The following is a 288,358-nucleotide window of genomic DNA, read 5'->3' as shown; positions in this document are numbered from 1 at the left end:
AGGTCTCCCACAAAGAACGCCAAGATGGCCGGTCTTGCGCTGCCCGTGTGCAGCGACTTCTCGCTACCTAACTATCCCGTAGGTAGTAGTATCTACCAACACCGCGTCGACCGGCTCGTGATCGCCACTCGAGATCCTTTCTGTCCCACGGCTATAGATTGCACAATCGATGTGCCAAGTACACTGCCACGACAGACGATTAATTCATCGAGCTACTTCGGTGACCTTGGTTCTTCTGCTGATTTGCTAATTTGTGACACAATCTTGCGACGAATCTTTGAGCATAGCCCTCTCCATTATTTTTAGGATGACTTTCTTATAAGACCTATCTTTAAGAATATATCTAAACCTATATGTTTGAAATTGTTGTGATAAAAATGTTATCTATGAAGATGGAATGTCGAATACTTTGCATCTTCAAACATAAAACATAATATAGAAAGTCCGCCACATTACAAGAAAAATCAAAATAAAACTGATCATTTACTTGGATTTCTCAAAATTCAGCTGCTGGTGAGAACCGTGGATCTTGAAGAAGACCAATCAAGATCGTATGGATGCTTTCGTGATGTGGTGCTGGTGGAAAAACTTGCATTCTGAGATCAATATAAACTCAGTTGGGTTATACTGCACATATATATTTAGTAATTGTAAAATAACGTAAAGATGTTATAGCTATAAGTATTTTGTAAGCTCAGGTGAATTGTAAAGTAAAAAAAAACTCAACAACTAAAGTAAATTTATAAAAACTTTACCGACAAAGGCGATATAATGTCAAAATAACGACAAAAATAAACGAGAGGCGAAAAAACCACTTTTAGACTAACAAATTTTATTATAATATATTTCATTTTTATTTTAATTTCTTTTATTTAAAATTCGTTAAACGTGGCGACAGATAAAAAGGTTGAGCATCACTGGTTTTTCACGTCTGGTCGTAAGGGGTCAATTTAATTTGTAAGTGATCTCGGAAAGTTTAAATAAGTGTACAACTTATATTGTTTAGTATATCTCGTCAATGATTATTAATTATTACATTTCAATATATAAGCATATGTAGGTTAATGTATTTATAAACTGGTGCTGAGAATGACCTTATAGAAAAGACCGTTCAGGGAAGACTGATGTATTATTAATCGGCTACAACAATTTTTTTCAATTGAAATTAACTTTATTAATGGACTAAACTGTTGTATAGGATTTTGTATTTCAAAACCGTACACGTGATATTTGTCATTTATATACTTTACACTTATTTTTGGTCTTAATGGATCTCGATTATATAATAAGAAATATTTGATAGTATAATAAATATGTTTGTATCATCATCAATTCATCCAAAAGACATCCATGCTAGACTTAGGCTTGTCTAATTGAATTCCAATAATACAGCTGAAAGTGTACGTACTACTACTCTTTACTCGTATGTACTATTACATCCTCCGCTTGTCGGTCCGTGGTACTCTAGAACCTTTAGGCTCCGGCGGATATTTGTTCTGTGCATTACATGGCTTGCCCACTGCCCACTTCAACTCGCACATCTGCTAAGCTATATTGTATACATTCTAAGTTTCAATTCCGTAAGTCACACATTTACCACATTATACCTGGAAAAGCCTTTATTATAAATTTTCAAAAATACTTACTAACATGTTATAGGGAACAAATAATCCTAGTAAAATATTAGCTACGAGCGATGTCCAAAGTCCACCGTAACTGTAGCCCTCGTGGATACCCAGTATGCCAGCACCGAGGCATGCTTTGATTAAGTGAGCCGTCGACTCTATTATACTGAAAACGGTAGAGCACAAATTAAAATAAAATATCACATTCGTTCTTTTAATTCCAATTCATATGCTTTATTTTACACACAATTTTTATCAACCATATTAATACTATAAGATGCTATATGGATTCAAAATTTGAATGTTTTTTCTAAATAATTGACAACTGAGAATCATTATCCAGGTAGACGTCCACTGCTAAACAAAGGCCTTCCCTACAGATTTCCAACAGGACTGAAAGTGGAAGTAGCCTGCATCTAGTGCAGGGGTGTCAAACTTGCGGCTGAACATTTTTGCGGTCTAGTTATTATGTCGGAAGCAAAATAATAATAAACAAAATGTAAATTAGAAACCAGCAAAATTTTATCCCATAGAAAAATTATTATAAATGGCAAGTATCAGGACGTAAACAATAATTAAACTTTCGAAGTACAGGTTAAAATAAAAATATGTGTTTCTATGAACATTTTTGTGATATTAAATATTAAAGTCTGCTCATGTTTAGGCATGCCTCATTATCTAAGCTACTCATTTATTTTAAGAAAATATACAGAAACAGAAATATATGAAAAAGAAAATATTAATTATACTACTATTTAAACGTTCTTACAGATAGAAAAGTTTGCTTTTAACTTTGTCACCCCTGACCAGATCGTTATTCAACGACCTTAACAATGTCGTCTGTCTGCAGTGTAGGCGGACGTTCTAAATTAGAATAGTTTGTATAAATTAATGCTTATTTTTATAACCTTCTTTACAATCTGTTTACCTAACAGCCAACATTACTACAGATAATAATGAAGAAATCGATATCTTTCAACAACAATTCGTAATCTGTCATGGTTTTTGATTAACCAGCTAAATATAAAAACAGTTACCGACCTACACTCTCCGCAATATTGTCATGTACCTTCATTTTGTCGCATAATATTTTAGTTTATATTCTTAAAAATAACCTTTAAAGGTATGATGTACAGGCTACTGTTACTACAAAAAACAGTTAAAAACACACAGTTAAAAAGTTATTGTGGTTATTCATATTAAAACAAATACTCCACTATGGGATATACATCCTGCGTTGGCCCCACTATCAGACAAATGTATAATAAGATATTTAAACAATTGCCTTCCAGCGATATCTTTCGCGGCTCTTATAAGTGTCTTTAGAAACCATCTTTGTAATTCACTGGATCGATAATAGATTTTTATTAGAGTATCTTTAAGCATATATATAGCCTTGAAGTAGATTGATTGCGCGCCAGAAGAAACTTTTTAAAATAAGAGTTTTTTTGGCGTTTAAATTAATGTGAAATTGGTGTGCAAAATCGTAAGCCAGATGTTTCTTCTTACGTATGTCATTTTCTTTTCATTTTTGCTTTTTGTTTTTTGAAAGATGTGGTCTTATATTTCTTTCTACAATGTTGTATACAGCAAAATTTCTAAAGTCATAACGCTTATAAAGAAACATATAATAGAAACATAATTTATACAACGACTTTTTATGTATATTTTAAATTATGTATACTACTTGTGGACCCACACGAATAATAATAAATTAATTAATGAGAGATCACTATGAAAAACTATATTTTTTTCTTTTGTACTGAGGCTGACCAACAACATTTGATTTAACGTCTCGTGATTTTTCAGGGCAGCTAGTTTAAAAACTTAAGTAAATTGAGTAATACTTATATATCATTGTACAAAATGCCATTTCAAAACAAATAAGATAATAAACACATGGTATTAGGTACACATGCTATTGTTTATTCTGGAAGTAAAATATTAAAACTAACAATTATTTACCAATTTATACTTCAATAAGTAATTTGGGTATTTGAAAATAAGGAGCCGCATGTGACAACTCCTATTCTATCCTATATATCTACTTGACGACAGCTTGGAAAGTTGTCTATAAGATTTTCTTAAGAATAGCAGGATGTCTACACCAATTTACTTTACACAAGGATGCTTAGGGAAAAATTACGCATCTTAATTATCTTTTTACATTTTAGAAAAATTGTCTCCATTGAATTTTAGATACCTGGCATAACAATTCAAACCTACAATATGGAACTGCGTAACTATTTGGATCGCTCGAATGATTTCGAATTGCACGAGATATATCCTGGTGTGGAGAGAAGTGATTATGATTATATAGCGGAACGTCAAAATCTCCATGGGACGACGTAAGCAAAAGTTTTTTGTAACCATTTAATCATCATGCATTGAGGATAAATAATAACTAATTTTTTATCGAGTGGTCATCATACATCGATAGAAAACTGAAAAAACAATCTTATATAATTAATTTTTATGCAGTACTTATACATGATTGCCACAGTTCAAGAATTTCCAGAGTATGGGCAGCAGCGTCTTCCGCATACCATAATACCACACTGCAATCGCCAACCTGCCTGCCTAGCGTGGCGATTATAGTATATTCCCCATATCTTTGATAAAGCCTATGCCTTGCAGTTGCAGTATCCAATTTCTAATTTTATCTTCACCAAAGTGGTTAATACTAGGTTTATGTAATTAACTAAATGTAAAAAGATTCAAATGTCATCCTTAATGTATTATAAACAACATAAATTGGCCTGTACATCATACCTTTAAAGGTTATTTTTAAGAATATAAACTAAAATATTATGCGACAAAATGAAGGTACATGACAATATTGCGGAGAGTGTAGGTCGGTAACTGTTTTTATATTTAGCTGGTTAATCAAAAACCATGACAGATTACGAATTGTTGTTGAAAGATATCGATTTCTTCATTATTATCTGTAGTAATGTTGGCTGTTAGGTAAACAGATTGTAAAGAAGGTTATAAAAATAAGCATTAATTTATACAAACTATTCTAATTTAGAACGTCCGCCTACACTGCAGACAGACGACATTGTTAAGGTCGTTGAATAACGATCTGGTCAGGGGTGACAAAGTTAAAAGCAAACTTTTCTATCTGTAAGAACGTTTAAATAGTAGTATAATTAATATTTTCTTTTTCATATATTTCTGTTTCTGTATATTTTCTTAAAATAAATGAGTAGCTTAGATAATGAGGCATGCCTAAACATGAGCAGACTTTAATATTTAATATCACAAAAATGTTCATAGAAACACATATTTTTATTTTAACCTGTACTTCGAAAGTTTAATTATTGTTTACGTCCTGATACTTGCCATTTATAATAATTTTTCTATGGGATAAAATTTTGCTGGTTTCTAATTTACATTTTGTTTATTATTATTTTGCTTCCGACATAATAACTAGACCGCAAAAATGTTCAGCCGCAAGTTTGACACCCCTGCACTAGATGCAGGCTACTTCCACTTTCAGTCCTGTTGGAAATCTGTAGGGAAGGCCTTTGTTTAGCAGTGGACGTCTACCTGGATAATGATTCTCAGTTGTCAATTATTTAGAAAAAACATTCAAATTTTGAATCCATATAGCATCTTATAGTATTAATATGGTTGATAAAAATTGTGTGTAAAATAAAGCATATGAATTGGAATTAAAAGAACGAATGTGATATTTTATTTTAATTTGTGCTCTACCGTTTTCAGTATAATAGAGTCGACGGCTCACTTAATCAAAGCATGCCTCGGTGCTGGCATACTGGGTATCCACGAGGGCTACAGTTACGGTGGACTTTGGACATCGCTCGTAGCTAATATTTTACTAGGATTATTTGTTCCCTATAACATGTTAGTAAGTATTTTTGAAAATTTATAATAAAGGCTTTTCCAGGTATAATGTGGTAAATGTGTGACTTACGGAATTGAAACTTAGAATGTATACAATATAGCTTAGCAGATGTGCGAGTTGAAGTGGGCAGTGGGCAAGCCATGTAATGCACAGAACAAATATCCGCCGGAGCCTAAAGGTTCTAGAGTACCACGGACCGACAAGCGGAGGATGTAATAGTACATACGAGTAAAGAGTAGTAGTACGTACACTTTCAGCTGTATTATTGGAATTCAATTAGACAAGCCTAAGTCTAGCATGGATGTCTTTTGGATGAATTGATGATGATACAAACATATTTATTATACTATCAAATATTTCTTATTATATAATCGAGATCCATTAAGACCAAAAATAAGTGTAAAGTATATAAATGACAAATATCACGTGTACGGTTTTGAAATACAAAATCCTATACAACAGTTTAGTCCATTAATAAAGTTAATTTCAATTGAAAAAAATTGTTGTAGCCGATTAATAATACATCAGTCTTCCCTGAACGGTCTTTTCTATAAGGTCATTCTCAGCACCAGTTTATAAATACATTAACCTACATATGCTTATATATTGAAATGTAATAATTAATAATCATTGACGAGATATACTAAACAATATAAGTTGTACACTTATTTAAACTTTCCGAGATCACTTACAAATTAAATTGACCCCTTACGACCAGACGTGAAAAACCAGTGATGCTCAACCTTTTTATCTGTCGCCACGTTTAACGAATTTTAAATAAAAGAAATTAAAATAAAAATGAAATATATTATAATAAAATTTGTTAGTCTAAAAGTGGTTTTTTCGCCTCTCGTTTATGTAGATACATAGAAAGTATATTAAAATAACATATTTGACAGAACGACAGCACTGTTATTATCTAAACACAAAATAAAACGCGTCTGGGCTCGTTAAAAACCCTTATAGCTTTGAAATGAACAGTATCACTATTGGAGAACTCAACAAGATTTTAATTAATCTTAAAACAGTAATATTAAGAAAAGAATAACAAACTCGTTTGTGGAAATTATCATCATCATCGGAAGGCTTATGTCTGGGGACAACTTAAAGAACAATGTGTTTGTTGAAATAATCCGTATTTGCAATTTTTAATTGTTACGTAAATGTATAAAAACATAAATAAATAATTATGCAATTTCAAAGTGTACGTTTTTTACTCTACGTTTCTAAAACCGATTCACGGTTGAGAACCACTGACCAAAGTCAATATTTTCAGTTGCTCATTGACTCGGCGCAGAGGATGTACATAAGGCTGAGAGTTCCGAGGCTCTCGTATCCTGATCTTGTTGAAGCAGTTATAGCGACGGGACCCTTGAAATGTTTCAGACGTTTTAGCAAAGCTTTCAGGTGAAAGAATCTTACCTATTACTATAATATATTACATATTTATATTTCAAAATTAGGAATTTAAACTTCTAATAAAAACAGTAATATATATCAAAACCTATGACGTGAAGGTATCATTTAGTAATTTTTTTTATTACTCATTATTAATTATATGCTTCATTTAATGCAACTTGAGTACATTTTATTACGATACTTTAAAGTTTTACAATATTTTTTGTACAACTTACTAAAATTTTATTACATTCTCTTAAGTATAACTAACATACGGCTAGCGCAGCGTAGGCGGAGGCTTTTAGATGGAAAGGTCAAGCAGGCCATATAGTGTGCAGAACTTATGACCGTTGATTCCTTAAGGTTTTAGAGTCGATGATTTCCACGGGTTTCTTACTTAGGACGGACAACTGCAAAATAACGTTTTAATCCGTTAGAAGTTTTAATAGCCTTTTGAAAATAGTTATTGCATTAGCACCAATAGCATTAGTATCGACCGAAACAAGAAACTCGTTCCACTAGTCTGCGGAAAAAATCAATGATTTGTCTAGTAAATTAGTTAAATATTGTGAGCACAAAGCTTACGAGTCCTTTTTTTAATTTTGTACTAACGCAGAAACGACGGAGAGTATTTAATTGTAAATAATATTACTCGGTATAAACTGTCCGTATAAGTTTGATTCTACAGAAGGTTTTATATTGCCGTATCACTTGCAAAATTTCATAATTATTTATCAAATATATAACATACATCTCACTAGCCTAATAATTAACTGAACATGATTCTGTTTTAAACGAAATATACACTGTTTGACGGCTGGTATAGGTAGAACAATACCTTCCTAGACTTGTTATAAAAGATTATTTTTTTATTACAGGTACAGCGTCGACTCGTTCCTTTTTCTCGGATTTTGTAGCACATGTTGTATATTCGAAATCATGATTGCTCAGACGTTAAAAGAGGTTCGAAAGTTTTTTAAATTTATTCTAGAAACAAACCATAATATAAACTTAAATATCATTTATGTACTACTCTTCTCAAGCGGACAATAACCTATAAGCTTAATTTAGTGCTGTAAACTACAAGATTCTGACTGTAGTCGTCTATCCGCCTTGAGGGTGGACGTCCTTTGTTGCGGTTGCCGCTCCGTTCGTTACACTCTACAACCTTAAGGCTCTTCACCGCTACCTTAGGCGCTCCAGCCTATCTATTACCACTTCTACTTACCAGTCCGCTGGGTTATTAATTACTGGGTTTAATGTATAATAATAATTAATATCTATATCATTTCAGGTCACAGAAACAGTTTCCAGTACATTAAACACCTTACGTTTCCCTATATCAATATATATTCTTATCGTATCCGTACCTCTGATCCTTATATGTATGATAAGAAGCCTGAAACACTTGGCACCTTATTCTATGGTAGCGGACGTGTTTTGCGGTACGAATCTTTAATATACAACAAATTCATTGCACAAAAATAAGCAATACTTCATCGACCATAAAATCCATTTCATAAAAATACAATTGTGTTAAATGTTATTTATTAAATAATTTAATCAAAGTTCATACTTCGTTTGCGCGATTTGTTGTGTCGCGGATATATCTCCACACACACCTAGTCGTCAGTTCAGTTCATGTCGGCTTGCATACCACACGACCCTCAGTCATGACCAGCAACTATGAAGATGAACTTCATTGGTTACCAAGTTTTCAAAGTTACAACTTCAAAGTTATCACCACTAACACACACACAACTCCCTCCTCCCATCGAAAAGTGATAAAGATCGCTTGACAACCCTTCACACATTCACTCAATGATATTCAGGAATGATTTCGTGCCATTATGACAATTTATTTATTTATCACAAAACTAAACGACTTTTAATATTTTCCGATTTTTGTCGTATTTATTACGATATCTTCTTATAATTAATTAAACAATAATAATTATATGGCAGGTGTTTGCGTTTTGTTCACGGTTTACTACAGTATTCTGCAAACAAAAGATGAGGAACGGCCGGCTTGGAAGAGCGTGCAGGGGCTCTTTCGTTTCTGCGGCGTTTGTATTTACAGTCTTGACGGTATTGGGGTGGCGTTACCTATCGAAAACTACATGGCCCAGCCGCAGTACTTCCACATCGTCGTCCAATGGGGTGAGCAAAATTTTCACTAATCTCTGACATTAAGTACGAGTATATTAATAATAAAAGGTAATGTCCTGTCAATATAATGGTTACATGATTATGTCCAGCTAAATCAAACTCTAGCCACTTCATGTATATAAAATAGGATTTTGTACATTAGGAACACGCTTTTTATTTAATAACAATCTCTTTTCTTTTTTTTTTCTATTAAATGCAAAGTAATTGATCATAGTTTCAACTTCATTTACTTTAGACTTTTTTATAATATTAATTTATTTAACAACTCATTTATTCAATCTTTTTGTTATCCACTTTGGATCATTAACTAATTTCTTAGAATCTAGAATCAAATTGAAAGTTAAAATCAAATTGAAGTCTTGAAGAAATGGATTCTCAAAGTTAACGTTACAAGGGTTCAAGCACTCCGATCTGAGAAGTGCTCACAATAAACAGAGATGAGTTTTTTTATTGTGATAATTTTCACAAATATTATAAATTCATAATATAAAGCAATTCGCTTGAGAGTGAATTTCCCGATATATTTTATCTTTTTTAATAATCATCCTAACATTTTGCAGAAGGGTATTAAAGTTAGAAAATTGCGCAGAAACTTTCGGTAAAAATAATGACAAATGAATCTTTATACATTTGATAGTTTGCTACGAAATATGCTACGAAAAATAGTATTTATTTATTTTACATACTATACAATAAATAGCGTTAATGAGTTACAATCCTTCGTTTCAACTGGTAAAGATATAATGTAAAGTTTTATTTTATTCTTTTATCTATTTATAGGAATGGCTATAGTGGTTTTAGCAGTGGCTTGTATTGGATTTTTCGGATATTGGGCGTGGGGCGATAATTGTCGAAGTCCTATAACTATACACATGCCTAAGAACACGTAAGTAAATTAATTTCTCTATAAAGCAGAACATACGTTCGTCCTTCACAGAGTTTATTGAATATCATTAATGATTGGTAAAAATTTAGTTTAGTAATTTAAAAAAAGCGTAGCCATATTAAGTGGGCACTGCCTGGAACAGCGTTTCCCAACCTTTTTAGTGACATACCCTACCTACGCCTTTCTAAAATTCTAGTCTGGATAGCAAAGATTTGTTCGAGCTTGTGAAAAGTTTCTTTAGCAAGAAGAGAAGTTAGTTAGGTAAGTTAAATCAGTCAGTAATTTATATATATTATTGAGATTCGACATAATTGTCCCGTTACTGTATTAACAGCTCCGGATAGGTTACCACGTATTTACAGCTTTCGCTCTTCGCTGCTTCATGGCCCAGAGCGTGGAAGGCGCTTTGTCTAAATCTCGTTTACTTAACTTAGCTCGAGGATTCCCTGGGGAACCACGGCGCAAGTTATTACCTTACAAGAATTAATTCAGAATTGGGAGTCCACCTAACTCTTGCATTGCTTAGGCGAGCGCTTCATAAAATGACCTAGCATAACGGCCTCGGCTTCGGCACTCTATAAGCATTTAGTATTTCGACTCAAGAACGTCCGAAAGGATTGAACCTGGTCTTGATCATTTTCTGTCTGGCTAACATTGCTGCCACTTCAGATAGCGTTAGGACTGGGATAAGTAAGGTTGGTCGGAGGTTGCCTCACCCTCATACGTTTATAACCATCCTGACCCGAGTGTACAACTTGAGATATATGTAACTGTCTTAACACTAGAAATAGATATCATAAAAAATCTATACGTTATATCAAACAGTGTCTTCACCTAAAATAGGGGGTACATATGCTATTTTGTAAAGTAGCAAAGAATGCAAATGTATATCATTCTTTTTTAGTATTCTATCGATCTTCTTTTACAAGTAAATTACAAATATGTGGGCACGAGTCTTTATCTAGATTTAAAAGTCTAAAATGTTCCTCTTCGTGGAGGAATACCGGATCGTAACGCTGGACTTTAACCGTCTAGAACCTCACGGTCTTTCAAAGCTTGTCGTTCTAACTACGGGAACGCTATCATACACAAGATTCTACGGCATTTGGCTTTTCCTTCTACAACTTAGGGTAGAGCTGGAGTCTTCCTCTTTTCTTAATAAAAATCGCGCTTAAATACTCTGGCGCCTCTTCGAGGCTTTGACTTGCGTGTGGAAGGTCACCATGAACCAATAAACTTATAAGTTTACCTATTAATATTTTTTTTCCTTTTTAATATACTGCCAGAATTATTTTGCATATAGTATTGTAATAGAAGAAATAAATTATAATAACACGTATTTCAGAACGAACAGAGCCACAAATTATTGGGGAAGTTATGAATAGAAAATTGCATGGTCATGCCATAATCTAGTTTTTTTTTCAAGTTATGGCGTGACCAAGGGACAAAGGAAGTAATAAATAACCATTTTAAAAATATTCTTTATTTAAAATTATCAACACGGATTTATATATATGTTATTATTGAAAAAAACTGACATAAATATATAATAAATAAGTTAATGGAATAAATAGATATAGATATATATAAATAAAGAGCGGAAATGTTACTAGTACCGGTGAATGGTATATTTGCACTCATGGAGTTTAATAAACACGCAGAAGAACTTGTTACCGGCGGCCGGAGGGAGAACATACGGCAGATGGAAATGCATATTCCTCGCCGAATTAATTCAACCGTACATGTTTGTAGTTTGCAATTTTCATTGAGCGCTAAATGCGCTTACGCGTCCACACTGAAAGCGTTTATCCGTTTTGTATAATCGTATTAGCCGACACACAGTTTCAATACAGATCTGTGTATTATATTAGCCATTATTTTGTTCTCAGCGTGTCTATAGCCATACAGTTCGTACTGGCCGCTACACTTGGTGTCACATTTTCCGTACATCTATGGGTGCCGTTCAAGACTATATGGTACTACATTGGTAGAAAACATCAACGGTTAGTGATTTAATCTTTTTTATCCTACATTTTCGCCGTTATTGCGACTTATATAATAGTGCGTTAGAATATATCGTCATCATTGATATCAATGCTACCATAGGACGTCCACTGCCTTAGGTATACTTGCGGTGTGATGAAGCGAAGTATCAGACGATCATTTTATTCATTTTCCACGGCCCACACCTCGTCGCGCTTACCTAAGGCGTACAGCTGTTTCGGTAGCACTATTGTATCAATGTTTTGAAAGTAAACGCATGCTGTAGGACGTCTAGGTGTAGTCTTTCTTCATAGACTTCCAAACAAAATGGTTTTCTTATGAATTTAATAAGGGAGTCTTTTCACCTAATTAGTGGATTTCTTGCGCTAAATTTGCTGTAATTTACACAACATGTGCCTATTAGCAACTTCAACGAGCCAATTTGTTGGGTATGTCGGTTGATTTGGTTAGACGGGATCTCTTCATTGCTGCTTCGATATCGTGGTGAAATGCCGAATATGTACTTAGTACACCTTCTTGACTACTACACAATATTCCAACAATATAATATATAGATAATTACAATTGTAGAGTGTAAATTAAAAATTGGATAATCTACCTCACTTTTGAGTAGATAGAGGTACAATTACAATAAACATACACACGCTCGGTTTCAAACAACACTTTTCCGTATGCACCGTCAGTTTATTTATTAATAGTTTTTTCAAACGTATGTATATTTTAATTAGAATCAAACAGTTTTGTAGGTTTAAAGGGAGGCTACATAATCTGGTTTGTAAAGTACCGATTAATATCACTATTACTATTATATTGATAGAAATTTGTACAACTAAATTTCTTTTGCGATGGATGGCTTACTGTATTTTGAATTGATCTTCTAAATATAAAATTTCTTTAGAGTCGCAATATTGTCATAAGATAATATATAATAATTTACCTTGACGGATAGAATCTGTCATGGGTTGTATTTTTTTATGTTTCAGACGAAGAGGACATTGGGAAAGACTTTACAGGGGAATATACGTGCTTGTCATCACCTGCATCTCTATTATCTTCTCTGATATGACAGAGTGGATGAGCTTTGTAATGTGTTTATTACTTTTTATTAATATTAGGTTTTTAATAATATTATAAACCATAATATATACTTAAATAGTTCAAGTATTACTAGCTACAAAAAAAATATTAATCTTTCTCGTTAGGGAAACGTTATTTAAAACTTTGACGATTCTGTGTTACTTATAACAATTTTTTAAGAAAAGAACTTATATTTTATTAGGAAATACTTTTGGCGTACTTTTAAAAAAACTTGCTTTTTGAGATAATGTTATCGATTCCAACGAATTTGAGCACCGATAAAGTTTTTTTTTTTAATTTGTAAGTGTTTAGTATCAGTACGAAAAAAAAAACTAAAGACATGATTTTAAATTAATTTAGGGATGATAACATAAGATATCTTCTGTTGATTTTGTAAATCGAATCCCTGATTTGAAAAAATTTTCATATTTTTCTATTTAAGGTTGGAAACTTCTTCCTTGGCACTGTGGTGTTTATATTTCCTGCATTTATTGACAGCTTAGTGATATGGAACGAAAATAATTTGCGTTACTTCAGGTAATAATTATTAATAATAGTTAATAATTTATACGAACAGATTAAAATAACATTGGATATTTCCTGCTGGATTTCAATAGAAAAAATATGATTGTGTACTTTTGCTATTACGTTTTTGTTGGGGCTTTTTATTTAAATTGGTATTATCCGGATTTGACTATAGTCTGTAGACGACATAACTTACTTATAGACTATTCTCTATCAGCTCTATTAAAACTAGTTCATAAATTTTTGCACACAGGTAGTAACATATAAGCATCACTAGATACTAATTTTATCACCTGTATACGCCCATTGCAAGACATAGGCCTTCCACAAAAACCGCCACGACAAATGGTCTTTCGCTGCACGTATCAAGTGACTTCCCACGACTTTGACTGGGTCACTGGTTCAGTCAGTAGGGGACCTACCCACCGCGTCTACCAGCTCGTGGTCGCCCCTTTGAACCTTAGAACCTTTTGGTCCTACCTACAACTATTTCGCCGGTGATCTTGGTTTTTGAACGGTTTCTCTTATTTCTGTTTCGATCTCACAACGAAGCTCCGAGTATAGCCCTTTCAATGAAGATTAATAAAGTTAAAGAATAAAAATAAATAATATTCAAGAATAAAATTCAAACTGCCACCACTCAGAGAACAATTGCTTTGTTCTCTTTTAATATTACTGTAATATGTAATATCTTTCGAAAATATTATCTTTCGAGTACATCACGTACTTTGTATCTAAAACCTTGTAAGTATGCAGGTTAGATGCTGATGACATATTATTAAGTCGTTTTTAAGACTTATATAGTCTCGTTATGGTTAATTCCATCCATTGGTTATGTGATGTTAATCGTGTTTAAAATTCCAAAAAGTAAATATCGCGGGTGCAGTTTAGCTACTAATATCTACTCGTTCTAACATACAGACATTTTCGATGTAATATATACGGATGTGTTTGTACTACACATAAATTCATGTGCCATTCCTAGCAAATATAATTGTTTGTAGATGCCAGCTCTTTAACTTTTATTCTACAATATATATCATTTCTACATTTAAATTAAGTAGTGAAGCTATTGATAATGTATTAGATGTTCGCTTGTTTAAAGGAAGTATCACATAACGGATTTTATTGAAATGATAACAGTTGTCCGAGTAGCGGTTTTTCTAATAATATGGAAAGGTAAAATCACCCTATACCCGACCAATAATATCAATAATATAGTATAAATATCTCTCGTCTATATAAATGATTACGCATCAGTCTTTCAATGTAATTCGTTTATATTTTAAAAACAACATCGTTCCTTAAAATCTACCAAAGGACCCTACAACTTTTAAAAGGACATTCGAAAGATATTCAAGGACAATTATAATTAATGACAAAATAAACAAAAATATATTTTCCTTTTACAGGGTCAAATTGCTCCAAAATCTCGCCATTATATTGATTGGAATAATCTTGTGTTTCGGTGCAATATATTCTTACATACAATAAAGATAAAAATAACGTTTTTTTATCCTTTTTCCTACCCAAAAGAAGTTACTTAAAATTAAAGTTAAAAATCTATAAGAACAACAAATAAATAGGTATAACTGCCTAATTTATTATGTTAAGCTTTTTTTACCTTGGGAACAATGATTTTAATGCTACCAAACATTTTCTGCCACGAAATTGTAGTATTAAAAGTACATGGACACGAAACAAACTATTAAGAAACCTAATACAGAAGTCGTAAGTTTTTAGAATTCCATCGATTAAACGTGCAGATGCCGTGTCCGTGTGGTATTTTTTTGTTGCACAGGATCCTTTCGTCGTTTTGTCAAACACATTTATATTCTTTATGTCTAATAGTTTAGAGATTACTTTAAACTGTAATGATTTCCATAAGAATGTTTTTAGAAAATCAGTCTACTTTAAAAACGTGCTCTTTGAATCAATTTGTCTTTTTTATATTTGGTTCTTTTGTATAACAAGTTTTCGAATCCTGTCTAATGCTACGATGTTTGTTCTCCTTAGTCGCGAAAGTTTATTTATAACTAAAAACCGGCAAAAACCGGAATCATCTGCGTAACACGTATTTCGGCGAAATATCTTCGGAATAGCAATTAGGCTTTAATAATGTAGGTCATGAATCTGACGACGCTTGACATTTTTAAAATGGACAAATGGACTGTTTAGCCTTCGTTGTAATTGATTCCCATGGCTGTCGCTCCAATTGCAAACTTAGCTCCTGTTTAATAACGAGTACGGAAATACTATGAAACAATCGTGCATAGTTCGCTAACGTAATACATACAAATTGAAGCTTCGAGGCAATTTTTTTATGAGAATCTCCTACAAAGTATTTCATAGGACGTGATATCGAAACCCATAGGTTTCCAATTGGAGTGGTAGGAATCGACCTTTACACGGTCGTCTGTCCTCAGGTCGGATAAGCGAAATGGAACAATATACAAAAAAATTGAAAACGATAAAACAGTAAAAGATGGAAAGAAAGTAAAATTGTAAACAAAACATTACAATAAATAAACTTAAATGTGATACCAGCTGTGATAATATCTACAAATTTAATTAGCATAAATGGTTTAAGCACTAAATAAATTATGATAAAAAATATAAGATACCCAATATCTGTGATATCCGAGAAGTTGGGTGAAGGATGAAAGGTGATGAAAAGGCGGAAACTAAAAATGGATGAGTATGTAAGATCATGTGAAGTATGTTAGAAGACTGAATGAATGATCTGAAAGAGGAGTAAAGAAATAAAAAGAAGGATGTGAAAAAAGTTTAAAAAATGTAAGTTTCGTCTCCCTTAACTAAATAAGGAACAATGAGAGGCCCCCAATAACGAGAGCCATACAATATAAAAAAGGACGTCTGTTCACCATGTGGGCAAATGTCTTATACAGTTTTTGCCGGTCCGTCGTCTTCACTCCAGAAACTCAGGTTCCATCTGTTCTGCGTGCTTTGTCAACTGCCCACTATCACTTCAACCAGCCGTTAGTTTATTTAATGTTTTATCTTAGTTTTAGAAAACTTATTTAAAAAAAGAATGTAATCGGTAAACACTTTCGCAAGTAATGACGTGACCAAGCATAAACAGCGAATCATTTTTACACATTAAGATAAATAATTCAGTAATAATTACTTTATACTGTGCCGTTATTCGCATTTCCTTTTTATATTTATGTTTCGTATTGCAGCGGCTTCTGAATTTGTCGTCAGAAATAAGTGCTGTTTTGTCAAGCTCATATGTTGCATAACTATATATTTCCACAGTTATGGAAGCCAGTCATCTGATCGTAATATACAGGGTGATTGGTAATTGGTGTAATGGATTAAAGTTAATTAAAAATAGCTTATTAGTTAGCAAAAAGCTTGTAAAACTTAACCCTACATAAACTGATCGTTCTAAAATATGTTAAATTAATTTATTTTTTCAATACGTATGCGACTGGCCAAAAACTTGTGGCAATACAATACAAAATTGTCACTTTGAAGTCTCATTATCATCATATCAGCCCATAGACGCCCACTTCAAGTCATAGGGCTCTCCCAAAAATTGCTAGGATGACTGGTTTTGCGCTGCCGGAATCTAGTACTTCCAGCGACTTTGACCAAATTTTCGGTCTACCTAGTCTTCTAACAATGGGTATTCGTTTATATTATTTTTAATTAATTTCTACATTAAATTAATACTTAAAAATAGCGATAACCAAACATCCTGTATATTCGTTATAACATTAAGACGAGTATTAAGTATTTAGAAATTCGTTAGTCTCCGAAACTGTAAGATGTAGATCTTACAGTTCAACATTAAACTTGTGCAAATCCATTGCAAAGGAAACGAACTTAGGAACCAGGAACAATTGTTCACAGTATCAGATGTCTTCTTGTACTCACGTACCTATAAAGGCGTCGTGCTATTGACAGCGAGTCTACAACACAAATAAAGTAGTAGAGTAATTTCAGGCATAAATGCCTAAAAGTGGAGGACGAGCTATTCATTGGCAACAAAAATACTAAAAAGTTTTTCAACAATTTTCAATCACCCTATATTAAGTAACCAAACTATAATATGTTATAATTTTTTTTATAGAAATACGACCGTCTAATGACTTCTGGCAATATAAATTGCAAGGAACTTTCCCTGCATGATAAACAATAATTAATTTTAATATGTAATAATTTTGAAAACGTTTTTCTTACTAAAATATCAGTACAGTATTTATTATATCTGAATCCATAGACTTTTAGATCGGGTGTATATTACATTAATTAACAAAAAATAAACTATATATGAGCAATGAAGAGGGCCATACTCGAAGTTTTGCTGCAAAGTCGAATTAGAAATGAGGAGATCCGAAACACCATGGTTGCCGATGTAGTTCGCAAATGGCTGTTAGGATCGAAAGGTTCTTGGGAGGTAACCACGAGTCGGTAATGGTAACGTGGGTAGGCCCGTCACTATGTGGATGACATAGGTCGCCGGAAATCGCTGGATGCGGGCAACATAAGACCGATCATCGCGGCGATTTTTAAGGAAACCTACGCCTTACAGTGAACGTCTATCTGATGAGAAAAATAAGACGAGTTATACATAAAACCCTTTAAAACTTTTACATCTATAACCAATCATCCTGTATATTAAGTAAAATACATAATCATATTCATAAACAATAAATTTGAGAAGGGCCCTACCAATTTAGCTATTTCTTAATGACATTAAGACGTCTGAATTGTCACACTGCTACTAATAAATTAAATAAAAGCTTTTGAAAGCCTTTTTATTTATAAACTTCCGTAGCAAGATAAAGTCATCGTTCAATTTTGTTATATGATGTGACGGCAAATAGCAAAGAGCGCTTTCATAAGCGTGTTGTTGTGAGCGATTGTCAAACGCTCGCACTCGGGCCCCACCCACTTGACGCGGCAGCTAATGAGGCTTCATTGATACAATAAACGCGCACCACTTGTTGAATTGAGAAATCATTACGCCGTGCGCGCAAATATCAAGACCTGCCATAAGTGGTCGTTTATTTTATATTTGTTTTCTAGCTGACCAAAGAGATTTCAACTTCGACTGTCTAAAGTTATTGGCAACATTAATATACTAACATGATTCAGAGTGAACATTTTATTTATTAGTTTAATATCTTAATAATAAACAAAGATTATTTACAAAAACAAGTTTTTTTATTTATTACACTACAAGACTAGTAATAATAAGATTATGTTTTCTTTGTAATATAATGTATATTTTATTTTCCTGCCGAAGTCCAATAGAAATGTAAAACATCTGTCAGATTGTTCACTTTAATTCCTATTTTAATATCTAAATAAATAACGAAAAATTATTAAAATAAGTTTTTTAGTTTGTTTACTACAAAATATAAATAATTTTATTATATTCCCATTGTAATGCTTTACGATATAACATTTACAATATATTTATTACCAATAGTTTTTAAATACTATGGAAGCCTCTTTTGGCATTCTTCTTAATTGGTTTTTAATTTATAGTCCAGTCCGTGTAAAAAACGCTTTGACGGAATCAACGACGAATTCTATTTATATCATTCTTTTCTCTGGTTTCCTCGAAACAATGTTAACGGAGAGTTCTGTTATTGATTTATCTTGATCAGGCCAGCGGGTACGTGATTGTTCATATAGTCTACTGCCGTTTACTTTCCCTACAGCCAATGGTTTGTCGAAGTTATCTGGTTGTCTGAGGACGATGTAAATATAATGAAGATGTAACCTTATAAGCTGGAGATTGGGAGAAAAGTAGAGGGCGAAACTACTGCCTTTCTCTTGGGCGGCGATTAGTGGCGCCCACCATTTCTAAAGTATAGCAGAGCATTTATAAAGGAGGTTGTTAAAAGGAAAAAAATAATAGAGAAGATTATAGTTATATAATAATAGTACTGAATTTAAGGAAAACCATAAACTAGTTAAATACAACTATAAAAATTAAAAATTAAAAACAAAAATATAATACAAGGATAAAAAATATAATATTTTGTGAATAGAGTAGAGGGACGAAAGGCTGTGGGTGGAAGAATGACGAGAATGCTAAAGGAGTGGAAGATTTTAAAAGAAAGAAAAAGAACCAAAGAAACTGAGAAGAAAGTAAGATGAAAACTATACATAAAGAAGAAAATTTCAAAAAATCACACAACACATCATCCGGTTTACTATTTATAATCAGAGAATCCCGAACTAATCTTAGTCAGAATACACCTGTCGCACGCATGATGAAGTTAAACAATACATATGCACAACAAAAATAAAAACAAAACTTATTATACATTCTTAAAAGACGCGGAAATAATAGCTTAATTTTAAGTTGATTATTGAGTTACAATATTGGATCTGTTATCCACCATTTTCATTAGTGGATGTAATTCCATAAAATCTATTCTTGGTAATTTTTATAATTGCCAGAAAACTTCTGGCACTTATAAAAATATGCATTAATTTTTAATAAACATACCATCGACGTCGGTAAGAATTTTATAAATAGCGTTCTTAGCTGTCGTCTGCTTGTCAAAAGGAGGATCCTTATCATATTTCAAGTTTTGAAACCTTACGTTTGCGATATAAAGTGTTAAAAGCTTTAAAAGAATGAATGTATAGCTCATTTCCAAAAAATATCTGCTATCTTTTCTTAAGTAAGAAACAGGGGTATTAAATAAATAAAACATTAAAATATGAGCGATTATTACCGCATTTTAATGGAATAGTTCGTGTCATTTTCAACGACGCATAACGTCATAAATTTACATAGATTAATTCAAACTATGTTCGTCATTGCGTTTTATGTTCTCAAGGCTAACTTAATAAGATTAAATAAATATGGAAACAATTTTATCTACTAGATTTAAAAGACGCAAAATGTATTTAATTAAGGCGCTTAATCCTAGACTATTAAGAATAAAACTAAGTCCGTGATCACGAAAAACAAACAAGAAAAAAGAGTATTTGGTGCAAAGTAGACTTGTTGTAAGTGCCACAGTGAGATGGATATATTTAATGTTTTAATAAATTTACGCGTCATCGCAAACCACTAACGTAGGAATCTAGGTAAGACGAAATTCAATAAAAGTATACCTTTACATACTATAATATAGTGTAATAAAAAAACATTCTTAAGGTATCAAAATTTATTTACGATCGCATTTTTATAGTAAAAGTTTTTACATAGATGATTAGTCATCGGTGTACAAGGTTTATAGGAGATGTATTGATCAAATGCTGTCAATTAATGTATGGTACAAAATAATTGCTTTCCAAAATAATAAATAACGTAATATAGTAAGAAAATCGTTTTGAGAATTCGTATTAACATTTACATTAAATTTAATTATTGTTTATAACCTGTTCCTGTAGACTTGTGTTGCCAGAAGTTATTGGCCAGTGGCATTCCAATAAAAAAAATTAATATAACATATAACAAAGAAATTGGAAACGGTGTAAAAGCTTTAAAATTTTTCTTGGCTATACAATGAATATTTTAGAGACCGAAAAGTGATGTCGTTTCTGTCGACATATTTTACAGAAAAACTGATTGATTTTTACCGCTCCGGATTTGAAAATTTGTATACTAGATGGCAAAAGGTTGTTGATAACGAAAGTGATAATATTGTTGATTAGAAATAAAAACTTGTTAAAAATGTGATCGTGTGAATTTAACTTAAGAAAGCGACATTACTTTCCGGTCCCTCTTATATGAACGTGTAAACATATTAAACATCAAATAGTACGTGGAACATCTTAAAATCCAAAAAAAATAGGCTTACATATTTTTCGAATAGTTGCCTAATATTGCATTATTTTGTTCCAAATACTTAATATGGTTTTTCTGTATTAATGTTAATGTTTGCATTGCTTTAGATTTTTCCTCTCAAACACGTTGCAATGCTAGTAAGGGCGCGAATTTGTAACATGCGCCGAAACATATGGTTCTCTTTATATGTATGTATACCTCCGAGCGGTGCCCTATGTTACTATTATAGACTATTCGCTTGAAATTATAGCGCGAAGTAATCAACTGTTAATATCACCCATCGACACTGTTCGAAGTTACAGCGTTTCGGTATACATATAAATCGCAGGTTATTATTAATTTTAGTTTTTTCCTTGTAGAGCATTAGAAAAACAGGAGATCTAATAAACAGCGTGCAGAACATTTCCTGTAATATTGACTAAATACAACAAGGAATTGCCATAAAATTTAACCGATAAAAGATAGTAAAAGTCACGCGAAGTGAAGGATATCTAACACAAGATTTTTTCATGTAAAAGTCTTTACACTGATCTTAGAAATTTTTCTAAGAAATTTAAACAACAACGTTGCCAATCAAGTAAGTTTTGTAATGTATGAAATACATTCGTAAAAAACTTTTCTCGTGTACAGTATTTGATCAACATTAATATACGTGATGATGTTCTCTTTTTGAGACAATATTAGTAGCAATGATAAGGAAAGACGTTGCTGACAAAATATTTTGTTACGTACATCAAAGTACAGTCGTGAACATAAATAAATATTTTTAAAAATTAATCTTATCCTTGCTCTAAAATGTAAAATCCCTCTAAAATATAGTTAATATGTTGGAAATCTTATTGAAAGATTACTCGTCTGAAATGGCAATGCACAGGGCACACACGTTCGTACAACCGACAGCCGTTAGGGCCGAAAGGTTCTCTAGTGGTGTCCTCTAGCCGGTAGTCACTAGATGCAGTAGCACAAGACTTGATCTTTGAGGGAAGTTTTGTGCATTACAGTGGGTGTTTATCGGCTGGTATGACAGTAATAAAAACTTCTTCTATCATAACAACTTTAACCTGAATTGTCTTAAATTTAAAGCAAGGGTTCTAAACGTGTTGATGCAGAGCTTTCAATCTAGTATAACTTTAGGGTTTAGGAATAATGTAAAGCCATTATTACAGTATTTTCACCCTCCTTCTTTCAGAAGAAGCCAAAATTCTGTTAAAAAGTAATTAATACATAAATCCATAAAAAATTCTAAATTTAACATAGGTTCAATTATATTTCTTACAGATTTCAATATTGAGAGGAACATGCAACGCGAGAGTTAATAAACATTGCAATTGACTGTAGGTGATCAATCAATTAAGATTTTCTATCTTCTGTGAAGTAATTTATTATTTATTTACTGTAGTATCACTTGCAGTAGGAGATATATATATATATATATATATATATATATATATTTATATATCGGTCATAGAATATTTTGCGGTGGTCGAATGTATGGTACATAAATTTGTTTTTGCTTCTGGTGTTCACATTGTGTATTTCACACGTCCCAGTAAAATCGGAAAAGTTTTTATGAACATACAATATTTTTTTCATACACGTATTGAGAAGAAACAGACGATATATTTATTTCTTTAAATTCTTCAATTAATTTAAAACTAATGCGTAATAACAAATATTTCTGTTGACACTTTTGAATCAATAATAAACAAAACATAAGCAAAAACATATACCGGAATAAATATCATTTTATAAAATCATTGTACAACACAAACAACTTGTCGGTACCTTGTTCTGATAAAACCACTCAATAATAAGTAATGTTATCAGTTTAGTAGGTTATTTATTAAGCATTGCCACTTACGGACGCCTGTAGCAGGTTCTAATTCGGGAATAAAGCGAAATGTAAGTGAACTATACAGGATGATTGATTATATATGTAAAAGCTTTAAAGGAGTTAATATATAAGAACCTATTATTTTAGAATTGAAAATCAAATCATCAGCCTATATAAAAACCATTCCACTCATACGAAATACAGTAATGCTTGTAAACCGGCAGGTATATGCTTTTACATAGAAATGATCGTACAAGGGCATTAAATATTAAATATCATTATATAATATCCTGAAGAGCAACTCCTGATTTAACACTTATGACGGATACGTATGAGAAACAACAATTAATCCCTGAGAATTTGGCGGTGGCGTTATTTACACCGAACTTAATTTGTTTTTTTTTTTCAATAATTTCGAAACGTGTATTACTAGTACGTGATACTATTATTTGACTTACTAATATCGATAAAACTAATCTACTTAAAGCCCACGTAACCAGTGAATAAGTACTACGAGTACACAACGAATTAAAATGAAATATATTCAACGAAAATTTGTATGCAAATCTAAAATTTGTATATGAATATGGCGACAGAAAAATATACTGAAAGTACTAAAACAAAGATTTAAAAATGCTACGACTTATTCAATAATGCAATAACTAGACATAGTTAATCAGTTTTCGGTAGAAGTAGAAGCGAGAAATATAACGTCGAAAGCTTTCTATAACTTATTGAAGGATCCACGTCTGTCAAGAGTGAAAATCTATTGATTTCTTAAACGAGTTTCCAAAGCGGCATTAAAATCATTTATAATTTGGTTAGATTTAGAGAATAATCCGCTCGGTGATGGCATTACAAGACTCCCTGAATATGCAACTCGGACCGTTAGCCGTGAGCACCGTATTCGATCCTTCTCTCTACAATGCGGTTTATTCAGCACCCGTATGATTAAGACATCTGATACTAAGAAATTACATCTATAGTTGCTGTAATTATTAAAATCTTAGAAGATAAGATTTGTTATAAATAACTAATTATCACTCGTCGGCTTTGCGTGGATCGCACTGCCTATTGTAGATGTAATTTCATAAAATTAGATCTTTGTAATTTTAATACAACAAAAAAAATATTCTGGCCAAGTTTTAACCCCTAAGTAGCCTGATTTATAAAAGCGATTTTTTATAATATTACTGTGTTTGCTTAAAGGTCTAAATGAAGGGAAAAATAGATTTTTTTAAATTTTCTTGGATAGAATATTATACAACAGTAAAATACGTACAACTAACCTATAGAAAAAACTAATAGTAATGTGAACATTCGGTTTAAAAGATTGGTATCAAAATTGAAACTCTAGGCTATTAAGGGTTAAACCTATAAGAGCTATACTTTAAATTTAATGAACGTCCTCTCAACACACCGGGTACAATTTCGTAAAAATCACTCATAGCTGACCTTTACACAATGAGACTTGAAATTTTGAAGATGTTGGACGGTTGGTGTTTTAAAAACAAAGTAAAGAAAATAAGTCCCCTACCTTCATATAATTACTAGTCCAGTTTCAACCCTCGTATCGCAAAGATTACATTATTTTAACGACAACATCACAGTACAGTTAGTGTCATTAGTAAAATAGTTACATTCATAACTAAATTTATTACATTGCTATCTTGGTTACAGATTTATATAAATTTAACCATGAAAAAACTACAAAGATATAATACCTACAAAATTTCACGCCTAATAATTCTAGAGATATTATGAAAATATCTTAAAACTAAATAAAAACTTGATCACACGACAGTACTATAGAAGGTCGAACAAAGGCGCTAGCGGGGATGTGCACGCGTTATAATTGAGTCGAAAGACAGCCTTTGAGAGGTTCGCACGTGTTTTTGTGATTCACTAATGAGGAAAAATGGAAATGAACTCGAAACACGTGAGTAATAAAAATATTTAATACAGAAAACATTTTAGTTTTAGTTCAGATTTAGTTACAATGTTCACGTGATGCTGTATTAGTAAAGCTAATCTTGATAAGATAAAATAAGACTTTTATTTATAAATGTAAACGTTATGATAATAAGCTAAGTTTAATTTACTTTTTAAAACATTTTACTTATTTTTAGTGTGAATATTTTTTGTGGTCTATCGGTTGGGTAACGGACTTCTCTTTCTTTTTCCGTTCTCCATTCTTACACTTGACTATCTTACCATGTAGATAGTCTTTAAAGAATATAGATATGCGTATAATATTTTTTTTAATTGATTAGTATTTCTTATTACGAAATTATTCACACACACATTTGTTACTCCAATCAAGTTTAAGGTCAAAGATAGAACAGCAATAGTGTTACACATCCGAACTTATGTGTCTCATTCATCATAACTAAATATAAATATATACATATGTATGTATATGTATATACATACATATGTAGAGAATTTAGACTAGTAATCTGTCTTTTATGCTAACATAAATAAACGACGTAACCCATCAAATAGTCAAATTCAAGTAACAGTGAGCAGGTCACATGATACGCAAGACTATGCCTCTCGGTCCACAGTTTTGGAGTTGAGATCACTAACTAGCAAGCGAAGCGTAATATTTGCACCTAGAAAATGGTCAGGGCAGCTTACTACCTATTCATAGAAATTTTTGGAGAGATATAACTATGAGAGTGACTTGTATTACTGAATCCTGGACACTTTTGGTATGTGGTACTGGCGTGAACTGCAAGGCGAACCAATAGATCTGCTCACCTATGACTCCGTATAAATACCTAGCTCTCTACCATCTGCTATAAGCGGGTTTGGGCTATTTCAGACACATAAATCGGAGGCAACCAGAGAATCTCGATTAGCTGGTTGTTATAGGAAAAATAGAGGGAAAGAGACTTAGAAGACTATTACCAACCTGATGAGCGGACTCTGTTCGTGTAGGTGTCTTATAATAACTTAGAAAAGCAGATCAACCCCTGTTACCTGCACCTCATCGAATCCTCGACCAAGGCTTTCCAAGAAGAGCGCAACCTTCAGTAATAAACGACTAGGAAAATTTTACTAATCAAAACACTAATCAAGCAGTAATTCGCAAAGCAATACCTCAATTGCGCGGTAAATAATAAACATGTTTATTCGTAAAAACAGGTTTTTTCGTGAAGTTCTGTTGAATATATAGAAGCAGTTCATGGCCCTAATAAAGTGATAACAGTGTTGTCTCGTTACTTTCTATAGAAAAAAATATTCAATTATCTAATCACTTTATTTATATTTATCTGTTATAAAAATTTACATGAATATTTCAACACATACATAAGAGACGCCAGCAATTAACTGACATAATTACCGTATCAGCCGTTCGATATCCAGCGATACAGGCCTCTCCTATAGATTTCCAATAAGACCAGAAGAAAGCGACTTACACCCAGCGACTTTCAACGACCGAAACCAGGTCCTACGCCGCGCTTGCCGGCTCATGATCTTCACGTCTTTACTAATGGTAATCTATTCAACGCGCTACTAATTAAAATAAGTGTTCTATATAAGTGATCACAGCATTGTCTATTTAAGAGTTGAAAATCGATGTATGAATAAAGTTTTTATCATTCTTGGATATAAAGTTAGATTTAAAAATATAAACATGACGAAAGTAAAAACGAAACTAAGTGTAAATTATCGAAAGAGAACGTTGTTCGGAATAAACTTATTGCGTGTGATTGGTTGATTTTATATTTACATTGTATAGTAAATATGTTACTACTAATAAGTATATATAAATTTAGATTTTTTAATACGTTTCGTGAAAGATTATCGATATAATTGTTCCGTAGAATGTACTCGTAACATAATGAATACAAAACATTAAAATTGAAACTCTCTTCCTTTATTCGTCGTATCCTTTACAATTGACTTTCGTAAGCCATTTTTAAAAACATTGTCAGGTTCTATGTCTCTTTGGTATCGAGCGTAGTTGAGACCAGATCAGACTAGCGCATGGGGCCGCGAATATAATTGAAACGCCCGATATTTATATCGCAAAATTTGCGCAATATGTACATTTAAAAAAAAACTATAACTGAATGTCGAATTATTTTTTGTAACAATTCTACGCATTCTTAACGTTCTCTCACTTTACATAAAGAATAACAATATTCGCCACATGTATGTCGTGACATACACGGCTCATTATCTATTCATAATCGGAACGTATAAGAAAACACCTGCTAAAGAGGTTTTATATCTAGGCTACAGATATAAGAGTTTCTACTACTTATAGTGATGCTCAAAATAGTTTGAAGAAATCACTTTGATAATTCGAGATTTTGAATGATAATTATAGAGAAATGAGATTCTTAAACAACCATAGTAGAAACAAGCGTAGGAGCGTACGAAGGAGAAATATAATATAAACAGGACTAGAAATTGTTACCACTTAACAACCTTTACTATGTTTATTCTGCCCAATTTTAAATCCTTATAAATATTAAAAAACAAATGGACCAAAAAACCTACCGTGGCTTGGCTTTTAGTTTTCAACGCCTTTTGATATTAGGTAAATTTTAATTGAATTAAATGCTTAACTAAAATAATATAACGAAACAGATAATAAATTTAAACTTCCCCAATAATGTGTACAAACAGAAGAGTGTACACAATATTCGTTATGTGTACAGTCAAGTTTCCTAAATCTGAGACTTCTTTTTTTAAAAAGTTATACAAGAATATATTTATTATACTATTATTTAACTTATCAAAGAGTCGATTTGGGGACTCTGAATGTGACTTAGTACTTTGCCTCATCTAGAACTGACTCTATGACCATCCAATATCCCCCATGTTTTTAAGTAGTGTTTCTTAGAAGAACATCGGATGTTTACAAAGTCTTGCAGACAGCTTATTCGCCTAAGAGAAGTCTAGGAAATTGATATAATTTCTTGCTAACTTACGTATTGATCTGCAATAAGCCATCTGATTGTATAATATATGCGTAATAATAAACATATAATAACATGTACTGACGCTTGCAAAATTAATATTATTTAAACATAGATTTAAAAAGAGAAGCCGAAAGTCTTTCAGTCCTTTAGGTTTCTTTTTAATAATTACTGAAGTCTTTCGGCCATTTTAGTTTGTCAAATAACAAATATGGCAAAAAGGCTAGTTGTTTCAAAACATAAACATCAACAAGTATTTAATAGGTATTTGTTTATTCTGTGGAATTGTGTTGATAAAACCTAAGACAATAGCGAGAAAAGAATGTTTTTAATAAGTAGTATGAACACTTCTTTAGAAGTCGATTATTGTATGGATCCGTCTACAATTTTCGTAGAATTTCTACATATGAAGAATGCACAACGTTTGTAATGAATATAAAGTAATTTAAAATATTATACTCGTTGACCTTGTGTTGATAAAACAAAGTGAATCCAAAACTGAACAAATAGGTCACTGAGTTTGAGGTGCCAGAGCATTGAAAGTGTTTCTTAAAGAAACCAATTAATTTTAACAAATCTATTGAATTATTAATACAAATGCACATAGAACCAATTGATCATAGGATCAAGAAGAAGGAACGATAACGAAGTTGCTGGCAAACTAATTGTACGCAAATAAACACTAACACGTTGCAAATTACCATTTAAATGTGAATTTTACTACAATTTTTATTATTTATTTAACTATATTGCAATATATGTTTTATATATCTAAATTATTTATTTATGTATATTTTATTTAATTATTTATTTTACGATTGTTATTGTTAAAGTATTGAACAGTGCTAAGTATAGACTTTTATATATTTACTAACCTCGAAGACTCTTTAAGGAACCTTATCTTGGGAGGTTCACCGGTCAACTGGGCATAAAAGCCTCCAAAAGGCTCATCTTGAGATCATGATTGTATTTAGGGATATATTCTTATAGTATATAGAAATAAATATAATAAAATTAGGAAACATTATTGCAAGTGAAGCATTGTTAGTTATAAGTAAAACATAAGAGTAAAAAGCGGCGATAACCCAGCGGTAGAAGATCGAGCGGTCGTAGGTCGCGAATTCGATTCCCGAGATACAATATTACGAATTTAATTTATAGTTTGTGCATTAATTATATACAATTGCCACAGCTCACAAACAAGTTTCCGTCCTCTGCGTACCATAATACCACACCAGAATCGCCAAACCTCCTGTCAAGCTTGGCGATTGGCGATTATTATGTACCCCTCCCATAGATATCTTTGAGGGATGAATATTCTTTCCAGTGCGTGTCTATAGGCTGATAGGATTAACAGTAGAAATAATAACAAAAATTATAAAAAGATATAAAACTTGAAGAAAGGAAATTATGTACAGGACAGATAATGTGCAGAAAATTGATAACTAAGAAAGAAATGAAAGAACACTGGGGCTGGCATGGAGGCAGTAGGAATAGATTTAATTCACAAAATTATCGGCTAGAGGAGCCACTTAAGTAATGTACTTTTGTCATTATGGGATACCTGATATAGAAATTGCAAAACTTCGGATCAATCTGTTGCTATTATCGAATTATGGGGAAAATTATTAAAGCTGATATAACCACTTCGAAAAATACGGAGAAACTCTTGCAAACGCTTCAAAGAATCTACTTGCTATCCTTACTTATATACCGCCACGGTATCTCAAAAACACAGTAGTGCATCCTCTCCAGTGAAGACCGGTTGCGATAAGGCTGTGAAAACTAGTAGTCATGCAATTTTGTTAAATATTTCAATTGTTCATCGTAGAACAATTTCGCGAATAAATATCGGGTTTGTTAATTTTGAACAATGCCGTAACAGAAGATAAAAAAAAGTTTTATTATTTTTTAAATCTCTTTTAAAATACGACTGTGAGAAATGCCTATTATCTATTTATTCAATCGCATCTAATTATAGATAGAATGTATGTTTTATCGGTAATTATGTCGGAGTACCATTGCTCACAGACAAATTTTCAGACGATGGGCAACAGTGTCAACTGCGTATCATATTACCACACTGGGATCGCCAACAAAGCGTTGCGATTATGATATATGCCAATGCCTTGTAGTGGGCATATGTGAACTAGAACGACGACTAAGTCTTTTAAAATTACCATATCTCGACAGTGCTAATTATTATTATAAGTAGCCGCTCTGTCAGTTTTCGTACTTTCAAAAGTTAATACGTAAAATAATAAAAAAAAACGAATTTCAGATTTATCACTTTATTCATCAATTTTATGTCTTAATAACGATTATGGTATTAAATTTTTATTGTATTGCTTTATTTACACTCACAAGATGGACGGAGGATCTTGTTAAAGTCATCAGAAGGTGTTGGAAGCAAGCCGTTTCTAATCGGTTCTATTGCAAAAGTACAGAGGAGTTACGTTCAGCAGTGGACTTGTAGGGCTTAAATGAAGTAAACAAACGATACTTTTAGTTTTATTGCATCCTGATTCACGTGAAACGTTTGACTAGGGATATGTGTTATAATTTACTCTGTTATATGTACGGGAAGAGAAATGTATAGTTCTTACAATTTCCTTGCAATTGCAGAATTTTTTCTTTAGCACCCTGTGCCAATCGAAAATGGGAAACAAGAAGTATCCTTATTGGTCTAACCGTTCCCGCAGGCTACTATTAGCAACACTTATTACGATTAATTTATATAGAAGATATATTTAAAATATGTCGGTGTGCACGCAATGTAAAAGTGTCTAATCGTTGTAAATAATACATTTATGTAGGGTAGATACATATGTTATAAAAAATGATTGTTGATTAGTAATGAATGAGGTTTAAATAGTGGTCTCGTTGATCTCTAAAGAAATTTTTACGCTGTTACTCGAATATTAGAAAATTCTCCGGAACTGTGATATCACCAAATTTACATTAGTGACATCAGGAAAGGTGACATAGCACTATTTTAAAAACAATGCTGAAGTATCTGCTTCACATATTTATATTTATTTCCAATTATGAAGTTACCTTTTTAATTTACTCTAAACATATTCGAAACTACGCATGTTCAACAGCCTCGACACTCTGAGTATCAGACTTGTAACGGTAATCCTATTTAATACTACATTATAAAGATAACATATGAATGTGATATTTGAAGAGCACAGATTTAGCACTTAAATGTTAATAAATATGCAGTTCCAGTAATTTATATTAATAGTGTAGTTATATAAATGATTTATTATACATAAATATTCTAAGGAAGGATGAAAGTGTTGATTTTAGTGCGCAGAACATGTCCGCTAGAGTCTTAAGGTTCTAGAGTGGAAACCATGGACCAACAAGCCCAACATGCACCCACAAGGTGAACCAGCCTTGTTAAAGTGGTTGGGAGACGTTGGACACAGACCGCTTAAAATTGGTTTTATTATAAATCTAAGAAGGTGATATATATCCAGCTGTATATGTTCTACGACTGAATTATAAAATTATGATCCTGAGATACGATTGGACGTCAAAAGAAAATACACCATATTCTAATTTAAACCGCATATCATTGACTAGACAATCACTGACAATATATGTACATATATTGGAAGAGAAGCCGCTAAACTTGTTGCTGTGCTGTCTGAAGTACGGGTGGCCCAAGGGCAACTTTAGACCATGAGATTCATTGCTTTTCGAAGTTAATACACTAAAAGGAACAGGGTTGTGTGTTGTTTGTGTGAGTCCGCATCGCTCTTGGGGCATCGAAATCATATCAACTCAAAGCAGCACGACCTGTTAACTCTCCACAACCGGGTTGATTTGTTTTTGTGCTTAGTGACAAAGTCCAGAGAGGCCACGTCTTGAGCTTTATTTAATAAAATGTTAGATGTACTTAATATATTATTTAAAATACTCTTCCTGCATTATGTGTTACCATAAATTAGTAGTGAGAGATTGGAGTAAATAAGTAAAACTACAAATATTAAAAATTTTAATGTTTTTTTTTGTAAATTTTTCATTTATTGATAAATGACTGAAAACTATTCCAAGGTGGTCAAGATTCATCCCCAAAACCGCCTCCGCAGCCACCACCAGAAGCCAACGGTAAAAAGTTTGTTATACACGCAGATAAAGAACATTACGACTTCGTGTCTCATAGAAATACATCTAAACCCACTAAGTAAGTATTTTTCCTTGTTAAAAACCGGTATTATTCCTATTTTTTTAGTGTAGCATATGTTTCTACAACATTCTGAACTGAAAATATCAAGTTGTCCTAACTAGCTTATTCTATTTGTAATACTAATAAGGACATAAAAGCCTTAATAATAAAAACACATTCACAAACATATTCATATTTTTGTTCAATTTTGGCAAACTGTGTCAGTTTCTTTAGATGAGGAGCTGCTACTAGAATCTTCATAATTCGATGCTAATTCTCGAGTCCTTACCAGCGCTAATATAATCGTCTTGTTGAAAGTTGAAACCGGTCTCGTCAGAAACGAAGCTTGTTCGTATATTATAGGGAACGCTAACTTCCGATCATACCAGATAAAAGCGTCGCATGAGTTCCTTCTGCCATTTCTTGTTCCAGTACTAACGCTTTCCGAAATAGTAGTAATGTATATTAACCAGGCGATAGCAACCGACCAAGTCAAGGTTCGGTCGTCTTGGTCGCCCTAGTGTCGCAATGTTAAGCAAATAGTATCGACGGGTGACTTTTCAAGCCGAGGCTCACTTGTGGGAACCCTTGAGCCTAGTTACTTCATGCGTCAGCCGAAGCGATGCTAGACCTCAGCAGCCTTTCTACCCAGTGAAACAGTAGTGAATAGCGACGCAAGTTAAGGCTTCTCCGGTAGCAGATAAGCTTCGCTTTAAAAGCCTTAAAAGAGATTTAAAATGAATAAGTCAAATACAAGCATCCCGTAATAATGTTCCCTATGAAGCAATCATGCGGTTAACTTTACCTAATACTTCACTTCTTATTACTTCTCTTACGTTTACTTCACATCTTCTTAGAGTATTGCAAAAAGGTTATAAGTGACGTAATTAATATAAGTCCTAATCGGATAAGAGTAGAATTAGGTACAAATTGTGAGACTATGGAACATAATAAAATTAAACAAAATAAAGTTGGGAAAATGTAAATTAAAAACAAGTTTTATTTCATTTAGGATAGAACTTCTCTATACTGCTGCCAGTACGCACAGTCGTAATTTTTATTTAAAGATTTTACAAGGCCATGGCCGAAGTTAGTTTCCAAAACAATTTCCAATAACTGTGTGCATAAAAAGAGATTTCATAAAATAATTATTGAGTATAAATAATTACAATAAATGTGTATTAAATAAGATACATTTAGTTAAATAGAGTATTATTTTATCTCAAAATACAATGATAAGAATTTTTATTTCAGTACTCTAGAATCAACGGGACATCTAATAAAAGGATGCCTCGGTGGTGGAATACTCGGGATTCACGAAGCCTTCATGAAATGCGGGCTTTGGACGGCGCTGTTTGTAACAATTATATTCGGATTCTACATCACCTATTGTATACATGTAAGTAAGCGTTACATCAATTTTGTTATTCTTTACTTATATTTCTACTGGGTGCTTGTTATAAATATAACATACTTAAAGATGTGAATGTATAGACGAATTGTCAGCAAAAGGATTTTAGGCATTTACACATATTTCCAATTACCCCTTATAGAATAATGACTCTGAAATAGGGCAACAACTTCTGTTAGTACTAAGAGTGCAGGGATAGATAGTAACCTATAATCAATTTAATTGCAGTAATCCGAATTACATAAACTGTATTCCTTACTTACGTTATTTATTATTTAAGAAACCATTGACTTTCGAATATCGTATTACGTACATTAATTGGCAAAAAATTAATTTTTATATTTAATCCTTTGAAGTTTTAACGCCTATAACCTATCACTATATTTTTTTTCATCTGCAATATTGTAAGGTATAATTTTAACTCTATATAAAAAAAATATGGTAGTAAAACAATAATAAATCATAAGACTCAATTGAATTGTCATAGAAAACCGACGGAACAAACCAATTGCTTGATTTTTATCAGTCGCAAAACGCACCCAGTTGAGTCGCCACCTTACTATCGAAATGTGACACTCAAATATTTTTGAATACCAAAAATGTATATATTTAAAATTACAAAATATTAAATTCAACTATAGCATTGGCAGCTGGACTGCATTTAAACTGTTTTACAGCCGTCAGTGTATTTCTCACTAATTAAAAAAAATTGTTTTTCAAAATAATATTAATAATATTTTCTTGTCAATCTGCCCATCGTTGCAAAATCGTTTTATAAAACAGTAGGGCCCCTCGTCTTAAGGGTCTTTCTAATGGCCTTCTTCCTTTTCTTCGAAGTCTTGATTTATTTTTTAATGATCTCAGTAAATTAAAGAAATTTGTTAAGCACAGGCTTTGCCAAAAGGGATATTACTCTTCTTCAGACTATGTTTAGAAAAAAGATGTTTAGAAATTAATTGTAATTTTTAGAAAAAAAATACTATCCTTTTGAGTTTGTTGTTAGTTCATCTAGATAGCTGTCGCATTGCGATTTAACGTAAACTTTATTTTAATTTAACGACTATATATGATTGTGATGATCTTATATAATGTAGCAAATTTCACTTTGGCTTTCGAAGGATTAAAACTGACAAATAAATTATTTTATACCCGTTTAAATTGTGTAATTCAACCGATAGACACTAATATAAAATTTATTTCTAAGTTTTTAATGAATAACATAAATTTTAACGATGCCACAAATCAGAAAGATTATAAAACGGTTACATTTAATTGGGTACAAGAACAAAAAGTTGATCCTTAAACTAAAATACAGAGGTGGGGAAAACTAAATATTTACCCCTAAACAAGTTTCCCCGGGGCAAAACGTATTCCCCGACAGAAATAAGTTAAAATAAATGTTGCGATCTTTTATATTATCACCGCCAAGTTTTACCGGCACCGGTGAAATTTTACCAAAGTTTCACGATCGCGGAGTTCAGTTCGTGTAAGGTTTTGTGTTTACCTAAACCTCTAACTATCCTTGGTTGCTTTTTAATGTTTTCCGTTTTATATATATAAAGATAAATGTCATCACAAATCCGTCTACAATTACATCTAAATTAAACTATTGTATTTAAATTGTTCCCTAATATTTTTAAGCCTTAATAGAAGATTTCAAAGCCTTTCCATTTAAAGCCAAAGCTAAATTTAAATGTGTTAAAAAAAGCGTAACAATGCCTTCGAAGGGTGCCCCTTACCAGCTAGTAAATAATCAAATCTTAGTAATAAACTGGAAACAATAAATTAAAATTATTATACATATACAAATCTAATAAAAAAAATTGCATAATAAACTCCCTCCGGAGCTTTAGATATATATCTATAATTATTTATATCTATTCTATTAGATTATATTTATATGATTTTACTATATTGTAAAGTTATGTTTCTATTAATTTCCATTCAAATGGAATTACCTCAATATTTTAAATTTAAATATAACAACTATAAAATTATTGCAAGTTAACATACAATTTTTCTTTTTTGGATAAATTAAAAGTTAACGTCACGTTAAAAAAATAATTAAAAGTTGCAATAAAAATGTGCATAATGTGAAACAAAATTATACAAAAAGCTTATAGACAGTATTTAAAACAATGTAATCTTAAATTTTCAGATATTAGTTAAATCAGCCCAAACGCTATACAAAAGATTACATCTGCCAGAAATGTCTTACCCGGATGTGGCGGAAGCGTCCCTAGAAGTCGGACCGTTTCCTAGATTGAGGAAATATAGCAAATGGTTCAGGTAATTTTGCGCTTATTATCTTACTTACATCTGTTTTATAAAATGAATAGTAATAATTTTGGCGCAGCGGTTTTGTAATGGTTATGCCATGGGTTTTAAATTAAAATTCTTGATTGCTGGATCAATTCTCAATTTTAAATTTGCATAATTTTAATTTTCTTTAATTACACTATTTCTTTTATTTGTGAAACTGCTTAGATGACACAACGAAGAAACCAATATTTCTGAGTAAAAAATCCGTTATCCTTACTTCTTCTTTACCCTCTGTTAATCTTTTTCTTGAATAAAAATGTCATTTTAAGTACACAATCTTCTACATTCATATTTTACTACATATTAAAGGGTCAATAAAATTATAAGTTATTCTTCTAAAGGCATAAGGTCGAAATTTTTTTTTCGAATTTTACTTAATAAGAAACATGTATCACTTTTAAGTATTCAAACTTCTGCAAATAACTGAATTGCGTAGTAAATTGTAAATTCTCCTTCTAAATCGATATGTACGTTAACAGATTTATTTATTTAATCAATATTATACTATGTTTAAGAATTTTATTTTTCCATTTTCAGATATGCTGTCGACGCTACGATATGCGTCGATTTATTTGGCGCATGTTGCGTGTACCAAATAATAATCGCCAAAACAATCCAGCAACTGGTGGAAAGCAACGAAGGATCTTGGGGGGACATTGATCGATTGAGACTATACGTGCTCGCCCTATTACTCCCAATACTCTTACTCTGTATGATAACAACTTTGAAATATTTGGCACCGTTTACATTACTAGCGGATGTGTTTATTGGTAAATATTATTTTTATTTAATGGAATCAGGCGTTACCTTGGAGAAGTCCATCCTAAGTAAGAAAAGAACCAATATTTAGCCACTTCCGCACATGCAGTGGTAGTCGTGCAACAAAGTGCACCGCCCGCCAGCCTGCTGATAAATGCGCATGCGGCAAACAATGCGAATGACACAACTGCCACCGTTAATTCACTCAATACGTGTTTCACCCCTCCACGGGGCATCTTCAGGAGTTATAACTCCACTGCATGTGCAGAAGTGGTTAAATATTGGCCCTTTTCTTACTTAATACTATTTTTATTACTACATCATCAATTTTACATGTATACATAGCTATATATCGCCCGTTTCGTGAACTTAATAAACACCTTCTCAATCCCCCTTCCAATTGTTATTTTTGACTCTCCGACACTGACAGTTCTGATCTCTACTCTGTAAATTTAAAGTCTCTAAGTCTTTTCAATCTAGAGACATCGTAATGAGTCAGTACGGAAAAATCTATATGATTTACAGATTAATTAGTAACCTTGAAATCAACTAAATGATTGTAACTGGAAAAGTCGAGTTATTTAATTCAAATTATTAAGGTATAAATAAAAAAATAAGTTGAAAATTGATAAACAATGTACTATAATGGAAATTATTTAAATCAACTTCATTTATTGGCCATGATCGCAAATTTTAAAATTATTTAAAATTAATTGACATCTGATGGTCCTGCCTCAAAATCCTGACGTGTTGTAAGTTGAGCATACTTGATTTAAAACGACCTAATAAAGTAATAAATTTGTCTTTTATTACAGTTGCCTGTGTAATAGCCACGGTAGTATACAGCCTCAAAGTTGCGCCAAAAATATCTACGGTCCCCGCTTGGAAAGATGCTCTAGGTTTCTTCGAGTTTTGTGGCATCGTTGTGTTTAGTATGGAAGGAGTTGGAGTTTCACTGCCCATTGAAAACAACATGAAAGATCCTAAGCAATTTCCAAAAGTGCTCTGTGCTGGTGAGATTATTTTATTTTAAATATTCTTGGACTGCTCCAAGTAAACAGATTCTTAAATTAGTGATCTCGTCTAAATAAACGTGACAGCAACTAGAATTAAAATTCATATTTGGTATACCGCAATGTTTAAGACGAAAGACTTTGATCAGGATGCGTTACCTGTGATGACGACATGGTTGATTATGATGAACATTATAAAAAGTCACAGATGGTGATGTATCTTATTTAACTCAAAAAATATCACGAATACAGTTCCGATCTTTCAATGGCATCACTTTATTAACTACAAACAGAAAAGTAATACAAAAAACAAAACTTAATTGATCTATTGGTTTCCAGGAATGAGCGTGGTTGTATCGTTTCTAATTCTTGTCGGATTTTTTGGCTACTGGGGTTTTGGTGAAAGTTCTATATCACCTGTGACTCTAAATTTCCCTTCTGAAATGTAAGTATACTTAATATTTTGATATTCCAAAGTCTTAAACACGCACTTAACAAAGATTAACCTCAGTTCGTCATTATTAAGTAACATTTTTGTTATTTGTGTTATAATTTTTAATACTTTCAATAATAAATGATTTTATTGCAGTTAAACTAAATATTTGTTAGTTTTTTATGTTTATTAATTATTTAGTTTAACTATAAATTTCATTTTGATCAACATTGAACAATTTTAAATCTCGACTGCAAATTTTTAAAAGTATATTTTTCTTTATTTTGTCACGAAACCATTCTATGACGCTTTATTGTTAACTAGAAAAAACATTTTCACATTGTATTATCTTTTTCATTATTGATCTAATTAATGATCACATTATATACTCTATCGGTAGTAATCCACGCGGGAACTACCAAGACCAAATTTACCCAGTTATTATTAATCCGCTTGACCCGTGTATCGCGAATATCACGTATACCTCACGTATAGATTTTAAGTAACTTCTATCGCATTAGACACGTAATTTATTAAAATTGATGTGTTATATTTTCTTTATGTGTGATTTCAGATTTCCTACAATACTAAAATGTCTCATGGCATTAATGATTTTTATTACCTTCGCTTTAAACTTCTGGGCGCCATTCAATCTCGTGTGGCACTATTTGTCTAAGAAACATAATCCCAAGAGACACTGGCTTTGGGAGAGAGTATACAGAGCTATATTTATCGTTGCCATTACTTCCATTGCCATAGCTTTTCCCAATATTGGAAATTTAATGGGCTTGGTAAGTTTTACCATATAAATTAAAATGATAACATATATTTTAATTACTGAAAAATCGTATGAAATTCCTAAAACATATCTGTAATTAGAAATAAATAGTACTTCGGTTGTCTCCTTAGTTACATTTAACCCATAAGCCGTAGCAGGAACGATGTTACTTCAGTGCCGATAGATGGCGCTAGTAGTCGGTTCCGTTACGGTACCATTTAACGTTTGTGGTGACATAGTCGGTCATTAATTAATAAACAAAGATTAAGGAAGCGAAAATTCAATTACATCGGTGTCAAATTTCAAGTATCTTTTAGGAGCCCTGTTACATAATGCCTGTGTTTATTGATCGGTACAAACAATAAGGAATAGTCTTTCTTTGATAGTAAGACAATGACCATGCACCGCAAACTCAGCGTGGGATGTCTGGCCATGGACAAACAATCCTATTGAGGTCGTTGGAAGACGCCGGATGCATGCTGTTTCCAACCGATCCTCTTTGAAATCTATGGGCCCATGTCCACCTGTGAGCGACCTAAAAATAAATAAAAATGATGATGGTGGTCGATTATGGCAGGATTGTTAATCAACTTTAATTCTAGATGATGATGCATCGTTTTATCATTTTTTTAAATTAATCTAATTAAATAATTTCCTTTTTCAGTTGGGCGCATTTTGTCTGTCAAATATGGGCTTTATCTTCCCAGCATTAATAGAACTCCTAATAATATGGGAAGATCCAGGTCTTGGTAGATTTAAATGGCGTCTCTGGAAAAACATTTTTGTTCTTACAGTTGGAGTATTATTGTTTATAGCAGGCACATATTCTAATCTTAAAGGTTTAGTGTTAAGTTTATAGTAAATAAAAACATTTTTTAGGTTTCTCTCGCTTTTTATTGCTCTTTGTACTGTTCTCAAAAAGAAAGGTATTGGCTCTATTTTCTCTAATTTTCTGATTCTGGCTTGTTTAATTTTTAAGAAATCCGCTTTGTAATTATCTTTTCTATTAATTTATAGTTTTAGTTACTATACGTTTAAGACCGTAGCATAATAATGGCAAGGGATATGTACGCCTACAATAAGCAAACATGTTTAAATTTATCTAAAATTTATGATAATTTATTTTATATTGTACAGTTCACATACCACAATAAATTAAAAAATAAAATCTATTAACCTTTAATGAATATATGTGATATGATAAAACAGAAGACGCGGCGTAGATATGCCCTTCATTATGTGTAAAGACGATATAGTCCAGGTCACGGGAAATGGCAACCCAATCTTTCCTATATCTCAGCTCATCAGTTCCAGGAACGCACTGATGTGGATAAAATTCATTGTTTTTATTTAACATTGGATATAATCTTATTAACGTAAAGTAGGTAAACCCTCCAGAAGGTAGAACGACGAATGGATATATTGAAGGTCGATAGAAGTCGCTGGATGCAGGCAGTGCAATAACGAAGAGCCTTGAAGTAAGCCTATATCGGCTACATGACAAAAAAACAGAATTTCTGACTAAAATTTTAATGTGTCTTTTGAGCTAACCTCTGATCTTGATATATTTCGTTCTCACACTTAACTGGTTAAACACAAAACGTTCATTTCAAAACTGTACCTGAAAAATAGGAAGCTAAGTATAAAATATCCGTCGCAATATTTTTAAATTATATTACCGACTGTATAACGATAATTGTTAATTATATCTTAGAATAACAAATTCAACAAACACATGACATCCAATATTCTTTCTAAACCATGATAATTGAATGTATAATGTGTAATAATAGGCCTGCATTCTAATTATGGGAGTATACCAATACATACAATTATGTTTTATCTTTGAAAATAGTAAAAGACGATATAAGCGTGAGTAGGCCCCCCACTAGGAGACCTGTTACCGGGGCGATCTTTAGGGTTTATGACTCACAGTGGCATTATTATTTGTTTTAATATCAGTTTATAGTCAAAGGCGTTACTTCAGCAGCGTACGTTACATTTTATTATAAGGTAGTAATTTTAATAATAAATATTATAACAATAATATCTAACTTCAAATGTTTTAGTACTTATAAACCTATTTATATAATGATCATTCTATTATCAACTGTTCAATACATCCAGTGTGCTCTATTAAAATGATGCGAGTACAAAATGTTGAGAATACCACACAGGTCTGGCAACTAACTTAGAACCACTTTCTTCCCACCTTTCATCGCTTCTCTTACTACAGAGGAAAGTGACCGTTATTGGAAATTTTTTTGCGCACTATATAACGCCATCTGTGCCGCTCTTCAGCGGTGGGTATTACTTTGACTACTATGATATCGAGCATGATTGGACCAGCGTATGAGACTGCGGTCAGGTGGTAACCATACACTTTTCCGACAGTCCAAAGTTCATCTAAATTGTATTGATCTTTCCGGGCTGTGACTGAAAACTTTGTTAAAGTAGTGGTAGTGACAAAAAAAAAGTGGAAAAAAAAGACTCCGTGTTCCAAACGTCGGTCAGAATAGATATCGCAGGGGCTGGAATTACGTTAGGAGGTAGTGCTGCTATACATCAAGCAACGGGACGCAACTGATGGAGCCAGTAGGTTTACTAAAACAGGAGCCATGATCCTCAGCAGTGAAAAAACCGATCATACAACTCTTCACTATATTATTAAAACATCACAAGAAGTTATATAGTAATGTCAAAGATAAGAAACGTTTTAAAAGAATTATGTACATTTAAAGAAGAGAGAATCGAAGAGAATCGTCTCAGATTAGGAAACATTTAGGGAACCATAGTAACCTTAATATTATATATAAATCTGTGTTTTTCTGTCTTATAATTCTATATTTCTGACTAGCCTATACATAAAAACAAATCGTCGAATACGCCATCACTGAATTAAATTTATTGACTTTTAATTGAAAACCGTTCAAATCGATACAGATTATAAATATTTAAATATAGGAAAATGAAACGCAATCTTTTTAAACCACATAGTTTTTTTTTTTTTTCTCAAAGTTTACATTGAAATAAAAATTTAATTACAAAAAGACATTTAACAAAAAACATGTAACTTATATACGTATAAAAAATGCACACACTGCAAAAAGACGCAGTACCAGAAGTTAAAACCAGTCACAAAGTTACCAATAAAGTAGCTTATGGAAAACTATCACAACATTGTAATTTCACTATCACTGATTTAATTTTAGAAATAAAATCATTAATGTATGCCCAGCGCGGTCTTCACCAGGTCGACGGCGGTCACCAGGCTGCCGATAATACAGACGAAAATACCTACGCAAATCATAAGGATGGCCACCCATAACCTCCATCGCAACTTTCCCAATCCTGGCCTCTCCCATATCACGAGAAGATAAATAATATTTGGATAGATGAAAGCAAGATTTGACAAACAAAATGCTCCCAACTGAAAGGAATTTTTTTCTATGAAAAACCCACAAGTAGGTACACGACGATACTACAAACATCAGTTATTAATCTAGAGACAAGCCTTAAGTAATATAAGCGCGTCTAAACCTTGAACAAGAGCTTTGTTTTTAATCAAATGTGAATATCACTAACCTGAGGTTTTAAGAGGTTTTTTATTATTATGACACCTGTATTACAAAAATTTTCAGAATGTTTAGTTATATGCATAAATGCTTGAAAGGGGATGAATGTATAGGTCATTTGTTAGTAAAAAGGTTTAGCTTTTACACCTATTTCTAACCAATCTGTATAAAGTAACCACTCTGCAAAATTAATTTATATTTTCAATTGGAATTCGAAAAATCATTCAACTTTTGCTGTAAATTGTCCAGCCATAATTAATTTTAATATGTCAATCTGAATTTTTAAAATTCTTTATCATACTATATTATCATTACGTTATTTATTTATTTAATATTTTACTCAACGATTTTTCCGTGCATCCTAATGTAAATTGTACAAAAATTATATAATATATATATACGTAAATTGTAACCTAACACATCTAAGCCGGCTGTCACATCGCGTCAATGTGCGGTAGATGGTAAGAGATGTTTGATATATAGGTGTGAAATAAGTTGAACACAATTCTGAAGTGCGTTAGTGTGTCTTGAGATTTTTGAATAGAGACCTAAGAGGCAAGCGTAGCGTAAGACATCTACCCACAAGGTAAACAAGACTTTATAAGGTCACTAGAAGACGCTAGATGCAGGCCTCTTTCAGACAGTTCTATTGTAAATCTATCTCGGATGAATGAATAACGTCTTATGGCTGAAATCAAATATTGTCATAAAAATTTTCAGAAAATGAAAATTAATAAACGATATATCAATACTTACAAAACCCATCAAGGAGTTAATAGTGGGAAATATAATTGCAGTCACTCCAATAATTAAGACGAAAAGCGCCCTATAAAACAGCTCCATTATTACAAGCTTGTCTGGATTTATTCTAGGTCTTATATACACAAACACAGTGGAGAAAGGCACCCAGAAGTTAAGGCCGTGTGTGACATAGATCATAACGGCAATGCAGATTTTCAGTGTCTTCCCCAATCTGCAAATTTTATTTCACAATTTTAGGAAAACTTACAGATATAATCACACGAATCTACGCATATATGTTAAAGATTTCCACCCATGTCCTGACTCATCATGATATCTCTGAAACCATAAGGATTACTTAAAATTATGTACATAAATATTCGCTTTACAATTATTCCTTTTAGGACTGAGATTTGCGATTGCAATGCGCGAGTTCAATCTCTAGGATACACACCTTATGTAGTTCACACACTGTGCAATAATAATATAGGATTTCCACTCACAAGTTTCCAGAGGTTGAGCATCAGCGTCCTCTGCGTACCATAATATACTTGCCAAGCGCAGATTTTGTGGTATATCCCCATATAGATATTTTTGGTGGAGGTCTAAGTCTCGCAGTGGGCGTCTATAAGCTAAAACGACGACGACAACGATTCCTTTTACCGAGTAGATTTCAGCTAAAAAGCTGGTCAGCGAATTTTAAAAAACTGCATCCACGAAGAGTTTTTAGGTGACTGATAGCAGCTTCATAATTACGTTTGTTGCATGGAAAGTAAAAATATGCCTAGTATTTTTGCACAAAATTTAGATAGTATATATAATTATTATTAACAGTAACAGCCAGCTTCTTCAAAAGGCTAGCGATAATAAATAGTACTTTCGGTATTTTTTATATCTTACTTGAGGTAAATTATCATTTACCGTCTTATGAAAAAAGAACAGATGTGAAGTAAGAAGCAAATACACGCACCCGTCCAGTGGAAAATTGACAGTTATAGGCGCTTCAGCACGATCTAAATATCCGGCGTAGCCGAAGAAGGATACCAGAAACGTGCAGCCTATAATAAGTGCCATTCCTGAAATTATAAACAACAACACACGTAACACCATAGATGAACAGAGAACTATTCGAAAGGACACAAAAAAGAACAAGATTATAATGAATCAACGTTTTTTAAAAAAAATTATTGGCTATAAAGCGTTCGAGAAACTACGAAATATCTTCTTCTCCAACTCACAGTCAAAATCCATGAGACAATACTCCAAAACGCTCCCCGGAGTCGATAAATTCAAATAAAAGGCCCAAAAAAATAAAAACATTCTAGATCTTACCTAGAAATAAAACAAATCCAAATTTCGCGGGTTCCTTCATATTATTCTCAACAGGAATGACGACTCCAACGCAGGACATGCTAAACATAATCATGCCGATGAATCGGAAAAAATTATGCAAAGAAGTATAGGGAGCCATGCCTTCAAAGCGCGGGTTATTTATGAACGCATAGTAAACGGCAACGATTATGCAGAACACTGGAAGAATTAAACAATTATTTTTGTAATTACGAGAATAAATTTAAATGGAGTTGATAAATATATTTACATTACAAATATATAGGAATAGTATAGAACCCTCAATGGTATATGACATGTGTAGAATAAGTAATAGATAGCCATTGAAAATAACGTTATTTGAACACTAGCTAAAAACAATGTGGAATAGTTTAAGATAACAACAATAACATTTGAATAAAATGAACTTGCTAACGTAACTATGGAGAGGGCTGTGTACGCCTGCAACAGGCAAACATATTCGATACTGTACTTTGTTAAATGAAACTAATGTCAACATATATATTACTGTTGGTGTGCCCATTGGAATAAATAAATATATAAAAAATTTGAAAATTATAATGGATAAGCCTAATATGTTTTTTATAAAGAGATTGTTAATGATACAATCGGTATTTAATGCTAGCTCTGTGTCCCGCCCGCTTCACGTGACACGCGCTATCTTTTGTGGCATTTTTTATCTCAACAAAACGCAATTACTTTAAAAATATGCAATTTCTTATGAACATCATTGCGGTTGAAATTTCATTCTTGGCTAATCTAAACATTGCAAAAGGAATATTCCTACCAAATTCCAAGTCTACAAGTCTTTTGGTTCTAGAAACAACATAAGAGTTAATAGGTGGCAATATATTTTGTATATGTATGTAAATTACTTAACACTACTAGATTTATTTTATACATTAGGTCGTAAATATATTTACAGAGAACCACTTTTAGATATAATTAGATTAATAGTATAGGTTAGTAATATCGTGGGTGTACAATAAGAACAGCACAGGAAGAGGATAGGAATGACAAAGAACTTTCGAAGGAGTAGAATAGAAGTAATAAAGGAATAAAAACGAAGGCGAGTACGAAGTAGCAAAAAAATTATATTAGAAATACTCATTTATTTATTTATATTTATGATATATTAATTTTTATCAACATCGTATCATTTACGGTAACAAATCGTGTACGTCATGAGAGGGTTGCCATGATAGTTCAAATTGAGAAAAACTAGAATTAAATGGAGTCTAATGAATAGTAAGCTTACACTTCAGTTGAACAAAAACGCACCCAGATCTGACTAGAGCTTACAAAATTAGGTCGGATTTTTATGTTATCACTTTTACAATACCTATAGAAATAATAAAGGCGCAACATAAGATTAGAATAAAAATTAGATTAGAATTGCGCATCGGTATAACCGGAATAGAAGTATTTAAATAGAATAGATATATAAAATAGGACGAAATAGAATGGAATCGTTTATAACAAGCGGTTTCTTCGCTAATAGAGATTGGATCCTGAATTTTTTTTCGAATATGATTTTTATATAACGGGTGCGGGACAGTAGTTGTGCAAATGAATACACATTTACTTACAAACATAATAAATATAGTTTAAGGACTGTAGATTTGTAAATTAGTACTTACATATAACAAAGTTAGCAACGATGGATAGCGGTGCTAGATATTTCAAATGCCGTATTAAGCAAATTATAATGATCGGTATTATCATTATAGCCAAGTAGAGTCGTAAGCTTGGATAACCTTCGAACAAAACGCATTTTTATTTACGATAATAGATCATCCGGTTTCAGAGTAATGATTTTGTAGATGCCACTTGAACCTTCATATTTTATCGACCGCTTGCTAACATACGAGTCCTAACCGACGTCATAATGATCGTCTTGTTGACTTATGCGTCGCGCGACAGTGAGAAGTTTTCATGATGTTATTCACGCAAGTAGGAAGTGATATAACTTTGATAAATACAACTTTAACAAATTCCTTAATTGCGTTCCGTAACAATAATGTGGTTCACATTACACATCGTAGTTCTATAAAATCACGATAAAGAACCTCTCTCTACTCAGATTTTCTTCTGCCTAAAGTGTGATCCTCTTAGCTGTATGTATTTAAATATACATATACCAGTACTTATGTATGAACTTATAAATGTATATATATGTACTAGGTATTGTGACAGACTTTGACCAGGCGTATTTACATAGAAACTATATGTTAACGTAATATATTCCGGAGCAGTCATTTTACGTATATATTAGATGTAAAACGTGTATATTAAATTTGTAAGAGATAAATATTGGCCGCTGTAAAACAAGAAATTAACAACGCGATGAGTATCAAAACGTGTGAAGTTCAGTACGAAATGTCAAACGTTTAAATGAGTTTGAATAACCATAGTATAATCTTAAAATTTATTTTCTGCGCAACTTTCCGATCTTTTTTCCTAAGTGCTAACCCTTTGCACTCTTGCAGCCAAGTCTACTATTTTATAACCACTTCAGCCATAGGAAATCCACTGCTGCATATAGTCCGCCCCTAGATCAACATCAAAACTGATTGGAAGCGGCCGGCATCTAGAGTCTTTCTACAACCAACCGTGACAAGTCGTCCTTGTCCACTTGTACTGTCCACTGTGTATTTATAGCGAATCTTTTCATTAATATATAAACTAAACAATCTTTGAAATTTTTTATCTGTTACCTTGTATTCCGTCAATTGAAGTTTTAGGAGTATTTTCAACTAATTGTTTTATAGACTTCGCTATGATAATTTGATATGCAGCGCAAGACCCGAATAATTCTGTACATAGCATTGTGTCTATGACATATCTGTAAACCAAAATGATAAAAAGAATACCATTATTTTATTAATTTAGACGAGACTTACACTGCCGCCCAAAAGGCATTTGCAGATTCCGTGGGATCGAACGTACAGGTCACAGGGGGCGCAAAAGCCTCCTCCTCCAGGAGTAATCTCTTTTAAGTTTAAGCTGGAAAGTTCCCTAGTGAGCGCCATCATGATTGTTTCCATCGTGAGTCGTGCACCGCTAGACATGAGCCATTCCATAAATTTACTATAGAACCAGTTGGAAACGGTCTGTACCCAGCGTCTTCCAAAAACCTCATCTTTGTCGTGTAGAAACCTTTTGAGACAACGCCCTATACTTTACTGATCCGTAGTCCAGAACCGAGTCTTTTAAATGCGCTTTTTCAATTTGCCAAACTGAATAGCAATCTAGTTAAATCCGATGTTCAAATTGAATTAAACAACATACATTATAATATATCAAAATATAATTCACCTAAACTGCTTGGAACGTTTCCTTATATTTGGGTTGCGGTGACAGGCAAAAGCCGCTTCGCCTATATCCGGGTAAGTCATACTTGGTATCCTGGTCCTCCGACACAGGACCTGACCCGATACCACTAAACTCTAGAAACATAAACACTTATTTAACCATTATACCAAAAAAATAAACAGATTGCAAATAATGCCTACCCAGATTAAAAAGAAAAATCTGTTAAACCAATATCTATTTGCGCAAATTATAACTTAACAGGCGCATTTATATGCTTAAAGAGTTTTTAAGTGTCTGTATCGGGAAAACCGACTTTCTAACATGTCTGAATTTATTAACGTAATTATAAATAATCAAATTCAAAATTAGAATATAATGGATTACATCTCTTATTAATCTCAAGATGAGTCTGCCGGCTGTTCGGATGAGAATGTCTCAAACCTAAGAAAAATAGGAGAACATAACTCGTCACAAGAAATGTTTTAAACTCCCTTTAAAAGCCTTTATATCTATAACTGATCAACCTGTAGAAGATTGACTGAAATTATCTCTGCATACCTGAGGAACCTCGTTCCATCAATTGTCATTAATAAGTGTCAAAATAAGTTTTAAAAGTTACTGTGCTTTCAACTTACATAAAGACAAAATCCGATGTACATGCCGCATATTATTGTGGTTGGGACTGCGACCCACAGCCCTCCGAGTTTCCATGCGACGTGTCCACCTAGGATCCCACCGCCCAAGCCTCCTTTCATCAAATGGGCAACCGAACCAACTATCCTAATATCAGATTTAAAAAAAATAGGTATTAAAAGAAAGTCGGGCCTTCTTCCAATAATTCGCGAGGCATTTTTGCCCAAATGGTGTTTGCAGTTTTCCTGAGTTCGAGCAGGCCAGACACATACGGTGCCTATCCTAAAATCATTTTTAAGGTAACGAAACTTGAGAGTTCCCGGTGGAGCTCGCTACATACTACTATGTCACTGGAATGGGAGGCCGCCGAGTCACAATGCCTACCCTGAAGCGCACCCACCTGGAGACCTCGACTTGGGTTGTAATGCAGTAATTATACTCACTCTTATACTTTAACATTCCGACACAAGGACCAGGAGCGAACCTCGACTTGGTCGGTTGCAATTGCTGATTTAACAATATTACTATCATTTCGAAAGGTGTTAGCGCTGGGAGAAGTGACCAAATTATTTCCAGCAATTCTATCTAGTACGATCGAAGCACAGGACATATCCCATCACTCTGGGCCAGTGCGGATTGTGACATTTATTTCAAATTTTTGATTGAAACGCTTTTTATTATTTACAATTGTAATTGCGAGGCACCAAGAGTAAAAAGAAAACGTGTAATTTTGAAAGTAATCATTTTATTTAAATATTGACTCGTGATCTTTCGGGTAATTCATGAATATAATGCCAGAAACACTGTCTGCCTTTTGCGGTAAACCATTTGCCGATACATTGTCCAATTTTCTGGAAATAGCGGAACTGTTGCTCTATGAATACGTGCCTTGTTAAGGCGAAGATGATGCTATCTAAGCGGTTCTAAGGTATCTACCTGTTTTTGATGTATGCGACGGAACATTTTTTTGTAATAAATTACTTCACCTTGTTTTCTTACTGAATTTGGTATGTAGTATTTTGGTAGAATTTTGGTATGATTGTTTAGTTTTAACGATTTTGCCAGGCTTTTTGTGATTTTTGTCATTTATTTATTTTTGCTATTTTTCGGTCTACCAGAGCTCCCGCTATCTTTTACATTAAAATTACCATGCTTAAAATGTCAAAACTATGTAAGTATCCTATGTTCCAAATGATATACTTCCACAACATTTTTCTTTAGATGAATTAAAAATAGCAATGCGATGTAATGCGTGCATCTTATGTTCTTCTCGGGGTACAAAAAGGTATGTGATCACTGAATTATAAACCAAAGACAGAAGTTTTTGGCGAAATTATTGTTTGCGTGTCGTTTGCACGAAATAAATAAGATGTATACTTTCTGCTGGTGTTATTTTCTTAAACCGAAAAAAAAACCTATGCATATACCGTGTATTAAGGGCATAACCGTATATATTAAATGGGTAATAAATAAAATGAATATGGTGTTACTAATCGGAAAAAATGTACGCTTATCAGGAAGAGGGCTCTGATAAAATTTATTTACTATTACGTCACAAATGTATTTTCTCTAAAGTTTACGAAAAGAAAAATTGAAAAGCGCCTTTCATTCAAATATCACTGAGTCGATTGACTCGTAAGAAATCTTATTTATCAATATGACTACAGTCCGATAAAGACTTAAATGATTTATTAATTGAAAATTAATAATTTTTTTGTAACACAATATATACACATAATGAAAAGAAATAATTGAAAGGCTTCGAAAAAGAGGGAAAATGGAATGAAAGGGTAAGACAGATGAAATGTAGGAAGCAAGGAAATGAATGAAAGATCTTAAGACGCAAGGAAGAAGAGCATCAAAGTAAAATAACATATGTGAAAAAATTTATTAAAAGAAAAATAAAAGTCCCTATCCCAAACTAATTACGGGTAAGAGAGATCCCCAGTAGCGCGGGCCATAAAAAAATTCAAAATTATAAATACCCTGTGGGTTTCTCCGTTACTCTTTCTGTCACATAGTTATAGGCATCTTCTTCCGCTTGGGTTTGGGCGACCAGTTTAAAAGTTTTACGCGTTGGCGCTTGAGGTGGCTGAAAAAAAAGAAAACAAACTAGAAACAAATTGAACTCTCCTATAACGACATTTAGCATCTTCCGACACCTTAACGATGTGGTTTGTCGATTTTTAGCTGGACTTCCTGCGCTGCGCTGTCGATCCGCCGTTACGACTCACAGAACTTTAAGACCCTAGCAGTCATCTGTTCTGCACGCTATATGTGGCCCTGCCGACTGCAGCTTCAACTTGTCAATTCGCCGGGCTATGTGGAAGTTTCTTTCTTATGCTTTATTTCTATAGGTATCCCGATATATAGAGATTCTAGAGATATATAGAGTGTAGCCTTCTCAATGACTCGTTGAGCGGCTGGGAGCTTGCTAATAAGGCACAAAATGAGAAGTGTTTCGGTGCCATAACTCATCGAGACATTACATGATTAATAATTCAATATTCTTTGTAATTACATTAACAGGGTTTGTTGTAAACAACTTAATTATCTAATAACAAAAGTAAAGACGTTACAAAAATGGTTAAAACATACCAGTTTTCATTGAAATAATAACCTCATAACATGGTTAATTACAGACTGTTGAGAATGTGTCAAGTAATTTATTTATATAATAATTTTATCATCACCATAATTTCTGCCATACAAAATCCACTGCTTGACATAGATCTCTGCCATAAATTTCCCAATTACTTTTATATAACACAAGATATAAAAGAAATCGGAAGAGAAGTCAAAAAATTAAAAGCAAGTATCGGTCTTATTACAACCGGAAGTTCATTCCCAACAATCACTGGCTTGACTTGATGAACAAAGTAAAATAGGGCCAATTAATAAGTCACTTGAAGCGTGATTGTCATTCTTTAACTGAAAAACATTAATGAACAACTACAGATACAAGTTCATTTTGTAAACGCCCGCTTCAAGGCATAGGCCTCCTCTCCTAAGTATCTAAGGGGGAATACACCATAGTCTTTACGCCTGGCAAGCGGGTTGGCGATCACAGCGTTGTATTATATACAGGTACGCATATACCCATCTGGAGACTTGTTTATGAACAGTGGTAATCATATATTTAATGCACAAGTGTGAGTTATATAAAATTGTACCCCGAGAATCTAACCCGTGAAATACGATCGCAAATCTCAGTCCTCTAACTCTGGGCTACCACTGGTCAATAATAAAATATCATATAAATAACACGTTTCTATCACCTGAATTATTATTTATACTGTTTACTTATAGCAGCCGCTTAGTTAGCCCACAAATTCTAACCGAAATTACCCGCTTTTAACATCATGATCATGTCAGCCGGTAGACACCCATTGTAAGGCACAGGCCACCACCAAAAATCGCGATGATAAGACCAGTCTTAGGCTCCCTGCGTCAACAACTTCCCGAAACCTTGATAATGTCGTCGATCCTCCTAGAGAGGCCTACCCATACCACGTCTATCGTCTCGAGGCCGCTACTCTTGAACCCATCGGTCCCGACGGCTGTCGGTTACACATGCAATGTGCCACGCCTTCTGTTTCTTCAAATGAGCAATTCTTCGAGCTTTATCGGTGATTTTGATTCTTCTGCGGATCTCATTTCAGATTCGATTGATTTAACCCGCTTTATTATAATTTATTTATTTAGCTATGTAACTAGTTTAAAACAAGTGATTTATCGGCGTTTCAAGGGAATAAAAAAAATTAACGCGGTTGATTTTATTTAATGTATACAATGTTTAATTGATCACGCATATAACCTAAATGGATACTATTATAATAAACGTTTTTTGTTAATTATAAGCAAAACATTTATCCTCTATCTCGCCAGATGTTAAGCGATGAAGATGTCATAACTAGGCCTTCATTCCTTTGCAGTTAGCACTTTAAAAACAATAGTAGAACGCTTAGTACGGGTTTAAAAGATCATGTATGTGTGTTGTAATCCGTGAAATAACTAAGAAATAAAGAGATTTCTTTACCCAAAACAAAAAATACTCAAGCTTGTTTACATCATCATTAGCTTAGAAAAGTAAAAAATAGTTAAGAAATAATTAATTCTAATCGAAATAAATAAAGAAAAGTAGCTTTCTTTATCTCTAAATAACACCTAAGCAAAAAAGAGATTTCGAAATATGTAAGTACAAAAACAATACAAAACTGTATTTTTGTATTTTAGTTCGTATATACCCCAATCAGTGATGACAATTATTGTCACAAGAAATTTCAATTTTTATTGAAGCTCAAACCATTTAAAGAATGAATAATAAAATTTACATACCATTTTAAGGCTGTATTTACATTATTCCAAACTGATACTTTTAAAACTTTTCCAAAAATATAATAACAATATAAAATCGTCACTGACAGGTGTATTGGATGGAGACTAATGTCTTCTTTTTAATTCCTGTTCTTAATTCTGACAGATTTTTTTCTTTATTGATTTACCTGTATGCCAGTAAGAACTAAAAATAAAGAAGAAACAAGAAATGATATAAATAAGTGATGATGAGAATATTACTAATCCGTGTTTATTTTATAAATAATATATTATATACCAGTTTTTTATATTCGTTACGTATGTACGTGGTTAATAAATTTACGTACATATTTAATAACTAATGCAAATAACCCGTAGGCGAGGCCACCATTCCCAAGATGTGCTTCCATGAATTAATTTATCTTTAATTTTTAATTAATGGTCAAAGACCGAATAATTTCTCGGATCCTATTTCAAAATAAAGAATGATATATAAAAAAGAAAATGTTGCCCCACATTTGTTAAATAAAATGGCAACTAAACAAAAAACATTTAATATTTCTTAACCGATTTACCGGTCGGGGAACCTCTATTAAAACATCTGGGAAAAGTAGAAGAGTGCATGGGAATCCACTAGATTAACAATCTTGTGTATATATCACATATCTTACGGCGCACATGTATAGATCTTTTTGGTAAAATTTTAATCCGTAGATATAATTAGGCGGTATTTTACATCTATTTGTTAAGGTAAGACTGTTCCTTCAGAAATATTTATTTCATTCTTTTATTGTTTCCATGTTTGCTGTATAGCTAGGGGACCATACATACATACACAGCAGTTGTATTCTCATACATTTTTTATTAGCAACTGTATATGACTATCAAAATTTCTATACCATGAATAATATTATTAATCTTAAGGAACTTAGCGCCAATAGCTTTTTCTGCAGCAAACCGTATTTATTGCAGCAGCATTACCCCATCATAGTATGCCGTAAGACATTTTGCTATGAAAGCAATTGAAATAAACTATGCAAAACTGTTCAATCTCCACGACAAGCCTTATCTTTTTTATAATTGACGCTATCGAGCTGAGTTTGCTCGTCTGCCCATTGATACAGAGACCTCACTGTTAAAAGTCTGTAGAACTTTATATAATACCGATTCCAGAACTTCGTTATTCAAAATAATATCGCTATGTACTTACATGACTAACGATTGTGATTTTTTTTCTTTTTAAAGCAAATTATTATCATAATGCCAAATTAAATACACAGAGGTAGTTTTATTTTGAAAATAGTGAGGTGTCACCCGCATATAAAACTGTCTTATGTTTATTTTACACCATGTAGGGAAATTATTAATATAAGATAGGAAGAGAAGCGGACCTAGCATAGATCCTTGTAGGAATCCTTTCCTTCAGGTGACCTCTTTCCATGTACGTCATCTCTCTGATTCCCATTAGTTAAATATGAAGCCAGAAGGTTGTAAGCTTTAAATCTGATATCACAGTTACGTAATGCTATTTTTGTATAAAAACTTTTCGTATTATTGTCGCTTGGATTTTAACATTAAATATCACAACATGTGAGCATATGATTGGCGAATCTAGACTTGTACATATATAATGTAGGCGTAAGGTAGCAGATTGACAGTTCTGACTTGCTCATAAAAGTTAACTTTGCTGTATCGTGCTATAACTGTCTATATAATAGAGTCACTTTCAACTTGCCTACATGGCGAACCACATATGACCATCATTATCTGGCCTCTTCCGTTTGATGAAAGGGGAATTAAAAGCGTTTTCAAAAAGGATCAATTATGGTTACTACTAGACTATTGGCATGCGTGTAAATCATACAACACACTTTAAGAATTTTGACATATTTTTAAACTGCGTTTGAATATTTTATATAATGTTTGATTTCATAACATTCATATTATAAACTAGTTCTTACTTTACATTCTATTGCAGGTAATATTCACTTCTAGAAAGCCGTACACCTACTTTCGCTTCCAGTGTATATTTTTTTGAAGTACACATACTAAAAGTATAATTGAAACAAATAAAAAAATCTACTATTTCATTTAGTAATGTTTCTATCGTCCATTGTTTTTATGGTATATACTATCAAACACATTACAAATCGAAAAAACAAAAAGTTTAACCTATAAACCTTTGCAGCTTAGATATGTTAATGAATAAGTTGAAGTATTCGTCATGGTAAGCAACCTAAAAATAGAAACTCATTTTAACATGAAATAATGTTTCACAAGTTACCTATGTTAATTTCAAGTTATATGTATACATATATATGTAAAACTTGAAATCAATTTCTTCGTTTATACATAGGCAAGAATCCAATACTAAAAACCGTGAAAAATTTTCAGCAGTTAAATGTAAATAGTTAAGGACATTAAGGATTGTTACGCGTGCCGTTTTGAATTTAGTGTCTTAAATTGATTTTACGGTCGAAATGTAATAAGCATCTTATTAAGTCAGATTTTCTCTTAGTTGTATTAAACACGTTATGTTGAACACAGTAACGTAAAGGCAAAGTAAACTTGTAAACAAATCTCAATTAAAATGAGAAAAAAATATAATACTTTGTTTATACTCTTGATAGCAGTCGCTTGCCTAACACCAGTTTTCTCAGTAAGTAATTAAATATTTTAAATAACAACGTTTTGAAATGCAGCTAAACTAATCAACATTTATTTGCAGAAAACACTTCCAGATGAAATAGAGAAAGTAGAAGAAAAATCTGATGATATTAGTAAATTAGAGTCTAAAAAAAGCGAAGAATCTTTAGCAGAAGATAAAAATGGTGGCGAGACACACGATTCGACAGAAACACGCATGGAACGTTCACCTGAGAATGTATCAGATGAAAAAACTGGCAGTGATGAAGTAAAAACTGGCAACCCAGATCACGAAATTTCAAAAGAAAATACTAACCTACGTCGGTCGTCGCCAGTTAACGAGGACCAAAAATCTATTGAAACCATCACAAATGACGACGAAAGGTCGAGTTCAAATTTTGATAAAGATACCGATGATTTAGATTTTGTAAGATCTGCAACTAATTTAAACGAAGAAGAGCTTGATGATAAAACTGCAACCGATGACTTTTCCAACAAAAATGATAATATCAATGAAGATATTCATGAAAAGAGTAGTGAAATTGAAATGAATACCAGTCGTTCTGAGCCTCATGACACTCGTGATGCGCTCTTAGACAGCAAGGCTAGATCGGCGGAAAGTTCCGCTGAACACCTTGCAAATCCAGAGAATAATGTTCTTTCCAAACTAGGTATAAAGAACGCAGAAAACTTAATTGGTAGTAAATAATAATTTTAATTTTAAACAAACATGTATATAAGTAAAAGACACTTTATACGTTTACAAAGCATAACTCAAACATAGATTTGTACATGGATATACATAAATCATTGGTTATTAGTGGAAGCAATCCAATACATTTTGCTCTAGGAACTTTTTGGTATAAGTGATGAAGTATTGAAATTGAACAAAAGGCAGTAATCGATATTTAGACAAAAATTGTTTAACAAACGCCTTCATATTCTTTACAACACTTTTTATGTATGATATATAACAATGTAATTTTGTTTTGCAGGTAGTAGAAGAAGTTTTTCAGATAATTCTCCGAGTGCCTTCGGTGATACTACTCTAGGCCGCTCTAGTAATATTTTTAATGAGGCTCCATCACCAATAGAAGAAAAATCCTTACAATATACTAAAATACCAACATCGGAAATCATTCATCCAAAGCCATTTATAAATCCACCTCCGCTAACACCACCACCGCCACCAGTATTCAATGATTATAAACCCCCAAATATGCTTCAAAGACCTAATAATCCGTTTAATTTTCCTGAGTCGAAACCATTCAAGGATTATGATTTAAATCCATTTACTAATTCATATCCATATGCACAAAATTTAGTTCCAAATCCATCAACAACCCAAAATCCTATAGAAATCAGTCGCCCCAGAAATCCTTCAACCATCTTTCCGAAATTACCACAAATATCAGGAGTCTACCCTCCCAAATTTACTCCTGAAAGTTTACAAACCTTTTACCCTCCATTTAAACCTGTTGAATCCAATCTGCCTTTGCCGGTATTAAATCCTTACATGATTAGATATAATCGTTTTACTAATCCGCCTTATCAAAATCGTCAAAAATGTTCATCATGTTTTCCATAAAGCACAATAACATTTAAACAATAAAATTACTATAAATAACATAAGACGGGATTATATATTTATATATCCACTTGTTAATACATATATAATTATTTTGTTATTTAATTATTACTATATTTATAGGTTTTAAAAACTCCACGTGGTACATAATGGATTATACATTACAGATACTTATATCATCTATATATTTATTATTTATAGATTCATAAGAATTACAGTTTAATAGAAATGTTGTAATTTAAACAAAAACGCAAATATGTATTTATATGTGGTTTTTATCCATTTACTTTTTCTTAGTGTTATTACAGTATCTCGTAGTTTACTCAGAAAAAAAATTAATCTGCAATCGGCTGAAACAAATAATAACTTAAAAATCGCGCTGACATTCATATAAATTGTGTAAGCATATTAAAGAAATTTCAAAAATATACAGTAAAACTAAGTTTATATGTCATTACATTTTTATTCAAATCAAACATTCTAGAAACAACTTCAGCAAAATGACTAACCATCACACTAAATATGAAGTAATTGTAAATTTTCTTTTTGTAATATGTATAATACCATAAACTAAGTTTGTGTCATTACATTTTTATTCGAATTAATTCAAATCAAACATTCTAGAAACAACTGCGGCAAAATGACTAACCATCGATCTAAATATGAAATAATTGTAAATTTTCTTTATGTAATATGTATAATACCATAATACCATCGAAGACAAGTGTTTTATTTTCATTCCGTGTCATAACCCATTTATTTCCTCATTAAATAAAAACATAAAGATTTCCTAGCATATGGAAAATAATCGACGAAATATAGTGTCTTCTATGATATTATAAACATAAAGAAAAGAGCCCTCTCCCTCGCATTTTTATAAGTGAAAGAGACAAATAATCGTACCAGCCATAATAATTGTACACAAATCTTATGATGCGTTTACATATAAATTATTTTCAAAATGGTCATTATTTCACGTCATTTTCATAATTATCTAATTGACCTCAAGTTTTTCAGTTTCACATACTAATAATAAAATTCTGTCTCTGTTTCTCTGTTAAAGTTTCAATCAAGTTAAATAGTAGTAGATAAAAAACAAGCCGGGTGAACAAGAGGGCGCGTCCGCACTATAAATACAATAGATATATATTTAGGTCTAGAGAAATTTAGGAGGAGTAAGAGGTCCTCTATTCTAAATGAAATGAAAAGTGTTGTGTGTAGTAAGCCGCGTGGCTGTTCTGTGAGAAAAGTTGACACAATCGCGCGACGCGTAAATTATAGTCCTGTAGTACTTCAGCCATTGAACGGGGTCTATCGATTCTCAATAAGATGATTAGTTTTGCGTCATAAAAAGTACAGGTTCAAGTGGCAGCTACGGTACTTCCACTCCAACGAAGCATACAGAGAGATTCGCGTGTCTGCTGGAATGTGAAGTGCAGTTTATTGCTACTTTCGTTGGCTCGTCGGTTGACTTCATTAAGCATGATGGTTCGTGAGGCTTAAGATGATAGATTAATAATTTGATCATCCTTACTTCGCTATCAGTATTCAATAAAATAAGATACGCATTTTATTATACTGTCTGACAATTACAAAATAATCTGTTAACTAAACTAGGCGGGAGGACCTAATTTCTGTGTTGCCAGTTTATAACAATAAACTACTTGAGAGAAAACCTAGAATAATGTAAATATAACCATTAATTTATTTCGTAATACAATTTTACCAAAAGACTACATAGGTATCATAAAACACAAAGTCGTATGTTATCAGCAAACTTGTAGCCAACATAATTTTAAATACTTATTATTAGTTTGTTAGTTTTCTTAAAATTGTATAAATTGAGTAGAATGAGGAGAATGAGTGTTATAAAAAACTTTTATCAAACAGCTTTCGATTATATAAGCTAGGATATAAAGTAAACAAAAACTACATTTGTCTCACTGTCACTCAACTGTCAATGTCATATTGATGTGAAATTAACTACGCAATTAAACACTTTAAAGAAAAAAGTCGTACAAACTTTATTAATTATCGTAAATGCGCCTATTGAGACTATTAGAGGTATTTGTTTTCATAAAAGGTTTTGAAATAGTTGCATCAAGATTCTGAAATAGTTGCATCAAAAGTTTGGAATATTTTAAAATTTGTCTAGAACCATGGGAAAAAGGTACTACTGTGATTACTGCGACAAAACCATGGCAGCCACCCCTGCTATTGTGAGAATGCATAAAAATGGAATAATTCATCAGAAGCTAGTCGGTGAACATTATCAACAATATAAAGGTAAAACGTAGTTACATAAAAATCATTTCTCAGGCTTACAATATGACGGTTAAAATTAGTTGATGGTCTAAATCGTCCTGTATCCAGCGTCTTTGGACAACCTTAACAAAGTTGTCTGTCTACCTTGTAGGCACAGCTTATGGAAGGCCTTGCTGCTTTGATTTTCATTAGCTTGTCGGCACTCCTCATGACTTGTCCATAGCTTACTGTTTTGACTCCTAGAACACTTCATTACAAGAGATCTGGTTTACCAATTAGTACACTCCAGACCATAAATGACCATGCTGGATTCCCTTCTGTCCAGCTCATCTGCTGTGTTGTTGCCTCTTAAGCTGCTTTGACCTTTTATTGTATTGATACAAGGTGATTAATACTTACTTTTATTAGATGTGTATGATAGTCATATATTATTAACACAGCCAACTGTGGGACTCTTAAGGTCTTGTAACACAGCCTTACTGTTGAAGAATTGAAAAGTAGGTACCTCTTATCTTCCTAGCAGTTGGGACGGTGGCCACATTTATTTCATTTCCCATGCATTTCATTCACGCCATATTAAAACAATGTGCTGTAGTTACCTTGTAGCATTGCTATGCTGATGTATAAGTCTTTTGATAATGTACCGGAGCAGAGGCCATCAGCAGTTTATGACAATGATTTATACTCCTTTCTTTTTTCCTTGTGGACATAGCTGCAGCAAAACAGTGTGAGGTCTTCCTATATTAAACAGATGTTACCATATAAGATCTATCATCTAATAGAGGTATATCCTATTCATCTTGTTACTATGGCAAGTAAAATAACTATGAGGGAAATATTCTTAAATGATAATTTTTGTGTATGCTACTTTTCAGATCCTGCTACGATATTAAGTGAGGAGAGTAAGAAGAAGCCATGTATGAGATTTCCAACTGGAGAATGTGTGTTTGGAACAATATGTCGGTTCTCACATTACACTGAAGAACAAATGAATGCCTTGAGAGAATATGGTATATTTTTAATTTCACTATAATAAAGCTTTATTGTCTAACTAAACTTGATTAAACCTTCCAATGGGATTTCTACAGCTTATTAATTAAAAGAAAAGAAAGAGTATTAAATTAAAGAAGTTTGCATTTTTAGCATTATCAGAGTATAGATGTTAAGTGGTACAAAAAATATAAGCAAGATGTATTGTATAAAAATGTAATATTTTAAGATCATTGCAACAATATAATCATCACATATAGAGTCACATAGCAGTTTAATCCAAATGTTTCGAGTCACCAAGCCCTTGAGTTAAATTATGTGTCTGTTGAAATGTCTTGGTAAAACCATAACCTTGATAATCTGTTGGGATATATCAGTTATTTTCTTTGGTACTCTTCATCTTTAATTTGATCTAGTTGAGAAACAAACAGCTCTCTCTATGAAAAAATGATAAATTAATTTTTATTGCATACTTGTGTAAGCCGCAATTTTAACACTTTTTATTTCTTTATTTCAGTTGCAGCTAAAGAACGAAAGAACTTAGAACCTAATCAGCCCAGTTTCACAGACTTGTACCAAAAATTGCAAACAGAGAAAAATATTAAATCTCAGAACCCCAAAGTAACAACACTATATGATCATAATGGAATTACTTACACCTTTCCCTGGGTTTACAATGAAGCTTTTGATGTTTATGGTGAAAGTTTACCACCTAGTCTAAAGAAATTCAAAATTGATGACTTCATAAATGTCAGTTTTGCAGAATGGGGTTGAACATACTTCATGCGTATGAGCATTCATTGGATTTACAAAGAAACTAGTTATAACTATATTATACTTCTAAATTAAACACAGATTTGGAGTTCATTTTGTTTTTTTTTTTTTTTCATAATTATTTCCAAGACTTACTGCAACTAGACTCGAGAATGATATACCTAGATCTAGAGGGAATAAATTTTTAAAATTCTCTATTTTATTATTTAACTAAATGACAGTATGAATCAATGGAATACAGTTCTGGGAACTTACCAACATCTCAATATCTTCATTATCCAACATTTGCATAACACCAAAGAAGTCTCTTGGTATAATTACAACAATCAAACAAAATATCCAACTAAATCCTTCCAATTATGGCTTGCTCCCTGTCTAAACCAGATAACCACACAATTTTTTAAAATTGGTTGATTATGCTAAACACTTGAAAAGACAACACTGTAGATCTGCTTAAAGGAATATGTACTCCTATGTCAATGTTTCTCAACGTGGGGCCAACTCTCCACAGGGGGGATAAATGAATTCGAAAATTGACTTGACACTAGTTTAACCCTATCGCTTTAATATTGAAGTGATGTAAATTACATAAGGAGCGTTAGAATTTTAGAAAGGTTTGGGTGAGGCATGGCATAAAAAGGTTGAGAAACACTGCTTGATGTGAAAAAGGATTGACTGAGCATCATTGTGGATTTGCACTGAAGTCAATAAAACACTGTAATAAGTTAGTTTATTTATAGCCATTGGTAAAAAAAAAATTGTGAGACCTATCATCTTTAAATCTCTGGGTAAAGTAAATTATGATTCAAAGGCATTATTATTTTATTCATTAATTTTAATGAGCGCTAACATGTTTTATGCACATCCTTAGTTTTGATTACATGTATACATACTGGCTTTCAACACCATCTTCACACTAATATTATCTTATTTATTTTCACTTCTACAAGCAATAAACAGGTTTTCAAAGTTATCATCATTAAATTACACATTTATTTTGTATTTTTCTGGTATGTATAAAAAGGTTTATGACATGTGACCATGATGGTGTTTGTGACCCTTAGAGCCTTCTCAATCTGAGTCCTTTTGTAGATATCAACCTATTTACCATCTTAAAATTTGCAGGGATGATCAGTGTTGGGTAATTGATGTATCGAAACTCCTCTGGGATTTCATATCGTAATGATTTTATCTGTAATAATAAGTTTTTTGGATTTTTAATTCTTTATTGATTTAGTTGATTGATGGCTATTTCAGCCAAAAAGTTCGCGAGCGATATTCACGAGCCAGTAAACGGAGAGTGGATAGATCCCTCACTAGGTAGACCAACAATAGTTAAGGTCGAGGGAAGTCACTGGTTGCAGGCAGCATTAAATTGGTCATTATAGTGATTTTTGGTAGAGACCTATGCCTTGCATTGTGCGTATTGGCTGAAAAGAACATGCAGATTGATCTTAAAAACACCTTAAAGTGTAAATTTTTGAGGTGTTTTCAAAACCAATTTATTTCAAACTATTACAAATTATTTAACATCACTACCACAAAAACAATATTGAATAATTTAAAGAATTCTTTTAAGTTCTAGTTTTGATGATCCAAAGAATCTTAGCTAATCTATATGTGAACTCATCAGTTTAAAATATTTTGTATAATTTTACCTTGATAATCATAATGGTAAAAATTATTAACATAATATGACATTTCATTTAGTTATTAACAATGTACATAAAAATGAAACAAACTGAAGTAAGAACTATGGGTAAATTTAAAATTATTATTTCGAATACTTCTACACGTAAAAGTTTTACAACACAATAAAAATGTATTACTTTCTAGAAAACAATCTTAAGAAAGTTATTTAAAATTTGATAGATTTAAAAGATTTTTCACTTAGTTTCGTTTCAATATTTTTTTCTGCAACATATTTTCACTAATCTATGTTTGATGTTTAACGTACAAACCAAAACATTTTTATAGTTACTTATTTTTCTTCGCTAAAACTAATCATGAAATTAATCCCTATAACAAATTCTTCAACTACGATTTGATGCACTTTTCTTACAACTATAGCAAGTTAGTAAAACTTTTCGCAACGGTTGCTTAGTAAATAGAAAACCTGCCATAGCAAAAACTGATATCCATTTTATATGAAACTAGAAATCGTAATAAATGTGTCCAAAGTAAGATTTTCCGAACTGACATCTTACGTCTAGGCTGTCATAAGAAGCCAAAACATTGATTAAAGATGTTTAAAAAAAATTAACTCTCACTTTATAACCATTTAAATAAAATTCAAATAAAATTAATGAAGGTGCTGTTGTTTATAGGCCTTGACTATTAGTAATTTTGTACTTGTGAAAAACGATAATTTACAACTAAAGGTGTTACATCGATCCCCCACGATAAATATTAGCAATTTTAAATCCGGATTTTGTGAAGTCCGTGTATATATTTGTGATCCCATATGGTGATACAATGGTTGCGTAACATAATCATTAGTAATATGTACGTTACACTACGTTATCCTGGTTTTAATATTATATTTTAACATTTATTCGTTGGTTTATAAATTATGAGAGTACTTTGGGAGTAAAAATGTGATGTATCGTGACTGAAACTAATGTTGTGTGATATAACCGCATGACTGTTTCATTGTAATGTAATTTATCTAAATTGAAAATTTATTGAAATTTATCTGAATCAAACGGAGTACTTTGTTTAACACTCGCAAATGGGTAAGTTCGCCGTTATTAAAGCGCGGTGTTAGTTTCAGCGGCGGTCTTGTAGGGATTGACAGCTGTGCGATAGGTAAATATACTGTGACAGTTACAGTACTACTCAATATTGTTATCAACGTCACACTTATTGGTTTTAATCAAAATAGGAATTGCGAGCTATTAAGTCAATGGCTTAATGAAATTTTAACTTCGAGCTGTCGCAATGAATTGTGTCGTATCATTTGTGATTACATTTGTAAGTTGATTTATAATTCAAACTTTAATTAGCAATGAAAATTATACATGGATAAGCGATAAAATACCTGTTTGGAGTACGATGTTATGGAATCTAATGAAACCGCTGTACTGGTTAATATCACTAAATAATTTTTTGACATGTACTGTCACTGCTGCCTGTATGGTATTTGCAGGTTTTTAGGTTTTATGTACAAGGTTTTCTCTAACATAGCCAGAGCCTCTATTTCTATTAACAATTTCTAGACGGATGGGGGAAATCCTGCATAGGACGACTGGGAATGGAGGGCCCAGGCTGTGACGGACTGGTGTTTGCAGGTTCCGCGGGTTCAAGGCCGTAGGGTTTAAAGGGCGCCTATGCTAAGACCTGTTTTGAGGTAGCTACGAGGCCTCTCGGGGGAGCATCGGTTCGAGCCGCTACATACTTTTATTTCATTGGATTGAAAGGCTAGAGGGTCCCCACGAGGAGTCTTCGGCTAGCGCTTTCATTCTTCGATAATAATCGTTTAGCATTCCGACATAAGCCCGTAAGAGACGAATCTCGTGTATTGTTCATTGCTATTCTTTGGCTATTATCACAACCACTTCGGAAAGCGTTAACACTGAGAGAAGTGGCAAAATAAACTCTAACTATACTTCTATCTGGTATGATCAGAGTTTATGTTCTCTGTAGTATTTGATTCCGTTTCGTGCTCGATTGGTTATAGAATGGCTAATTTAGTAATATCCATTCCGATGGTGTCAAATTTTTATGAATACATTGCTTTAACCGAAAGATTAGTAATATATGAATCAATTTCAGGTAAGTACAATATATGCGAACGAGGGTCAATACAAAATGCTATTGAGAACTCCTGTTGCTAATATTTTGAAACCAAATGCAATAATATCCTTTGGTAATACTGACATACTAGTGTACAACGTGTCGAAACAAAATGATGAAACGATGTCAGAAATACATCATAGAAAAAATAAAATGCATTATAATGCAAAGATCGCTAAAATGAGAAAAAGCAACGATGACGTTTTGTCGCACCTAACTCCGAACGAGTTGCATAAATTCAAAGTGAATGAAGTAACGGATTTCATTAAAGTAAATCGTCTCAGTGCAAATTATTTTTACGAAGAAATGAAACGAATCAAACGACAACACCAAGTGAAAGATGATCTAAGAAAAATGGTGACTGTTTTAGAGCGAGTCCCGCCGTTAAAAATGAAGATGCTCAAAGCTTATCGCATGTTTGTCAAATCAGTTCGAAAGGTGCCTGATTTTTGGTCACACAAAACAAATGATTTGACGTCTTACATAAACGGTATAAATCTTATGTAGTAATAGTATAACTATTTATTTTAATATTGATTTTTAATTTATTTTTCCCGCCTATTCGTATAGATGTACAAAAGTCTTTCAAAGTAGCATAGATAATATATTATAATTTGAATTATAACTGTAAATTAATACCAGTAAGGTGTAAAGCGTATTATATTAAAATGTAAACTGAATAAAACACTTTAAATAAGATTTTACTTCCAAAAAATCCTTGTTTTTTAGGGTATATTTTATTATGATAAGGATAACTTCGTACTTGCCCTTCAGCGTTCCGGGATTTTTCCGGTACGAAGCTACTTTCGATAATAACCCATCCTAATGTCTGATTCTAATATAAACCAGGTCGTTCTACTCCCCTGCCCAAAGCCTACACACTTGCTTTGTGCTTTATTTCGGTTGAAGTTAGTACAGTTTACCCCTGGAACTTTTACAGCTTCATCGATACTGAGTTCACGGAGTGGAAGGGTCCGTGAACATATCGACTGTATACTTGCGAGAGTCGCTTGAGACAGTAGAAAATAATCAAGCGACATACAAAGCCGTGCGAGAAATATCCTTGTGCTACATTTTTCATCTTATGTTTAATTCGATTGGTCATTTTTGGTATACATCCTAACTGTTAATAAACTATCGTAAAATTGATATTATATACCTCCGCAACCTAACCTCACAGACACTGAAAAATTTCAAGTCAGAAATCTCGGCGGCTATTTGTATAAAGACGCTTACAATAACCAAAATCCATAACAAAAAAATAAGATCCAAGTTCTGTAAGCTAGTGTTGATATGGCTGTATTTGTGTTTAAAAACTATGATGTCACTATATATTGTGACGTCATATTTATTCAACTCTGACAACCGTACTAATCGAATATATCACACCAACATTTTAACTATTAAATGCGAAGTAAAATAATTATTTATTTTGCTTTTAATAGGTTTTATTAAGTATTCTTTACGATTTTTGTGACAATACTTCTATTCAGCGGCGGGCTCTATATAAACTATTGCGCAGCAAAACTAAAATTTTTTTATGTTTGAAAAGTTATTACAGCTATGTCTCATAATAAATTAATGTTTTTGTTATTACTTATTTAGCTACCTAATTACGCCATTTTTATTTTTAACAAGTGTTTTTAATCCGGTTAATATGTCAATACGTGCCAAATATTTAGCGCCGATTATGGATTGGTTAATCTCAATACTGGACCGATAATCCCACGTGATCGCTTAAAATACACAACGATTCTTAATAAAAATACTCATCAAACACTCAAACTTCTATGATATATGGATTGATAATATATTATGATTTTTTATGTATAGTTATTCTGTGACAGCTTAGTTGCAATGTAGTGTTAGTTACCGTGCAGAAGTAGTTGTTCAGAATGAATAAAATTGAATGTAATTAGATACTAAATTTAAACCTGAAATGGCTATATTAGCGCTCATACACATATTTATTTTAGCCTTAAATGGAATAAATGAAGGTCCACGTACAATGGATCTTTGTTTAGGCTACGATCACCTTGAATTAAATAAAAACTTTGATGACTATTTTACCTTCAAATTATGTTGAAAATGAGTATTAAATATACAATTATTAAGAATGATATCTGAGTTTATTAATTTTAATATGCAATATTCGATATTATTTCAAGTTTAAGAATATTATTATTAAATAATTCGTATGTATATAATCTCATAGAAAGTCAATCATATCATTGTATTTTGACAGCGCCGGCCCGCTAGCATGCCGGTTATAATAAAACGTCACAACACATTACATACTACGACGAAGTGTCAGGCGTTTCCATGGTGATCATTATTTTTAAGACGAATCAATAATAAAAAACCTTTGTTGTAACTCTAACAACTCCTAAACGTCATATAGTCTGCATATTTATATAAAGAATTAATACGAGTACCAATTGTCCGTTACGTTTTTTACACACTTAAGTACATTTTTATTTTTATCCAATAATCGAGCTCCTGGGCGCAAAAATAACGGAATATCGATATTGCTGACCTGCGTATATCGATATTGTATCAAGCACAATAAAGAAAAAAATTCGCTTAGTATATTTTATAAAACGGATCTATGAAAACAGTCGACAGATGTTTTTAATTTTTTAAAAAACTAATTCGATTTTTAGGTCTTTAAAATATTTAGTATTATTTATAGATTTAAATTATTTTTGTACCTTTGCATTTACCTATATGCGAAATTTCCTTTGATAGTTTGTCAACACCTTTAATTACTTATAACTTTTTGTGTATATATTTTAAGACAGCTAGTGGTATTTGGAGATGTTGCTTGCAGTATAGTTATGTCGATAACATTTAGCATTCAAATTGTTGTAAATTATAATTATGCGCCTAATTAATGACAGCGCCATCTGTGTTTGACAATTACCAATACTAGATATTTTAAATTAAAGATTTATTTGTTTTACTCCAATATGCGGAATCCATTAGCCTACAAGTGTTTAAAACATTACATATTTTAAAAATAAAAAGTACATGGCAGCCTGAAATGGATTAAACAAATAACGTTTGTTTCAAAAGTTTTATTTTTTACGTGACCACCCAGAAATATATTTTCAGCACTACTACATTATATAAATGTCAAAAGAAGATGCATGCAAAATTTAGGGACATAAAAATAAATATTCCAAAAAATCGTTTGGACTGGCCAGTAAAAAGTGGCAATACATTTTTGAGTACTTTTGTTATAATCAGCACACAATTGCACACATCTTATACATATCTCGTTTTCAACGAGCACGTTTACTTCAAGCTGCGCAAACGGAATTGTGTAATGGGCGGAAAAAATCGCGGCTGCCATCTTGCATACACTTAATATCATATTTTTGAGAAATACGCCAAAAAGTATGAAATAAATGCCTCATTCAGTGTGAATTTTTATCTCCCACCTTGCAGGAGTGAGACACGGATGAAGCTCCCGATAGAAAAAAATGACTTTTGCCATTACACAACAACGAAAATGGGCAAATATTAATACTACGATCGCAGCGTTTTTCTTAGTGTGATTTTTTCAATAAAAATAGCTCCTTCGGTTTGAATTTTTTTTTGTATGAATTGTCGGAAAATTTGTATGAGAGAGGGGTAAAAAATTTAACGCGATGCGTTCTCGGAAGCTATCGCCATATATACGCTAGTATCTCTATGCTATCGGCTCCGACGTAGCTATTGCGAGATATTCAAATTTGGAAAATAAGAATACGTATAAATCATATTTTTTTATTTTTTTACCACAGATTCACATAGGTAAATATCGATCAATATATATCTGTTTACTATTTATCGTTTCCTTTATTAATTACGTAGAGAAGACGTGGTGAGAACTGCTTAAGTACGGAAACTAGCCGGAACAATTTCGATCCAGGCATTACTTTGGCTTGCACTACATCCTGTAGATCATACATAAAATATTTCTTTTAACTCTACGTTATAATTTCAACTGTAAGGCATCTATATATAGGCAGCGGCCAAAACTTCCGGTACGATCAACAGGAAGTGTCTTCGGACATTTTGCATGAACGTCCTACGCTTGCTGGTCCGTAATTTCCAGTCCTGAACTTTAGAGCCTAACTACTATATGGCCTGCCTGCTCTCATTAACGTTATCATCATAGCAGCCGATTACGCCCACTGCAAGATCTTGCGCTGCCTGCATCCAGTGACTTCCTGCAACCGTGACTATGTCGTCTGTCATCCTACTTAGGGTTCTACCCACATCGCATCTGCCGCCACATTATAACACTATACATAATCCATTAGGATTTTTACACTAGTATATATCGAAACAAACACGCGTTCCTTTGATAACTGATGATTCAATCGATCCATAATATTGCGAAGCTCTCTTACACTAGAATCTAATTTGTTTTAACGGAAGGTAAATTTGTCTTGTCAGAATTAAGCGTTTCTTCGGAATTGGGTAGGTAGAGTAAAAAAACCATATAACCCTTTAGCCCGGCTTCATTAGAGTTGAGCTATGGTGTACCCTGCCAGTCGTAAAAGGAGACTAAAAGAGCATCGAGATTGCGGGTATTAAGGGTTCATAGTCCAACTCAATGCGGATCCGAGAAGAGCAGCAATGCGAATAGGTCTCACGTAGCTGCAATATAGCGAGGGCATCAGAGGCGGACTTGGCTTCTCTCGGGATGTGTCTTAGCAGGGCACTTGCAAGTTTTAAAAAAAAATGTAGAATGATAAGAGCACTTAACTCTTTACAGGCACTCAGCTCGCAGAACTGACAAGAGGAACCAACTATTTCTCAGTGGATTGCTATAACCCGATTATTCTCCTTCATATCTCAATTTGAAAATTCATGTAAACCTCAAAATTGAGTTGTAGTATTAAATATGTTATCTTTTTCTTACAAAAAAAAGTTCATACTTACAATACCCTGTTTAGTTTTATCATTATTCCCGGACCTTAGTACTTTACTTGGATTATCAACTTCTTCCTTCCATACGGCATTCCAGTAATTCTTAAATAAAAATATTTGTTAACTTTAATCAGTTCAAGTTCTATGTTCTAAGATATTTAGTTTTTTATCTTACCCCAGATCTTAAAATGTCTTTGTTTAATACATCTGGCACAGGGTCAATGGGTTGTGACGCTTGCCGAATAATTGACTCTTTCGCAACGGCCAGAACGATTTCTGGAGGTGCCTGAAAACAATAATTAATTTGTTTAATGGTCACGTTACTTGGAAATATGTGAAGACAAAGGTCTTTGACAAGTGTTACTTGTGATGACACATGGACGTGAATCGTTGTCGTTGACAATGTCACCCAGAGAGCAGTGTAGAGGGCTATGCGTGGAAAATGGCAGGGAGATCGAATCAGAATGAGGTCAGAAAACCCACTCGAATCTACATATGTTATTGTCCAATTGCTTAACCAAGAGTCCCAACAGATAAGGCACTTCAGGCTAAAAATAAAATTAATCTTGTTGACAGACAACTTGACGAGTAACTCCTAATGTGGATCAGAAAACAGGTTGATGGACGTTGCCACGAACCACTCATAAGCCGCGCAAATGTCTGAATCTTTCATGATATTCTTCCTATAAGTGTATAAATAGTCATATAACTTTATCGATGCAAGTGCATATCGAAACATTCCGTAGAGTAAAACTCAACTCTCAAAGTTCTTTATATCTAAAATAGTGCGTCTCGTCTAAAAGAACATGAATTTTAATTTAGGGACAGTTAAATTAACATGAAGTAAAATATAAAAATTTGAAGACGTAAAAATAATGCAAAAGTGTCGGTGGGATATACCATAATCGTAACGCGATCGCGGTGTGGTATTAAGATACGCAACGGACGCCGCTGCCCATCCCCTGTAAACTTGTTGATATGTAACTTTGTATGAGCAGTTAAAACCATATATAATTAATGTACAAAGTGTGAATTATAAGGTTATATCCCGCAAATCGTTATCACTGCTGCTGTAAAAGTATAAATGATTTTAACTGATAATAAAGCCTAGGAATGTGTTGCTCTTTCCGAAGACGACGCATATGTCACACGGTAGACAAGTTAAGCAGAAACTACACTCAAGTCTTCTATTGCAGTTAGAGTAGAGAACCTTTTGTACTCCTAAAACAATATTTAAATAAAATAATTACCTTCACTGGGGTCAAATAGTCCATATGGGACGGAATTTTCTGAATTTTCAAGCCCTGTAACGATCAACTTTAATTAAATAAGGTTGTACGTTCAAATTTAAATCAACCGTCGCTTTTAAAACAGTTTAGGTATAAAAGAAATACTGACATTATCATAAGGATACTGCAAGACGAATCGTCTGCTAAAGTCATTATATTTTCCTGGCTGTCGGATGTGAACATTTGTACCGAAGAGATCAGTTACATCTCCTGTCAATTTCTCATTCGAAAACTGATCATCTTTACCCTGCAAGAATTTAAAATTATCAACTACACTTCAAGAGGTATACACTGGTTACCGTACCTTACTGCCTGACCTTAGCTCCACAGAAGCGAAGTTTTTATATTTTTATATTTTCCAGTTCCAGCCATAAGTTTGCTTACGAAAGATTTTGAAATATGGGTTAGTTTTAATAAATACTTTTTAAGGACGGCTCACAAAAAACAACTTGTGTGACGTAGATCGTGCAAAACCGTAGTTTATCATAGTAGTAATAGATATTATGTAGAAGTTTATAAGAGTGCATAACCTAGAAATATAATAATCTGTTGATTAGGAATAACCCGCATTGTTTTTTCAATTTTAATTCGGTTGTGCGACAAACATAATGAGACTTAAAATACAAAACTACTTAAGATTTTGTATTTAAAAAAACCTGGAGAAAACTCTCTAACTAAAAAAAAAATATTGAAATTGGATTATATTCTCTATTAGAACCATAATTGGCTACCATATGTTAAGTTGGAAATATCAAGACAAATAGAAAAATTCTTAATAAAAAGCTTCTGGTGTCTCTGAAAATAAGAGTAATGAACATAAATCATGTTTATGGCAAGTTCATGTTAAATAAAAGATGGATAAATTCAACGAATATTTGAATTTTCATATAAGATATTAATGTACTACGCGGGTTAACGTACATCCGTAGTTGCAAACCTTGCACTTATTGGTATTATGTATCTATTGGAAGAAAATAAAATTGCTGTAAAATATCATTGAATCTTCTTAAGCGCTGATGATGTATTTCATACAGAATCCTCATTTTGAATATAAACGATTAAAAAACATTTTATGAAACGTATTTTAAAGAAAGAAAAAAAAATTAAAAGATTACCTTCAATCCTTGTTTACTTGCTTCAGTTAAATGTGAAAGATCATCTTCAAGTTCGAAACTAGCAACATTTTTATTAAATATTTGTGATTTGTCATCCTCGCTTTGAAAGTCATCGTCTTTGGAACATTCCTGAAATATACATACTTGTGATTTGTTTCTTTTTCATTTATTTACATTTAGTTTTGAATGAAATGAAAATATGAAATTATTTAATATTATTTTATTTTAGTTCTAATATACGCCGTTCCTGATTTCTAATACGTCGTGCGCATTAGCGAAACGCAAATGCAATTGATATGTTAAACTGTTTTCACCAGGGGTGAGCAATCTTTTTAATCAACGGATCAATAAATGTAAAAATGTTTTGAAGGGCCGCACAAAACGTAAAACTTTATTTTTAGTAAGAATAAGAATAAGAAATTATACAAAAATAAAACAAACACGATCAGAATGGAAAAATGAATATACTTGAAAATTTTAATGAGAAATTTGGCACCGTTTTTTTGATACAAGTTTTCTAACGGTGCATCACAAAGTTTTGATTTGTGGTTGATATGTGGTTTATGGTTATATTAATTATTTATTTCGGTTAAGCGTGTACCACATTTTTATTATTATAATTTTATACCAGTTTATTGATGAGAGAAAGTCGATAATATAAATTCAATTTTAGAAATCCTTGGCGGGCTGCATAAACACGTTTAACGGGCCGCGTCTTTCTCAACCCTGGTTTATACCATTGAGAATAAATATTTATAATTTCTTAAAGTTTATCTAAAATATGATATAAACTATTGTAATTATATCGTTTTTCTTCCATGAATATTACGATCAACAATCTTACCGTTAATTCATATAGGGAAATAACAAAAAAAACAAATATGCTAAGATACATAACGTACGAAAGGCTAAATCATAGTTTTGCTTTCAATAAATAAAGGCAATATCGGTTATAAAAAATAATTGCTAATCAATTTTTACTACGCCAATGATTTCATCGATATTTTTAGTGAAACTATGTGGTTTAGTTTAAAAATAATCTATATTGAATAATAATAATAATTTTACGCAATAAACTTGAAAATGTTACACTTTCAGATATTACCAGAAATATTTTTTGAAGTAGACTATCACTTCTCTAGTGGCATTTGCAGATTCAACAGGTTTGAAGAGGCACGGAGCACAGGGCGCTTAGTCTACGACTTGATTTGAGTGGTATTCTCATTTCACCGGATAGGGAGGCCATTAAGCGTTTAGATCGCCGGCGCGAAACCCCAAGGACGCCCACGAGGAGATAGGAGGAGACGCATGCGAGAGGGATTGGGCTGTCACTTGTCGAAAAAATAATTAATATTGAGAATATATATATATGTATATATATATTAATTTTATTTGGTTAATTACGGTGACTAAAAACCTAGTGTCTCATGGATGACTTTCTCTTCAAAATCATTTATAAGCACATTTTGTGCCTTGTACACTTTTCATTTCACATTTGTATTTTCAGTACTATTTTTATTCTGCTATAATAAAATAAATCATATCCTTTTTTTAAATTTAATGTAGCTTCTGTATGGTTTTGGTATAATTTTGGTACAATTTTTATAATCCTACTTACCACACTTCAAATAAAATAAGTAGCCGTAAGCGCTTAAGGTTCTGGAGTGGGAATCACGGAATGACAGGCTTTGGGGTAGGACGTCCATGTACTGCTGAACAGACTACCTTGTTAAAGTCCTCAGAAGACGAGGCGATGCGGGCCGTTTCTAACCAATTGTACAGGAAGCCTACAGGAAAGGCTTATGTCCAGCAATAAATGTCATACGACTGAAATAGTAACATAGTTAAAGATGAAACTGGCTAGTCACGATCTTTGTTTTTGTAATGGTGAAACTATGCCGAAAGAGATAAACAAGATTTTCCCAATCTTCTATCGTTCATGATTCAACTATCAATTTGGTAAAAGTGGGGTAGTAGTTTAGAAAATTTTTCGCAGTGACAATATTACAATCCAAAAACTATGTGAGATTTTAATAGCGGGATTAAATTTACGTCCGTCGAAAAAGGACTGTTTTAGAACACTAATAGAAGAAAAAGTGTGGCCACTATCAAACGCACTTATAATGATTGGCCATAGGTTGTGTAAGCTTATAGTTGTGCGAGTTATGCATTCACTCATTTAAAGCTAAAAACTTTGGGGTGAATCTATAGCTCATTTGTCAACAACAAACTTTAGAGCTTGTACCTATTTCCAATCATTTAGCATAAAGTGAATAGTTAGAAAAATTGTGTTTATCCTATAAACAATTAATAATTAACTTTATTATTCCTAATTTCAAAGCGGTTTTCCTTACTATATTAAAATTTTGTTGCTTAGTTTATCTGAAATCTTTGATTTTTTCGATCGGGTTTATCAATTTTTTGCTATCCATTTGCATTTACTTTGTTAAATCCTCGTTATTTAATAAATTATTGCCGCTACATGTGCACTGAGATGCGCCTTTGCTTGTACTCGGTAACATTTGTTTTTATCGTATTTACGATATCATCCATGACTAGCACGTCTCATATGTTTTTACTCGAATATCTTTTTAATAAGCATATTTCATTATTGCATAACGTTTTATCACTCATCATAATTGATACTAGATTATAAAATAGTTTTGTATGAAAAAACAATTATTTGCAGTCTGTGCTTTTTGACAGTTCTCCATAATATTGTAACTGTCTAATACTGGATTTGACAGATTGGATTATGACACTTATAAAAAAGTCAGCTGAATAATGCTTTGTTATTTATTTATTCTTTGAATTAATTATTCAGATCAATTGTATCCTTTAATTTATCCTAGTATGAATCTGCATATTTTCGATCAATATGTAATTACATGACGTAACATTCTTTAGTGTGTATAATATGTTTTTGGGTAGTTAAAATTATATTATGATGTTTGGGCGGCCAAGATGCAGAGAGTGGACTCCGCTTGCGACACAGCAGCTTCGTCTGAGAAGTTTAATTCAGGTAAATTTCCTATGATATAAACAGTGAATATAATAGCGTGTTAAATTTTCAATGTCAAACTTTACGAGAAAGTTTATCAACAAACGCCTACACTTTATAAGGGTGTATTTGTTCTGAGATGGCATGCGTAGTAAAAAGATGCACGATAAAATTTCACCCGTCATATTTAAACTCGTAAGCAGAGAAATTATATAAATCTATTAAGGAATTTGTGAACTTTTCGAAAACCGGTTATGCAAACAAAGAAAGTGTTAAGTAATACTTTTTCGCCTTATTCCATATTAAGTTAATTTAAGTTAACATTAAGATCGCAGTTAAGTATGTTTCATATTTTGTGACTATTGGAAATTCCAAGATTAATAATAGTTATAATTCAACATTTTCTTGGAAACAATGCAAAGTTTTATCAATTAAATCATAAGACCTATCATTTGTCTGAGTTATTTTGTTTTCTGTTTCTTTAACCTAAAAACTTACGTTAGACATTTCTTTAAAGACTAAAAACTTTAAAGTGAGCACATTTTGTACATTAAAGTGTAAATCTCTTGGAATTATAGTTATCATGAATATTGTTAAAACCAGGTGTTATTATGAGTTTTTATACCATTTTAAACATTTAAATGAAAATTCATTTCATAGTAGGTGGAAATGGTGTAGATTTAGATATATGTATCAGAAGTAATAACAGCAAATTGTTTTAATGAGACTTCAACACAGAATCTTTAACATTTTGGCTCACCAGTCTCAATTAAGTCTCAAAAGAGATGTTTTTATCTTGCCAGATTCTCTAGATTTCTAGAGGATCACAATTTGATTGCCATATAATAGATAAACTAGCACTAACAGAAGGCACCTTGTCCATATATATTGCAGACTATTCATAATGGTCCTGTGCAAAACCTACACTCAATGAAATAAAGAGTTTTATATGAATCAACATTGTTATTGTTGTTTCTTTAAAAAGGATGTCCACTGAATTAACATGGCGAAAGGTTATGCATTCTTTTAGATATGAAAAGAAAATGGGAGTATAAGCTAAAACTTTTAACATTCAGCTAAACCACTTCCTTTTCATACAGAGCTAAATCTGTTCACGCACCTTCTACAGGCATTATTTGCCAATTATTATATAATTTGATAGTTGCTAAAGATGAACTTTTATCTAGTTCAAGTTGCTAAATAATTAATTATATCACAAAAATTAATTATTGAGTATTACTAATGACTAGGTTTGTATATTTTTTATTTCTTCTGATAATTCAATTTACTTGAACAAGAAATTTGTCACCAATGTTTGGGTGACAAGACCTTCAATCAAAGATAATTGACTTCCAGATAAAGATATTCAAGTGTATTGACTATGCAATACCTTATCAGTGTTGCATAGATAAAACAAAATATTTAATGCTTGAAAATTAATTGGTGTTGCTACTTAGTATTTAATATATTTGGTTAATTGAAAAGTTTAACAAATATTATCTTAGCCGATAGACATACTAGCGGATGTCCAGAGATTAATGCATGATTACTAAAACATACTGAAATGTATGAAATTGAATAGTGTTTTTTTTTTTATTTTATTGTTATTTGTGTTTATACACTTTGAATGTCTGGCCACTTCTGTCTCTTGATCTCTCACTAATTTTCTATGAAAAATCAGAGACAATTATGAATGAAGAGTCTAGTTGAAATTTCTGTTAAAGATAAGACTGCCATTTGTTTTTTTTTTCCTATTTAAGATTCTTTATTTTTCTTTTCCTTTCTCTTGCTGTATTATGAACGTTCAAATAAAAGAAATAGATAGTTATTGAATACCTAAAACACAAACTTAATGCTTATTAATTTTTATCATTCTTGTGTTTCTGTTTTTTCTACATTTTGGATATGGAACTGCCGGTGTATTACACTCGATTGTATGAGCAATATTAAATGATTTATCTTAAAATCTAAAAACATGTCAGGTTTTCCAAAATCATAAAGTCACCGATTTCAATATTTTTTAAATGTTTTCCTCAATAATTTTCTAAAAAACAAACCTTGTGAATATTTTAGTAACCCATACTGAACAAACACATAATATATCATCAATTTATAAAGAGGTTGATTGGTTATAGGTGTAAAAGCCTTAAGGAAGTGAATTTATAGGTGATTTGTCAACAAAAAGCTTTTAAACCTATTTCTAATCATTCCAATCACCTTGTATAAAATGATCATTTTGAAATATGTTACATTAATTTATTTATTCTGTTGGAATGTGACAGGTCAATGATTTCTGTCAATACTTGTTGTATTAGTACAGTAAATATAAAGTATATATAAAAAAGCCTCAAAAGGATGTATAGCTTATATATCCTTGTGAGGCTTTTGTACAAATAGCTATTTAACATATATATTAGAACAATTGTATTCTATTGGATTTTTTAACAAGTTTTTATTTTTAAATTTATTATTCTTTACTGTACACACTAGGATACATTTAAATGGTTTCATAATAATAAATAATAAAGTACAATGGGCGGTTTTCACACAAGGCATTCTCATGCAGACAACCATAGTATGGAAAAGGTACAAGTATAAATAATGAGTTCAAAGTGTACATATATACAAACATACTTGCATAAACATAAACACATATGTATATAACATATATAGTAAATGAGATACAATACATATTACAGTATAATACATATTATAGATATAATACAATAATAAATAAAAACTTCAAACTGATTTGTATCACACTTGCCTTAGAAAGAATAAAGGAACAGAGGAGGAAAAAAAAGTGTGTTAGCTGGTCTTATATTCAGTGGTAAATCATTCCACAATCAAATGGTCTGTGTGGTAACCAATTAGGTCATAAATGAAGAAAAATGAAGAAATTTGTATTTTATGTATACTTTTTGTGCCTTATAAAAATATTATAGTAATAATTTAAACTATTATTATATTTCAGATTGTCGGATACAACATACGACCACCCGAATGGTGTACACACCAATGCAGTTATTACTTAACTCTGCACCATACCACTATGTCAGCACCGTTCTATACAAGCGAGAGAATTTGTTCCATCCATCCTAAGTGGAAAGAGATTGATTCAGGTATGCACCTTCATTATCCTTCTAGATGTTTTTGTGTTGGATTCAGAGGTGATTATTTTATTATGAAGGGAGGGGAGATCCAGCACCTATATTAGATGATTGATAACAGGTGTGAAAGCTTTAAAGGGGTAAATGTCTATTGCAATCAATTAAAGTTTGGTATCCCTTATCTAAAAATCAAAATCTAAATTCTATATATGAAATAATTATTATTTACTGTCTACTCACGTTTCATGAATCTGAGAATTTCTTTTTTAAAAAGAGATTTAAGAATTTATATCTTATTCCGTTGTTTAACTTATCTAAGGGTTGATTTGGCTCTGACTCTGAGCTAGTACTCTGGTGAGCAGCAAATACCCCGGAGTCTAACCCAGAACTTACTCTATGACGACCCGATGTCCCTCGTGTTTCTTGGGGACATCGGATGTTTACATAGTTTTGCAGACAGCTTATTCCCTTAGCGAAGTCTTGGAAATAGATATTTCTTGCTTAGCTTGCGCATTATTCTGTAATAAGGCGTCTGCTGATTTTATAACTGTATCCCAGCAGACTTTGTACTGCCAGATGTTATTAACCTGTCGCATTCCAATAGAGAAAATAAATTAACCTGTCAACTGCCTGGGGACATATCTGCCCGCAACGCTCACGTGCCAACAGATCAGATCTGCCCAAAACAAAGTAGGCTACATTACATCGAATTACTTTTAAAATATAGTTTAAAATCGCTTAGTCTGGATGTACTACCGACCACAGTACCATAAACAATAATATTTCATTCATAAATTAAAAAAATTCATTCCCGACACTGACAGACGGCAGCAGCCTTTTCGGCAAACGAAAGGTTAATATAACATATATTAGAGTGATCACTTTATGCAGAGTGATTGAAAATGAAAGACTTTTACACCTATTACCAATAATAATGCGTATATTGAATCACAGAACTTGTATAGATTCGATGAAATAGCTCGAAAGATCGTGTCGATGTAAGTCATTCAGATTCGAAGCAAAAAAAGAAAGAAAAAAAGCAGAATATTTGGCAATGACTAGTGAATGATAATCGATTATTTAATATGTTTTATTATTTCATTAGGTAAATATATGAAATCCTTGCATTCTGTGCTGTCATTATATTTATAATTACATTTAATAACAATAAATATTATATTTCTTGTATTTATGATTGCGTATATTATGTTCTTGATACTTATAAAAAATAAATCAAAATAACTCTTTTCTAGACATCACAATTGATAAATAGCATTTAACGGATGTTAATGTCAATTTATTATTTCATCATAATGCTATATTTGCTATTTGTGTATAGCATAGTACGTTATCAGTGTATGACTAATAGCGTAAATTCCCACTGACCTACACTTTGAGCCGCTGTCACGTTTGACTTGACCGCATAAACGACATTGACCCAAGTTCATGTTAAGTTTTGCACTATGCTTTTTTTAACACTGCTAAATCAATTATTTTTAGCAACAAAAATAACAAGGAAGTAAACGGCCAGAGAATTTGGTTAGTTTATAGTGATAAAAACCGCAATAATTATTAATATAAAATTTCAAAGTCCGATTCTGGAATATTCGTTAATTAAAAAATAAAATACCTATTTGTACCACGCGTTGCCAGATATATTTTAGGCATAGCTTTTAAACGTTTTTGCGTTTGAAACAGGAGATGATATAGTGTGATGTTATTTTGACCTTGTAAATTTACTATCGTCATTTTTAAATAACCTTTACGCGTTCACTACTGTAGTTCGGTAGAAATTACCGCTGCGTTGGTATTGATGGACTGAATGGAAAAGTATTAGTTCCGTGCTCGACAAATGCTGGCCAGCGGACCATTTGCGACCTTTTGACGATATTTTAATTAGTTTTTTAAACATACTTCAAATTTGTCCTAAACATTTGTATCCTTTTGAGTAACGACTTTGAATACTGGACTTTATTTTCTCGTGGAGAAATACTACATGGGTTAATTCTATCTAAAACTTCACGGTCAAATCTCAACGTCTCGGGTCAAAATTACGGGAACGCTTTCTTACACTATCATAATTCCGACATATTACTATAGGTCTCTCTAAAGAACATAATACACTCGGAATTATGCCGTCCACTGACCTAGACCAATAAAAAATGACTTGTTAATCTTGTATTGTTCATTCATCCGAGAAAAACAGCTAAATAACATTTTTACAATGTCAGCTTATAATACACTACAGTGTTATTTCTGCTGTTTATGAAATAAAATCTCTTTAAAAATCCTATTACAATTCAAAGCAATTTCTAGTTAAAAATAGATAAAGCTTGCATATAGAGCAAAACAGATGACAGTTAGGGTCTTAAGATTCTACTGCGGAGACTACGGTTATCTGGTTAATCATCGGAAAACGCTAGATGCAGGTTGCTTCCAACCAGTCTTATTAAAAATCTCTGGAGGAGGCCATTGTCCAGTATTGGACGTTATGATGAAGATGAATAACATCAAAAGTTTATACATCAAAACAAATAAGTTTAGTGGTGCTATTATAGAGAAGTTCAGTTTGATTTTAGTTTCCATCAAATTTGAATCTTCTGGTATTTTTAACCATGACGTACACAACTCGTACACTAGGACTTCAAACCGCAAGGTGAACAGACGATCTTGTTAAAGTCGTCGAAAAACGATGGACGGAAGCTTTTATCCAGCAGTATAGCTGATATGATGAAGATGACACAACTGGTCATTGTAAATGATCAACAGTAGGTAACAAATTAAATGAATGAATGTTTCAGAAATAACTCAACGTATGTCATCTACCAATGTCGTCATACGGATATGGTGTCACATCCTTACGCCTAGCAATTCAGAAGAGAAAAACGAAAATTCCCAGGATACAATAATTCAGACGTGGGGCGTGTATTTTAGTGGTCTAAGATTCATAGGCGCTAATCTAGCTTTAAATTTTACATCAGATTGTTTTAAAAGCAATACCCTCGTATTTCAAATGCACGGTGGTTATTTTTGTTCATATAAAAGTCTAAAACTAGACGTCATACCGCCCGAGAACGAAGTCGAACATGGATCTCTATCTTCCGACTCATCTGGAAGAACTAATCCTTCTAAAATCGTATTCGAATCGAAGGTTTTACAGAGTCATAGACTTATAAAGGAATCTAGATCAATATCACCTAGTAAATACTCGAAAATACCTGAAATTGAGTACTCGAAGAGTCACAGTCCTGTCGATAAAGCTTTTAAACAGAATTTCCCAACCCTGAGAACGTCCGCCAGTTTGAACATAAGTGTGAATCATAGAGATGGAGACAGGAGCAGAGAAGATAGCTGTGAAAGGAAAAGAAATGATCCTATTCAAATATACGAGCACTCACCTGATAATCTAAATGTTGGAACCGGTGATGTAAACTGTGATAACTTTAAAAACGCCTCCCAAGAGGAGCTGTGTGGTAGTAAAATAGATTTAAGTGAAACCGCAGAGAGCTATGATCTAAGGAACGAATCCGACGGTGAACCTAAATATCGGTACCTCGCACTAAACTTTCTGAAATCAGAGATAAGACCAAGTTACAACGCTAGCAAATTACAGAAACTCCATCTATTGCAGTACTCTATAAAGAAACTACAGGAGTCAGTGCAAGAGATTAAAGAGAAGATATATAAAAAATCAGCCGTAACGGAAGAAAGTTGGGTCCAAACGTATGACGATTGCGACATTAGGCAAAGGAAAAGTAAGTCACAGAGAAATTTGTTTTCACCGGATGAGAAGATTTTTGAGACGGAGAAATCGTCATCACAAAGTGATTTAAGTTCGAAGAATGGAAGAGTAAAGGATGAAAAACCGATGTCTAATGGACCGCGACTCACCTTGAAACTGAATGACCTTTTGTCTTTTAAGGTTTGTATTACACTACGATATTTGTTTTTATGGTACTAATTAAGTTAGTATAATAAACTTAAGTTAGAATCAAGTAAATCATATAAAGAAAACTCTAAAGGTTTGACTTTAATTTGCTTTGCCTATCCCGATTACGGAACGGAATTAAATACGATGTTATTACGATATTTAAAGTCATTGTCATATTCAAACACTTTTATCTTAAATGATATCCATCTTACTCTCGTATTTAAATACTTTCATTTATACAGACTCCCATTTCCAAAGATTTCCATGTTTAAAGATGTCACAAAAGTAGATACCTTAAAAGGTTTATATATAAATACCTTAAAATTTTTTCCATCTTTTTTCCATTTCGGTACTAGCGTCAACTATAGTCGACGGCCGGACGTGAATGCGCATAGCCGACTCTTACCTGCTGCCTGTATTGCTCTTTAACACACTTGTGATTAGACTGTTTTACATTAGAAGCTGATACAGAAACGCCTTAGGTTCACCTAATGTTATTATTGCAGAGATGGGTTAAAATTTCTTGGTTCACCACTAATGTCGACGCTCAGCTGTGTTTGGCTGGGTTTTGTGGCTAACAAGCACTGTATCGAAGCGGTTGAAGATAAATGCTTAATATACTAACTTAAAAACAAGCAAATATTTATCTAATAGAATCAGGCGTTACCTCGCGAAAGTCTATCCTAAGTAAAAAATTCGTTCAATAAATAAGTGCACTGCCCGCCAGCCCGCTGACTGATTAACGAAGGTCTAGCATCTCCTGAGATCAAATATTTATAACGTACTAAATATTCCCACATAGTAAATATCAATACCAAGTTTTTAAATAAAAAAAACCTACCAAACATTGAAGGTGTTATAACCATAATTAATCAAATTATATATACTGTTTATATAATATTTTAATCAAGTTATACAAAGTAATAAAAAATTAATTTTGTTTAAAACCTTTTCAGTCTAAACCTTCTCCCTTCCAAAGGGCAGAACACGTAAGACTTACGAAGCAACTGGAAATATTACGATTCAAGAGAATCATATTGTCGGATGAAAGAGACAGTAAGTTGGCGAACATAAGAAGACTGAAAGAGAAGCACGCTAAATTATTTGAAGAGAACCAAGATGTTGGTAAGCAAGTGTAAATAATTCGTTTTACAGTCGTCTGAAGGCTTTAGATGCAGGCGGTATTCAACCAGTCCGGAACCGGAAAGGAATATGTCTGAAACGACATCGAGGGGATGCCTTTAAACAATGATGCAGTTAATTAATTTATTTATGTAATAGTTTTTACTGTACACGTCAGAAAAAACAATACATAGATGTATTGTAACTAAAAACTACAAATAGTGGTTCTATCACTGAAGATAAGATATATGTTACAGGTTCAGAGTTGATGCAAAGCTATCACACGTTGTCCCGTCGGAATGAGCTGCTGAAGGAGACGAAGCAGTCCTGTGGTGCACTGCGCGAGCTGGCTGCGCGTACGCACGCCAACCTGGCCAACCAGCGGTGCGAGCTGCTGACGCAACTACACCAGCTGTTTTATATAGAACAGGTAACTTACAGAATGAACACAAGTCTTGTTTTCTCTTATTTTCAGTTTCTCATTGATGAAAAAAAGTGTAGAAATGTATCTCAAACTTAATCTAAATCAGATTTTTGTCTTTCAAGAATCATATTTATTATTAGTTGCTACATTTCTGCCTTAAATGCTATTTTTCTTTATTTCTTCCGAGTTATCATATTACCAGTATTCTATAGTTGTTGTTTCAGCCCATAGACCCCCACTGCAAGGTTAGGTTTAAGGGGGGGGGGATATATACTATCACAATCGCCATGATTTACATGCGGGTTGGTGATCGCAGTGTGGTATTATGGTACGCAGAGGAAGCTGCTGTTGTCAGCAGAGGATTGATCCTCTGGAAACTTGTTAGTTAGCAGTGGCAATCCTATTTAATTAATGCACAAACGAACCCGGGACCTACGTTCGCAAGTATATTCTATAATAGAGGACGGTAATTTGTCATTTAGAGATCCAATTGTGATCGATTCAGACACATTTATTAAAGAAAAAGTATTAGGGGGACCAGAAAGTAATGCCGCTTTCATAAGTTAAATCAACAATATATATTCATCTTCGTTATCAACAGCCTTTTGCCATCTTTTATACAAATTTTAAATGCCGAAGCGGTATAAAATCAATCAGTCGGTTTTTCTATATGTCGATAAAACGAATAATTTTTACTGTAAATACCATGTAGCTTAAAAACATTATTGAATGTCCTCTGAAGCAAAAATAAATAATTTGTACCCAAGACTCGACATCATTGACTTAACTTACTTAAGTTTTATAGTGGGATTCCAGATAATATTCAGAGAGCTTCCATTGCTGTATTTAAAAAAAAAATTGTCAAAAAAAGTTTCTGTGCTAAGGATTATTTATTTAAAAAAATTAATTTGAATTTCTGAGCGCTTATGTTAACGTGTGTTTACATGACGGAAATTGTTGCTGCCGTCACTGTGCGACTAGGCAAGTAACTGCCGACTTAAGTTATTTAGCGGTGCATAGATGTTATGTAGCTATCGACATAGTTTTTTTGGTTACTGTACATATCCTAACTTAATTTTAAGTTACTACCTTATAAGAATCACAAGCACAGCCTTTATAAATAATAAAAGTAGTATCTCTGAAAAAGACTAATAATTGGGATTAATGCATTGAGGCAGAGAAGATCAACACGCGACCCTTTGAAATGTTCATGTGGTCCGAGCATGTATAAAATTTAATCGATCTTATCGATTTTCTCTCATCAATATATTGTTATATTAAAATGGTGGTACATGCTAAACCGAAACAATTACTTAATAATAACCACCGAACAAAATTGTGTGATTTATAAAAAGAAAGCTGTGGACGTATAATATACATGCTTGTATCTAAAAAACGGTGCCAAATTTCTCAATGACATTTTCAAATATATTCGTTGTTCCGATCTTATTTTTTTATTTTTTTATTTAGCATTAAATTTGTATATTTTCTTTTTCTCATGTTTATAGAAAATAAAGTTTTGTATATTAATAAAAAGTGTTACATTACGTGAGGGCTGCCAAAAAATGTTAAAATTTAAATTAGCGCTTCCTTTAAAAAGGTTGTGTTGTAGTAATTTGAAATTGCCGCGTTCTCAACTTCTCACTACGTCATGACGTTTGACTGTTTTGTTAAACGTCCTTGCCGCCCTCTCTGCTATAAAAGGTTTTGCTAATGTGTATTATTCTGTTAAATAAATAAGTAATTAAGTATAAAGCCTATTAATTACATCAGGTTATGGGCCCAGAACGTAATCTGTTTGTAATAAGTATCAGTGAGAAGTAATATCAGTGAAATAACGATATACAAAGTCGCCGGTCATTAAAACTGACACGACATAACCTAAAGCCGCGTGGTTTGTGTAGAAAAATATTTTTTATACAAAATGTCTTCAAATACAATGACTCTTATCGAAAAGTTAAGTGGTCGAGATAATTACAATACATGGAGATTTGCCGTGATGACGTATTTACAACATGAAGACCTCTGGTGCTGTATCGAAAATAATGGCGAACCTGTTGATTCAAAGCTCGACCTGAAAGCAAAGGCAAAAATTATATTGTTGGTTGACTTAGTGAATTACATACATATACAAGAGGCAAAAACGGCAAAAGAAGTGTGGACCAATTTACAAAAAGCTTTTGACGACAAAGGGTTGACAAGACGCGTGGGCTTATTGAGAGATATGATTACAACGACGTTAGAAAATTGTCAAAATGTTGAAGATTACGTTAACAGAATAATGAGTGCAGCACATAAACTTCGAAACATATCATTTGACATCAATGATGAGTGGCTGGGTACATTACTCCTTGCTGGATTACCCGAAGTCTACAAGCCAATGATTATGGCCCTCGAAAGTTCTGGTGTGCCGATTACAGCAGACTCTGTAAAGACTAAGCTCTTACAAGAAATAAAGAGCTCCGAGTCAGTAGCATTGTATGCAAGTAAGTCAAGTAAATATAAACAAAAGGACTCTGATAGTTCTCCGAAGTTTAATAAAGGTCCCCGTTGTTTCAAATGCAACCGTTATGGTCACATAAGTAAAAATTGCAAAACAAAGAAAAAGGACCAAGGCAAAGAAACTGGATATGTCGCTGTGTTCTCGGCATCCAGTGCAGCAAATGACAGTAAGAGCTGGTTTGTTGATTCAGGAGCGTCCATGCATATGACAATGAGGCAGGACTGGCTATACGATGAATCATCACCTCCAATTACAAGCATCCGTATTGCTAATGATAAAATGCTTAAAGTGAAGAGCTGTGGAAAAATAGATCTGCCTATATGTAATAGTGTAGGACAAACACAAACCATACAATTAACCAATGTGTTGTATGTGCCTGAGTTAGCAAGCAATCTTCTCTCCGTGAGTCAGCTGATAAAGAAAGAATGTTCTGTACAGTTTAGTAACAATGGCTGTAAAATATTCAACAAATCTCAAAAAGAAGTAGTAGCTTGTGAATTAGTGAATAACATGTATCGTCTGAACTTAAGTAGTGCACAAGCATATGCATGTGATACAAAGGAAAGTGACAGCTACTTATGGCATCAAAGGATGGCTCATCTCAATATGACTGATCTGAACAAACTCTCCAAATGTGCAGAAGGTGTTAAGCTTACTGACAATAAGCTGGATATGATATGTGAATTTTGTCAAGAAGGAAAACAGTCCCGGCTGCCGTTTCCTAAGGAAGGTTCTCGTGCTAAGAAGGCTCTAGAACTTATACATTCCGATATCTGTGGGCCACTGGAGGTGAAATCAGTTGGAGGAGCGCAATATTTCCTCACATTTGTGGATGACTATACCAGGAAAGTATTTATTTATTTACTTAAAAACAAGTCTGAAGTATTTAATAAATTTAAAGACTTTAAAGCATTTGTGGAAAATCAACTTGAATGCAAAATAAAGAAATTAAGAACTGATAATGGAAGAGAGTATCTAAGTAACGAGTTTATTGAATACATGCAAAATTGTGGCATTATACATGAAACTTCTAATCCATATACCCCACAACAAAATGGGTTAGCGGAACGTATGAACCGTACATTGATGGAGAGAGCTCGCTGTATGTTGCTTAATGCTAATTTACAGAAACACTACTGGGCTGAAGCAGTGGCGACAGCTGCGTACATAACGAACCGCTGTCCAACAAGATCCATTTCATACGCTACACCTGAGGAGTTATGGTCCGGGAAGAAGCCAAATTTGAAGCACCTTAGAATCTTTGGATGTGAAGTCATGGTTCATGTTCCTGATGCTAAACGTCAAAAACTGGATCCTAAGGCAAGAAAAATGATATTTATTGGCTACTCAGAAGTCACTAAAGGTTACAGACTATTAGATACTAAAACAAGAAAAATTCTTATCAGTAGAGATGTTGTATTTCTGGAAAATTCTGTACAAAGAAAATATTGTATGGTTCCGCTAACAGAAAATAATAATAATGTTAAAATATGTGCTGATGAAACAAAGAACATTGATGAATCTGTTGAGCTAACAAATCAAAGCACAAGAGAGTTAAATAACTCATCTGTAACATTATCCGATAATGATGAAGAAGAAACATTCTTCTCCGATGATGATCCTGCATATGTACCTGAAAAAGAAATAAATATTAGTGGACCTAGTAATATAACACTTAGAAATAGAAATAGTAAATATGAAACTAATACTTACCTCTGTCAAGGTGGAGAACACGAAGAAAATGATACTCCAATAACTTACCGAGAGGCTCTGTTATCAGTGGATAAAGATAAGTGGAAAAAGTCTATAGAAGAAGAGTTGCAAGCACACAGTAAGAATGAAACATGGGAGTTGGTGAAAAAGCCAGATAGAGTGAGAACTATTGGCTGTAAGTGGGTTTTCAAAGTGAAAGATACACCATCGGGACTACTGTATAAATCAAGGTTATGTGCCATGGGCTGCTCACAGAAACACCAGGTTGATTACACAGAAACATTCTCACCAACTGTCAGGTATGACTCTGTAAGAGTTTTGCTTTCTAAAGGGTGTCAGGATAACTTGCAAATGATACAGTTTGATATTAAAACTGCTTTTCTCTATGGATCCATAACTGAAGATATCTATATGAATCCACCAGATGGTTTAGATGTACCTGAAGGGCATGTTTGTAAACTTAAAAGGTCATTATATGGGTTAAAACAAGCACCCAGGTGCTGGAATCAAACATTTGATTCTGTTTTAAAGAAATTTGGTTTCACCAATAGTCACTCAGACAAGTGTATCTATATTGGTCAGTTAAATGGTAGTAAGGTGTACCTAATACTGTATGTGGATGATGGACTAATAATTTCCAAAGATAAAAGTGTGTTAAACAAAGTTATTGATGATTTAAAAGTTAATTTTGAAATAAAAGTATGTGAACCTAAAAACTTTGTTGGCCTAGAAATTGAGAAAGGAGAAAACTACATATTTCTACATCAGACCACATATATACAAAAATTGCTGAATAAATTTAGTATGACTAATGTCAATGGGAACAGTACACCAGTAGAGACAGGTATCAAATTAGAAAAGAATACATCGGAGCTAGATAGAAACATTCCATATAGAGAAGCTGTGGGCTCCTTGATGCATCTAGCTATAGTCAGCAGGCCTGACATAATGTTTGCGGTTAGCTTAGTCAGCCGATATCTGGATGGTTATGATAGTACTCACTGGAATGCCGTAAAACGAATAATGAAGTACCTCAAAGAAACTAGTGATTATGGTCTGTACTATACACCTTCACAAAATAATACACTAGAAGGTTATTGTGATTCTGACTACGCTAATGATGCTGAAACAAGAAGATCAATGACAGGATATGTATTCATTAAGAATGGTGCTGCTGTTACTTGGGCCAGTCAACGTCAGCAAACGATAGCACTATCTACAACTGAAGCAGAGTTTATGGCTGCCTGTAGTGCTACAAAGGAAGTTATTTGGTTAAAGAGACTTTTGTTAGATATAGATGAATATAATCAGGATTCTGTAACACTTAACATAGATAATCAAAGTGCAATATCTGTCATAAAAAATGAAAATTATCATAAACGATGTAAACACATAGATATTAAATACAAGTTTGTTAAAGAGAAATATGAAAGTACAGATATTGATCTAAAGTATATAAGTAGTAATGAACAAAGGGCTGATATATTTACTAAACCCTTATGTAAAAGTAAATTTAAATATCTAAGAAGTAAATTAGGTATTAGGAAAATGTAACTGTACTTATAAAACTTGATTCTGTAATACTTTGTTTAGTAATACTATGTATGTATAAAGTAACTTAACCTATTGTTTTTGTTAGTTACTATTATTTGTTTCACTTTACAATGAGGAACGCTGTAATTTGGAGAGAGTGTTGTAGTAATTTGAAATTGCCGCGTTCTCAACTTCTCACTACGTCATGACGTTTGACTGTTTTGTTAAACGTCCTTGCCGCCCTCTCTGCTATAAAAGGTTTTGCTAATGTGTATTATTCTGTTAAATAAATAAGTAATTAAGTATAAAGCCTATTAATTACATCAGGTTGATATTAGTAACTCAGAGCACTAAAAAACCAACCAAGTAAAGTATTTGAATAACATTATATATAATATCTAATTATGAATAATTAAATACTTAAATGGAGATGATGTAATATATTCATAAACATATATACTATGTGCATATTTATTACGTAAATTACTAATTAAGCTAGTTCGATAATACTTTATTTTTAAAACACTTACAACAGATAATTATTATTATTTGGGACCAAAACTCCCTCCAGCTTCCCCCCTTATTTTTTTATCCGCAAGATGAAAACCGATCGTCGAACGACATTAGATGCAGACCACTTCCAACCTGTCCTATTGGAAGTCCTTGGGGAAGACCCACGTCTAGCAGTGAACAACCTACAGCTAAAATATTTATGAAAATTTCATGGAAATAACTTCTAGACTAAGTTTTATTTGTAGAATTGTAATTGTTTCAGAAAGACGCTACGACTTGGCGCATCATAGGCGTGACGCTGCCGATCTGCGACGACGACAACACGCGTACGACTAATGCCGTCAGTGACTCCGTCGCTGCGGGCTTCGTCGCACAAGCGACTACGCTAGCCGCGGCGATACTGAACCAACCGTTACGCTACAAAATCACCTTGTTGGGTTCAGCAAGCAAGATTTTGGATGTAATGCCTGATTGGCCAGACCCTAAGTAAGTTTAAATTAACTATATTATTTAACTCAAGATTTTTAAATTAATTATATCAAATATAACATAATTTCAATGCCATATTGGATCTAAATAATACAAAATAAAGCTGTCCATGCACACTTATCATGTCGGCCGATAGACGCCCACATCAAGGCGTATACCTTCCAAAAAAATCACTCTGATGACTGGTCTGTCGTTTCCCACATCCTGCGACTTGTCGCGACCTATAATTACATTTTTAGTGTCCGTCTAGATATAGATCTACACTGCTTCTACCGACTCATCTTCATCACCAAAGAACCTTTCAGTCCCGACGGCCGTCGCTTGCATGAGCGATGTGCTCCGTCTTAATATCTAAATCATCTCGCAGTGAAGCTCCCTACATAACCCCTTCAATTGCTCTGTATGTGACCATTAGCCTTCTAATTAAGCACCTGTTATACACAGTTATCTAACATTAATTCAAGAAACATATCATAAACTGGTTATAAAACCTAAAAGTGGAAAGAAACAATAAACCTTTATATACATTAAAATTTTGTAAACGAATGACTCTATCGTTTTAGTTGTCTCATTGTGGTCTATTAAGTTAACGTTTAAGCTTAAAGGTCTAATGGTAAAGTTTGCGAACTTTCTAACTTCCGTGACACACGGAAGACTAGCTTAGAATATAAAAAAATAAAATATGGTAACATATTTCAAAATGGTCACATTATACAGGGATGGAAATTGTAAACTTTTTGGCAAATCAGCTTTATTCATTCACCCCTTTAAATCTTGTATATTTAATACAATGTGAATGCATTTCTAGTATCGAATCAAACTACATAGGCGGTATTTAAATACAAATGATACTGTAAATATTGATAGTGAAAATTGTATAAATATTTTATTTATTACAGCATACCATTGTTCGCTCGAGGAGGGGACATAACAATGTTCCGTTACGCGATGTTTTTGTTGAACAAATGCATTGCGCAGCTGCTGTGGGGCCGAGGAATGTCCGTCGTCGATATGAGACCAACGCTGAACAATTTGCAGCGATTATTGATCACTCCTAGTAACCCGTGAGTAATAACTATGGTTATTTTACAAAAAAAAAAGTTATACGAGATATTCATAACTTCAAAGCTAGAGATTCCGTGAATGATGTTTTTAAATTAATTTGTATCCTAAAGGTTGCTTCTCAATACATTTATAACATGTTTATGCGACATAATTTAATCTGTGAAAAATAAAATTTGTAGCAATAAAAATTAACCACTTCATTGGTCTTAGTGTACAGATAAATATTACAGTTCCACAAGATATGTCAGACCTTCCTTTTCTTAGCTTTAAATAAAAGTATGTTATTAAGTAAATCTTATTATAATATTCAAGAGTTTTTAGTTGAGCTAAATGCATGGAACTTAGTTTGTTGTATCATTTATATGATTAATATAATGACGTACACATAAAAATATGTTAAATTTAATTTTTAAAAAGCAACTGTTGAATTACTGGCAGGCTTCCTACGCTTCCAGTTGATATATAAAGTTATTTTAAATTTGAGTTTAACAGTTATTTCTGATACCAGATACGACACGTCGAAGCTGTTCGGTACGTACCGCTGGTTGTCAGAGAGCCACTGCCCACGAACACAGTCACTTCGAAGTCTTGTCGCGTCAGACCGGTGCAAATATAGGCAGTTTAATCGATTTAAAGTAAGTATTCTTTAATGGTGAAACAAGTATTTTATGGTAGGTTTTTTTTATGATTACGTTATACCTCTCTTTCATCCCCTATATCAGGCGGCTCAAATATTACTTTTTTACTTTGATTTTTACCGTAAAAATTTCATCAATCGTATGTTCCAAATTTAATCTCTATGAGCTTTGATATCCAAATATGTACAGACTATATGGTTGTTATTGTTCTCGGAAATGCTACGTTCGAGCGTGTAGTATTTTATACCTAGACAAACCGTCTAGCTTAGACGAGGAGATACAGAAGAACCAAGGTCACCGACGTTGTTCGAAAAATTCTCGTCCAAAGTGGCAGCGGTAGATACATCGCACATGCAACGGCTATTTGGGCCAAATTTCTCTCGAGTGATTACCAGTAGACGAGACGTGGATAGGCCCTTTCTAAGCGGCACCGACGGGGAGCGCAAAACTAGTCATAGGGGCGATATTTTAAGGAGGCTTATGCTTTGAGGAATAATGAAAAAATAATTTGAAACTTAAAAATAAAATGTTTTTTAATTTTCAGGATTGTGTAGATGGCCAGTCACCTCAGTCAATGATCAATGTACGAAGACACAAACATTCGCGAAGTGTTGGCAGCTATCATGACGATCAGGTAATGGAGATAATTTGTACAGTTAAATTTTAAATGTACACGCTATATAATTTTAAATTTTGTTTTATATTTTAGTTTATGACATTATCAAGTTCAAGTAAACGTCCCCAAAGGAATCGTTCTGTAACATACTGAAAACTATTTATGTATGTATTATTAAGTAATATTTAGTAGGTTTGGTAACTTTTTATATATTGCTGTTGAATTAAAGAGTTAATTATCCAATTATATAGATACCTCAAATCATCTTTGCGCGTGAAACTTTACATTGATGCAGTCGCCTGAGAACCACGTTTTCATCATGATCATGTCAGACCATAGGCGCCCAGCGCAGAGCAAAGGCCTCCTTTAAAGGTCGCCACAACCAGTCTTGCGCTGCCCGCTTCCAACGAATTTTATTGTAAGAAACGAATTTGAAAATACTTAAATTCGTTATTTCGATAGTCATACAGAATAAGTAAACACCGTTTAGGAATGCTGTTATAAGAGTACTAGATGTTCACATACTCGACATACTCTTTCCTCAATAGTTTTTAAGACGGAATATTTATTGCGTACTAATAGATAAGACAGATAGCCGTTGGGAGCTTAAGGTCCTGCAGTTGAGACCAACAAGAGCAGCGTACCACGTCCACCCACAAGAACAGACGACCCGATGCAGGCCGTTTTTAACCATTCATATTAGAAATCTGTCGGGTAGGCCTGGTAGCCTAAAAGTAGAGGACACTTTAATTCCCGGGATAACATCTGATATAAGTGATACTTTCAGCATTAATTATATGGGATAGCCACTGCTCACAAACAAGTTTCCAGGGGATAGGTAGCAGTGTCCTCTGCATACCATAATACCACACCCGCATCGCCAACCTGCCTACCAAGCGTGACGATTGAGATATATCCCCCATAGATATCTTTAGGGGAGGCCTTGCAGTGGGCGTGTATAAGCTAAAACGACTAGGATGGCCTTTGTCCAGCCGTGGACGACCTATGTCTGAAAAGATGATCGATAGTCTAAGTCGAGGTTCCTTTTAGATGGCTTAAGTCTGGTCATTCTAAGAAGTATTCGCCCTAATGGAAGCTTACGATATACATCTATTTAATTTCATTATAAATTTATGCAAATCAGGCAAAAAAATCACCTAATTTTAGAAAAAAAACGTGTAAGTACTTGGACAGTACCTGGACCTGTCACTTACACACATATAGTTACTGCATCAAGCATACAAAGTGCGACGCGCAAAGATGAGTTAACCTTCAGTATTATATATGGTTTTTAGATAGTATATGATAAAAAACTAGATACTACAGTTAACGGTGATTGAAAAGGTGTTGCTCTTAGATACTAAAAACTATTTTTGGAGTATTTTAGCTAGTTACGCTTTGTTCTCTTAATCTATAGACCAATATTTAGTGTTAGAACTTCTTATTATAATACTTAAAATCTAGTGACAACTCATACATTCGTATCAAAGCTATGATGCTATCAAAAATTAAGTCCTATGTACATTACTTCGAACTACTAAGAATGCGATATTTCTTTTTAGAACACCTATACATATTAATTTCCTATAATTTTTAGGTAATGTAAAGCTCTGAATTATGTTTCCCTTTTTTTCTTTTACTCCTTGTCACCCTCTCTCGTTCTCTTTCATTCACTCACTCCGTTTATTCTTTCAGTCTGCCTCTCGCTCACTATCTCAACTTCTCAGTTTGTTTTATGTTAATATCTTAAAGTATTCATTACTATTATTTGTACTATAATGTTATAATAGTCCTAGTTTTTACTCTATTTATGCTAGTTTATAGGTAGTAAAGGTTTTAAAAATATTAAATTGTGATAAAATCTATTACATCCATTCCATTATGTGTAAAAATATTTTAGTTATATCATGTCTCTACCAGTTCATTGGTAACATGTTTAATATGATTTTTTTTTCAAATTCTAGTAGATACAATCTAGGTGATAAAGAAGGAGTTCTTTGTTCTTTACGACTGTTTGGACACTCTGATATTAATTTTGCTATTATTTGATATTGTTTTCCAGGAGTTATCGACATTAAATGCTTCCACAACATCAATTATGGGCAGCGATTCAAATATATACAACATGAAACTAAATCAAACGAATTCACAATCGGATGAAAACTTGCTGAAACCTCATAATTCTGATTCCGAAATATCCAAAATGGGAACCGAAGTTCGCATAGTTGAAAGTAACTCAGAATCAAAAGTAATGTTTACTTTAGGAGACGACACCACGTTGGTTGATTTAGAAACGGAGAAATTAGTTAAAATATCGATTAACAATGACGACGAATGGGCAAAGTGTGTCGATGAGAACGTTAAAAGAATATGTTCGGAAATAGAAAACTTCTGTTCATCTAAAACCGGTTCAGAGACCGGTAATCGGAACGTCACTAGTGCCGATGAAGTTAATGAATCGATAAATAATTTAATCGATAAAAGAAAAGCCGGTGTTGAAATAGAGGATGGTGTTGATGTTTCTTGCGATACTTGTGAGAATAATATAGACGGTTTGTGTGAGATGGAGTGTGCCAATAATGTGAGGGATGTTATAGTGATACCTAGTGCAGAAGCAATTTTGGACACCGAAGATAACGTGAGGGAAACTATAACTAATAATGCTGGTGAGATACAATGATTGCTAGGCTATATCTATTGTTGAGATTGTTCACTAGATTTTTTTTCTATTGATATTTTATTATCACCATTATCAATTCACTCGTAGGACGTTAAATTTCGCTTATAAGCTTTCCGAGAGCCACAACATGAAGACACCATTATCTTCGGGAGTTGTTCCAAGTCTGAATATTTCATTTGAATACACGAATATACATTGCGGTTTGTGACAACATTTTTTGCAAAAAAAAAAAGAATTCGTCTTTATGTAATATATGCAAATGTATTTAAAATTTCCTTAATATGATAATAATTTCAGCTGTAGGAAATCCAGTTCTGGATATAGGCTTTCCTCATAGTTTACTAATGGACAGGTTTCTAGCGGTCCGGATCTCGACTCCAGAACTTTAAGGCTTCAGCGGCCAACTGTAGTCAAATTTTCGCAAAAAAAAATTACAAGTTGCCCCCCATCTCTCTCATTGAATATATAAGGAGAGGCCTGTGTCCAGTAGTAGACACCTTACGGCTGAAATAATAATGGATATTTATAATGGTTTTTTTTTGAGAAACTATACATATATTTACACCGCTATTTGCCTTTCATTAATTATTTATTAATATCATTATCCGATAGTGACCATCTGTGCCATTAGAAGAATGCGATAAGACCCCATTTAACACAAACTACAATCAGATTGAGCACTTAACCGAGCATAATAGTATTTTTCATCTCAGCTATGGGGATCTTTAAAACGCTCCGGTTTGAGAAGAGCTTTGAAAAAATTCAGACAGGAATTTTATTTTTTTAAACACTATCACACTAGTGGAACAGATTGGGCTCATAAATTCTCAAGCCATGTTATCACTTAAAATCTTTTACACTGTAATAAAATTTTTTACAGGTCATTGTGTAGTAAACTTTTGATTTTAATGGATATTAATTCAGAGTTACACAGTAACAGCTTGCATAGGAAGCCTATGATCTTAAATATAATCAAAACGAAACAACTAGTTATTTATATCCATTAACTTTTTTACACAAATACACACTTTATTTGTGGTAGAATGAATCCCTGCTAACAAGTAGTGAAGCGTAGTTGCAATGTTGAATTTAAACTTTATTTTAATTTTGTGTTTTTATATATTTGGCTAAAATTTAATACATAAAATTGAATGTAGAATATTATAATATAACCAAAATAACAACAACTAAAAGGAGCTGTAATGAAATAAATAAGTTTATTCATTTTATTTTAGTAATAAAAATTAATTGTTTTCGTTTTATTAATACCTATGCTTTATGGATCTCATTGTTACTTTTACGAGGTTTTTTTGAGAAGTTATTTACCAAATAATACTTAAAATATTGTTTCACTCAATTTATTCATGCTTTTCTAAGAAAAATTCCTACTGTATAAAAAACAGTTGGGTTAGTATATATACCCAAAATTAACTAATTTATTATAAAAATATTCTGTTCGTTCGTTGTTATTCATTTAGCCTAAACTTTCAACAAAACTATCCTTTTTAATTTAAGAATAGTTTCATGTCAATAAAATCTATGAACAATCTCAACTTTTAACGCCTTCATGGAATAAATTGACTGCAATAAACAATAATTTGTCTTAAATTGCGTAATAATATTGGATGTTGCCAGTATATACACAATAATGTTTGAATATAGTTATTCAATTAAATTTTCATTTTTATTTTTTTCACATCTACTTCACACTACTTATTGGGATCAATATCAACATGTCAGTCAAAAAAAAATATAGTTGAATCCTTTTTCAAAATTAATGTTTAATATTGTATAATAACTTTCAAATTAAAAGTGAGGTTATGTAGAAATCTAGTGATATTTTAATTCGGAGATATAAATGAGAGAATCATAATTAATAATAAATATTAGACTGAAATTGATTCCCTCAGTTTTTTTAACACCATTATTATACATACTAATAAATATGTTAAGTCAATGTAGATAATAAATAAAATAAAGATAATAATAAAATTGTCTTTGACAATGTGTTGGATATTGATTGATCTTATTAAGCAATGTTTGAAATAATATACATTGTAACGTTGTATTTTCAAAATTAAATCCTATAATAAACGGGTTATTTAATACTGAAAATCCGAAAAGTAATATTAAATTTAATTAGTTACTTGATGTTTATTTTTTCCAAGAAAGGTCCTTAAATATGTTTTTTTTAATTAAGAATTAATTTATTAAAAAGAAATATACCCAATAGATAAAATCTTTTTTTTCACAGTGATCTGATATTTGGAAAAATATTTCAAATAAAACATTACTATATTCGCCAATCAGCTTTAATGACACAATTTTTTCCGCACTTTTGTAATCAAGTGAATAGGAAGATGATTGGAGTGGGCGTTAACAATAGCGACAAAAATAAGGATGTGTTTACACGTGGTCGCTTTTATTAATAGGTGCTTCAATAAAAAAAACTTTGTTTTTGTTTTATATATGATTCAAAAATTTGTCATTGTCAGGTACCATGTCAGTATTTGGGTTTCATTTATTAATAGTAATATTTTACTTTTTTGGCCATATATTTTGGACTTCCCAACCACCACAAAATTTTCTAACATATCCAATTGCCTATTTTATGTAAAACAGGAACAATCTAACTCTAAAGATCCTTGTCTTCCTTGTCCTAATGTAAACGCGTCCTTAATTCGTTATTACAAATCAGTTACATGAGTATTAACTCAGGTCGGCGAGTACAGTACAGTAATATTTGAAATTTGGCACAGCTAAAAAGCACGTTTAAAAAAATCAATCTTATTGCACAATGAATAAGGTTTATTATAAAATTTTTTTTAACGGTCACCATAGGGTCACTGTTTCAGCTTTGTTTATTCAAATATTTATTCAACTAACTTTAAAATAAAGTGTTGTATGTTACAACTGTGATTTGTTAGTTTCTTATTGTGTAAATAATGTTAAATCTTTTATTTTAATAGAGATTAGATATTCGGATACATATTCACCTAAAATTATTGATGCTTAGATATTATAATGGAGACTTGAATGTCTTACAGATTAATTAACAAAAGAAACTAATTTCAGTTGCTCTTTTGTGTAGTTTGTTGTCTCACTTTTTTATAAGAAATGTTCTCCATAATAACACTACTTTAGGTAGCATATGCATCCGAATTTTTAATCTCTGTACATAAATAGCTGACTTTTTTATTTAGTTTCATTATGTACTGGTTGTTTCAGCTTAATCTATAAATTATAACAAAGATGATTCAATTTTTTTTAATCCTGCTATATATCATATTCTTTACTGTACAAATAAAATTTAATACAGAGAATTATTAATTATTATAACATTTACTTAATCCACTGGGATGCCACATGGAAGTATGTTAGAATCGTTTTGATTTATGGTAGCATTTCAGGTTTGGTCAGAATTTCACAATTTTCTTTAACTTTGTCTACAATTAATTTATATATGCTGTTTAATTATGTTGGGTCATATTTTTTTGTTTTATTTCATCTGTCATATAAATAAGTCAAATTAGTTTTCTTGCCACAAGTCGAAACGTGAATAAATTAATATTTAATATAATCTTTGATCTTGTATATACAAGTTCTTTGCTATTGTTACAATACAATAAAGTATTTATTAAAATGTTTTTCTTTTTGAATAAAATCCTGCACGTATTCGTTCCTTTATTTTGAAAGCCAAGTGAAAATTAAAGCCAGGAATGATCAAGGTGGCGTATATTGCACATACATTGAAAATATACTCTTATGGATTGGTCGAGTCGGAACTGTCGCCAGGCGGCCTCGTTAACCAGACTTCTTATGGAGAACAATGAAACAGAGAATTTATAGGAAATTTTCAAACACCCGGGAGGAGCTTTATCGAAGGATTTCAGCCACAGCGGGAGGCATGTCACGGACGAGAAATATTAATGACAGCAATGGCGGCCATTTTAATCAATTTATGTAAAACTTGTTTTTTTTTTTGGTATATAAAACTAATTTGTGAATTATATTTTTTTGCTTTTATGTCAATTGTGTAGATGGCTCTCATCTTATCTTAAAAATATCTTTCTCGCTCACACAATGGAAAGTTAACTGCTGTATGAATGAGTTATTATTCGTCAACTTTGAATCTTGTTGTTGATCCCGTTTATCAATTATTAACGGGATTACTAGTAATAATTTTGACCTGGTCTTTTACGTTGAGCATAATAACTAAAATGAAGCATATAATTTTACTAAGTTTATGATGAAACGGTTAAAAATTATTATTTTTTGTAAATGATTATCGAAATCGATTTTAAATGACAGTAAATTTAATCGTCTTTAAATTGAACTGAAGCTGCAAAACTTTTGAATATGTAGAAAATATACATTCATAAAAGATTCAATGAACTTTTAAAATTACGAGATATTTATTTAAAAATGACTATCATTAGAGGGAGTAATGCGACCGCTCTTTACATGTTATTTTGTTATTTTGTTACAGTTCCATTTACAATTCCGACCTGAAAGCAATGACAGCGACTACGTCACTTATGGTGTCCGAATTCCAATCGGCGTTCTAATTCAAACGCATAAGGATAACTTAAGACTAAAATGTATTGTGGCCGTAATGGCCAGCGATACAGAGCGTTTTCACATAAACGCTACACTCTTTAAATGAATCTATTCAAACTTTATCGCCAAACAGCTTGATAAGAATCGTAACTATACGCTCATTGGTCAATACAGCTGTCATACAGTATACGGGGAGTCCCCGCACGCTAACAACCAATGAAATTCTTATGTCGGTGTAAATCAAGCGTAGCTCTAGGACTATGCCAGTGTTGTTAGTCGCGAGTTGACGCTGCGCGGGATCCAATGAAAACTCACACTAATGAGAACGATTATCGGATGCGACCCATGTAACATTTGTAAATAGTAAATTCTCGCATCCAAAAATCGTGTTCTAAAGACAAATTAAAATGAGTTCTTTCATTTGGTAATAGAGGATAATTTTGATTACATTTGTGTTATATCTGATGGATTCCTGTCTTTCTTACTTAAAATTCATGGAAAGTACTGCTCGTAAAGCTTTGAAAATTGCGAACATCACAAAAGCGTCTTGAGTGGTCTCGTTTATAACTCAAAAAATAGCAAACAAGACCGTTTACCTTATGCTGATAAACCTTGCGCGTTAATAGATTGTCTGCCTTAAATCTAATTCAACTGGGACAACCGAGAGAGCCCTCTAAATTAGTTCTAAAGAAATCTAGACCCTGCGCCTCCAGTTAGCCATCTCATACTTTGTGTAACTGTAAATCTTACCCGTTGGAATTTGTGAAAGACAGTGACAAACGCAGCGTAGGACGTCAACCTACAAGGTAGACAGAAAAACTTGTTTAGGTCATCGGAAGACACATTTATTTTACATTGTTCAAACCACATTAAGATATTATAATTACAAACATCTAGTTCCATATGATGGAATAGAAAGAATAATCCCATCTTAAGAAATGCTTCTTAGTCTACGTGATTTCACAATAGAAATACGTTACATTACGTTCAGAACCTTTACTTAAGGTTTCACGGCGTTGTTGTGCCGTAAAACGCGTATAATACGCTTTTGATTCGATGACGTCATTACTAGTGTAATTGAGGGGAAAACCCTTAATATATAAGCCTTTGTTAACCCACAGCAATCGATCTGATTATAGGCTCTTTAGGAATAAATAACTTGAGCAGTCAAAAGAGGTTCAATATTCTAAGTGAAATAAAAGACTGTTTTATGAAGTTACCTGCATGAATATTACATAATATTACGAAACACTTGCGAAACGCTTGTATTAGACAAAGAAGCTATATATGCTATTTTACATGCACGGGAATAACTTGATGAAAGATTGCCACGGTAGCGCGTAGCATGAGTAGTAGAGGGCGTATAATCCTGGTGCACTTTAGCTGTTACTAAAGTTGGTAATCTGTTAACAAAATGATTAACGATTTTTTATTGATCGACAGGGATTTTTGGATATACGCATCTACATTTTAAATTTATCTGTTTAATGTCAAGATAAGATTGATTACCAAACCATATTATTCTATTGAAAATATAGTGGAGGTAAACATGTCTGGTATCACGAACCGTAACGTTAAAACAGGACATTGTTAGGTCTTTGTGAAAAACAAACAAGACTGCTATGTTTAAAATTATAATAATAACTAGTTTAGTTTAGTCTTAATAATAGTTATGAGACTAGAGTTATTTAGTTTAGTAAATACTGTGACATGCAGAAACGTGAGCAAAAAAATTATTTTTAAAAGGAAAGGCACGGATGTTAATGTCTGTGGAATATAAATTCTTTAAAAAACATGCCTAGGATTAGTACCACTGATTTTCACGTGAGAAATGGAAGATAAATAAGAGGAAAATACTGTAAAATTAGTGTTAAAAGAGTTATCAAGTTTCTTGCCTGGTTCTTCTCGATATTAAAGTTCCGAACCTAGTAAAGGTCTATTGATACATATTTCGAAAGTGTTTAGCAAAGCCTATTCTAAAGAATAAATATTTGTTCTATTATTTCATACTCTCTGCTTGAAATATAAAGTGTCGGTACTCGCAGGCTGACTATTGGAAGAAAAATATGGTTGTTCAACTATAGCAACTACAGCTCCGTTATCTGTCTTAATTCGTTCTTTTAAAGGATGATTACCTTCCTACAAGGGTAAACCTATTCCATATGTGCTGTGATCTTATTCACGGAGAGAGCGAGGTGTCATAATGTTGACAATACTCCTTTCGCGAATAAATCTCTTCTGTCAAAGAGGCAGACGCACTTAATTTAGCTGAAGTGAGCCTATAAGGAGCGACCGTATCTTTCCCATATTTCGGGCCAAACTGTTCGTGGAAGACACTATTGTATATCGAACTTAAATTCATAAATTCTTTATTTTACATTGCTTAGACTATATCTTGAACAACGTGCGTTGCCGGTGATGATTCACAGATTTTAGAAATGGTCGCTTACCGTTGACTTTATAAGAAGTCTCAAGGTCTCCCAGATAACGATTGAGAAAGCTATGCTCGGAGTTTCGTTGCGAGAACGGTACATAAACGACGGGATCAGATTTTGCGAATTCTTTTGAGCCACAGTTACCGACGTAACTTGAAAAATTTCTAATCTGAAATGGCAATAGATGGACTACATAACTCGTGCAACCGTTGGCAGTAGAACCCGAGAGGCGAGTACAAGCCATTTGACGCGGCGTGGGTAAGCCTTTTACTTGGTGGACTATAAACATGGTATTGTTCGCGAGAAGTTACTGGAATCGGGCAGCGTAAAACGGGTCGCCGCAGCGATTTGTGGTAAAGGTCTATGTTTGCAATATGTGTCTATCGACTGACAGTACAATTATGATGATGAAGTACGTCAAGGTCAATGTATCACTTATATCCGAATAGGTTAATGGCGCAGACATCATAAGAACAGACAAAAAAATCATTGAAACTATATATTTATTTTAAAAAAAAATTACATATTTAATTAATATTGAAACAGCCTGGAGACAAACATCATTCTCAATGCATGTTATCTCTATGAAGTCATTTACAATGTAATCATCTGAACATACAAATGTAGTTAGACATTTTTTTTATATCCAGCAATATAATTCTAAATATTATCTGAGATCCTATTGTAAAAGTTTAAACATTGTTCAAAGAAAGATTTCTTACTTTGGGAAGTCATGTCTTAGGTATAAAAATTTGTCATTTTAAATTCTAGATGTATTCTAACGGAAGATAACAATTAAGCATCTAGTGTCTACTTCATTAAATTTTCTCACAAGCTTCATAAAAATTCTGCTTTTAAAATACATTTATATAAATTATACATTTTTGGATTCTTCTTTTTTCAAATATATGACCACAGACAACATCGTTGTGGCGGATTCGTGTATTTAAACGAAAAATGTAGACTCGTGGTAAAAGTCACCTAACACGGAATCCATTTCAATAACTCGTTCTTAGATAAATGCGCATTTATAAGCGGGCGAGCGGGCGGTGCACTTTATTGCACGACTACTGCTACATAGCGGAAGTAGCTATATATTAGTCCTTTTCTTACTAAATAAAATGCAAATATACATACAATATAAACGTACATACTTCTCGAATCTAGACCGTAAATTCGTAAAAACTAGCTGAAATATCGAAGTTGGCATTCCTTCGCTAATGTGTTTTTTTGATCTGGGCAATTATCTACAAACAATTGGCGTAAACTTTGCTCTTGAGGTACCACTCAAAAAAATTCTTGAGGCGTAGCGTCCAGGTCTTGCTTTTGCAGACATCAAAATTATGCAGTTGTGGAAAGAAATAGTTATCTACAGACGTTGCGACTTCACTTATAGCTTTGTGGGATTCCCCCTAAGGCCAGTAGGTCTTGAGATAGTATATCACTCCGAAGAAGAAGTGAGTATATTCATTCAACCTTCGCCCATATTTATATCGAAGTAAATAAAGAATTATGTTTCTGTGGAATTCCCCTTTTCGATGCTCCTACAACTTCATACTTTCGGGATCGAACCCGTACACTCGAAATATTTGACTTGCGATCTGTTCACACTTTCACTACATCATAGGTCTAAATCACGTAATCTCAAAGCGACATAGACGCCGCGCAATAGTGCACGAATCGACATTTTTGTAATAAGATTTTACACAGAACGCATGCTGCTCACCGTTGACATTCTGCTTGGCGACTAAATTCCATGAACCAAGCTATCTATTATTATTACACGCGTCCCGCTCACGTATTCTTGTTACGAGCAATGTGATTTTATAATTCGCATGGCTTCTTGGCCTATCTTGAACATAGCAATAGCTATAGCAGTCATTATAATAACTTTAATGTCAAAGCTTTCAACGGTTACCACTCACAATGAAGCGCAAAATTCAAATGTCCAAAACACAGCCAATTCGATAATTATTTGAGGTTGATTATAAAAATTATGATGGTTAGTTATAAAACAAATTAATTTCAGGTGAAGTCGATACATACTTAACGCTATATAGTGCCCGGGTTGTGGTATTTCGAAGACAAAATATAAAATCACCGACCATTATACTATGAGCTTTGGCATCGGACGGAAGCAATAAATTAATGCTCGAAATGTAATGTGGTGAGACAGACCAGAGTATACTGGGCAGTAATCTCGCCCAGCGAAATATAAATAGACTATAGACGGAGTTCGCGTTCTAAATTCAAAAGAGTCCGGCGCGAGCGCAACCCGGACGGACACGAAAATCGATTTTTAATGTAGTTCTGTTGCTAATATCTGGAAGGGCCACGTGTATTGTGATCGTACCTAACATTAGTGTTTGTGTGTGAAAATGTGTGAGCTGTGCAAACAACGTTAATTCGAGCTCGGATTGTTTAATTAGATTTATTGGTAAGTTTTATGTTTGATTTCGTAACAAATTATGCACAGTGTGATTGATTATCAGCAGATGCAGCGTGAGCTCTGTACTAAGTGGACCGACGATATTGTTAAAGTCACGGGAAGTCTTTGAATGCGGTAATCACAAGAGCGGTTGTCATTGAGATCCATAGGGGGAGGCCTATGCCTTGCAGTGGCCTTCTATCATCTAAATAGATGATGATGATGGTAATATGTGTTAAGCAATGATTAAACGGCAAAAAAAAGTTTTATTAATTCGGAAGTATGTACTTAAAAATTAATTACTACCAGAAGTTCCGATAGATTTTCGGAATAAACCTTTATGTTAATGGGTACATACATTCACCTCTTTAAACCTTTTACATATATAACGAACTATCCTGTATATAATTAAAAAATTTTCGTTTTATTTTAATTAAAACACTTTCAAAAATTTTCTTAATATCGTCACATATAAAATGAAGAACCTATGTGAAATTTCATCAATAATAATTTATAATGTATAGAATATTCTAGACTTCATAAACTGAGTTGTTTTATTATTATACATACGGCAATTTATTAATATAAACGTGCATTGTCTTGTCTCTGAAGCCTCTTCCAAAATACAAAAGTTTTAAATTAATAGGAACTTCTTAAAAACAATAAACGTTATTCAGAATATTTCTATAATCATTTATTTTAAGTCGGTTTAAAAAACTTTACGTTTCTGTTATATAACTTTTGAATTTATAATTTTTATTGTAGTGTACATTTATAATTAACGATAAAATATACTTTATAATTTAATTAATGGTATTAAATACCGAATAGTATTAATTAGTCCACATCGGCAATTCTAAAAAAAGTTTCTCAACGGTGTTGCTATGTGCGGATATCGTTTAGTTTATTTTTAATTGAGGTTTTGGTTACCCGCATCAAACATGCCATCAATTTGTTTTCTTAATTATTATGTAATGAATATTGAAAGTAAAAAGCGAACATTTTTTGTCATCGACTTAAATTTTATATTATACATATACATTGTGTATAAAAAAATAAATCTCTCCCAGTCGACTGGGTATGGTGTATATATATATATATATATATATATATATATATAAATAATATAAATATATGCAGATACATACACTATGTAATGCACAATATGTAGGCCAATATACAATAGGCCTCGAAGAGTATTTTAAAATATAGTATACCACTTTGCTGTCTACTTCTGATTCTCTTATTCCGAGGGTAAGTTTATTCCAAAGTAGAAAGTTTTAGACTGGAAAAGAAGTATGAAGCATAACAAATTTATAAGGATGAAAAAAAAATTAAATATAACGTATATTTAAATAATACTATTATTATATTTTGACTTTGATAGAATGCAATCATGCTAAACACTTTCTATTTTCATATATTAAATGTTGCATCTATTTAATTCCGTAATTTGTCTGTCCACGACGCAATCTAAACCTGAATAATTGGCACCGAAAATAAGCGACAAAATCGTTCATAAATGTTTATCCTGCGAAAGAGAACATGTTTTATATTACTAAACACAAAAATATTTCATAATATTATCTTGATGTGTTTAATGTATGTCGAATTAGTAATTGAAATATTGTTGAAAAAAAAAACTACTTCGATGATTAAAATCATATATTCATAGTCTTAAACAATCTTCTACATTCATACATGCATTATATTTTTGTCCTATATATCCTTTAAAATTTATTATTATATTACCTAATAATTTTTATTACACGTTTGTAAACACATATTCACACGCAAATGTCTTTTCATTCCGGAGATTATAGCTGTGAATAGCGACACTTCAAGTTACTCTAACTACTGCAGTTACCATTTATCTGTTAAAAATATAAATAAAATATATATATAACAACAATAATATATAATAATTAAATTTTAAAGTTACATTAAGGTGCGTCTGCAGTAAAGTATCTTGTTCTTCGGTCTGATATAGGTAATAAATAAAACAATAAAGGCTTATTAATTTATTCATACATGGTGATTTTCGTTGCTTTTAAATCTGAGGTTCATAAAACCCCCCTCTCTTAGAGTAATTAATAAATATCATCATCATCATTCCAGTCGTAAGATGTTCACTGCACGATTTCCAATAGTAGTTATACAGTAAAGGTAAAAAGGGTATATATTATATACATATACATTTTTGTAAAAATACTTATTCTTTAGTCAAATATTTAATAACATTTAGTGGTAATAATCATAAATAGTTTTTAGAAACAATAAAAAAATAATTTTAAATGCTAGTCGTACTTTTGAAAATTTCCCTAAATCGTTCAACTATCCCCGCTGTGGTAACCCTGTACATTCTCCCAAAAACTTCATAGGTTTGCAGCTTTCAGTAGTCTGCGGCATTTGTTCGCATCGGACGTGGATTTTGATTATGGTGATTTTTCTAGAAAATTTGAAAGTGTAATAAAAGTTATAAAACACGGTGCTGAAGTGTGTGTGAAATGCAAGCGTAAGTTTCTTTTGTGTGTGAGTTGTGAGGTGAACTTTCTACTTTTGTTTGGAATGACACAAAGGTTTGTTTTAATTGAATCTTCATGATTTTTTTCTGGATATCCGGTTGCCATTTTTTACTATTGTCTTACGTTATTTTTTATCATTATGTAATTTGGATATAACTTCATTATTTTAGTTAATATTAAGAATAATATTCTTTTATTCTGTACAAACTTAACAAAGAACTCTACTCTATTTAATTCAATCAAATAAAAAATGAACAAAATGAATAAAAAGTGGACTAAGTAAGAACGATCTATGTTTTGCTAGTGTACAGTATACAATAAATAAAATAAAAAAATAAAACTCATAACATTTACTATATAGTAATACAGCACAAATTTTTGTGCCCGATATTATTTTATCATTTTGCGAATTCGATTCCGTAAAAGTAAGTTTTAATGAAATGATGTAAGCACTGATTACACGATTTTTGGTATCGGAACCTACGGATATGATTAGAGACCTAACCAAGAAATTAACCAAAATTTGTTTTATTTAGGTATTAAACTAAAATCTTATTCGAACAAGTTTAAAATTCGACAGTGATTAACTTGTAACGGTTAAATGTATATATTCACCGTCACCCCATTTAGTTATTTTAAAAGGCAAGCTTTCACGACGTAAATTACATTTATGCGTATTTTAAAACATATGCATTGTTACTTTTTACTTTAAGTACTTATATATAATTATTATATTTATTGATTTACGTAGTTAGCGTGTTCATATGTGATTTTAATTATTTAATAAATAATAATAGGCAATTCAACTCTACACAATATACAGCAATATACAGCATGTTTGTTTATAGGTGTAAATTTAAAAGGGTAAATGTATAGCTAATTTGTCAGGAAATTTCTTTAAAGTTTTTACACCTATTACCAATCACCCAATAAAGGGATCACTCCAAGATACTATGTATTTCCACTGGAATGCGACAGGCTTCTGGCAGAAAGTAGTGACAGATTGTAAAAATTATTTAATTTTAATATGTAATTTTACGAATTTAGAATTGGCGACCATGAGGAACAGTAATGTGGGTAGGTCTCTCACTATGTGGACCGACCACATACATATGTAAGGTCGCAAGGAGTCGCTGTATGTGGATAATGCAAGAGATTATCGTGGCGATCTTTGGTACAGGCCTGTTTTGCAGTGGCCCTGTATCGGCTGAAAAGAAGAGAGAAGTATGCGAGTTTTGAAAACGTTATTCCTCCAAAATAATTATACCACTATGGTATAATTATTTTTGGAGCAATTGATTTGTGGATAATGTGTGTCATAAAATAGTGAAGTGTAAATACTCTATACATTCACCCGTTTAAAGGTTTAGCAACTATTTTAGAGTTCAGTCGACTTTATTTCTTTATTTCTGCACCAGTGGATATACAAATAAAATGTCGTGTATTTTTATAGATCTCTATTCCACATTCAAAAAGCAAATTCGAATTTTTAGTTTAATAACTGTGACATAAATAGATAACATTTTGTGTGCACAAGGAATTTTATTTTTCGTTTGTGTTTTTAATATATTTACGCTGCAGTGTCCGCAGTGGCCAATAAAATGCCGCTTCTGTTATTAAAGCAACATTTCAAACCGACGCAAACTGTGATTTCCACTTTAAAAAGTTTAACACGCGATGCTTTACTTTCAAGCCTACAAATTGTTTTGATCTAGATTTAAAAGTAATTAATTACATTAATATCTGAAACGAATATTTTTAAAGAAACATAGTCGTTAATTTTAAAATAATTTATGCGTGTAGTTTCGATGGAAATGTCGGACCTGAGTTTTTGTATAAAAAAAACGATAGGGCGTTGACCGTATATTAAATGAATATAAAACAATCAAGTGTGACAGTTTTAAACATGAAATCTAGCAATTAGGCACACCTATGCCTATATCTATCATCATAGATTTAGATTTATATATCATCATCGTTTCAGCATAAGCACACCTCACAGTTGGACATTCGTCTCCCCAATCGATTTCTAATAATATCAGTAAGAAGCGACTTGTATCAAGCGTTTCTTCTGATGACTTTAACAAGGTCATCTGTTAATCTTGTTCGTTAATGTCCTGCGCTGGAATTTTCAATCCGTTGTGTCCGCTTCAGAACCTTAAGGCTGCTGGGGCCATCTGTTCAGCTATGTCGATTATTATCGTTCTACGGATCTCCTTATTGTCGATCCGATCTCGTATAGAATCTCTAACATAGTCCTCTTCATATCTGGTTGAGCCAGCTTGTTGTGATCAAAGTGATGAGGGTTGTAAACATTGAACGAGGTCCCAGTGTCCTGAGGTAAGTCGATCCCATCAAGCTGATCTAGTTGGCCACTCGCGAGAACAACGAAAGAAGTTAATTAAAAACTACATCGTAATTAGTTAAAGCATGATTATGTTAAGTCATCGTTAAATAAGTTAACTCGGACAAGTCCATAGCCTATTGAACCATAAGCAATACCAGTTTACCAAGTCTGATTGTGCCAGTTGCTTTGCCCTACGCATAATCAAGTGCTATCAATACTATTATTACGTAGATTTTTGTATTGTATTTTAATTTTCCTTTCTTTGTATGAGAGAACACTGGATTATGTTACTAGCAGGTCGGAGAAATTTTCCCCCCTATTTAACAGGAGCTATTTTTTCAAAGTATATTTACATTTAACTATAGCATATAGCAGTGGTAGTTTAGCGGTAGAAGACTGTGACTTGAAATCTTAGGTTGCGTGTTCGATTCCCGGGATATAGTTTTACATAATTCACACTTTGTACATCAATTATATAGGAGTGTCACTGCCCACAAACAAGTTTAAAGAGGATGGGCAGCAGAGTGCTACGCTTAACATAATACCACCCAGCGATCGCACTCCCGTCTACCAAGCGTGACGATTGTAGTACGACGACGACATCCTATTCAAAAATTAGTTAATGCTTTCAGAAATAATAAATATTACGTTATTTTATATTTGTTGTGTATTTTATGTTATAACGTGTCAAGAAAAAGCCTTTTGAAATTTCGTAAAATGAAATATTAAGATTAATGTTTGATTATTATCTGTGCCTGAAGACTGTACAGCCTTGTCGCATAACAATATAAAAATTAATTAAAGAAACCTATTTCAAAGTGATCACTGTTTACAGAATAATTTTAAACAAATTTAAAAGCTTTATACTAATCAACCTGGTATATGTAATGGATAATAAAAATCAATACAAAATAGTACGAGTCACGAAATTTTAAAACGTAATTAGAAATATATTAAGTGTAAACATGCGAAACTTTGGAGCGCTTTAAGCAATTTCGCATGGCGACAAATACCGCAAAATCGATGACCTGCTTGTTCATGAACGATGTCCTGATTTTGTTGACAAACATCCTGATATAGAATAAAGAAAGATTGACCTTAATATTATAATACATATTAGTATTTTACGCGTGATAATGGGAAACTTTAGTGCCTATTTCTTCATTTTTTATTGTTGAGGAAAATAAAATAGAGTAGTCATCTATATAGTGTATAGATTTTAATAATAAAACTAACGGAAATGATAGTTACTATCTGACAATTAGTGTTCGAAATTCAAATCGGCGTTCGTATTTGCATTCCAAGAACCATGATATATTAGTAAACTCTTCTTAAAACAAGAAGTGGTGGTGGAAAAATATGTAAATGAGTGTCGACTTTTTTAAAAGAATATATTTAATGATTACTCAGATACGAGTGATATGATTTAGGATTGAAGGCTAAGTTAAACTTATGAATTAAGACAAACTATTTCAGTTCTATATACGGTTTTTGGTGTCGTTCATGGCGGTAACAAGGCAATAAATAATTAAGAAATTAGAGACTACACGTGCTGTTCAAGACGCGGGAAATTAACGGGACCTAACTTATTTATTATAGATAATGTATTACGTTTGTGTAAATAAAAATATTATTCTAATAATAATAATAATTATATAACATTTGAAATAACTTTAATATAAATATGTATATAATGACCGTAGTAATATATTATGTCTGAATATTATGCTATTGTTTTATAACAGATATCGTTATAGTGAAGCTTAATTTGTTAAGGTTAAACTTTTTTCTATCAAATTGAACTCTTGCATTATTCTTTTGACGTACATAAGTAATCCGAAGATGAACATATTTTATATATATAGGTATATATATAACGTTTCTGAATTGTATTTATGTCAGTAGATAGCCATCGTCATCCACTGCTGGATATAGTGCTCACCTACTCGGAGTAGTATCAGCTCCATGAAAATTGAAAATGGACTTTACTGCAGAACCTTAAAGTCCCAGCGGTGAGTAGTACAAAATAGTCCAAACCTGTTGAAATTGCCGTAAGAGTCGGCTAAGAGGTAAATATTTACGGACGATGGTAAGCAGCATTCCTTGGATCTATTTGAATTAAATAAAATGTGCTCAACTCGTATGCTAAGTGTGGTTAATTTTGGCACACATCCTTATGATAAAAAATGATAATCATATTTGATAGTAATTAAGTTTGTAACTCTGGCAACAGTTCCGCTATATAATAGGTACAATACAGGAAGCCTTGCTGATATTACAACTATTTGATATTTGCGCACTCCGGCGGTCAACAAAGGTCAGCAATGCAGCTGCAGTTCCTTTGTTACTGCGGAAATTTTTAGGCTGTACTAATCGCTTATCATCTTCTCATTTTTATCGTATTATACATGGTTGGTTTTAGATGTACATTTAAACCCTATATAGAGTGATCACTGAGAAACTATCGTAATGCGTACAAAGACAACAGAGAAAGATTTTTATATTAGAATAAATAATTCACAAACAAATATTTTGAATTAATTTGGATAGAGTAAGGTAGAGTAATTATTAAAAAGGAGTTTTGGACAGTTTTTTGCACAAAATTTTCAATTGAGTTTCATCTAAATAATGTGGTCCCTCTTCATTAATTACGTCATATTTATTTTTAACATCGCTTCTAAAATAATTCATTATTTGCCTAATGTTTCTGAGTTATCATGTTACAAATTTAAATTTATGAGTTAATCCTAATGAAGTGTGATTAAGAGATAATAAAAATTTGCAATGAAGGCTAAGGATATCGTGAAAGAAATTATGTGAATTATTGTGAAAGAATAACGTTAAATAATGCAATGGGGAAATTATGTTTACAATTCACGGTTGACGACTTTATTATTGTTGGTGGTTGGTGACTTTATTAGTATATGACACCATTTTATTCAAACAATCATCATTACCATTTCATCGTCAATTCAATAGAATCGGATGAAGTGGCCTGCATCTAGCATTTTACAAGTACCGTAACAATATTTTTTTAAAGCCGTGTATTTCTGCCCCCAATTGGCAGAAACCTCTTGTACTGGTTACAGTTATTATAATTTCTACTTTTCACTTTTTTCTTTACAACTAATTCCTTCTTTTATTTTTTAGTCTATATATTACCTAATTAGTATGGTTCATTATTATTTTCCTAGATTGCTTATTGCTAAATGTATTTATATTATTTTACTACTTACTCCCTTATTTACAATATTCATTTCCTATTCTATGTTGGTTTTAATTATCTAATAAAATATATTCTAATTAATTATATTGTCTATATGCAATAAGGTTGTTTGTTATGTTCACATTGTGGGACTTTCTATGCTGCGTACAGTGACATACAAATCTTTAGTAAAGTTTACTACCCTTTATAGCTATAAGATATACATCTTACTCTTTATAAGTAATTTTACGTCAAACGATCAAGCCTTTCGTAAATTACACTTAAACCCGTTATTACAATATCGAATATAGTAATTTAATTGTTAATGACACTAGCTTATATATGTTTTAGGGAAGTAAGGCTACGTCGCCATGAATATAGTATGCAGTGATTTATTTACGCTGTATATTAGCTCTAGAGATTCACGTTGGCTCGGTCCGCAAAGCACTGAAAGCAATAAACGCACCGCATTCAGTGAATTCCCAGCGTTGGGGTCAACAAGCCTTGAATATTAATGTGTACAAGAGTACTGTAATTGGTATTACTTTAAAGTTAATACTAATTAATTTGTATCTTTTGAGATACTAGATTAACGTGGCTTAATCTGTTAAGTGGGTTAAGTTCAAACGTTACGTAATATATCTAGATTACTATTAGAACTAAATCCAGACTGTACAGCACCTGGTCACCGGCTATCCCGCATTTGAAAGATATAAATTCAATTTTATATCTGAGCAGGCAATAGGAAAGTGAATAGACAGTGGAAGCAGGTCAGCTTTCCTCTTGGGCGACGATTAGTGTCGTCCACCATTTCTGCAGTACTGCAGGAAAACCATAACGGAGGTAGTTGAGAGAAATAAAAGTAATAAAATTAGATCACTATTACTAAAATTAATAAAAGTTCAGGAAAGACCAGAATGTAAAAATATTTAAGAATAGATAAAAAGTACTAAAAATGAATAATAATAATAAATTAATTGTAGAATATAATAAAATGTAAGATTCAAAAGTTAAAAAACAAAATTAGGAAACAGAAATGTGATAAATAATCTGTGAAAATTTGGGAATGAAGAAGAAAAATGAAAGATGCCGGTTGAATGACAATTATGGAGATTAAAAAAGTTTTGGAGTGAAAGATTTTATGACGGATGAAAGAAAGAAAAAGCATGAAAGATGCCGCGAAGGAAGAATAAAATATGTATCTGAAAAACTTATGCGAAATTGTTACGTCTCTGCCCAACACCAAACAGGGGGAACGAAAAAAAATTATCTAGAATTTAAGTCCTACAATACCACGGGATTAACTTAAACCTTAATTTATTTTCGGCCAATTTTACTGCAATGAAATAAAAATTTTCATGATCATCGTCATTTCATCCACTACTGGACATTTGCTTCTCCCATAGTCTTCAAAAAGGACCAGTTTCAAGTGGCCAACATCCAGCGGTTTCCGAAGACTAACAAAGATGTATGTCCACCTTTTGGGTAGACAGACATCACTGCGCTTACTGAGCCGTGGTTACCACAGTCGAACCTAAAGCTCTCAGCGGCTATCAAAAACATATCGATTATTTGTGAATTTATTGAAATAAGAATATTTCTTAGTTGTGTTTACGCCGCTTCCAGTGTTTTGCAGCACTTATATAGGCAGGACTGATGTGTTGGACGTCCATACATTATGGAAAAAAACCGCGTAAAGTCTGCAGGTACAGTTAGTAAACAAGTAATTTTAATATGTAGTAATTTGAAATTTGAAACAGCTATTTCCCACTATATTATCATTGCGCTGGTCATTATCTCTGAAAACATTGTTTGTGGATAGGTTGTACCATATATTAATTACTGCAAAAGAGCTATAATACATTCATCACTTTAATGCTTTTACAACTATACCTATCATTGTGTATAGTAAAAATAATCAGTTTAATAATTGATTCTTGTAAAATTTAACTAAACGGTAATACATTACCGTCTTATATAGCTTACAACCATTGATTTATTTAACATGTTTTTGGTTAAGAAAATAAATATATTTCCATTTATTTCTTCCAAAACAATATTGACTTCTCATCAATAATACCTTAAAGTCTTTTTGTGTTACATCAATGGTAAATTCAGAAGCGCACTGACTAAAACTGTCAGCGGTTTTCAAACAGTACAAAGGACGACGGGCGACAAGCGACGGCTACGAACAGCTACAGAGATATTTGCTACGAACGTCTTTGTGTCTACGAGTTCCGTAGCAGCCTTAATCGAACAAAACCATGTCTAAGCGGTTCACTGTAACGTATCCGGATTTTAATTACATTAATGGACTTTTCAATCAAATATATGTTGTTTTGTATTTGTATGTATTAAAACCAAATACTACTACTCCGCTAGCTCAGTGACCCAAAGTGGGTCTTGGCCTCCGAAGCGAGAGACTTCCACTTTCCTCTATCTTGCGCCATCGTCTGCCATTGGCTGACATTCAATTCGAAAAATTCAATGTCAAAAAAGAATAAAAAAAAAACCAAATAAGGACATTAAATAATACACTAATATGTAAAATTCTGTAAAGGGTTTGCTATTGTTACGAATATTCATGTACGCATAGTGGTTGTTATAATAATCGTGCTGAAGTGTATGTTTTTGTACGAAGAACAGATGTCCGAGTAACGGCTTCTTACGACCATTGTGTCGTGATATGACTACACCACACTCGGCCGATCGTCAGTCCATCTTGGCCCGTGTACCGAGAACGTTAAGTATACAAATTTTATGTCCTCTGTGTTATACATTATATATTTAATCATAATGTTAACATGGAAATTATTATTAATTTTTATAAATAATTTGAAATTAATTTCAATTAATAACGTTGCAAGTTTCTTTCAATCAGTGCCACTGGAAATGTAGGGGATAAGCTTAAGTCAATTAAGGAAATACCTAAGCGCGTTAATACCGTATGCCTTGAGGAGGCCTTCTTATATTAATTTTCGATTTCAACGCCTTTTACTATATATATATATATATATATGTGTGTGTGTGTGTGTGTATATATATATAATATTAATTAATATTAATGGAAAATCATTTTATGCAACACGTGATCGTCCTAGTTGTATATAAATACGTAGTCTACCAGAGTGCTACAGAAAAGCCAGAGAGATTTAAGACAGAGTACACAGTGGCCGAGCGGCAAACAATGTGGCTATTCTCCAACACTAAATTATAATGATAAAACTAAAGGTGAAAGCAGACTTATCTACAGCTTTGTAAAGTTTCTACAAGCGTAAAGACAAAGTGTAATAAATCACGGTATTTTCCTTCAATGTCTGTGACGGTATTATATAAGTCAGGATTTCTCTACGATATCGAATCAGGAATGAGGAGGTCCGTAATTGAAGTAAACCAGCAGGTTGGCAAGTTGAAGTAATAATGGACTGGCCTCATCGTGTAGGTCGCTAGGCGCCTGAAGATTGTGAAGTAGAAGTCCCGGACTGGCCAGCGCAGCGAAGGACGTCCACCTATAAGGTGGATAGGCAATCTTGTTCGGGTCGAATATGATGTAAAGTTTACGAGCGAAGGAAGTAAAGACACAAGAAAGCTAGGAGAACGTTAGATATTGTGACGAAAGATAGAAGATGAATGAACATTATCGTTCATTCAGTTTCGTCTATGATGAATGAAAGGACAGAAAGAGAATAAAAAAACATGTGTGTGAGAAAATTATTAATAAATAATAATGTCCCTGTTCCACACAAGATAGGAGAGACGAGACGTCCCAACAGCGGGGGCCACTATAAAAAAAACCTTGTTCTGTCTGTGTTAAGTCATCTGAAAACGCAGGATGAAGGTCGCTTCCTATTGGAAATCGAAATGCCTCCCATTTCGATTTCCAATATGTTCAGTGAACGTCTTATGGCTGAAATGATGTTGATAATAATACGTACATAGTGCGTTCCTATCAGGAATTAAACCCGCGACTTAAAATCTAAATTCACAGTTCTTACCACTAAGTTTCGACGGGTGAAATGACCTCGAAGTAGTTATTTAAAAATAATTCCAGTCAGACCAATTCATTCCCGACATTATCATACTACGTTTTACGTCACGTTCACGTAATCCAGTGGGTGCATGGCGGACTGCCAGAAACGTATTTGTCTTAATGCATTCAAAACCCAAGTCTTAGCCAGGTTGAAATAAATATTAACTCAATTTCTGTATATCCCGTTAGCTACAGCTCCTATTGGAAATCTGCGAGGAGGGTCTGTGTCCAGAAATGGACGTTGTAAAGCAGAAATCATGATGGTGTATAGCTCACTTAGCAAATATTTCCACTACCGTACTACCGAGACCGCTGTACCGCGCTTTAAGAAAGCGCGTCAAAGTGCGGGCCGAGGAAAAAAGAGCACAAACACTGCCGCTGAGATTATTCACGGCCGACAGACGAAACGGACCGGCCGATACTTCAACAGTAGTTTAGATAGCACGACACTGGGTTAATATGTGTCTGACTTACTGGGGATGAAGAACAATGAGACAGAGGGCAGAGAGAATTTTTAGTTAGATTTGCCTCGAGCTTCGAACTTTACCTCGCTCCATATCTGCGTTATATTTAAGCCGGTATGGTACCCACTGTGCTTTGAAAGGCAACGTTTACATTTACCTCGACTTTAATCCGTGGCTTGCTTATGTTTATATTTAGAGGGACTATCTAACATGCCAATCTAATTGCGCGGCCATTATAATAGGTTGTCAAATATCTCCCTTCCGCCTTTTTGTCTTTTGAATTTCGCGGCTATGTACAAAGCGCTACAGAGCTCGTATCTGGCAATACTATACATAATTTGAAAGGTCTTGACATAACCTACAAAACGACGCTATGCATGATTAGTTTGGATATTGCGTTCAACAGTTATAGACGTGTAAACATGGAGTTCACTAACGCCGAAATTCGCGCTATTTTATAGTTTTCCTTCGTTAAAGGCAAATCCGCTAGAGAAACGTTCCGTGAGATTAATGGTGTTTTGGGGGATGGTACGCTATCACTTCGAACCGCGGAGGAATGGTTTTGACGATTCAGAGCCGGCGAAAACGACACCATGGATAAGCCAGCCGGCGGAAGACCTGTGACGACAAATACCGATCAAATCATGGACTACATCGAGTTAGACCGGCATGTGCCATCTCGGGACATCGCCCAGGAGATGGGAGTTAGTCACCAAACCATTTTAAACCATCTGCAGAAGGCTGGATACAAAAAAAAGCTTGATGTTTGGGTGCCGCATGATTTGACGCAAAAAAACCTTCTGGACCGAATCAACGCCTGCGATATGCTGCTGAAACGGAACGAAATCAACCCATTCTTGAAGCGGATGGTGACTGGCGACGAAAAATGGATCACATACGACAATATAAAGCGAAAACGGTCGTGGTCGAAGGCCGGTGAATCGTCCCAAACAGTGGCCAAGCCGGGATTGACGGCCAGGAAGGTTTTGCTGTGTGTTTGATGGGATTGGAAGGGAATCATCCACTATGAGCTGCTCCCATATGGCCAGACGCTTAATTCTACCATCTACTGCGAAAAAGTGGACAGCTTGAAGCAGGCGATCGACCAGAAGCGTCCAGAATTGGCCAACAGGAAGGGTGTAGTGTTCCACCAGGACAACGCCAGACCACACACTTCGTTGATGACTCGTCAGAAGCTACGGGAGCTCGGATGGGAGGTTTTATCACATCCACCATATAGCCCGGACATAGCGCCAAGTGATTACCACCTGTTCCTGTCCATGGCGAACGCCCTTGGTGGTGTAAAGTTGAACTCAAAAGAGGTTTGTGAAAAGTGGCTGTCCGAGTTCTTCGCAAATAAGGAGGGGGGCTTCTACGAGGGAGGTTTATGAAGTTGCCGTCTAGATGGAAACAGATTATCGAACAAAACGGCGCATATTTGAACTAAATCCGATCACTGTAACACTTTTTATAAAGCATTGAATAAAGAGCAAAAAAGCGGAAGGGAGATATTAGACAACCTGTTATGTAAACATAAGAACCAAAAATTTAATTAGATGCTAAAAGAAAATTATTTTGTCATTCAATCTCAAAAATTAACCCACCCATCCTTCTGATTGAAATTATATTTTTATGTTTTTTAGTGCAACCGCAGTCTGTTTGCACGTTTAGTATTGAATATACAACTAGATAGATGTCATTATGGGAACTAGCTTTTATTAATTTTATGTATTGTTTTTATTTAAATGACGTAACAGTATAAACTGTGTGATGTTAGGATCGCGTGTGCAGTTGCGATCTATTTCTATGAACGGACAAGATAAGATCTTAGTATTTTGCTATCAAGCAATCTTTAGTAGCAGCAGTGTAGTGCGATTTCGAAGAACAATGAGGAAAAATATTTCAGGTAAACCAGTTAGACTGTAGATCGAAGAATATTTTAAGGAATATTGGTCGAGAAATATTCATGGGGACAATAGGCACCGCTTTCATCTGCTTACGATATATATTTAAAACTTGTGATGAAAATTAATATACATTTGACGATTCATAAGTGCGTGTAAGCTTAGCCTACTTGAATAAATAATTGTAAATTTGTTGATTTTTTTATCAAAACTAGAACATTTGTGACATTTATCTATACTGTATATGTACGTAGAAATACGGGAAGTTTAAATAGTACAAATATTTTTAACATATTCATAGCGGTTGATAGACATCCACCGCAAGATATAGGTATCCCTCAAAAGACGCCGCGATGGTCACTTTTGTGCTGTTCGCATCCGACGAGTACCTGCCGGCTTGACTATGTAGTCAGTCCATCTGTTGAGAAACCTACTCACGCCTCGTCAATCGGCTTAGGAACATTTGCAGTAAATAGTTGTAAACCTTATGAGAAGAATGCTTGAAAGGCCAAACTTTTACAATACCTTTAACACAGTAGAAGAGTAGTTCACTTTTAAGCTTTATTAATACTTAATAACGCTTTACTTAATGTTGAGATTTAAATACAAGTTTAAGGTATAATAAACTTCTTGAATATCATCATAATTCAGAGACATTACACGGAAGTGAGTACCTCGGGAGAGTCAATGACCAGATGTGGAGTTCTTATAGTCGAAGTGCTAATTATAACACGGTATCGTATCTTAATACCGCGCACAGTAGTCTATTAAAGATTTACTAATTTTATAGAATCAAGGAAAAGGTTATAGCAAACTTACCTCTATGTACCTATCTATTGTTTTTTTTCATTATTCCTCGAAAATTTCTAATATGACAAGTTGTTATGTTCCAAACTGTTGTCTAGGAACGAAGATGTGGGAAGGAAGATGATGCATCGGAGACGATATGAATGTAAAGAAACATAGAGATTGTGAAGGAAAGTAGAAAATTGTAGTATAAGGGGTTAGGAAGTATAAAAGGAGAAAGAGAAATTGAAGAATAAAATAAAAAAAAAAACTTTACCCAAGTCGCAACGTCTCCGCCCCACAAATGGCCAGGTAAACAAGAGATCCCCAAAGGGGGGCTATTTACAAAAGATATGGCCAGTTGGAAGTGGCTTGCATCCAACGTCTTTCGACGACCTTAACGAGTTCGTCTGTCTACCTTGTGGGATAATATCCTACGCTGTGCCAGTCCCAGCGCTCATAACTTTTGCGTATTTCTATGTAGCCTGCCCACTGTTACTGCAAATTGACAGTTTATTGTTAGTCATTATATTTCGATCTTCTCGATATTAAAGTTATATAAGTTAAATATTTGTCGAAGTCATGGTCAAAATTCCGCAAAACATTATTAAACTACCTTTAATTAAATATAAAGCGTATATTAAAAATAAATTGACTAAATTATATACCTATATTATTAAATAAATGAATTTTTAAACGACAAGAATGCAGAAGCACGAAGAGAATCCTACGCAATGACGTGGCTGATTTATTTTGCTTTAATTTAAGCTTTATCTGAAAGAAAATGTATATACATAAATAAATATTGTTAAACTTTTGTTTCAAACATGTCTGAATGAAGTAGAGTCAAAAAATATAGATTTAATAAAACAGTTGACGATCAATTAGAGTTCTGTTAACAGTTCTAATATTGGAAACATGATTTTTTTCCTTTCTTTATTTTAGACGACAGCTCTTTTATCTGCAAAAGTAATAAATTTCCATTTCGCACAATACAGACAGCACGCGCGTCATTCATTTTGTATTGCAGAAGTAATTAGTGGAAGTTAGCAAGCGACAATAGCTCTTGTTGTTTCGCTATATACAAATGACATTTAACCTACGAGCAGCGAACTAATTACTAGGTCGCACGATATTGCCTACGTCGCCGTGATGTCGTTCGGGTCAATTTGGCTTGCACTGCGATCTTAAATGATTTCCAGCGTAAGGGTAAAAAGGTTTCACTTCAGGGGAATTTTTTTGTACTTAAGTTACTAGTGTAGCGACCTCTTTGAATAAATGTCGTAACCTGCAGAGTCATCAGTTCATTATATCCAAAACTTATACATTTTATTTAACCACGAAAATTTAACTTTAAATAAACACAATGTGCAGACGTTGGCAAGTAATGAAATGTGTTTTTAACAATAAATTTCAGTGTTATACATATAATATAGGGATTACCTATAGAATATACCGAAACATAAAAATACGCATTGTAAAAGTGTGCTATAGTAAATTATTGTATTGTATTGTTATTAATACAAAAGTGTTAGTAACTTATATTAAGTAAGTTATAGGAGGCATGCTATTAGGATAACAGTTGACGAGTAATATAGGAATGTTTTTGGTAAAGTTAACAGATGTCAGGTAATGATTGTTAAGCGGTCTTTAAGTAGCGTTATATCTGGGTGCACTCAATTGCTCAGACTCTGCCTAGTGTACCGCAAAGTTAACTAATTTTAACTACCGCAGGTCCAGAATACATAGGTCCCCTAAAATTTACAATAGCTAATTACATACAATTGCAATTACCTTCGTTCTTCTATGGATTTCCACATGTCTGATAGGATATAGCAGAGAAATCCCGATATAGCCCTTTCTGTGGCTCCTTGAACAAATGTGAGTTTGCTAATAAGACTCAGGGCCAAAGTCCACGTTTCATAACACTATAGTACGTGTTAATTGTAAGTGTCGTATATATAGTTAGTATTCATTAAATTGTACTAAGGAAATCACAAATCTACTGTACCCGGGGATAAATATTGCACATCGTCACACTACCTATGTGACGTTTTGTCAGTTGTACTTCGTGCGACAGAGATAACGCTCTACGAAGCCGAAATTAGCCGATTGTCTCTTTCCAAAGGTCGATATGCAATATTTATCGCCGGGTACTGTAGTTGATTTATTAAATTATATAAGGGCAAATATACTTATTTATATTAGGGTAAATCTACCTAATATTTTGTTTTACTAAATAATTTTGAACAGGGTGAGCAGTGACGAAGTAAAGGCCAATGGAGCGACATCTTTATCAAGATTAGAAAAGTTTTTCGGCATAAGTTAGGTCGTTTGAGCGCTTATAGAAATAGCTAAGTCACCACTAACCTTTAGATCTTAGAGAAACACTTGTTTTGTATAGTCAAAGGATATATGTAGTAATAATAAATAATTCAAAGAACAGAGAATATTTCGATATTTTGAGAGAATTTACATTTTTCAACTTTTTAATATACTTATTTTAAAAACACTACATATAAAACTTTTTAAATAATCATGTTTTTTTATATTGAAGGTAGAGTTAGTCTTGAAACATCTTGGAATGAACATCTTGAAACAACAAACAGTTTGGAAAATGGAATCATAATAAGTTTTTTTCCATGCCACACAAGCAGTAGGAATCCCGTTTTAGTTTTTTATAGGTTATCCTCATATCAAGGCTCATTTGGACTTCACTAGCTTTAAAATAAAGGATGCCATTATATGGGAATCTCAAAAGCTCTGATACTAATTTCCATCAAATGGCGACTGTAAATAATCCTTAGTGGATGATAATATAAGTAAATAAATGAGTCCAGTTATTGACTTGAACAGACCAGCAGATCGAACTCTCCGGTAACATTGTGAAAAGTCTAGTTTTGATCTTGAGTTGACGATGGAGTTGGTGCTTCTTGCTGTCCATGGTAACATACGTAATATTTTCCTGCGACATCACATTTCAATGTATTCGATATTCTCCGGTAAAAGCCATAATACATGAATAATTACGAGTATATTAAAGATATGTCCATCGCGAAACTGAACTATCTGTAGGTTTTTCTATCAAGAATTCCAATAATTTTTTAAGAATCATATAATTTTGAGGCTGCAATTCGCATATGCTCGTTGAAAGAGTGTGCATTAAAATTGCTTTGTACCCTCAACAAAAATCTTATGAATTATAATATCTGTAGATTATTTAACATTATTTATTAGTTATCTATCTTATTTTCATATATTATTTTCATATATTCTTATCTTATTAGCTATCTGTTTTCTGAAACAAACGTAACAATTTGAATCTAACAAGACCAATAACAAAGTTAAAGAATTTATAGAGCTTGAATAGCAACGCTCCAGTTCGTGCATAGGGGCAGAGTTATTTCCTCTTTCGATAGATTGGAACAGGAGAGGAAATTGGCAATAACTTCTACTACCCGTATCTTTTTCCGTCACTGTTTTACGTGGTAATTGTGATACATAGATGATATATTAAAACCTTGTCAATATATATATATATATATATATATATATATATATATATATATATATATATATATATATATATATATATATATATAAGAAAAGTTATAAATAAAAAAATAAGTTTGTATTGTATTTATATGATAAGTTCGCTATATATTTATAATAAAAATGATATCTAGTATCATTATTATTATAGCCGTAGGACATCCATAACTGGAAATCTAAACTTCTAATAAGTCCGATTGGAAGCTGGCTGCCTCCAGCGTCTTCTGAAGAAATAATCAACACCCATGTATGTAGCATGCCCACTGTCACTTGTCAGCTTGTCCACGGAGCCCCACCTTAAGGCTTTATAAAATCATCATCAATCATCGGTGACGGACTGAGCTCACTCTGTGTTTGGCACTAATCGGTGTAACATTACTCCTGAAGATGCCCCGTGGAGGGGTGAAACACGTGTTGGGTAATTTAGCGATGGTAGTTGTGTAATTCGCATGATTTGCCGCATGCGCATTTATCAGCGAGCTGGCGGGCGGTGCACTTTATTGCACGACTACTACTGCATGAGCTATATATTGATCCTTTTCTTATTTATAAAATTAATAACTTTTTTATACATATTTGTATAAGTTTTAACAATTCAACTCACTGCAATGACTCGAATTAGGTTGTATCGAAATAGGAGTTGAAAAAAATTACAATTAAAATACTTTAATTGATGCTAGGATAGGAAAAATATTGTACATAGTTGTATTGTTGATGAAGATTACTTTAAAAGTTCAAAATTATATGTGTATGAATAAATAAATGATTTTTTTTAAATAGGAACGTTTGCTCAAATCGCTGTTAATTTATTTTTATATGGATTGATAAACGAATGAATATCTCTGCCAAAAAGCTTTATGTTTATTTTTTGTTATTTATTCATTTATTATAAAAAATATCAAGAAAGATTTAATAAGTGGTAGAAAATCTTTTACAAGTATCTTACAAGTATTGCTGAACTTCAAAGAGATTTTTTTTATATTTTTTCTCCATCTTATTTTTGGGACAAGGTTATAAACCTTCCTATTTTAAATCTCCCTCTCTTATTATACTTAAAAGGTTACGGTTCAAATTAAGATAAGATATTAATTTCGTATCTTAAAGTTATATATGTACACGTAATTTCTGCATGAATTCATTTGGCGACCTTAATAAATCCGATAGCAAATCTGCAATCTGACAATTTAATTAAACTAACTGAAGCAAATTTGCATTGCGTATACGTAGTAACAGATTGCATTTATGTTGACATGACGCGAGTTTTTTAAAATACCATTAACTTGGGCAAGGTGTTTGACAAGCCGGGGAATATTAAAGTCATTTTATAGTGCTTAAACGCAAACTTTATGAAGCGTTTCGTGATACTAAACATAAAGACCGGTGTCACAGCATATTAAAGATAGAAATTACTCTGTGTCCAAGATAAAGAGAAAACTATGTAAAGAGATATATAAAATATGTTCTTTTACTATCTGAAAAATATAAGCTTAATGATTTATGTATATACGTATCAATTTTAATAACCTAGAGTTTCAATTTTGATACCAATCTTTTAAACCGAATGTTCACATTACTATTAGTTTTTTTATAGGTTGGCTGTGCGTATTTTACTGTTGTATAATATTTTTTCCAACGAAATTAAAAAAAAATCTATTTTTCCCTTCATCTAGACCCTCAAGCAAACACAGTAATATTAAAAAAATCATTTTCGTAAATCAGGCTACTAAGGGTTAACAAGAAAATATTTGAAGTTATTACATACGGCACAGAGACGTGTTCTCTCACTACGATGCTCACTAGCAAGCTTACAGTAGTTTGAGAATTATGCTCGGCATCTATTTACGAAATCGAATAAGGATTAGGATTACAGACGTAACCGTAACAGACCTAGTCCATAGGATTGTAAAAAATTTAAAGCATAATCTAATATATAAAATTCTCGTGTCACGGTGTTCGAACTTGAATTCCTCTGAAACAGCTTGACTGATTTTTACAGAATTTGATATGCGTATTCAGTAGGTCTGAGAATCGGCTATCTATTTTCTATACCCCTAAATGATAAAGGTTGTTCACACTTAAAAAAATTTATTTATTTTTTTAACGAAATTTTTTTATGATACAGCATACAAGAATACATACAACCATAAATTTTCGCCCCTCTACGATCAACCCTTATTTTTTATTTGTAAATTAAAATATCAATTTTTTTTTGCAAAACAACGTTTGCGGGATCAGCTAGTAGTTATATAATAGAGAAAAATTAGAAATTAAAAATAAGAGAAATAATCTATATGTGACATAAAACTATAAGTAAACCTAAGTAGAATAGTAATATTTTGGAAAAGGAAAAAAAGGGAGGAGAGACAATGAGTGAGAGAATGATAATAAAGGGATAATAAAGACTTTAGGAAAAATGAACGATAAGAAAAGCACGAAAAATAATGTGAAGAAATAAAACTACGAAAACACTAAATGAAAATTATGAAGAATTATTACCCCGATAATAGAATCCTTGTCCTCGCTAAGATAGGGGTGGAACGGAATGTTCCCCATAACGGAGGACGTTGAATTAAAAAAAAAAGTTCAGAGGATTGGCAAGCTGGCAGTGGGGAGACTATAGCACACAGCTGATAGCTGCTAAGACTTCAAAATTATGGAATGAGGACCACGAAACGACAAACGCAGCGTATAACATCCACCTAAAAGGATATTCTAAAATAGTTTAACGCAGACCGCTACCAACTGATCCGTCGTAGCAAATAGTTTATAATAAAAAGGTTTTTGAGAGTGTGTTGTCAAATTTGAATATCGAATCTTTTACCGAATTCCTTCGACTTTCAAAATCAACATCGAAACGTGAATTATGAATTAAAATGAGTGTATTATGAATAAGTTAAAGTAATACCATTCAAAAACTTTACCAAAGCTCTCGAATAAAATTTCTGAAACTTACTCATTGTGTACAAAGGCTGAGGTTTTGAAATTGATAGTCCTAATAAAATATCGTGGGACGACATTTCGCCATTTCTTTATCTATCTGTGTCATCTTACTTCTTCGGAGTAGAGGCATTAAGGAGGTATTGACCTTTCAGTTATTTTTCCTAATATTCCTTTTACTCTAATGAAGCTAACATTTCTTTGGTATATTTTATCATTAATACGTATAAATAAAGTTATTTTATCATTAATACGTATAAATAAAGTTACATATATATTTAAAGATAGCAATCTTGTTTAAAATCGTTGATAATTTTTGAAAATATACAGTTGAACATATAAACTATTAATGTCGTCGGAAGACAAAATCTATGGGGATCTCCATGTCATGTTAACCAACTCCATTTTATGTGAATTGACTAGTTATTCGGATTTGAGGAAGCACCAGAAACTAAAGCTCATTTAGCATAAGCTCTTTGTACAGCCTCCTATAAGACCTCGGCTTAGGTTGTTACTTATTACGCTATTACCTTTCCGACTCAAGAGTATCAAAGAGGGTCGAACCTTGACTTAAATAGGCTCTTTGCATTCGATTTCTACTTTAGAAAGATTTTTTTCTTGTTTTAAGTAACTAAGCTCGAGAAGTCCCTCAAGCCGTTACTTAGTATAATTACTGGAGCGATTTTTTTTGTAGTCAGCCGCTATAGCAGTGTTTCCCAACGTGTAGCCCATGCCCTACAGGGGGGCAATTTGATTGTTAAGTGGGGTAATTCGAAAATGGATATTAATCCTTTCGCTTTAATATCAAAATTTTATATGTTACACAGGGCATGAGAATTTTAAAAAGGGTTTATTGGGGCATGCCATAAAAAAGCTCAGGAAACATTGCGCTATAGAGTTTTCGCCAAACAATCAACTGCTAGCGCCATCTATCAGCATCATACGCAGTAACAGCGTCACTTGCGTCTTTTAGATTGTATATAAAACATTCCCATTACCCTTTTTTGGGAACAAGGCATTTCATACAGTGTTTGAGCTAACACAATATATTAGGGGGAACGGAGAGTAATGTCGTTTCTGTCGACATATTTTACAGAAAAACCGATTGATTTTTACCTCTCCGGCATTGAAAATTTGTATATTAGATGGCAAAAGTTTGTTGATAACGATGGTGAATATATTGTTGATCAGAAATAAAAAAATGTTGAAAATAATGTAGTCGTGTTAAATTTAGCTTATGAAAGCGACATTACTTTCTTGTCCCCATAATATATAATTAAAAACGCGCGCGGTTAGGTAGAAGTTGTATATTATGCAGTTTTTTTTTTACTTTATATGGTTCCTCCAATGTGTTTCTTTATCTTTTGTAAACAGTGTCGATGTCATTGATATGTATTGTTCAAAATGTATACTTATATCAGAAAAAGAACACATACGACTTCCAATCATAAGTTACATTACTAATTCCCTTTGAGTATGCAACTAAATGTACAGGGTGATAATTGATAGGTGTATAAGCTTTAACTGTACTTTAATTGTACGGTATACACTATCCAATAATCAATGGTTTCAGAAATAATTAATCACTTCATGATAATATAATAAGTGTTTATAAAATTCTGATCATATCACATATCAAAATTAAATTTTAATTGCTATCTGTCATTCCAGAATTTGTACTGCCAGATGTTATTGGCCTGTCGCATTGCAATCGAAAAAATAACTTAATGTATTTAAGATCAATCAGCCCTTGAAAGCATTTACACATATAACCAATCATCCCTTGTATTTTAAATTAATGAATAAAATTATTTTGCACTACAGCTGATAAGTACTGGGTATTTTATCGATTTGGATTCTAGTAAATTTTATATTCGTAATTTTGCATAGTGAAAAGCATTGACCTCTTTTAAAGTGATACTTAGAAGTTCATATCCTAAAGCTTGCGTCACACAGATACACGATGCGAATGAGAGCGATATTTTAAAAATTTAAATAATAATACCCTAATCGAAACTAGAGAAAATTTGTGTAATGTTTATTATAGGTATGATTCGTACCATTTTCTTATTATTAAAACTCGCTCATATTTATTTACTAATAAGATTGTTGTGTCAGGTTATATGCGCCCACTGCAAGGTCTCCCCCAATTATATCTATGGGGGGGAACGCTGTAATCGCCACTCTTGGTAAGCGGGTTTGCGGTTGCAGTGTGGACGAACACTGCGACCGCAAACCCGCTGTCGCACGAACTTGCGATCGTAGGACGTGACCGCAAGTTCATTACCGCTGGCATACCATTGCTCCATTATTAATTAGGTATACTGAAGTAATCGATTACACATATTATTGATTGAAAATTTTTACATTTTAAATAATTGCCACTACATGCATCCAAGATGTATAACAACTTACATTATATATATATATATATATATATATATATATATATATATATATATATATATATATATATATATATATATATATATATATATATATATATATATATATATATAGAGCATTTCTATATAGATATCACAATAAAATAATAGTAGGTCATGTAGTTCTATTTTTTTGGGTGAAGATAAGCAAAATTGCTTTCTTAAAATTCTATTTTTATTATACAGATCGATTGATTATTTGTTTAAAAGATTAGCTGTCAAATTATGTGTCATATAATATAATAATAAATAACGTAATATCGAAAAAGAGAGATTTCAAAACTCCGGTTAGTAAAATTACAGGTCATGTCGTTACCATCTGTATCTGCAAAATTTGTTCTGCCAGAAGTTATTGACCTACCGCATTTTAGTAGAAAAATAAATTATTGTAACATATTTCAGAGTGACCTTTTTGCAGGGCCTTAGGATATAGATATAAAAGCTTAAAAACTTTTTGCTGGCAAATGTGCTTTACTGTCACCTATACAAAGGTTGTACCCATAATAAATCAACCTGTATGTCATTTGTCTTTAAATTTAAAAAAGGAGGACAAAAAACTGTTCAGTTTTCCGTTTTTGTGTGATACATGCTTTGGAAGTAATCGCAGGCGAAAGTTTTCACCATACGCTAAATGGATGATACTATGTTATTTTTATTTCTCCCTTGATAATAAACCGGTCATTGCACTTTGCTTACTATACATTTAAAGTAATGCCATACTATCAGCTCATCGATGCAGACTTTTTGAATATGATAAAGCAATGAACTATGTTTTTGCAAGTACTGTAATCTTTTTAATTTTATTTATGTAAAAAAAAGCTTGTTATTTTTTTCTCTAGGCGTTATAAAATTAGAAACTTTTATATGCAAATGTGTTTGGTATTACACTTATTAATGCCATTCAATTGTATTCCAGTAAAAACTTGTCAAAAATCCTTATATATATCCTTAAAGAATTCCTAATATCGATATTATAGAATCCTTAGATATTAAAAATGTGGATGCAGAAATAACTTGTATGTGTTTATTGTGGGTTTTTATTAGACCAGGGCGCATTTGAAATACTGATAGGTTTAATTTGAAAGATGCCAATATAGGAGATCAATCTCATGTTAGTTTCTATCAAATTGGGCTTGTCAAGTGTTCTACTAATGACGTCATAAATGGTAAAAAAAGATAATGCTATGTGGATAATAAAAAATGTTGTAATTTTGAAAACAGATTATTTTCTATTTAGAATATTATTATTACAAAGTAATATATTATTAATTTTGTCTTAATAAATTAACTACTGTATACATAACTATATACATATCTATTTTTTAGTTTTTGGTATTTACATATATGTGAACGGGATTCAAATGCTAGTCTAGAAATATTTAAGTGTAGTTGACATTTTATTTTCTAATCAAATCGTACTACACAAGATACAGGTGAATGGTTATAAGTGCAAAGGCTTCAACGGAGTCAATGTATAGCTCATGCGTCAATAACTGTATAGTAATCCTGTCAAAAATCAATGATAACAGATATAATAAAAATCGTAATGATAGTATAATAAGAAATAGCGTTTTCAAAATTCGAATAACTACATGTTAAAACATTTTTTAGATCCATAATCACCTGTACAGTTATATATTTCTGGCAATGCTTAAGATAGAAACGAACTGGCTGTGCTCGTACATGGCTCAGGATCACTTATTTTTAAATAAAAAAAGTCTGACTTAACAATAATTATGACTAGAATCAAATAAATAAAAAATATACGTAAAGTAAAAAAAAAAACGAAAAATACTTTTCATGATTTTCTTTAAGGTCTACATCGTACTTGACAATTTGGATTGTCCATACAAAAAAAGTGTTAAATTTGATAATTGTTTACATTTAGGTAATTATCGCAACTAAGTATCGTGGCCCTCTAGAAAATTTGTCACTTAATATGTTACGCTATCTGTCCCGGTCTTCGGCTACTGTGGTATCAAATGTCTTTCGAGTCTTATCGGGCCTGAGTATGAAGTAACAGCCTCGTGGTCGCCATCCATCTACCCTTCCAGTGATTAAGAGTTTCGTCGTCGCTTTTTCTGTGTATGTAACAGAAAAACTGAAAAATTGTGTAAATATTGGAAAGACGAGTAGACGCTCTAGAATTTCAACGACGCTAGTGAAAATCGATGTGTTGCTTCTACGAGCATTCTACGGAATTCTTAATATTTGCCTCCAGAATTACATTTGATTCGTGTCGATGTATGATCCGTTCGCCTTTTTAAAGTACTAGTCTCAGTCCCACATAAGACTACGAAGAAGAGTTGTTAAGTACCTTAAACCGAAAAATTAATAAAAACTGTATATAATTTTATTCCTTAAATATAAATATGTCAGGAATAATTAATGAACTCATGTCTGCTTATAAACGACACTTCAAGGTATAGGCTTCTCGCAAAGATCGTCACGATGACGGGTTTTGTGGTGCCTACATCCAGCGACATTGGTATTGACTATGTCGTGGTCCCCATCCACGCCGCATCTACCGGCTTATGGTCGCCACTCAACAACCGTTGTGTCCCAACGATCATTGGTTGCACAAGCGATATTCCTCGCCCACTGGCCAATTCACACGAGCAAATCTTCGAGCTACGCTTGTGACCTTAGTTCTACTGCGGATCACAATTAAAATTAATAAAAACATGATTTAAAAATTTAAAACATTACTCCAGACCAACATAATACAACATATTTCGTTTCATTTTAAAAACTATCCATTGAGATCGCATAATAAAATTGAAATAGGTCGAGCGTATTTTACTGGCAACTCTAAAGCACTTCGAATTTTCTCTGATGCGGTGTAATGACTGTTGGGGTGAGCTTAGGAAAACTATTGCAAACATTATGTACAGTAAAGATATTGCAATTGCTCTCTACCTAACCTCAGTAATAAATTTTTCTTTAAAGAAAGATAATAAATATTTTTATATTTATTACCCTGAATTACCTTTTAATTATGATAAAAAACTTTATTTTTTTAATTTATCTGTTATGAATTAAAATATAGCATTGCTTTGACAACAATGTTTTTATTTAAGTACTTACAATCTTCTATCAAACAACAATAGCTCTAATGTTCAACCTAAAACATTAACACTGTCCTACCTTAAGAATAACCAAATTTTAAATTTCTTATATTATTTTTAATCATAAAAAACAACATTCTCTGCCACAAAAAATTATGCCAATACTCCAAAAACAATCATTTTTAGCTTTTGCGTCATCATCTACAATGCTGCTTATGAAGGAAGTCCATCCATAAACGCAATTAGAGGGTGAAGGTCTGTTACCTGAGTAAGTATTGGTACCAGTTTTATGGCGTGGAAAATGATCACCAAGAATGACGAAGAAGGTTTTTTCAAAAACAGTATTAACAATTTACAATAAAAACAACCCTAACACAACGTTAGCGTGCACATGGCTGATGGCGTCCGGATTAAAATTGCCGTTCGAATTTAAATTCAAATGCGCAAGAATGATTTAAAATAAAAGTAATGTGGCCGTACTGGCTAGCAATACCGGTCGTGAACGCTACATCCATTACATATATACATTTATATCAAACATTAGAAAGCCTTTTAAAAATATATATGTAGAAATTAATGTTTCTTCACATTTAAACCTTTTGAAATGTTATGCAGATTTGGTAATTTGTTAGAAAAAATCGAGAGACAAGAGGGTTGCTCTTTTAATGGGTACGGTCTAGTCATTGACTGCAAGCTGCTGTTGTCAAGTACGCCGGTGCGTTATTTGATTGCGGATCATGTTAGCCTTGTCATTTTTAAATGACGGTCAACACATATCAGATAAAAACGATTTCAAACCCTGCTTGTACGCTTTAAACATTAAAACATATTCCATTAAAAACAATCAATACATGTATATGACTAATTTCTTACTCAACTTTTTTCTCACACAGTGTAATTCTAAAATAAAAAATACTATAATCATTATTTTAGTTTTCAACAGGGAATGGTAATAAAATGAAAATTAAACGTGTAAAAAGCCTTTATGTTTTAAATCATCATTAGATTGTAATAAAATTCTCGTAAGATTTTTCTAGTATTTTTACTTAAAAGCAAAAACAGCTTTCCTAAATTTTAAAATAAAGACAAATATACTATTTCTTTGGACAAAATATATTAAAATTTTTGTTTTTAGTTTGCCATAAAGATCGGCGAAGATATGAAAAACAACTTACTCAAGCTTACTCAAAATTGTAAAATAAATACAAATATAGTAATTTACTTTTAAAACTTGTTTTCCCGTAATCATCATTTGATTAATTCTCCTCCAAGACATAAAATTTAAACAATAAGGTCTTTATTTCGTATTCGATTCTTAAATGATTCTTAATTCTCTGAAAGACTACATAATAAATCTACGCTTTCCTAAGTTTGTAAAATTAATACAAATGTTGCGTACTATACAATATATACAATCTTTTCTTTTCTACTATACCTGGGGTGCTCAATTATTAAGTATATTATATTTTCACTTGTCTCCAGTTACAAAGCGGGCTATACTTTCATTTGTACTTATTAAAATAAACAGAAAGCTTGCAATTTTGTTCCAAATATTTAAAACCCCTTTCGTGATACATAGAAAAAGTAAAACTTTTTTTTCTTTTTATGGGAGCAATCGCTATGTTACTCGAATATTATTCAAAGAAAGTGTACGCTTGATATAAACCGAACTCATAGACTGCAAACGAAGATAGAATCTGAAGACAAGAACGTGTTTTAAAACAAGAATACAAATGTTCGTACAACAAAATTTCATAATACAAATTCGCATCACAACAATTCAACAATTCCCTGCTACAAATAAAATTTTATTTCATCTAGCGATACTAAAACTTTACATGTATGCTATATTTTATAAGTTTGCGCGTAAACATTTTTAACTTGAGCCGTAAAGATATTTCGTAGCGTTGTATGTTAGCTGCTTACTTCAACTTTGCTTAATGGAGTTTCTTCTTCGAAGCGCTTTGTCGCATTGAAACATTGATGTTAACTTACTGAACATTGTAGTATATTTATTCATATGATATATAATTTATACTTGATGCATTAATTTTATAGGATTACCTCTGCTCACAAACAGGTTTCCACAGGATGGACAGTAGTAGGTTTTTGTAATATCACACTGCGATCGCTAAATCGACTGCCAAAATAGCTGACATAAATTGCAATATAATACTGATTTTAAACAACTTTAAAAAGTGTAGCTATAAAACTGTTAAAGATACTTCTAAATCTATTTACCTGATTTTATAATAGAATGCTACTTTTACCGATAAATTTGTACTATTATATTTCTCCACTTCATCTGCTTATACATCTGAAGGGGACTCGCAAAGTTTTAATATTCATAAAGAGATATAGATAGATTACACAGCCGTAGACAGCAAGACGCCGATGGCAATTCATAGAGAATATACATTCCATATACATTTAAATGTTATGGCAAAAATATTGTTCAAAACTGTAATAATTGAATTTTAAAGAGAATAATGTCTAAAAAAGTATATAATAAGTTTAAAAAAATGGCTTTTACAAATCATCATCATAATTTTAGTCTAGCACGGTTCCCGATGAACATAGGCGGCCCTCAGAGATTTCCAAAAAGACTACTAGGAAACGACCTTCCAACCCGACTACTTGGTCAGTGAACGTCCAATGCTGGGTCCACGTGGTCTCCACCGTTTATTTGTTCTGCACGCTATGTTGTCTGCTCACTACAACTTGCCAATCCGCTCAGCTATGTTACTTCTACGGTTACTTTTGTTCGTCCAGCGAAATTGACTTATAGGTGATCAATGTCCACTAGTGAATATCCGACAGCTGAAATAATAATCATGATGGGCATTTAAATATTTAAAAGAGGTTTCATTATGAAATGTGTTTAATCTGAAGTCTTTAACGTGCACAATGTATCAACCAGGCAAGCTACCGGCCACAAGACTGTAAACAAGAAAAGTTCGAAAATGATTAGGAGTTGATAGGAATGAAATTCAATTCAATTTGATAGATAATTTAACGAATATCATACAATTATTACATTTTAAGTTTGATTTAAATCCCATATTCTTCATAGTCACTTATTTTTAGCTATGGTGGTGAAATATAAAATAAGTCTACAACAAACAGAATATCTCAAACAACTAAAGTGAGATAAATGCTGAGTGAATGCCCAAGTCTGAAGGCTCATCATGGTGCATCTGCCTGTGCAATTTAAGAGTTCGGTTTCGTTTCAATTACGAAAAATTGTAGTATGTAGCGGCCCGGGCCGAGGCTCCCCAAGGAGTTCATTTCCTCGATTGAGCTTCGTTACCTTAGAAGACGTTTTAGACTATGCTCCTTGTCCGTTGAATCTGGGGAATCTGTAAATCAAAATAACCACGAATGGATCAAGAGCAAAACCATGTAATAATATAATAACAATTTAATTTTTTTTTTAATTTGCAGTAGTCTTAAAAAAAGTTTCAAACACAAACACCTCGACCTATGTAACTCTGTTAAAATTTTTCATTAAAAATTTCACTCAACATTCCAGAGCGTTGTCCCAAAAATTTGCTCTCGTAAAATCGTGTCGCGTGAAAGCTACAAAATAAAAATACCACTTTCTATGTGACATTTTATGAAATATGTCGAACGTGTTACGTCATTCGGTCGTATATTTTGTATGTTATATATGTAAGAGATGTTTTAAAAAACTGGTTTTGTTTATTTTTTTGTCGTTGTTTAAAAATGCAACTAATTTATAAGAAATACTTCATTGTCATCATCATCGTGCCAGAAAAAGGCCCCCAGGCTGCTGCAAGGCATAGGCATCCTCTAGTAGTACATATATAAAAAGTGTCTGTATCCAGTAACTTCCTGGTTCAGCAGTAGTGTGGAGGCCTTGCGCCGCGTCTACTAGCTTTTGGTCACTATTCACGATCCTGTTGCAGCCAACGGCTGTTAGTTGCAGTAGGCAGAACACATGCGATATGTTATCCACTGCCACTTCAGACAAGCAATTATTCTAAGTAAGAAAAGGACCAATATTTAGCCACTTCCGCACATGCAGTGGTAGTCGTGCAATTAAATGCACCGCCCGCCAGCCCGCTGATAAATGCGCATGCGGCAAACAATGTGAATCACACAACCGCCACCACCAAATCACTCAACACGTGTTTCACCCCTCCACGGGGCATCTTCAGGAGCTACGTTACACCGATTAGTGCCAATGGCGGTTGTGTGATTCGCATTGTTTGCCGCATGCGCTATCTATTACGTTATCTATGCCGTGTCTATTACGTTCCGGGTGACCTTGATCTTTCTTAAATCCACAAGTCTTCAGATATTGCAGTATTGATATACATACATATTATTTAAATTTATATTCAACGCTAGTAACTCATTTTTTCTGGTATAGAACGAAACCGTTAAAAGTATTGGTTTTTTTGCAAATTTCCATGATTCAAGCGATTTTAAAATGTTTTCATATGAGCCAAATTTCTTAACAGGAAGACTATGTGCCATCAACTTGTACCATACAAGTTATAACATTACGGAACATGTTGAAGATGTAAACTTTGGCGTAACAGACGATCGCTAAGGCTTAAAGATTCTGGTCACATATGAAAAATCCAGAATCCCTGAAGACATAGCGGTGACGTCTTCTAAACCAGGCTTATTGCTATTTTAAAGAACAATTAAACATGTAGTAATAATAGAAGTTATTGATCCTTGGAAACTAAGTAAGAAAAGGACCAATATTTAGCCACTTTCGCATATGCTGCCTTAGTCATGCATGTGCGGAAATGGCTAAATATTGGTCCTGTTCTTACTCGGGGTGGACTTCCGCAAAATAACGCCTGATTCCATTAAATACTTGGAAACTAATATACCTAAAGACCAAACAACTATGGTGAAAAAGTGGGTCCTAATCAACTAAATATCTTGGGATATCATAGTGAATTAGAAGGTGCATTGGAACTAAGAGCGAGGTGTAACAGCAAAATCTCTCTATAATCCGTTTAAGGATACCTATCAGTAGTGAACACCAGCTCATTTATAAAACGGCCTTCAAAAGTAATATTGGTAGGACACTGAAAATTTGATTAGTGTAGGAGTGTGTAGTGGGAAGAGAAGTCAGATTGGTTAGGTCATACAATGCAAAGAGGCCTCCTTAAACTTGCTAAATGGGTCAGCCCCGTGAACCATACCGCACTGTAAATTCAGGTAACGTTAAGAGGTTACGTCTCTTATTCAATTTTAATGCTACATGAGAAACACTGCAATTACTTTGGTTATATATTATTGGTAACTGTATTATGTACTTAGTCTTAACCATAGCAGATCGGTTGCTAGAAATTAATGCCTAGACTAATTAAAAAAAGAGATAACGTACATTACTTAGGCATTAACATATTGAGCATTATTAAGAGTTGTATAATCATCTGATGTCTTCAAAGTTAATATCGGACAACAAGAAGCTTCCAAAATAAATATTGGGTGAAGGTAACTTCAGTAGACTCTTATCCCCATGAGTATATAGCTCTTCTTTCGAACACCTCTGCTTAGGCTCTCGAAGAATCGCTCTTCAAAACAAAAAAAATCATAAATATTGGCTCTCAGGGTATCGCATTTAATTTTAGCTTAGTAATCAAAATTAATTCTACAATTAGAATTATGTGTTTTTAAAACGAAGTCCTCCGATCGCGAAATTTGACTACTTCATCATCATTTCAAACGATAGACGACCACTGCAATATTTAATGGAATTAGGCGTTACCTTGCGGAAGTCCATCCTAAGTAAGAAAAGGACCAATATTTAGCCACTTCCGTATATGTAGTGGTAGTCATGCAACAAAGTGCACCGCCCGCCAGCCCGCTGATAAATGTGTATGCAGCAAACAATGCGAATCACACAACCGCCACCGCCAAATTACTCAACACGTGTTTCATCCCTCCACGGGGCATCTTCAGGAGTTATGTTACACCGATTAGTGCCAAACACAGAGTGACCACTGCAAGGCGTAAGTCTCCCTTAAACTGTCTTCTCAAGAATTTAATTATGTCATCGGACCACCAGGGTTGTAATACAAAAACCTTCCAATTCCAACAGCGTATGATGCATAAACGATGTACCCCGCACACTACCAATTCAAACGAGGAATTCTTTGAGATACGTCGATGGCCTTTTTCTATGGATGTCCTAATTTCTAATTCGATCTCGCAGCTAACCATTTATGTTTCAACAAACATATCATTGTAATTGTTATTATAAGTAATTATTGAATAATGTACTGTAAAGTTTAACGCATATAAGTGATAATATTACGTAAGAGTTACGCTCAAAGCTATTTTATATCGTACCTTAAGCGTTTACGACTTTTGGGGAACAATATGTGGCTAATAAATTGTTTTATGCGACCATTACACGCCCAATATCACCTACATTGAATAAACGTGACCGCTTATATCTCGCTTCCGACCCTTTCTTATATAAGGGATGTTTTGTTCGAAGTTCGAAAATTATAAAATTATAATCAACCTTAAATTTGCACTTGTTACTGAAGTTTTTTTAGTAGTCTTATAGTTAAATTAACAACAAACAGCCAAAAAATGGCACAACCTATCGGCGTCGTTATTTCGTTCTTCAAGTCAAAAAGTTAATACTCGTAGTTATCTTCTAAGCAAGCACGTACCATCGTAGACGTCGCCATTGCTTAACATCTGGTGAGACAGAGGTCAAATGTTTTCCTATAATTAATAATACTTCTATTTAATTTGTATATACAAATACTTTGACCTGGCCAAGGAGATAGGTATTACATATTTATTTTGGTCAGATCAAAACGACTTTACCGATTTTATCCAACTTTAATATTCTGTAAGCGGTTCTTAAGAAAAAAATATAATTACATTATGTCTTGCATTACGGTTTTGTAGTATCTCTCTGGAAAATCCATATTTTTACATGCTCAATTGTACGTCGTCTGTTCCGTTGTTGGAAAATCATCAATATTGTATATGTAAATATAAAAGAACATATAACTAATAATGATGTAAAAAGCGTGACAATAAATATGTTCAGATCAGAAATAACCTTGTTTTCTTAATTGAAACTATACAAGACATTTTTTATCAATGTATAAAACCACAAGCGTACATTTTAAGAAATTAGCTATTTGTAAACATGTACTTTTTTTAGTAAATTAAACTAGCAGTGATGGCTGTAGAGGACTAAGACTTGCGATCGTAGGTTGAGAGTTCGATTCCCGGGAGACAATATTACATAAGTCACACTCTGTGCATTAATTATATAGAATTACTACTGCTCACATACAAGCTTCCAGAATAGAATACGTACCGTAACGTAACCGTTACCACATGGCGATCGCAAACTGAAAATATATTTGTTTTGCCAAAGAGAGCTATCCGAGTAATTTACGGTTTAGAGCTGCGAATCTCCTTAGGAATACGGTTCGAACACATCAATATTTTTACTGTGGCCCCACAATATATTTATGATAATATTTATACGTTTACTATAACTATATTAAATTTAAAAATAGTGGACTCTCAAAGTATATTTTTAAGTTCTGTACCAAAGTTTCGATTACAGAAATTTGTAATTCATGTTATACACGGAATTATTTTTTAATAAAATTCTCCAACAAATTATTGAACTACCTTTTGCGAAATTCAAAGCGCATATTAAAAGTAAATTGGCGGAAAAGATTTATTATTCAATAAAGGAATAAATAAATGACAAGAATCCTTGGCCATTAGCATCATTATGTCGCGTGATTATTTTGATTTCATTTAGGCTATATCTAATAAATTATATATGTATAAATCTTGTGTATAAATCGCCTTGTTAAATTATTAAAAGATGTGTTGTTGTGGAGTTTATTCCTGCTTCTTTTTGCACTACACCTAAAAAAAGTACAATCATAGGCGAAAAAGAGTACAATCATAAATAAAATAGTATAAAAAAGGAAGTACATATAGTATAACATTTCTGTAAAAGTTCCTATGTTGAATAAATTGAAAATTTTATCTAAAGCATCATAGCTTCGATAAGGTTTATATACCATATTCCAATATTATGTAATAAATGAGACCAATATATTTATACAAATGCTATTGTTATTTATACAAATGCTTTATTTAATTATTTTTTTTACATTTGGCGACGCCCATTACTGTCATTTGTCCTACTTTTGCTTACAAGTATAATTAAAAGAACGCGAATAGAATTCAGAAATGCCATTAGAAATGGGAATAACTAACTTCAAAGCAACGATATTTCGTTCCTTTATTTTAATTGAATTTTTTATGCATGCATTAAGTTATAAAAGTAAAAACTCAGGATCCGGTCGAAGCCAAGCCCAGCTGTTAGTCACTGAATAATAAGTAATAAATATGCGTCGTCAGACTTGTACGGGGCTAGAGAAATTATACGAAGCTCGCCCGTAATGTATGTGGCATGTGGCGTGTTCACCCGTGACCCTGATAAGGAATGATCTAGTAACAAAAAGTTGGATGCGGTAAATATTTATTTAAATTTTAATTCACTAACGATATACAGTTGCGATTCTACCTTATGGAGTGATATTTAGTGCCAGAGTGAAGACTCTGTGTTTGGCACTAATCGGTGTAACGTTACTCCTGAAGATGCCCCATGGAGGGGTGAAACACGTGTTGAGTGATTTAGCGGTAGTAGTTGTGTAATTCGCATTGTTTGCCGCATGCGCGTTTATCAGCGGGCTGGCGGTTCACTTTATTGCACGACTACGACTGCATGTGCGGAAGTAGCTATATATTGGTCCTTTTCTTACTTAGGATGGACTTCCGCAAAATTACGCCTGATTCCATTAAATATTATTTAATCGAAATGCTAAATAAGCCGTTTGAGATCAAGCTGAGGTCTCTCTGTTTTCCTTTTAGTAATATTACCTACAAAGCATACGAAAGGTGTCAATTGGCAGATTGTACATAAAGGGATCTCTATGAATGATCCAAAATCGATTATAATAAATGAATGAATAAAAGTCTGACGAACACATTGTAATTAAATGACCGTTTAAACCATAATAATAAATTTTAATACAGAAACATAGGTTCATGTATTAGATGTTTATAACACATTTTTAGTATTATTCTGTAAAATTTATTTCATTTTTGTTATGGATCATACACTGCTTGCTTCATCGGTATTACGACTCTATATAATATAACAATATTATATTTTATAACGCTATAAGGCTGTCTTGTCGGCGATAACTGCTACTTCGGGCATACCGTATCCAATTTCAAAATAATTCTCCGCGAATAAACTTGCAAATGTTTGGGGCGTGCTTATGATGTAGCTTTTACTTAACTAGGAAATATTTAGGGATTTGTGTACTATACATATATTTTATAGCGTTCAGGAGTTATTGGTTAAACGGAGTTAGTTTGTTGACTTATTTGCACATTTATATAATATTATAATGCACATTTGTACATTATAAAATAAACCAATGTTATAATGTACACATTAAAAACACAATTATTCTTCTTAAATTTATTTTAAAAGAATTGTTGAGTTTCTATACGGTTCTTTTCAACAAAACAGCTTTCAGAGCCGGTGGTAGCTTTCTACTTATAATAATAAAATAATCGACGATTCAAAAGTGAATGTAAATGCCTACTTAAATAAAGATATTTTTAATCTGAATTTAAACGCTTACGTTTCACGTTGCTTTTGCCCAAATATTTTCTTCATAGCTAAAGGTCGCGAATGTCTTGAAATGCCTTGACGGAATCGATGACTAGCTATTTTCAAGCTATGGTCCACTCTCATTATGGGCAGTAGTAATAGGAAGCCGCGTAATTGACTTGAGGTGATGCTTCATGCTCTTGTACCGTCTTCTTCTTTAATTCTTATTCTTTGTGCACTTATTATGCATGTGCAGTACTATATTATGGATGTGCAGTAGCATATATAATTGTAAAATCCAAACATTGTTAAATTTTGTTTAAACAGAGAAACTCATAGACTGACTATACTGATATTTTAATATGTGAAAAAATAATTGACGATTTATAAGTGCCCGTAAATGCTGTGAATTAGTTTTGAATTCAAATTGGTTAAATTTGAATCAAAAGTTATAAAATATAGTGCACAAATTATTATACTGTACATTATTTACCATTGCATAGCTAGTAAAGTAGACGCCATTTTATAAAAGAAACATATTTTCATTAAATGTTAAGTTCGCTTGATGAAAATAGATTTATTCTAGTAAGTTTCTAAATAAGGTAACTTCTGGATTTGTAAATGTACAATGAGTATTGCTGGTTTGTTACAGATATGCAATTCCAGAGGAATGGTGTGAAACTGAACGACTTTGACGCTTAAGTGACGTAAAAAGAATTCAAAATGGCGGAGCCGGAAGGAGGTGCAAGCGAGCAGGATGATGTTTCATTCTTGCGTACGGTAAGCGATTTTATTTTATTTTATAATAATTTTAAATCGGTTCTCTACTAAATAAAGTTCAACAGTTCATTGAGATACGTACATGTTTACGATTTTTCCTCAGTATATTGAAATAAATAATTATTTTTAAATCATGACGCAAATTAATATTAATTTGATTGCCAACTTGTAAATTGATATTCAACGACTTAAGCTTCTATTTATTAATTGATTTTAAATATCGGTAAGAGACGTTAAGGTCGCGGGAAGTAGTTGAATACCGGAAACGCGACATCAGTCTTCATGGCGATCTTTACGGGAACTTTCCTACACCCCGTAGGGGGAACTCTACAGTGAGCGTTTATAGGATAAAAAAAGGGCAAGAAGTAGAGACGAAAAGTAGAGTGAAAATAAGCACAACAACTTGCTAAACCGCTGTGCAGTCTACATTGGTTTTGCGTACCTCATGTGTTTACAATACCAAAGTTCATCATTCAAGTGACTTAGAACGCGGACATGCGGACTTTATATGTTTGTTATCTCGTTACCTTTCATATAAATTTACAATAATTAGTTTATAACTTGAATTCCTTAAGGTTAAACTATAATTGAAGTATTTCTCACAAGTAATGAGATTTCGCGGCAGCAGCTATAAACAAGACCAGCTTGCAATAGTTATGAGGCGCTCTGCTGCGCGGTACCGGCAACCGAATTTATTTACAAGAAACTCTCGTCAGGTCCTTGACCCACTGATTCAATAACGAGAAACCTGTGCAAACTCTAGTACGCGTGGAAGCGTAAATGGAATTTTTTTTTAAATTTTTTATCTATAGAAAAGAGTGCTTCGTAAAATTTTATATTCTTCTCGCGGCTACTTGTGAAGCTAAAAATGATTTTATATTTCAACTAAACTGAGTTTTTTTTTAAATGATCGAATGTGAATGAGGTCGTTGACGAACAATAACAACCGACGGAACCAAACGGATTAGCAAGTTGAATTGACAGGGAGCAGGTCTCGGAGCCGACGACGAGGGTTTTGAGGATCTGGAGACTGCGCAGCGGCGAGCATTGCGTTGAAAGTCTGCCCATAAATTGGACAAACGACCTGGTTAATGTCGTAGGAAGATTCGGCGCAGGACACTTCCAACCGGCCCTGAGAGGGGGACGTTATAGGGCTAATATGATGATGATATTAAAAAACTAGTAGGTAACAATATTTTTTACACACAACTGTAACACGGGTAAGTTGCGGGATGTATACGGGCGGCTGCCAAACAGGTGTCCTCAATGATCCTATCTTTGAGGACACCATTGCCTCTCTGGTGCATAGCCAAGATAATCGCCGAATCTTCCTGAAGTACAAGTAAAGTACGAGGGTTATGAAAATAAGTATAAAGAGAAACAAATAGGTAAAAAAAAAATATAGGAACGAATCGTGGCACCTGTAGTTTTTCGTTGAAGGAAGGCGACATAGGTGCGGTGAAGTATGAATGGATGACATTAAGGAGGATGAGTATGGAAATCAGAAAATTAAGCGAATAAATTATGATTGTAGCTGTCATAACTGTTTACCCCGGACAGAAGTACGATAAAAAAAAACAAGCAAGTTATTGTTTTAGTAATAAGTGGTTACTGGACCAAATACTTATCATGTACTTTGTTATTCTGTGGCATTTGGCATTTTATTAATGAGAAACTTTTTATTATTACCACTTGGAAAATACCAATCGGATTCTAATACACGTACGTCAAGTCGTGAGAGCGTTTATTTTGGTTCGCTTCAGGTGACTCAGCCCTGGGATTTGGCACTTGTGTGGACGCAATGTCTTTGTACCGGTATACTTATTTATAGGCACCATGTTTTATCGTCGTGGAGACGTTCCATATGTTGGATTTAGTTGAATGGACTGACGCCATCACAGTACTGTTGTTATCAAAATATGACATAAAATGGAGATGTTAATATTGAAATATGGGCAGCTTTCTAGTATTTCTAGAAGTATACGTCGAAGTCTATGTATAGCAGTAGACGTCATACCACTGAAATAACGATGATGAAACCACAAGTGATACCTATGACTGATTCAATATGGAAAATGACACATATATATAAATTTATATATAAAATAAACTATTTTACATTAGTAACTTTTATTTACTTAATGGTGTCACTTGTTTACACTGATTTCACACATAATGACATGCTGTACTTCTATGTGGATTCATAACATGACCCGATCTTATAGAAGATGTTTTTTTTTGTAATCACTTTAAATACTACAGTAGTCAAGCAACATTAAGAACATATATAATAATAAAAATTAAAAACATTACACGAGAGTGTATAGTGAAGGCGTAGTCAATTTCCCCTTCAAGAGCTAATAATTTTTTAAAACCTTGAAATATGTTTAACAAGCTTATCTTTATTTCTAGAGTAGTGCTGTGGGGGGCGTCTATGGACTCAAATGACTAACTTTATGTACATAGTTATTTTTGAGACTTTTTATATACCGGTGAAAACGACGAGAGAATCTAACTGATGTTGTAATACCAGAATTTGACTGTGTCAAGTCTGATAATTCAATTGAGTATAACTATAATATATGTAACTTCTATATGTTTATATAACTTCCTCTATAATAATGTTCTGCAGAGTTATAAAGGTTTAGTAGGTCAGTTGCTGCGTTAGTAAGCTGCATTTTTAGCGTTAATGAGGCGAAAGGAACACTGTCTATAATTTTCTTAATGAACGCCAAAAGAACCAAGGCATGTATGCTTTAATTAAAGTAACAACTGGCCATACGTTGTAACTTACCAGGACAGAATAATTACTTCCGGTTTCAACAAAGAACTTTATAGATCGGTCAATTTTTTAATTATATTGTGAAACATTAAAAACTGATTTGTGAGCCGTGGTAGCTTAGCGGTAGAGGACTGACTTGCGATAGTAGGTCGCCAGTTCTATTCCCAGCATGCAATCTTATATAATTAACACTTTGTGCATTAATTATATGTGATTGCCACTGCTAACAAACGTTTCCAGAGGATGGGTAACACCGCTTTCTGCGTGCTATAGCACACTGCGATCGACAATCCGTCTGTCAAGCGAGGCAATTACGGTATATGCCAATGCCTTCCAGTGACCGTCTATGAGCTGACAACAATGACTAGCTGTTCCGATAGGCTTTGTACTGCCAGAAGTACTGTTTATTGAAGTATTCCGATAGAAAATAAAATGAAATTAACATCACATATTTCAGAGTGATCTTTCTATTTATTGGGTAAATGTTATATTGATAAATTAATTTTGTGATCGACAAATACAGACTGATGTGGCTGTTAAATGACATTATAAATTGACAGCGCGCGAACTGTCAAACACGTGAAGTTCATAGCGAACTGTCAAGCGTACGAAGTTCATAGTAAACTGTTAAATGCGCAAAGTTTTAATAATAATTAACAGTAGCTTTTACTTTAAGAACTTTTTACAAAGTATTATGAAACTGATGGAAAAGATGAAAAACATCGGTGAAATCGATCTCTAGTTTCTGACCTGGCCATGGTAAATAGTGAAACATTATTATTAATTTAGATTAGTTTTGTAATATAGTCTCTATATCGTAGCGCCTGTGATCATGAGTATTAGTCAGTTGCTTTCAATATGACTTAGATGGTTGTTAGATCTTTGAAATAACTAAACCGTGATTAAGAGATAGTCCAAATTGAGAGTCCGACTCAAGGGCCCCTACGGTTAGGTCACTTAATGGAGCATTTGCCGAAGCGAATTAAGAGTGCATCGGTTTTCAATTCGGTGACAAAATAGAATGTAGTTTTCTCAGTTTAATCTCCCAAGACTGCCTATGAACTTCACTAAAGAGGCTGTACCTTAAGCGCCATCTAACGCCGTGCTTCCTCGATCTCGTGGATAATACAAATGCCGGGACAACAGTACAGATCGGGAATTAATAAAGAAGGATAAACGTATTCCTGATGAATCTTATCTTTATTATTACAGTCATAGAACATCCACAGCTGGACATAGGCCTCCCACATAGATTTCATATAGGAATACTTTCAGCCACTTTCAGCTTACATACAGCATCTTCTGACGACTTTAACTAGGTCGTCGGTTGATAACGTGGGCCGCCCTAGACTACGCTTGCCGGACCGTGGTCTCCACTCTAGAATCTTAATACTCCTAAGGTCATTTGTTCTGCAAGTTATGTGGCCTTGCACGCTGCCACTTTAACTTGCTACGTCACCGCAAGTCTATGCCGTCAACATTTGTTCGAATCTTCTCCGAGCATAGCTCATGGTCTTCAACCTCTACTGTCTGTTAAGCGACTGTGACCTTGTTAACGAGTTTCAGAGACATAGGTCTTGGCCTTGTATTGTACTGCAACTCTTGTATTGAAATTATAAAATTCCCAACGAATATTAGGAAAAACATAAATTTGTCGGCAAAATGTCACGGACGTGAAAAAAAATTTGTGGATTTTGGATGTGGCATATGTCGCCGGGTCATTGTTTTGGCGCGCTTCCAGTATCGGTTTTTGGCAAGTAAATTTGCGGGCAATAATGAAAATACCAATGTAATTTACTTTTATTTAATTATTTTTACTTCTTCCGAATGCATTAGTGTTATAAATATCCTCTTTTACATTAACGATTTCACAGACCTCTGTTATCGACCTTCGACGTTATCGTTCGAATTCCTCTCATCAATACAAATCGTTTCGAAGAAGTAAATAGATTTTAACTAAAAAAAGAAACGGAATGAGAGTAACTTTTGTGTGATCCATGCGCACGGGGCTGACGACTACGAACCTCTAGATGCTGTGAGGTTAGGATCCTCAGTACTGTCGACGACGTAGTCAAGGTCGCGGGAAGTCGCTCAATATTGGTGGCGAAAGACCTATCATTGTGGCGATAATTAGAGAAAGCCTATGCCTTCCAGTAGGCTATAATGTATATATCAGCTGACATAATTATGATGAAGTCGGCAAAGCTTTCATCATTCTTAAAAAAAAAAACACCATTGAGGCTATATATCCGACATATAAATCAAGTAAATGATGTACAGTTAACTAAACCGATTGGATTTTCGCCTTAGTAATATTTCACACGAGGCAAGTTACACCTCTCGGATACAGGTGTAATCCATCACGAGGGCCCGGTACGTGCTGATAAATGTCTTATATTTGTGATCTCGGTGTATTTATTACATGAATTGTATTACTTTATCATTTGCGGGCGGCAGTACATATTTTCATAATGGAGAATTTATTCCGTGACTTACCATCGTCAGTAACAGTTATTAAATAATAATTTGTTAAGTAATATTGGAATAAGGTATACAGAGTTAACTTATTGTTTCAGAGATCTCATCTCATATCAGAAATTGTAGGGCATGCAATTCCTACAATAGGAGTAACAATGCCGATATATTTCACAAAGATCCAGTTGGAACTATTTAAGTTTTAAAAAATTGTATATAACACGTACAGAAACGTAACTTCATTTTCGGCCTCATTGGAAAGCTCAGTCTCTCAACAAGCCATAGAGAGGTCTATGTTTGAGAATTCTGTACTAAATCTAAGAAATAGGAAATCCTTAGTCAAACCAAACAAATAGACGTAGACCAGGCGATTGGCTAGTTAAAGCCGTTGTGGAGGTCACATAGCGCGCAGAACTGACGGCCGCTAGGATTTTATGGTTGTGGAATGGAAACCAAAAACCCGTAAACGTAGTATGTTACGTCCACCTACAAGATGGATAGACAACCTTATTATGCAGCTTAATTACTCCTAAGATGGTTGTTCTGATTGGAAATCTCTGGGGGAGGCCTAAGTTCAGATGTGGTCGTTCTTTGGCTGAAATAATAATGATTACTATTGGTTTCACTGCGTTAAAATAAAATAAAGTATAAACAACTAAGCCACCGTCCTCAACTGTCTACATAGAAACAAAACCTTTCGATAAAAAAAAATTGCATTAAGTAAATTGCAATGTCGGTAAATAAATAATCACGACACGCTTCGATACACAATTGCTTTGTCGTCTATTGTAAAAAACAGTATAAGGCATACTGTATAAACAGTTTCTTTATTTATTCATAGCTTGCAAAGTTATCATTTTATTGTACGTACGAACATTAACATAATGCAGTTTACCCTAGTGCTTCTTCGGAGATAATAACATTGTTTTACCATCGGAAAAAAAATTTTCCACGAAAAAACAAATCGGGCACAACCTGTTTCGTGGTGAAATATACTACCAACATAAAAAATGCTGACGTCCATCCTGAGAATCTATACTTTAGCTTCATGGTTTGGACGTGATGTGGGTGTAACAGCACTTTGTCCTCTGCGTTCTAAATCATCATCGTCATCATCATCATTAAGACCATAGTACATCATCTTTTGGATGTAGGTCACCACTATGTCGCCTGGCCACAACGCTTTAACTTGCCTTGTTTGACCATGTAATGTTTGTTATGTTATGATATGAACAATTCTTTTTCGACCTTCTCTTCCTCGTATCATTACTCTCATTACTGAGAGTACCCTCTGGACAAGAAATGATCTTTGTTTTCGTTACGCTGTGTTATCTATTCCTATTTTTGGTATCGTGAAGCGTAGCTTAAAGTGATCACCGCATGATGACCACAACCGACGACGTTAACTTTCGCCTTTCCGCATCACCATCACTTTTTCGAGTTTATAATCGTTTTTCCTTGCCGTGCGAACGAAATATTTCAGTACTCGGCGCAGATAGACTGTACAAAGCCGGGTTTTTGTTTTGAAATCGTATGGAATGGAATTGTTGGAGCGAAATCCTGTCCACGGAAACTACGGCCTTTTCCCTTTCTGGCATCACAACTCAAAAGCGTCTGTACGTTATCGATCGGACTTACACGAAGTTCACGTTTTATATCTGTAAAATCTTTTAGTTTTATTTTCGTTGTTCCCGTGATCGATACGCCTTTCTTTTCCTTTTTGTTATATTACTACTATATTTTAATTAGAAATTCTTTACACAACAGAACTATTCTTTTTAATTGTTTTTGTTGAATGAACTTTGTAAACGTTTCATGGTCTTGTATGATGTTTTTAAAAAAAGGAAAATAGATTAATATTAAATCAAGCTCAGAAATGGACTTCACTGTAACACATATATTGATAAGCCCAATTGTTAATATTTTTATTTAAAACTTTAATATTAAACATGTAGAAAAATACAAGATTTATACAAGTTAATTGATTATCGACATTACAGGAATGAATGTAAAAGTAATGCTTATTAGTCAGCAAAGAGTTTTAAACTCTGTATAAAATGACCACTGAAACATTTTACAATAATTTATTTTTTCTTTTAAAATGCGACAGGTAAATAACTTTTGGCTAAACAGTTTGCAGGGACAGATACAATTAAATTTAATATACAGTAATCTGAATATTAAAAACGCTTCCTCTTACTATATTATCATAAAGTGTTTTGGGTCGGATGTACCATACATTAGTGGACAGTGAGCTATGATTCCATCTTTTTAAAGATTTTACACCTATAAATTATCACCTCTATAGTATTATATTAAATAGAATACTGTTTATTATATGCATTGTGTTCTTAGGAAAGTTGTAGCATCGTCGAGCTCGTCGTCACTTAATATTAGGTGAGATAGAGATTCAAATTCTTTGCTTATAGTCGATAAAAACATTTATGACCCTATATTTTTGGAAGTAATACGGGAGGTGTCACTGCAAGGTTTTAGATTACCAAAAATGAAAGTAAGTATTAATTTATAACGGATTTATTATTTTTCATAACTCTCCTCATTAGAGTTTATGCGTCGTCGTTGCATCCTGTCAAACTATTGGGAGATGCGGTTCACTCTTACGTTTTTCACGGCGTTTTCGGGCCGTATTCCATGAATAAATGAATGTCGTATGTTACAAGTTTTGATTTGTATGAATGATCATCCAACAATCAACACTAATGAATTTCACAAAACTCCAACTGCAAGGGGAGTTACAGAGGCATGCATTTTGTTTCGTGGAGCGGGCAGGAGGACCGCTAGTTATATATATATATATATATATATATATATATATGTATATGTATATATATATATATATATATATATATGTTTAGGTTTAAACATCTATTATGTTTTCTAGGAGGAAACTACGAGGGTCTAGTTCATGTATGTTTTACTTTGTTATGATATGTGTACATTAATAAATAAAAATGGCCGTTTTGTTTTCGAACAGGAAGACATGGTATGCCTGTCGTGCACGGCGACCGGCGAGCGCGTGTGCCTGGCGGCCGAGGGCTTCGGCAACCGGCACTGCTTCCTCGAGAACATCGCCGATAAGAACATACCGCCCGATCTCTCGCAGTGCGTCTTCGTCATAGAACAGGTCTGTCATATGTCATAAGTATAAACCTCAAACAACGCGTTTTTATGGCTCCGATTTACTCGAATCCGTGTTGCTGTAAGGAGTAAGGAACTAATTTCGACTGAGATGGAAAAAAAGAGTGTTTTTGAATTAAAGGTTATAAATTTTGTTTTTGAATACATTTGTTAAAAAAATGTTATCATCGTCATGATTTCGGCTATAGGACGGTTACTTTTGCACATTCAGATGTTCTTGTTAACGTCAAGAGAAGCCGCTGTTTGCAGGCCGGTCACAACCAGCTATTAAAGAAAACTACGCAAGAGGCTTATCTGTCTTGTTTTGGATCTCTTACAGCGGAAATAATGATAATGAAGCAACCTGGTGTTACTTCTCAGTATTTCTTCTATTAGCAATATAATATTCACATACTCGCAATGAGCAACGTGAGGTTTGGAATTGTTTTTTTAAATATATATATCTAATTCTGTAGAAATTAAGAATCATTCTGTGGTCAATTGTAACCTAATTCCGTGCGTAGTAAAGAAAAATTACAATAAAATTATTTAACCACGGTTATTAATTTGACTATGACGGTTTTGACAGGCCTTATCAGTGAGGGCTCTTCAAGAGTTGGTGACTGCAGCGGGATCAGAAACTGTAAGTATCAATTTAAAATATTTCGTTATAAAATTCTGTAAATCTAATTTTATCTGTAAAATTAACTACCGTACACCCATCCTTATACTTCGCCTTAAAATAACTTATAAAAGTAAATTCTAAACTTTAAACTCATCAAAATGTGACATGTGATATTGTAACACGCCCGTACTTTTAATGTACAGGATGGGCTATGACGCTGTGCGGATTTTAAAAAATCATAATAAAACTATAAGGTCCAAGAAAAAAGTAATATGACAAAATAAATAGGTTTTTTTTAAAATAACGATTACTTGGTGTATGTCGTCTAAACGTACACTAGTCTAATCTAGACCTCAAATTTATGTTAACTCGCCGGCACATGACATGGTACATTTCTTCGCGAATTTTGTTGTTGGATTCTTCAACTGTTTATTACTGTAAACGCGACTCTAGAGGTAAAAGCAGAGATAAATCCAGTAATGTGAGATCTACGCCCCGGAGAGGCCACAAAATGTCCTTTTGACGTCATGTCAGTTTTACGCTAAACATGTCGTTTACAACTGCTAAAAACATTAAATATATAGGATGTCGCGCCATCATGTCTGAACTAGCTCCGACTTTAAATTATTCATCTGTGAAAATAAAAAGTTACATAACATTGCTGTGTTGAGATTTTAAAATTCGCAATTTTTTCTGGCCCAGCCTGTGTAATTAAATTGTGACAATAATTTTTATGTTACATCAAAAAACTTGTTGCTTGTTTTATTTGAATAACGTTAATGTTAAATGTTTTGGATACGATAAAGATTTTAAATAGCAAATCTATAGAATGTTTTTTTTTCTATATCCCTTATTTAACATATTTATAGTCTATTGTGAATAATTTACCCTTTTACGTATTGCTTTTGTGTTAAATTTTCCAGGGCAAAGAACATTTATTAGTGAGTATTTTCATACGATGGAATCGGTAATAAATGCATGCAATAGCCAATGTCACACGTAATAATATTAAACTAAATACCGATTGTAATACAAAGCTTAAACCTTACTGGATCTAAATTGTTTTATTTTTTTGTTTAACTCCATCGTTTTTTATCAGAATTTAATGTTAGTTTTCTAAATGACACTAAAACTAATTAATGATAATTTATTTCATTTTTCATTTAATAAAATGTACATATAAAATATAAAAGCTTATGTTGTATATTGAAGTGGTTTATGCATGATCGTCTTTTGTTAAAAAAAACATTATATTTTTAAACCACTGAATATTCATCTTTTTACTACGTTACGAAGCATCCATTTCACAACTCAAGACAATATCAACATTTATTGCGTAAATAATTTTTTTTTGGAGTTAACAATAAAATAAAATGTGAATACAAACGTAACAATTATATTAAATAACACATTCATTAATCACCTTTACTGTACATCTCATAAACATATGTAGAAACTTTATAATAACAATACAGATATACGATTAACAGTATTTTCGCATTCCGCTATTTATTACAACTTTTGTATGATGGATGGGTAATAAAATCATATATATGAAATCTGTAAACCTCCACAGGGGCGTTCTTTATTAAGAATAACAATAGTGTAGCACATATCTAGTACTATATTGGTAACGAAATCGCTGTACAGTCCCATAGGTATGCGACGATACGGGAGATAGTATCGGCCGTTCCGTTAGCTTTAGGTTTCTCGATATTCCGATAACATTAACCGAACGAGCCTAGGGTCCGCGTTCTAGGGCATCATCAATCAAAATGTTAAACCGCAATTAATGACAGTCGCCGCGTTCAGTTTAGGACTTCCCAATTCGGTACAAAATTTTCGCCTGGAAAATGCTTCCTTAGGAAGTCTCGTAATTAAATACATTCAACAATCACAAGGTGGACACATGATCTTGTTAACGTCGTAAGAGGACGCTGAATGCATGGCTTAGGCAGTGGATGTCCTATGACTGAAATGATGATGATGATGACGATGAAACAGTCTAGTGTAGTCAGGTTAAGCGCCTACATTCCTTCGGATAGTTAAACCCGGGGGGAGCTATTAATGCCAACGCGCAAATAACATTAAAAAAAAACAACTTAATAGTAAGCTTCCCTTGTACGTTACTTAAGAGAATTAAGTTATTTTGGCCACATCGTTTGCAGACATACAGATAACTTTGACAAACCTCTGGTTGTAGGGAAGGTAAAAATGACCACGTATACGATCACCTACTCGCTGGTCAGATCAAGTCAAGTTAACAAGTGAGACTCTCTAGTACCACTGCCCTGAAGAAAGCGCAGAATAGGATTGCACGGAAACAGCTAGTAATCGATTTCACCAAGGCATTTTAAACGTGATACGACCTTCAATAATAAAAAAATAATTAAGAAAAGAAGGGATCATAACGTATATATATATATCAATTTTCACCGAGGCCAAAAACAATGTGCGAATTCTGGTTAAAATAGTTACATGCCAAGCGAAGTGTTGGCTGAAATTACAAATTAATAACATCTTAACGGAGGCCGCTATGTAGGTCATGGCTCGACTTCGTAATATGTATTATTTTATTTAAAAATGGTTTTTATTTATTACTATGCAAAATAATTTCGCCTGTCATAATATTGTAGATAATCGTAGTTTTGGATCATACAGAATAGAAAGTTTCGCGAAGAAAAAAATACAATACTTGATCGATATATATACGTTGTTCTTGTCTACGTATATAAGGATAGCACAAAAAATCTTAAAACAGTGTAAACGATTTTTAGGAATGAATTTTACTACAGTATAAAGGATATTGCAAAAGTCTTCTTCTTATCTATGTTGCGGACTTTTGTCAGATAAAAGCGCGTTTAAAACCCTCGCAGCTTTAAGTGGAAGTATGTCGCTATAGATAAGCTCAATTAGATTCTTGTTTATATATATTTGAGTTTCGCTGGCATTCTTCTCATTACGTACTCAAGTGATCACTGTGAATCATACTAAGTGGTTATAAATAAATGAAATGGGCATTGAGAAAAGGTGACGCAAAAACAATGTTATAATGTGAACGTGCCTTAATTTTTATAAATGGCTGCAAATTTTGCTGTTAATTATCAAATGTTATGCAAATTATCAACATGCACACAAAGATTTTAAATTTTTTATAGACTTATTACTACCACACTAAACTTAATACATTAAGATTTTTTCCTGTCCTATGCACATGGATTATTTTTATATCATACAAAATTATTAAATTTAAATTTATATGTTCGGTATTTCAGACGTACACAGCCCGGGCCATAAACATGCTAGCCAAAGGTTAATAAATCAGTAAAAGAGAAAACAATATTTAACAGCAATACTGCAGTTATTTATAAGATTTTATAACTAAACTTTACACCATACGGTTATGAAAATACATGGTTAACCAAGGTTTTAAAATAGAAAATTCCGTGCAACACTGAGTTTGCTTTTCATTAAACCAAGTCATTTCACTACACACGGCGCAGTTCAAATAAGAATTTGTAATATTTGCCTTGTACTGTTTCTTCTTTTGGAGTTGTCGGCGCTCAAAAACATTTTGCCTTCTTCGAAGTAGATATATTCAGTACTGCAGAATTATATAAGTGTTGATGCAAACCTGAGGTGTCTTAGAAAGGACAATGTATTTAAAATAACCTTTAATACTATATTATGAATCAAAATTGGTAGATAGACATAATAAAAAACACTTATAAGAAAGTTGTAAAAACGCAAAATACATATACTATGCTGGATGTCGATTAAAATGTAGGATAAATATAAATAAGTAGACACTTTATATAAACTATTTCTGTGTGTTGGACAGGTGTGAATTTGATGTAATAATCAAAATAATTATTTATTTAATTTTGAAAGAAATCAACTTTTTAACTATAAATATATTAAACCTCCTTAAGTTTTTTTTAATTATTTTCAATCTGATAGGCAGAATATATATAAATGCATATATATATATATATATATGGTCGATAATTTTAGTGTAATATTTTTCTTACACATACCTCAAAACATTAACTTTAAAATATCATTCCTTTATGCTTTTTGGCTTTGAAGAATTTTAATACGCACTTTTCATACATATTGTACATACCATAACGAGTCTTTTTAAATAAATAAATATAAATTACTCAAATAAATTTTGAAATCTTCACTATTTTTACTATTGCTTTTTTTAAAATTTACGAAAAGTTTTTAACTGTAGTTTCCATTTTGATCTATTTCAGGGTAAAGGAACTGGTTCGGGTCATAGGACTCTGCTTTATGGCAATGCTATATTATTGAGACATCTCAACAGTGATATGGTAAGTTTTATACACGCAACATTAATGTGTATTTTATATATTCGTCGTACTATTTTCACACGCTTGTGAAAAACGTATTTACCCAAAAAAACCTAATTTTGACAATATGTTACAGAAAATTATAATAGGTAGGCTAGGCTAGGCTATGCAAGGCTAGGCTATGCTAGGCTAGACTATGCTAGGCTAGGCTAGTCTAGTCTAGTCTAGGCTAGGTACAAAGTACGATTGGAGTGTTACCGAAAGCACTGGTATACATAAGTAACAAACCGTCAGTCGGTTTATGCCGTTTACTTTATGAGGAATACCCGAAATTTTATTGTCACTTATTTCTTTATGTCAAAATGTGCACATCATTTCGTAATTCAGTATGATGTTAGTGTTCAAAACGTAGAATGTGATAAATAATTTAAAAATTTCAAAAAATAAATTGATTTTTTTTAAAATTGGAGATGTTATTTTTAGTTCAAGTTATCAACCAAATTTTGTTTATTTAAAAAAGGTAATATTTTGTTAAATATTGGGTTAAGATAATTATTATTAGCCATAGTATTTAATGTCAAGTTGTAAAAGATAAAAAACCAAATTATTTTATTCGACATTAGAATTTTTACTTTTACTTTGAACTTTTTATTTTAATCTATTTTATTTTTGAATCTACTCTGCTTCACTGGGTGCTATAGTTGTGTAATCTTTAAAAAAAAATTCACAATACCGATTTATGCACATACACTTTCTGTCACATATAGTTTTTATTAAAACAAAATAATGGAGCAACATCATCGCCAAGGATTCTTGGCATATAAGTAGAACATATCAAAATTACCATTACATTAGAAACGTATTTACCGTGTCAAAAAAGGTTGACCGACCGTGCGTTATTCGTGCGTGAAGAACTAACGAAATCGAATCCATAGTAAACACCTTTTGAATTATTAATATAACACAACTCAATCTCTTCACGAAGACATAAATTAAAAAGACATTTTTTATCATATCTATTAAAATAAATTAAAAAAGGAACCGGGGACATCCATAGTATCTTTACAAGGCAAGAAGTGAAAAGCTGAACAGCGTTAGTTTAAAATGTAAAATGTAGTTGGCTTAGACATTATATGGATACTTACTGCAGAACTACATTTTGTGCCTAGTGATATAATACTATCGTGTTTTATAGTACCTGGCGTGTCTCTCAACTTCGTCATCTCAAGACAAGCTGGCATTCGACGTGGGTCTTCAAGAGCATTCCCAGGGAGAAGCGTGTTGGTGGACCCTTCATCCAGCCAGTAAACAGAGGTATACTTTCGTCGTCTTTTCAGACCTTAGACGCCCACTACATTGTATAGGTCTCCGCCAAAGATATTTTTGGGAGGATATACTATAATTGCCATGCTTGGCAGGTAGGTTGGCGATCGCAGAGGACGATGTTGCCTATCTAATGGAACTTGTTGGTAAGCAGGAGCAATTCTGTATAATTAATGCATAAAGAGTAATTATATAGATTGTATCCCGGGAATCGAACCGATCTACGATCGCAAGTCTCTGTCATCTACCGCTAGCTAGGCTATCACTGCTCAAGAAGTAGACTTTATTATCATATCATGAAAAGTGCCTAAGAGACCTCTTAATGATCATTATACGGTGACGTAGTTCTACAGCTAAAACGGTAGTGCATTACCATTATTAATTTTAGTTTGAAAAAATGCCATAGCTAGTAGGATCACTGTTCAACTAAAACGTGACATCATATGAAATTAAACATATACATCATACTGTCGGACATTAAAAGACAAATCGTAGTGATATTTAACGAATATTTTGAATAATAACTAATAATTTATAGAAAACATGTTTTGTATCCACTTTTTTCATCATCGTCGTATTCGATAGACGCTAACTGCAAGGCATAGGAATCATCCAAAGATCGCACAGTATAAGTTTATAATAATCTAGCGGGACAATAATCAGAAATTTCAAAGTAATGTATAACGCTTAAAATATATTGTATCTATCGTTAACAATCTAGTTCACAACAATCAGGTAAGTATTTGCATTTACCGGTACCCTCTAAGCAATAACAAATCGTGAAAGCTGGTAGTAATGATAATACGATACATAAAGTGTCAGAATAAGTATGTTACGATTAGGTTGTTCTATGTCTTCCCGGTGAGTTACTGATATAACTTTTTGTTTAGTGATTTATATACTCAAGAAGGTATGGGCATGAAAATTAAATGCAAAATAGACATGTTTGTTTTTAACAAGCTATAGATTTAGGTTATGTTTTCTATCGAGTTCAACTATTAAATCTTACAGGTATTAAACTTTAAAGTGTTGGTATTTCGAAAACCCAAGAAAATCTTGCGCGTTTTTGCGCTATTTTTTTTTTTAATGAACTTCCAACAATCGACGCCGCGTAGAATTTTTTTTTGATATCTGGATTAAAACTGATAAATGTTAACGCGCTGATGTTATACTGGGATTGGTTTTTTAGAAAACGGGTTACCAAGATTGATCTAACTCAATTAAAAAATTATACGGCATCTTAAACATTGCCTTTCAAGTTGGAAAAAAAAGGAAAACCTTCATCGTTTCTTGTCTGTAAATGCAACTTGATTGGATAATATTTTCACAGCATCTTAAACCGAAGAATTACCATTTAAAACTATTCTTTACTAATAATCGCGATTCTTTCATTACTTTTAGAATTTTATCCAGGTAGACCGCCGCGATGGTCGGTCTTGTGCTACCCGCATTCAGCGACTTCTCGCAAATTTAACTAGGTCGAAGTTCCAATTAGTTTCCTTGTTGAAGTTAAAAATTTAAAAGGTTTCTACCGTCGTCTTACAGCTGCATCAGTAATATTTATCGATTACAAAATTAATTTCATATTTAATCAATAAATGAAGTAATCACTCTGGTATATGTTACATTATGTTTAACTAAACTTTAGACGGTACCATATCTATTAACTAGTACTAACTATATATATATATGTATCACGCTAGGCTTGACTGTCGGTTTCTTATAATTTATATTTTTATATGACATTACGCGGCGTGAGATTTGCCACAAAAGGTTTTTATATACATATGTTTTTATTGGGTTGTGATTCATTTTCAGATCCGAAGGTGAAAAGGTGCGAGTAGGTGACGACTTGATTTTAGTTTCCGTTGCAACTGAGAGATATCTGGTGAGTTCTTACCATAACTGTATATGTTTCTAAAAATGCAATCGTCAAACGTGTTGCTAAGTAATAAATAACTAAACGTAACGTAAAAATAACTTTAGACACTAAACTTTAGACACTAGACCTAAATATTTATACTTGAGTAATCTAACGAAAAAATCATAAATGTATATTTTCTGATTGCTAGTGCCACTGCAAACAAAGGCTTGTGCATTATTACTTATTGCTATAGTTTAACTTAATTGTGTAGTCTCCCACAGTTAAATTTAAGTAAATATAAAACAAAGACAATCAGAATAAACAAGTATAATGTGTTAACAATTATACCAAAAAAGGAGACATGAACTCTATTGTAATATGTGGTATTTGCAATAATTTATAATCATTTACTGCCTTTCTTAATGCTCCTAGCGACACCGATATCTTTTTCAAAAACAATACAGTCACATATCTGTTACATTTGAAAATACCAAACGTCCATTACTTTTGTAATTATCTTATTGTTATTTTTTTATTATCAACTTGTTTTACTACAAATATAACCCCGGGTGGTTTCTTGTCGAATCTTCTATCAAAATTTGTAACTATTTATAATAATAAATAATTTTAATAAAAGTGTACTAAAATTCGGGAATGGCTCGATAAGTTTTTCATTTTAATTAAAATTGGATAATTTCGTGAGACTTGCATAGTAATTTGATATCAAACAAAACAAAAAAATGTTTGCATGTAATTTGTATAGCATTGTAATGCAATCGAACAATTGTTGTAAAAGCATTATAATGAAAACAAAATGAAAAACTTGTTTCAATGGAAAATAGTTATTTAAAACGCTAAATAAATAATATAAGCGCTCTTGAAGACGATACATCTTTTTATATTAGATAGTGACAATATTTTTGCAATATGAAGACAGCTGGGGTAGCTGGAAAATTTATCGTCATTTCAGCCGTAGGATGTACAGTGCTGACCACGAGTATACCGCATAGATTTCCAATAGAACCAGTTTAAAGAAGCCTGTTAGCTGTTTTGACGATCTCGACGCCTCGTGGGTGAACGTCATGCGCTGCTCTTGACGACCCGTGGTCTCCACACAAGAGCCTTATTATACACAGCGGCTAACTATTCTGCTTGCCATGTGGTCTGCCCATTGCTCGTAACTTTTGTTCGTCTCCGAAAGATCTTTTCATATCTGATTTGAATATCGTAAAAAATCCCGAGCGCAGCTCACTTCTAGTTCGTTAAACAATTGTAAGCTTACTAATAAGATCCAGAATAAGAGATCATTTACATTTTTGTTGTAAATCAGTAACATATTATTATATAGAGCTTTGATTAATTTAATAATTGTTAATTTAACAGCACACGACCAAAGAGAACGAGGTGTCGATTGTGAATGCGTCATTCCATGTGACGCACTGGTCGGTGCAGCCGTATGGCACTGGTATCTCGCGTATGAAATACGTGGGTTATGTGTTCGGAGGGGATGTATTAAGGTTCTTCCACGGAGGCGACGAGTGCCTTACCATACCCAGCACTTGGACTAAGGAAGGCGGGCAGAAGTAAGTGCTTATTTTAATACATAGCCGATATATAACATAAGTGAATATACCGATGATTGATTATAGGTGTAAAAGCTTTGAAGGCACAAATATAAGGCTCATTCGTTAGCAAAGATCTCTTAATCTTATACACCTATTTCTAATCACAATGTATATTGTAATTTAGAATAAACAAATTGTTAAACAAATGTTAAATGTAAAATTGTAGAACTTTGAACGAAAGGCGAATAAAGTAAGGATCTTTTTCTTTTCATTCGTTTCCATAATTTCCCGTATGGAAAGGAATTAAATAAATTATGAAGAAAAATAGAGAAAAGAATGAAAGGCACTGAAAAGGACGAAAGATGTGTCTGAAGTAATTAATCAAAGTTATGTGAAAATTACAATGTAAATAAAACCTTGTCCACCCATAATAGGGGTTGAACAATATGCCCCAAAAACGTGGCACTAAAAAAAATCATCCTGCATAAATTGATCACTCTAAAACTATTAGAATATGACAGGGCAATTACTTCCGGCAGTAGAAAGCCTGCAGTTACAAAATTTAATTTTCAATTCGTAGTTCGAATTATTTTTGTTAATGATTTTAAAAATAATCAACTTACCGACTGACTTATCATTATATTATTGTATATTTTTGAAACCATTGATTTTTTGCATATGGTGTACTATATTAGCGCAAATAATTGTGTGATTGTATTCCGGTAATCGAACTCGTGACTTACGATCGCTAGTTTCAGTCACTATTCAGTGCTATTTAAGTATTTGGAATTAAATCTCCTGGTATAAACGCAGCTGCTTACCAGTTATCGCTACTCTGAATTGACTGGTAGAGAATGCCTATAAGACAGTCTGCAATTATAGCGTGTATAATGTTTTAAATAAATCAATTGAATTTTTCAGCATCGTGGTATATGAAGGCGGTTCAGTAATGTCCCAGGCCCGATCACTATGGAGGCTCGAGCTCGCCCGTACCAAGTGGGCCGGTGGGTTCATAAACTGGTATCACCCAATGCGTATCAGGCACATCACTACCGGCAGATATTTGGGCGTCAACGATCAGAATGAGTTGTATTTGGTCAGCAGGTGAGAAAGATTTTATCATACTATTATTATAACGATGATTTGACGCTATTATGTATTTTTTATTAATTTATAGTCATTTTCATATAGTTCATGTCATATAATAATAATAAATTTAATAGGCTTGTATTACGATTGTGCATTTAATCAAAAAATGCGACATCAACATTTAATATAAGATAAAATTGTTGACTAATGTTAGTCTACTAAGCTACTGAACATATGTTCTGCGCACTATAAACCTTACGGCTTCAATATACTTATATAAGGCTTCATAGAACATGAAACGGGAAGCGCAGCGATGGGCATCCACCCTCAAAGTGGAGTGATGAGTTAAGGTTATTGGAAAACGCTGGTCGCTGGTCACTTCCTACCTGTCCCATCAGAAAATCTTTAGGAGAGGCATATGTTCAGGCATGGACGGCTGAAATTATTATGATTATATTTAATCAACTCTAGGGAAGAAGCTACGACAGCATCCTGCGCCTTCTGCTTGCGTCAAGAAAAAGACGACCAGAAAGTGGTTCTCGAGGACAAAGACCTGGAGGTCATCGGAGCACCGATCATCAAATACGGTGACTCTACTGTCATAGTACAACACTCTGAGACCGGCCTTTGGTTATCCTACAAGGTAAAAAGCATATTTTATTGATTAAAATTTATTATTTTTAATAACAATAGCACGCTCATAAGAGTGTAGAATTTTAGTAACCAACCAAATTGATATTTATACACATAATTACATACTTAAATAATTGGTACAGTTTACTTTTTTATTCGTAAATTATAAGAAACTTACTAAATGAATTTCTATTCAAATTATTTCACTTACATTTACAAAGATAAAACTATGTTTGAAGTAGTCGCATTTGTAGTGACCATAGGGGTCAAAAGATTCTCGAGTGGCGACCGCGAACAGGTAGTTACGGTTGAGTAGGCGTCCCTGTCTAGGCGGACCGATGCAAGGTTCTGGGAAGTCGTTAGGTGAGGATAGCGCAAGACTATTGTAGCGATCTTTGGGGGAGGCCTGTGCTACGCAGTGGACATCTATCGGCTGACTATGATCATTATATAACTACAGTAAATGATATTTAATTCAATGTACATTATATTTAATACCTGGTATATATTTACAGTCGTACGAGACAAAGAAGAAAGGCGTCGGTAAAGTTGAAGAGAAACAGGCTATCCTGCACGAGGAGGGCAAAATGGACGATGGCCTGGACTTCTCCAGGTCACAAGAGGAAGAATCTAGGACTGCGCGAGTCATCAGAAAATGCTCGTCTCTGTTTACAAAGTTTATCAAGTAAGTTTTAACTTACAGCAATGTTACATTAAGTTAGTGGACATAAAAATACTTTCTTCTTCTCCATTACTTTCGTTGTCTCATTTCACTTAAATTCAGTCTAGTATAGTCTGCACGTTGAACTTAGCGCCATCATCTCAGACTAAGGTCTCCCCGGCCTTATTTAAAAATACATTAAAATTTAGCAGTATGTAATGTAATGTAAATAATTAATAAAAATTAAATTAATAACGGGTCGGCAAGCGCAGCGTAGGAGGTTCGCTTATAAGGTGGACAGATGACCTTGTTATAGTTTTCTGAATCGCTGGAATAAAATTTAAAACGCACTAAGATAAAATAGTGACCCAGAGATCAGATATAAGTAAGCATATTTACATAAAGTAGAAAACTTGATACATAACGTAAAACGCTTTTGGATATAAGAATCTAGCGAAGAAGAGCGAGTGAGATTATAAACAACTCTCAACTCAACTCTTTATTGGTAAAAATACTAAACTTATTAAAGCTGCCTTCTTGCATTGCTTACAGGATGTGAAACCTATGTTATTCAATTTTAACCTTCCTTCCATGTTTGTAACCCGATAGTTAAATTCATAGTTACAAGATTTGAATGAAAAAAAAACCCGTTCACAGTGGCCTTGAAACGCTCCAAGAGAACCGAAGGCATTCGATGTTCTTCGCTTCGGTGAACTTGGGCGAGATGGTGATGTGCCTCGAGGACCTGATCAACTACTTCGCACAGCCCGACGAGGACATGGGTAAGCAGCGCTGGATATACAACCATACGCTCTGTTCAAACTAAATAAACTTCAAATCCTGTTCTTTAAAAGAAACTTTAACTTTTAAGCTCTCCGCATGGATTTTAAACACGGTACCCATTATACTTTTTATTCACGACTGTTGGTGTTAGTTGCTGATTTCGCTTACGTAGAAAATATTCTCATAAATTGACATCGCACGATACATAACATAGTATATGTAACATAGTCCAAAGGAACGAGCATAATTGTCCGCTTTAGCGTTCATCATCATCATTTCAGCCAAAGGCCGTCTGGACCGGCTGGACATAAGACTCTCCCGTATATTTCCAATAAGACTCGATCGTAAGCGACTTGTGTTCGGCTTCTTCCGATGACCATAATAAAGCCACCTTGTATGTGTACCTCCTACGCTGCTTTCTCCAGTTCATAGCTTCCACTAGAAAACCTTTAGCCTTGATCTTCTGTTCTACGCGCTATATCTTATCAATACAAATTTTGGACAACTTGCACTTGTATATCCTTGCTTAAAATTACAATTATTTTAAATATAGATGAGACATTATGTTCTTAAAAAAATATATTCTGTACTAGCTGTAGTTATGTATTTCACAGTGATGACTCTACTTGATAATAATTAGAAAAAATAATTAAATTTGTTATTCATAAATACGGATTCATGCAGCTGTTAAACGTTGATAAAAATTAGCAATGTTATACCAGTTGTATTTATTTTCTCGGCAGATGTAGACTTTATTCAATAATACACATATTGTGTATTATTGTAATTAACTTTATATATTAAATTCAGTATAAGTCATGTGATTGCGCCATCCATCATGAAAAGTCAAATAGCTTAAAGTTACTGTGACAGATATTTTGCAGATGCCCTAGAATTTCGCCGCGTTTTAATGTTGTATCTAGTTTTTAGTGTAGAATGGCTCTAGTATGTATAATCCTTACATAATTACCATTGAGCAACATTATCCTCATCGTCACATATATTATCGCCGACAGATGATCACCTCAACACATAGGCCTACCTCAATGATCGTTGCGAAGACCAGTCTTGTGCTGACCGTGTCCAGAAACTTGTCCCGATCTTAACTATATCGTTTGCCCATTTAATGCTGGGTCCATTCACCATGGCATCATTAATACCATTAAATGAAGATGTTAATCATTACACTGCTATGTAGTTGCAACCTGAAAACATCTGTCGTTAATTGTTATTCTGAAAAACATTTTTCTTTCATCAGAACACGAAGAGAAGCAGAACAAACTTCGCGCTCTTCGCAACCGTCAGGACCTGTTCCAAGAAGAGGGCATCCTTAACCTGATCCTGGAGGCCATTGACAAGATCAACGTGATTACGTCACAAGGGTTCCTGGCAGGTTTCCTTGCGGGAGACGAGTCCGGGCAAAGCTGGGATATGATTTCCGGTTATCTCTATCAGTTGCTAGGTAAAATTATATTCAGATAAAAGTATATTTAGTTATTTGTCTTACTTTTTTAATTGCAGAGACGGCTGAGCTTAGTTTGCTGTAGAGAGACGGAGTTCGATTGGAGCTTTTTATCTAAAGTTATGCATAAGAAAATTGTTGAGTCAATCAATTCTAACACTTTGTTGTGATTAAGCTGCAATTTGGTCTTTTTAGATTAGGAATGCTTTCAGTATTTTTAGCATTTAAGATTAGATTATTAATTTCGAACTAACGAAGAAAACGTGACAGGGCACTGTTTATTTTGTTAAATTAAACTTATATTACTATCAACTTTAAAAATACTTGAGATATTACCCGCAAAATTATAATGTATTTAATATGTACCCAAAATTCTGTTAGTGTTTAAAACATTACTGAGGCTATTTCTCTGATACATACACAAATACGTGTTTGTATGTAATGTCTGAAAGCAATAACATTGTGCATTTTATTTTACCAGCGGCGATAATCAAAGGCAACCACACGAATTGTGCACAGTTTGCGAACTCGAACCGCTTGAACTGGTTATTCTCGCGGCTCGGGTCGCAGGCTTCGGGGGAAGGCACAGGAATGTTGGACGTCTTGCATTGCGTGCTCATAGACTCGCCCGAGGCATTGAACATGATGCGGGTGAGTATTGATTTATTCTCTGAGATTCTCTAGTAGGTCTTGGAGATAGTGATAACACGAAGAATAAATAAGCAATAATTGTTATACTAAGTAATTAATTGTAAAATAATTAGATAAATAAAAAATGTGAAAAAATGTACCTTAAATATTTAATGGAGTCAGGCGTTACCTCGCGGAAGTCCATCCTAAGTAAGAAAAGGACCAATATTTAGCCACTTCCACACATGCAGTGGTAGTCGTGCAACAAAGTGCACCGCCCGCCAGCCCGCTGATAAATGCGTATGCGGCAAACAATGCGAATTACACAACTGCCACCGTTAATTCACTCAACGCGTGTTTTACCCTTCCACGGGGCATCTTCAGGAGTTATGTTACACCGATTAGTGCCAAACACAGAGTCATTGTACCTTTTTTTCATTGTCATTGTACCTTAGAAAAAAAACCATTAGGCAAAAGAGGTTTAGATGGCGAATTATAATAAAAAATGACAACACGAAGTCTAAAGTAGACTCGTGTCTATTGATTAAATTTAGCCTATGATTATACAAATACTTTAAACTATGACAACAATGCTTAGTCAATAAAATAACAGAAAATCGTCACCCAATCATATGAAATGAAATATTGTAGAGCTATGTCTCTTTAGAAAATATAGCTATAGAGCTATATATCGAGCTCTGATATAGATGTAGCTGTGCCTTGCACGGCTACCAATACCGACTTCAATCAGAATAAAGAGGCGTATCAAACGCCGTATCCATAGTGTTCGAAGCGCCGCTAATAATATTGTATTGTAGCTCCTACAATTCATATAATTATGCACATTTTTGTGGCCAAAAGTCTCTCGTGTGTCGGCTACGAGCCCGCAACGTAGCGCAGGTACTCCACTAGAAAAACTCACGACAAAGTTAAGGTCGCGGAAACTCCCTAGATGCGGACAGCACAAAACCGATCCTCGTGGCAATCTTTCATTTATTTATTCATTTGTACATATAAATATCCAAAAAGCATTATTAACAGTGACCACTTTGGGTACGTCATGAGAACTATTATGGCATCCTTGAAGGATGCTACTTTTTTAATTAAAGCTACAGAGGTTCCAAATCCGCCCATATCTGAAAAGAGCCTACAATAAATTCAGTCAGATTTTTTAGGGTTCATTTTAAAAATACCACTGCTACAATGGCATATCATTCCTTAGTTTTATTATCGTTTAAAATACTTCAAACTGCAACAGAATATTTTACAATTTTTTGTATAATAGACTTTTTAAATATATTACGTGATAAATTAATGAGAATACATTTGTATTGTATGTGATTTTAAAAGAAAATTTGGTAATTGATTAGCCAAAAATGCAACGCGTATAGTCTATCTATCACAGACACTATACTATATAGATATTACAGTCTGAAATTTTGGTTTAGTATATGTCATGATCCCTCTCCACTCTTCAACCCAAAAGAGTCATCATCATCATCATGTCAGCCGATAGAGTCCCGCTGTCAGGAATCGGACTTTTCCTGTCGTTGGTTCACCTAGTGGCGTGGTCAACCACGCCGTGTCTACTCGACATGCAATTGCCACTCGAGAACCAAAACAGCCAAACCGAGAGAGTATATTTTTTTCTAGGATGAACACATAAAAGTCATCATATCGCTACTGGAGAAACACGGCAGAGATCCGAAAGTTCTGGACGTACTATGTTCACTGTGCGTGGGTAATGGCGTAGCGGTGCGCTCATCACAAAACAATATATGCGACTACCTCCTGCCCGGGAAAAACCTGCTGCTACAGACGCAACTAGTTGATCACGTGTCCAGGTGATTATCGACATTATATATATTATAAATAGCGTTCATTTTCCTTTGTGTTCAGTATTGTAATAGATAATAGATTTAGCATTTTTAGCTGACAAAAAAAGAAAATCTACTTATAATGGTTTAAGTGTAAGTTATTTAAAAAACATGATATTTTACATTTAAATTATTTTTGAATAAAACAAATATACCTTAGATTATAATACACATGTGTAGGAGCAAATATTTTTAAATATATTTGACGGTCAGTTAACGATCAGCGTGGTGTTTAAAACTAGTTGATTTATTTTTAGTGCGCAAACTTATTAACTAACTTTCTCACTTTGTTATTCATAATATAATTAATTGACAACAAAAGATAAAATATAAGTGTAGTAAAGGAGGGCGTATTGCGTGTTATTTTATTTCAGCGTACGTCCTAACATTTTCGTCGGGCGTGTTGAAGGCTCGGCCGTGTACCAGAAGTGGTACTTCGAGGTGACCATGGATCACATCGAGAAGACCACGCATATGATGCCTCATCTCCGCATCGGATGGGCGAATACTACAGGGTATAGAACTATATATAATTAGATAATATTCACATCCAACTTCTATATATATTTAACACATGGCAATTAGAAATCACTCGGGAATGTATTTGTTCCGATTCTGATGGCGAGCAAAAACCAAGTTTAGTAAATGTAATATAATAAAATACTAACTTATATTAAATATACACGCATATAGCGTGTAAATGTGGTATACGACTCGTGCATGTATATGTTATATACGTAATTTCAATTTGAATTCGAACGCGAGAATGATTTATCACAAAAGTATTACAGCCGTATTGGCCAGCACATGTAATGCATTGACGATCCCACTGCTTACCTACGAATATTGGCATACGAATTTAAATTTAAAGGCAAAAATAATTTTACTATTAAAAGTATTTTGGTCGTAGTGTTCAGTAGTAATAATACGGAGCGTTCTCATATCAATGCTACACTTCAAATAGAAAATAGTTTCGGAGACTTTTCTCATTAGACGAATAGCGTAACAACTTGAGATATCAAAATGGTCTGGTGGGTTGAGAGAGAACTCTTTCCCCTTTTTGCTCAGTGTGTAATTTTTTACTTATAAATATTAAGACATATTAAGATTTATAAATATTCGTCTCGCCTCGATAATAATTTTGAACAATTACGCGAATTTAGATCGCACTTATTAAGCCAATTTTTAACATGCTATAATTATTCCGATTAAATTTAATACCTACAAGAGACATTTTGAAAATAGAGCTATAGTTTTTAATGACACGTGGAGGGTCCACGTGACGAAACTTCTCTTACCCTTACTCGACCAATACAAAATTTCAAGTGAAAGCCTTATAGCTCCAGAGATATCGTGATATATCAGCATGTATTGATCCATGCATGTACTTTCACCTATGTAGTTGGAAATATTTTTTATATACATGGTGATTAGTCATAAGTGTAAAAGTTTTAAGACTATAGCCCTGCTTTGGCTGTCAATTAATGTATCCAAAAATAAATAGTTTGAACTAAATAGCTGACAAATCACATTTCATAAAAAGAAATAAAAATATTATTGTCAGAAAAATGTTTTTTCTAAAATTCAGATTGTTACATATTAAAATTAATTACTGTTTACTATCTGTCCTTGTAGAATTTGTACTACTTGGAGTTATTGGCCTATCGCATTGTAATGTAAAAATAAATTAATGTAATATATTAATGTAATGTAACATATTGTGTGATCACTTTATATACAGTGATTGGAAATAAGTGTAAAAGGTTTAAAACTTTTCAACCCTTTAAGGCGTTTACATAACCAATCACCTTGTATAGATAGATTGACATTTAACTTTGTTAATTATCTCTTACTGTCTAAAGATATTGGTTTTGTTTTATAATGTTTACAATTCTTTAGATATGTACCATACCCGGGTGGTGGCGAGAAATGGGGAGGAAACGGTGTTGGCGATGACCTGTACTCGTACGGATTCGACGGCGCGCACCTTTGGTCCGGGGGCAGAAAGACACCCGTCAACAGGACACACGCCGATGAGCCTTTCATCAGGAAAGGTATACAAATACATTTATTCATATAACTATCCATTTAAATTCATGTATAATGATTTTTTATTTATTTCAAAAAGGCACACCAATAGCAATAAATAATAAAAGTTTACATTAGTTTCATTTAGCAAATTACAAAATTAACAATGTTTGCCTATTCAAGACATAAACAGCTCTGTCCATAACTATGCGAGCTTATATCTAAGTAGTAATCAAAGGTAAACGTAAAAAAGGCTCGAGGAATTCAATTTAAAGTTGAGCTCTTAAATGGAATCCTTCATCTTAAAGCTACGAGTATCCAAAACTCGCCTTCATAGGAGAGTCCTATGCTACACAGTAAGCCGGTAGTGGTGGTGGGGGTGGGGGCTAAGCCTCCACCATCATAATATGTCGCCTTGAAGTCGCTATGTATGGGTCATACTGAAACGCGAATTCATATAAGAAACCACAGTCTCAAGGGTTATTTTTTGTGATCATTTTCACAAATATCTTTAATACAGTATACAGAGCAGTTCATTCTCTAACTTTATTGTCGCTAAAAATCCCCTGACTCTTTTTAATCGTTATTTAAAAGAGTTTTTTTTTTATTAAATAAACTTTTAAAATTACTTACATGAAAATTCAGACTAAAAAAAACTGTGGTGTATAGCTTACCTGTATTTGAATTCTTAACCTTATGTACATCGCCATCTTTCTTACATTTATTTATATTCTTATTCAAATAAACAAAATTATCATACGTATATTGACTATCTATGTTCTGATGAGGTATTAATTTCTTCACAGAACATTTTGCTTTCATGTGATCCCGCGAAAACGCTCTTGTATAGTACGAAAACTAAAAAAATAATTATTTATCAGGTGACGTCATCGGTTGTGCGTTGGACTTGACAGTGCCGATAATCAACTTTATGTTCAACGGAATAAGAGTTACCGGTTCCTTCACAAATTTCAACTTGGAGGGCATGTTTTTCCCTGTTATCAGCTGCTCAAGTAAACTGAGGTATATATTAAATAAAAGATAGAAATCGGTTACTTAAACAGAGAATTTGTTATCCAAGACATAGCTGTCTCAGCTTACTGCGCGCTCTGCCTCGTGCTGGACACGGATGCTCAGGGCTCAGGGGCTCGGGGAATTCCCCACGATATACTTATTAACAAGTGAAATGTATGCAGTAATATCTTAATGTCCAGAAGGCGCTGGGTGGAGATTGCTTCCAACCGCCCTTTTTTAAATCTATGAGGAGATTTATGTCCACCTGTGGACGCCTTACGGCTGAAATGATGATGATTCATCACCTGACTGTAATAATGAACTTAGCGAGTAAGTTTTTTTCACTTTAAAATAAATGAGATTGATTGATGATCATGATCATGATTTTCCCTCAGTTGCCGGTTCCTACTGGGCGGTGAACACGGTCGCTTAAGATACGCGGCCCCTGAAGGTTACTCTCCACTAGTGGAGTCTCTGCTACCGCAGCAGATCCTCAATCTGGAGCCTTGCTTCTACTTCGGAAATCTGTCGAAACGTGCTCTAGCTGGTCCGCCTTTGGTACAAGATGATACCGCGTTCGTACCAACTCCCGTTGATACTATGCAGGCAAGTCTACTTTTTTTTACTTGACATTTCCTCTATTTTCACTTTAACAATTCTTACATCATAAAATGACGAGCAGTGTGAAGCGTGTTTATTAAGTATGAATGTGTAAGTAATCTAATGGTATAGGTTCTTCATACTAACGTAACTTGACCGAAACAAAGTTGTCTGAAGTAAACCATGAATGTTAGATACGGAATGTTTATACTGACTAAACTATATGGCTATTTATAAATCTGTGGAAATATTAGTATAGTCGAGTTGTTATAGAGTTGAAAGTGATATTTAACCGTGTTGTAAAAGTTTAGTAGTTATTATGAAATTAAATTAATAAATTTTCAGATCACATTACCTTCATATATCGAACAAATAAGAGACAAGCTTGCGGAAAACATACACGAAATGTGGGCAATGAATAAGGTGAGACGAAATTTGATTTTTTTTTTAGTAACTTTAAATGCAACGTCATATGTGGGTCGAGTCTGAATATTATGTTACCTATGCTTTATTTTTTTTAATTTCAAGGGGTTCTTTTATGCCAGATTTTATGGTAATTCGGAGTGGTGAAATATGTAGTAAATATACATATTGTCTCATTTATATTTGCTTTGACCGTATAGATTGAAGCGGGATGGGTATATGGTGACCAGCGTGATGACATACACAAAGTGCACCCGTGTCTTGTGCCCTTCGAGCGACTTCCGCCTGCTGAGAAGCGCTACGACATTCAGCTCGCTGTGCAGACGCTCAAGTAATTATTTTCTTGTTTTTTTTTTTAACATTGTCATGTGTTGCCAGTGTCAACTACATAACTAACAATATTTATTGTATTATGGGTCACTGTCGCCGAAATTAATTCTATATTCACTAAACCAAAAAGATCTGTGCGGGATATTTGTAACTTAAAAGCTGGTGATTCTCTGAAAGATGTTTTTTAATAAATTTTAGTGTACTAACGGTTGTTCCTCAATAGGTGACATTTTATTTATGCAATAGCATTTTAAATTTATATATAAAATAGTGACAAGCACGTGATTAGTACAAGAAAAAAATATTCTCGTAAATCTTAAATTTTGTCTACAAAAAGTTGACAAATCCTTCACGGGTCTGAGATATGTGGAACTTTTTTTAATATATGCTTTTAAATATGAAAGGTCCACATGTCTCAGACCTTTCTTTTCTTAGTTTTAAAGCTAAAAATAATAGTATCCTTTTAAGTAAATATTATTATAGCATCAATAGTTCTCAATCGAAATGCGTTATTTGGTGTGTGGGGATATTTATATGATTGACATTATAATGTATACTTTAAAAATTGCTGAACTTCATACAAAAAGAGCAACAATTGAGTTTCTGACCGGCACTTCGTTAAAATCATGGTCGATTCAAAAGTGTATATAAATGCCTATTTTAATAAAGATATTTTTGATTTAAAGGTGAATTTAAATTTAAGTTTTGGAAAGTTTATTGTAACCTCTCAAATTTTGAATAGTTTTCATATAAATTTTCAGTAATGTTAGATCACATTTTACAAATTGGACTGACACGTTCGTTAATAAATCTCTCCGATTACTATTACTTCATATTTAAACTGAAACTCTGATGCATAAAGATTTAACTCTTTAGGCATTAAAAACAACAACACAATTATGTGAGTTTTTTCATGTTTTACTCCAGAAATATAGTTTAAAATACTACGTTTATATACATTACAGTTCAACATTATACATCTTATTAGTGCAACTAGTATTAAGTGTACTTAACCAGTAAATAATAAATTTTATTTAACTGTTAATACTGTGGTGTCATTAATTTAATGTCTATTACAGGACAATCCTGGCGTTAGGTTACTACATTAGCCTGGACAAGCCCCCGGCGCGTATTCGCAACGTACGCCTACCCAACGAGCCTTTCATGCAGGTGATTAATTATTTTTTTACAATATTTATTTTATGTTGGGGTATTATCCATGTTTGGATATGCCAAACCAATTGTGAACATTTAGCCGCTTCCGAAATAAAGTCCGACAATATATTGTAGATTGCGCGGTGCTAATATGTTATTATTAAAGGTCTGAAGTTTATTAAAAGAGAGAGAGAGAGAGAGAGAAAGAAATTCATAATTGTTTCTTAAGGGCTTATATTTACGGGATAAAACATTTGTATATTACTATAATAGTATAAGGGAGAAAATTAATAAAGAAAATACTTTTTTCAATCCTTTCTCTTTCTCTTTACTTTTAATAATTCTACAATCGACTAATCTGGTGATATTAAGCGTCTAAGCTACAATACTCCATGTATTTTTTTTAATATTAGTAGTTTTGGATTTTTCGCATAATTTGAAACAATTGGTTAAGGTGGTTAACTAAATGTAAGCTTGCCCTTCGTGAACAATGTAACTATATCTTACATATTATAATTTTATCATAAAATAAATTGTCCAGTATCTATTACTTTATTACGGTGTATAATCTGACAAAAATACAATTGTATTGAGGATATTGTAAAAAAATATTTTAATCCAAAAACGCTTTTTTAAAAAGTTATATTTATTGTGTTAAGTTCATTCATCACAACAAGTCAGCCGATAGACGACCACTGTAAGGCATAAACTTTCCCCAAAATCATCACAATTGCCGGCCCAGTGCTGGCAGTATTTACTATATGTGTAAGTGCATGTCGATGCAACTAATGCCTGCCCACACTGCTTACGTCTAATATTTTCTTAGAATTGAGACATAAAATTTATTTGCAGTCAAATGGATACAAACCAGCACCACTAGATCTGAGTGCTGTCACCCTGACACCGAAGATGGATGAACTGGTCGACCAGCTGGCCGAGAACACACACAACTTGTGGGCGAGAGAAAGGATCCAACAGGGCTGGACATATGGACTCAACGAGGTAAGCGAAAGATAAAAAAAGAATTCGTGGAACAAGTTTTTCAGGCTCAAAAGCCGCACTATACGTGATGATGATTTTAACCCTCGCGTTGATCAATATTTTGTATTTCATATACCGGTTGTCATCGTATAGTTATAAACCATAAAAAAACCATTTTATATTCTATAAATAAAATAAAATGTTGGAAATATATGTTTATTGTAAATCCATTATAATCTTGAAAGAAAATCAACATTACATTTCTAATAGTATGTTTTAAGATATAATACAAAAATATTAAGATGATTTCAAATAGCACATTTTTTTTAATTTCGTTAGTAGTACCCGGCATTTGAATTAAAACGCTGGAAATTATACCAGAAATAAACAACAGTTTTAACTACCATATATACTTTACACATAATGGGTATGTGTTAAAAGGTTATTATTTCTGACGCACGAAATCTTTTGTTGTATACTATTTATGTGTGTATATTATAATTCATTAAATTCCGTTAGATACTTCACCTTCTCTATTTGTTATTGTCTGTTCCTAATCTCATTTTGTGTCATTCTCATTTAGCGTAAAGAAGATCTTCATAGTTGGATTCGACTGCTGTGACTCTCACACTTAGTATGTCATATTGTTATTAGGTGTGAGGGTCACAGCAAGGCGAGTCCAGATCTACCAGCAGAACAGAAGAAAGAACGCTCACTGTTGTTTTCACATTATAAAAGTTATTTTAATAACTAAGTGATTCTGTATTTCTTTTCTTAAGTGAATGTATATTGTCATCGCATCTTATAAGAATCTCTGCTTGGATAACAAAAGAGGTCATATACTAATATAACATAATTTTATATAAAGATTGTTCGACTAACGTTTAAAGCCGATTATGGTACGCGTCAAATATAAATTGACTGTGTTTAGATACACTGTACAAAACTGTTTCCAAAATGCTTTCACCGCTGTTCTATTATATTATATTGTACTACAATATTAGGGGGACTGGAAAGTAATGTCGTTTCGGTCGACATATTTTATAGAAAAACCGATTCATTTTTACCGCTCATTAAAAATTTGTACACTAGGTGACAAAAGGTGGTTGATAACGAAAGTAAAACTTGCTAAAAATATATTCACGTGAATTTAACTTAAGAAAGTCACATTACTTTCCTGTCCCCCGTAATATATATATATATATATATATATATATTTATATATTTATATATATATATATATATATATACATAGACAAATATTTATTTTTATACATACATATATATTTATATATATATATATATATATATATAGCAGTGGCAGTCTAGCGGTAGAGGAATGAGAATGCGATCGCAGGTTGGATTCTCGATATACCATCTTAAATAATTCACACTTTTTACAATAATTACATAGTATTGCCACTGCTCACTAACAAGTTTCAATAGGATGGGCATCGTCGTCTTCTGTGTATCGTAATACCACACTGCGATCTGCAACCCGCCTTCAGAGGATGGCGATTATGATGTATCCCCCGTAGATATCTTTTTGGGAGGCCTTTCCTTGCAGGGGGCATATGTGTGTATGTGTTGAAACAATGATTATGGTATTTTATATGTTATGTTACAGATGGAGAATCATAATAAAGTTAAATACGCGTTATGCATTTACGAATATATTTTTTAATAAACAAAGAAATGGATGTATTTAAATTTTTTAATATAATGTTGAAAAAGTGTCTTCCATGTTTTCGGGAACATTTTTTATCACAAAACAATGAAAACCAAAAAAATAATACCTTTTTCAGAGTGATCTCGGATTTAATGCATTATTAATAATAAATGACATTAATTTTTTAAAAAATAAGTTATCTATTTCGTACATAGTTAGATTAGTAATAATATGATTATATTTTCATTGTAATGTCTTAAGGTACTAATTTTTAATGTGATTACATCCTAACAACATGCCTTTATTTAGTTAATAAATAATAGGTGTTTTAATTTATTCTGTGGCTTGTGTGATATAGGAATTGTTATTTTTTTTCTGCGCATAAGGACATCTCTCGTATCTCTCTCGACATAACGAAAATATGAAAAAGCACATTTGAAATATGTACATAATGTTATATTATATTTGTCAGGTATTAGTTCTGTTTACCAATTAATTCAGATTCGACTGAGCGGTGTTCTTTTGTGCGACAGCCTGCGTTAAATGATGGAGCGTGTCACCTGCCTACCAGCGCCATCTATTGGTACCGATACGCAGTTTTATTAAATTAATTTGTGTTTCTATTTATAATGTTAGGACCCCGACATGCACCGTTCACCGCATCTGGTGCCGTATCCGAAAGTGGACGACGCGATCAAAAAAGCGAACCGAGACACCGCGTCCGAAACAGTTCGTACGCTCCTGGTCTACGGGTATAATTTGGACCCGCCAACCGGAGAACAACATGAAGGTAATGTCACGATAACTTTAAATTTATAGAACTTTATATATACCATCTCTTTGCAACATTAAACTTATACAGTCAAAGTAAGAAAAGGACTAATATATAGCTACTTCCGCTATGCAGCAGTAGTCGTGCAATAAAGTGCACCGCCCGACAGCCCGCTGATTAATGCGCACGCGGAAAATAATGCGAATTACACAACTACCACCATTAAATCACTCCACACGTGTTTCATCCTTCCACGGGGCATCCTCAGGAGTAATGTTACACCGATTAGTGCCAAATACCGAGTGACTCAAACCTGAATAGTTCAGAGCTCAAGGAACGCGATCTGTTTTTTTTTTCTTAAATAGATTTCTCTCTAACCCTAGTTTCTAACTTAAAGAGTAACAATCTGTCTCATTTCAAAAGGTCTATAAAAATGGATTAAGGTTGAAATCCCTTTCTTAAGAGTCACACTACTATTTTTATATTGTGAACAGCTCAGTGGAACAACTTACCGGCCTCGTTGTTTCCAGCTAACTATAACTTAGGAGTATTCAAGTCAAGCTTAAATAACTTTATTCTAGACAAGCACGTACCATCGTAGATCTCGTCATTTTTTAACATCAAGCGAAACAGAGGTCAAATACTTCTCCTACAAACGTTAAAAAATATGTAAAAAATACAATAAATAGTCAATTAGACATAAAACATGTATGTATGGCTACAAAATATTTAATAAAATAATTACTTTTCTCCATATTTCCATATAGCTCGAAGCTACTAATTACGAGACTTATTTGTTCTGATTTTAAAATTTTATAGTAACTGGATTTTGCTACGCCAATCTCACTTCTTATTTGATAACATTATTTAACAGATTCAAAAACAATCACTATTTCTACTTCACCTGTTAAAAACAACGCTTTGAATATATGTTATGTTTACGTTATGGGAAGTACAAAAACTTTCGCAAATGCTTTTATGAACTTGACTCTTATATGAATAAGCACTCACATTTGGCTTTTGAGTAGAATACGAGTTACACAAACAGAGATTTAATAATAAAGACTTACTCTTGATTATTCGAATGAAATTACAGTCCCTTGAAATTAAAGATTTAATCATAAAATACTAAGTAAGTAGCAATCTCACTTAAAGAAGATCACGCATAAAAATGACTGTCATTTATAGAAGTTTTGTGTTTCTCACTTATAAAGGCAAATTGACATGACATGGCTAATACTTTTATAAATAGAGTTTTATTGCTTACTCATTTTTTATTGACTCAGTTTTGATATGTAGTAATATGTCCAGCTCGGTAACCACTTACCGGCTTAGCAATTCAAAATTAATTCTGGCTAACAATGTAATAAAATTGATTTAAAAATTTACACCACAAAACTGATACTTTAATTATAAGTTTAAGTCACATTTTAAACTCTTAAAACAATTCTATAATTGTGTAAAGGATTTTTAAGTGTTAAATATCTAAGGAATTAATTGTAAAAATTTTAAAGATATCCGTGAAAGTGATCGCACGTAAATACTATCCAAGTTTGTCGAGTGCTAGTTACAGATCAGCGCGCTTTGGGAGCTCAATTTTTTTTCTAGACTCTATCCAATTAGGCTCTTCTAGTACTCTTCTTATGGTGTCCACAGTGATCGCTAAATGGTGTTAATAAATACAAAACGATGTTTATTTTAATGAATATAAATTATAATTTTATTATTGAACTTGTTATAACAGCTTTGCTAGCAGAAGCTTCGAAGCAAAAGCAAGCTGACTTCAGAACATACCGCGCGGAGAAGAACTACGCAGTCAGCTCGGGCAAGTGGTACTTCGAATTCGAGATACTAACTGCTGGTCCAATGAGGGTAAATGTTACAATTTCTACTATCAATTGTGTAAAAAATGTAATTCGGAATTGAAGGACTGCAACTACGACGACAAAGACGACGATAAATAAATGAAATAGGTTATTCAAAGAAGTTCTTTTCTTAATTATATATAACATAAATATGTAATTTAACTTAAAAGAGACATTTACAAAGTAATTAAATTAATAGAAGTTATATTCTTCAACTTATAAGAATAGGATATCGTGTTTAGTTACCTCCATAGGTGTTGTGGAGTTTCTTTTTGCTTCTTCTCAACAACTATAACATCTTGCGAAGCAGAGTTGATTAAAAAATAAAATAGAGTAAAGAAATAGACAATCACTTAAAGTATTGTTAAAAGTAGATATAGGAAAATTGTATAAATGAATTCTACCTTTATCACAATAATTCATCAAACTATTTTAATAGCATTAGCTTATCGATAATTATTTAAAGATTTTAAGGCTCTTGTTTAATTTTTTGAGATGTTTATTTTTTAATTATTTCTTTCAAGGTCGGATGGGCGCACGCTGATATGGCCCCTGGTATGATGTTAGGGCAAGATGAAAACTCCTGGGCTTTTGACGGTTACAATGTGAGTTATTACAAATTTTAATAATATAAATCAAACATTTTAATTTCTATATTTACGTAAAATTAAAATTAAATGTTAAATTTTTCAAATAGATACATATCTACCTGTTTATTATCTTTATCTTTGGCTATCTATTAGTCTGTTTGTAACACGTTACTATTATGTGAAGAAAAAAAAAACTTGTTGATTATTGTCAATAACTTCGACAAAATACGAAGATAAATATTATCCCTTCTTATCTTCAATTTTTAAAACATTAATAAAATATATCTGGCTGAGTTTGAGTTGTATATGTTGAAAAAAAAAAAAAAGATTTTTTTTAATTATGTGCTACGTATGTTATGTAATGCAGTCGTTAAAAGTTCACGGAGGGTCGAGTGACACTTTCGGGCAGCAGTTGAAAATCGGCGACATTGTCGGCTGTTTCCTTGATGTTTCCGACCAGACCATTAGTGAGTTGGCAGCGGCAGGGCAATCGCGGGCGTTACTCTCATATTATGGGTTCAATATTCAAATTTATATGTATTTTCCTTCCTTTGTGCTGTAGTCAAATTTGCGAACACATTTATGAAAAAAATATGAAACATGCAACAAAGAAGATTAAAAACACAACTCAGTAAAAACTCTTAAAATAATTTCTTCGGAATGAATTGTATAATACTAGATATTGTCCTAATGATACTTACTGTGAAAGTACGTAGTCAATAAAATTTTTATCCTCTATACGACCGCCGCCAGTTTAAATAACCAGATCGGCAGTAGATAGCCGTGTAACCTCCTCACCTTCCTCCAGACAGAAGAACTCTACACCAACCTGACACTGAAGTGTGGTAGCCTCAAAAAGCTTACAAGTGCCTCCAATTTCCGGTCCCCTATTACTTGCCGGAAATTACCAGGTTTTACCTCAAATATAACGGCTGCTCCCTGGACCCGGAAGTCAAAGACAACCTGACAAGCATTAGAGCTGAGTGCAGTGATGCAGTCCTGTGGATTTTTGCAATTTCCTGCGCAATGCCTCGCTGGACCGCATGAAACTATCCCCAAAAACTTTTAAGTATTAGAAAACATGAAAAAATTATTAAAGTTTATAAAGTTATGATGTGACCCAGGCAATAGGAGATTCAATTTTATATCATCGTTATGTTTTCAGCTGTAGATTAGGCCTCCCATAGATTTTGATAGGGGCCGATTGGAAGCGGCCTGTATCCAGTGACTCTACAATATATAAATTACAAGAAAATAGGAACTTAAGTTCTAAAAAGACATGATTCTTTCAGTAAAGAAGTCTAAAACTTAAAGCAATTTTAAATTCATCTTCAAAAATTTAACAAAACCTTTATGACCCAGACCCATGTGCGAAAATATAACAAAGTTCCATAAGATATCGCAGACGATTCGTTTCTTAGTTTTAAATTTAAAGTTAAAAGTATATTATTAAATTAGTTTTATTACAGCTGTAAAGAGTTTTTATTTGATCCAAATAAATGGAACATGGTTTGTTGACTCACATGGACACATGAAAAAAAAATTGCTGTTAAATCACATTTTAAAGAGCAACTGTTGAATTTCTGGTCGGCTCTTCTCAACACATCAGTGCTCGAGGCGGTCGTAGCTTACAAATTTTAATGTTGAAATAATCGACGATTCAAAAGTGCGTGCAAATGCCTACTAAAATAAAGATTAAATTTTTACACTACAACTACTAATAAATATATACACAAACTTATGTATTTAAAAATTAATACATTTTAATATATAATAATATTTATTTTATGACTATAATATGAGAGTACCACCCAAACAATTTTAAATGTTAATGTATTCCACTGGTTGTTTTAATTTATGTATTCAATGTTAGCCTGTTGTAACTATTAATATTAGGTGGTCAATATACAACACTGCCCTCGTGAATTGTGCCTTTGTTCCAATAATTACATTTATATTCCAGATCTCTATTAAGTCCATTATTTAATGTTGTGGAACTTGCATTTTGTTTAAACTACTATACGTTTCTTAATGACTTGTTTAAAGTGGGTTTTTACATTGTATTAATATCCCTGATATATAATTACACTGTTCGCTGTATTCAAATACGAAAATACACATTAAATTCATTTACAAAATAATAATTATTTATTTTAAAATTTATATGTTATCAAAGAGAGAGTATTCGAATGAATAGCCTGGTTAAGTTTGGAAGTAGGTTTTATGGAGGCGACTTCAAAATTACTAATATATTTTCGGGAATATTTTTATGTATTGGTGATATTAGTGCTGTAGGCTTTTACAGCTTCAGCGGACCCCGTATCTGGTCGTTGCAATATGCGCGAGGCTCAAATTGCATAACCTGTATGACTGATCAGTGTTATGGTCGTTTACGCTTATGTATGTTAATGAATTTAGCAAAATTTGCTCGGCGGTCCTGTAAGTGGGATACTGATTCCACTTCTGACAACCCTCGCTGGGTTCGAAAGTTGGTGCTTGATCTAGGTGCAGTGCACTCATGGCGAAATGTGATGTAATTTTGTTAGAGTAGCTGCGTTGATGGGGCTCGAGTGTGATTTTTGCGCTAATCCATAGTGCGAGGCAATCGACTACTAGCGTTGTCTATCGGCGCCATCTGAAGTAACCGCGTCCGATGCAGTCTATCTCCTTTAACCATTTGCATCCAGACTTTTTAACCAAAGTGCTTTCCTTTATAAACTAGTTTTACATCAACTTTAAATAAATATACATTCGAATATTCTATCTCTGGTAACAATAAAACACTATTAATTTAAATAAAAAATGGACGATGTCTTAATGATAATTTGGTTAATTTTCGTGAATTTAAAGGAAGAGAAAGTGTTCAGCAGTAGCACAGAGTCGTTTGGCAAGCAATGGGCGGTGGGAGACGTAGTGGGAGTGTTCCTTGATCTCATTGACAAGACGATAAGTAAATACCGCTCAAACGCTCTGGCAGCACATTTAGCGAAGAAGTTTCTAGATGTAGTAAAGTGAGTCGTAACATGGCAGGAATAACATTCATACTTATTTCCACGGCTATTAATGTTTTTAGTTAATTTTATAATTTTAAATCTCACTAGAACAAAATTCGGTTCTGTCTAGAATAGAAAGTACAGGATAGAAAATTTTTTAACCCTAGATAATTATTCTTAGAAATAAAATATTTTTACCTAAATATTTATTTATCACTAAAACCGGAACTAAAATTACAAAGTGACAAAAATTTTATTAGTATTCGTATCTGTCTCGATTGATGTTTTATGTACAATTAAAATTCAACATATGACTAAATAAAATGAAATGTACTATTTTTTAGTTCTGTGATTACCGCTAGTACCACACTAAACGATTACATATTTCGAGTATTTGATAGTTAATCTCTTGTGTCAATTTTTGAGTGTAACTACATGAAACAAGTCAAAATGAAAAATTTCCTTTCGTTTATGTGACGTTGTCAACTTTTTAAAAAAAAAAATCACATCGGTATATTCGTTAACAATCAAACATGATTTCGAATAAAATATATGTTAGGCTAACATAATGACGTACGACATAGAAGGTAAAATGTTTAAATATATTAATATATAACTTTTTTAACTTAAGAAACCATTTTAGTACTAAAGTAGTAAATTATTGACCATAAATGATATGTTACCTTCACTTGAAGTATATTTTAGTTTTTTTTTTTTTAATTTACGTAACGGTGTTATTCCTGCCATTTAGAACTACACGAAGTAGCTTCAAAATAAAACGCTTAGAGCTATGCACCACAAGAAATCATCTTTTAAAATTTAGCTTACCTAATTCGAACACCGCATCGCTTGGCTTCACATTCGGCAATTTTCGCACGATTTTAGATTTATTTACGTGGACCTCTTTAGAATAGGTTTTATTACACATTGCAAAACAATACACGGACATTTCATTAAGATATATTTGTGAGTAAATAAAAACTTAATTTTTAATTCTATTTGATCAATGCTAAATGAAAAAAACTTATTTACCATCCAAATTAAACCATAAACTTGACAATTTATTTTATCTCTAAATAAAAGATACATTATTTTGTGCACTGTCATTTTTATGCCGCAATCGACTCATGAAAATAAAATATTTATTTAAAAAAAAATTACGCATTATTGGACATATACAAACCACCAAATTTTAAATATCACGAACATTAAATACGAAATTAACTAAAATAATTCTTTACTGTTATTAAATTTTTCTATATTAATTCTACAATTTATGATGTATGAATGAGATATTTTAAAATATTTCTAAACATATTCATGGAAGACGCGACTAACAGCTTCCAGTTGCTTTTAAACTGTTTTTTTTTTTAATAAATTTATACAATGTGTATATATGATTGGAATGGGTAACCTTTACTTTCTTTAACAACATTACGTATTCACAAAGAGCCCAACATAAAACTCACTAACATGTCTACTATTTTGTAACAATTTTTTTTATTTAAATTACTAACAATGCACCCCACTCAAAATGAGTTTGTATATTGTTTATAATAGCATTTATTTTATGTAATATTGCAATTTTATTTATTTTAATGAAATTACCAAGGAAAGTACCAAAATATGTTTCTTTTTCGAAATCATCTTGCATAATAGATATAAATTAGACTGTTCATTAGTAAATTGGACTTAGATTATTATCATCATTATATTTCTCATTGCATTGTGGTTAGTAAGAGTATTTGTATAATGTAATTGATTAAATTTTATCATTCGGTGATGTGAATCCCAGAAGTATAGTGTAAATATTTCTCAAATTATAGCTTTCCTTAACTTCAATTACTGTCTTTTGTAATAATATGATTTCAACAAAAGCTTTGTTTTCCAAGTCATAATATATCAAAGAATTTTACTATTGTATCATTCATTTTCAAAAAGAATTTTTAGTGGCAATAATGACAAATAATAACGATTGTAAAACCGCCACGGAACACGCATACATTTATCGATTGTAATGCTCCATTTTGTCGAAATGAGATTTTGAAAAGATGGCGGATTCTTTTTCTGAATTTGAGTTTAATTGTCTCCAAACAAACACTTTAGCGTACCTTCATAAAAATAATCCTTTGGTTTTGAAAAATGATCGAAGCGACAATTAAGTTTACTTGTTAATTATATATGTCGGAGAATAACCTGTGTTCGACATCATTAGCATAATTTTTGTACTTGCAACACAATTCCTATATCTAGCTCGGAGAATAATTTTAAACTAATAACAGCGTAACAATATATTAGGAGATCTTAACGCTCAGGCGATTCAAGCGACATCTCTAGTCGTTCGTAATAAATTTTTTTTACATTTTTTGTGATTCGTGGTACTACCAACGAGAGATACATTATTGTATTCGTCTACACATAGACCAATTATGTTTTTCTAACAATTGAGAGATTTTACAAGGCTATCACACTGACATATAATGATCGAGTGAATTTTGTCAAATCATGGGATAGGGTAATTTGTTTTGTATTAAATTAATTACTGTCACATTAAAACCAGAAGTCAATGATATCTGTTATCTTTTGGAAAACAATGTTTTTGTTGAGTAATCCTAATTATGAATGTATTCTAATCATTTGTATCTCGAAGGTTTCTCGTTAAACGGCGAGTTGTTGATGGACGCTTTGGGCGGAGAGACGACATTCGCGGACGTGCAGGGGGATAATTTCGTCCCTGCTTGCACCTTAGGGGTTGGACAGAAAGCCCGGTACGTATATAAATTTATTTTAAAATTAGGTTCGACGCGTTTCGTTAATAGCATTAGCAATCGCACTGCAAATGTGGTGGGCCGGTGGGGGATATTCATCTTTCACTACCAATTTACGATTAACAGCGGAGCCAAAGACCAGTTCCGCCGCAGAGAGCTGAGAAGAGCATATGCTTTTTATGACCTAACAAAAAATGAAATGATTTTTGTTACTAAGCTCGAAAAATAACTTAGATATTTCATTAGGCTATGAGTCATCAAAATGGCTAAGGAGAGTGACAAAAATTGTTAGACCATAGGACAATTACTCCTATCAGATTTTACTACATTTTTATTACTAGGCAATAAAACTAATAAGTTTTAAAAGTCACAGCTAAATCATAAAATGGATTTAGATTGGTAAGACTCAAAAGCGGAAAAGGACCAATCACATTGCTAGAAAACAAACCTGGCCTTGTGACCGTGACCTATAAATCCATGGGAATTCCCATATATGGGATGGAGGGCAGCAACTAGACCCACCCTACCTAAAAAAGAAGTGGTTCTCTGCTTACTTGCAATTTAAAGGGTCGCAGCACGAAAAACAGATAACTGGGGTCTTAAAATTAAAAGTCAAAACCACTGACCGGCAATCTCAAAATTTTAATATTTACTGTATGTTGTTTAATTTATTTTATATTTATTCATGTATAGATCTTAGAATTTTTTTTTTTACTATGTTGAGTCACTCTGATTTTTAACATTAACCTGTTTTATTTCAGACTTACGTATGGTCAAGATGTGAATACTTTGAAGTATTTTACAACATGCGGTTTGCAGGAAGGTTATGAACCGTTCTGCGTGTAAGTAATCTTAAAATGCAATTGCACATTACATATACGATAAATAGCTACTTGTAACAAGAAATAGCTAATTTAACGTCAACTTAATGATGCTTTATTTAAAGGCTTTCTAACTAACGATAAGGTTCTCTTGTTGTTCTGTGCATTAGAACATATGTGGTATCACCCGATATTAATTGATTTATATATTGATATTATAATATTATCTAAATAGAATCATTTACATCGACCACCTGTACACGTCAAGAGAAATATGCAGTAAAAGCGAGATTTGATGGAAACTATAATCAGATTGAACTGCCCTGTAATGGCTTTTTTCTAAAGCTACGAGGGTTACATACATGCGTCGGTCTGGGAAGAACCCAGAATAAACTCGCACGAGTTTTTATTTGGTTACTTTTATAATATCCTTAATACAGTAGTAGAGCAATATATTCCAAAACTTTGTTATCATTTAAATAATCCTACGCTCTGTAATAGAATTTTTTACAAGTTTTTGTTTAATTAACTTAAATTTATTATATGATAATTCAAAAAAAAAAACATGGGAGTATATTGTAATAGCGTACACTGTTACCCGTAAAGGACTTACTTATTTTATTGTAGTTTAGAGAAGGGTACGTTGTATAATAATTACATGATGCTAATCGTAGGTAATTATTACTATTGATATTAGTCGCCTGGCTCAAGCATCTTGAAAATAAAATGGTCCAATTATCCCATTAGTAGATAAAGCACACCAAAACAGTTACCCTAGGGCAATACAATGCTTTTCGATGTTTCAGTCGAGGATCGATTGTTTTTGGGAACTAGTAACGACAGTTTTGCTTGTTGACGTATATGTTTATGTAAAAATGACCTCGTCACTCCCAAAATTGGGATTTACAAAGCGAAAAGGCTTCAATATGATTTGACAAAATTTTTTACGTGAAACAAACTCGCTTTCAGTCAGTTTGAATTTTACAAGAATGGAACTCTCTTGGAAGTCCCTGTTAGGCTGCTCTTTCCCGTACTGAAAGTTGTGGATTTTCACGTAAACTGCTGTCAAACAGTTAAATGTTTTTAAGAGACCTTAAAGATTTACTGAGCCCTGGCCGTGGGGTCTTTCTAGTAGAAGCAGTTGCGCGGAATCTCTGCCCCCATCATACGGAATATAAATTTATATTCTATGATGAATTTACATGATAATATTTTGATTACGCTTACTGAAAAAATAAAAAATTTGAATATGTAATGCTTTGGTACAGGCCGTGTTTATTTTGTTGTGTTGTTTTATGTGTCCAAAAATAGAAAAAAAACTAGAATACATATTTTTTCAAATGCAACTGGCAACTTAGGAAGATAATTGACAAATGTTTTTAATCTATTTATTTTTTGCAGCAATATGAAGCGTGACGTCACACACTGGTACACCAAGGATCAGCCAATTTTCGAGAACACGGACGAAATGCCTGATACCAAAATCGATGTCACGAGAATCCCCGCTGGCTCTGGTAACAATCTATATATTTTTAAATCTTTATTACCATATATACCTATTACATATTTAATTTTCATTTAAATGTCTCTTCATATCATATCAGCCGATGGACGCTCACTTCGAGGTATAGGCCTCTCTGAACTTACCGTGACCTTGACTACGTCGTCGGTTCATCCAGTGGAGGGCTTACCCACTCTGTGTCTGCTGGCTGTCGTTCGCACGAGCGATGTACCCTGTCCGTTTAACTGTCTCTTTGATTTTAATTATGATAACAAAGAATCACTTATTAACATCTACTCTATAAACAAAAACCCAATTTACGTACTTTTTATTAGCCTATTGGTAATTTTTAGCTTCAACTTTTGCTACACACTGTGAACTGATCTTTACTGATAGTAAAGCTAAGTGTACATATAACATGAATTATTTTTTACCGTGGACATAGAGATTCCAAATTATTTTATCTATCTATAACTATGTCGACGTGCATAGTGCATAAATTTAACTGTAATTCTTGTTATACGAAAATAAACTTAATACTTATTATTACAATTAGAGCTTAAAATATAAATAAAAAACCATTCAAAATAACTTTTTATCTTTACAAAGTATGTAAATAACTTTTTTGAGCAATCTCTTTTTTTTACAGATACTCCGCCGTGTTTGAAAATATCTCACAACACCTTTGAAACAATGGAGAAGGCCAACTGGGAATTTCTAAGATTGTCTCTACCTGTTATCTGTCAATTGGAGTTCATAGAGTAAGTCTTGTGGTTTTATTTGCTTAGAATGACGCAGTAAACTAATACTATATATGCTATACTATATGTATGTCGTAAGACTTAAGATTTAAAAAAGATGTAAATTAAAATGTAGATAAGAATATTGAAACTAAGAGAAACCAGAGATAAAATTATGATAAATTTATGAAAAGAATGTAATATTAAGCTGTAAAAAATTGTCATTGTCACTGCTTACAAACAAGTTTCCAAAAGAAGCAAATTACTAAATCATTTATATCATAGATTTTATTTGATTTACTGATATCTTCAAAACTTGCAGTTATTTTAAAGCTTTAAAAAATAGTTTTAAAAAACATTCCTATGAAAAATTAAGAAGCCTTGAGAGAAAAGTAAAGTAATATATATTCACAATATTATAAGATGAATCTTATGGTGATGTAAGAGATACAAATATAAAAGTACGTACTATACTAAAATATGAATCCAAATATCAAAAATTCTAATATTTATCATAACGAATTTCGCGCAGTGAGAATGAAAAGGCACGTCGATGGGTGGAAATCAAGGAGCGTCAACAGATCCTGATGAAGGAGGCAACTGAGGCACAGATGCCGGCGCACATCGACCAGATCATGAGGAGCGGCTTCACTATGAACGACATCAAAGGTATATTACATACATTGCTACTTTATTTTCCAACTAAAATGTATTCTTTCATCTATAGGTGACGTAAATATAAACTGACAGTGAATAAGATGTTGAAAAATTTTAACATAAAAAAATCGTTACCTGTGCACCGTTTAAAAATTAACCACGTGTAAACGCATTGTAACATTTTTGTATAATAACAGCCATTAAAATGAAAATTTGACATTTTATAAACTTTAAATAGCGTAAATAATTAAGAATGTCACGTATTCATTAGAATTAAATTAAAAATATATATTTATTTAATTAATTTACTCCTTAAATCTAGTATACAGAATTTAGTAATATCTAGTTATAAAATCTAGTAAATTCGTCACATCGCCTCTGACACAAAGGAAAAATATGAATAATTTAAACTAAAATGCTAAAGGTAAAAGGTTCAAAAAAGTATACTGCAAATGATTTATGTGATTTAAATTATAAAAATAAAGACAGTAAATATTTGTGTAAATATAATAACAATACAGTTTTATGTACATAATATGTCTGTACTAAAGATGTTCGTTAAATGTTTATTTTTGTTTGCATATCTCCCTTATAACAACCACCGCTACTTATTGCCCCCAAATGAACCTACTATGCTTTTTTGACACCATATTTTTGTTATCCCCTGTACCCAAGGTCTACACTACGATGAGAACCAGGAAGAGATGCCCACGACTTCCAAAGTCAAGCGACAGCCTTCGAGACCTCCCAGGAAGGGATCCATCACTCGCGGCGTCACGATACAGAATTATAATTTGCAGCCAGGTTTATAATCGGAACAATTAGCTGTCTTCTTTCATCTTCAAGAAACAATCTCTTACTCTTCTTCGCTTCTCATTTTCGTTTCTATCTCCTCTTATATTTCACTCCTTGTTACATATTGTATTAACATAATTACAATAATATATCCTGTTACTATAAACAGTAGTTTCTTTAAAACAGTTTTGCGAGTTTAATATGTTTTCATCTACTAATAAAAGATAACATTAATTAATTTAAAATCATGTTTTCTTTATTCATACAATGATACATTAAATGTTTTCCACGGTTTGTTTGCGTTAAGAATGATCTTTGTCTGTCGACCTAGCCTAGCCTTTTATAGAAAGTATATGTTGAACTGGTCACTTCCTAACTAGGCCAGCGGACAATATTAGCTTATATAACTAAAATATTTAAATGTTTAACATAAATATTTTAAAAAAAAACAGCAAACTCTTATATAAATTAATGATTGCTTTTATATTGAAAGTCATTTGATTCTGATTTGTAAATGAACAGGTCAAGGTCAAGTGAACGGTATGCATCGGTCCACAAGTGAAGCTGAGATGGCGAAGTACGAGCTAGGCGTAAACAATGTGGCTGATGATAAGAAAGATAAACGAGGACGGTCGCCATTCAAGTAAGTTTTTTATGCTACTTTACTTTGTAAAAAATGGACCAAAATTGTTCTAGCCAGAAGCTTTAAATAGCATCCTGTAGGCCAAGGAGTTTTAGCCAAAGGGACGTTGCACATGCTTGTCTAACCTTCCTACATTTTTTTCTCGCAGTCATGTTAATAAATAGGAATAAACCGTAAAGACTTACGGACAGTCAATTGACTTCCAAATCACATTGTGATAAATTAATAAGTCGCTGTAAAAGTCAATCAACTATCCGTATGCTTCGCGATGCCGAGAGTATATAAATGTACTAATAAATATGAATAATGTTTTTAGGTTCTTCAGAAGTAAACGTGGTGAGAGTGGAGAACGAGCTAAATCGAGAAAATCAAAAACACCGGATCCATTCAGCGATACAGAAGTATCACCAGATCGTGGTGGTAGACGACCTAACCCACAGATAAGAATTTCACAGGTATATCCCATAACGAATACGTCTGTTTTGATTTCCATACTGCTCAAAATCCTTGAAATGCCTTTCACACATTGTAATATATGTCGAAAAAATAGCATACGTATTATATTCTTTGAAGTACCGTTATGTTTATATACGCGATTTTACAATGCAATGTCACCGACATATATTTATATTACCCAGAGCTCCTATCAATTTTTATTTTTTAAGAATGATTTCCCAGATTTTACCTATTTTTTTTGTAGTTTGTGTGAAAATCATATCTATCCTCCAAATGCACATCTACCCTTACCTTTATTTCATTATTGTTTGTTTTTCTCCCTAAGGCGAATCAAAGGTATAACGGCATGCAAGGTAGACCTAGTCGCCCCAATATATACGGAAGCCAGGGCGGTTTGAATGTAAGTGATATGGAATAAAGAACGTACTAACATTAACGTATTGTCATGTTATGTATATACATACATTTATAATTTTATTACTTTATGTTTACTTGCGTTCTTTTGTACTAAAAATAGAGTAACTATTTGCTACAATTAATATATTTCGAAGGTTTTTCAATAAAAACTATGGTTTTAATGTAAAAATGAAATATAGTATTATTAAATGCTATAGGGCTTTTTATTAACGCTTTCTTGTTTGCGTTTAACTAAGAACCACGCAAATACAGTAGGTACTTTTTTACTCTGAAGCTGAAGGGGCCCGGATTGTAATCATTGGCAAATAAGGAAGCTGGCAGATCGTGCCATACTCGGGCTATGCTAATCAGAAACCTTGAGTCGAAACATTTGGTATGCCTCCAAGGACACTCCATAATCTAAATGTGGTAGAGGGTCGACTTCCTACTCGTGCTATAAAGAAAGAGTCATGAAGTGTGTCACTCATTTATAGGTGTATGCATGCGATTCTATAACAAAGGACCAAGCGACGCTGTAAATTTATCTCCTAGTAAATTAAAAAAAAATCTCTGGCTCTGCCAAAAGATGTACAAGTAATCATATTTCAAGTTATGTTTACAATAAACTGGTTTGGAAATGATTTTAGGGAAAAATGTTAAAACTAAATAAATAATAAAACTTTAATATGTAATCAGCTGTCCCGATAGACGTTTTGTCTTTAATATTGTAGTAAATTATATATTTAATAAACAAGAAAAGTTAAAAACTAAGGGTTTATTGTAATTTTTTTTTTTATCTCAATATTGTAAGTTAATTTTGGCGCTTTTCTAACACGGAAGCAGGCGCACAGTTAGCCGTAAAGCTACAAACAGTAAGCGACTGCACTTGTTTTTTATTTATGAACTTTGCAAATGCAAGTTGTCTTGATAGAATTTTTTTTTTATAATAAAAGTCCACATAATATTAAGGTACTTCTAAAAAAGATATATGTAGTCAGTAAAGTCGTTCCTAACTTATGGCGTGACGAAGTAAATTAGGCATTGAATTTTATATGTAGGTGATAATTCAAGCTTGGTTTAAAAGATAACACCCTAACTTCCAGTCTAACTTGCAAGTGGCCACACCGCCTCAGGAACGCAAGCAGATGACCACGAGCACTCTGGCTGCGGCCACCACCGAGACGGTGGGCAACGAGATATTTGACGCTGACTGCTTGAAACTTATCAACGAATACTTCTACGGTGTTAGGTAAGTCCATATTGGATATTTTTATATAAAAAAAGTTTTTGAATAAAAACGGATAAATGATATTTGTTAATATTTAAAATGCTAATCCTTATTTCATCATCATCATCATCATATCAGCCGAAAGACGCCCAATGCAAGTTAAAGGCGTCCTCCATAGATCGCCACGATGACAAGGCCTGCGCTGCCCGAATGCAGTAACTTCCCCCGACCTTAACAATATCGTTAGTCTAAGTCCTCCTAATGGGGGGGGGGGTGCTACCCACACGGCGTCTATTGGCTTGTGATAATTTCTGTAATATATTCGAGTATAAATTCCTGCTTTTTATCTCAAAACTTTTTTTTATAATCCTTTGAAACAACTTTTTAAATTACATGTCTTCAGGTTTATCAATGTTTTTTTTTTAAATTAATTGAAACTACAACTCATCATTCGAATGTACTAGTTTTAAACTCCCATTGAAGCAACGAAATATAATTAATAGAAACATTACAAGTATATGATATAATAATGATGACATGTTACATATTTCTATTTCAGGATATTCCCCGGACAGGACCCAACGCATGTGTACATCGGATGGGTGACCACTCAGTATCATCTCCACTCAAAGGACTTCAACCAGAACAAGGTCACGAAGTCATCCGTTATTATTACCGACGATTACGACAGGGTTATTGAAAGGTAAGGTTTCTATAAGTACTTGATAATTTAGAACATTTTAGAAAGAACGAGTGCAATACTACCTTTATAACCCAGTGTTTTAGGTTTATCGTCTTCATTAAACCCATTGGACATTCATTGCTGGACATAAGCCTCCCATATGGATTTAAATTAGACCGTTTGAAAACGGCCTGCATCCAGGGTCTTTCGACGATATTAATAAGGTCATATGTGGACTTTGTGAGTAAAGCTCCTAAGCTGCGTTTGTCAATCTGTGGTCTCCAGATCCTTAAGGCACTAATATTTGTGAAAAAAAATAAAGTAATTAATAAAAATAGCGCCTTTGTACTCAAGACAGCGGAAGTATGAGAGGCTCCAAACAACGGGGGCCATGTAAAAAACCTTATAACCCTCTAGGCCATCCTTTCTGCGCCTGCCCAATGTCAATCCTCATGAAGTAGTCATGCCGACCTCCTCATTGAATCATTACTAAGCTATTGTAATATTTAGTGGACATCTGAAGGATGGGCAATTTAATTACATTTAATAGACTTATACGTATACAGGGTGATTGTTCATATTACTGTATCTATTTCTAATGAATCTGTATAAACGGTTTCAAAAACTTATTACAGTAATTTCTTTTTTCTATAAATGGGTAATACAAATACAATAGGTAATACAAAGCATACAAGGACAGGTTTCTATATTATATACATGTGTATATATCTATATATATATACAAATTATTTTTATAACGCTATTTATTACTGTATTGTCATAACATTATTTATTATTTCTGAAACCAATGATATTTGGACGGGCTGCACCATATTGATAGCGAATGAGGTAGACATCGATCATTTCAAAGTTTTTACTCCTACCAATGAGCCTGTGTAATATATGGTCTTTTTCCTCAGTGTAAACCGGCAGTCGTGCTATATGGTGAGAGCGGACGAGTTGTACAACGAGGTGATGGCGGAGGCCACGGGCAAAGGTGCCTCCCAGGGCATGTTCATCGGCTGCTCCGTTGACACCTCCACAGGGACAGTTGCCTTCACTTGCGAGGGAAAAGAAACCAGCATCAAGTTCAAGGTCCTTAATCTTGTTTTTTATACTGTTATATGGTATTTTACCATTAGCAAAGCTGTAGATGCCGAATTAGGTATCAAATGATGAAAACCTTATCCTAGATATTTTATTATGATTATTTCAGCCGCTAGGTAAAGGCCTCTCGTCTAGATTCCCAGTGGGAGTGGAAGCGGCCTACACTTGCGTCTTCTGACGACTTTGTAATTGAAATCTTTGACCTCGGCAATGTTGTATATTATAATCCAACCAATTTGCAAAGTATTAATTCTAAAGGGTACTACATTATTTAAGTTAAAAACATTAATTGGCCTTCTGTTACTGTTATTTACGTGTAAATTTATCCTAGTCATATTTTTTCCATATATCTTTACAAATAAATAACATAGAATAGTCTATTTGTTATAATGATATAACCGCTTTTTGCTACCTCCATATGAATATATCCACGGTACATATTGTAATTTTTTTTTTCGTCTGTCTATTTGTTCGGACTAATCTCTGGAATGACTGAATCGATTTTAACGATACTTGTGCTGGTAGGTAGCTGACATAGTAAGGAGTAACTTAGGCTTCTTTTATTTTAAAAAGAATTTTAAACTAAGAAAGAAATTAAATAATTTTTTGTTAAAATCGAAAGACGAAGTCGCGGACATAGCCAGTACAAAATAAATAAGAAATATACGTATTGACATTTGACTAACAGATGGAGCCAGAAACAAAACTGTTCCCTGCAATATTCGTGGAGGCTACGTCAAAGGAGATCCTGCAGATCGAGTTAGGACGGTCGTCAACTAGCTTGCCGCTAAGCGCAGCCGTACTTCCCACCAGCGATAAGCACGTCAACCCACAGTTTCCACCGCGTCTCAAGGTGCAGTGCCTCAAACCCCACCAATGGGCACGGGTAAGTAACCAAGTAATTTACATTTCCAGATACAAATATCCTTAACTAGCAGTCTGTGCTCTGCTTCACGAGCTTAATCAACGCTTCCTCAACCCTTCTTGCTTGTGCAATTTCGTAAAATTATTTCTTGGTTGACCTTTAATCTGAGAATAGAGTATTTCTAATTACTAGTCTCTAAGGCTCATGGTTCCAGAGTATATATCAACATAAATTGTAAAGTAACAATAGAGCAGTCGTTAATAACTCCAGCTCACTTGCATGTGCATATGTAGTATTACGCGCTAATATGTTAGTGGTCAAAATTTTTTAGAATAGCTGTTATTAAAAAATGGGTTCAACGTTTAAGTCACTGCACTGAAAGTCAATTGAGTAACTGTGCTAAAGCGCTGGTATAATTTTTAAGGCATAATTTAAATATAAATTATGAATTAAGACTGTATTAACATTTAGCATCGAAATGAATGAGCGCCGATAAAAAACACTTTAGATTTCTCCAGTTTTGATGTAAATTTATTCTCAAAGAGTTCGAAATATAGGTCACCGCATAGAAATAGTATTGCTATCAATGACAATGAACAGTAAAGTATTTAATTTAATTGTTTTTATATGTACTTAGGTACCAAATCAATCTCTTCAAGTTCACGCGCTCAAACTGTCCGATATCCGCGGCTGGTCCATGCTCTGCGAGGACGCGGTCTCGATGCTGGCTCTACATATACCTGGTAATTTTTATTTCACTTAAAACCCAATTTTTAAATCTAATCTAATTAATATATAAACCTTACAAGAGTGAATGTATAACTAATTTTCCGTCAAATAATGTAAATATATTAAAAAAGCGTCAAGATTATTATACATATTAATGATTGATATTAGAAACAGAAAACAGAAATTATTGTCTGACCCATTCTAATAGAAAAAATATATAAATGTAAAATATTTCAGAGTGATTATTTTATACAAGGCGGACTAATTAGGTATATTTTTTTACTATTTCCATATCTTACTTATAATCAATCATTCTGTAGATAAGAAATTACTTAGCAACAAGCCATATCACTCTCCATTTGACGCTCTTTTTAATAAAAAAACATTAATTTTATTTTAAGGCTCTATTTTTCATTTTAAGTATTTATACAAAGATTGCTATCGAGTGAAATAGTGACCTTTTTATTTGAACCACAAAAGTAAATAGAAATTATTTTTCAAAACTATTTATTATTATTTAGCCTTAGTGACTTAAATTTACTATTGTTATACAATAGTTCTTGATATAGATTTATAATTTCCCGTATTTACATAACAATCTTTGCTATAAACTTAATATAATTAATTTCCAATACTTATTCCAACTCCATTTTAATATTATCGTTTTCTTATAGAGGAAGATCGCTGCATCGACATTCTGGAGTTAATAGAAATGGATAAGCTATTAAGTTTTCACTCGCATACACTCACATTGTATGCGGCTCTGTGTTATCAGAGTAACTACAGGTACGTTCTGTCCTTCTCAATCTAGGATGAAGGAAAAGAGAAAGATGTATTTTAGTTTTCAGTTAATAATACTTTAGTTTAAATATAAATATGAATCCACTTTTATAATTCTAATTTTATACGCCTTAAAACTACCCCACTGCTGTTATATAATCTTTTTTGGAGAAATAGAACGGGAAATACTCTACAACGTAATCCCAATGTCGATTAGAGAACCTAACGTCTCTCTCTAGTCGTTCCGTGTTAAGGCTTGTATCTCTTTACTCCGTCAATCATCTCAGAATAGTCGGCTAATTGGTAATTAGGTAGACCGAAAATTCATGGAATTTAAAATTACATCGTGCAAACTGCTATCGAGTACATAACAATTAGTTAATTCTAATTAAGAATAAAAGTTCCCAGACCTATCAAAATACTTGCTGGTAAGTTTTTTAGCCGAGTGATAGTAACTGACCAAATCTAGGTTTAGCCCTCTCGCTCACCCTTGAGCCGGAAAGCTAAATGGATATTATCGACGAGTAGCAAGCCTAGCCCCCATAAGGGTACTTCGCCTTATAGAGGACCTTGAACATCACTCTACGGCGTGCCCGCTTAAGTGATTTAAGAGCTTGCCGGCCTACAAACCGATAAAATTACAGTATCTGCCTAAACCAAGTCTCCCCAGGGATTCTTTGAACTTCGCCATCCTAAAACAGGTTTTTGGTTAGGCCCTGCTCCATTGTACCCACGGAATCTGCAAATACCACTTGGCCAGTAGACCAAGTAGTATTAGTAGTGATAAAAATAACCTGTAAGAAATTTCGCTCGAGTAAACGTTATCGCTAAAATAGAAACATATTTATACATATTTAAACATATTTTGTGACAATGAAATATCGTTGGTCAAAAGTGGTATTGAGATGTTAGAGCGGCGTTGGAGTAATTGCTTAACTCTTGTTGGAAATTATGTTAATTAATTAACTATATTTTGAATCAAAAACAGAGAAAGACTACATCTGACATTGTTTTCTTTTAATTTATTAACAGCTCTAAGTCCGACGAAACTGCAAATAAAACAGCGCCTAACACCGATCGAATATATCTATAGCTAACGCCATTTGTCAATGACTATAAATGAGACAGCCTCTGAATCCTGGGGATTGTTGTATTTCCAGTTATAGCTTTAAATATTGAATATCTGGTGTTATACCAAATGTCAGTGTAGGTTGTAAACCAGGTAAAATCTATCAGAGTAGCCCTAAAGAAAGTTTATTTGCAGGGCTGCGCATGCGCTTTGCCAACATGTGGATCAAAAGCAGTTGTTATACGCAATACAGTCGCAGTACATGTCGGGCCCGCTGCGACAAGGCTTCTACGATCTGCTCATCGCACTGCATCTGGAGTCACACGCCACGACCATGTAAGACGATTTTGGTACCTACCGATACATATATATACATATAGCTCGATTTGATTATGCCTTAACCGTTGGGAGATCGAATTAGAAGAACCAAAGTCATGGACGTAACTCGAAGAACTGCTCGTCGGTTGACCAGCGGTCGTTGGGAGGATGAAAGGTTCGATGTGGGTATATCCTCCTCTTGGTGAAGCAGAGGAAGACCTGTCTTTAGAGCGATATTTGGTTGAAGCCTTTGCCTTGTAGTTGGAGTCTAACGGCTGACTAGATGATAATAATATACAGCTTTTATCTACATTTATTAATATTTAAGCCAATATAACATTTACAGTATTTCTCTAGCATAAAATGTAGAAAACTAGAGTAAATATATAATTTACGACCACCGCTCATAAGATGGATAGACTTGATTAGATTGTCAAGAGACGAAGGATTCAGGCCGCTTCCTACCGGTCCTATTGGTAATCATTGGAAGAAGCCTTTGTGCCAGTGGAATTCTTACGGCTGATTTAACGATGATTAATATAAAACAATTTTAGGGAAACTTGCAAGAACGAGTTCGTGATACCCCTGGGCCCCGAACTGAAATCGCTGTACGAGGACCCAGACATGCGGCACAGCTTGCGCTCGCTGCAGACGGAGAGTGTTCGTCCGCAGATGAACATGACTGATATATCGTAAGCTATTTTTGTGTCATATTATCGATTCAAACTGAGAATTACTTTTAGTGATTTATTCATGTTATTATTAACATAAGATATTTTGCAATTGTCACTCGTGTGCGTTACGAGAAAAATGATTGAAGAACCCAATTTGATATAAACCTTGAATTAGATCAAACTGCCCTCTAATATCTTCCTCAAATCAACTACAGGAAATAATTTTTTTTTACTATTTTGGTAAGATACATCATATATATTAATTAATAATAGTGACCTGTGCATTAAACATAGGTATAAATAAATATATATTATTTACATAAACTAATTTACATGCAGTCTCTCTCTTCGCGCCCCATTGGCAAGCTCACAGATGCTCAATAAGTCAGAGAGGGCTTTACTTGGCTTTTCTCTACAAGATTGAGCCATGGGTTAAGAGATTCGTAAACGAACGCAAGAAGCCAATATATCCCAGCGGATCGGCAAGTTTAATTAGTCTGAAGACATAGTGATTAGAATAGCTATTGGGGTCTTAAAGTTCTATTGTCGAGATCACGGACCAGCAAGCGCAGCGTTGGAAGTGCACTCTTAAGATGGACAAACGACATTGTTAACGCACATGTAAATCGCTGGATGCGAGGGCAGCTTTCATCAGGTCTAATTCAAAATCAATGGAAGAGGCCCAATAGTGGATTTCCACCACTGAAATGATGATAATAATTAATCTTTGTCAATTTATGTGTTAGTATAACGGCGTTGTAACTGTGTAGGGTTTAAAATTGGATAATTTTTAATATACCCAATTGTAACCCATAGCATTTACCATCAGACGATCGTGTTGGTAAGACTAGAATATTCTGTAAAAAAATGAAACATATTCCAGGGATAAGATTACGGATATCAGCAGCCTATATTCGCCATACTTCCCGCTAGAAGTTGTGCGTGAGTTCGTAATGCAGGCGTTGGCCGAGGCGGTCGAGACCAATCAGGTGCACAACAGAGACCCCGTGGGCGGCAGCAATGAGAACCTTTTCCTGTGAGTGACCATAAAGCTATATTATTATTCAATAAGATTTCAGTGTGTTTAGCATCAATTAAGTTTGAAATAAAAATATATGTGTTACTGTGTTTTGGAAGGTTTTCTCTTGCTCTTATACAGTATTTTCAAATATTGCACTACATAAACATTTGAATCCACTTAAAATAAAAATATTAGCTCTTTCTATCCAGTTATAGACCGTGTGTTTCCTATATCTAGGTATATAATAGACCAAAAGGGAATTCATATCAGAAGAAAATGAATGTAAAGGAATAAAAATACCCGACAAAACGACAAGACGTCCACTGTCTTAGGCAATCGTATGTCTACTGATGACTAGGACAGTGACTAAAGAATAACAGCTATGTGCTAATGTTTTATAATAAAAGAGAAAAAAAATTGTGGAATTCAAAACTGAGATTACTCTGTTTTCTGATTTAAAGATAAACATCATGGTAGGGAACGTTTTTCAACTTTTAATACAAGTTACGTTTTTAGATATAGATCACAGGAAACCATAGGGTTTTATATTTATGTTAGCAAGTTGACGTTGAATATAAACATTAAGTGAGTTTATCATATGCACCCCCCCTAATATTAACGAAGAAAGCTATACTTAGTATGAGGATGATACGTACAGTCTTATCCAAAAGTTTCACAAAACACGGTGCTGATAACATTTAAATTTCAGGCCTCTTATAAAATTGGTGGACCGCTTGTTGCTCGTCGGCATGATGCGCGACGAAGACGTCGAGAAGCTTCTGATCATGATCAACCCGGAGACCTGGGATCCCACTTTTGACAAAGGTAACAAATACCTGTTATCATGAGACGTGGTACAACCTACTAAAATGACTAAAAATGGACAATCAACATCGTGATCATAGATAAAACATTACTGCTAGATATAAGCCTCCTCCATAGAGTTCCTATACATTTCTTCCTCAATTCGATCTTATTTAATTTCCACATCCAGAGTCTTTCAAGAGCTTTAAAAAGGTGACGATACTGCTGCTAGTCAGCTTTCCAAAACTTGACAAAAGCAGACAAAAGACAAGTTTGGTAAAAAATTCAATAGAATTCAAAGAATTCAGTAAATTATAATTTTCCGTTGCTATAAATGCAATGTTCAGAATGAGAGAATGTATCAGAATTACTACTGCATTCGCTAGCTATAATATTACCGAAAATGCTGTACTGCGCCTTTGGAAAGGACGGCGAGGTGGGGGCTGAAGAAAAAGAAGCCGTGAGCGTATACGAACGTAATGGAACGATCGTTACTTCCCGCCGGCTCGCCATGCGCATAACTAAGGCGCGGTATAGCGGTTTCGGTAGCACTACAGCAGCGATTTTAACTTAATTAGCAAAAACCTTGATAGCTTTTAATTTTAGGTATAATTTCCTTCTACCTTAATAGATGAACTAATGTCCTCTTTGTATTGCAGAGGGCAAGGATGAACATCGCAAAGGTCTGCTCCACATGAAGATGGCGGAGGGCGCTAAGCTACAAATGTGCTATTTACTGCAACATCTCAACGACATACAGCTCCGACACAGAGTAGAATCAACCATAGCGTTCGCGCATGACTTCGTCGGAGATCTACAGACCGATCAGTTACGGTAAGACTCTTCTTCGTAAATACTGTAAGCTTATACTATAGTCACCGGACAGAGTTAATATAGGGCTCTTTCATCCACATTTTTGTAAGCAATCATTTATAAGATTTTATTATTATCTTAATCATTAGTTCCTATACTTCAATCTATAGGCATGCATTATTTGAGCTAATGCACAAACGGCAATTTCAACTTTATTTTAAATTTATACTTGGCTTTTATTTAACCGTCTTTTTAACAGCAATGTTTTATAATAAATTAAAAATTTTGATATTAATTATTGTACGCCATTTTTATTTTTAATTGCCTATGTCAATCATATTTTTTCAAAAATCTTCTAATACTTTGTACAGAGTTCTTATAAAAAATAGTTTGTTGTCCAGAGACTTGATTTTTGTATTTTTATTTCAGACGATACACGGAAATCAAGCAGTCTGATCTCCCTAGCGCTGTGGCGGCCAAGAAAACAAGGGAGTTCCGCTGTCCACCCCGAGAACAGATGAACGCTATATTGAGTAAGTAACCTGATCTGTTTTAATCCTTCTCCTCTTTAAGTCAGTTCTCTTTTCTTTTTTGACCTGGCTTACACTGCTGCCCAAGTGGAATTTAACCTAAAACCTTTTTAAGATAGCCAGGCGCGAGGATTGGTTGGGTAGTCTCGGCTCGGTCCGCTATAATATGTGCCGATTAGCGGACTGCAAAGCTCTTGGATCCATTTGGTAGACGCTCCATAGAATGGGACTTCGAGTGGACCTCGGCTTGAACTGCCACTCTGTGCAACAGACTTCGTAGAAGTTTTTGGCATATCGAATTACAAAAACAGCAACAAAATTAATAGAAAAATCAAAATTAATATAAAAAATAATTTTGTCATTAAGAAGTGGTCGCTTGTGATGGGCCTCATATGAAAGCTCAAGATTACCCAGACAGCAATGGAGAAAGCTATGGTTGAAAATTCGCTGCGAGATCTGGAATAAGAAGATCTACAAAAGAAACAAAGTCATGGACGTGGGTCGAAGGATTGCTCATTTAAAGTTGCAGAGGGTGGAATACATAGTTAAGGTCGAGGGAAGTCACCGGAAGCGTAAGAGCAGTCATCGTTGAGATCATTAGGAGTGGCCCATGCCTTGCAGTTGGCGTCTATCAGCTGAAAAGAAGAAGGAATATGTTAGCAGCAAGTGAACCGAGTCAAATTGAAGGAATGCATCCAGCTTACAGGGCTGTCTTTCTTAACGCTCCTGGCGATACCATTACCTGTTCCTTAAACAATAGACATCCTACATCACTCTACCAAACAATAGAATGCTATAAGGTGTTTTTATATTTCCAGGCTTCAAGCACTTAGAAGAAGAAGACAAAGAGAACTGCCCTTGCGGCGAAGACTTGATTGCGAGGATGAACGAGTTCCACGAGAGTCTTATGGCGCATATCTCACTGAACGCACTGCAGGAACCTGACTCCGATGTAAGATTTATAATTATAGCGGCTAATCAAACTATTTTCTCTTATGGCTAAGTTTGTGTCTATTGGTTTTATTCACATCTTATTCTACTCTGCCTAGGCGGTTCCGTTATTATATATAATAAATACTCATAAAACAGCGCTTACGGAGGAGTCCTGTAAGGATCTGAGTAAGCACAAGGTTTTTCTCCACGAGCGTTGATTGCATTTATTAAGAACAACTTAGTGGTCTTAATCTAGTGTTTCTCACTGTACCGACAAGACCATTCCTGAAGAGACTAATCCACTGAACTCACGAATGGAATTGTCGCATATTAAGAGGCTAGCGGGCGCGCGGGGAGGTTCCAACCGTTGCAAGTGCATTTTTTCGATACGCGAAAGTGCGTTGACCCCATGCGAGCAGTTAAGGGTTAACGAATGAAATAGGAAAATTTGTGTTTTTAATTTCAGGGCTGCTTCTTTAGCTAAATCGTCATTTCCATTGATCCCTACGTGGGATGTTATCCTGTCGATCCTTAATTCTAAACCACTTTTAGTTTTTTTTTTTATGTTTCTTTTCTATACTTCTAACTAAACAGAGAAATCAATCTGTGCTACTCTTTTACAGGCAAGAGTTACAATATACACTGTAGTATAGTCCTGTATTCAACAGGTTGTACCTAAGAGTCTGCCTGGTAGACAGTGCAAAAATGGAGCAATTTCAATTTAAAGCGCTGCCTATTCGTTTACTTCAGTTTTGCTTTCGTCGGTGTATATTTTTCTTTCCGCCTGATCTTGTTGGTTCACCTGTATACCGTCAACTGTGCAAAAGAAATATTAGTTCGTTGGGTATGGCACTAGTGAAGAGGATGCTTATATAGATTTTTTGACCTCATACTGGTGGGAGAGTAATTTTTCCTCACTTAAGACAACTAGGTTCAAAGTCGATAAGACATTTCCTGTGACTTATTTACTGAAGGATTTATTTATAACTTTTGTTTTTAATACCAAACAATAAAAAAGATAATCACAAACCATCTATGCAAGCAGAATGTTGATACTATTACCATGTAACTACTTTTTGTAATCTTTAGTCCGCTACCATTGAGAAATTATTTTAAATTAAACTTTACGTAAAAATTGGCGTATGTTTTTCATATAATTTACATAAACCACCTTACCATAATAATGAGTAAATTACTATTTTTGAATATAGAATAATAAATATAAATTAACTCTTTAATATATTTTTAGACAAATGTAAAATGAATAATCTAGTAGTCGATAGAAATATACACAAAGTGTGACTGCGATTAAAATTACTGAACAACGTTTTAATAAAATAATTTACAAGTAATCCTTCTATTACAGGAGTCGACGGAACCTGAGACGAAACCTGGTGCTTTCGGAAAACTGTATAACATTATAAACACAGTCAAAGAATTGGAAGAAGAACCGAAAGTAAGCAAATTTAAAATCACTTTCAAAATCGCAAAACGACCAGATCTTTAGTAAAGTCATGCTAGCTCAAAGTATATGCTAGATATAATATATATATATATATATATATATATATATATATATATACTCATTATCACTTCATTGACATTCATATTCATAACACCTTAAGAGCATTCCCACTGTTTGGTACAAGGAAATATATTGTCTGTAAAGTAATTTAGAAAATGCAAAACTGGTTGATAGAGTGAAATTGACAAAAGTTCATTAAAATTAAACTATAAAATAAGTAAATATCAAAAAAAAGTAATACTTAAAAAAATCGAATAATGTTGTAATAAAACCGCTGAATCGCGAAGTGAAGGTAAAATAATCTAACTAATAACTTCATGTGTTAATTAATTAAGGTCGATTTTTAGACCTCGAAAACAGATTTTCAAAAGGCAATTCTGATTGCAAAAATATATATTCTTTCTGTTCATATTCTTTATAATTTTATAGGCTATCGAAGAACCTCCAAAGAAATCTCCCGAGGAGAAGTTCCGTAAAGTGTTGATTCAAACGATCGTCAGCTGGGCCGAGGAGTCGCAAATTGAGACCCCTAAGCTGGTCAGAGAGATGTTTAGGTGAGAGAGTTTGATCTACAGTTATCTTACGCGTATTACTTCACATGTAGAGAAATTTAAAAGCAACTACAAAAGTTTGTTTTTTACCCAATACACACATGTGTGGAAAACTTCTAAAAGAATGGACTGTGTCGGCGCGTTTTATTTATTTTAAATTACAAATTGGATTTAAAAGGTTTAATTCGTACCACAACATTAAAGATATTAAATAAAAAACTTACCTAGACATTGCCTTTTTTATATTTTTTTTCAATCTTTTTAACCTTTTAAAAATAAGTAAATCAACTATAAGTAGTTTAGTAATTTACGCCTTTATACAAAAAAAATATTATAGGCCTTCTTGAGTTATGTGTTTAAAACCTGAATAAACGAATTAATAAAAGCTTAAATTAAATCTATAAATACATAAAGTATTGATACCATACCCACAGCCTCCTCGTGCGCCAGTACGACTCGATTGGAGAGCTGATACGGGCGTTGGAGAAAACTTACGTGATCAACGCGAAGACCAAGCAGGACGTGGCGGAGATGTGGGTCGGGCTTAGCCAGATCCGCGCACTGCTGCCCGTGCAGATGAGTCAGGAAGAAGAGGAACTCATGAGGAAGAGGCTTTGGTAAGTCTAGCAATGTTTAACCGTAACCACGTGAAAATGCAAATACTAGATAATTCACCTTACAATTTTGGTATGTCAACGCATGAATATATAGAGGCGAAACCATCTGCAAAACGTTATGTGGTAGTTAGTTTTAAAATAAATTTTTATCGTTCTTGGATTTTAAATCTGGATGTCATCATCTATGACATCATCGATTTATTAATTCGTTTAATTTTATATCGATTTATTTAATTAGGAAGAAAGCATAGAATATGAGATCTTGAAATTAATAAAAAAGGAAGGTATTTGGAGAAAATAAACTACGCTTAAAACTTAAATCACAATGAGTGAGACATAGCGTATGCGACAGTGTCACTTTTTATATATATATAAACATTATAGATATAAATATTATAAATATAAATAAAGAATACTACTGTATTACTGTGTGACACAAATATTTCGATTATTGTTAAGTTTGTTTGTGTTATTATTCACATAAGATTAAGGTTATAAATAATTCTTCCTAGTAATTAATTTGGTTATAATCAATAACATAAAAAATGGTCTTAATTATTTTTAGGGTTAGCTATTAAAATCAATTATTGGTAACTTTTATAATTCAACTGCATATTTTCTAATTTATCTTATCTCATCACAGGAAACTGGTGAACAATCATACATTCTTCCAGCACCCAGACTTGATAAGGTAATTTTTATGACATTCAGAATTTAGTTGATTTTTTATGTAGCCTATAAAGTGAATTTGACTTTAAAATTAAAGTAAATTGAAAGGTTTAAGCAATATCGACCATTTACTCGCAGAGATTATAATTTTATCCATAGTGTTCCTTTTATCGACGAATGGACTCCATTTAATCTTTTAATTATTTAATCTTTCATTTATTCAAAATGGCTTACCATATTATTATTTATAATTGTTATTTATAATAAATCACAAATTGTAATAAAAATACGCACAATTTATAGCAACTTATTATAAGGCGACCATATTGTTCATAAAATAAAGATAATTATTATTAAGTTTGGGACTGTTACGATGCCGTTGGAGAAAGTTAGAAATAACAAAATGGCCGACAAGATATTTTAGTATGAAAGGTTTCAATTTAAATAGTGAGTGGTAGTTGTAAGATGATACATCGTTGGGAGCAGAAAGTTCTCTTAATACTACACCATTGAATAAAAATATCAAATTGAATGTCAAGATTTATTAATGTTGTAGCAATTAGTTATAATTTTTATTTTTTATTGTTACTCTATGAAACTGGATTTAGTCCTTAACCATGCGATCACGATATTCCTTCTTGCATCGTATTCCTCACCACTGAGGACAATCATGCGTTTTGTAAAGTTTGTCGCGCTTAATCATGTTATCTTTGTCGCTCTTTGGCAACTGTGATATCGAGAATAGTAAAATAGCAATATCTATATTAAGAAGCTTCTACATTAAGAAATTATTTGTTGCATTGCTGTTATATGTGTATGTATGTTATATGTATGTATATCTACAGTACAGGCAATAATAACTATTTACAGAGTACTTCGAGTGCACGAGAACGTAATGGCGGTGATGATGAACACGTTAGGCCGTCGTGCGCAGGCGCAGTCCGACGCGCAGCCCGCCAATCCACCCGCCGCTGACGAAGGCAACAAGGAGAAGGTTCGTGTTTAAAATATAACTTATTAACTGTGCTGGTTGTTTTGGATGTCTATGTCTACCATTAACAGAGAAGCCGTTTCTATAATACTTTACCAAGTCTTCACATAACGTTACAGTTTTTGTGTATAAATTGTACATGTATTGTTCTTTCATCCAGGACACGTCTCACGAAATGGTGGTGGCGTGTTGTCGGTTTCTGTGCTACTTCTGTCGCACCGGTCGTCAGAATCAGAAGGCGATGTTCGACCACTTCGACTTCCTGCTGGAGAACTCTAACATCCTGCTATCAAGACCTTCGCTTCGCGGATCCACGCCGCTAGATGTCGCTTACTCCAGTTTGATGGAGAACACTGAACTCGCTTTGGCTTTGAGGTAAATTACTTGTTAAACTAATTTTACTAAGAAAACCCTTTTCTTAAATAAACTATTTTCTATATCTTGATTTCGATAGATCTTAGGACGTTCACTGAAATAGGATTGCTCCAATATTAATCCAGAACCTTAAAGGCCCAGCCGTCATCTATTCTGCTTTATGTGTTGCCCATTGCCACTTCAACTTATCAAGCCGCTAGGCTGGCTATGTTGGTTCCTTGCGCTTGTCAGAGGTTCTCCTCTTTCCTAGTTCGGTCTTGTAGATAAATTTGAAAATAGTCCTTTCAATGGCTCGTTACGTGATTCTGAGTTTAACAATGAGAACTAATATCCTATATCTTAAATATTTAATAATTATAAGAGTTTTCCATTTCCATCTTGTATGAACTTTGCATATATGACCACTTGAGTTTATTAAAAGTACAACAACGATGTATTCTATTAAAATTTAAGTTTTTTATAACAAATTTTTGGAACATGTAACACAATTTATACTGTATTTTAAAAATAGAGTTTATTTTTAAATCTCGTTGACCCTCAAAATATTTTTTTTCTGGAAAGCCTATTAAGGCGCCAAGAAGTCGATATAGATCTATTACGATCTCTAGAGTGTACAATAATCTTATAATAAATAGTAGTAATATTTGTAGAAGGAGATCGCACTTTTAACCATTCGTAACTTGTTTCAAAGAAAGATATGTTCTTATCTTGCTTGTACTAATCTATAAAAATATTTCTACTAAATATAAAATCTCTGAGGCGTTTTAGTTCGAGAGATATCATGTGGAAATTTCTTATACAGAGATCATTATTAAGTTAACATTCAAATATTTTTTTTTAAAAAAAACACATCTTTTACAAATTTTTTTTACAGGAAAGAAAAATTGTTTGAATTTATCTTTTGAAATTTAATCATCTAAATGATTCCAATTCGCACTCTTCTGAATGAGTGGGTGTAGATTTGGGCTTCTTGGTGGCCATGGCATGACGCCTCGCCTAAAAGTCAGTTTTTCCGGAACCATTCGGCCGGCAAGGACTCGTTGTATGTGTGACAATTGGCTCCACCTTGTTAAAACTATGTGTTACTTGTTGCTGTCGGTCACATACTCAGAAGAATTAACTTTAGGAGAATGAGCTAGCTTCTCGAATTACGCTTTAGGATTTTAACTGCTCTGATGAAGCGACTACATTACCGAGAAAAGACCTAGAGGCAAGACCTCTACCCGTCTCGCGCGGCATGTGTTAGCTTGGGGTGTTAGATTTAAATGTTAACGAATTCTTAGCCCACCTTGTGTAGTAGATATAGTCCGTAGTAGCACTATATATAAATTAGAATTTATTATAATTTTATTAAATTCTATAACGTATATGTATATAATGACGCCTGTTTGATAAGCTGTCATAAATTTCTATTTTAAAAATAAAACACATTCAATTTACGTTTAGGGAACACTACCTGGAGAAGATAGCAGTTTATCTGTCCCGCTGTGGCCTGCAAAGCAACTCTGAGCTCGTGGAGAAAGGTTACCCTGATCTTGGCTGGGACCCGGTGGAGGGCGAGCGATACCTTGACTTCTTACGTTTCTGCGTTTGGGTAAACATAATTACTTTTATTTTAACTTACTATAAACATATTGTATAACACCATCATTTACTGTTTTTGAATATAGGACTTTAAATAAAATCTGTTTGGGACGAGAGAAGCAGTAACTTCAATAAAATTTATATTCCGCATATCATAACTGCATGATTTACCGATTACCGCTTTTCAAATCCACTGCCTTGCATAGGTCTCTTCAATATTTCCAATAAGATCAGGCAGACTAAACCTGCACCCTTCGTAATCCCATGACAACCTCGTGAGTAGAGCTCGGTAGCTGACGATTGTTCTGCTTCTTCCACTTGCCAGGTCCCTGAGCTATGCCGGTTCCTTTTTTTTATCCCCGTTCGGGACTAGATCTCTTAGAGAAATTCCCTTCACTTCCCCGTATAAAGAGTTTAAAGTCTAACTTGCACAACGGAAATGAATTCAAAATCTCAGCGAATCGAATTCAATGTTAAAGAATTTCATAGAAAATAGAGACTGGATTTAATTAAGAAAAGGAGAAGATTGGGTAAAAACATATTATTTTTATTTATTAAATCAATTTTATTATTACTACGTAACTACGATAAATGAATTATACGTATTTAAAATATACCTATGTATAACAGGTGAATGGTGAAAGCGTGGAAGAAAACGCGAATCTCGTGATTCGTCTATTGATCAGAAGGCCGGAGTGCTTGGGTCCGGCTCTAAGAGGAGAAGGTGAGGGTCTACTAAAAGCCATCGTGGACGCCAACAAGATGAGTGAGAGGATCGCCGACAGAAGGAAACTAAGAGACCTGGAACAGGAGGGAGATATCAATGTGAGTTAAAATCTTTTTTATTTTCTAATTTTAATTATAAAACTGTGTGGGTATGATATTACAATGAACTCTGAATTACCTTTTAATATCTTACAGAAGTTTATTAGACAAACGCTTGTATAATAAATAAATCCTATTATCGTGTAAGAGATTTTAAGTGGTATATATATGTATTTTAAGTGGTGGGTAATATAGCTTTATAAATGAATTTCTTTACTAATGTATTAATAACATTAGAGATGTAACCACAGAAAAACAACTAAAAGTTTGTTGTAGGTTCTTCTCAGATAGATCCCTTTAGCTTAGTAGCTTTAAATTAAAGGATGTCATAGGAAAGCTCAATCCGGTTCTAGTGTGTAATAAATGATATACATAATTAGTTACTTGTAAATGATTTCACGTGGCTAATAAAATTAAAAAAAAATGATAAACGTAAAAAAAATTTAACCAAAATGAGTGAGCGTATTCTCTGTGTCATCGAAAGGACGGGACAAGGGACTATCATGTGCGTGGAACTTGATTTTGTTTTCCAGTATATTTGTACACGTGTATAAACGTTTTAAAGGATTGCATACATCGATGGCTTTCAACAAAAAATTTATATTTTCGTCATTAATTTTATAATATTTTAATTATTTTTTTTTAACGATTTGGAAGTAAGTTTCATATCAATTTATACGTGGGTTTTGCTGACAAATAAGCCATACATTCTACCTTGATGCTCTTCCATCTATATTGAATCATCCAGTATAAATTAGAGTAATTTCTTTTATAACTATCAAAAATATTGTTTATTCACGGTAAAGACGTTTTGGAAATTAAGTGTTCTATTTTTAAATAAAAGAAATTGACATACCGTTGTGGCCCGTTACGAGCTGGCGTAAACTAAATTTAAAGCTGACTATTATAAGTTGTTGTAATTATCTAATGTAATTAAGCTATTTTCACTTTATCTTTATATGTTTCAATGTTCAGTTCAGCCACCCACTGCCGGAGTCTGACGACGATGAGGACTATATCGACACTGGAGCCGCCATCCTGAACTTCTACTGCACGCTGGTAGACCTGCTGGGACGTTGTGCTCCGGATGCAGCGGTCATAGCGCTGGTAATACATCTGCATTCTTTTAACTGACTTAAAATCTGAGTTACGTGACTTTAATTCAAAGTTACAATATTTTTCATATTGAATTATGTGTCAATTCTTCTCGCGACATGAACTGTTATCGTTCCACCTAGTGGGTGTCTTACCCACGCCTCGTCTACTGGCTCGTGGTCCCATATATATCATAGGGAACTTCTAAACAAGTGTATAGTTTTTTTTTTTTTTTATTAGCGCGCCTTTTTATTAACGGTAACATTTTTAGTAATATAAAATCAAAATTACAATAAAACTCATTGCTTATAAAAACACTAGGCACAGTCTATCTCCTGAATTAAGTGCGAACCAAAAGACGATGCTAAAGAAGATTAAATAAAAATTAATATTTAAATATATTCATAAATACAAAATAACCCTTTTTGTATAAATTCAGCCAACCTAGATAAAATTGAAATTGCAAGGGAGATATTTATTACGATTTTCACAGGGCAAGAATGAATCTCTTCGTGCCAGAGCTATTCTACGATCTCTTGTTCCCTTGGAAGATCTACAAGGAGTTCTCAGCCTCAGATTTACTCTCAATAACCCGGCTGCTGGTGAAGAGCGCCCGAAATCGGGTGAGCACAACCAATCGAAAATCACGGTTGCAATTTGCTTTTATGTTGATATCTGCTTCGATGTCTTTTTCTACCCTGAGTTCTACAAAATTAAAAATTCTTTATTTCAATTATACCTAGCTTACACGTGCCTATGAAAATAAAGTGCACAGTATATATATTAACGCGTCTCTTTTAAAAAAGCTAAGAATATTGCAATAATTTTCATGACAAGATATATTACAATTTGTGAGCAGAAGCAGATTGTTCCTAAGAATCTCTATTTCAAATATTTCTCAATTTTATGAAAAGCTTGTGTAGTAACTGCACATTTATCCTTTTAAAGCATTGATATCTATAACCAATCCCCTAATATAAATGAAAATAAAAAGACATCGTATTTCGGTGTTATAAGCTAAAATTTTACGCTTGATATAATTTTCATTTTATATCTTCTAGACATGCCCTCTGGTCTTATCCCGGGCCACAAACAGAGTGTCGGATTATTTTTGGAACGAGTCTACGGCATCGAAACGCAGGAATTGTTCTATCGTCTTCTAGAAGAAGCGTTCCTGCCTGACTTACGAGCTGCAACAATGCTGGATAGAGTGAGTGTCATTCTTATTATATTGGGTAGGTTACTCTCTGTTCAATTATAAGCCAGACTGTTCAAAAAATCGTTACTCGGACATTTCTCATCTGTATTGTGCATCCGACGTTCCTCTGTTCGACGCAATTATTAGATGAATCATTGTGCATACGAACAATATTGAAAAAAATATACTAGTAAAATTTTGTTATTATTGTAATAATTTGTGTAATGGTTTCTTGTACCAGAACGATGGCTGTGAGTCGGACATGGCACTATCAATGAACCGGTACATCGGCAACTCGATCCTGCCTCTGCTTATCAAGCACGCCAACTTCTACAACGAGGCGGAGAACTACGCCAGCCTGCTTGACGCCACCTTGCACACCGTGTACAGGTAACTGATACGATTGGTACATATATATATATGTACTACTGTACGTGTGTATATATATATATAAATAAGTATGTAAATGTTAGAAATGGTTAAATTTAAAAATTTGTAATGTATAAGAACAATTCCGGTCTTAAACTCTTCGCTATGTTATCGTGCTGGTAAATTTTATCAAATAACATTTACCGTTGATTTTTTTTAAGTTTGATAGTATCTGGCAACTAGTTTGACAAAATCTTCGTTACTGAACATAAAGTACCTAGACCTTTAAAGTATACTACAAGCTACTAACATTAATGAGTTAGAGTTTTTAGTTAATCAAAATGTGTAGAATTTAGTTGACTCATTTGTAAGGTTTATATTATAAATTTTATTTAAAACGTTGAATTTTTGGCTAGCACTTATCCGTAATTATTTACAATATAGTATAAGACAATGTAAAAAATAATAGACGATTTAAAACTAGATGCCTAAAACTTGAATAAAGATATTTTGAAATAGAATTGAGAATTTTACCTTTAATTTTCAGATTATCCAAAAACCGTATGCTGACTAAAGGACAGCGAGAGGCAGTGTCTGATTTTTTGGTTGCGCTCACATCGGCCATGCAACCTTCGATGTTGCTTAAACTGCTTCGTAAATTGACCGTCGACGTGTCACGGCTTTCTGAATACACTACAGTCGCACTCAGGGTTTGTCTTTATTTATAACAAAGTGAGACATCACCCCTCCACGGGGCATCTTCAGGAGTTACACCGATTAGCGCCAAACACAGAGACTCTGTGAAACATGTTTTGAGTAATTTGGCGGTGGCGGTTGTGTGATTCGCATTGTTTGCCGCATACGCATTTATCAGCGGGCTGGCGGGCGGTGCATTTTGTTGCACAAAATAAATAATATTCTAATAAATATTGGTTCTTTTCTTACTTAGGATGGACTTCCGCGAGGTAACGCCTGATTCCATTTAATATATAACAAAGTGTGACATGGCATGGCATATTTGTAGATTATATTTAAAAAATCATCAAATGAATGCATTTTAAATACGATATTCAGAATTCTATTTACGCTTGTCGATACCATACGACTACTGAGGATCGTCACCTATTTTGGAAGTTTCCGAACTGTGTCGGTCGTTCACAACAGTTGTGAACTTACATTTTTTTCTTAGACAGAATTTATTAAATACAATTTACTTACAACACCGTTGTAGATACTTCCTTAGAACGTCATGACTAACAGTTTAAATTTAATAATTTTTAATTCAACAAACGATGGGTTACATCTATTATTGACGTAAGGTTTAGCCTGCCAAGTGTTCAGGTGGTAAATGACTAAGAACAATTAAAAGAAACTCACTGGGCCTTCATGTTTTAAAAATATATATAAAATTACGAATAGTTTGGAAGCGAACAAACTTAAACGTTCTTTGACGATTGTTCTAAATCTAGCAATAGATGCTTTCTTATCATTCATTGTCTGGGATTCTATGGCATATTCTGTCCTGTATTATGTGAAAAATTCATATAAAATTACATTTTATAGTAAATGCGATATAACTATGGGGAGACTTATGTCCAACAGTGGACTGAAATTATGATAATGACATTATAACCACGATGCTTTTTTTCGTGCAAAATAAACATCGAATTAAGAAATTTTGATTAGTCTTAATATCCAATTACCAGCTACTTACCCTGCATTACGAGAGATGCGCGAAGTACTACGGCAGTACTGGCGGGCAAGGTGTCTACGGAGCCTCTTCAGATGAGGAGAAGCGTCTAACCATGATGCTGTTCTCCAACATCTTTGACTCTCTCAGCAAGATGGACTACGAACCGGAACTGTTCGGCAAAGCCTTGCCTTGTTTAATCGCTATTGGTACGTATTAAGCTTTACTACCTTAACAGATGCTTTAGGATACACGCCCTCTGCGCTTGCCCCCTTGAACCTGCAGAATCAGCTAATGCCACTTGGGCATCAATGTACACCATGTCAAGGCCAAGCCAAGAACCTCTTTCGTGGCCTCTTGTACCAGGTCACTCCATTGAGAAAACGAAACCATGACATTAATTAAAATATCTTTTTGAAGGTTGTGCTTTGCCGCCCGACTACTCGCTGTCAAAGAACTATGACGATGAGTTCTACGGGAAGGAAACTCAAGCAACAGGTGAAAGACTTATTAAAATTATTTTTTTATGAGATGCTCAAATTATTATTAATAATAATTTTCTGACAAGTTGGAGATAAATTTAGAATTAAATTCTGTTGTTGAATACAAAGTAATTTTTACTTATTCTATTATTTCATATTTATCCTTTTATTTATTTCAATAAACGTTTTTTTATGGCTTTATACAATGTTATGTGGTAAGGTTAATTCTAAATCCGGGTAGGTGCAGACAACCCGCAGTACGACCCGCAGCCTATCAATACCTCTTCCGTCGCGCTGAACAACGACCTCAACACCATCGTGCAGAAGTTCTCCGAGCATTACCACGACGCGTGGGCTTCCAGGTACATTGTTGCATTCATGAAGATATGTCATTCTTTACGGTTTGTTACGCTTTTGTTAAAATACAGTTCATTTAATCTCTCTTTGAACCGTTGGATGTCCAATGCAGGACAAAAAGCTGCCCTATAGACATTAGAACCGGTTGAAAGGCTACCTTCATTTAACTGCAACTTCCGAAGTCTTCTGTCTTAGTTGTTCTTAGTGGGCATCCTACGCCGGCTCGACGATTTGTAGTCTCCATTCCAGAACTAAGGTTCTAGCGGCTATCCGTTCTGTGCGCTGTATTGCCTCCCCGCTGCCACTTCAGCTAGAATTGAATGCCTCGGTTACTTTAGTCTATGTATCTCCTCATTCCTAATTAGAATTAATAGACATTTCCTGAATGCAGCCCACTATTTATAAATAAGCACATCACTAAATTATAGCAATAAACATGATTATTTGCATTAAAAATTCTTGTATTTTAGCGACGGTTACAATTTTATTTTGATGACCGATTCTGCTTTCGTGATTAAAATCAATGTGACAGTAAATAATTTTTTGTGCATATTTTTGGTTATGGGGTAAATATTAAATTTAAGAAGGCATTGCGGATTCTTAAAGGAAAGCTAACTTCCTCTTAAAAATAATAGGTTTATAATTTACGACACAAACTCTATTTATTGTTATATATATTTTTATCCAATTTTCGCAGGAAAATAGAAAACGGCTGGGTGTACGGAGAGTCGTGGTCTGACAGTCAGAAGACTCACCCGCGGCTCAAGCCGTACAACATGTTAAACGATTACGTGAGTTATTTGTTTATTATAATCTACCTTATTTTAAAAAAAATCCATAGTACCATCAAAACCGCTTTACTACGCCTTAGGTATGTGCGCGGCCCATATTGCTCTGTAATGCATAGCCCCAAAGATATCTATGGGAATGTACCATAATCGCCACGCTTGGTAGGCGGGTTCGTGATTGTAGTATGGTATTATGGTACGCAGAAGACGCTGCTGGCAATCCTCTGAAAACTTGTATGTGAGCAGTGGCAATCCCATATAATCAATGTACAAAATGTGAAAAATATAAGATTGTACCCCGGGAATCAATTGGCACCCGCGAACTGCGATCGCAAGTCGCAGCCCTTTGTTTTCAATCTGTATGGTTTTACATAAATGACTATAATTTTTAAAAAGCTAGACTATTTACTTTTATATTAAAATTTGCATTAAAATATGTGCATCAGGAAAAAGAGCGGTATAAGGAGCCAGTGAGGGAGTCGCTCAAAGCACTATTGGCTATTGGCTGGTCGGTGGAACACTCGGAAGTGGACATCCCCAGCACTAACCGAAGCTCAATGAGGCGGCAGTCCAAATCCGGCGGGGTAAGTATCCACATTCAAATCACATTAAGCGCAACCATCAATGTACTGTAAAAAATTAAACTACTAAGTATAAATGTTATAATCATTTTTTTCTTGTTTTAACAAATTTAAAAACGTGTACATTTCTTGTTTGTAATATCTCTGCAATGAAAAAAGTTTACTTAAAATATAAAAATACTCGTAAAAAATATTTTTTACGAAATTTAACAACCCACTTGTATTAACTTTTAAAATTGTTGATTTTTATAAAATAATATAATATTTTTGGTAAATTAAATAGGTATTTAAATACACGTGTTCTAACGAAAATTAAATAACGTGATTTTGATTTTTGTATGAGTAGCCTGTATGAGTAAGTTTTATACATAATTATATTTTACATACAGATTTTTAAGTGTTTTAGAAATATATATATTTATATATAATAAATAAATTTGGATAAGTGTTTATTTTCTGTTTTACCTCTAACGAAGGTGCCGTAACAATGTTCAAAAACAAAGATAAAATGAGATAAAAAAAGAGATTTTTATAGAAATATAGTACGTTAATATAAAATAACAAAAAAACTGTTTAAATGGTATCCAAAAGTGCTATTAATCGTGACTACCAATACCGATTAATTCGATAAAATAGGACTAGAGTATTAGAAATTAAAATAGTCTATTATTTTAACATTAAAAGTAATAAGCTACTACCGACTAGGAACGCTGATTTGTTGAGAAGAACCGGCTAGAAATTCGGCATTTGGTCTTTTAAATTAAATTTATCATTTTTTTATATGTGCATTATAATAGTAATCATGTAAATGACTTAACAAACCAAGTGCACATTACTATCAACTAAAGATAATTGAATGGTATTATGAGATTTATTTAATATTATTAAGATTTATTTAAGAAATAATGCATTTAATCATAGATTTGGAACTAAGAAAAAGTTTTTATAAATAGCCCGTACAGCATTTTTCTGTGATGTAAATAATATCATCGGCAGTGCCCATAATAAAATACCGTTAAAGAGAACGCTGTTCAATAACTAAAATATACCGAGTCAAGTCTTATTAAAGTTGTCTTTCGTTTTTAATTACAAAGACAGCCGAGCTATCCCTACAGGTCAACTTAGACGTTTCATGTAGTAAATCTAATAAATTTTTGACTAAATAAGTACTAAGTTTGTGAATCCATAAGTGTTTTCATTTGTATATTAATAATTTTAACCATATTTACTTTTATTGTTCATGCGATCAGGATGAAGAAATCGAGATAGAAGTGGTATATGAACTATTATCTAGTTATTTAGTTTAGATATTTAGAAAAAAAATGATCACTTATTTCAAATTCATTAGAATGAATTATTCTATAATGTCCTATATATTACAGGCACGAGAAATTAAATCCCTAAACGGAATAGCAAATACAATGTTTCCTTGTTGGACGTGAAATGATTTTGTCTATTTATAAAGTCATAAAAATGTATGACTTGTTCACAACAACTCCTGAATAGATCCAGGGATCCCTGAATGACTAGTGTTAATCATTATATAGGTTGAGGAAAAAGTAACTTCGCATTTTTCATAAAAGTTTCAGATAAGTTTTTTTTAAAGCTTGTTTATTATTAACTATACTATTGATTCATTAATATAAGAGGATAGACACCATAATAATAATAAGCAAAATTCTGAGCATATTACATAGCAATTCAAAGCATAATTCTGTCCCAAAGATTGTCGTGATGACCGGTATTGCGCTTGAGGATCCAGCAACTTTTTAACTATTTCGTCCGACAATCTAAAACTACCCACACCGCGTCTACCGAATGATATAAGAACCCTTTATAACTATAGTATATAGGAGCAACTTTCTCTGATAGTGATAAGATACTATTGCTGTAGAAATTTTAGAACTTTTAATAAAAAAAAATTTACTAGTAGTTTTACGTCATTGTCGTAAAAGACCACACCCCTTCTACTGATTAATTCCGCCCATTTTCTCCCTACTTTTGCTTTCACATCAGTTCTTGGCAAATAACCGACGCAATTTTTTTTATTTAACTTCCTATTTGAAAAAAAAATTATAGCGTTGAATTACTTTCCCAGGTTCACTCATTTTGATAGAAAGAAATAAATTAAATTTTAAAAAAGCTAGAGACTAAATTTTTCTAGAAGATATTTAATTTAAAAATGGAAACTTTGTAATGTCATCGTAACAATCAGTGAAATAAAAATAGTATAGTCCAAGATATTTTATTACAAGTTTATACAAACTATTTGCGAAAATACTTTTTCCTCGACTTAATAAAAACGAAACAGCATGATAAAGTTGATAAGTGTTTAATAAAAGAAACATTTTTACAATTTTGTTTCGTTTAACAATGCATTGATTTTATTATGGTTATTTGAATCAGGGTTTTTAAGACCAAAAAAATATAAATTGTTTTTTTTGACACAATTAAGTATGCCCTGGTTTAAATGCGTCGTAAAACCACGTACGTCTCACTAACATGGCCGTTGTTTCATATTCCCGCATCGTTTCGTTCGTACAGCGTGCGCCTGACATCGTTGTGAGTATATCAATGTTTTTAACTAATTTGCCTTTTATGTTAACCAGAAAAATTAATAAGCCAAATTTAATATATCTTATATTTACTATTTATTTATATGCTACAATTACAGAAAGTTTGAAAAATAGCTTAAAACTAATTTAATAAAATATTGTTATTGATGATTATAATTTAAGCTATAGGACGTCCACCACTGAAGGACCAGCTGGAAGCAGCCTGCATTCAGCGTGTTACAATGTCCTTAACAAAGTCGACTGTCCACTTTGTGGGCAGACGTCTTACGCTGCGCTAGCATATATATTTTTTTATAATGTTCACTACTTGTAAATTTATTATTTTTTTATTATTAGGCTAATTTGTTAACCAAAATTGGTGCATTGCTCGTCTAATTCAAATTAAAAATATTTTTTTTTCAAGTAGACATTTACACGCTCATTACAATTTAATAATTTTTAACGTTATAAAATGATTAGTGTAGGGCTGTGAGGAAGCTACCAGCTCGGATGATGAACTGCTGAGAAAAGCCAACTAAAAACTCTTGTATCCTCCGTAAAACCGTATATCTATCTAGAGCATTTCCATGTCTACCGCCTAATAATTTATACGCCAATAATTTTATTTTATAAATTAATTAAATAATTTCATTTTTTATTTATTATTTATATAATTATTTAATTAAATAAATAATTACAATTATTTAATTAAATAATTATAAAATTATAAATTATTTTATTTTATAATTAATTACTGATTTCCTAAAAACTATAACAAAAAATATAATTTACAATACAATACAGTGATTCTCCGATATGATCAATCGTATAATAACAGATAATTAATCATATATTATCACGAGAATCGTCTTCGTTTCATCAAGTTTTTTAATGTTTAGTTTTAGATTACAGAAACTTTAATAAAAAATGTATACCATTAAAATAAAACAAGCCCTCTTATGTTCTGATATTAAATACTACATGTAATTAAAAATAAATGGAAACTAATTTATACTGTGGTTAATCGAAAACGACAAGTGGTATTTAATTCGTTTTAATGTAAGGTATTTTATTGTGAGTAACAGTGTATTGTTATAGGAATTTAACACGTCACGTCGACTAATAGTGACCATAATAGGTTCGCTGTAAAAACAGATCTAAAATCACTCTTTTATGCAAATGTTATGCAGCAAAGTTCCATCAGCAAACCTATCTTATCGGTCTAAGAATTTTACCCTTAATCTATCTTTGTAGAAAACTCGCATGAGTTACAAACATAGGTTAGCAAGTGCAACAAACCGTGTACAAAAAAGGCAAGCGAGCAGGCGCTTGCATTTTGTACACGGAAAAGGTAGTTAAAAACGTGCAAGTCTAAATTGGTAGCTATATAAAACGATGATAGAGGTTATTGGTGTATGTCAAATGATACATGAACTATTTTTACAATCACATTTTTAAAATCTAAAGGTTAGTCGTACACTGCAAGAGAAAGGCTTCCTTTATACATTTATAATAAGACCAGAAGGGAACGGCCTGCATTAATCGTTTCCCGACGACTTTACAAGGGTCCTCTATATATAATGTGGATGGACATCGTCTGCACTTCAGAATTTTAAGGTCCCAGTGGCCCCACTGTCTCTTTAACTTACCAATACGCTGGACTATGTTTATTAGTTTCGGTCGTTAAATCTATTATTAATAAATTGAAAAGGCGAAGTTCCCATAATACGCTCGAATTGACATGGTAATTATTAAAAAGTTAGGCTACAAGTTTTGATTTAACACCAAGCACATCTCGCTATTTATTGATTATAACTTTGTAGTTTCGAATGGCACCCATAGATGGCGCTATTTTCCACGCATTATAAAAATTCATCTCTTAGTTGAATCGGTGTGTTAACAAAGAAGAATGGACATCGAACATATATCTGAATTCGATATCTCAAAATTTACAGACGGACTCCGCAACGCCGTTCAACTACAACCCTCATCCGGTCGACATGACAAACTTGACGCTCTCTAGGGAGATGCAGAACATGGCGGAAAGGCTGGCTGAAAACGCTCATGATATTTGGGCAAAGAAGAAAAAGGAGGAACTCGTGGTTAATGGAGGTATACAAAAAAATATTTAATTTAATAGTAAGTCACTTTAACAATGTTAACATAAAGTGATTTGTTTCATCATTTTGCAGCAAAAATCTCTAAACCTTTTATACATAGAATTAGTAAAATACCCTCTATAAAGTGGTCACTCTGGAATTATTATCATGTCAGCCGATAGGCGCCTATTGCAAGTTGTGGGCGTCCCCCAATAATCGTCGCGACTTGTACATTCTATATTTTACATTAGTTCATTTTATCTATTAAAATGCAACAGGTCAATAACTTCCGGCAGTACAAAGTTTGCGAGAACAGATAGTTTTGCTATGCAATAATCCAGGTTTTGAAAACGTTTTTTTTACTTATTTACCATTACGGTATATATTATTTTCAAAACCATTAATCTTTGAACAGCGTATAATACACATTAATTGATAGCAATTGAGCTTTTTTCAATCACTATGTATACGGAAAAGCAATTGTAAATATAGTTTATACTTCTTTTATACAGATAACACTATTCCAGAAGCCAAGGCGTCTCAATTTTTTTTCTAGTATGTTTTATCATCGGGTCATTGTCATGAATTTTCTAGATTATAAAAAAAAAAACTTTACAGGTGGCATTCATCCTCAGTTGGTTCCCTACGATTTACTGACGGATAAAGAGAAGAAGAAAGATCGAGAACGTTCACAAGAATTCCTCAAGTACCTCCAATACCAAGGCTACAAGTTACATAGACCAAGCAAAGCGCAACAGAGTGATACGGAACAGACCACTACGGGTGTAGCGATAGAGCTCAGATTTGCATACTCTCTATTGGAAAAGCTAATTCAGTACATCGACAGAGCGACTATAAACATGAAATTGCTGAAGCCTTCTACAACGTTCAGTCGTAGACCCAGTTTTAAGACCAGCACGAGGGACATCAAGTTCTTTTCAAAAGTAAGATTTATTATTATTAATACTTCAATATTCAAACATTTAACATATATTTTTTTAGTAATTAATTGATATTTATTAATATCATTAATTGCCTATAATAAATTATCCATAAACAGTAAGCCTCCCCTTATCACGGTAAATTAGTTCCGCGCTATAGGAAATAGCGTTAAACGTGTATTTGAATATACAGGGTCATATGCACTCGTTACGTACAATATTATTTACGTTTAACTTTTCTCGTTAAAAGCGGTTTAAATTGAATATTAAGAAAAAGCTTGAAACTGAAAACTGGCCGAAAGGTTTTTGAGTGATGACCACGAGCCCGTAGACGCGGCGTAGATAGGTTCCCCAATAAATGTACCGACGACATAGTCCAGGTCGCAGCAAGTCGAAGGATATGGGCAGCGTAAGATCGGTCAACGTGGTGATCATCGGGAGAAGGATTTGCCTTGAGGTGGGTGTCTATCGGCAGGCCAGATGATGACAATATATATTTTTAACCTACAAATGTTTTACAGTATTAGTGTAAAATAGTGTAAAATAAAAAATAGAAACATAGAATATATTAATTTAGGATGTCCGCAAAAAAAAGATGATAAAAAATATAGCAGTTATTTTCAATTGAATTATATTTTTATTCAATTGCATTCATCATTTAACAAGTGTTTCATAGGCAGAGAAACACTTGTTAAAAGATAAAGATAAAAAAAGATTAAATAGTTTATACAACGTAGGAACTTTTAACAGAACTCTTATTTATCGTCAACTTGTTATCTTTTTTTTTAATCTATTTCATTTTTGACTCTACTCTGTATAATAAGGTGTTATAGTTGCCAAAGAAGCTAGAAGAAACTGCACAACAACACATCTTTTTATTAAAAGAACAGAGGCATATACTCATGCACTTTATCAGAAATAGTATAAATGATATCAAAATAATCAGGAAACATCATTGCCAAGGATTCTTTTCCTTGTACCATAAATCGCGCAAGAAAACGCATTATGTTAGTACCGTGCTACAGGGGAAGATTACTGTAATTCTTATAACATATATTTGACTTGGAAAAGTTGATGCGTTATTACCATTAATCAACAAATTAAATATTATATAGATTAGTGATAATTGTTATTACTATTTTTTTTTATTTGTAATTTTTTTAATAGACAAAAAGTTTGTCATTTTTAAAAATATTAAGATGTTTTACTTAAAACTTGTAAATCTATAAATTGTTAAATTATTTTACAGATTTTATTAAATTTAGAATTTTTTTTTTAACTTTGTAATCTGGTGCTTGTGTACTAATCCACTCAGTAGAGGCTGTAGTATATCTATAGACACTGATAATTCTTATTTTATCATAATGAATAATAAATTTTATCTTTTTTATTTTTCAATTTTCTAAATTTTCATATTTCAAACAGTTTTACATATTTTGAAAGTGATTGTAAATAAAACATCTGGTAAAAGTAACTTTAGTAGAGTTTTTAAAAGAGGCAAGATGTCAGCGAGTCTTGTTTCACTAAATTATCGTGAATACAACAAACTTGCAGTACAACAGTAACATTGTCTTTAGCGATAAGAAACAACTGTGTCTGCGGCTGATTATTTATTATTCTATCTACAATCTTATAAATATTCGTCTAAAATATGTTTTACCACGCGGTCAAGCTGACAACGAAATAATATGGATATGGTACTGTTTTCTACTTGTCCATTTAAATCACTTTCTAAATATGTATTTTTTTATAAAACTAATAGACGAATAAAATTAATCATATTATATGTAATACCTAAATTATCCAAGTACTATTTAATATATTTCCTATCTTACTATTTCTACATGTGTAAATTCCTGCCTTTCAAGCCATACAAATCGGAACTTAAGTATTTCAAGAAGGTATAATCATAAGTTATTTAAAAAATATCTAATACGCTTTTGCAGTCCTTGCTTTGTAGAATATAAGTCTTGATTGGTAGCCACCTGTATAATACATGTATGATATCGAGTGTTAGATGGACTTAAAATCATTGATTATACAACAATTATATAAAACACTATAATAAAATTATAGATCTTGCAAACTTCAATAAGAAAGTTATTAAAAACAAATTTATATGTTTCTATGTATCTAAACCTAAACGGGAAAAATCTCCAACCCAACACACACACACATTAATGCCCATTTAAATAACCTGTCCTAATTCCACAGCTGTTGTTTAAGTTTATTTTTTCAAAGTGGTAATGGTAACAATGAGCCGCTATATATTTGAAAATTTGATCGTATTATGGGTTCACTTATCATCCATACCTGTTAATTAAATCTGTCATTTTACTCTCGTTACTCTCTAAGCCATTTATATAAACATCTAGCTGTCTTGATAGATTATGTACTTCCATAAATATTGGCTTATTGCATTCCGATTATTTATTTTATTTTTTAAATTAAATCATTACACATACAAAGTTTAAAATAACTCATTTAAATAACTTTGATAACCGTTGTAGATAAACGCAATAATTGTATCAATAGACAAAATACAAAGTAACAAATAGTTCTTTATAAAATTTGCTTGTAAGTTTCTGCATAATCAACTTGCGTTGCTTGCATGTTTATGTGAAGTTTGAAAGTCGTCGCTGTGATGCTAGTTACATAAATGGCGCTTTTAATTGCCAATATTGTAAGTCGCGTTATTTTAATAAGAGCTCTTTAATTATAGGTAGTGTTGCCACTGATGGAAAAATACTTCTCGACGCATCGAAATTACTTCATAGCGGTGGCGACGGCGACAAACAACGTTGGGGCAGCAAGTTTGAAGGAGAAAGAAATGGTGGCAGCTTTGTTTTGCAAGCTCGCCAGTTTGCTGAGATCTCGGTATTGTTTTTCATCACTTCTAGTAAAACTGTAATGCTTTCATAAAGCTTATTTTTAAGAGAATAGATATGTACTCTATCCAACATCAATGGTTTCCGAAATAACATACAATGTTACGATAATACGTTAAGAAATAGCCTTTTTTTAAATTCGGATTTAATTATTTATTATTATCTGTCCCTTTTTACTGCCAGAAGTTTTCGGCCACTCGCAATCCAATAGAAAAATTTTAAATGTTACATATTTCAAAGTAATCAATTTATGTGTAATAATATGTATATGTATGATATTTCATATTACTCTGTAATTTTAAATATGAACCATGTATTCACCCTAAAGCTTTTATACATGTAACTTATTAATCAGTACGTTCAAAACTATGTATTGATTTTGATTTACAGAATAATACAACAACGTAGTTTCGTTTAGTTTCTTATAGATATAAACATTTTGCAATTTCATCCTAAAGATAAATAATAATGTATTATTTGTAACTTCAGTCTGGCAGCTTTCGGTCCGGATGTACGCATAACAGTTCGCTGTCTCCAAGTGCTGGTGAAGGGTATAGATGCCAAATCCCTCGTCAAGAACTGCCCCGAGTTCATCAGGACGTCAATGCTTACTTTCTTTAACAACGTCGCCGACGACCTCGGTCACACAATTCTGAACTTACAAGAAGTGAGTATACTTGTCATTAAAGACAAAAATGGTTTGCATGATTCAAGATACATATATACCACTTTTATGGATCATTGGAAAAACAATCAGTGCTATTCAGCTAATTTGTTGCCGAGTGGAAAAAACTGAGCTAAAAGCTTATTTTAGGTCGATATTTTGAGTTGCCATGTAATTACGAAACTTGGATGATTTCTGTTTCGATATTCTTACAACTTTGGTTCGCAATCACTTACTCTATCCCTATCTTCCTCTCAAGACGTCTTCCTATTCTTCCATTTTTCTCTGATAGAAACGATATTACAGGATCGAACCTATTTGAATCTGGCCTGTCAATGGATTCTACATCTGCTTTTGTCGTATTTCTTTCTACTGAGCATCATAACCTTTTTTTGAAAGTTTATAGTGCTCTATGTTACCTCATCTATGTCAGTCTTCTCGGTGTATATTGCTTCAGCTTCTGTAGTATCGTGCGTTGGTTCAGACCTGATCGAACTAGTGATTGTGTTGCCCTTTATCCACTTTTCTGATTATCAAAAATTTTCCGAGTTGTCCCTGCTTTTCCTAACTGGTCTGAAAAAATTCAAAGTCCAAATGATGACGTAACACGTATCGTTAGATCAGAAAAATTGTTTATTTTTAGAGCTTTATCTTCTATTATGGTTCGTCGTCGACGTCTTTTCTCGCTTATCTCCCCCAAACATATCTAAGGGAAGATATACCGTAACAGCCATGCTTGGCAAGTGGGTTAGCGATAGCAGTGTGGTATTATGGTACGGAGAGGACCATGCTGCCAATTCTCTAAAAACTTTTTTATCAGTCGTTTATGGTTAAGGTAAGGTAAATTCATATTTTATTTATTAATCTAGGGTAAATACGCACACCTGCGGGGCACGCACCTTAAAACTTCGACGTCGCTGGGCTACATCAACGGCGTGCTGCTGCCCGTGTTGACGGCCATGTTTGACCACCTAGCCAACTGCGAGTATGGCGCTGACTTGCTTCGTGAGTACTGGCCACTTATAAAATATCCAGATGTGTTTAATAAAAAAAAACTGCAAATTTTTAAATAGAATTTCTCCTCTTAACTGTCGAGATTTCCACTTATGTACTAACTCATCACAATTTCTCTGAAACCATTTGGCTTAGAGACTTGAAATGTATTAGAAATATTTCTTTTGCTAAGTAGTGGTGAGCTAAAAAGGCTTTTACAAAATTGACGCCGCAGCGGTCATAAAAAATGAACATTTTCAAACATAATTTTTTGAATGTATAAAACTAGGCCAGAATACATTTTTGGTAATAAGAATTATCAAGAATGAATTTGATAAAAATCTTAAGAAGGTAGTGCGGACCACGTGAATCAGCAATGGGACAGCTAGTTAGTGACATATGACATATAGCGTATAAATCTTTCTCACTCATTAAGCCACGTATTCTTTGTACTGAAGATGGATAAAGCAAAATGACAGTGAATTAGACAACAATCCTATGTTTTAATGCAGCATTTTGGCTTTACTTTCCTTATTGTTAAAAATATTTGTGGTGGCCATGTTAAATGTTCGCAACTCTTGTCCGAGGTAAACTTTCGAATTACTGCAGCAAGAACGTTTTCTGGATCTCTCTTTTTTTATCAATATATAAAAACGATGTATGACCTCCTCAATGCATATATTAGTGATTTTGATATATTTTCATGCTCTCTCGTATCTTTTAAAAAACAATTTCTTCAATTAACCCGTAATTATTGCGGTGTGATCTGCAGAATGCGCTAGATCTTTGATCCCTGTTTAGTAATGTTTTTCTTTGTTTTGTCATTGTTTGACTTTAAATCATTAAATGTTCTTAGTAAGATAGTTAGACGTAACAATTATAACTAATTTTATATTTTTAAGTTTCTAAGTTAGTACTTTCCTTTTGTTATTGTTTATCTCCAATAAAGTCTGTTATTGTTGTGTATATGTAACTATGTGTGTGTTATTAGAATGTTTTTTATCTATCTATCTTTAATCTATCTATGTTAAATTAAAATGACTTTTTAACGATGTGAACATTTATTTAACATTAATCTGAATCAGTAGAAGTTTCTTCGGACGATTTCTCGCTGGACTTGCTTGACTCGTCGCTGACCGAAGTCCTTTTAATAAATATTTTCTTGCATTCTCGTTTGCAGTCCTTTTTTAGGCTTTTTTTCAGTCCGTTTTTACACTGATGTTCCTCGCAAGTTTTTCTAAAATATTTTTATTATTAAAATTACTTACAAAATTCAGAAAGTATCACTTTACGTTATGACTATATCAAGCTCCCTTCGGTTGGTACTGTTGGTTTAGGTTTTAACTAAATATAAATTCTAATCAAATGTCAAACTTGACATATCATTACTAACCTAAATTGTCAGGTACAACAAACCGTGAATAAAATCAACGGATAATGTTATGTAACCAAATAAAATAGTACAATATTATAACGGGAAATTTAGGTCAGTAGCTGTCTTTACTTTTCGTCGATTAAGAAGACGCCATGGCGGATAATAAAATGTCTGTTGCGCGTCTATTTTGTTTTAACGAATTTCATTAAGGTTATTTTTTTTAAATTTACAGTCTATTTACAATTATTTTGACAATTGTTGTTAAACCGGACAGTTTTTATTAGAAATATAATAACGTATGGTTCTGAACAGTGTATAGCGTCTGTTCATGGGTTTATTTTCTACTACCAAAAATAATACTTATATAGATTGTCTGGTAAGAGATTTAAGATACCTAGTTTTAATAAAATCATTGAACGATAGAATAGAAATTTGGATTTTATTTTTTAAACAATATTTTGTTTAAATATCTACCGTCGAGCGGCACACACTTTTCAAAACGAAGCGTTGTGTTCTAAGAATACATGATTCAATTGAACTGATGATGATTTCTCGAATACTTCCTTTGTTTTTACAAACTCACTCTTTGAGATAGTTCCATAAAAATCCATTGCAGTTAAATCGAATGACCTCGATGTCCACGGGATATCCCCAAAGCGACAAGCCACGATCAGTTTTTGGGAGAAAGTTTCCTGAAGAAAATTGATCATAGGCCATGTGTGCAGATACACAATTCTGTTGGAATCGCGCGTGATAAGTACGACGGATGAGCTCGCGGGTTCAGCAAAAAGATATCCGTTATCATGCGGCTGCTATTGCTATTCGCCTGGCACATTAATAAATAAATATAGAAATAAGTGGGAAAGCTCTATTGTTTTTCGCTTACAAATAAGCTATATATTTGCTGTTTTAAAGCCTTTACACCTACAATCAATCACTCTGTATATAATACTTAACCTTTCTTCCCTACCCCTAATACTTAAATATGAACTAAAATATGGAACCTGACTAACGATCAATGGGGCTATATCTTGTGGATAATAATTTCATCATTTGTTATATTTCATGTTGTTTTATTATTTTTAGTATTAGGCGCATGATATTGTTTTATTTACGGAAAATAATTCTTCTATTAAACATTATTTTTTTGTTTTATAGGCAGCACTTTAATATTTTTTTGTCTAATAATATATACATTCTTCATCATCCTTTAAGCCCTAAGACGTGCTCTGCCGAACATAGACTTCACCATACATTTCTAACAAGACCGTTTGAAAGCTCGACTCCAGTCCCAACGACCTTAACAAAGTCTTGACATGGATATTGTTGGTAGACGTTCAATACTGCACTTACAGGTTCATGGTTTCCAATACAGAACCAAACAGTCTGACCAATTCAACTTACAAATCCGCTGGGATATGGCGGGATGTGCTTTCGTTCGTCTACATATTTCTTCATGTATTTTTATTATTATTTATAAAGAATTAAGTCGGTATTTAGATAATTATGACAACTATAAATTCAATTCTTACTGTATGACGTTTAGACAAGCGTTATTGCACTTTTTAGCTAAGGCTTTTATACAAGCTTTTTCGTGCTTCTCTCTAAGCATACGCTCGGCGGCGTCAGGTATCAGCTCGTAAATAGATTCGGCGCGTATGTTCTTCTGCAAAAAGATTATATACGGAATCGATTAGTTATAGGTATTAAAACTTCAAACTAACTCTATCTTAAAATCGGCTCCGGAAATAATGAATAACCTAATGATACTTTAGTGAAAACAACCTTTTTTATTAATTCTGATTTTTATTTATGATTTACTTTTCAGTGTTCCCCGCTACACATACGTACCGCTTAAAAAAATTGCTATTACTCATTATAATAAAAAGTCTAGTCTAGTGTTTTATTATCAAATAATAAACAAATACAAGTCGAATAAATAGCTTTAAAGATATCAAAATTTTTAATTATTAGAAATTATATTGTCATAAGCAAGAAAAGGACCAATATTTAGCCACTTCCGCACATGCAGTGGTAGTCGTGCAACGAAATGCATCGCCCGCCAGCCCGCTGATAAATGCGTATGCGGCAAACAATGCGAATCACACAACTGCCACCACCAAATTACTCAACACGTGTTTCACCTCTCCACGGGGCATCTTCAGGAGCTATGTTACACCGATTAGTGCCAAACATAGAGTGTTTGGCACTAATCGGTGTAACTAAGCGGGCTGGCGGGCGGTGCATTTCGTTGCACGACTACCACTGCATGTGCGGAAATGGCTAAAATATTGGTCCTTTTCTTGCTTAGGATGGACTTCCGCGAGGTAACGCCTGATTCCATTAAATAATTATATTGTCATATTTCAAAAAAGTAACTAACTATAATACCTTATTAAAAACGTAGCTCTCACAATTCAAATTGCCAACTCTTGTCAAATCTCGCGCCGAGGCTAAAAAAAATTTTAATGGAAAATTAGAAAACACTTAATTCAATGAATTTTAATGTTAAATTGTAGTAAGAAAATTAAAAGGCCGTAGGAGTAATTACGTTGTCCCAAATTTGATTTTAATAAAAACATTTGTGTTGTATACTTATGCTTTTTATGCTCATATTTACTGATTTCATTTAATAAGTGTCTTTGTTGAGATCTTCAAAAGATGCAGTCTGCTTCCAACCAGTCTTATTACAAAGGTTTACCATCGGGTTAAACAACGTCTCAGCCGATAGGCGCCCTCTGCGAGGTATAGGCCATTTCCAAATATCGCCTCAATGAGATCGCCTCAAACAGATCTTGCACTGCCCGCATTCAGCGACTAACCGCAACCTGGACTATGTCATGGGTCCACCTAGTGAGAGGTCTATCAACGCCGCATCTATAGGCCCGTGGTTGCCACTTAAAAAAATATTTTAGCCCTGACGGCCATTAGTTTCATAAGTGATGTGACCAATGCAATTTCAGACGATCAATTCTTCAAGCTCAGTCGATGACCTTGATTTTTATCAATATATCTTTATTCAAGTAGGCATTAACATGTGCTTTTGTATCGTCAACTATTATATTAATAGCAGTATAAGTAGTAAACTACCACCGGCCTGGAATGCTGTTCTGTTGAGTATAGCCGGCTAGAAAATCAACAGTTGTTCTTTAAGAAAAATTAACAGTGTTTGTTCATGTGTACATTATATTAATTATGTAAATGAGTCAACAAACCAATTTTTTACACATTTCGATCAATGTAATTGAATACTGTCAAAAAATTCATTTTAAAATATGCCTTTAATTTTAGATTTAAAGCTAAGAAACGGGAGGTAAAAGACATCTTGTAGAACTTTATTATTTACGCGTATACTCATGAAGGATTTGTTAACTGCGAATGTCCTCACGTCAATGTCTCGATGTGTCTACCCTACAATAATCGATTTTCAACAATTACAACGATTCAAGCACTCACGAATCTCTTTATTGACGACAGTCTTGTTACGATGCCTGACATTCGTATCACTTCCACGTTTTTTCCAAAACTCCTCTAAGCAAGCAGTTTTACTATTCTTTTTAAATGATTTTTTAAAACTGCTTTTGCAATAGTAAATTTTACACGACTTCTTCGGGATTCCTTTTATCGCCTGTAAAATACAATAATTTATGTTTCTCACAAGGCATCAATCTTAAAAATATACTTTCCTCACATGGCATCAAGATTGTTTTTTTAACATCAAAAAAAAAACTATGAATGTTTTGTATGAAAAAGTTTTACAATGAACTTCATGGTTTGTTCATATTTTCTTTATTTAGTTACGAATTAATTATTCGTAACTAAGCCAAGGCGGAGTCTGTTATGCAGTCCTCATCTGCAGCCTGATACATGGACGTCGGAGAAGGTTATGCCACCAGATCCTCCAACCCTCTTAAAAAAGTCTTGGCTGCACAACTTGGTCCCCGCAGTAGCGTTCGAGCTAATTCTTCTCCCTTCTTTATGATATCGGATGGGGGGCTGAAACTTTATCCTGGGAAATTCAGACACGTGGCCACCACCGTTGGAATTATGGTACTTTGCGAAGGCATTCCTTTAGTTGTGACAAAAGCCCTTTCATAACCACAGCGAAAGAGTATCCCAATGAAAAATTTCACGAGAAAAAAGGTCAACATGTGTCGGTTCACCTAGTTAAAATAAAATGGTCAGAACCCAGGTTTCCATGAGAACATTCAAGTCTAGTTACTGTAAGAACTCTCAACATCCATCAGTATTAAAAAAATGTTCATAATGATTTGTATCAACTAAAATACATACTCGTACTGATGTTTTTCAAAATCTATAATTTAAAGTAAACATTAATAATGCTACCGAAACCGCTGTACCGCGCCTTAGGGATGCGTGCGGTGGCCCAGGAGCTTAACCCCGATACCCCTCCCCCGGCAAGACGGCAGCGAGGGCTAATTTATTTCCTCAGCCCCCACCTCACCGTACTTTAGGAATACCTAAAGCGTGATAAATCGGTGTCGGCAGCAGTGATATAATATCAATAAATGTGTTAATATTTACCATGTAACATTTGCGCACTTGTGCTTTTATACAATTCTTGCAAACATCCCTTAAAATTGCTCTGTCTTCACGATTGGTATCTGATTTATCTTCGTTGTTTAACTTTTCCTTAAATTATGTTAATTAATTATATATAGCAAATAATTTAATTATTAATATTATAAACTAATAATATATAAAACAAAAAAATTATAAGGTTGAGTAGAATATTTATGGCAATGATGGATGTCTTAGTCAATTATATTTATTTAGTCCAAATAAACGTCCGAATTCTATTTAGATTCTTTGGGTTGTGTTATAAGAAATCATTTTTTTTTATTTTTACAAAATATACACAATTTACGATTATTTGTTTTTAAAAAACAGTAGTAACAAAATTATTTATTCATATTTGGAAAACAATTTAGAATAATAAAAATTTTTAAAAATATTCTATAAATAAAATTAACACGAGTGTATTTACTTGGTACAAATAAAATAGTTACTTTTATGATAAGACCAACACAAAGTATTATTTGTTTTACACTTTGGCTAGAATGACGTTTTTATTAATAGCCATTATTTTTTGTTACTATTAATAATATCAATAATGGAATAATATAATTAATCATTAACATAGAATACAAAGCACAAAAGAAAATGCAAAACACTCACCAGTTCGTCAATATAAATTAATAACGACTTCATGTTACGAGGCAAAATGTCTCGAACATCTTGTATAAAGAGATTATTATTTTGAGTATCTTCTTTTTTAATACCGTTGTCCAATTTATGTATAGAATTTCTACCGCTCTCAATGCGATATATTTTAGGTATGACGTCACTATTTGGTTTTGGAACAATTTTATATATGTCCACGCCATTGTAGGTTTTAATTAGGTGTAAAAGAATCGTTTTTATAACAACATCGGATGTTTCGCTAGACGTTCCAACAGATAGTAGATTTATTTTGTTAGTTAACAGTTGTTTATTAGGATTTTCATATTCCTCTTGACTATAGTTTGATATATTTTCCTCCTCATATGTTCTGTCACGAAATTTTTTAAATTTGTTTACGTCTTGTCCATCTCCAAGTAATATAACTTGAATTAAATCATTAATTTTACGTTTTAAGTTATGATTTATATGTCTTCCTGCTATATCATCAGTTTTTACATCAAATAAACTAAGGTCATCAGTTGAGCCATTGTCTATATTTTCATCTGTGGTATATATATTTTTTAACAAGTAGTACTTGTTGATAAAATCAATAATTCTTCTATTCAATTTTGTAATATCACTTATATTCGATATCGTTTCATCGATTACGTAACTTTCTACCTGAAATATAAATAAATAAATCTCAACCCATAGACGTACATTGTAAAGCATAGGCCTATCTTAAAGATATCTATGGGAGGATATACAATAATCGCCACGTTTGGCAGACGATCTCGGGTGGGCGACCGCAGTGTGGTATTGTGGTACACAGAGGACGCTGCTGCCCATCCTCTAGAAATTTGTTTGAAAACAATTGCAATCCTATATAATTCATGCACAAAATGTGAATTATATAGGATTGTATCTCTGGAATCGAACCCACGACCTACGATCTCAAGTCTCAGTTCTCTACGGCTGGGCTACCATTGCTACATACCAAGATAATATATGTAACACATATTTTACTATTTTCAATTCACAATAAAGTGGTTTAAATAAATACATTAATAATTGAATTTGCCGCTACTGCTATATATACTCATTCACGGACATCTTGTATAATAATTATAAAATAATATATGAATCAGAAATGAGCACAAATGTTTCTAGACAAAAATCAAAGCCATTATTATTTTTACATCGTCATTTCAGTCAACCGTCCTGCATTCAGGATTTATCGACGACCTTAAAAATCTTTATTGGGTTCAAGTGGCGTTCAATATAAAAATCAAATTGGTCGTATAGATATAAAACCTGGCACAAATACTCTTTGACGTGTTAAAAATTACAAAAAATTACACACATTCACACGCTGTAGAAAAAGGACAGGTGGTAGGATATTTTTGCGATTAAATGGCCTATGTTTAGCAGTCACCATATTCTTTCTCTAAGCATTCAAATAAACAATCACTATGTAAAATGAACACTATTTATATAAAAATAATTGGTATAAATATATAAAAGTTAATTTATTTTTATAATAAAAAGTATTAAACTCAACCATGCAAGCCGGTATCGATAACAGCAGTACTGCAACGATCAACCGCATTGTTCATTTTTACAGGGTACACTTATTTGTAAAAAATCAATTAAATTCCCTCGACTTTTATGGCTGACGTGGATATGTTAATCTTTACGATAGGATGAATTTGATGGAGAGAATTTTAATTAACGTAAACTTATTTACATGTTTGTTAGTCTAGTTGTGTGCACTTGTATTAATAATTATGATGATATGAAATCGTAAATATATCCTTCAACTTTTTTGTTGGAAGCGGACTGTACCCAATATCTTCTAACAATGTTGAGAAAATGTAACAAAGTAACAAAGATGTCTGTCCATCTTATCCGTGAATATCCTACAATGCAATTTCCGATTAAAAATCCCCCCACTCCAGAACCCTAAGGCCCCAACAGTTAACCGTTCTGCACTTTATGTCGCCTTCCCATTACTAATTGAAAATATCAATCTGCTGAGTTCTCATTTCTAATTCGATTTTGTAAAGAAATCCCCAGTATAACACTCTTTATGGCTCGTTAAGAGACTGTGAGGTTGCCAATGAGGCCCAGAGTGAGAGACCAGGTTTTAGTGCCTTAAGTCATCACTTGTAAAACATTGATAGTAAACCTTCGTCTTTGGGTTCTGATGAATATTGGACCAGATGATGTTTCGTAGCTAGTGTTAATGCTGAACGAATGTCCTTTTTTTTAAATGGATTTACCTATTCGATTTTGACAGATTATACATTCAATTTCGTTAAGGCACTGAAGGATATTGAACAGGATGATGCTATATAATAAATATAAATCTTTTTTTACAGTGGATGAGATCCAAGTTGCCTCGTACAAGATGCTCGGATCCCTGTATTCACTCGGCACAGACTCCACTCTCACGCACGATAGAAAATATCTGAAGACGGAAATCGAGAGGAATAAACCGGCTCTGGTATGTTAATTGAATGTCTTAACTTTTGACACTACACAGTGATACGTGTGGCTGCTATTTTTTAAAGTGATTGTTAGAAAATAGGCAGCAGCCCCCATGGAGGTTATAAAGTATACACAAATAATTAGTCAATATTTGGCGAGATGCTATAGTGTGACATGTTAAAGGATTGTCGTTAAAAACGTTTTTGTTTATTGAGTTTGACCAAATAATTAAAATTATCAAATAGTTTCTTGAATTTGGCCCCCAAATGCCATGTTCGGTACAATAAGAATGTTCAATGTCCAATGATGAATGTCATATCAATGACATGAGGTGACCACGAGAGTAGACAAGGTCTGGATGAACCAACTTCATAGCCAAGGTCACAGAAAGTCGCTCGATTAGAACAGCGCAAATCCCCGGGCTTCGTGGCGATTTTTGGTGGAATCCTATGCCTTGCAGTCTTCACATGAGATAATGATAAAGATCAAAGATAAAATTCATTTATTCAACATTGGAACTTTTAACAGAACTCTTATTGATCGTCAACTTATTTTTTTATACTTATATTATTTTTGACTCTGCTTTACAAGGTGTTATAGTTATAGAGAAGAAGTAGGAAGAAACTCCACAACATGTAGATAATGATTGCTAGATGCAAGAATATTCAGAATGAAATACACCAACATAATTATGTAATTTCAGGGTTCATGTCTCGGCGCATTCAGTTCAACGTTCCCCGTTGCATTCTTGGAGCCGCATCTGAACAAGCACAATCAGTTCTCTCTGCTCAATCGCATCGCAGACCACTCTTTGGAAGCCCAAGGTAAATTCTTTAACTACATTTCTTTATTTAAACAACACAATGATTACAGATCTACAACTCCTGAGCATGTCTAAGATAATATTAAATTCAATTTTTACTACCATAGTTATAATTGTGTATGATTAATTTTATAGTACTATTAACCGGTAAGTTAAATTCGTAGACAGATGATTTTGTTGAGGTCGACGGAAGGCGCTGGACGCAGGCCGCTTCCAACCGGTCCTATAAAAAGTTTCTTGAAGAGGCCTTTGTTCAAGAGACATTTTAATTTTAATCGCATTACATGAATGCTACCTTACTACATATATATATATATATATATATATATATATATATATATATATATATATATTAATGTATATATTACTACTATCAAGGTAACTTTAGTTTGGCCAAGCTGATGTATATAAAGTAAATACCCAAGAGAGACAAGACTAATATTCTAGAACTTAATATCTGCTTTGTCCTGATAATACTGACGCAAAGATTGGCAATAGAATAGTCCCCGATCTCTCCCTCCGTAATTTCTGTTAAAGTCGGTTAAAGTAAAAACATTCAAGAAATAAATAAAACTGCGCTCGCCAACCTGAATGCCAAGCATGGCGTTAATTGGCATATATATATCTTATAATGAGAAAAAGACCTGGTCCCCAATCCTCTGCAATTCCACTACAACTGATGGGTGCAGTGACTATTGTAATGACGGAGTCGTGGGTACTTTGGCACAGGTAGACGCAGAATGTTTCTAACTGGTCCTTTTAGAAATTTAAAAGATGGCTCATGTCCTCAACTGAAATGAGTCAACACGTCCTCAACTGAAATGATAACGATGATTACTTATAACTTGGCCGAACCTATATGTAGTTATTAATCGTTAGGTTAAAATATGTACACGATACAATTTGTTTTCCAGACATAATGGCAAAAATGGAGCAATCAATGCCGACTCTAGAGACTATACTCAACGAGGTAGATCAGTTCGTCGAGTCCGATAAGACGTACAACGAAGCGCCACACATTATCGACGTGGTCCTGCCTTTACTGTGTTCCTACTTACCTTTCTGGTGGGCTCAAGGACCTGACAACGTGACTCCAACTGGCGGGCAAGTAGCTTGACTTAATTTCTTTTTGTTTAAAACAAACTATCAACACTTGTTCATTTATTGTTAATTTAAGAAGTCCTAGAGTCTTCAAGTAAGTTCAAATTAATGTTCATTTTTAAAAAGAATCGGAAATGCATATCTTGCTCACCTTTTGTAATAAGGCTCGAAAGAGAAGCATAATAAGTGTTTCATTTTACACAGAAATCACGTTACCATGGTAACAGCGGAACATATGAACCAACTCCTCAAGAACGTGTTGAAGTTGATAAAGAAGAACATAGGCAACGAGAGCGCTCCTTGGATGACACGTATCGCGACTTACACCCAGCAGATAATCATCAACAGCTCAGAGGAGTTGCTGAGAGACTCCTTCCTCCCACTAGCGGAGAGGGTTAGGAAACGAACTGATACCATGTTCCATAAGGAGGAGAGTTTGAGAGGGTTCATTAAGGTAAAATTCACTATTTGCTGATTGTTTATTTGCTGCTTTTTAAAGTATGCTGGTTCGACTTTATTTAAGATAAAAAAATCCTTATGTAATAAAAACGAATCCCTATTTCCCTTGGTCACACCATAACTTGAAAACGATTCTACCGATTTCATACATTTTTTATGTTTTCTAATACTTTGCTGAAAGTTCTTATTTAAAAAATTACAATTTCCATGACGGCTTGCATTTTGCAATGCTAATAAATAAATTGTGAAGGCAGTCGAGGGTTTACGAAAGCAATCGTAAAAATCCATATTTTTCACATGTGTAAGGCGCCAGTTATGTAACTCTTATAGAAAGAGCGAGTTATAGTGCTACTCGAACCGCTGTACCGCGCCTAAATAAACTGCGACGAAATGGGGGATGAAGAAAAAAAACATGAGAGTCGCCGCCGCGAGCTTTCACGGCGGATTGTCGGAACGTAGAATCCCAACGGGCGGTACAGCAGTTTCGGTAGAACTACAGTATCATGTAATTATATTTATTTTTATTACTACCTTAGTCATCAACTGACGACACGTCTCAAGTGGAATCTCAAATACAAGAAGACTGGCAACTGTTAGTCCGTGACATTTATTCATTCTACCCTCTTCTGATCAAGTACGTTGACCTGCAGAGAAATCATTGGCTAAGGAACAACGTTCCAGGTATTCACTACATCTATTTACTCTATCGAAATAAATAAATGTAATCAAGTTTATTATATAGTATAATCAAGTGTAGTGTATATTAATAGTAAAACATGTAGTATTAGTTCACCCTTCACAGAGTTTTAAAAGAACACTGAAACCGTATCTAATAATATGACGTGACGTCATGGCACCGGTGACTGTCTTATAGCTGATGATGATGATTAATAGCATTACAATAAATCTAAATTAGATGTTAGATCTTGACATTAGAACATCTTGGCATTAGAACTAATAAATACGTCTGTTCTCCTCCACGGATCAAGCATTGATGTGGCAACGCGTGGTCGTTTCTATGTAGCATAAATTTTATATTCTTCATCTATCCGAATTTATCTCTTTTCTGTAAGTTACACACATTCTCCCAAATTCTCTTTCACAATATCTCTCTCTTCCACACGCTCCCTCACTCTTTCTTTCACACGCTCTCTCTTTTTCCCTCTCTCTTTCACGCTCTCTCTTTTTCAGACGCTCTCTGTGTTTCACTTATCATCTCTCTACCTCTCTCTTTTACACGATCTCTTTATCCCTTTCTCTTTTATAATCTGCCTCTTGTATTTATAATTTTCAATTGCTCGGAAATTACAATAATACTGCTATATATTGCAATGATTAAATAGAATAGAGACTGTATTTCATAATAATAATAATTTGTATCGCATTGTAAATTGATTTTACAGAGGCCGAGGAACTATACAATCACGTTGCAGAAATATTCAACATCTGGTCGAAGAGTCAGTACTTCCTGAAGGAAGAACAGAACTTCATATCCGCCAACGAGATCGACAACATGGTAAACTGAAATCGAACTTATCTTCTTAAGATAACATTTAATTTCCTATACTGTTTAATTCTCGGATTTATTGTGTTAATTGATTATTGTCTTTCTATAGTACAGTGATCGAAATAGTTCTTTTGTTTGGGCTTCTCATATGGTAATCTATTCTAGAACTCAAAATCATTTGAATATTATTATTGTTAAATAAATTAATACAACCTTCTAAAATTGGCAAGATATGTATGAAATTTGACAACTTCTAATTCTAGAATTTGAAAGTGTAAGCATGTTATTATATATAATTTTTCGAAAAACGCTTGAACTATTCCGATCACTAATCTTGTCTCAAATTCGTACTTTCGAGATATAGCTATGATAAAAATGACTCATATATTTCGATCAAAAGTATATTATACTAGTCGAGTTTCCCCTCTTTCTTTTTGGTAAATTAATCGCCCACGCAATCGAGCGGTAACCTTTTAAAACTACCAAACAATTGATTACTAACGCCATCTATGTGCGTCGTCCGAAGTTACTCCGTTCCTCCATACTTTAAGAAGATTTTTAACAACTTTTTTTTTTTAATTTGGGACCGATTGGACCATTTTATTTTACTACATTTATTTTTTAAGATGATCATATTATCAATGTCCGCTGGCCTAGCCCTCCTTATCATCAATCAAATCGTTGGACATAATCGTAGTATACCTACCAATGGTCATTGTGATTGAAGTATTTAATTAAGAATAATTATTTCTTAACGTGAACGAACTAGAGTAATTTGACTATCTATTTAGACGATTCATTCTTAATGCGAATGAACTAAAATTGTAATATAACTCTTTCGAATTTCTTCATTAAATTAAAATGATTACTATCGCATCTCTTATGTAATATACTAAAGATTGATAATAATTGTCATTACCAGCAATATCTACGAAAGTGTCTGTAGCACAAAATCTATTTGCACTTATTTGTAAATCTTCAAAAAACGTGAACTGACAGCATGATGTAAATTCTGACCCGTATACGAAAGTGTCGTGCGATACGGGTTGTTGTATTTTCAACTTTATTCTTTTACGTCTTAGTGTGCAATTTAATTTGTGAACCACAGGTGCTCATAATGCCTACAGCCACACGACGGGTGACCACCATTGTCGATGGAACACCTCAAGGTGGTGGAAAGGTAATCACTTTCTGTGTTAAGCCCTTTATTACGTGTTCTATTTTCATTCTTAACAGATATTCTTTCATCAAAATTACCTCCATATTCAAGCTGTTATAAATTAAGATTTATTTTTTGCAGAAAATATATCTGTGAGTAAAGAAACATTACAAATTCTTTGTACTTTTTATTATGTATGACTATAATGACGAGTAAAAATGTGTTTATGAGTAACCGTGTTTTTGTGCGGTCGCAAAACAATTATGACCAATGAATGTCAGCCAAACTCTCTGAAGTTCGTTTCTTTCGTACCGGTATATGGGAACGGTTTATAGAATATCGCGACTGTAACCAAGAGACCTAAATTTAAATGATCTAAATTTTCTAATGGTGCTCTAAATCTAACTTTACAACATCTTGCTTATTGTCGTCTTCGCTTGTCACATCAAATATTAGGTTAGGAGTTAGATATAGGTAGGAAAAGGACTGTATTCGGCGTAATTCGACGTTCTTCACATGATCCTTTGGGCCTTGTGTGTGGATATCCGCCGGTATGTTTACCGAATTAGTCTCCACTTCGTGACAATATATATTTAAGTATTATTCCATCACTAAAACACCTTACCTCAATTTTAAAGTAGGTAGAACCTGTCTTATTATAAAGCCCAACTTATTGTCTAAAATGCAAAACTCCCTCTCTTCCCAGTTTAATATGTAAGTGTTCACAAATGGATATCCTATCGGAATAACGAAACTAGTAATGAAATATTAATAATGCGATTTGTGACGGTTTGTGAAAATGGCCTTACAGAAAAAGAAGAAGCATCGTGATAAGAAGCGAGATAAAGACAAGGAAGTGCAAGCATCCTTGATGGTCGCCTGTTTGAAGCGATTGTTGCCCGTTGGACTCAATCTTTTCGCAGGAAGAGAACAGGAGTTGGTGCAGCATTGCAAGGATCGATTCTTAAAGGTGATTTAAATATACATTTCTACTTAGTTAATAAAGTAAAAATATGCGTATATACGCAATCTGCGTGGATCACCTTCGACAACGTTGTCGCTTTCCATCAGGCGATGGAAAGCGAACGACGGTGGTCAAACATGGACAAGTAAGCGTTAAAAAAATATTAAAGAACGTCCACCATTGCTTCTCAAATTTCAGAAATATTTTTGTGTTATTTCTTATTATAATATATCCATTCCGATATTAATGATAGTAAATACAAATTTTTGGGAGATAAACATACTTTTTTAAATAACAGAACGTAGTGGCAACATTACAAAACTCAAAAACGGTAAAGAAAAACTTCGCTAGGAAACTGGCTTGTGAATGTGTGACTATTCACATTTATCATATTTTCATCTACCAATCCGCAATACACTAAATGAATTCATACAGGATTTTAGAAGCTACCTTTCTTCTTTAAGAGAAGCGTTGTATTCTTTCTGTGAGAAAAGGGAAATATTAGTAAGGTTATACATATAGTCTTTTATATTTTACAGAAAATGTCGGAGCAAGATGTAGCAGAGTTCGCGAAAACGCAGCTCACTTTGCCGGACAAGATCGACCCGGCGGATGAGATGTCCTGGCAACACTACCTCTACAGCAAACTGGGATCTAAGAGCAAGACTACGATTACGGTCGAGACCGCGGAGAACAAGGCTAAGATCATCGACGACACCGTGGAGCGGATTGTCGCTATGAGCAAAGTGCTTTTTGGATTGCATATGGTAACTGTCTCTTTCTCCAACTCTTCAGGTCTATATCTAATTGTTATAAAAAAATAACCAAATTTATTTCAAATTTCAGTAATTAGAATCTAGATATAAATGCAACAGACCAATTTCTTGCGATTTGTTTAGCCCAGTATTGTTTACTTGCGTTTTGTTTTCTTCTTTATTATTATCGACTATTTATAACTTTTATTTTCAAGCAATTTATAGTGAAAGATATTTAATGCGATATTTATTCAAATTATTTTGCTATTTTTAAATTGCACATTCTAACTTATTTTAGATCATTTTAGTTTTTATTTTATTTTTATTAATTTTTTTTTTAATAACCTCCTACCAGATCGACCATCCTCAACAAATGAGTAAAAACGTTTACCGTTCAGTTGTGTCCATACAACGGAAGCGTGCTGTTATCGCTTGCTTCAGACAGACGTCCCTACACTCCTTGCCGAGGTGCAGACGATTTCATGTTTTTTGTCCTATTCCATAAGTGTCATAATCGAGTTTTTGTTTTTGTGCTGCAATGATCCGTCTTATTGTGAGTTTTACGTAGATATAGACATATATATATAACATATAAATTAAAAAAATAATACGTACGTACAGTACGTACAATTAATAAAACTTGTGTGTGTTTGAGTATATGTGTCGATGTATATACGAACGCCATCTATTTTATACAATAATTCACTAATAAAAACTATAAATAAACACTATTTTTAAACACAGTACGTGTGTCACATACCATATAGTGTTTAGAAGTTTGACAGATATTTATACTATATAATTAATCGTAAATGGTGCCATTTGTATACAGTAATGTCATCTAGTTTATATTAAAATTATTTTGTAATACTAATAAATAACTCAGTAATAAGCAAACATGAATAAATACTAAGTGTTGGTAAAATATTAATACAAACTGTACATAAGTGTAAGATCTATATTGTGTTTCTGATTTTTTACAATAATTTATAAAATGTAATTTAACTCGTAATTGATGGCATTCGTATATAACAATAGTGTTAACTTGTTTCATACTGAAATTATTTAGTTACACTAATAAATAACTTTGTTATAAATAACTAAACAATAAATAATTGTTATTTACGTAGTTGTGGAATAACAAGCATGTGTTTTGCACGCCGCTGTGGACTAACTAGGCGACTAAGCCGAAACAACGTTCTGATAATTGGAAACGGGTGCTGTGTGCGGCACGGAAGCGTGCGGCCATCGCCTGCCTGCGATCCACACACCTCTACAAGCTTAGTCGGTTTGTATGGGCTAACAAAAATCTAATTCAAAATTTAATAATTCTTCAATGTGTAATCCACACATCTCTTATTGACATAAACATGATCTACCATCTTTTCAGTTGGTAAAACCTGAGAAGAAATGACGAAAGAAACTAAGCATCTTATCTAATCTCTTTTTTTAAATGATGTGAAATTAAAAATTTAAATACACTTTAAAATAGCTCGGAGGTAAACCCATTATTCCCAAAAAGCGTGTTATGTTCTAAGAAGTCAGTTTAGTAACCCTTAGCAAAAAGACAGGTTCTTAATTTTTTTAACCTTGTTATAAAAGCTTTCTGGGCGTTATTCTATTGTTAAAAATGTTGACATGGCTGTTTTGATCCAAATGGTTATCGTGTGCAACCACAAGCCGGTAGATGAGCGTAGGTAGGCATCTCACTACGACAACATAGTAGATATAATTCAGTCAATACAGATTTTTTTAATCCATTAACTCGTAGTTTTCGGATCCTCGAATCCTGAGTTCAAAAAGGCTACAAAAGCCGGAAAGGATAACAACGTCCGGCACTAATCAAAATAGCCAGGAGCCAGTCTATATGGATCGTAGTATATAGGTTAAATTTAATAAGTAGGTAAGCTTTTGCAAATAGTAATAATAATAGTAGGAAATTTTGTAAATAAGTAGGAATTATTTTAAAATAAGAACACAGAAAGAAAGTGTTACTGAAACAAGCAACAGGTTTTTATTTCGCGCTAACTTCTGACTAAGCTGTCATAGAAAGACTTCCTCATTATGATAATAATGACAATATTTTAATTTGTTTAAATATATTTATTTAAATTATATTCGTATACGTCGCAGACATCGAGCTTGCAATATCTTCGCGAGGACGTACTACGAGCTCTGGCTGGAGGAAGAAAACATCGGCCAAGAAGTCATGATCGAAGATTTAACAGTAAGTTCTATAACTTTTACTTACGTTTAGTGTGATGGACTGAGTATTCTCTGGAGACGTAACTTCTCAGGTCTATCGCGTTGTAAGGAGAGAGGTCAAGTACGGTTTTCAGGGTTGACCACTCGTGTACAAATTTTAAGAAGATCATAGGTAGTTCACTTTCACCGGCCATTCTCCCTTCTTAACCAAATATTAAATGAATATCAATTCTGCTAGTGTTTATATCAGTGTATAGAATAAATTTTTAAGTTCTATTTACCTCTAGAATACATATAGCGCTGTCTACAAAAATAATCATAAAAAATATCAATATATTACTATGTTCAAAATTGTAATAAAATAAATTCTTTAATTAACTAATTGGTAATGAATCAAAACACAGCGAAGTATCGCAACCAATAATGAGAGACGAACTTATTTAAATTCGTCGAAATACGTTGAATGAAATAGTCTCCAGGTCCTATTAGAAATATATATATATATATATATATATATATATATATATATAACAATGTTGTCGTTAGATATATTTGTTTATATTTACTGTCGTAGTTCCAGCCCATGAATATATCATAATCGCCACGCCTGGCAGGCTGCTTAGCGATCGCAGTATGGTATAATGGCAAAGACGCTGCTGCCCATTCTGTTCTCTCTCTCTCTCTTCACTTGTTCGTGGGCAGTGGCAATCCTATGTTTGCAAAAAGTTTAAATTAAATCAAATTGTATCCCGATAATCGAACCTGCGACCTACTGGTCGTTATGTGTTGTATAATCCTTTAACTGTCCCATATCTAATGTAATTTTGTTATTAATAAATCATAATCAAAGTGTCTATTATTTGTAGCAATCCTTCGAAGACGCCGAGCTTAAAAAGAGCGACGTCGTGGAAGAGGAAGGTAAACCTGATCCTCTCACCCAGCTCGTCACCACTTTCTGCAGGGGTGCAATGACGGAGCGCTCGGGGGCTTTGCAGGTACTCTATTCACTTATACCTGATAAACCAATATATATCTTGGGATCCTTGTCGAATATGGGTCTTAAAAAATAAAAGTGAAAACGTTAAAGGTAGACTCTAGAAACTTGGAACATTTTAGAAAATGTAATAATATTCTTGTAGTATGTAAAACAAAGTTCAAATGTCTGGTAATTTTATAGGAGGATCCGCTATACATGTCGTATGCGCATATAATCGCAAAATCATGCGGAGAAGAAGAGGAAGAAGGAGGCGGGGATGAAGAAGAAGGCGGTGGAGAGGCTGAGGGCGAAGAAGAAGGAGGGGCCAGTATACATGTAAATAAGAGTATTTTTTATTTATTTAAAACATTGTGTACCTACGGAATGCGAAACAGCCAAAGTACAGTATTAACTATTTTTCTTTTATTATTATTTCAAATGTAGTTCTCCAAACAACTCCTTACTTTTTATTACCTTTATTGTTTCTGAAGATGTTAATGCTATTGCCCCTAAGGCTTTTACAGCTTCATCGGTACTGAGTTCACGGAGCGGAAGGGTCCGTGATTTATTACCTAAGAATACTTTTATAAATCTTTAAAATTAATGATACTATCTTTTAACACTTGAAACGAATGCAATGCGTTGAGATAAAAAAATTATGTTTTATAAATCATCATCTATATATTTTTAACATTTTAAAAAAATGCTCAGGACAAATTTATATTATGTAAAAGCGATAATTTGTAAATATGCTAGGTTTTTTATTAACACCCTCTAAATCCCCCTTGTAAGTGAAATTTTTTTTGTCAAAATCTTAGCTAATCATTACTTTGCAAAAGTAACATTCCTACCAAATTTCAAGTTTCTAAGTCTTACGATCACAGTGATATTGTAATGAGTGGAAGTACATTTGAATTGATATTTCTGGCAGTCACGTCATAATCGGATCACAACCAAAGCCTGGTTCTGAAGTAGAGACCACAGACCAGCACGATCAACCTACGAAAGAGTCTGGATGCAGATCGCTTCTTATTGATCCTATTGGAAAGCTATCAAGTAGGCTTATGCCCAGTTGTGGACGTCTTACGTCTAAAATGATGACGATAAATACTACACATTTAGCAGTTCGCTTTGAGGTTCCAATTACTTATTAATACAACAAAGTCTCACGAGTCAGTAATTAGTAAACTCCTGCAAAATGTTTACAACACAATCTCATATTACAAGTTGTTTCTTTGTAATAATAAAATTAATAGATAAAAAGTGTTAAACTACTAACATATTAATTACTTACACGCAGAAAACAATGGAAATGTTTATGGTATGTATAATAATATTTTCAAGTCTCTTAAATTTTATGGTAATATTTATATAATTTAAATTATCTGTTGTATGTTTCAATTTGTCATATTATGAAAGTAAAAAAAAGGATATTATTGAAATTATTGTATTAAAGATTTTTTTTATATTTTAAGCAATTTAATAATGTATTTATTGGCAAATCATCAGCTAGCATATGTCTTAATGATTTAATAATAATATAAGTTGTTAAATGAGTTTCAATATGTTATTGTATGAACATGATGTCGTCACCAACTTTAGCTACTTCGTAAAGAGAGAAAGGTTTAGAACCATCGCTAAAAATTTTTACTACCGAATGTCTCAAAGTTAGGTCATTCCCGACAAAATTATCTAAGTTGGTGAAAACAACGAGCTTATCTAAGTAACTTTATCGTTAATTAAAACGTTATTAACTTAGGCTAATTATACAATCAAATAGTCATATTAGCCCATAGTCGTAAATGAATGCAATGCAAGGCATAAACCTCCCTAAAGTTATCTATGGGGGGGACATATTATAATCCCTACTATTGGCAGGCTTACTGGCGCAGTGTAGTATTATAGTACGCAGATCACGTTACTCACCTCCCATCCTACACATCACCCCCTACCTATCCTCTGGAAACTCGTGAGCAGCGGAAATCCTATAGGAATTAGTACAGTGTGAATAACATCAAACCTGCGATCGCAAGTCCTCAGTCTTCTACCACTGGGCTACCACTCCTTAATCAAATAATACACTTTTTTAATGAATCGTTAATGCTTATAAAACTTAAAAAAACACAGTGCAGTGGAAATCAGGCTTAAATTTAAAAAAAACTGCTCCAATTCCGTAGGAGCAAGAGATGGAGAAACAAAAGCTGCTCTTCCACCAAGCACGACTCGCGGACAGGGGTGTAGCTGAGATGGTTCTACTGCATATATCAGCATCGAAAGGCGTACCCAGTGAAATGGTCATGAAGACTTTGCAGCTTGGCATATCGATACTGCGTGGTGGCAACATTGATATACAAATGGTAAAGTCTTTATAAAACCGGTGAATTTTCAATAAATCTATCTACCTAGCTGACTTACACATGTTTTTGTGATACAAAATATTGCTATAGCAATGACAATATTCATCTGGTGTTGGATAGAGACTTTCTAGCCTCTATAACCTTATTAAATACAAAGTTTTATTACGAATTTTATTTTTTTCCAGGGCATGTTAAACCATTTGAAGGATAAGAAAGACGTGGGATTCTTCACTTCGATAGCCGGTCTCATGAACTCATGTTCTGTACTGGATCTGGACGCATTTGAACGGAACACTAAGGCGGAAGGTATTACACACATTTAAATGTACACACTTGAATTTATTAATTACTTTATTTGAAAAACAATCACTTTTTATTGTTTTTGGTTGCTAAATCTATAGTGTATCATAAATAGGTATACTAAATAAATTCTCGGTCCAGAAGAATCAATTTTAAATTAATAAAGCTAGTTTTAGATTAATAGGTCATTGTAACGAATAAACATGATACACACGTAAGTTTTCAAATAAAAAACAAACCCGCATTTATCCAGATTATACTGTACAATTAAATATGATTAAAAAAAAAGAATCGTCTAACAACACTTATTTTACTTTGAACTTTATAGATCAGGGGCTTTTAAAATTCAGCAGTCCTTGGTCCACCCATATATATAACTCTTTTTAGTGTTATCTTTTTTTGTGAGTTAATAAAATATTTTATGTTAAAAATGATTCAAAACATAGAAAGTATAAAAATTTGTGTATAAATGTTTACATTTCTAAAAGTAATAACCCAAGCGGTGATTTAAATGCTATGACTTCAGCACCGCTAACGTCACGATTGTCATTTTTTAAATATTTGCACTATTTAATGTTGTAAAGGAAACTTAAAGGGTGTTTAGATTTTTACCTAGTATTTTTCACGAGCTAATTAACAGTATGATAGCTCCAACACAAACAAACACAAATTGTTAAACATCCACAAAGCGGTCGTTTCCGATGCTGTTCAAGGTTTTTAAGAATCTCTACTCAGCGAATGTATGTCAGGTGCCTGTTTTTTGACTCCCGTATTTTTCCAGGTCTGGGAGTGGGCTTGGAGGGAGCAGCTGGAGAGAAAAACATGCACGACGCAGAGTTCACCTGTGCATTGTTCCGCTTTATCCAGCTCACCTGTGAAGGACACAACTTGGGTCTGTACTCATGTAGCCTAGTTTAGCCTCTCTTACTCTCTCTACTCCTTTTGCCTCTGCTTTTGAACCATCAAAATTTTGTTGGTTTTTGTGCCTTGCTGGTTATTATTAAATGAAACATGGAAAATTAATCCTTGCTAATTTACAAATTGCTTGTAATAAATTTATGTTGACAGTTTTGGTTCCATTGTGGCTCATAACTATTAATAACTAAACATAATTTTTTTAACAGAATCAAGCGGGAAAAGAGTATAATATTACACACATTGACCACACGAACCATAAATTAAATTTTTGTATACGTCAAGTTGATTATCTGTTTTAATTACGTAGCTATATTATTAACAATTCGTATAATTTAACTTAAAAATTATTAAAATACCTACCACATGCAGCTTAAAAATAAAATTTTTTGGAGGTCTTGTAGCATCTCGCGCGTCGTTTGACGGGACCATAAAGAATATCCTTATACGGTATGTTTAACCTTGTCTTTACCTTATGATGACTGCATCGGGTAGTAGGGTTTTAAAAGCGTAGTAGTCTTATTATTGTTTTATTTATTTAGGTACACCAACAGTACACACAAGTTAAATGTACATTAAAAGTTACCGTATAAACAATGGTTTTGTGTTTCTTTGTAGGTGACACAACATTAAAATTTTACGATATATAACATTGTAGAAACATCAGACCGCACAAAATTAAAAAATATGATAGCACGTAAGAGGGAACATCTGGCTTATGACTTTAGACACCAAATAGAGTTAGAGTATATAAATACTTATTTATGTCTACAGCAAATAGGGTCGGCAAAATTTAATGTTATACATATGTATTTTTATTAAGTATATATGTATTTTATTTACTATTTTGCTACCAACAAGCATTTTGGTCAGGATATAGTGAATAGACGAATAGCACTAAATCGTTGCCCAGTAGTAATTTAAAAAAAATTGACCACAGTAAGCCATATAGTTTGTTCGTATTTAGATACTTCCGATGTAAAGGTATATTTTTTATTTCAGAATGGCAAAATTACCTTCGTACGCAAGCGGGTAACACTACCACCGTTAATGTGGTCATTTGCACCGTCGATTACCTGCTGCGGTTGCAGGAATCCATCATGGACTTCTACTGGCATTATTCTAGCAAGGTCGGTTTTATTTACTCTAGTAACATTGATAAAATTTTAAAATTGTTTTATAGCAATCATACCCTGGACATACCTGCTGTTTGTATTGGAAATAATTTCTTAATTATTTTATATTAATTATTATTTAATATTAATTCGCCCACTTATTATAACTCAATCAGTAGTCGTTTTTAATACTTTGCCGAAGGAATTTTGTAAAGTCTGATGTCTAGGAATATTCCTACGAAATTTCATACCTGAATCAATAATTACGTGGAAGTAGGCCGTACAAGTTTATCCTCCTACCTTCCTGACGTTGCCTATTTGTACCTCGGAGAATCGCTGGATATTCCTTGAAGTGTATTCAGAAAGATTCACATATTATTGTGTTCATAATATTATTTTAATTTTGATTGATTTTTTTATGTTGAAATAATTGGTAAATTATCATTTAAATTATGTATTGTATTGTTATTATTATAAATTGTAATAGCATTTCATATGTTTATTTAGATTCATATAGTTAATATTTTACCGTAATCAGATTTATATTGTAAGTATTTTTATGAATAAATTATTGTTACATATTCACTTATAATTGTAATCAGTTCTTGGTTTTATACCATATTCTTAATTATAAGTCTATTACTATCTCTGCTATAAATATATAAAAATTGGTTGTGATGCTCTTGTAACAGGAACTGATTGATCCAGCCGGCAAGGCGAACTTCTTCAAAGCAATAGGAGTAGCATCTCAAGTCTTCAATACCCTCACAGAGGTCATACAGGGACCCTGTACTCAGAATCAACAGGCGTTGGCACATTCCAGGTGAAACATAAATTACCTTGAAATTAAGTTTTAAAGTTGTATATCAATTGCAAATAATATGACCCATGATTAAATGTACGTGAAAAAATAATTAAAGAATTTTACTTTCTTATGGTGAAGTTAGACATTGCACAGCTTGTATGAAAAGTAATAATAAATGCATAACGCTTTGCTTAACAGATTGTGGGACGCGGTGGGCGGTTTCCTCTTCCTGTTCTCTCACATGCAAGATAAGCTGTCCAAGCATTCCTCGCAAGTGGACCTGCTGAAGGAGCTACTCAATCTTCAGAAGGACATGATAACAATGATGCTATCTATGCTTGAAGGAAACGTTGTCAATGGTGTGTAATTTCTACTGCATTTATCTAACTCGTACTAGTTTTGAAGATCGTAAGATATTTCTAATCCATAAAAAAATTAACAAAAATAACACTAAGATACTTATATGTCTAATATTTTAGGTACATTTCTAATTATATTTAAAAAATATAAAAAACCACTAGTAGAACAATTTTGACTCTGGTTGGGGTCCGTTTATATGAAGCTCCGTAAGTCTAGCAAGCTGATCTATATTGGACAATATACTTTTAAGAGTTTCTATTCTTGATAATTTATTATATAAACTACCTGCTATTTTCTTGTAACTAGATTTATGCTAAGCTGTCTCGTCGCTCTTACAGCTCAAACTTACTGAACCTACAAATGACAACGAGCAAACAGCTTTAGTCAGTGATATTAAATTCAACAATGACTAAAAATTTTCAGGTACAATTGGTAAACAGATGGTGGACACTTTAGTGGAGTCAGCATCAAACGTAGAACTTATCCTGAAGTATTTCGACATGTTCCTAAAGCTTAAGGACCTGACATCCAGCGCGAGTTTCCAAGAGATCGACGCAAATAACGACGGCTGGGTTCTGCCTAAAGATTTTAAGGAAAAGATGGAACAACAGAAGAGTTACACGCCGTATGTAATTTGATATGTTGAAATTCTACAATACAGAGTAACTGCGAAAATTTAAAAAAAAATCTTCTGTGAATTTGAAATAGCATCGCTTTGTACACATGATAACGAATAAATAAGTGCAATCGTCACAAAGTATATCTCTAGTGGAATGTAATACATCAGGGCATCACCAATAATGAATGAAAGCTATGAAGAATGCTAAACTGAAATTTTCTTTTATTATTGTCTCGATCTATTACTGTCTAAATGGCATTATAAATATTTCTTTCAGCTCCATAAGAGTAGGAGATTGTACGTATAAGAGATAGACACTATGTAATAACTCATAATGATATCTTTGAAACCATATACCTTAGAGACTTGACATTTGATTGGAATATTTTTTTGTCGAGTAGAGTTCAGTTAAAACAGATACAAATACTACGAAATATTGTCCGCGAGGAGGTCGTTGTCATACTATAATTCTCGTTGGTAGAAACTTGCTCAGAATATTTTAGCATGTTAAAAATCACCAACTATCGATTTTATAAATTACACCCACTAAAGACGATGCTTTCCGCACTACGCGGGCGACAAACGGCTTGTTTGTTTATAACACAAAAATAAATAAAAAACTTAGTCAGTTTTGACCCTCGCTTGTGAAAATTGCTTATCGATTTCGCAAAATACATCACATTGTATGTTGCACTCTATTTTATTCACTTACTTTTTATGTACGTACTTTTAACTCTAGCGAAGAGATAGAGTTTTTACTGGCGTGCTGCGAGACGAATCACGACGGTAAGCTGGACTACGTGGGCTTCTGCGATCGCTTCCACGAGCCGGCCAAGGAAATTGGCTTCAATCTTGCTGTACTGCTCACCAATCTCTCGGAACATATGCCTAATGAACCAAGGTAAGTTTAAACAAAAACAATTAATTTTTATACCTGTACTACCTTTTCTAGTGCTGACTAAATTCGAAGGCCACGCTGAGCTTCGTTGCGAAATTGATTTAGAAATGAGATTCATAAAAGAACTAAGGTTACCGGCGTAACTCATAGAATTGCTCGTCACATCACATTGCTCGTGTATCCGACGGCCATCGCGGCCAAAAGATCTTCGAGTGGTAACTACGAGGCGATAGATGCAGTATAGGTAGACCCCCTGCTAGGCAGATCGATGACATAGTCACGGTCGCAAAGGTCGCTGCATGCGGGCAGCGATAGACCAGTCATCGTGGTGTTCTTTGCAAGAGGCCTCTGCTTTGCAGTGAGCGTCTATCAGCTGACATAATGGTGATGACGATTATGAAATATGTACAATTGGTGCTGTAATTCTTTCAATGTAACCTCGTTATTAATCACAGAGTTAATATTGTAATTTTTTTATTTGACTCTTTGCTTAGGGCTAGCCTTTATACTTTTTATTTATGTTTAATCGGCGTTAAAATAATTAGATAAAAGTGATGTAACTATAGTGCTACCGCTGTTCTGCGTCTTAGGTGTGCGAGACGGGGGTATCTGCCGTTCTATTTAAACAGTCCGCCGTCAACTCTCTTCTCATTTATTCTCTTTCTCCTCGGTCCCCATCTTGATGCACTTTCCTAAGGTTCCGTTCAGCGGTTTCGGTAGCACTATAGCCGTAACTACTAGCCAATTGTCAAACGAAAACTGTTTTTTTGTCGTGGTCATTGTAAACCTGTAACGTGATATTCGCTTCAAATAAGGCACATATGATGTTGGGATTGGATTAACTAGAAAGCTTCTTTACTATCGCTTTTTAAAGCTTCACATAACAACTTGCGTATTGTGAACAGATTGGCGCGGTTCTTGGAAACTGCTGGCTCCGTTCTGAACTACTTCGAACCATTCCTCGGCCGCATCGAAATCATGGGCGGCTCCAAGCGCATCGAGCGCGTCTACTTCGAGATCAAGGAGTCCAACATCGAGCAATGGGAGAAGCCGCAAATCAAAGTAACGAAGAATTTATGTGTTTAAAATTTAAATGTGGTCTAAAGACATTAAATAACGAACAAAAATGTAAATTTTTTCCATTGTAATTCTTTGTAGCAAGACTCAGTATACACGGTAATTGCTATAAGTGTAAGAGTTTTCAAAGGGTGTATGTACAGCTCTTTTGCAGTCAATAAATGTATGGCACACCTTATCCAAAAATCAATGTTTTCAAAAATAATATATAACGTAATGATAATATGGTCAAAATGGAGTATTCTAAATTTGAATTACTGCATATTAAACTAAATAACTGTTTACCATTCGTTTTTTCAGACTTTGAAATACTAGATTTTATTATGGGGTTGTATATATGTTATATTGGAAGCTGAAACATAAATATATGTACTAGCTTTTAGCTTACAAATGGAGTATACCATTCAGCCAGTTCGATTTTACTCTACAATAATATCCACAAAGTTAAAAGAATATATTTTTAAAATATTTAATGCTTTTAGTTTGTAATGTCATTTAAACTGGTCTATTTTATTTTTCTTCAGGAATCGAAACGCGCGTTCTTCTACAGCATTGTGACTGAGGGCGGCGACAAAGAGAAACTAGAAGCGTTCGTCAACTTCTGCGAAGACGCTATATTTGAGATGACGCACGCTTCTGGCCTGATGGCCGCTTCTGAAGAGAGTGCCGGAGGCCCCAAAAACCGAGAAGCCAGCTATATGTACATGGGCGATGATGATGATGAGAGGTAATATCATAATTTTTTCCCTTAACTATAACGAGGACTTATTCACATCTGTTTTATATGAATTTTTCTATGTAATCATCTTTTCGGCTTGGTTACCCACGTCTACTAGACGGACCTATGACATAGTTGAAGTCGCAGGAAGTCACTGAATGTGGGCGGCGCAAGATCGGTTATCTTGGCGATCTTTGAGGAAGGCCTATGCATTGCAATGGGCGTCATTATCGGCTGGCATGATGATGATGTGGCTAAGCGAGGGAACGCTTGCAAATCAGAAAATGTAGTAGTGTATACATCGCTTATATTATAATATATAAGCGATCTTTTATAAAAGAGGGCGTTAGTGTAGCAGATATACCTTTCAGTGAGCTTTACTAGACGCACTGTTATATTATTATTCTGTTAATAAAGCTGTGCACCATGTGTGAGGTGTCAATAGCTAATTCTATACGAGCATGGAGACTATATAACGATCTCTCTCTTGAATTTAACTTAGATTGATTTCTTTTGGGCACTAAAACAAAATATTTTACTTCAGGCCTCATTGACAAGCATAATTTCTCAACGAGCTATAGAAAGAGCTATGCTCGACATTTCTCTACGAGATCGAATTGACTACGAGAAGATCCATAGACAAATGAAAATAACGGACAACTAGCCTAGGGGATTGTAGAGTTAAAGTGGTACTGTGTAGGTCACATAATGCGCAGAATAGATTGCCGCTGGGGCTTTAAGGTTCTGGAATGAAGACCACGGACCGGTAAGCACAAGGCAGAACGACTACCTCTGTTAAGATAGTCGGAAGACACAGAAAGCTGGCCATTTCTAACCAGCCTTATTAGAAGTCATGATCGTGATGATATTTATTTAGTAAAAAATAAATGAGCCTCGATTTAAGAATGGCACTACCTCCATCATAATAAAGTTTGCCAATTTTTTTTTACAGGGCCGGTAAAGATCCTTTCCGCCGCGGCTTCCAATCCGTCAAAGATGGCATCTCCACAGCATTCTCTTCCTTATCACCTTCGAACATAAAGGCGAAAATCGCTGACCTCCAACAAATGCCTCCAGCGGAACTAGCAGTCGGATTCTTTAAGATGTTCTTCTATCTATTTTATTATTTAGGTTATGGAGTTCTCGTAGTTGTCAGGTGAGTTTCGATCTTATTGCTTTGTTATAATGTTTAATATCGACTGTAATTAATGACGGGTGTTTTATTGATTTCACGCAACATAACATTGGTGCACAGTCATTGGTAAATGCTTCATGTTAAATTTTTATATGTTTTATATTGTAAATAAATAAATGAAATTCTTTATGGAAATATCAACTTTATCTATTTTTTCCGTAAAGTTCAATTTCAATTGCTGACGCTTCTTTCTTTTTAGTGTAATTTAGTTTTATTCTACGTTGTTTGTAATTGTCTTATAACTACTTTCCCATTATATGGACAAGTAAAATTACTCTACTCTGTTTGAGGGATTCGCCCGTTACCGTTGTATTAAGTCCTAGAAACTTTATACCGGTGACATTCTATGGTGTTACTATTATGATTACATTTACCATAGATTGGTTTATTTTTTATATTTTATAATAACTCCCCCGTCCGCTTCGCGAACTTAATTGTTTTTAAAAATTTCGTAAAATCCGCATATTAGCTAACCAGCGAGACGAATATTCTTACAAATTTCAAGCCTCTCTTACATACATGGTGTTTGGTAACAGGTACAAAAGCTTTACAGGGGAGAATGTGTAGCTCATTTTCTCGCAATTAATGTATGGTACACCCTATCCAAAGTAATGTATATAACCAATCATCCTGTATATAGATTATTCTTTTTAACCTTCACTTGCAATTCACTGTCTGCTTTTGTCTGCTTTAAACATACTGTGTGTTACTTTATAAGGTTTTTCAATCGATATTTCCACTTCTCACAATCTAATTTTAAAATTGATCTATGCTTGTATAAGAATTAGCGAGTTTAATGTTGATTTAAAAAAGTAATATATTGGTATGAATCGAAAAGCACTTACATATATTTAATTACAAAATTGTTTGTAGGTATACTATATTCACCGGAAAAAGCATAGCGTTCCTTCAATTGTATTTTATAATATACAGACATGATTGTAAGGACGTCAATACTTGTAAATAAAAGTGTGTTTACACATGTTTACGTTTTTGAATTGAATTTAAAAAAAAACGTCATCTTCAGATTAACCCGTGTCTGTATTTTATAAATTAGCAATAATTTTTTCATTCATCAGTCTTGAAATTAGTCTAAAAATACGCCAAAACTTACGTTAAATACGAACAAACTAAAAGTGAGAGGAGGCACCATGCAAACGACAGTTGTAGATTAAAATTTGGTCACAGTGCAAACGCATCTTTTATTCCTATTAGAGATTTTTGATTTTTTTTATCCGGTGAATATAATATAACTAAATAGTTTGTTTCGAATAGTTACTTTTTTTTAACAATTTAATAACAATTCCTACACCCTTCTCTTTCTTCTTGTGACATAGCTAAAAAAATTACTAAGCCTAGGCCCATAAGCACAAATTTCTTTTAGTACTAAAATATGACGGCTCGAATAAGAAGTTTCGTTTAGTTTAAAATAACCACTATAACTCATTACTTTCCTAATTAAACTCAGTGTTCGTGATCACGAACTGGCAAGTGCAGCGTATAAAGTCTACCTACAAAGTGTAAATGTACCTACGGCTGAAACGAAGCAGCCTTCATCTAATTTGACAAACAATCTAATGACATTTACAAAGTCGTTTATTCACCTCTTGGGTACACGTATTGCGCTGCGCTTGTCGGTCCATAATCTCCACTATAAAACCTTAAGGCTTTAATGGCCGTTTGTTCTGAGTGCTACGTGGCCTGATTACTGCCACTTCAATATCCGCTGAGCTATCTATATGCGTTATTTTTGATCGTATACGAATCTCCTCTTATCTTAGAGTAATGCCGACTATAGCAGTCTCCATGTCTCGTTGGGCGACTGAGAACGTGCCAAAATTATAACGTACTTTTTAAACTAGGTACATATTTGGAGTGCTGTTGGGATTGATGCGAGGTCCACAGACGGAGGAAACGCCGCCGGAGCCAACGGAAGAGGAAAAAATTGGTCAGTTAAGGCACAGGTTACTGGCTCCACCACAAAGTAAGGCACAACACTTAGCAATCGACGTGTTACGCTTCGCCTCTCGCGTACTGTCACTGTCAACGTAATCATTTAACTGAGCCTTCGAGCCTACTGTAATAATTTAACTGAGGTAGCCTTCGAGCCTTATTGTTTCTAAACAAATTCTAAAAATTAATAGAATTCCTATTCTTAGATAAGTGCGTTCAGCGTCATGCCCTCTTGATTTCAATGAAGCGGTAAATTTCGGCGAGCAAAAGAGCCGTTTTAATAATAAGTTCAATGATAACGGGGTCGCTTAGTGTGACAAGAGGATACTCAGAGAAACAGGGTCTAAGAAAACGTAGCTATTGCCGTTAAAATACTACAAAACTGACTTTAGATACCAAAAGACAATAGAATAATAGAGTGATTGATTTTAAAGAATTTTCTAAAAATCCAAACTGACTACTATGCAATAACTATGTATCTGGTGAGTCAACGTAGTAAGTTGATCTATCTAATCAGATTACATGCCGAAAAAATATTAAAAAAATGTTATTTTATTATTTTATTTATTATTATATTTTTATTTTATTATATTATTACATTATTGAAAATCTTGTCGTCGTAAATACCAGTGACAGTACGCTAGCAACACCAACATACTAAGCGCCAAAACGCAGGTTTAACAATGTAACAATTGATGTACTTTAACTGAAATATACAATACTCAACTAATATTCAATAATTATCTTAACAGTACTGGTCTATTTATTTCTTTAACAAAGGATCTGATTTAAGTACATAACAACGTTCGACAAAATATTTGTGCTGTCAGTGTTTACACTAAACAATAGTATTGACATTCAACACACAGAGTTTACACTTATTATACATAAAAATCGCACATTATTCTATTAATAAATTTCAATCGTCAATAAATTATGTAATAAACATCTGTTACATTACATATGATTTCTTAAGCGTAAAGCTTAAGTATGAATCGCTCTAACTATTGTAATAAAAACATTATGAAGGTGATCAAAAAACCGTATGAATTTTTTTATGTTCTCTTGGCTGTAAGTTGAAGGATACCATTCAATTACACTCAAATTTATCTTATCTTTAATCAAAACAACTCTGCAGACATTCCCTTCGAGTCCTACATAAATTTAGGCATTTTAAAGTTTACATCAATGAAATGTGTAGTGATTTATGTGATACAATCCACTCCAATCAAAACGTGACAGAAAATCACAGAACTCAGGGTTTAAAAATATTTTTTTTTTATTAATACATAGTACATACATATTTGTCTTACTTAAATATATATTACACTACATTACATACATGTATAAACTTTAATTCTAATACTAAACAGATTATCACACACACTGAACCCAAGCTATGATACTCTTTGTATATATCAATAACAATTTTTAATATTTAAGTTTATATTTTAATTTACGTATTGTATATAATGTGCGACCACGTGCGGCATAGATAGGCCCTCCACTAAGTGGACTGATGAAATAGTCAATTCGCTGAATACGGGCAGCGCATGACCGTTCATCGTGACGATTTTGAATGAAACTTATGTACTGCGGTGGGCGTCTATCGATAGACATAATTTGAAATTCTCAATGCAAGTTTCTTGAGAACCTTCTCCAGAACGCTCGGGCAATTCCAGCAGCAATAGCTTGCCCTATTACGCTGGTAGTTCATTATTTAAATTCACTTACAAGACTTTCGTCTCTTCGTCCAACTTCAATAATTACTTTTTAACAATCCTGTGTATACACATGTCTACGCTACAATAATAAATTTTCAACTACGCAGTACACACGCGTATCACCGTACATTCTTATTAGTTAATTAATCCCGGCAACCGTGCTGTGCACTTATTCGAGACGACCCAACACGCTAGGCAATCTACTACACGTGTTACATCAGCGCTATTTGTAATCACTGCGCTCTAACATTAAAAAGATGTTAAAAAGTCCATAAATTAAATTTGATGTATCAATGCAAATAAAAATATGCATTTTTCTTACATAATAAGTATAAGTCCAAATAGTATAAACTTGATAATACAACTTGTACCTTTTTTTTATAATTTTCTGACTGATGTTCTGTAAACCATCACACCAGGTCCATCCAGGCACCTTCCAGCACTACCGCCCGCCGACGACACTGGACAGATGCAGGTCTCTGCTTTCGGTTTGGATATCACTAAAGAAGATAACGGACAGTAAGTTATTAATTTCTAGCTGTATCGACAGACATTTACTGTCAGAAGTTAACGTGACACCAAAACTTAAAGTCAAATTTACCGTTTGCATTCATCTTTATTTTATAACATTCCTCATACTTTACAGAGGTTTTTAACGTAAACGACGACTATTGAAAGTTCTTGAGTTTGACAATTCGCTACAAACTTCGTGCGTTTGACAGTTCACTTTGAACTTCGTGCGACGGACAGTTCATGCACTTCAAATTTACATTACAGTTCTACCACTCTATCCCAAAAATTCATTATTTTTATTACATTTAATCAATGAATAAAGTGTTCACTCTAAAATATGTTACATTAATTAATTGTTTGGCCAATAACTTCTGGCAGTACAAAGTCTGCAAAGACAGATATAAAACAATAATTAATTTTAGTTTCTAATTATCCGACTAAACTATTATATGATTAAACTATCATTACTTCTGAAATCGTTGATTTTTGAATAATGTGTTTTTAACGCTTGTACACCTATATCCGATCACTCTTTATAATGAACGTACTCTGACAGGATCCAAGTAAAACCGCACGAATCTCCATCGACATCAACACCATCTTCCGGCGAGGAGGCGGAAGTGTCTCCTGATGAGAGCGTCGAGCATACCGAGGAACAGCAGCCACCTTCTCTCATCGACCTTTTGGGGTAACTTGTTTTTAAAATTAATAATATTTTATCATTAATACTTAATTTAGAAACTACTTCCATACTTCTTAACTTCTCCAAATTTAACCATTACGTATTATATATAAATTTATATTTATGTATATGTATATATGTATATATATATATATATATATATATATATATGTATAAATATAAAAATGTATTGGACAGAGGCGACAGCAATCCCGATTTTAACTCACGAGAAATTGCTTCTCAATTTTGTTGAGGCGATTTTTATATGGGAAACTTAAATAAACATTGTTTAAAAATACTTAGTGTCGAAACGTACAAAAATACAAACCCCACTTTGTTTGTTTTAACTATGCCCAGTAAATAGCATGTTACGAACTAATATAAACTTAATTTTAAACTGAACATTATACATGATTGGTGGCTTTCTGTTTTATTTTTTTAAACGAAAAATTAAATTAAAGATAATGAGAATCCTACTTTAATATTAATGGCGCTAATTTTATTTACGTCTTCCAGTGGAGAACAGGCAAAGAAACAAGCACAGGAACGTATGGAAGCACAAGCCGCACAGCAAGCAGCAATGTCAGCTATTGAAGCTGAGAGCAAAAAGGTGGACTATTATTTTAAATTTGTTTTCTATAAATAACAAAGAGTTTATAGAAAATTAATCATTTTAATACATATAATTATTGATGATTTAAAAGAAAATTATTTATTAGACTTAACAATGCTATCATCAAACTCTTGAATATAACCAAAGCTTTTGGAACTGTGACTCAAACTGACCGCTACGGTACTTATCTTACAAACGATTAGATATTTATATGGCTAGGCCACGGACAACAATGATTGTCTAGTCTTAAAGAAAACGAACTATAAATTGATGAAAATGTTACCGTAGAATATAACGACATTAATTATTGCACGATATTATTTAAGTCAATATAAAACAGAAATATTTTAATACTGGCAATATATACTTAAAAGGAGACTCTCTGTACGGTTTTATATGTGTAATTATGAAATAATCAAATGAATATCTTAAAAATATAGTTTATTATTAATAAGCCTTACGTTATAAATACAGATTAAAATATCTAGGATATTGTACATGTTTTGTAATAAAAGCTAATATGACTGTAAAAGAAATATATTTTGTTTAATTATCTGTATGATAAACGTTATAATTTTGAGTATAATTCACACAATTAATAATGATAATATTGCATCTGTCTTGCGGCATGGAAAGAAGAGACACTATGGCACTAGAAAGGTAATAACTTCCACGTTGACTGATGATAAATATTCTTTTTAAAAGGCTGTCGAGATGAATAGTAATGTACAAACCATCATCATTAACATTTTAGCTGATGTCCACTCCTGGCTTCCTCCATAAATGCATAGACGTTCTGGTTAAAGTCTTTGTAATATGCTAGGTGTGGGCTACTTCCTACCGGTCATATTGAAAATGCGCAAATAACATATAAGAAAATATAAAAACAATTGCATAAAGGTTGGCAGTAAAGACAAGCAACCTTTCTCAAAATTTCATTAAATTAGTAGACGAGTGACTGTTCAAGCCGAATTCCCTTTGTGGAGTCCTTAGAGTTAGTCATTCCATGGAGCGTCCACCAAAATGATTTAAGAGCTTGGAGGATGTGTGGTGTGAATAGAACAAAACTTGTAAAAAGTCCTTCGAGGATCATTAATAGAAAAGAAATGCAGATAATAAACTTTAAATGTAACTGTCAGGCGGTGCAAGGACCAGCTCCTTCGGCGTTGTCGCAAGTGGACCTCTCCCAGTACACTCGACGTGCCGTATCCTTCCTGGCGCGTAACTTCTACAATCTGAAGTATGTGGCCTTGGTATTGGCTTTCTGTATCAACTTCGTACTACTGTTCTACAAGGTGAGTCATTCCGTTTTATCTATTCGCAGGTCACTTTGCTATAAAATATCCTATCAAATAATAAATATTTAAATAGATTTGCATTTCGATTAGACCTAATAAAATTAATTTCAGGTATCCACTTTGGAAGGAGAAGGAGGCGAAGGTTCGGGCATGGGCAGCATCATCGCAGGCTCTGGATCAGGATCTGGTTCTGGCAGTGGTGACGGTACGGCATAATCACTATTTGTGATTTTTTGTATACTTTTATATTACTACACAGAATATCTCGTGATTTACTATTGTATTGTACTATTCTTACAATTTCGTTTATTGGGACACCTTACATAATTATTATCATATCAGCCGATGGATGCTCGCTAAAAGGCATAATCCTATCCCAAAGTTCGCTACAATGATCGGTTTTGCGCTGGTCGCATTCAGCTACTTCCAAGAACCTTGACAACCAAGAACTTCCAAGAACCTCGACGTCATCAGTCCACTTACTGGAGGGCTACCCACGTTGCGTCTACCGGCTCATGCTCGCCACTCGAGAAACTTGCGGACCCAACGGCCATCAGTTGCACGAGCAATGTGCGCCGCCTGCCACTTTAGAAACTTTTCTTCTCCCTTTAAATGTGTGTTTGATATCCTTTTCAACGTCATTGTGGTTACAGAAAAATTGTTTTTCCAACCATTTTGGAATTGTGTTATCAGATTAATTATCGGTTGATATAAAAATTGTTTTACTATGTTCGTTTTTGAAGCACGCTGCACTGAATTCACGAGGTTAAGTAGACCCATCATGTCATATTTTACAGTTTTTTATTTAATGTTTGATAATCAATATTATTATTAACGCAGGCAGCGGAGAAGCAGGTGATGATGACGATGCTCTAGAGGTAGTGCACATTGATGAAGACTTCTTCTACATGGAACACCTGCTCAAGGTCGCAGCTGTGCTGCACTCCATCGTCTCCCTCGCTATTCTTATCGGCTACTACCACCTCAAAGTGAGTTGTATTTTTGCTGGTTATATTACAAGCTTTGTTGATCAGCTACTGAGGTATAGAAGCGTTAGAAAGTAGGAGACAGACGAACATCAAGACGTTACTTAAATGTCTTGTTGATTACGGGAGGGCCGCTCTCTGCCAACACATCTCAGCGACTTCAATGACAACCTTAACCATCACAGAATTTTTAACTGTCTATGGCAACGTAGTTATATAGTTTCATTTAGCCAAATTTAAATGAACTATGCACGAGATTTCTTTACGATATCGAGTCAGGTTTAATGAAATCCTAAGACGAATGAAAGTAACCAGTACAGCCCAGTGAATTTGCAAGTTGAAGTGACAGTGGACAGAGCACATGACGCGTAGAACAGATGACCGCTAGGGCTTAAAGGTTCTTAACAAGTCACAAGCCGTCAAGCGTAGTGTAGGACATTGTTGACCATGTTAATGTCGTCGGTAAACGCTTCCGATTAGCAGACTGCTTCTAAAAGTTCAGGAGTACAAGTCCTTCGACAGAAATGTTAATGATGATGAATAAACGTTTTTGGAACTTAAAATATTGTTATTTCAACTAGGTACCACTGGCCATATTCAAGCGTGAAAAGGAGATCGCTCGTAAGCTGGAGTTCGACGGACTCTACATCGCCGAACAACCTGAGGATGATGACCTGAAGAGTCACTGGGACAAACTCGTCATTTCCGCTAAGTTAGTTTCACAATCACGCTGTTTAAAATGCCAATCATACGAATCTAGTCTTCTAAATTGTAATTATTGGTGCGGTTGAATTCTAGTCAAAATTGTAAATAAGTTTCTATTCAAAATGCTGAAAATGTTTCCAAAATTGTCCACACGCTATCTTTCGTAACAATGTTGAATATATAGAATTTAAAAAATATGCACAGCGCTTTGGGGTGCTCACTTTCCGATAAAAAGACTTATTTATGATTTTATAAATCAGTATGACAAGGAAACATTAAATATATACATGACAAAATATTTGAGGGTATTAAGTTCTTATATTTATAACTGTTCTAAATAATTAAATCATGTAGACATTTTAAAATTGTTTGATTACAAAACTTGATTGTCATTATAATGAAAACTTTTAAAATTAAAAAAAGAATTTTAAAGATTTTTTATACGAATTAAACACAAAAAAATCGCGCAGATAGGTCGCGTTAGTATTGCGTGTTTGAACAAGTCGCAAATAAGTGACTAATTCTTCACGAATAAATTATTTCAGTTTAGTATGTTCGACTATTTTATTATAATTTATTTTATAACAACATATTGATAGGAAAAAGTCGATAAAATGAAAATTTTTTTTAAATAGTTTTCCCCATAAACATGTTTAACAGTTACACTAAAAGTAGTGACACATAGAATAAAAATATTATCTTTCCAGGTCGTTTCCGGTGAACTACTGGGACAAGTTCGTGAAGAAGAAAGTGCGTGCCAAGTACTCGGAGACGTATGACTTCGACTCAATCTCCAACATGCTGGGTATGGAGAAGACGTCCTTCTCGGCGCAAGAGGATGAAGGCAGCAAGGGTTTCCTACATTAGTGAGTACATATAATCTGATATAAAATTTGATATAATAACAGTATAAAGTCTGCAGGGATAGATAGTAAACAATAATTAAACTTGACAATTGCTTTTTACGAATGTATAAATTTCATGGAGGATTAAATATAGATTCTTGAAAGGCTTTGATTATGCCTTTCAAGAATCTATATTTAATTCTTCACGAAAATTTTAAGTTTAATTGAGAAAAGTTTTTGTAAAAAATTATTGTTTCCTATTTATCCCTGCAGACTTTATACTGTCGAAAGTTATTAGCCGATCGCTATGCATTTAGGGAACTCATTTATATGGTTGGTATTATAGTATAGCCAGTGGTAGCCCAGCGGTAAAGGACTTAGACTCGCAATCGTGGGTCGCGAGTTCGATCCCGGAGTACAATTTCATAAAATTCACAATTTGTGCATTAATATAGGATTGCCACTGCACTTAAACAAGTTTCCAGAGGATGGTTAGAAGCATCCTCTGCGCACCACAAGCCAATCTTACCAAATCTTCGGAAGAAGCATATACCTTACAGTGAATGTTAACGTCCCGATACGACAATTATAATGTAGGCGTCAAACATTGTTAAATTTTCAAAAAAAGCAACGGTTCTGTTTCTGTCCAACTTTTCTTATCAGGTCACCATTTCGAACTGGTGGTAGCTTACTTCTTATAGTGTTAAAATAATTGGTGATCAAAACTGCGTTTAAATCTTTACTTGAATAAATACGTTTTTATTTTTTTAATTTGAATACATGAAATTATATTGGATTCTTTTAGCATCATCAATATCGACTGGCGCTACCAGGTGTGGAAGGCGGGCGTCACAATCACGGACAACTCTTTCCTCTACTCGCTGTGGTACTTCAGCTTCTCCGTGATGGGCAACTTCAACAACTTCTTCTTCGCGGCGCACTTGCTTGACGTGGCTGTTGGATTCAAAACTTTAAGAACGATCTTACAGTCCGTCACACACAACGGCAAACAGGTAAAGCGGGGGGAACACCCCTTGTTTATTTATTAATTATTAATTTATTAATATATTCTCCACTTGGGATCATTAACAGTCATTTGTGTACGTCATAAGAAGAATGCCAGAAGAACCTGGTTTCATAGAAGAACATTGTTGCTAGATTAATACTAGATGGACCGACGACATAGTTAAGATCGCGGGAAGTCGCTGACATAGGATCGATCATCGTGGTGAATTTTAGTGGAGTCCTATGTCTTGCAGTGGGTGACAATCTGCTGAAAAGAAAAAAAATCAAATGATATCACCTTGCACCTCTATAGTATCAATTTTCTTAAAGCTACGAAGGTTCTAAATATGCATTGATTTAAGAAGATTCCATAACAAACTCTGAAGATATTTTGTTTGTGTGTGCTTTCACAAATGTCAACTTTAGTTAGATAAATCCATTGCTAAGCCTAAGCGCTATTATTATTGTAATATACGTTACATTGTAGTTATATTGTTTTACTATTTTTTGTTTAACATTTTTTAACTTCTTTTCAGCCGATAGACAGCCACTGCAAGGCAAAGGCATCCAGCGACTTCCCTCGTCCTTTACTATGTCTTCGGTCTACCTAGGCATACCTATCGAATGTCCTTCTATATAAGTTCTATTGATTATACAATTTTGTACTAAACATTTTAAATTTTGATCTACTCTCAAAATGACATACTATTTTGTTGTACTTATTAATGATCTATGGCACGTGTTTCAGCTCGTGCTGACGGTGATGTTGCTGACAATCATCGTGTACATCTACACTGTGATAGCGTTTAACTTCTTCCGCAAGTTCTACGTGCAAGAGGAGGACGATGAAGTAAATCGCAACTGTCACGACATGCTCACGGTCAGTATAAATAGCCCCTCACATCGGGATGTCACTTCTTGTCTTGTCTCAGCGGGTTGGTTTCCTGCAACACTGCGTTCATGTTGCGCTGAGATTGATTAAAACCAACAATTACAATTACTCGATAGGTCCCAGCAGACCCTTATCACCGGGTATAATTATAATATATGCGTGGTAAAATATTACTGTATTTTTAAATATTACACCATATAAACTAGTCGTTGATGTAGGTGATTACATTCACTTAAATTATAAGGTAAACATTAAAATCTAACGTAAAATAAACTAATGAGAATATAGGGAACTAATTGCAAGCATTGTTTTTTAATACAAAATATTTTATTATTAATTCAGTTGAAGTCATCACTGTTGTAAAAAATGCAAGTTTGCAAAAAAACAGATGAATTTTTCTCACTTTGATTTTAATGTCGTCCCACTAGCAATGAGTCCTAGAGTTCTTTAATTTCTTTTCTTTCTTATTTATCAATTTAGTAAACATTTTTTACCGTCTTTAACATCGTTCCATTTATAATCAGCCGGAGATCTTTAATTAAATTTGTGTTTGGAGATGGAGAACATATCGTAATGTAACATCTTATACAACGACATAGGTGCAGTTCTGATAGAACACAGTCTTGGTCTTTTTACAGAGAATACACTTCTCTTGCTGTTTAACAGAGGCCTCGCCAAAAAGTTCTTATGGCATTCCAATATTTGTTTGAATGCCTTATATGAATTTTAAATAAGTCGTGGACAGTCGGCATTTGAAATATTCATAGACTTCTGTATTTCTTAAAAGCCATGGAGCGCTTACAAGGGTTTTCAAAATGTATGCCAATTCCGCGAGTTCAACTGTTGGTGTTAAATAAAAAAAAATGTTGCAGTGCTTCGTATTCAACCTGTACAAGGGAGTGCGCGCCGGTGGTGGCATCGGTGATGAGCTAGAACCCCCCGACGGCGACGACAGCGAGGTCTACCGCATCATCTTCGACATCTCCTTCTTCTTCTTCATCATCGTTATCCTGCTCGCCATCTTGCAGGGTAAGACACATGTGCTCACTGATTTCGTACAACTAAAGACATCTGTTCGTGCAAGATATGAAATGTGATATATATTTAAGGCTTTTTTGTAAGAGTGCGTGAGAGGAAAAAATATGTAAACACAATATTTATTTTATCCTCATAAGTTGATAGTTGTTTATTACTATGCAATGTGTTTGATGAAAATTCGGAGACTGTTTTAAAATTTGTATACTTACCTTCAAGCTAAGTATATAGTTACATACAAATACGTTCATGTTTTATTAAAAAAAATAATAACTTTCTAGTTTTCCTTAAAACACTAGCAAGATGTGGAATAAAGGTACAAAAAATTATAAAATTTCAACTGTCGAGTATTAGCGTATCTCGAAAAATAAGTGTCAAAAAAGGCCTGCATATATCCATATACGTATGTCCAATGATATGCCGGCGGATGCTCGTTTTTTTTAAAACTGTAATAAAATTAAACTGCCCTAAAGATAAAGGTTTGCTTCAACTTCAATCCAAACCGCCATATTCTGAGAAACCTCAAAACAAACTTAAACGAATTTTTTTTATCATTTTATCAATATATTATCTATGCTATCTAATTCACTCCAAAACAGCCATTCGGCTTACTTTAGTATTTTATTTCATTCAAGATATACACCTGTACTGCTTAAGAAGTTTACTAACATCTTGTTCCAGGTCTAATCATCGACGCATTCGGAGAACTCCGTGACCAGCTGGAGTCGGTGAAAGAGGACATGGAGTCCAACTGTTTCATATGCGGCATCAACAAGGACTACTTTGATAAGGTATCCTTTGTACACCATGTTATTTGTGTCTCCAAGAATGTGTAATGTTTGCACTATTTCGCGGCTCTTTCACAGATTCCACTTTGCGCAAAGCTACTTTTTATTTTACTGATAATTAAAAATACGGTTTCGTTAACAATGCAATTATTACAAAGTGAGTTGTTTTTTACATTATATTCACTCTGCACAAATTGCAATGTATACGAGTATGTATATATATGTAAATAAACTTCCATGTGTACCACCTGTACTCACTGGAGACACTCGTCCGCAGGTGCCGCACGGGTTCGACACGCACGTGCAGCGCGAGCACAACCTGGCCAACTACATGTTCTTCCTGATGCATCTCATCAACAAACCAGACACCGAATACACGGGTGCGTGCACATAGTATTATGTATTACATTAACTTACGGTTACAATTTGAAATGTGTATTATTAAGTAGACCTAAGTTATTCTTTAAAAATCAGGACAGGGAATAAAAAAGAAACTATTACATACCTTTTCACATTTTAGTTTTTTTTTATTAATTTCAGTTTAGTTTATTTGCAGAAAAGAATTAGATTGGATTGTTGGAGTTTATTTTTACTCTTCTCTTCTCTTCTCTTCTCTCTACTTATTTGTACCGTTCTAAGCCAGTGTGGAAATTTAAAATATTCATCAGCGAATTGACTACGAGATCGCCAACATGTGTTCGCTGATTTTTTTTACTTCCCGTCACGGTTTACGGTTGATTTATAGATGTAGAAACGACTCCTTGTAAACCTATAAAAAGAAGACTGCAGAGGATAAATCTAGACTCATGATTGGTTTTACCAGAAGCATTTCTTCGACCTACGGCAGGGACTTGTTGGATGTGTGAGAAGTGACTCCATCTTGCTGAAATTATGTTACAATTGCCAGCAAATTCCAGTAGCATTGGTGCTAAATACTCGCAATCAATACCGATCGGCATCGAGAATCTTCCAAAACGTTGCATCCAATGGTTCCTTTGACTAAAATTGCAGCTCGCACGGTAACCTTAACGCAATTAAGCGACCTATCGTGTTGCTTCGCCGTAAAAACGATGTCAAATTTACGAAATAAATCCTACAATGTTTCGCCGAACAACTTGCGCAAATTTAAATCGTAATAATTTGAATCTAAGTTCCTGCGCTATCTTATTCTTATAAGAATATAAGTCTAAATTTAATTTCTAAACATATTCGATGATATTGGTTCCTGTCGATACACCCTGTTTCTTCGAACTTATTCCTCTATTCGTCCTTATTAATAGAGCAGTAGGACATTGACGTAAGTCGTACAAATAATATTTAATGCGAATAAGAGTCTCACAATAATAAGTGAATTGACGTTCAACTAAAATTGTTTCACACAATAAGCGCGTTGAGTCCCTGTGAAACGATTCATTGCGACTAAATTTCCGAGTAACGACATATGATTTGAGATTTAAATGTTTACGAATTCTTTCCCACCCTGTATAACTAAAGACTACAACTTAAATGAAAAAACTTGTACGACTTATCATGAAACCATAGAGATATGTATGCTGTTGAATTAGGAGTGTAAGGTAGGAATGTCAAGAGCATATATCATCTCACTTCTATAACGAGCTTCAAAAGCACTATTGGCATAAACATTTCAAATTTTGTTAGGTGATCTGGTTAGTGAACGTGAACAGCAATGCATTGCAAGTAGATCTCCCTAAACCTGCAACCAGGTAGTTATTCTCGTGCACCATACCCGGACCTTCTTAACTTATATCTTGTAGACACAATTCTAACATATAATTAAACTTTACATATTAAAATATAGCCCTATTGTGACTAAATTAATTCAATTTCAGGTCAAGAAACCTACGTCTGGAACATGTATACACAAAGATGCTGGGACTTCTTCCCCGTGGGAGACTGCTTCAGGAAACAATACGAGGACGTGATGGGAGAGTAGGCAACGCAAATCTTGTTTGCGAAACTCACATCGACGAGCGAACCATCAGACGTATCTGGAACATTGCTCAAAAGAAACATCAATGTAACATTTATTCTATGAAATGTGAAAGTAAATATAATGTACTAAAATTCACATTTTCTTATATTTGTGAATTGTCAAAAATGGCGGGAAAGTTGTAGATTAAAAATGTATTTAAATATTCTCAAATTTCACCGACGTTAAGTATGTTTATAATATTGTGTATATTAATAAATACAATACTTTGACGATCGGATAGTTTATTGTTGTTCAAATTTGTCTTTTTTAATAAAGAAGGAATATATTTTAATGAATATTATTGCGATGTAAATTATGGGTGGCCTTTCCAGTAAACTTTTCTATTTTAACATTTTTTTCCGATATAGTTTATGTAAGAAAACGTGTTAAACGAATAAATCTATTTAAATAAATTATTCTGGACTTTCGTTACATATTTATTTACTCTATTAGTTTTAAAAGCTTTAAATGTTATATTTGTTCGGTGTTAATCAATTTTAACAAGAAATTTTGATCTTTTGTTACAACATGAAGTTAATTACCATCCATTTCTCGTAGTAAAAATTCCTCGTAACTTATGGTTGAAATGTATAAAGGTGTAATAAGGTTTACTTACCTTACTGGCAACACTTGATACTAACAAAGATATCAATGCTTGTCATAACTACGGTAATACGTAGGGTAGTAAAATACTTAAGATTCGACAGTATAGCTCAACTCGAAGGTGGGCTTGAGCGCCTTCTGGCGTTGAATTCATCATTTAAATAAGTGTCATGCTAAAATAAAAAATAAACAACTGCCACACATTTGCCCTGTATTTATATTATTAATAATAAAAAACGACGTCATAAACAAATTATAATTTATTTTCCAATAGCGTTTCGTTCTTAACCTTCATTTGGAATGTAGACTTTAATTTCAACAAATATACACTGTTATTATATAAAATAATTATTGTACTTTGAATTCTAACATGGTGTAGTTATCTCAACTCATCTTTACGCGCGATTATTTTCCGGACATTCACCCTAACCAAGTTGCATTTGCAATTTTCGCGGGTTCGAGGTGGCAGGGCGCAGAGGTCACATTGCTTAAGACCATAAGGAGGTCGGAGGTCCCGGGTAAGCCTCGGCTCGGACCACAATATCTATTTCAAAAAATTAGGAGGCAGAGCTCTTAGATCGCTTCGTCTGATACTCCATGAAGTAAGGAGGCTTAAGGGTACCTCGACTTAGGCTGCCACTTTACCACTTTAGGCTTTGTGTGCGTGAACTTGCAAGGATACAACATCGTAATGTGTGTAAGTGATACGACAGTCGTCGTACAAGCAACACGACTTTTCATATCTTTGTAGGGCGGGTACAGTCAGTGTAAAAAAAATATTATATTTCTCTTTTATTTCTTACGGAAGCAAATTCTCAGATTAATAAATATTTTATACAACAAGCTTTGCTACATCTGTAATATATTAGTATGAATATTTTAGCATATACTTTAGTACTCTGACTGTACCTTGCGACACACATTGTACAAGCCCAACGCACACAGCCGGGCGCTAAGATGAGTTGAACTATGTTAACATTAATGATTAATTTAAAACGATTAAGTACTTAAATTTGGCCGAAACTTCGTTATCATTGTGTTAAAAAGTTAAATCATAAGAAAAGTTAGTTTCCAAATATTTTACGAAAAAAAAATTATAACTTAATTATTAATTAACATTTACAAGCAATCGCTATGAAAACTAAGACAAAAAGGTCTACATAACATAGGTTCACGTGTTTACTTAATTATTTAGTATAGAAAAATAAAGTAAATATTATGAATAGGATATTTGATAGAAAAAATCTCCGTGAAATTTATCTATCACGGTAATGAAAGAATATATTCACCGGAGAGTTAATACCCGAAATTAGGCAACTGCGCTTATTAGCTATTGCTACCGGAACCGCTGTACCGCGCCTTAGGACATCGTAGCGAGAGAGGGGAAAATAAGAGTATTAGATGCGCTGTTGCAAGCATTAACGGCGGACTGCCGGAACGAAGCCGCCGATACTCCCCCCGTTTTACCGCGCGCATACTTTAAGCAAGGCACAGTGATTTTGGTACCACTATAATAACGACTTAAATACACTTATCGTTTGCCCATTGCGGACACGTTTTTAGCTTTTATATGATTTGTATTAAATTCATGACTTGAGGTTTTTCAACAGACTTCTTTTTAATCTGTGTCTTATTAACAAATGGAAATCAGAGGCTAAGAAAAAAAATACATAAAAATTTTGCTCTAAATAAATAGTCGCATGTAAACACATCTTTCACTTTCTGTTGTTGACACTCTTTACAATATTCTGTTTCTTTCTATTGCATACAAGAGTGTGGATAAGAAAGCTATATAATCTTTTTCCAGCAAATATAACATGAATAATACCATCCACAAATTTTAATAAATTATCATGATTACCAATACTATCATTTAGTTAGCACATTCAATGCTGAATATAAACCACCCCCACACATATTTCTTAAAGGACTGGCTGGAAGCGTCTTACATCCAGCATTTGTAGATTACCTTTAGCAGGTCATCTGTTACCCTTATGGGAAGACGTACTGACGTATGCTGCGCTTGCCTCTCCGTGGTCTATACTCCTTAGAACCCAAAGTCCCTATGGTCCATCGGTTTTGCTTATCATGTGGCCTGACCACTGCCACTTGCCAATTCGTCGAGCTATACCGATTACTCTTACTTACTTATTCGTCTACATATCTCCTCATTCCTGACAGAAATCTCGGGAATAGCGCTCTTCATGACTTGTTGAAATGTTATAAACTTGCCAATGAGGTCCAAAGTTCATTAAATTGTAGTTGTCTGAAAGTCTGCTATGTGCCTTTTTGCTTTATCTAACACTTTTTGCGGAGTTACAATTCCTGAGTATAAATTTGTAAAACTTTTGTTTGTATGTCAGTTTTCTATGATGAGAAAATATATTTAATAATTTTGATATTTATAATAAGTCATAATATCGGCATAAACGTATTCCAACATCATATCGTATTCCGTCTATGGGTGTAGACAAATCATTACCTCCCATAACTTATAATATAGTTAACATACACTATACTGTACTTGTGGGACAGATTTTGATTTTCTCTTAGTTTAAAAATTAGTGACTTAAGGATGTGTTTACATTAGTAGCAAAATGTCATTTGACATTCGTCGAGAAAAAAATAATAATTAGTGTTTGTAGCATTTTTTAAAACTCAATAAAATATTTTATATAGTTTTATGTATAACATATAACTGATAGTAATTCAGAATATTAACTCGCGTTTCTTTAAAATTAGTCATGTGTAAACACATCTTTAATTTCGATCGCGTTAACGCCCTCTACATTCAACTGTCCATATTAAATTGTTTACATAATTGCTGCAGCTTAATTACCACTGTCTGGCGAATATAGTATAACATATACACAAAGTTTTTAATATATATGTTGCCAGTATTACATATAACGGTTTTACATGCTTTCATTGGCTATTGCACGTTCTTTGTTGTCTTAATCTATTTCCAGCTCTGATATTTCTGTTCCCTATCTCGCACTTATCAAAATCTCTTAATACATTTACTTCAATCATATACATATACACTTACACTTGTACAAAATATACACAAATCACTTTTCCTTTTTTTTTCTTCTAAATTTTTATTACCAATTGTGAATTGTGCCGAATGATTTTGCTCCAGTGCCCATAATGCAAGTAAATTCTTTGTATGGGCACGGGAAGTTACTTTTCTATTTTTTCTGTCCACCTTATAATATATAATCTATTGAAAAAAGCAAGTCAATACAAAACCGTGTATATCTCAATATCACGCCCCCATATAACTTTCAGCATTATAAATTTGTTATTTATTATATTTCACTGAGACCCTTACTGAAATCAAGAAACTATTGCTTTTAAGAATACTTCGAGAGAACCGTGAACTTATAAATACTTATGTATGTACACAATAGTATTTCTTTATTATATCAACATGATTTATCACCAAAGCTCGAATAATAGTGGCATATATATTTAAAGTTCATTTGTTGGCTTACTATAGAAAGAACTTTTACATTGAAAAAAATCAGTATTCCAAAGGGCGAAAGAGATGTGTAACTAAGTATAACTGTTTATACATCGACAGACTTAAGTATGGCTTACTATGAAAAGAACTTTAGAAACTAAAAATTCTAAAATGCTTCTCAAAGTTGGTTTGCTATGGAAAGAACTTTAATATTCAAAAAATTCCTCGTTGAAAAAGTCGAGTGATATTGATAACTATGCATGTCTGTGCACCGGTAGAGTGAAGATTTTAATCCTTGCTTAATTTATTTATAAATATTTCAAGTAGTATCCATATTTAGTTAGCCTCAACATAACTTTAAATAAATAAGCATATGAATTCACAATGACTAATTATCAGTTATGGCCATTATTTCGTATTTAAGTTTTAAATTTCAACTTGTAAATTTTTACTGCCTTCGACAAAACGCACCACAATTTTTTTTAAACTTCATCATTCACAGTTCACGCTGGTAAGTTCAGGTATGGATAGCTGTACATCTAACAGCTAACTGACCGACGGCTGCTTATGGGCTAGATACAACGTGAAGATGCTAGTTAGAGCACTAACTAGAAATATCACGTCGAACCATCTGTGGTAGAAGTTGAACTGCAGGTCGCCCAGGACTTGAGTGATGATAATGCGGTACTCGGGGGGCATGTTCATTCGCATCAGAAGCACGGAGGAGCAGAAGTACATCCCCATTATTTGAGCCAGTATAAGTACTATGATGTTCGATGATTTTGAAGACGATATCTTGTAGAAGAACTGAAATAAAAAACAGGTAATATCAATATTAACTCTTTCGCTGCGATCAGCACCCTCTGGCGAGTGCCAGAGTGCTTTAGACGCTTTCTCTCGGCGAACAGTGTACATTTGTTAAATATTATCGTGTTAATAATTGCATGATCATGGTGATTAATTTGTTTGTTACCAACGCGACATATACGCTTCCTGTGCGAATATTTTGTCGCATAACCAAATACGTGTCGTTCGTACAGACAATCTACTATCGCGTCGGCTACTGAGAGAGTAATTCATTTTAAGACGCTCCGCAGCGAAAGGGTTAAATTATTTACGATGGCCTATAAACGCCCACTGCAAGGCATATGCTTCTCTCAATGATCACCTCGATGACTAGTCGTAAACTGCCTGCATCAAGCTACATCTCACGACCATGACTATGTCGACGGTCTACATATTGTGGCGCCTATCCACGTAACGTCTTCTGGTACAAATTGATAAAAATAGTGTACATAGCATTTATTCTCCATTTGAAGCATAAATAAAATTATTGTCAAGTGCAAGCGGTATTTGATCAGACTTTTGATGACGTAATCGTACACAGAGGAGTACATACAAGCATGACGTCACATGCGTGTAGTTGTATCGTTAGCGCCGATAATTCAACCGTACATTCAAATTTTAAACTATAACAATTTAGCTTTAAATAATTTTTAGAATAATGTAATTAACTTGTGAATGCATTTAAAATTATTTTCCATGTATATCTTTAAGTAATGAGCCACTGCGTAGATATACTATGTGTATATAATAGATTAAGAACCACCACAGTAATAAAACTTTAAAAACCCACTAGTGTCTGGTATATATTGACTGGTATATATAACATACATAATACAGCTGGTATATATTGTTAAGAGGAGCCGTCTCTATCACTTCTTAACCAGAATTACAATATCATACCAATTTCATATCAAACAGTGCTTTTCTTCACGTGTAAATCACTGTTGTTATTTTAATATAAAAATTAAAGTAAAAGTGATCCTGAAGCGAAGATCTTGGATACGATAAAGGGAAATATGCACTAATAAATTTTAAACTAGAAACTTTAATTCAAACAATTATCATCACCATAATTTTAGGCGAATAGCATTCACGGGTGGTCTATGGCATCTACCATACATTTCCAACCAGTCCAGATCCAGTGTCTTCCAACGACCTTGATAAAGTCATCTGTCCACTTTATGGGAGGACGTCTAACACTACGCTAAGGCCCTTCGTCTCTTCTCCAGAACCTTAAGGCGCTAATACCCTATCTACTGCCATTTGTACTTGCTAATCCGTTCGTTTACGGATCTCTTTATACATGCATAACAAAAGCTATAGTAATGTATAATACCCACCTTTGTAAGCGTGAGAAGCAGGCCCCTTATACTGGTGAGCACAATGCAACCAACCAATATAAAGGAAACGTGCTGAGACCAGAACGCGACGTCTATACTTAAGCCCAACCAGTGGACAACGATCTCGAGCCCACGCGTCACCGGGTCCTTCTTGCCGACCCTATCGAAAACTATGTTTATCGTTGACTGAAATTTAAAAAAGACATCATTAACACAATATTATTTCTTAGTCAAACCTGTAGTGTCCCAGATTGCGTATCACAAACTGTAGAAGGGAAAGGATGTAATCCAACTAGATTTTTGTAAATAATATTAGGAGCATACGTAAGTAATGTCGCTTTCTTAAATTAAATCCACAGGACTACATTTTTAACGAATTTTTATTTCTGATCAACAATATATTCACTTTCGTTATCAACAACCTTTTGCCATCTAGTATACAAATTTTCATTGCCAGAGCGGTAAAAATCAGTCGGTTTTCTTGTAAAATATGTGAACAGACACATTACTATCCAGTCCCCTTAATATAATAGATTGTAATATTACAAATAAAAATTACTTAATCGTCAATATATACATAACATATAATTGAGAGAAAGATTACGAAAAAATACCAAGAAAAAGTCGTGCGTGCCTAGGTAGCATAAGAACTCAATTACTGTAGTTTACGCTGAATGTCCTTAGCCCTAAATAATCTCACAGTACAGCTTTGTACAACAATCAATAAATATAATCAATCAAACATAAACAAATCCAAAATTAAATAGAGATAGAACATACAATAAATATCTTCCACACGCAGTAAAGAGAGAAGAAGTATCCGAGGAAGTTGAAGTATTTCCCCTGGAACGTTTTCGACCACTCTATCTTCTCTCGCATGGTGCGTGCGTCGTGGGCTTCCAGAAACAACTGACGGCTGAGCTCCTCCAAGCCGGATATCTCCTGACGAAGCTGTGCTATATCTGTCACGAAAATTAAATTTATACTATTGTTGGGTCTATCTAACTTCTCCACTATTATTATTAGGTCGGGTTATGTTAGGTTAGGAATTGAACCTTGTTTAGGTCACCCAAAGACGCTGGATGCAAAGCTCTTCCAACTGTTCCTATAGGTCATACATATCCAGCAGTGAACGTCTCTCTAAAATGATAATGACGATGAAGTGACAGTTAGGTAATTACAGGCTATCACAAATATATTTACTATATTCGACCAGAACATATATTTCAATTTACGTACAAACATAGTCTTTAAATGAAATAACAATCACCGCAAATGATTATTTTGATACAAAAACAGACTTTCACACAATCAAAGATATATGATGCCATAATATATATAATATTAAGTGTGACGGAACTTAGTTCAAGGTTTTATAGATATGTTAAAATTTACCAAAACGGGTCGTGCCATCTATTGACAAATAGCGTGAACTAACTTGCACATCTCAACACACACAATGCACTCAAACGCAGTTTATGAGGACTTTTTCGTGGGGTATTTTATTTGTGCAATTTTGAACAATTTTTTGTTTTATCTTTTTTGTGATTGTAATAAGCTAATCATAATATAATTGAACATATATCAAGTTTTATTATGACAGACAACTCGGATTCCACAACTCATTTCGATAAGCTGTAACCGCCAACAAGTCTATCAGAGTCGACTACAACAGAAAAAAGAGTTATCAATAAAAAAAATACTATATAAGATGTTCTATATCTGGCTACCCAGATATACACAAGCGTCTAGTGAAACAATAGTCATCGTAAAATCCCATTACCTACTACATGGTAACTGAAAAAGACAACTGTGAACAAATACGAGGTAGTTGCATCTTCAAGTGACGAAAACAATTTTGAGCCGATTTTATACAAAAAAAGTTCGCGTATTATCAGACTACAGATAATTCATTTTTATTTATTTTAAAGTATTGTAACATATAAAGCAAATATTTCTTTTGCTGCTCACATTCGCTTAGATTATAAACTAAACATAATTAATATAATATTGCAGTTGGTAATATATATATTTGTTATACGTTTTAGCAGTTCCTATTTATTTCATAAATAAGGTTATGGGTTATTTCAGTTTCATGTAAGTATGATTTTTATTATGAAACCATTTTGTATGTTTCTAGCGTGCACAATAAATAATATTAAAATAAATTAAAATTATTTCCAACGTAAGACTTTTTTATGCGGTTACTATTCACCGCAGAACACAATTTACAAGATAACTAAAAGAAAGTAAAAACTCACTTTCAGTTCCATGACCAAGCGGATTGGTGATACTGCCAACACTAGACAGTATGTTGGTCCAAAATCCACGATTCTTCACTCCAGACTGATCCAACATATTGTACTGCTGTCTCCCAGACATACTATTGGCTTCCGCTAGTGCTATCCTTTTCTTTTTAACCAATATCATGTCCATAGTTTGCAACAGCTTCTTTTCTATTGAAAGTACATCAGCTTGTGTCACCGGCCTGCAAAAACAAATATTTTTAAACATTTCATAATTTTTTTTACACACAAACAACATATAGGACACAGATTTTTTATATACACGGGTTTTGTATATAGATGCAACAGTGAGCGCATAGCTAAATTAATATGTTATATAATAAGAAAAACCATTTTCAAAATTCGAATTACTGTATTTTAAAATGAACTATTGTTTACTGCCTGTTCCACCACTTTGTACTGACAGAATTTATTGTTCTGTCGCTTTCCATAAAAAAAAAATAATATGCCACATTTCAAAGTGGAAACTTTATTACGATCCTCAATTGCGAGGGATTCAACGCATAGAGCAATAATGATTATATGTCCTTATTAACTAGCATTTATATATATCACAGGCATGCCCAACATTTGTATGCATATATTATCAATTGAAAATTATAATTTTAAACAAAATAAGGAATATATAATTAAAACCAAAAAGTTTACTATTGTAAAATTATCAAAGAGACTGGGGATCCGGGCCGCTGCCTTAAGTCACATTGTTAATGTGCTAGGGCGCGCATGTTGCCGCCGCGGACAGGACAGTCCGACGTAATAGGACTGTCCGCCATAGTTACAATGCCCAATTCAAGATACAATTAAAAAAAAACTTTTTTATTATTTTTCATTATCAATAATAGGTCAGTGGAATATGCATAAGTCCAGAGTTTTATGCCAAGTTTCGTAGGTAAACATGAATCTTACAAGTCATGTGTTTTTCTCGAACTCAGGGTTTTTGCTGCAATTGCAATGGTCCAGTGGATTGGCAAGTTGAATAGACAGTGCTCAGTCAACACAGTGCCCAGAACTGTGGACGGCTGGGTCCATGAATCTCTGAAGTAGGGAACACGCACCAGCTAGGGTAGCGTAAGACCTCCACCCAAAAAATGGACAGATAAGTAAAATCTAGAAGGAGACCCATGTCAGTGGACATCGTCTCTAAATACCTTATAAATATCGCCATTGACGTATAGGGGTAGTTGACGGCACCAAATCCAGATAACAAAGCCATTACCGTCACACCGATTACACCTATCCGTGATACTCCTTGCTCGATCGAAAATATTCCCTGAAAACAAATAAATGTCAAGACGCCCATTGAAATATTTGTGATCTTATTAAAAAAAACTTTTGCAGCTTTAAGTTAAAAGATGTCATTATAGAAGTATTCAATCTAATTTCAATACGCCCATTGAAATATTTGTGACATCTTATTAAAAACCTTCATACGAGTATCTTTAAGTTGAAAGATGTCATTATAGGAATATTCAATCTAATTCTAGCTTCAAACTAGGATCTTTTACATTCTTCTTATCATTCAAGAGATCATTATAAATGTGTCTATGTGTTTAATATCACTAAGTTTCATAAAATTAAAATACTCAGTATTTCACAATACTCTCCCATTTACACACCAAATTATCGTGTAGTCGTTTCAGCCCATACAATAACTAAGACAACTATTGCGGTCTTGATGTCACGAGTTAAGTGACTTCCGCCAAAACGATCAAAGTTATAGCAAGCTATAAAGTTAAGCTTGACCTGCAACAAGTCTGATAGTGTCAGTTTTCCGATTAATTGAACAATGAAATAGTTATTTCAGCCCATAAACACCCATTGCAAGCTATAGGCCTCCACCAAATATATTTATGGGGGATAAACCTCAGCAGGCGGTTTCGTGATTGCACTGTGGTATTATGGTACGCAGAGGACCTAACTACCCGTTCTCTGGAAACTCGTTTGTGAACAATGGTAATCCTATATTATTAATGTTATAAAATGGTATCCCGGGAATCGAACACGCGACTTAGACAATATTATCGCAATTTTCATTACTCTACCGCTGAGCCACCACTGCTCGTTGCTACTGGATTGTCATATAATTAATTTAAGTGACAAGACTGAAATAAATTTCTCTAATTAATATATTAAGGATAAATTTGAAAGCGATCTTAAAAAATTATCAAACAGTTTATAGTGAAGTTTAGAAAACTAGTAATTGTAGTCTCGAGTTTTAAGAATACGCTTCTAAACAATAGGGGACGTTTATAGTGTATTTACAATGCATCATGAAAAACTGGCTGCACCAAAATTTCGACTGCAAATCTCTTATTCCTTTCTAATAAACGGAATCAGATCCCATATCTGAATCCGTTTATTAAATACAAAAAATAAATTTACTAATAAAGGATTTTATTTATTAAACAAATATTTAAATGACAAGAATTCTTGACAATGACATTGCTATATTATTTTTATTTAAGCTGTATCTAAGAAAAAATGTAAACATATACATCAATACTGTTAAACTTTTGTTTCAAAATGTGTTGTTGTGGAGTTTCTGTCTACTTCTTCTCCACGACTATTAACATTTTGTAAAGCAGCGTAGAGCGAAAAATTAAATAGGATTTAGAAAAAAGTTGACGATCAATAACTCCTGTTCAAACCTCCTGTTAACCTTGAATAAATGAATTTTATCTTTGTCACTATGAATAATCCAAAGTAATTAATAATATAAAAAAAATTAAAAGTATCTCCTTAGAACGATGTGTAATACAAACAACAGAAAGTGTTTATGGTCCTTTGTATAATAATAATAACAATAATTACTAATGAAAAAAGCAGTTCAGGGATTTTCGAATCTATATTTACCTAAAGTTGAAATGTATGGAATGGACATTTATAGGGAAGAAATTATACATAAATAGAAAACCCTAGAAAGATACAACAGAACACATATCGTCGCCCCCATCAAATAAAATGATATGCCCGAAAATGCACTTTTCAGGATAAACAAAAAATTATATATAGGTTATGTCTCATAAATTTTGGCAACATATGGCAATAAAAATAAATATAAAAACACAATTGTATATATTCTCAGCATGTCTTCTGGTAAAGTTTTACTTTTTAATTGTACTTTACCTTGTTTATTTAGAGTAAAAAAAAACATTACTTTGCCTACCTCCGCCATTTTTAGGCAAAAAAATAATATGGAAAATAACAAGGTGTATTGGAAACTTATAGATTGCAAATATTTAAAAACCCAATGAAAATCATAACACAAATTGTCATATTATTCGGTGGAGGCGGGAACATGATAAAAATCAATACATATTCACTGCATCTCTTATTATAGATAGACACTACATAACCAAACCATATCTTAAATCAAGTTTAAATTAAGCTAATGTAATAATAATCTCTCAATGTCCATCTCTAAGTTAGATGAAGCAACAATAGCTAAAAAGGCTAACAGACTCCAACATCCATCGGAAATCTTATAAAGTATTATAAAAATTAAGCTATTTTATTAATCTATTATTAGCTCATTAAACCCATCTTCATAATTTATACAACAAATATATATAACAAGTCAAGTCAAGTCCACACAAGTAAGGTATAGTTTGTCTCACTCGCAATAACGGGTATCCTTTGCTATCTAGTTAAAAAAAAACTAAGCAAATATGCATCTGAATAATGTCAACGTGCAATTATTCATAAAGCTTCATATGTAAGAAAAGATGACAAAATTACATTTACCTGCTTTGGACTTAAAATAGGAAAAGGATCTCCAATTTTCCAAAAGAAATATAAGTAAATAAACCACACAAACACTGTCAATGGCCTTATTATATTCCGTGACACTGAAAATAAAAAATAATATTAATGTATTACGAATTTTGTATCAGTAACATCCTAGTCAAATTAAAAACAAATGCCCAGGATCTAGTTCGAAAAAGCAAAACATTAAAAATGGCGTTGGGTCCACACATCAAAAGGTAAAGAAAGATGGCGAAAAATAATCATACAATAATACCAATGAAAAGGTCAGAGAAAGAAAAGTAGATCAGCTAGAAGTTTGATTGAAGATATAGCTTGAGTGATGGGAAAGATTTGGCAGAGTGTGGCAAAGGATAAAAAGGAATGGTAATGGTCGGCGGAGGTTTTTGCCAAGTGAGACATACAAATAATCAACAAATCACAAATATTAAACATAGACATTACAAATGGGTATATTAATAATAATTTTTACAACACTTGTACGTTTTGGCTAATAATGCAATGTAGCATTGGTGTTCGTCAGCATAGACACACCTCATAACCAACGAAGTCATTCCTAATTGGAAAGTCTGCTTCACAGTAACTTGAACGCTAACTTTCTGAGGCAAATGATAATTAAGCTGGCTATTTCTCACTCGCTACATTCTTAACGCAACGTAGATATGAATATGTAATCATTTTTGGACTAAATAATATAATGGAACATAGAAAAATATAAACCATTTAAAAGTTTTCATAATTAGAAATAAATAGTTAAAAATTTTGTATCATTAATATAAAGCTTAGTAATGAACTTAATATAGTTAAAAAAATATTAATGACATAAACATAACATAATATAATTTAGCTGTTAAAATAAATTTAGTTAAGTTTTAAAATGTGTAAGTATTATTATTTTATTAATCAGGGCATGGTAAAAAGGTATTCAAGTTTGTCTAAAACAAAATTATAATTGTATGTGACAATTTTATTTATATTTTCATATACAAGAACATTTATGGAATATACTTGTCATGTAATTCTGTGAGTATTTAGAATCAGAATTATATACCTTGTTTTTTAAGAAGCAATTAAGTGGAATTGTAATCATAAAATTAAACTTACCAAATCTGATGTTGCTGATGCAAAAGTATGCAATATAAAATGGTATAAGGGCTATGACCATAAAGAGTAATGAATAGAGGCCCAAATTCCAATGGAAATATCTGGAACTGTTCAGTATAAAATTAATTAACTATATAAAATTAACAAGTATAACCTATTGTAATGTTAATTAAAAATTTTCCACACATATTTTCTCATAGACTACTTTCAAAATTTTGCTGGTTCACCCCCTAAACAATGATTGCAGATGGCATGACTAGCATTTTACCAGTCTTGGCATATTGTACTTAATATATTATGACAATAGAATATGCAAGATTTTACAACTAACAGTGACTATGCTTCTTCAAGTATTATCTGCCTGCATTATTGGTAGAGCAAAATTTAGTGTTTTACTTTCAATAGCATATACATTTTTGTGAACCCACACTTACTAACTGTGAATGACCTTTGGACCCTTATGAGTCCATCTGAACCATGCAAAGTGGTTCCCAGACCACTTATTGAGATGAACATAACACTGATTTAAACCAGTGTAATTAAAGAATAAGTGTTAGGAATTGTACATAAAAAAAATCAGAGACATCTCCTAACATATAACAAACATATTACTACATAAATTTTTAATGTTCAATTAAGTTTCATATTAATTTATTATACACAATTTTTATAACATTAAGTACACTTTAACATCTTGGACAAATGCTCTTCAATACTTCATATACCATTCTTAAGATTTTAAATAGTAGAGCACCAAAGATAGTTAATCTAGGTTAGATTACGATAACAGAGTTAAAGCAGGTTGTTACTTTCTTTGGATCATGTGAATACCAAGTTCTTATACCACTTAGTGGAATGCTCCATTAAATCACTTTTTCAAGTGATGTAGTGCAGAATAATAGTGAAAAACCAGTCTTAGTAATGAGACATATGTAGTCATTGCTTACTTTAATATCTAAGAATACCAACCTTGAGTCTAAGTATCCAATAATCTCAAATATAATAAGCTCAAACATTGTACAGCTAAGTGCAAATGTGACGGAGAAGATGAGTTGGACAAGTGTGTGATGGACTTCATAGTCACGGAAGAGCTGCTTCACAAAGAATATCCAACCTCCAACAAAGAATATTGTCTGCAAACAACCAAATAATTTGATAGGCAGTACTATACATCAATAAACAAACTATACTTTTACCTTTATATAACTTTTACACCCATTTCTAATTAAAGTCAAACAGTTTTAATATATGAGATTGTTACAAGTAGATGCATGCTTATTGCCTAATTATGTACTATTGAGACAAAAGCCTACTCTTAAGAGAGGGTATAAGTATTTTGTAACTATGAGTAGATGTAGTAATATAGTCTAGTATTAATAGATAACATAAATCTATTGTATCTTTAGTCTTAGACTATGGCGGCTTTCTTACAATGTTCTTTTCCACTGCATGGCAATGGCATCTTTATATAGTTCACTAAACTAACATTTCTTAATGAAAGTCACCTTGCTAAAATGTTAATTAATCAAATTAAAACTTTGCGAAAAAAAAAACTATACACGTTTAAATAATGAGGTCAGTAGTGTTTATTACTGTATTCAATATGCCGCACGATCCCACCCTCGAAGAACTTTTTACTTTTATGCATGTACGTAAGTTCTAGGTAAACTTTATAAATACAAGAGACAATTTTGGTTACAATTTTTAACCGGAGCCTACCCGCCAACACAGGCAATGCAGAAATCATTACAAATCAACTGCATTAGTCTAATAAGTAATTTAATAAATAATCGAAATATTTTGATATTTATGCAATGTTTCAACCGCAAATAAAGTTTAACCTTATTATGTAGAACTTACCTGGGATATCAAAATGATTAAAGTATCTTCTAAAAAAGTCATTTTTATTTTATAAACCTTTACTTTTGGTTTATTACTTTTACAATTTATTTAGCGGCTAAAAATATATACCGTAAACAGATTACCGTCAGCATTTTTAATTACTTGACAGGCGACAGCTGATGTTGACGGATTGCAAACACTTGTAATCGTAGAATACAGATTATGAAAACAACGTGACATTTTACAATAAAAATTATTTAGTACTGAAATATAAGTCATTTTTTGCGGTATTTACCATATCAAGATTTACTATTTTATTCCATTACATTTTAGCATAAAACACATTTCATGTCATTCACGAATTAGAAAAGGTGGGAAGTATCAGTTTCAAACTGATACTTCCCACCTTTTTGACTAAAACTGACAGTTTGTAAACCATTTTCTAGTTTTTACATTAATTTTTTTTCAAGTCCATCTGGCACTTTGATCATCATAAACATAAAGCATAGTTATGTTCAGCGTCAGTTAGACGTTTGAGCGCGTAGGGCGAATCAAAATTTGGTGCTCTGCCATAAAGGAATATACAAATTTATTTTAAAAAGCGAAATTTAAATGCAAATAAGGTTTTATTTTTAAAAAAGGATATTTTATTCTTTATCGGCGGTCCCCAAAATATGGCTCCACGACCAGTTGTTTGGCGCCCGCCTTTTATCATTCAGAGTTTGTATTTAACATAAAAACAAAATGAACAAAAAACGAATATGTAAAAGGTTAAATATACGTGGGTATTTTAAAGTATTATCAATATCATCATGATCATTATTATATTAAATGACAAAATTTCATTTTATTGTCACTATAGGTATTCAAGATATTATTACGGCAATGTTATTGTTCGGAGTCTGGAATTCTATAGACACCCATCTTAGTTTTCGAGATCGCCAGCCACATGTGGGGTCTGAACCTAAAACCAAGCTATAGTCAACCAGAAATTACGACTAAAAAATCTCGGTCATTGGACGTGCAACAAATGGCGGGGGTGTGGAAAAGTCTCTAGTGGCGACCACGAGTGCTCAGAGTTGGTAGGCTCCGTACTAAGTGGACTGAGAACAAAGTCACGGGAAGTCGCCGAGCAATGAGACTGTTCGACGTGGCAGTCATCTATTTGCTGACATGATGATGATGATGAAAGCAATATTACTGATGAGTATGCAAAAAAGGTTTTGTTAACAGCTGGTTTTCAGAGATTTTTTTTATATCCATTGGGGCAATGACTACATTCAATATTTTAAGTATATTATTCAGCAATCTCTGTTTAATCTTTGAAACATATACGGGGAGTACACTTAACCCTTAAATGCATCTAGTTGCCAAATGTATACATACCACTTTTCACATTATTTTATTGAAGTCGTGAGGTACCTATGTGTTTCGAACGCACTTTGACGACCATAGATAATAAATATATTGAGTGTCAAAAAAGAAATTATGCAAGTTTCGGCGGCAAATTTATTTTTTTTGACATTTTTATTTGGCGGTCGACTAAGTTTATAGAGTTATAAGAAGCGTCTCCGTTATTTTGTATTCATTTATATACAAGTGCTATTTTTCATAAAAAATATAATCTCAACTCTTATTAAATTGTATGTTGCCAAATGTCTACATTATGCGTTTGTTGCATATTATGTGCATGCTTATTATTTTTATTGATTTGGGCTTTTAGCTAATTTTTTTTTCACTTTTTAGGATGTCTAGGCGGTTGGCAGAGCAAGATATTGAAAATATTTTATCAGTTCTCGAAAATGGAGACATTTCTGCAGATGAATAGTCTATAGGAGACGAAAATGACATAGATTACTACTCGAATGTACAATAACTGATACAGGATTTAGAAGAAGATCAGTATAATGCAAATCCTGATTTACCTATTGAAGAAGACCATCAACCGGATGAGTTTTCAGTTCCAAGGAATTCACTTAGTCACCCACTATCAGATATCATTGGTGCAGCGGCCTGGAAGCAACGAAGTTGGCAACTTATATGGAAAAAAGGCAATTTGGAAGTTAGCATAAGTTTTACAG

At 33.3% G+C, this 288,358-nt stretch overlaps 8 protein-coding genes and 2 long non-coding RNA genes across 12 annotated transcripts; 6 read left to right on the top strand and 4 right to left on the bottom strand.

The window, feature by feature from the left end:
• The first annotated feature begins 3,854 nt into the window (after positions 1-3,854).
• Positions 3,855-13,571, top strand: LOC137924864 (proton-coupled amino acid transporter-like protein pathetic). The gene is made up of 10 exons (XM_068768245.1): positions 3,855-3,973; positions 5,355-5,499; positions 6,773-6,903; positions 7,773-7,865; positions 8,209-8,339; positions 8,860-9,054; positions 9,844-9,949; positions 11,839-11,952; positions 12,937-13,036; positions 13,473-13,571. Exons 1-10 carry the CDS (start codon positions 3,855-3,857, stop codon positions 13,569-13,571), a joined length of 1,233 nt encoding a protein of 410 aa, XP_068624346.1.
• Positions 13,572-25,039: 11,468 nt separating this feature from the next.
• LOC137924981 (proton-coupled amino acid transporter-like protein pathetic) lies at positions 25,040-39,881 on the top strand. The gene is made up of 9 exons (XM_068768408.1): positions 25,040-25,117; positions 32,184-32,313; positions 33,550-33,694; positions 35,865-35,995; positions 36,566-36,798; positions 37,603-37,800; positions 38,140-38,245; positions 38,808-39,024; positions 39,676-39,881. The coding sequence occupies exons 1-9, from the start codon at positions 25,087-25,089 to the stop codon at positions 39,868-39,870; spliced, it is 1,386 nt and encodes a 461-aa protein (XP_068624509.1). The 5' UTR covers positions 25,040-25,086; the 3' UTR covers positions 39,871-39,881.
• Positions 39,882-42,088: 2,207 nt separating this feature from the next.
• Positions 42,089-50,851, bottom strand: LOC137925008 (proton-coupled amino acid transporter-like protein pathetic). The gene is made up of 9 exons (XM_068768436.1): positions 50,611-50,851; positions 48,628-48,772; positions 47,996-48,126; positions 47,395-47,522; positions 46,318-46,434; positions 44,660-44,857; positions 44,298-44,403; positions 43,343-43,559; positions 42,089-42,441 (listed from the first exon to the last, which is right to left on the bottom strand). Exons 1-9 carry the CDS (start codon positions 50,775-50,777, stop codon positions 42,235-42,237), a joined length of 1,416 nt encoding a protein of 471 aa, XP_068624537.1. The 5' UTR covers positions 50,778-50,851; the 3' UTR covers positions 42,089-42,234.
• Positions 50,852-55,450: 4,599 nt separating this feature from the next.
• Positions 55,451-57,900, top strand: LOC137924962 (uncharacterized). The gene is made up of 3 exons (XM_068768384.1): positions 55,451-55,601; positions 55,671-56,286; positions 56,584-57,900. Exons 1-3 carry the CDS (start codon positions 55,533-55,535, stop codon positions 57,174-57,176), a joined length of 1,278 nt encoding a protein of 425 aa, XP_068624485.1. The 5' UTR covers positions 55,451-55,532; the 3' UTR covers positions 57,177-57,900.
• A 480-nt stretch (positions 57,901-58,380) lies between these two features.
• On the top strand, positions 58,381-61,256 carry LOC137924977 (zinc finger matrin-type protein 5). Of its 3 annotated transcripts, none has more exons than XM_068768403.1 (4): positions 58,381-58,664; positions 59,347-59,462; positions 60,317-60,451; positions 60,949-61,256. In XM_068768403.1, the coding sequence occupies exons 2-4, from the start codon at positions 59,375-59,377 to the stop codon at positions 61,203-61,205; spliced, it is 480 nt and encodes a 159-aa protein (XP_068624504.1). In that variant the 5' UTR covers positions 58,381-58,664; positions 59,347-59,374; the 3' UTR covers positions 61,206-61,256. The 3 variants fall into 3 exon arrangements, with proteins under 3 accessions (XP_068624504.1, XP_068624503.1, XP_068624501.1); XM_068768402.1 differs by having other exon boundaries at positions 59,332-59,462; XM_068768400.1 differs by lacking the exon at positions 58,381-58,664 and having other exon boundaries at positions 59,284-59,462.
• Positions 61,257-68,824: 7,568 nt separating this feature from the next.
• Positions 68,825-70,197, bottom strand: LOC137924832 (uncharacterized). The gene is made up of 3 exons (XR_011107612.1): positions 70,099-70,197; positions 69,936-70,025; positions 68,825-68,941 (listed from the first exon to the last, which is right to left on the bottom strand). It is a non-coding gene; the product is annotated as an uncharacterized lncRNA (long non-coding RNA).
• Positions 70,198-71,360: 1,163 nt separating this feature from the next.
• On the bottom strand, positions 71,361-73,223 carry LOC137924886 (uncharacterized). Its single transcript, XR_011107618.1, has 3 exons — positions 73,172-73,223; positions 72,328-72,456; positions 71,361-71,459 (listed from the first exon to the last, which is right to left on the bottom strand). It is a non-coding gene; the product is annotated as an uncharacterized lncRNA (long non-coding RNA).
• A 1,889-nt stretch (positions 73,224-75,112) lies between these two features.
• On the top strand, positions 75,113-95,816 carry Uvrag (UV-resistance associated gene). Its single transcript, XM_068768289.1, has 10 exons — positions 75,113-75,349; positions 78,303-78,450; positions 81,240-82,360; positions 83,326-83,494; positions 83,749-83,921; positions 90,440-90,663; positions 91,566-91,730; positions 92,240-92,366; positions 92,914-93,003; positions 95,048-95,816. The coding sequence occupies exons 1-10, from the start codon at positions 75,272-75,274 to the stop codon at positions 95,663-95,665; spliced, it is 2,913 nt and encodes a 970-aa protein (XP_068624390.1). The 5' UTR covers positions 75,113-75,271; the 3' UTR covers positions 95,666-95,816.
• Positions 95,817-104,937: 9,121 nt separating this feature from the next.
• RyR (Ryanodine receptor) lies at positions 104,938-271,355 on the top strand. The gene is made up of 111 exons (XM_068768362.1): positions 104,938-105,097; positions 142,679-142,806; positions 151,059-151,208; positions 151,791-151,844; positions 156,086-156,163; positions 157,338-157,456; positions 159,284-159,353; positions 160,713-160,912; positions 161,816-161,998; positions 162,455-162,626; positions 163,132-163,301; positions 163,935-164,059; positions 165,319-165,522; positions 166,004-166,173; positions 167,806-167,996; positions 168,404-168,544; positions 169,929-170,083; positions 170,939-171,080; positions 171,467-171,677; positions 172,017-172,094; positions 172,295-172,425; positions 173,504-173,594; positions 174,432-174,581; positions 176,866-177,019; positions 178,746-178,873; positions 179,391-179,471; positions 182,307-182,406; positions 185,100-185,217; positions 185,979-186,059; positions 187,440-187,552; positions 188,189-188,300; positions 188,812-188,948; positions 189,612-189,740; positions 190,254-190,374; positions 190,691-190,829; positions 191,156-191,230; positions 192,330-192,475; positions 193,014-193,157; positions 194,057-194,231; positions 194,932-195,129; positions 195,746-195,851; positions 196,512-196,623; positions 197,882-198,022; positions 198,559-198,696; positions 199,562-199,714; positions 200,409-200,524; positions 201,163-201,337; positions 201,746-201,849; positions 202,665-202,798; positions 204,146-204,235; positions 204,734-204,858; positions 205,290-205,472; positions 206,116-206,163; positions 207,012-207,135; positions 207,293-207,507; positions 208,954-209,101; positions 209,722-209,916; positions 210,892-211,023; positions 211,505-211,634; positions 212,073-212,221; positions 212,451-212,599; positions 213,126-213,288; positions 214,285-214,477; positions 214,689-214,766; positions 214,998-215,112; positions 215,805-215,898; positions 216,342-216,479; positions 220,987-221,143; positions 221,749-222,074; positions 224,794-224,948; positions 225,449-225,626; positions 226,493-226,628; positions 235,557-235,681; positions 236,369-236,489; positions 237,403-237,592; positions 237,794-238,043; positions 238,585-238,729; positions 239,452-239,564; positions 240,664-240,735; positions 241,526-241,684; positions 242,218-242,445; positions 242,789-242,901; positions 244,567-244,660; positions 245,505-245,633; positions 245,816-245,950; positions 247,792-247,971; positions 248,157-248,277; positions 249,053-249,163; positions 250,189-250,316; positions 250,994-251,124; positions 251,305-251,465; positions 251,890-252,091; positions 252,825-252,986; positions 253,889-254,045; positions 254,585-254,787; positions 255,731-255,934; positions 257,836-257,957; positions 260,070-260,169; positions 260,720-260,851; positions 261,362-261,455; positions 262,598-262,753; positions 262,868-262,961; positions 263,597-263,745; positions 264,324-264,454; positions 265,155-265,313; positions 266,098-266,305; positions 267,046-267,177; positions 268,062-268,218; positions 268,906-269,015; positions 269,290-269,392; positions 270,863-271,355. Exons 2-111 carry the CDS (start codon positions 142,750-142,752, stop codon positions 270,964-270,966), a joined length of 15,378 nt encoding a protein of 5,125 aa, XP_068624463.1. The 5' UTR covers positions 104,938-105,097; positions 142,679-142,749; the 3' UTR covers positions 270,967-271,355.
• A 2,923-nt stretch (positions 271,356-274,278) lies between these two features.
• On the bottom strand, positions 274,279-286,414 carry GPHR (golgi pH regulator). Its single transcript, XM_068768204.1, has 9 exons — positions 286,296-286,414; positions 285,405-285,568; positions 284,436-284,542; positions 283,311-283,414; positions 280,715-280,836; positions 279,522-279,748; positions 278,041-278,222; positions 277,261-277,446; positions 274,279-275,881 (listed from the first exon to the last, which is right to left on the bottom strand). The coding sequence occupies exons 1-9, from the start codon at positions 286,335-286,337 to the stop codon at positions 275,621-275,623; spliced, it is 1,395 nt and encodes a 464-aa protein (XP_068624305.1). The 5' UTR covers positions 286,338-286,414; the 3' UTR covers positions 274,279-275,620.
• Positions 286,415-288,358: the final 1,944 nt, after the last annotated feature.

The sequence above is a fragment of the Battus philenor genome, unplaced genomic scaffold (assembly GCF_028537555.1).
Source record: "Battus philenor isolate CCGP_79_NKW_IND1 unplaced genomic scaffold, ilBatPhil1.0.hap1 SCAF_25, whole genome shotgun sequence".
In the NCBI taxonomy this organism is placed as follows: domain Eukaryota; kingdom Metazoa; phylum Arthropoda; class Insecta; order Lepidoptera; family Papilionidae; genus Battus; species Battus philenor.
The sequence above is the reverse complement of the archived record's forward strand: the minus strand, read 5'-3'. Positions and strand labels throughout refer to the sequence as shown.

Coding starts and splice junctions, on each gene's coding strand:
- LOC137925008 (XM_068768436.1), bottom strand. CDS start 50,777: ATGCTAAATGTCGTTATAGGAGAGTTCAATTTGTTTCTAGTTTGTTTT. Junction 48,773..50,610: donor GTAACGGAGAAACCCACAGG/GTATTTATAATT, acceptor ATCTGATATTAG/GATAGTTGGTTCGGTTGCCC. Junction 46,435..47,394: donor TTCAATTGACGGAATACAAG/GTAACAGATAAA, acceptor TTTTGTTCGAAG/GTTATCCAAGCTTACGACTC.
- Uvrag (XM_068768289.1), top strand. CDS start 75,272: ATGATGTTTGGGCGGCCAAGATGCAGAGAGTGGACTCCGCTTGCGACA. Junction 78,451..81,239: donor GTGGAAAGAGATTGATTCAG/GTATGCACCTTC, acceptor TGAATGTTTCAG/AAATAACTCAACGTATGTCA. Junction 91,731..92,239: donor TTGATCACTCCTAGTAACCC/GTGAGTAATAAC, acceptor TTCTGATACCAG/ATACGACACGTCGAAGCTGT.
- LOC137924864 (XM_068768245.1), top strand. CDS start 3,855: ATGGAACTGCGTAACTATTTGGATCGCTCGAATGATTTCGAATTGCAC. Junction 8,340..8,859: donor GGTAGCGGACGTGTTTTGCG/GTACGAATCTTT, acceptor ATTATATGGCAG/GTGTTTGCGTTTTGTTCACG. Junction 9,950..11,838: donor ATACACATGCCTAAGAACAC/GTAAGTAAATTA, acceptor TTTTGTTCTCAG/CGTGTCTATAGCCATACAGT.
- RyR (XM_068768362.1), top strand. CDS start 142,750: ATGGCGGAGCCGGAAGGAGGTGCAAGCGAGCAGGATGATGTTTCATTC. Junction 151,845..156,085: donor CTGCAGCGGGATCAGAAACT/GTAAGTATCAAT, acceptor GATCTATTTCAG/GGTAAAGGAACTGGTTCGGG. Junction 187,553..188,188: donor GAGAATCCCCGCTGGCTCTG/GTAACAATCTAT, acceptor TTTTTTTTACAG/ATACTCCGCCGTGTTTGAAA.
- LOC137924977 (XM_068768402.1), top strand. CDS start 59,336: ATGGGAAAAAGGTACTACTGTGATTACTGCGACAAAACCATGGCAGCC. Junction 59,463..60,316: donor ACATTATCAACAATATAAAG/GTAAAACGTAGT, acceptor GCTACTTTTCAG/ATCCTGCTACGATATTAAGT. Junction 60,452..60,948: donor GAATGCCTTGAGAGAATATG/GTATATTTTTAA, acceptor TCTTTATTTCAG/TTGCAGCTAAAGAACGAAAG.
- GPHR (XM_068768204.1), bottom strand. CDS start 286,337: ATGACTTTTTTAGAAGATACTTTAATCATTTTGATATCCCAG. Junction 279,749..280,714: donor TCAATGGCGATATTTATAAG/GTATTTAGAGAC, acceptor TTGTTTTTGCAG/GCCGGTGACACAAGCTGATG. Junction 277,447..278,040: donor GCGTGTGGAAGATATTTATT/GTATGTTCTATC, acceptor TTTAAATTTCAG/TCAACGATAAACATAGTTTT.
- LOC137924981 (XM_068768408.1), top strand. CDS start 25,087: ATGAGGAAAAATGGAAATGAACTCGAAACAC. Junction 37,801..38,139: donor TCCAAAAGTGCTCTGTGCTG/GTGAGATTATTT, acceptor ATTGGTTTCCAG/GAATGAGCGTGGTTGTATCG. Junction 38,246..38,807: donor CTAAATTTCCCTTCTGAAAT/GTAAGTATACTT, acceptor GTGTGATTTCAG/ATTTCCTACAATACTAAAAT.
- LOC137924962 (XM_068768384.1), top strand. CDS start 55,533: ATGAGAAAAAAATATAATACTTTGTTTATACTCTTGATAGCAGTCGCT. Junction 55,602..55,670: donor GCCTAACACCAGTTTTCTCA/GTAAGTAATTAA, acceptor ATTTATTTGCAG/AAAACACTTCCAGATGAAAT. Junction 56,287..56,583: donor GAACGCAGAAAACTTAATTG/GTAGTAAATAAT, acceptor TTTGTTTTGCAG/GTAGTAGAAGAAGTTTTTCA.